This window comes from Cuculus canorus, chromosome 23 (genome assembly GCF_017976375.1).
Source record: "Cuculus canorus isolate bCucCan1 chromosome 23, bCucCan1.pri, whole genome shotgun sequence".
NCBI lineage: Eukaryota > Metazoa > Chordata > Aves > Cuculiformes > Cuculidae > Cuculus > Cuculus canorus.
The window spans coordinates 8,216,676-8,467,500 of NC_071423.1; the positions used below are offsets into that span (position 1 = coordinate 8,216,676).

Here is a 250,825-nt window from a genome sequence, read left to right on the forward strand (position 1 = left end):
GAGTGCTCTAGTGTGGATGGGTTTTTGGTCCTAAATTCTAACCCTACCCCTGCCATCCTTTTTAATTTCTTTTTCTTTATGGTATTGTGCACATCTGCATTGATTTTGAAAACAGGGAAGACTACCTAAGTGCTAAGTCTAATTCTGTGATTTACTTGTCTAGGAAAGAGAGGTGGTGTCTGCATGCTCAGAGAAAAAATGCTGTAAATTTGTAGTAATAAAGCAGCATGTGACTGATTTTTGTGTCAGAAATGGAATGTTTGGCAAAAGCAAAATGCTGGCTTTACCTTTGAGTCAAGTCTTAGCAGAAAACTTCATATTTGGTGAGGAATAAATAGGAACCTGTTGTGCAATCAGACATAATCCCATGTCTAAGTAGGTGATTTTAAATGTTTTAGTTCTCATTTGTAAAAATGCTTTTCTTTTGCAGCTTATTGATATCCACGTATGTCTCTGAGGTCAAATTCCGTTCTCGGAAGCTGTGGATTAGCTTTGTGCTGACTCCCTACTTGCAGAAGGAAGATTAGAACCTGCAGGAGGTAAAATGATAGAGTTGGCTTTGGGGGCATGAATTTTTTCTCTTACCAAGGCAGATTTAGATCTGAAAACAGGCAGGTGGAAACGTGATGTCCAATTGCGTAGTTACTGTAAGCACAGGAAGCGTGATTTTTGGTAATATCGCCAACTTTTTTTGTCAATAACTCACCATCTCAGCTCCTCTGGAAGTCCCTGTGTAACTTTGTCATCCTGAAAATATTTTAAGCTGTGCACTGACAGCTCTGTCTTCAAAGATGTTTTTCTGAGCTGTCAGGTGATGCATGAAGGGGTAGGCTTCTGGAAAGGGTTGGCTTTGCTTTTTATAGATAAGTACTCAAAAACAAGAGAGGTGAAGATAACCTTAACATAACAGACCCAGCTGAGTAGGGGCTACGCTGGGATTATAGCTGTATCCCTGATAAATTTTGGCTTCCAAGCACAGAATTTTTTACTTCAAGACTGGCTAGACTAACCGAAGACACCGATAACAAAGTGAAGTTTGTAGTATGTCTGCATGGCCTCTTGCAGACAGACCAGTGCTCATCTTGTGCTGTCAGCTCACAGGAGACAGTGAACAAGTGCTTTATTTGGGTATATCCAGTTAGCTGAAGTGGCTTTGCTTCTGTGCTTGCCTACAAGAAAGCTGGGGAGGGGCTCTTGATCAAGGAGTGCAGGAATAGGATGAAGGGGAACGGTTTTCAGCTGCAAGAGGGGAGACTGAATTGAGATCTTAGCAAGAAATGTTCTCCTGTGAGGGTGAGGAGGCCCTGGCCCAGGTTGCCCAGAGCAGCGGTGGCTGCCCCATCCCTGGAGGTGTTCAAGGCCAAGTTGGATGGGGCTTGGAGCCCCTGATCCAGTGGGAGGTGTCCCTCCCCATGGCAGGGGTTTGGAACTGAATGGGCTTTGAGGTCCCTTTCAACCCAAAAAAATTCCACCAGTCTGTTTGTATTTAGCAAGGAGTGCAGGAGAACAACTTCCTCAGTAAAAAGTCAAGGAATGGGCCATATATTGTGGACTGCCTGTACTTTGCAATGTGATGGGTTTAAATGCTGCCTGTGCTCCCAAGAGGAGAAAGCATACTCAGGTAGAAGTTCTTTGAGCAAATTTTCTTGCTTAACACCTAGAGAAAAGCAGTTAATGGAAGCTGTTGGGAGGTGGCTATGTTGCTTGTTAACTGCTGCCTTGTACAGAAATCTTGCTGTGGCCCAGTGATAATCACAGCAGTGATGTATCTTAGCATATATAATGCTGCTATTCTGTATTTGATCAGATATGAGTTGTACCCTCTGTGAAAGGGGGACTTTTATCCTGGGGTTTAGGGGGAGACTGTCTTTTCTACTTGAAGGAAGTGGGAGATGTCAGGTTATCCTTTTACTTGCTCTAGATGTGCTATTATACACAAGCCAAGGAGTCTGGCTGCACAGTGTGGGTCATGTTGAGTAGTCTACTGCACCCTGCTGCTCTGTCTCTGTTCAGATTGTTTGCTGTCCAGGATAACCTGGTATCTCTCCTGCAGGACCTTTGGTCCCCGACTATGGTTCTGTCTGGTCACTGCAATATTCTTTAATGCTTGGTAAGTTTGCTCCCTGGAAGAGAGGCCACAATCTGTTCCCATCCTTGCAAAATGGGATTGCACCCAGTCACGTGCCCTCACAGCTATTAAAGCACAAACACTGGAGTTTGCCAACATCTGACTTAAACCTCAGCCTTCCTATCTTTGCTTTGAGAAAAAACAGTGTTGAAGGAGCACTGAGCTAGAACGCCTTAGAGGTGGGAAGTAAGGGTATTAGATCACTGACTTTTGTTTTGTGGATGTTTTTGATAATGTGCTGTTTACACCACGTGCTTGAAGCCACACCTCTTTCCTCTGACCACACTGTTTTTGATAGCTGTTTGGTTCTGAGTAAATGTCTTTGAGGAAATATACTGCTGCTTTATCTTAATTTTTAATGTGATTAGGGTGAAGTATGACAACCTACTGAGAAAGTTACGAGCTTTCTCTGACACACATTGTCCTAGTTGGTGTGTCACTTCAGACCTGTCAGCCACACGATGGGACCTAGAGTTTCTGTCAGAGCTGGAACTCTTAGGTGCTGTACTGAACTGTGATAAAAAAATAGGCCCAGATATTAGACCTTCAGGCTACACAGTTGATTTTGATTTAATTATTGTCGAAGAGAACTTGATGCCTAAATCCCTAGGGCATGTTTTTAAGAAAGGAAAATTAGGTCTGTGATCACTGAATTAAGACAGTGTGCAAAAGCAAGTCATCATGATCAGGAAAATCATGCTCACATCAAAGCTATCAGCTTGTTTTGGCAGAGAGGAGCAGCGTGCTCTACTGGGAAGTGATTTAATGCTACAACAACCCTGATTACGTGTTAACCTGGTCTAAATCAGTATCTGTCTTCTGTATGTCACTTTTGTCAGGTATATATTATCGTAATGCCCTAACCTCTCTGGTTCCGGGAACAAATAAAATCTCAAACAACTGTATTTGTGCTGCAGTTGGCAGGGACAGATGCACAAAACCTCTGACCATCTCCAAATCCCTCTGTAAATGGGCGAATGTATAAATATTCCGGCTACCCCTTCAAGACTCAAGCCGCTTTCTTTTCACCTTCCTGTGTTTGGTAACAATGTGGGATTCCTTTAGTCCAGGCATCCTCATTCCACAGCAGATCTTTGTTCTGCTGATAATACATGTTGTTTGTACCTTCCACATCTGCAGCTCTTTTTTTTGGGAAGGTTTTGTTGGTTTGGCAGCCTCTTGTTATTACTTTACATCTGTCTCTTTTACATTGCAAGCTCCCACCTGATGTGGAAGAGAGCTTCCATAAGGATGGATTGGAAAGCACAGGGAGAGGAAGATCCCTTAAGAAAAGAGCTGCTGCTTCCTTTCCTGCAGCCAGAAGAGGGTTAAGCAGGCGCACAGCTCCTGTGCAGGCAGTGTGTGTGCACTTGGCAGCAAGAGACGTGCTATACAGTGTGCGAGGAGGAGTGGAGCAGCTCCGTTCCATTTGCTGCCTGTCAGCCTGACCCTGCATCTCCGGAGTTGCTGTCCCTCTCGCCTTGAAGGCATCCCAGCTTCCCAACCCTGCATCCCTCCTCTCGGGAATGGGAATGGGATCTTCTCATCTGATCGGGGCTGGCTGATGAATGAGTGCCCCTTCTAGCAGAGTCAGGTAAGACAGCTTTACTCTTGTTCCCATTCCAGCTGGGAATCAGTGGCAGTGTGCTGTAGGTGCTGGGTTTGGAAAGCTGGGCATATCTGTGAGGGTGCTGGTCTCTTAGCATGGAATAAAAAGTCTTTATGGACACTGATACCGTCCCCTTTGGAAGTGTCTGGGTGAAATGGCATTGCCTTATCAGCTCTGCTTCCTGTTTTGGAGCATTAAAGTTACTGCAAGTCAATAGTAAAGCTATTAACATGGACTGTTGAAAAGGCTGTGATGATGGGAAAGATCAGCTTGTGTTTTTGGAGGGATAAGAAACTCGATTACTTTTCACTTGTTTCATTTCACAAGATTTAAATGTCTATCAGAGAGGTCCTTCAGAGTCACCATATTAATACCATACCTCATTTCAGAATAGAAGGCGTGTGTCTTTCCACACAGGAACAGTGGCATTTTCAAACAAGTATATACTTAATAACATAACATTTTGTGGATGTCTTCAATATTGCAGAACACTTGTACAGATATTGCTTAAGTTTTAAAGACAAGCTTTACACTGTTTGTCTATCTCTTAATTCTGTGGGTGTTTTCTTCTAATTTCACTTTTTTTTTTTCCTAAAAAGAGATTTTTTTTTACCTCTATCATCACCTTCCTAGCTTGCACGTTGAAGTGCAACAGCATGCTAAATGTGAGCTAGCAGGCTATGGAATGCAGCAGGTTAGTCTAGCCTTTTTGTTTGAGTTGTCAGAAAATCAAGCAATATCGGTCTGACCATACTTTTCATAGCTAGATCTCTCTCGGTTAGAATGAACTTAAACACGGCTTCTGAATATCTTATATGCATATATGTATCAATTATATGTCAGGAGGCATCACTCAGTGCAGTAAGTGAACAGAGTTGCCAGAAGTCCTTGGCCAGAGCATGAGCTGAGATAGACAAGGGTTTTGACTATATTGATTATTCTGTGAATACACTTGGCTCATAAAACATGTACACACCTAATCTTATTAAGTGATCCTTCTCAGGACCAGGCTTTCACTAAAAGATGAGACTGTTCATCTCTGTTAGCTGGTTGTGATTTTCTGAATGTTTGATGAAGGCAGAATGCTTACAAAATATCAGCCCTGTGTGTTTGCACATATGGAGTGAATGCAGAAACTGCAAACTTCGTAAATCATTGGAATTCTGATAGAAATGTCAAATTCTGAAAGAAAAATACCAGGTAAAAGCTTCACTTAAGGTCTAGGAAGCATTCTACCTGGTTTTTTTTTTCAGTCTTTCCTACAGCTACTTAGTGTCCTGTTGCTTATAGCAATTGGAAGCATGTAAAGCGGAATGGAAGAATATTGTGATGTGTGACCATCATACCTGTGTGCGTATTGCATAAAAATGTACTGAAGCATGAACAAATTTAAGTTCAATGTGGAGAAATTGAGTGCTATTAACATTCTCTGCTTTTGGGCTTTCCCATAAGAAGTCTTGATCCAATTGGATAATTTTTAAAGAACAGATTTGTTATAGGATTATATGAGTTTTTATGAACTAAATCATAGAGTACTAGGTTGGAAAGGACTTCAAGGGTCATCTGGTCCAGCCTTTCCTGGCAAAAGTATGGTCTAGACATGATGGTCCAGCACCCTGTCCAGCCAAATCTTAAATGTCCAGTGTTGGTGAATCCACCCCTTCTCTGGGGAGATGATTCCAATGGCTGATGGTTCTCATTGTGAAACATTTTTGTCTTGTGTCCAATGGGAACTTTCTCAGGCATAAGTTGTACCCATTACCCCTCTTTTCCATGCAACTTGTAAAGAAGTTGCAGCCACATGAACCTTATGACCTGTGTACGTATTTTCCTGACAACATACATTGATGCTCACTTGCCCAATACACTTCAGGTCTGATCCAAGCTGCTTAATGCAAAAGGTTGTGATACACAAGTTATCTACTCTAGAAACACAGATCTCCAGTCTCAGAAGAGAGTTGCATACTGCAATAAGTTTCTATGGTAATGAAATGCAAATCAGTAACTTCCCTGTGCTTCCATGCTCTGTCAAGTCTTTACTGGGGAGGCAGGTGCAGGGTGAAGTTAAAGACAGACACTGCTTCAGTCCTGTAGTCTCTGAAGTAAGTTACTTTATCTCCTATGAAGTCAAACAATATGCAAGCTCAACTGGATCAGGTGTGCAGTCAGCAACTTAGTGGGTACAGATGGAGAGTCTCACTGCATTTCATATGTACAAATTAGCAACTGTGAAACTAATTAATGTCCTTGAAAGCCTTGGGTTTGCCTACAGGCTAGCTATTTGTGAAAAGCAGGATCCAGCCTGCTGTTCTTGGATGGCAGATGAAGCATATGAGCTATATTTTGAATTTCTATTTAAAAATATAATGACAGGTTGGTTAGAAAGCTAGTGTAGGGTACTTGGAGGCTTGAGTTTTGTCCCTGCTCCCTTGTAGGCTTCTGGAAGGACAGTAAGTCATTTATGATCAGCCATTTAACAGGTTTGTGGGTGTTGATCCTGGTGGTTTCTGAGTGTCTAAGTACTGTTGAATAAGTGTGAGCCCTCCTCATCTGTCAAGGAGGGTACCAGCGTCCTCCTAGAGGATATTGTAATGATAAACATAGGACAAACAGAAGTGCCCTATAATTGTAACGGGAACCAGATTACCTTAACTGACAGACTGGACTTATTGTTGCTTCTAGACTAGCAGTGTAGTTTTTCCCTTTCTTCTGCTGTCCTCCAGAATCTATATACTTGCTTTTTTTTAGACACAGTCTCTTCTCTCGCTTGTAGCAGCTCTATCAATGGGGGCAGCTGTATCAATGATATCCTACAAGTTCTCATGTGTCCTGGACCCTTTTACTTAGCTTTGAATACTGTAAGACTGCTTGTTATGCCATTTCTATGTCTGGTTATGGGATTTGGCTTGAAAGCTTGCTGTGAAACAAAATGGTAGCCCTGTTGCCTGCTGATGTGTTGTTCTAATTCAGAGAATTATTCTGTTCTTGTTTGTTGCTTTTCAGCCTTATATAGCGATGCAAGACTTGCAATATTTCTCGTCTTCTGTGGAATCCTACACTAACATTGCTGTGGGGTCTCTTGAGCCACTGAAGATACATGCCATGTAATCAAAATGTGATGTTCTACCACTACAAGAATAGGTGTTATTCCTTTCAGCTGTACTGTTTTGCAGCCTAACTAGTTCCTGCTGATCCTCCGTTTTATTTCTTTTGTCAGCTTTATGCTATTTCCAGCAGTTCTCACGCACCCACATCTTTCTGCATCATTTTTCCACCCTCCTCTCCTCCTTTGGATGTTTGGTAAGATGGACACAAAGGCATTGGGCTTTCGAAAGGATGATGAGTCTTGGCTTTCTAAAATAGTTTCAAATTAAGTGAGTTTTGTGAGGAGTGGAAAATCTCATGCTTCTGGCGATGTGTCTGTTAAGGACAAGGAAAAATGTGGGGGTGGAGGTGTTTTGGAGCTGGCTGTAGAATATCTTGCCCTCTTCACAGATGAGGCAAGAGACGATGAGAATGACCAAGTTGTGTTCTAGCCTTGTATCTGCCACATATTGTGCTGTGCTTTTCTGACACACACCTAAATTCTGAATGGTTGCCCTGTATACCTTCCACCACCTTTCCTTTGTGATGAAAGGATCACAGAGTGCTGCTTGTGCACTATGTGTACTACACTGCAAGGAAGAGGAATTGGAAATGCTTTTCGGAGATAATTATGACAGTCTTCAGCCCTTCTGTCTTCTAAAAGAAGCTAATGTGAAAGAACAAGCCGTTGTCTCTCCCTGTGGTGTGACACTCATCACTGTGACACATGACACAGGAGAAAGGGCAGAGACTTGCAAGCTGTAGAACCTTGCTGCCTTCCTGCCCCCTTGAGGAAGGAGGGAACCCATCCAAAAAGGAACAGTTTACCTCATTTGACAGGTTTGGTTTTCAAGTTAATTGTATAAAACATGGCACGGAGCATCCATAGGGAAGGAAGACTCATCTTTCGCCGTGTCCTTCTTGCCTCATACCAAACTAACCAGGTGGCTCAGAATGCAAAACTGTTTGTGCCATTTGGAAGGATCTTTGCTTTTGATAGAACAGAGAGCACAGATGGGTAGGGAAATGAAGCTAAAAGCTCAGTGTGCTGGTGTAGGCTGTAGTGCTGATTGAGTGTGTGAATTCTGCAGCTCTCTCACACATTTCCATTTCTAACTAGGTCATTTACAGTAACCATGCCTAGCTGGCAGGCCTGATAACTGCAGTAGAACCACATGTTTTCTCTATTCCAGTTCTTAATTGATGAATAAAGTATTCATTTTAAGTAGCTCTCATGTGAAAATCTGCAGTGGGGGGTCAGGAAGAACAGAATTGGCACACTTGCAAGTCCCAATGTGTGTATTAAGTTATTTGATGATCCCACAGGAAAACCTCACTCCTGGAACTGTTACTTATTCTTACATTTTTAATTAACTCTGTGGCAGAGAAAGAGGATAAATAACCTCAAATGTTAACAGATAATCTGTGTTTAAATAAAAGATTAATCAAGGAGCAGCTCTGGGGCACTGCTGACATTGAGGTGAAACTGCAGAGTCCAGCTAATCATAGAATCATCATAGAATCACGAGTTTGGAAAGGACCCACCAGATCATTGAGTCCAACCATTCCTAACACTCCCTAAACCGTGCCCCTAAGTACTTCATCCACTGTTAGTCGGTGTGATAAGATGCAAAGGGAATCTGACGTGAAAAATAAGAGCTCTGTGCCCAGTAAATACTGCAAGCAGAGAAACAATCTGGTTTGAGTTCTAGCTTGCTCTGAAAACTTTGAATGTCAGTCAAAGAGAATATGAAATACTAACACATTCATCCAAGGAAGGCCAGCCTTGTGCAGGTTTCCTTCTCTTGTGCTGAGAGACTGAAGTAATGTATTTATGGCAAACTGAATGAGAAACTAGCCAAAGCTATTTTTATCACCCAGCCCCCGTCTGTTCCCAGCCTGTTCCCTTCCTTTGCTCAATTTTAGCTTTTGTCTCTTCAGCTGTCCTTTCTTTGAAGTCAAGGACACCTTTTCTCACACTTTGAATTGACTATCCATGATAATTCCAGGGAGAGAAATGAGAGCTGTTAAGCTTGGTCTGGATTAGCTATTGCTTTACAGTGATGATGATTTGCACTTCTTATATCTCATGGCCTCAATGCTTTTTATGCTTCCCTCTCCTACAGGTGAGGAAACTGGTGGAGAGAGAGTGAGCGTGTCATTTGTGTAACATTTAAAGGTCAAGTTATGAAAACAACTTTGGGATTCTCCTCTGGTGGATAGGGCTTTGTAGTCACTGCTTGTAAATGACTTGTACTCGTTGTAGCTTTCCATTAAGGTGTCCAGTGCTAAGTTCTCCTTGCAGTTTGTGCACCTTTGTGGACTCTCTCGGGCCACTTCCCTTGTAGGATTCTTAAGAAGTGTTTAAAACACAAAAAACACCCATAAGAATTTTCAGTAACCTTGCTGTGACATTATCCCAAACAGTTTAGTAATTCTTACTTGTGGTCTTGTGATTTCTGAAATATTAGTGGAGTGGGAGTAGGACTTGAACTTGCTGTAACCCCATCCTGAGCCTTCAGAGCATAGGTGCTGGAAGGACCCAACCTCTTGACTAGAGAGCAAGAGGTTAACTGGATTATTAGAGATGAGAATGAGCTTATTAGAATGAGTAGTGTACTCAAAACCCCAAGCCAGCCTTCACAGGTTTACCAGTATTCTTGCTGTAGAGGTTTAAGGCTTGGTTTCCTGACAGTGCCAGGTAAGTGATCTTGCTTAGGATCTAAAGACCTTGTACTAGACAATGCTCTTGGAACAGGACACCTAGAGAAGTGTTCAGCAGGATGGAGAAAATCGGCAGCTTGTTCATTATGCCTACGTGATTGTTTGCTGTGATGTTTTCCGTGGTTATGACTAGTCAAGCCCTAATGAAAGGCTTGGGAAAAACAGTTTCTTCCCACCATCAGTTCCCCCCTTTTGTGCTGGAAAATGGTTACAGAATAATCTTTCTGATCACCAGGCTGGAAACGCAAACTGTATCTCAATGAGTTTTACAGAACAGCTTTAATCCTTATTTGTGCCTCAACCCATACCCCTTGCCCACCTTCTCACCCTCAAGTTCACCTGTGTTATAACTGAAACATCCACATAATTATCTTAGCTTGTTTTTATCCCATGATTCCTTACCTTCACACTCTGGAGACCTCTTTAAACAACTCTGTTGGCAGTGTGATGTTTTATTGCATGAGTCACTGCAGCTGTTATCTAGCCAAGATGTATACATATAAAACTTATATTTTAGCCTAATCTATAATTTTCTCCTCTACTCTTCCCAATTTATCTTTCTACTAGTTTGCTTTTCCCTTCTAATATTTAGCTTTTCATGGTTCTGGGTTACTCAATAATTAACCATTATTTAACACTTAAGTTTTTAAGTGTTTATGAGTGGTTGGCCAGACAAAATCAGTAGACTGGAAACAAAGTTCCTCGGGCCAAGTAATTTAAGCAAATTACTTGGTTCCGCCACATTTTCCATTTGGTGGCAAAATTGTTTGTTTTTAAACTGCAGAATTGGATATCGAATCTCTGAGATCTTTTTCCTTGGCTTTCATTTTAATTCGTATCCTTTCTTTTACAGGGTAGGAAAGCAAATATGTAACATTTGTCTTTAATCTCATCTGAACTGAACATCTGTTCTTCCTCGCCTTTGCCAGAGAAAGCTTTGGGGATCCAGGCTGGATAGAAGGGGTGGGGGAAATCTAATTATTTAGTATTAGAGCAGTCTAACTGTTGAATGATTGTCTTCCTCCTTGTGTCACAGAGGAGAGAAAGGGAAAAGATGTGACTAGTGGGTACAAAGGTTTTGGGCTGACTTGGCTGTCTGGGAGAAGCTAATCATTTTAATGAGACCTTGGAGTACAAAGACAACTGTATGTAATCTATCACTTGGCAAAGCTGGCAGAGAGCAAAATGGGGCAGTGTCCCTAAAGCTTTTATTGTTTGACTTCTGTGAGGCAGTCTGCTCTTCTGGACTGGGAGTGTTTCAACATCTGCCCTCCTAGGACATCATTTGGTACTCATTGTTTTCGGCTACTTTTGAGCTGCAGTGGTATCTGGGTGTTTCAGACCTGGAAATCTCCATCTGCATCAAGTGCTGCCTCTAAGCTAACAAGCCCTTAGCCGAACTCGAGGATCTTTGTGCTCCTTTTCCAAGCCCTTGCAGTCTTTGGGCTGGAGTAAGCAGATCAGGCCAGCAGCTGTATGTTTACTATTTGTGTATATAAGCCTTCTATCTCTTGGGCTCTTACTCAAAGATATGTTATCTTCATGGTTAGTTAAAATTTGAAGACATGGGCTCCTACAATCTACAGGAGCTCCTTGACTCTCATGCTGTACAAATAATAGAATAGTTCTTATGTAGATATTATCCCTCTAAATGTGATGGGGGAGATGAACATGAGGAGTTTTCAGGGAAAAAGGAAATTTGACTGGAGCAAAACAGAAAAACAAGCTTTTTAATTTCAAAAGTGGTTTACATGCCAAACTGTTGTCATCGTCTAGTGGAGTATACTTGGTGCCAGAGCAGAGATGATATGGATTGCAGCTGGGGGACGCAAAGCAGAGCTCCCCAGTGCTTGATAGGAGCTGATGCGGCTCTGTTGAAATCGATGAAGCTGCTCATCGATTTATACCAGCTGAGAACTTTAGCCACGAGTAATTTGCTTTTTAATGAACTCCTGCAGGACTGTCCATGTCACTGCAAGTCTGTCCTTTTCTGTGACTACATCCTCTCATTCATTTTCTCCTTTGGTACTTGCAGAAATCAAGACTAACCAGAGCAGGCTGGATGGCATTACTGACAGTATTTCATTGAGTGTGAAGAATAAAATGTCTGCAAGAGCCTTCCAGAGGAGGAAGTGCTTTCGTTTTGTGTTCTCCAGGCATTGTCATTGAAGCCAAAATTCATTCTTTAACAGGCCTAGTGCTGTTCCCAAGCTGGCTATCTCCTTTGATTTGATTTGTTGAAATGTCACTTAGGACCAAACAAAGTTGCTTAAAATTAGGTGTGAAAAGGGAGATGGCTCAATCTCTCTATTTAAACACCGTGGTGTAAAAGGATTTATTGTGGCAGTGGATCTCTTCACTATGTGGGCAACAAAAGAAAACTTTTAACAGAATCATTCAGGGTGGAAAAGACCTTTAAGATCATAGAGTCCATCCATAAATCTAATACTGCCAAGTTCACCATTAAACTATGTCCCTAAGTGCCACCAAGGCTGATGACTCTACCAAGTCCTGGGCATCCACTTCCAGTGCTTGGCAACCCTTTTGGTGAAGATATTTTTCATAATACCTAGTCTAGGCCTTCCCTGGTGCAACTTTAGACCATCTCCTCTTGTTCTATCACTTGTTAATTGGGAGAAGAGACCAGCACCTGCCTCACTACTCCTTTCAGGGAGTTGTAGAGGGTGAGACTGTCTAAAATATTTTGTGAAGACCCTTTTGCTAAAGCTGATGTCATTAAGTACCATGGCTACAATTCCAGGCCCTTGAAAACCAGTTCTGAAACAAATGGGGCTCAGTGACTGCTGCTCTGTTGATTTCTAAATACAGCTTAGTTTTCACACAGTTATTATGGGATCCCACAGTGTCTGCTGTAATCTGCTGCTTTTAAGAGGCAATTGAGTTTGGTGAGCGGGGATTTTAGGGTTTAGAAGAGATATTAGGAAGTAATGTTTCCCTGTGAGGGTGGGGAGGCTCTCGCCCAGGTTGCCCAGAGCAGTGGTTGCTGCCCCATCCCTGGAGGTGTTCAAGGCCAGGTTGGATGGGGCTTGGAGCCCCTGATCCAGTGGGAGATGCCCCTGCCCATGGCAGAGGGTTGGAACTGGATGGGCTTCCAACCCAAACAATTCTATGATTCTATGCCTCTTCCCATTTGTGAGGTCTTTTATAAAGCGTAGGAATCTAAAGAGTTTAATGCTGCTCTCATGTCAGCCTGTCGTTCTTCTATGATGCTTCTTGATGTATTTTTTTCCTCCTGTTAATTGTTGAATGCCTAAATGAAATTATTCTGGGCTATAATTTAAATGTCAAGTGTAGTTATTGCTGATATGATTTGCTCCCTGGTGTCCTTCACTCTGGAGACATCCCTTCATCCTTGAAGGATGGACAGCGATTGAGATGAGATCACTTGAGGCCAAAACCTGTAAACCCTGTCTGCAAGAGCATTTTGGCTTGTCAACTTTGTGATGTGAGCAAACTTTATATAAAGGTATTTATTTTGTGATTAAAGGGACTATTAGAAGTATAAAAATAACTGTCTCTCTCTCTGGTTGTTGGCATAACCTGGAAAGAGCTGAAGTCAGAGCAGTGTAGTCTGACCTTTATAGCAGCAATCTGGGAGTCAGCATCTCCTGGGTTGCACCCTTCTCAGTTTGGGCATTGGTGACTGGAGGATTCTGCACAATTCCACACTATTGGTACAGAGCAGATGATTCTGGTGTTTTTTGCAACACAAGATTGCTTGAGAGAATTCACAAACTCTGTGTCTGTGTCCTGTCCCCTTCTGCTGTGGCAGCTGTGACTACCAGCTCTACTTCCTCAGTTTTAGAAACCTGTGAAATGGCTTTTGCTTATTGAGTGTATTTTAGTAATTTGTATATGGTTCTCATGAATGTCATGCTGTATTGGTGTGATGGAGCAGGACTCTGAAGTAGTTTAGCAAAACCAACAGAGGATTTAAATACATATTAAAAATGGTAATTTTTCATCTTCATTTGCTACGTAGGTTGGGAAGCACGAGAGTGGCAAAGAGTATTTAATCTTTAGCCTCTGGTGGAAAGTACAGGAGTCTTGGACTTGATTCTGTAAGAACTTTGACAAGTTGGCAGAGGCATATAAAGGTCACTTCAATGACCACATCCATGAGCTGGGAGCGTGAAAAACTTTTGAAGGAGTTGGTTCTTCTAGGTATCCTTACGGGTTTACACATTGCTTTTCTTTTTTCCACGGGCTTCTGGCTCCCTCCAGAACTCAAGACTCAAGAGGGAGAAGAAAACTGATCACAGCAACGTAGCAAATCCATGTTAATAGTTTTACTATGAACATATCGAAAGTTATGTGCTGCATGTGTTTAAAGCTGAAAATAAATGGGGTAGAGATCTGTGGATCGCAAGTAAGCTGCTCTGAGTAACAGCTTGGCGTATTCCAATCCAAATGTGCTGCTTCCAAAATGTCATAAAATATACGTGTAGCATTTGACTGTCTGTGTGCCATCTGTGTGTTTTCTAGTAAAGCTCTGAATAACTTGCTAATCGTTATGGTATGTTGCTCTGTTCTTTAGCACCCTTGGATAGTACACAGAATTCCTGAGATAATTTTTTTTTTCTTAGGGGTTTAATTCAGCTGATTATTCTGCTTTACTGGAACTCTTATCTGAGCAGGAAATGAAGTCAGGAACTCCTACACCTACTTGAGTGTTTTGGATTAAGGCTCGATTCCATTATAAAAAGCAGAAGGCCCCCACTAAAAGAGGAAGAGTTCAGCTTCTGTGTTAAGCAACAAAAGATGCAAGCTAATACGTCAGCATCAGACAGAAATGGAAGTAATGAAGTGTGATTTGAGGGGAGAAAGAGGGAGAAAATGGAGTGTTGGCAGTCTGGAAAAGATTGCTTAAGAGTAGAGCAAATAAACACTGGAGTAGTCTGTAAGGTAATTCTGTTAAGTGGTAGTAGTGGATCTGTTAGAAATGCACCCCTAAAGAGTAGCTGCTTTTTTGGTTTGAGTTTTGATTAAGTTACTTCAAATGTATGGATGAAACCCCACTGCTTATGGTTCTAAACTGCCCCCTTCCTGGTTATAATAGCACATAATTCTGCAATTGAGATGCTAGAAAAGGGTGATAAAGTTCAGTTCTCGCATTGTGGGAATACTTGAATTACAATGCTAGCAAGGGATTTGGGTAGCAAAATTATGAATTTGGAAGGAAATAGGGAATTTGCTCTCAGGTGCTTGGGTGGGTCTCAGCTGTCATTATTGGAAGGAAAGAGAATTTTGTGTATGTGTTTCTTTCCAGAGAAAACAGTGGTAGATCTTATCTGAAGACAGCATCTTGCCTGAGGCCCCCACCAGCTCTCAGTTCCTGAGTGTTGCTGTATACTGAATTTTGCATTTGTGAAGGTTTACATTTACATAGACAAGATAAGCACATCCTCTAATACTTTAGATCTTCAGGACTCGTTTAGACATAAGTATTTGGGAGTGGAAGAATCTAAGCAGAGGATGGGGGCAGAGTAAGCAGAACTTTAGCTGTTGTCTTAAATTCTTGGCTGTTTAAAGCCACTTAATGGCCTGAGTTTTACAAGTTCTGGGAAAAACTGAAAAGAAGTTGGTGAGTAAAGTTCAGACAAGCTGTAGAACTTGAAACATTTCATCATGGAGCTCTGCAGTGTAAATTACCTCTAGTCCTAAACGAACTGAGATGTGTGTTGTGTTCTCATGCATTACTGAAGCTGTGACAGGTTAAAAAAAGAACAAACCCACCTTATTCCCTCCTTGTGAATGAAACAGTGCGTTAGCTCTATGACTCTAGCTGGACAGTTGCATCTGAGGTCTTCAATGCAAACCAAACTTGAAACACAACAAAATGAAACACACTAAGATCTTTCTGATATTTTTAGTCATTGTTGTAATATGTAGTATTTGTCTGCAAGTTCTCCATGTGGGTGGCTTGCTTCTGAGTTAAAGCAACTCATAGGCAGATATCTCAATCTACTCATTGTTGGATCCCTGAGCTCCAGTAAATGAGGGCTTCTGTATGAGCATTCTAGACAATCACAGAATCGTTTAGGTTGGAAAAGACCTTTAAAATTGTAAAATCCAACTGTAAACCCACCACTTCCAAGTCCACCACCAAGCCATGTTCGTAAGCACCACGTCTACATGTTTTGGAACCCCTCCAGGAATGGTGACTCTGCCACTGCCCTGAGCAGCCTCTGCCAGTGCTTCACAAGCTTTTGGTGAAGTAATATTTCCTAATATCCAATCTAAACCTTCCCTGGCACAACTTGAGGCCGTTTTCTCTTGTCCTGTCACTTGCAACTAGGGAGAAGAGACTGACCCTCACCTTGCTCCAGCCTCCTTTCCAGGAGATGCAGGCAGTGATGAGGTCTCATCTCAGCCTCCTCTTCTTCAGGCTAAACAGCGCCAGGTCCCTCAGGTGCTCCTTATTTATTTTATTTCAGTAGGGATCAAAAATATTCCTCTGAATCAAAACTTTCAGTCTGACTCAGTGTGCATCACAGAGCATGCTGTTTACATAGGCTGAATTGCTTTCACAGGAAGCTAAATCATTAAGATGTACTCCTTGCTATTGAAATGCATTCAATCCACAAGACCAGATTAAAAAACAGAAGGCATCTGGAATGTTGTCATGTCCTCAGTACCAACTGGTTTTAAAGCTCTGCGCCTGTGCTGCTTGCTGGTGTGGATGCAGTCAGAGAAATAACCTGTGCAGTGCAGTCCAGGGTTTCTCTGTAGGTCTGTATCTTGTTCTCTTGCAGATGTCTCACTGATTATATAAACATAAGTTTTCTTTACTGAGAAGTAAAACCTTTTCATAGAAAACAATTTAATTTGTGATCCAAAGAGAACTTCCAGTCTTGCATAAAGCTTCCTCGGAGCTCAGAAAGCTTTAATTCCATGTCTTATTGCAAACATGTGCATGAAAACTATAAACTAGCACGTGTGCCTGTGTTCTCTGATAAAGGATTAAAAAGCTGCTGTAAAGCCAAAACTCTGAGAAGTTCTAGTGATGATAGACACTGGAAAGAATCACCTGTGAAGACTACACCATTGCTTCAGCCTCGATGATAGCATTTTCCTGTTGAATGCTTTCTAACCCTACAAATCACATTCCAAACCTTTATCTTGGCTAGAACCTCATCTTCCTACTTTGTGCAAAACCAAAGTTACCTTCTCTTTCCTGTTCTGCTGAGTTCCTGTGATACACTTGGATTTCAGGCAGCCTGTTTGTACTATGCCCTCACTTTCTTCTGGCTTCTCTAATGTCCTACTTCCCCACCAGAAATATCTGTGTGAGGCAGAAGCTCTTGTTTTCCATGCCTGTCTGCTTATTTTCAGATACGTGACTCTTCTGTGTTCCAGGCAGCACAACTCAAATGCATACCCTTATAAAACCAAGCTATCTTTGAAATGCTTTCCAACTTGTATCCTAGCCAGTACAGCACCCATCAGTCCCCTTTCCTTTTGTCATTTCACAGGGTGACTGTCAGCAGACTGCAGATAAGCATCTCCTCAACAGATTGAGTTGGTTCAGAGCAGGACTCCATCCCAAAAATGTATTTGTATGGCACATCTTGGTAGTGATGCTGGGTGAAAATGCTGACTTCAAATATTGGTCAACCTCAGTTTCCCTGACCGTGGATATGCAGTTGGACTAGGTGTAAGATGTTAATTCTGGTATTTTGATTTGCTTGCTGGAAAGAAAACTGTTTGATAAACAAATTAACAAATTGCATCTGGTTCAACTTTGTAGAAGAATCGCTTGATACTGCTTCTCATCCTGGAAAAAAAACAGCTTTGAGATGGATTTGGAAGATGCTCAGAACTTCTAAGATGTGGAAAATGTTTCTTTAACTTTTGTTAATTGTGGCAATCAGAGACGCACAATAATCCAAGAACCGAGACTGTTTTTCAGCTTCCATCTGTACAACACAGATAGCTCTTACGCCTATTTATGTAATCCATGTAGCCCTATGATTGGCAGCCCAAGATAAGCAAGACTTGTTTGTGCTTTTGAGGTGTGGAAGAGTGGTTATTAGAGGAGTACAGGTGTCTATTGAAGCTGTACAAAGCAGTTTTACTTGGGAGGCGTTTATTTAAAATTGATTTTCTTGCCTTCTATATTTGTTCCTGTTCATTTCACTAACTCCTTATTAAAATTGTTGATTTAAATGAAACCAAAAGTTGTGCAAATTAATGACTTCAAATTGTAAACTTTTTTTGAGTCTAGTTCTTGCTGTAGTAGTGCTAACCTTTTGTCCAAAGCTCAAATTTGATTGTCTTCATAAGCATATGGTGAAAACCAGTTCTGAGCCCCACAGCAACCCAGTTCACATAATGCTTGAGTTCTGATGGCTCTATTCCAGTGAACTGGAATTTACCCTTAGAGTTTGTAATGCCTTTTTTTCCCCGCAGGTTTGATTTAACATTCTGTAGTACAGAAAGTGGAATTTTCCTGTTGTAAATAGCAGACCCATTCTAAGGGCCAGAGAGAAGGGCCTGAAAACTGGATTTGCTGGTAGGTGGATGAGTAAGGCTATTCATAGACTCATAAGTCTGTAAGGTTGAGAAGTTGTGTCTGTGTTAGTTTACAGGCTTTTCCTGATTTTGCTTAGTTTGGATCATATGTGATTATGCCAGGTTGCATTGGACTGGCTCTTAGGTTTAGTAGTTATATGGTGTATTATAACCGTATAGACTTATAATTGTCCACCCTCTGTACCTGTGGGTGCTGGAATCACTGGGCAACACCTGATCTCAAGTATTCCAGGAGTTCTTAGACTATTAGGTCATTAGTCATGAAGTAGGCAGATACTTGAATGATAGCTTGTCTGGTTTGCATGGCTCTTGTTTTGTGTATTTAGATGATCACCTTGGTGTCTTCCAACAAAAACCCCTCCCTTCATCTCCTCTGACAGTCAGGACTTGTTTCTATGGAGCTATTTCATCCATACCTTAGGAAACCTTATTTCTGTTCCCCTATAGACATAATACGTGGTTTCTATGGCAACATCCAAGGAGGGAAGGCCCATGATATCTTTAGCAAGTGAGAACTGATTCTTGATAAGCCCCACATATGACCGTATGCTCAACACACATGACGGTGTTCGCTGGCCTATTAGTTATTCTAGTGTGTGTCATACATAGTGGAAAAAAGCCTGAGGGACTGCCTGACTTAATAACGCTCAAGCTCTGAAAGCTACACTTGAAAAAAAGGAATTTCAAGTAGTTAAACTTAAATGCATGGTGCTGTATACATCTGTAAAGGCATCTGAAATGAAAAATGAATGGTGTAATGTAACTTTGTTCTATATTAGTGACTCATAGGATAGTAATAAGTAATAAGGCGCATAAGCCTTTGTTTTTAATATTTAAAGAAGTTGTAAAACAACAACTGAATAATTTAAAAATAATTAAATTGATTTTATATCTAGAGAGTAAATGGTTTTTCTTTTGAACTTTTTTTGAGGGGGAAGGAAATAAAATATTCACTGTAAATTACACTAAGACCAACACCAACAGCATTATGTAATTTCAGGAGAGTCGGGAAGTGGAGTTCATTTGTGTTGGAAGAGAAGCAGGGATCAGGAAATGACTGTAGCGGCAACAGCAGAATGGTCGAGGCTCTGTGTGTGCTGAGGTTGATAGAAAAAAGTCCAGACTGGAGCTGGTTGGAGAAAGATACTGGACATTCTGGGGGGAAAAGATGAAAGCAGTTCTTAAGCTACCTGAAACAGAGTTTTGTCATGTGCTCTCCTACAACATCCCTGCTCCCCAGACAGCTCTTTGAACTTCACTTTGAACTGATCTGAGGTAAGAATAATACATTATGTTTAATAACTTGTGTCACTTAAATACTCAAGAAATGGTGCGTCTGTCCTATACCTGCTCTTCTACAGGTATTTTACTAGGTCTGATAGAGTTGAGAGGTTTTGTTGCTTGTAGCAACTTCTGGATCACATCCAGTGACTTTAAACTTGAAAGATCCTTTGAAGAATCCTAGAGAGGGAAAAGGTGCCAAAAATTCTCTTAAGAAACTTATCCCTGGGTCTGTACGTCAGTCCAGTGACTTGGAGTTTTGTTTTGGAGCTATCGGCTGAGAGGAGGATGGGGAGATGCTGCTAGTGACTCACAGAGGGGAGGCTGGGGAGAGTTTTGCGAGTTGGGCTCAAGTGCTGTGAATGGATGTGGATTATTAACTATTGCAGAGAGGAGATGCCTGAAGAAATGATGTGAACCTTGGAAAATGTGGGCTTTGGGTTTTCTATTAGAAAACTATAGGTCTTTGTGTTCTTGTCACTCGCCTTTTCTTGAGTTGGAAGTGACTAATAGAGTATGTCCTTGTAAGGGATCAATTCGACATTTACACGCGCCTTTGCAGCTTGGATTGCTGACAGTTGCTGTTTTGTTTTGTGGGCTTCTGTTTACTTTTTGTTTCTGTGTTGTGTTTTTCCATAAGCTGAACCTGAGGGTGAGGAAAGTTGCATATAAGCCCAATTACTGCTGCAGTCCAAATGGTAATTCTTGAAAAAGAAAGAAGCCCTTTCAGGCGTATTCCAGTTTTACGCATCCAGTCTTACCCCTTCTAGAGTGAAAAAGGATGTGTGGAATTGGTTCTGAGAAGTTGTCTCTCTGTAAAACTGCCTCCTTTCACGTCTCTTGCTGCCTTCTGTCCCAACAACAGATGCTGCAGAAAAGTTGCTTCCTAGAGGAAGCAGCATGTGTGGAACAATCTCACCATCTGTGCGTGCCCACAGGTGCAGCTGCTGGGTTTCCTTCTGGTCCCTGGGGCAGCTGCTGCAGTAGCAGTTGCTGCTCACAGTTGCTTTCTGTGCTTGCTGAAATGCTGGAGCAAGCTGTTAATTTAATGCAGTTTCAGACAGATTAGGGACAGTGTTATAAATGTGAACTTCTGTTAGTTATAGTCCTCTTTGCCTCTGGAACAGCTCTTGGGACAGTGGCGGGAAGGGAGGGGAGGAGAGCCATGGAATATCCTGTTGGATTCTCGTATTTCTATTCAGCAGGTTTTCCTATGATCCGGTGATCCTCCCTATTCTGCTTCCCCTTCCCTCTTCTCTGTCCACACACAGTGTGCTTTCCCTCCAACACCACTGCAGCTCTCAGAGGTGAGGAAATGAATCCAGTGCTGTGTTTTAGAAGTTTCCCTGATGAAGACAGCCACAGAAGACTGCCTATGCTCTCTGCTGTTTATTTAACCCCGTAAGTGCTGCACTACCATATGCATTTCATACCGGCGATGTGAAATGTGTATTCTACTGAGCATTTAGTTATTTACTTAGTCAATTTCAGTTCAAAAAAGTATAAGCTACCAAAACTGAAAAAAAGCGTGAGCTGGACGTGCAACAGTGGGTGTTACACAGGTTTGTTGATTGTAGCTTACAGCTTTTTTCATGTGAGGCTGCACAGAACAATAGCAGCTTCCTTGATGTGTTTGTGAAGGAAGCTGTGGTAAATGTGGTGGAGTTTGCTAGTGGAATTGGAGGCTCACAGTCCTGCTATACAGAAAAAATATTGCAGTACTAGGTTAGTTGTGTAAAACTGTGATTCTTGACCACTAATGTACAGGCAAAATGACTTAAATACCGTTGTGCATTACTGTAAATATTAGTCTGTAATAGAACTGCGTTTATACTAATGTTAGATGTTCCATTATCCTATAAAAATAAGGCAAATGGTGAGCACTTTTTGAGACAGATGGAGATGTGTGAAGGCATCTCAATGAGTTCATGCAGGCATTTGATGGTTACTTTAATTGATATTCCTGTCTTTTAGCTCATGAGTGGCCTATTTGGGTGAAATAATGCATCTTGGTCTCCTTTCTACTACGTCTACCTTTTGTTTTGTTTTGTTCTAGATCCTTAATTTATTTACCTGAGAAGTAATTATTGTTTTCATATTGTGGAGAGATCTATAGCAAAGATTTCACCAAGAATATACTGTAAGCAGAGACAGCTCTGCATGAAATCTCATAAGCAGATTGATATATGCATCCTCTTACAATCATCAAGTATCAGATGTGGTCTTGGTGTGGTAATCTTTTGAGGACTATGATTTCAGTTGTCATTTTTTTCCTTACTGAACTGACCAGCCTTGCTGGAATCTACCACGTATGCAAAGGACAAACACTACTGAATGTTTCCTGTATTTGTCAAACTGCAATGTAAACAGGAGAGCTGTCTGCTAGTAAAGTTGGAATGTCGGTATCAAGCTAATCTGGAGATCCATTCTGCCTTCAGCTTTTGGCATGTGCCCTGTTGCAAGCAGAATTATGAACTGGGCTTCACTGCTTAGTATCTGAATCTAAGCTGTATTGACTAGAACTGCTTAAATTGAAGGGTTGAAAAGACTCATTGCAAGTGTGTGGCCCACAGACTAAGTTTAGAATAAGTTTTATATGAAAGCCCCTTGACCTTTTGGAAGAAGATGATGATAATGAGAAGATTTATATTTGGGAGCAACTTCAAAACAAGGGGTCAGTTTGATAGTGGCTATGTATTTTGTTTAGTACTAGTCATTGGAATGTTTAACTGGACAAATATTGGATGATGGGGAAATTAGAAAGGGAGAGAATTGAAGATAGGAGTATCCTGTTATTAAGATATGAGCTGTGCTAGAATACAGAACACCAGAATCAAAATAATTGGTATGGAAGCTTAGGATAGGGTAAGGTACAGCATACCTAGGTGGGCAGAATATAATGACTATGCTGACGTGTTTACTGCTACCAAGAAGCGTGAAAAGTCCAAACCACCGAACTATGAATCACCAGCCACAAATGGTCATCGCTTAGTCTTGCATCTCCTGCTTTTAGCCTGGGCAAGAAAAATGGTGAAGCATTTGCTGCTCCAGCTGTGCTAAAGCCAAATTGAGCCTTGCTTTAAGGATTGGTGTTGAGGTGTGAAATAGTGCCTTGAACATAAACATCTGCAAACAGCACAGAACCTTAAGCACATGTTGCAAGGCTTGTGCTTAGTGACTGAGAAGGAAGAACGCCACGTACTGAGTGTTTGTTAGCATGGTTTTTCTTTGGCTCTGATAATTTTTTTCAATTAAAACCCCCACCCTCAATCCAGCTTCTTTACGAAGCTGAGACCGTAAGAGATGTGTTCAAGTAGGAATGAAGTCTTTAAGAACAGCAGCTTACAGATTTCAAGTATTGTTTGGGTGTAAATCTGGCACCGAAGAAGGAGCTTTTGTGGGTTGTAGAGGTGTAAGTGAAAGGCAAAAATAACTGCTGAAGAAACAAAATGCTGTGTTGATATCAAAACTAACCCTGGATAAATTTTTCAGGTAATATACTGCTATTAATTCTTAACAGTTGAGGATCCTGTGTGGGAATTCTCGCATGCAACTTTGAGAGGAAATAATCAAATCCTTTCTGGAGTGCAGCAAAAGACTCTCAAGACACTTTTTGCTCAGAGGTTTTACTGCTGATCCCACTGCTGCAGACGGTGTTGAACCTCCACAGTCTTCCTGCAATTTGTCTTGGCACCCCTGAGCATCACACTTAAATAACAAAGTCAAATTTGTGGCATCCAAATTCTGCAGAGTAAGTGAGACAGATTAGTGTCACATCCACTGCTGTCACGGTTAAGAACAACTCTATCTGAAATGGAGTCTCTGCTGATTCCAGGCCCCTTGACAACCCTGAGGTCAGCTGTGGAAGTAGGAAGGAGCCTGAGATAGATGGAGTCAGTTTGTGTTAACCCATAAAGAGCTGCAATGCTTTGTTGTTGCCTGAAAGGGAACGCTGCAACGTTTTGTTGTAAGGTTACATCTTCATTTGCTTCATCTTTCTTTTGGTCCCCTTCCTAAAAGAGTAGTTGTGTCATTGATTTGTTTTTAGGTCATAGAGTCATAGAATAGTTTGGGTTGGAAGGGACCTTAGAGCCCATCCAGTTCCAACCCCCCTGCCATGGGCAGGGACACCTCCCAGTAGATCAGGCTGTGCAAGGCTCATCCAACCTGGCCTTTGAACACCTTCAGGGATGGGGCAGCCACAGCTTCCCTGGGCAACCTGTTCTAGTGCCTCACCACTCTCATAGTAAAGAAATTCTTTCTAATGTTTAGCCTAAATCTGCCCCTGTCCAGTTTATACCCGTTGCCCCTAGTCATATCACTATTAATAGTCCACTGAGAAGTAATTTGTGATTTTCCTTTGGCTTATTCTTAATTTTTTGACTTACGTTCATTTGAGAAGATGGCTTGTGTAAGCACCTGCTGAGAGCCTGTGTTCCTACCATGCACATTTCAGTAAAAATCTCATTCCTGCAATTCCCTTAAAGTCTTACATGAGAAACACCAGGTGGCAGTGACATGAGATGTAGGTTCACTACTCCCAGAGCGGTGCCGACTTGTATGTTCCCAAGTATGGTGCCCCTCCTCTGGAGAAGGCCTGGTACTCAGAGTCTTGAGATTCTCAATTTTGAATGCATGTGACATTGCTGAAGTGATTTGAGACTGACAGATGATTTACGTTATTTGCATGACAGACACCTTCTGGATGTCTTGAGCAGATTCTGTTGAATCCTCACTTCTTATGGGGGAGAGACAGCCTGCTCATCCATCTGCTTGGGCTTCTGTCTCCTTATTAAGCACTCTGTATTTTACACTAAGTGCACAGATAGTTTTCATCTGAGCTGTGTTTTCATGTGTCAGGCATACAGCTGGTTGCGTGGGTATTTATACCTGACTTGCCTGTCCATCTAAATTGGGAAAAATAGAATAATAACACTTGTACAGCACTTTATCCACTAGGCACAAGCACCTCATAAAAGATGCATTAGTAATTATTCTTAACCCAAAAGCCTTCTAGGTGGGCATGGGAGTACAAATTTTGCTGAAAAATGGTGAAAGCTGGTTCTATAACATTTAAGGATTATCTGAAAATCACGTTGAACTATGACTGTGGAGAAATGGAGTACATGAGTATGGACAAATCGCTTTCCCCATGTGCCATAGTTTTTTTAAGGTAAAAGCTGATAGAAGTATTAATTATCAGTGTTGTTAAAGAGGAAAGCTTAATTCACAAACTTCCATGGGGATTCTAATGCTAATCCTATATTTTGAGCAAATACTTTACGCTCTCAAGATGCTTTCCAACCTGCTTAAACCAAGGGATAATTTAAAAACACACTCAAGTGACTTCAGAGACAATATCGCATCTTTCATCTTTACTTAAAGATGCAGCAGGCCCAATGTCTTTGGTCAGGGATGAAAAGATGGATGCCAGAGAAATTGTGGCTACCCCATCCCTGGAAGTGTTCAAGGCCAGGTTGGATGGGGCTTTGAGCAACCTGATCTACTGGGAGATGTCCCTGCCCATGGCAGGGGTTGGAACTGGATGGGCTTTAAGGATCCTTCCAACCCAAACCATTCCATGATCCTGTAAAACCTAGGATCATTCTCTTTGGAAGCAGGCTGAGTTGTAGTGGAAGAAAAGGATGATCAACAGGTCCCAAGTCTCTCTCCCAAAAGATGGAAAGAAGTTTGCTTCTTTTTAGTTTAGACTTAGAATTTAATTAAAAAGCTTTACTCTGAGAACTCTTCAGGAATTGCTTGGGCAGTTGGCAGTCATCCTACTGCTATTGGTACCTTTTAAATTATGCCTAATTGTAAAGCCCATTGGTTATTTTAGATCCAAATCAACCACTTATTTAAGTTCTATGCCTTAGATTTAATTACGAATGTTATTCACGTCAGGGACACTGATTCATCCAAAGTAGGTAATTGCCAGATTCCAGTGTATAAAAGACAGGCATTTATCTCATGCCTCACTGAGCTTCTGCTTACCAGTGCTTTTTCTTTGCTGTTTAAGCTGAGCTTTTTTTATTATAACTTTATAAAAGGTGTCATTGTGCAGTTTAGCCCTTGGCAAACTGATGAGAGGCTCAGGAATATAATTTAAAAAATAAAAAAAAATTCGATTAAGTGCCATTGCTTATGTCTAATAGTATTTGGCTGGGAAGAAGTCAGAGTAAAATAGCAAGAATGAATGGCAGATATGTTTAGAACTAATGAATAGATTCTGCGAGGAACCAAGTATTAATTCCTCCATAGGTTATTGACTCAGATGCCGAGTCTGGGCTGAATAATTTTGTAACTAAGAGTCAGAACTTTGGGAACTGAAGTCACGATTCAAAGATTTAGTCTCTGCCTGCTTTCAATTCTGTTCCAAATGTAGCGATGTCATTTGCTGGAAGTGGCTTTTCTCCTCACCTCTCACTACAGCTGGAATTCAGCCTGAGAAGATGATGATGTTCTGCTTGTAAATTATTAGTTCGGTCTTTAAAATGTGCTCATAACATCATGTAGAAATTATAAAAACACCCACCAAACTAAAACCAAACAAGAAACTCATAATTTGAACTAGTTGTGCTTAAAAATGTCTCTAACACTATTTCAACATGTACACCCACACCCCTTCTCTGTGTCCTCTGTCTCTTCATTCTCTATACACACCTAAAATCCCCATGTAGTCAGATGAAGAAGAAAGTAGGCAGCCCCTGCACCTAGTATCTGGTATGTCTTGGTGCTGTTATGTGTTTGATAACTTTTCTTGGGTTCCTTGCATTTCTTTGCTTCATGTGGACAGTATTGATGCAGTAGTAACCCATTGTAGTCATCTTAGTCCCTGGTTTAAGAAGGACTTTGAACACAAATTTGTGTCTTTATATTTTGGACCTCATCCAGAGATGACAGTAAGCGCAGTTATGAAACTTGGTAGGAGCTGTAAACAATAAGCCAAGACAAACAGCAGAGGGTGCATTATTGAAGTAAAAGAGCACTAAGTTTGAATTGAGACTGTTTTCCTGTTGTTAACATCTTCTGAGTTATAGCTCAGACATGGTAGGAGAGAAATTGACATCGCACATAACACAACTGGAGATGATGACTGAGAATTAAAGCTCAGCAAATAGTAGTGGCAGCCCCCTGCCCAAATTCAATAAAGAAATAGTAGTCTGACAGTAAGATATGTCATATTTATGAATTATTTATGAAGTACAAATTTAATTTATGAATTTAATTAATTAAATTTAATTAATTTGTGAATTCTTGTCAGCAAAACAGATTTTCTAGTTCAAAAGCAGTCGGAATCCAATGTATGCTTTAGCTCCGATCAGAAAGGAGAAATGATAACAAACTATTCATTTTCCTGTTCACCACCTTGAAATGGATGCTTGGTTTGTACAGCAGTTCTTGTTGCTGACAGACAGTGGGATTTTCAGCTCAGATTAACTCTTCCAGTCTCCTGGACTGTACATTTTAGCTGTCTTTTGAAGATTGCCATGTGACTTATGTACTTTTTTAAATTCAACTTGCACAACTTTAGCACATTAGGCAGGTATACATCTCAATTTTATCTGCAACTAAATGGATATAAAACATGAAATGGCTTTCTCTGGAGGAAAGAAGAGAAGTATGCATGTATTCCAGGAACCCTCATATCTCGTCTCAGCAACAGTCGAACTAGCTCATGCTTCGTCTTGGCTTTATGCAAAAATAAAAGTTTTTCAGGCAGCTCTGCTTACAGCAGATTGTCGCACTGCCTGCAGACCTCTGAGAATTGCTGAGAGACTATTCACTGAGTGGAAAAGGTGAGGTGTGGTGCAAACCCTTCCCTCTGTGATCAGATAAAATCCCTCAGTGCCACTCAAACCTAATGTGCTCGCTGGGTAAAAATCTCTGTATGTAAAAATAGGAATTACGTTTTCAACACTACTTAAAAAAACCAAACAGCTGAAGAACTGTCACACATTTGCTTCTATTGTTATTTTTATATTAAAAGGCAAACAAAGGAAACAATGTCTTATTTCATGGGCATTGCTGGTGTTTGTATCTGTGGGAAGAGACGAAATGGAGCACAGTCTGGGCTTTGTTTGTGTAAGCTTACCCCAAAGCACCTGACTCTGACCTTGATTGAGTGCCTCTGCAGAGTCTGACCTTGCTTTCCTCAAGCTTCTCACAAGAGCTTAATAATGATAATTCAGAGGTGAAGCAGGGTGCTGGCAATTGTGATGTAACATGACAGATCTGAGCTGTTTCATTAAGAAATCACCATTAGACTGATGATCCTCAGCAGTGGTTTGGAACCAAGTCGGTGAGGTACTTGGAATTTGTGTACATTCAGCTTATTTACAGCCTTCGTTAGCAGTGCCACCTAGTCTGTTAGAGCAGAGGCCTCACTAAACTTAAATTACATGGTAGGAACAGGTTGCTGCTGGGAAGATGTAACTGGGAGGGTGGTGTCTGTCATGTTTGGGCAGTAAGGACTGTTTAAGATACGCAGGATCTGCTACATTCCTTCGTGCATTGCAGAGGCCTTTATCAGTTGTTTCACACCTACACATGCACGCTCAGGTGAAACATCTGCCTGAGGGGCATATTCAATGCATTCTGTTTACACATGATAAACGTGGCATCCACTTTGTGACCTTGCATGTGGCAGTGCTTTGTGATCTCCATGTACAGAACTTCAGCCTCATTCAACCTTAATGACTGGCTGGGTGAATAAGGGGAGAGCGGTTGATGTTGTCTAACTTGACTTCACCAAATCTTTTGAAACTATCTACCACCACATCCTTTTAGGTAAGCTTAGGAAGTGTGGGTTAGAGGAGTGGACAGTGAGGTGGATTGAGAACTGGCTGGATGCAGAGCCCAGAAGGTTGTCATTGGTGGTGCACAGCCTTGCTGGAAGCCTGTGGCCAGTGATGTTCTTCAGTGGTGGGTACTCGGACTAGTCTTGTTCAACATATTCATCAATGACCTGGATGCAGGAACAGAGTGCACCCTCAGCAAGTTTGCTGATGATACAAAACTAGGAGGAGCAGCTGATACACCGGAAGGCTGTGCTGCCATTTAGCAAGACCTGGACAGGCTGGAGAGTTGGGTGGTTAGGAAGAACCTAATGAACTCTGACAAAGGCAAGTGTAGGGTTCTCCACCTGGGGAGGAACAACCCCCTGCACCAGTACAGCTCTGTGGAGAAGGACCTAGGAGTCCTGGTGAACAAGTTGATGATGAGCCAGCAATGTGCCCTTGTGGCCACGGAGGCCAATTCTGTCCTGGGGCGTATGGAGAAGAGTATGGCCTGCAGGGTGAGGGAGGTTCTCCTCCGCCTCTGCTATGTCCTTGTGTGGCTGCAGATGGAGTCTTGTGTCCAGTTCTGGGCTCTCCATCTCAAGGAAGAGAAGGAACAAGCAGAGAGAGTCCAGTACAGGCCATGAAGATGATGAAGGGGCTGGAGCATTTCTCTTAGGAGGAGAGGCTGAATGAGCTCGGTCTGTTTAGCCTGGAAAAGAGAAGACTGAGAGGGGATCTCATCAATAGCTAAAGGGCAGGCGTCAAGAGGATGGGGCCAGACTCTTCTCAACAGTGCCCAGTGACAGGACAAGGGGCAATGGGCACAAACTGGATCACAGGAAATTCCACATGAACACGAGTAAAAACCTCTTTACTATGTGGGTGACAGAGCACTGGAACCAGCTGCCCAGGGAGGGAATGGAGTCTCCTTCTGTGGAGATATTCAAACCTGCCTGGACATATTCCTGTGCAACCTGCTGGAGGTGACCCTGCTTTAACAGGGGTGTTGGACTGGATGAACTCCAGAAGTCCCTTCCAAGCCTGACCATCCTGTGATTTACTGTAATCCTTACCTACTGATGCTACGGATCCGGTAGGTGCATTGTCTTATACATGCTCTGTTTTGCAAACAAGATATATAGGGATGAATTTTATATTTTGTGCCTACTTCATGCATCAAATATGTCTATGGTATGTAACAAACATCAATGGAGATACTTGCCTATCATACGATATGTGTATGCTGAAAATGTGCTGGGGGGCAGGGTGGGAGGAAGAAATGCATTTGACTGGTTTTGTTTTCAGAACGGCAAGTGTTGGATTGTAAGTGTGAATGGCGAAGCCAGCTGGAGGAGTCACTTTTCAACTGTTCATGAAGTATTGTCCAAATAGCCTTCTTTTGGAGATCATGATGAAAAATGGCATCTGCTATCAATTTGCTAATTGAAGGAATGAACTCTATCAGTCCTGTTGATGCTGGTGTTGTAGATAGTTGAGGTGATGGACAATAAAACTATTTATAAAGTGATTATGTGCTTATTAAAAAAAGAATTTACCTATCATAGGCAAGAATCTCTTTTGTCTGGTCATTTTAGTGGCTTTCGGAAGTTCAGAGTTAGTTTTGGTGGGATTTATTTGGCCTTGTGCAGAAAAAAATTTGAAAAATCATTTCCTGGCAGGCATTTCTTCTCTCAGTATTTTTGTAGGACAAAGAAATGTTCTCTCCTATTCTGTAAAGAAAAAAGGAGGTAGATGACAGTTCTTTCAGGATTTGTTTAAGTTGTCCTAAATATGTAACAGAAAGCAGAAATACTTAAGACTACTCCACTTCCAGCCATGCTGCTGGTACAAAATAATGAGCTATGGGTAACGTAATTTATTCTCTTTAGGCACAGGAAATATAGGAACTCAAAACTGAATCAGTCACAAAGAGCATGCAAGTTATGAGCTAGGAACTGCTGCTTTTAGCCAGGCAAATTTTAATTGGAGTCAGGCCATCCTAGACAGGACAATACAGCACTTGCTAAAGCATTTGAACAAAGGCCCAGGTGGGAAGCCAATCCACATAACCCCTGCTCACAGAAAGTGCACTGCATGTATTATAGGAGTTCAAAACTCAAGCCTGAGCACTTCTGATTAGGTAAAGCTGTCCTTTCCTAGACTGACTGCTTTTTTGTGCAGGTAATTTGCTGCATCTTCCTTGAATGAAATGAAAAATGACCGATAGTTAGAGTCTCAATGACTGGGCTGTAGGGTTTTCTGTAACAAAACATGATTCCTTCTGTTAGTTTTGTTTGCAAGGTCTTTATTTTGTCTGGATTCAGAATGGAAGCAAATACCAACACCCTGATGTTCTTGTACTTTAACTTGTCCTGTTCCTTATGAAAGTGGAATTTTTTTCTCCTTTCAACTATTAACACCTTGTGCTTTGAGGTCTGTGTTTGCTCAATGAGAAGAGCTTTTTGTTTGTGGAAGTTTCTTCATGCTTTCATGCAGATATCTAGCTGTTCTTCAGAACTGCCTGCTGAGAGCTGATTTTTCAGTGCTGGAGGAAAGGGGCTGTTTCAGCATTTGTCCAAATCTAAGAATTCCAAAAGCATTGTGCAAGGACTTAAGCCACTTGCTTAATGTTTGGTGGCTAAACTGAAGAGGGGAAAGAGTTAAGTTCTTACTGAAACTGTTGTGAACACCTCACAATAAAGCACAATGTTTGGAGTTTTTTAGAGGGCAAGAGAAGAGAAGGCTCCAAGGAGACCTTATAGCAACATTCCAGGACATGGAGGGGCTACAAGGAAGCTGGGGAGGGACTCTTTACAAAGGCTTGTAGTGATAAAATGAGGGGAATGGGTATAAACTAGAGAAGGACACATTTAGATGGGATATAAGGAGGAATTTCTTCACAATGACAGTGGTGAGGCACTGTAACAAGTTGCCCAGGGAAGTTGTGGCTGCACCTGTCCCTGGAGGTGTTCAAGGCCAGGTTGGATGGGGCCCTGGGCAGCCTGATCCAGTGGGAGGTGTTCCTGGCCATGGCAGGTGGGTTGGAACTGGATGGGCCCTAAAGTCCCTTGTAACCCAAACTGTTCAATGATTCTATGATATCCAGATGAATACATGTGTAAAAACCTGGGAAAACACTTACCCTGTGATGAGCAATGCAATGTGCTGCTTAGCCTTACATGTTTTCTCACCCCTGCTATCAGTGCAGAGTTTAACTTTTGGTGCTTGTGTTTGAGTGGTGGCTGGATTCTCACAAATGCTGCAAAGCATGATTACTGCTGTGCTGATCACTTGTCAAGGGGTGAGTTGGAATCCAGCTCTTTGGTTCTGTTTGCATGTGGTTTAGCAGAGGGAAGCAAGGATTTATCTTAATTTTTCTGCTTTTAGGTCGAATAAAATTTAGGCATAATCAAATTTGCAGTGAGAACTATGAGAGGTTGTTACACTTGTGTAGCTGGTGGGTTTTCACTTCCCAAAGAGTGAAGGTTTCTCTTCACTTAAGTGAAGTTTTGCACCATGTGGATTCCTTGAGCTGGTATGCAGGTTTCTGTTTGCAAGTCTGCATTAAACACAGCAAGCTTGATTGACCTGAGCTGCTGAGGCAGAGATTACAGCTGGTTAGGGAAGAATGTGCTGTTCAGAGACCTTTTGTACTTAGACTTGTTCTCCTGTGGTTAATGGTGTGTACTGTGAGCTGTGACCCATTAGATGAGTGCTGTACAGGTAGAGGAATTCCAAGGAATTTAGCTAGACTCCCTTTGCTTCCTTCACACATAATGTATTTAGCGCAAACCAAATGTCAAGCTCCTATGGAAATTCATTCTAATGGGCTGTCCTATGTTTTGTGGGGGACTGAATTTAATTGATCTATCTTAGATCTCCTCCTTTAGACTGAGGGGAAAAAGGAGCTTCCTTTTCAGATGCTCAAGGGAAGAGGTCTTGAGCAGTGTAAATAAGCAGAGCCAAATATCTCACTCAGTTCTAAATTACAAAGAAAACTCCAACTGAGGAAAAAGGTCCTGACCTTCTGCCTTGTTGCCATCTTCTGTTGAATTATTTATTATTGCAGAGCCATGACACTGATTTAATTTGTTTTACTTGCTGTCTTTTGACTTAACTGTTCTCTCTAGTTTGGGGAAAGAGCAGCACCTGAAGAAATTAACCGTGAAAGTATTATCTTGATGCTGAAGAAATACTTAATGTGCTGTGCTGTTTGAATAATGTCTGACAATTACTGGAATTCTGGATAGTTTCTGAAGAATCTGAGTTTTGCTACTGTGTATGAGGTCAAAACTTAAATGCCCAGTTACGTGTGATACTCTCTAAGAATTCACAGACAGAAGTCTTTAATGGTTATTGCTGGCATGATAATTATTTCTTTTGGAAAGGAAGGCACAAATCAACATAGGTTAACATCTAAGCAGAAAGCCCTGTCAGAATCAACTTGCTTTTCAGCCTCTTCAAGTCATGTTCAAATGGCCGGCAACTGGAGTGTAACGCAAAATATATTCTGTGAGTTGTGCTCAGTTCTGGTAGGAGAGGCTAGTTACAACATGGCTAAGCCTATTGTAATTTCATTCTGCCCCATGTTGTCACCCACGTTGATGACAATGATGTGATTCCATCATTGAGTTGAGGGTTCCTGCTCTGAGTTTTTGGATCAGGTAGCCTTCTATAATGCACTTAGCAAATGCATAGGATGTGCTTTGCAGTGTATGTACATTTACACCTAGATCTTAATTCAGAGGCCAATTATCTCTGACTAAAATGACAGACGTGTTGGTCTTATCCCAGAGGCTGTTTCAGTTCATGTAAGTTAACCAAAAGTTAATTTCTCAGTGACTTGAGACTTTAAATAAAGCACTTCTGTTATTTTTGGTCAAATTACAATGAAAACTGTTCTGTTCTTCGGTAAGGTGACGTGGAAGGGACATCCTGAGTCCTCTGAGGTAAAAATGCATTGATATTCCTTTGCAGCATGTCTTTTGGCAGATGAAGGAAGAGATACTGAGACAGTAATCAGGATCTGTGGTGATTAAATAACGTGCATGTCTGCTTTCTGAATTGGGCTGCCTGTGGAAGAGATTGTGGCAAGTCATGCGTGAATGTACTGAGCAGGGAAGAACTGGGGAACGGATGGACCATCGGAGTGGCCTCCGTCTTGCTTTGTCATATATAAGGTATCAGCCTGTTGCTGTTATTGCTCACCCTGCAGGCTGTGAAATTCTTGTTGTCTGTCTTGTAATGTAGTCCTTGGGTTTCAGAGAACAACACATGCAGGTCAGATCACATATCCAAACTAAAATGGTGTATGTTCAAATGATAGCAACTGCTGGTTGGTAGTGAATGATTTAAAGGGACAGAGCTGTAGGGCAGTAAAGTAATAATGATAAGCCAGTAGAATCATAGAACCATAGAATCATTAGGTTGGAAAAGACCTCACAGATCACTGATTCCAACTTTTCCTATCTGCCACTAAGCCATGTCCCCGAGCACCTCATCTACCCGTCTTTTAAATATCTCCAGGGATGGTGACTTGATCACCTCCCTGGACAGCCTCTGCCAGTGCCTGAATGACCCTTTCTATGGCAAATCTTTTCCTGATGTCCAGTCTAAACCTCCCCAGGTGCAGCTTGAGGCCATTGCCCCTTGTCCTATCACCTGTCACTTGGGAGAAGAGTATATGTTCCTTGCGTGTATCCACAAGTCATCACACATAAAATTGTAATAGTCCTTATTTAAATTTAATATGCAAAGACCAAAGGTGGCCAAAGTCCTAGTGTAAAGAAGTGTTCCAGGTTTGAAGATAACACTGCTGTTCTTGCAGAAAAACGTCAGAATGCAAAAGGAAACACAGGGAAATACTACTTTTTAAATTAAACTCCCAAAATCATTCTAGAATTTTCACAGAAACCTCCCCGTGCCAGTTTTAGAATTTGAAAATCAGAGTTTTGACCCAGCAGGGGCTGCGCTGCTGTAGGCATGGCAGGTTTCTCACACAGAAGCTGCTGCTTTCTACTGGGTGCACAGAGAGGAAAGCAAGTTAAACCTGCTCTTAAGCTGTTGGAAAAGGGGATTTTGAGTGGGGAGATATGGCTTGAATTTTTCAAAGTCTCTAAGCACGGTACTCTCCCTGCCTGACCCGACAGAGCTTCTGCAGCCAGATACTGTGCATCTGAGCAACTTTGTTAGTATTCTGAATAAGCCGTATGCATTTCCTGTATTTAAAAATTACTGGTTTTAATTAATACACTGTTTTCTTACAGTGTGCTCTCAGTGCCATCTCCTACTCGGTTTTCTTTTACCAGAGATGGCATTTAACTGTGCCTTAAACATAGGGGAGTACTATGATGGTGAAAGACTGACAAAGAATCTAGGCTGGCATTTGGTTACATTTTTCATTCAGGGAAGGGATTTCTAATTTTTCAGAGGATTTTTCTTTCCTTTTTGCTTAATTCGTAAATCCTCTCCTGAGGATACTGGAAAAAATTGACTGCTGGAGGAGGAGAAAGGCAGAGACTGTTGATCAGCCTGAAGTATTGACAACTATTTGCTGCTTTAATGAATCTGTCATTAGAAGAATCGTTGAGCTATAGGAGCAGTCATTAAAGAAGTATGTAGGCTCTCAAGGAAGCAGTCAAATTGTGCTGCAGTGTGTACAGAAATAGTGCTCTATCATGGTTGGTATTTTCACCTTCTGGGTCAGGTGTTTGAGAAGTTTCTCTTGTTACATAGCTTCTCTTCTTTCCAAGAGCATCAGGCAGGTGGCCAGTATGCTTTCTCTAAACTAAAAATGCACTAAAGAATGTTGGAGTGCAAATAAGTGTTGCTTACTAATCACAAAAGTACTTGGAATTAAAGAGATAGGAGCAGGTCCACATGCATAGGGACTAAGTGGAAGGATTCTCATGGCACAGCCTTGGAGAACTATTTTCCATTCCATGTGGAGTGGGAAAGTATCCTCTGTCTTGCTGAACTGAATTTCATTAGTGTTCAATCAATCTAAGGGTAAAGAAATTGTACTGGCACGGCCATGGCAATAAAACACAAACTGGTGGAAGGGCCATTTTTTCTTTGCCAAAGAAACAGATTACTAAATGCTACTATTGCCCAAAGCAATGTACTACGAGTCTCTTGTTGATTAATTAGACGACATCTGTGGGGCTTTTGAGGGCTTGCAGTGTCCACGGTGCTATTTATTACTAAAGAAAGCATGCAAAAAATGCACACTTTTACCCTTCTTATTTGCATTTATTTCTGCCATTAAATGAGAATCTTGTGTACTTGATAAAAGATTCCACAGGACATCAAGCTCATTAATACACGGAGCAAAATTTCGTTATGATAGCCTTCAAAGAGCTACTAATCCCTTCTACCACAGATGCACATACCCATGCTTGGTTTAAATCTAGGATTGATACTGTGAGCTTTTGATTGCTGGATGCCATGAGAAGATGATGAATGTTTAGTTTTCTGCATAAACAGGTAGCCAGTGATGTTATGCATAGGTGGCTTCTGAATGTATAGTGATGTGACACCAGGGAGTGTGGGGATAGGATGAGGGGGAACGGTTTTAAGTTGCAAGGGATTAGATTGAGATGAGATCTTGGGAAGAAATGTTTTGCTGGGGGGAGGGGGGGCCCGGAGGGGGGGCCCCGAGAAGCTGTGGCTGCCCCATCCCTGGAGGTGTTCAAGGCCAGGTTGGATGGGGCTTGGAGCAACCTGATCCAGTGGAACTGGATTGGCTTTAAGGTCCCTTCTGCCTGAAATCATTCCATGATTCTATGAAATTGTGGCAACAAAGGGCTGAGGCATTTATATTCGGGTTACTCTGTACTGCAGAGGAGGAAGAAAAGCTATCAACTGTTGAGAGGCAGAAATGATGCACAGCTGCTCATGAAAGCCTTCAAGTATGGAATATGCAACATTGGTATTATGTTTAATCTGGTGATTTCTGTTTCTTAGACTTGAAAAAACTGCTTTATTTACTTTTAAGTGGTGTTTGTAGAAGGCATTCTGATTGTCTATGCACCTGATGTGTCGATACTGAGGTGAGAGGAGCTCCAGAAATTGATTTGAAGATTTGCTCAAGCTGTTAACTCACAGGATGAGCAGAGCAGAAAGGACAGCACAATGCTGTAGAATATCACAATTGAGGATTTAAAAAAAAAAGACACATTATTGAAACGTCTCTGCTGTTAAAGCTTTCTTTGTGACATGTTTAGTTACCTGTGATCTTGATGGCAGTTTTTGATGTTCTAAGTTCTTGTGAAGCTTATTTTCAAATAAAACTGATGAAGTCAATGCAAGAAAAACTATTTTGATGTCGATTGACAAATATGAGTATTTTCTGACCTGAAACTAATATTTTTAAAGGTTCAGGCTGTTGAATAATGAAAACAAAAGCTATGTCAGGTTGATTTAGAGATGTGGGGTTTTTTTCTTCACACTTAAAATTCACATAACTGAATTCCACTCATTCCCTTAGAGAATTAAGTTCTCTGTCACCTTTCCACCTGAAAATACAGCTTCATTTGGGAGCATTTAATTAAACTTAGGGGATCTTGATGGAGATTCTGTCACACTGTTTTCTCAGAATTGGTTTCATTACCAGAATTTTGCAATACTTTTCCTTTTGCTGCTATTCCTCCCAGTGCTTGGCCCTTGGAAGAGCTTCCGTAGCATATTAAATGCCTGGGAATGTTCCATGTGACTTTCTCCTGGTCTGAAATTTGTTTTGCATATCTAATTGTCTTTATGTGTTGTCTTTGTTTGTTTCTGGACCCGAGACCATCCATCACCTACTGTCATTTTGGAAGCAGCCCTCCAAGAACTCTTTTATCACCTTTCACTCACGTGAATCTGGGCTAAGAAAACCAACCAGCCTCGCAGTTCTGGTGCTGCTTGCTGCTACTGCCTTTTTAGCTATCCCACAGCCCCTCTCCTTCTCTGAGAGCCGTCAAAGGGGCTGTAAAAAACCCTAATTGTGCAAGAAGGCTGAAGTCCAAGTTTGCTCACTCCCTTCCTCCCCAGAGTGGGCTGTCCGAGCAGGAAGGTGGGACAAGGAGAAAGCCTGTCCTATTGGCTTCAGCGGAAGGCTGTTTTGCCTCTTACCCTTTTTCATGCCATTGATTTGTAGCAGCAGCGTATTTAGTAATATAAACCCTGTCTCGTGGGATTAAGAGTGCAGCTACACTTGCAACAGCTGCCTGCGTATGTCTTGCTTGCTACAGAAAAAGAACATGCTGCTCCTCCTACTCTTTTTTCCTGATATTATCTAGTATTGTTCCTTCCCTCCCTCTCTTTGTTTCTCTTTCTGACCTCCTCACAGCTCCACGCCGCTCCACACTCCATGCTTGCTTCATCTCTTGAGAAGAAGACCACAGCTGAGTTTCCTAGCACGGCCCCAGGAGATTTTCTTTCCTGAGCAAAGAGGACAGAAGACAAAGAGGGGGGGAAGCTGAAAGCAAGCCAGGCGGTTGCTGGCAGCACTGGTCTTGCTGCTAAAGCTACTGCATTCAGAGACATAAGGCAGGGGAAGCACCTTGATGGAGAGAAGGAGAAAAGAAACTTGAAACTGGCTTCCCTTGTAGCATGTTTTTGTCCTGAGCATCCCCTCCCCACTCTGCTGTTGGTTAAATGAGAGCATGTGAAGACCATGAGGTTTCCTGCTTGAGAAGGAGGGCAGGACTGGACTGGGTGAGAGAGGAAGAAGGCAAGTTGTGGTTTTGTGGTGTGGTTTACGCCAAGATCAGAGCTAGTTTGCCTGGGGGTGGGAGCAGAAGGAGAAAGGGCATCAGATGCCAGCTGCCAATATGACAGAAACCCTGCAGCTCCCAGCACTGCAAGTCCCTGAGCAGCAGGTGGTGGAGGGTGGCTGTGCCTGGTCCAGTTCGTCCACCCCAACCCTGCGCAGGAAACGCTTCAAGATGAGGCGGATGAAGAATGTGCAGGAGCAGAGCCTGGAGGCCAGCGGGTATCAGGATTCTCCTTCCTCCAGCAAGGAATACCTGCAGCTCCCATCCATTGAAATCACCCCCTCCAGTGATGAGGACACTCCCTGGTCCAACTGCTCCACACCCAGTGCCTCCCCACGGCGCAAGCGCTTCCTTCTTCGGAAGTGGCTGCGTGTGAGAGAGAAGAAGGAATACAGTGAGAGCAGGTATGTTTTTGGCCACTTTTCCTTCCCTGCTTTCGAGAAGAGCCTTCCCACCATAGGTAGGTTAGGGTTCTATGGTTCCCCTAGAAATCCTGGTGTGCCTCTCACTGGGATGTTGTCCTCACCTGTTGGCTGGAATGGGTAATGTACTTTGGTTGGACTTGCTGATGGCAGACCAAATGGCCTAATCCTGATGTGCAAACAGTATGTGTGTTAGAAAGAGCAGTGCTAGGATCTGTCCTTGTTCATGGTCCTCTGCCTACATTCTACAGGTGATACAGAGCCAGTGAAAAGAACTTGGTTCTGAATGAGGAAGACTGTCCTGAGAGAATGGATGGTAAGATGTGATTTCATTAAGGTCGCCTGAAGAGACCCGAGGGAGACAGAGAGAGAGGAGGTGACCTCTCTGCTGGGATAACCAGGGCGGAAAGTGATGATGCCAAGCCGATGTCAGTGTTGGTTTTGGTGATATTCGTTCTTACTGCTCTGACTTTCTCCAAAATCCTTCCTTCAGATGCTGGCAGTGGGAGAATGCAAGGATGAAAGAGAAACCAAGTAGCCTTGTGCTTAGTAGGCAAGTCTACAAGTCAAGATATCTGGATTCAGTTCTTGGATGTTTTCCACACTTGACAGTTACCTGGTCATTTGGCTCAAATAATTCATAAAACCCTCCAAGAGCTTTTCAACACAGGACAATTAATGCTCAGGGACTTACTGTGTGGCCACATGAAGAAAAAAGCTGCACTTTGTGTAACCTTCCGCAGATGCAGCCAGAGTCTACAGCATGCAGCACAGTTTACCTTTAGTGGCAGAGTGGAATAATCGACCTTTCTGAAGGCCCAAAACCCACAAGACACTTTTAAAGGTTTCTCTGAGAAACAAGTGCATTATAAATGGTTGTACTAGCTCAGCATAGGCCAGTTTTTCTGTTATTGCTTTGCAGCTGCCATACAGCCAATTTATGCCTGAAAGTATGTCCTGTACTGTGATAGAAAAGTGACTTAGTTATTATCCTTTCTGCAACCCAGCATACTAGGGTGATTCTGATTGCTGTGTTGCTGTAGTCCTTATAGGACAAAGTTTTTTTTTCTTCTACTAATGCCCAGTCTGATTGTGCGGTAACTCTTCATGTGTGAGATCCTTTTAGCAAAGTCAGTCTGTCATTTTATTAAGTTTTGGGGAAGCTTTGTGAATAAATGCATGCCATCAACAATTTGATAATGACTCTTTTGGAAATTTAACATTGAACACCATACCTTGATTAAATATTACTGATTTTCACTTAGCTGTGGTGGTGTAAGTAGTGATTTAGTTATAGCATAGAAAGCAGGGTAAGGATAATGCCTAGGGCATTTGCTGAAGTGTCAGAATCCCAAAGTTCAGGTCTGAACTACAATAGAGAGGATGACTTTTCAACTGAAGGGTTTAGTTTGGACTTGGCGATGGTGAATGTGTTTTAAGACAGGCCAAAACACGTTTCTTTCAGTATGAATATGTAAGAACACTCAGTTCATTCGTGTGCACGTGATATCCATGGCTATGCTGACAGCTTTCTGCGTATTCATCTTTAAGACATTTCTGCTTTAACCCTGGTTATGTTTTTGAAGCAGTGACTGGAAACAGCTGAAGTGGTTGATAGATTAGGTGGCATTAGCATACGAAAGCCAGCATGGCACCTTCTTCATCTGTAGCAGGTGCCAAAATCCATGCTTTTTGCAATGGGAAACATGACTTTTTCATGTGGAACTTTTTCCTTTCTAGTCCAGAAGGGGAAAAATGCCCACAAAGTTTGCTGGTCACTTTGTGCTGAGCCTCTGGGTTTGCAGAATGCAAAGATTGTCATTGAGCTTTCGAAACTCAGCAGGCACGGAAACAACGGACAGCAAGCAGAATCTGTAAGGAGTTAGTCACAGAGCGATGAATGCTGAAGGATTTTGAGGCATTAATTTGAAAGAGACTCACGGCTAATGCTGTGTGGCAAACCTCACCGTGCCCTGGCACTGTTGCAAGTGAGCCCCTGTTCTAAAATAGCAGGTCAGGAAGCTGGTGTAGGGGAAGGCAGACAGGCAGTGTCTGCTTGAGACATCATCATCTGGAGCACTGCCTCTTTCTTGCTGCTCTTTTGTATCCTTGCTGTTTGTGACAGATGGTAGTAATGTCATTAACTGTACTATTAAATTGTTTAAGGAGAACAGGGACTGCTCTATTAGAGTAGAGGCAGAGGCACTTACAGTCACAGCATAGAATCATAGAATAGTTTTGGTTGGGAGGGACCTTAAAGATCATCTAGTTCCAACCCCACTGCAATGGGCAGGGACAAGTCTCACTACATCAGGCTGCATCATTAAGGCTGGAAAAAACCTCTAAGATCATCCAGTTTAACTATCAACTTTTTTCCACCAAGTCCTGTCTCGGGGTTGAGCTACAGCAAGGCTGTTTGAACTGTCTGGCTGGATAATTGTAGCATGATTGTATCTGGTATTGCCAAGGTGGTCAATTTGCCACACATCTGGAAGCACAGGTACACTATTAAGTGCTAAGGTTCCCAAATTTCACCTGGAAAAGGGGCAGCCATCAGCATGCTGTTACCAACAGAGAAATGAATGCAATCACTTCCTCTTTTGAGTTAAAGTGTTAAGCAGTTCGAAATTTTTTTTTTTTGGAGTCGGGTAACCTTTAGCCCCATTACACAGCCAGCCATCTGCCTGTTTTTGTGGCAGTTTTCCCAGGAAAGCTGGTAGTTGAGAGCAAACTGCACCAGCTGACTTGTTCCAGTGATGCATGTGTTGCTTACATGCCCCTGAGCAAGAGCAATAGCTCTGTGACCATTAGCATACAGTAAGCATCCAAGTGAATGAACAAATGCTTTTAGGACTTGAAAGGCTGTCTGTAATGCTCCAGGTCTGATGAAGGCTGGCTTTTTTTTTTTTCAATCCGGAACCTCTAGCCTACAAGATGTGCTATATAGCTAGTTAGCTTTTAACAGCCTGGATTATTTTAAGTTTTATATACCTGCTGGTTCCCTAAAAGCTGTTAGGTGGTTGATAGGGAGAGCAGAAGAGAGGCTGTTTGTTTATTTTTGTTAAACAGCAGGATGGCATGCAAGTGCCTTTTTGCTTATGACACAGTTGTTCAAGGTGAAAGAGCAGTAAGAAGCCATTTCTTGGGGGTAGGAGTTTCCCTGTAACTTCTCTTGTATGAGACTATCATAGAGCCACAGAACATCCTGAGTTGGAAGGGACTCACAAAGACCATCAGGTCCAGCTCCTGTCCTTGCACAGGACAACCCCAACACTCACACCATGGGGCTGAGGGTGTCAGCCAAATGCTTCTGGAATATTGTTAGGCTTGGTGCTGCAACTGCTTCCCTGGGGAGCTGTTCCGGTGCTCCACCACCCTCTGGGGAAAGAACCTTCTTTTAATGTCCAACCTAACCCTCCCCTGGCATCTTCTTGCCATTCCCTCGGGTCCTATTATTGGTGACCAGAGAGAAGAGCTCAGCACCTGCTTCTCCTCCTCATGTGAGGACGCTGCAGACTGTGATGAGGTCTCCCCTCTCCTCTTCTCCAGGCTGAACAGACCAAGTGACTTTACCCGCTCTGATGATCTATGAACTATGATGATGTAAACTACAAATCTCATGCTCTGGGAGCCTCTACAGATGATAAACAGGATTATTTTTGTAAGAGATGCAGGCAGATTCTTGCCTATATTCCTCATCCATAATTTGCTACCCAGGTAATGATAGCAGTTATGTACCTGCATGCAGCTTTATAAAGTATGAATCCTGCACACAAGTTCACAATTATTTTAAAGCATGATGGTGTTTCTTTCCTCACAGGCTGGTAGATGCAATCTGCTAGCATTTTGCTATGCATGCAATGAACATTCATTATTGATGTGGGGATGCAAGTGAATATCTGCTTGAATTTATTTACTTTTTAAAGCCACTCTTTCTAGTACTGTCTGGAACTGCTCATGATTCTTCACACAAGGGTAATATAAACACTAAAGGACTGCTTTTGCCTAAGACCAGTATTGGTACAAGATCCTATGCTTTCACCCTTCCATTGACAGAAGCTGAGAGTAAATCGGTGGGCTTTGCACTGTCACTGCCTGATTTGGGCTCCTATGTGGATGCTCAACAGCCAAATATAGATAGTAGTGGAAGTATGGTGTATCCTTCATTCTCGAACAGCTTCGTGTGAGGCATTTATGCTGGGCGAAGATTTTAATGAGCATTAATCTGAACATGCTCCCCTACTGGGGGAAGAAACAAACCAGAACACCAAGGATGGCAAAAAGTTTGAATCATTTTGTTATTCCTTGCAGGAGATCTGGGAAGCTGTTGTGTCCACGTGCCTGCAGTCCCTTCCCAGAGCTTCCTTTCTTTGAGCTCTCTAAGATCACCTGCTTTGTCTTCTGTTAGTGCTTGTCCAAAAGATAAATCTGTGTGGTCAATCACAGCATCCATACTAGTTTAGTTAATGAAACGCAGAATGTTGGTGCTCTAAAGAGTGTAAACCTTGCAGTGGATTTTGCAGATCAGTGGAGAACAGATTGCACTGTAGCTTTTGCCATTCCTAAAGATGAACGTACTTAGTTTGGTCTTCTGCTGGATTCAGGAATGCAGAAATCTCGGATCAGGGGCAAAAAGCTGAGGTCCTCACTGGACCCTTTTTCATCCTTTTGACTTATACGGCTCTTAGCTTGAGAATCGCTGTGGTTTATATAGGAATAAGTATGGGCAACGGCCTTTCTGCACACCAATGCCCCATGTTATCACTTCTAGAGAAAAACACTGAAAAACTTGCAGTTACCTTTCAGAAAATGAAGTTACTTCAACAAGACTTGGCTGAAGTCAGAAAACTGATTCTATCTGAGCTCAAACCAAAACAGTGTATCGAAGGACAGCACTTCTTGCTGAGGGGAGGCTGTTATCCCTTGAAACTTCGGTCAGTAACTCCCAATTCATGTTCCTTATCCTCCTTTCTCTTTCCCCTCCACCTGACAGTTCCTTGACACTTGTAAAGGGGCAATCATTGACGTACCCATGCAACCATAGTAACACAGTGCTTTTTATGTCAGGAATTTAATTTCCCAAGGATGATGTGGTGCTGTTGGGCAGCTGGGATTGGGATGTCTCTTTTTGCTTTTTCACGAGAAATATGAGGGACGCCATGTTCTGGGCAGGACAAAGAGGACAGGAGAGTGAAAACAGAATATAAAGTTGTTGGTTTGTCTTTGTCAAGCTCCTAAAGCCCCCTGCGGGAAAACAGTCTGATGGACCTTTTCTTCTGACGCACTTCAGGCTTGAAGTTCAATCTAGTTTTATTATCCTCTGAATAAAAATCTGCCAAACATACCTGCAGATATAAAAGTATGGTGGGCATCACCCACATCTGAAGGGGGATAGAAGTCCCAGAAGGATTCTAGTGTGCAAACATTGACCTGAGCGTCTGAACTTTGTGAAAATTGGACACATATCTTGTACTAGATGACTTGCTTAACATTAAAAGCCTATTCATGCGTAATATGATAAGAGATCTTGGCTCTACCTTATCCAGAGACTGAAATCTCAGAATAAAATGAGACATAAAAAAAAGGCAGGAGGATAATTATAGTACAAAATCTAGCTTATAGCTTATGACTTCCCAAGACCAAGGGCAAGAGAAATCATTAACTATTTAAGATGCAAAAGCAAGTTTTGGAATATATATATATATATATATTTTTTTTTTTTTTGCTGTCTGTTCATGTTCACTTCTGGCAAGATTTGGAAAAGAGGATTCTTTTATGTAGCTGTCTTGTGAGAGCTCATCTATGTATATATGTACGTGGGTTATGAAGATACTAAAATCTGTTTAAGACTCATAGAAAATTAAAGATGGTAGAAAAGAGAGGTAAGGGAATGAGTATTCTTAGGAATGTGTTTTTTCCATAGAACAGTAGTGGTTGGGTCGTCTATGGTGGAAAGATGAACCAGTAACTGAGATGCTGGCTCTGAGGAGACCTTATAGCAACCTTCCAGTATCTGAAGGGGCTACATGAATGCTGGGGAGGGACTGTTTACAAAGGCTTGTAGTGATAGGACAAGGGGCAACAGGTATAAACTGGAGAGGGGCATATTTAGGCTAGACATATGGAAGAATTTCTTCACTATGCCAGTGGTGAGGCCCTGGAACAGGTTGCCCAGAGAAGTTGTAGCTGCCCCATCCCTGAAGGTGTTCAAGTCCAGGTTGGATGGGGCCATGGGCAGCCTGATCCAGTGGGAGGTGTCCCTGGATTAGGAGGAGGGTTAGAACTGGATGATCTTTAAAGTCCCCTCCAGCCCAAACTAGTCTATGATTGTACAATATTGTTAAGAAAACAAGAAATAGAATTTTGAATGCAAATTTAACTTTGACGAGATTTGAGGACTTGTTTTCCTTTATACACATATACAGACACACTGTTGTTGCTCAAATAATATAGAGCAGCTTATTAAACTTCTTTTAGGAAGAAATGTTTTCCTGTGAGGGTGGGGAGGCCCTGGCCCAGGTTGCTCAGAGAAGTTGTGGCTGCCCCATCCTTGGTGGTGTTCAAGGCCATGTTGGATGGGGCTTGGTGCAACCCATTCCAGTGGGAGGTATTCCTGCCCATGGCTCTGCATTTCAACTGCTCTGTATGTTGTAGGGAATTAAACATCCACACTGCCTAATATTCAGACTGTTGAAATCATTTTACTTTAGGGTGACGAGCTCACAAACTTTTGCAAAGCTTCCAAGCAGAACACTTGTAGTGAAACATAGCTCATGTTGGACACCATCAGATCAACAAGTGGGTAAAAACTAATTTCCTTCTCCTGGTCTGATTATGTTTCACTGCTTGTAATTTTGTGTTCACTATTGTCAAGGGAGTGAGGTGTTGTATTGCTCTGTGTTGCAATATCTCGATTCCATTAAATTTTAAACCTTGATCTGGAGGACTTTCTGAATGAGAAATTTAATGATGGGTGGAAGAGCATAAAAGTTCTAAGGTTCATCTTGTATTGCTGTCCAAAAGCAAACTTTTGCACGGGATTACTGGCATTGTGAGTGTAGTTGCTGGGCTGCGATATATGGGGAATTCTCCTTTGGTAAGTTTTGTATCTACTTGATCTGAATTGAAACAGCCAAGTTTGGTCAGAGGGATTTTTATGAAGAAACAAGCAGTTACAGAAATATCTCCTGCAATGCTTTCTCATATCTGAAGAGTGATAATTCCTTTAAATTAGGAGGGAAAGTGTGGTTCCTGTTGTGTTTTTTCCAAGTCAGTTCACTGGGTCATAATTAAGCTCAGAGGTAGAGGAAAGATGTTTTTTGCTTTTTGGGGTATATTGCTCCAGCTGTTGATTTATAGCTTGAAGCCAATATAGAGTTCTTATTCTATGATTATCCTTTCTACAGTGAGACACTTAAGAAAAAAATTACTAAGTATGTGGGTGTGGGAGCAGAGAATTAAATCTGTCCCCTAGCTGAGAGACTGTTGCTGAAATGTTTACCAGCCTTGGCTCTGATGCTAAAGCTGTATACTGTGCAATGGGAGAAGAGTGGCATTCGCTCTGTGGGATTGTGCATGTGTGCACACAAGATGCATGCCTGTGACTTTTGTGCAGTGCACAGACTTTAAATCTCTAGCTGAAAGTCCTAAAAACTGCATGGTTTTGTGGGGTTTTTTATGTCCAACCTGAAAGGCTCGTTTCTGTATTATTTGTTCAAGGATTTTATTAATACCAATCTTTAATTTCTTTGAATGCTTCAGCCTGCTCACCTTCCTATCTTAGCAGTAAGGAACAGTTTTCTGGCTCATATTCTCAACAGGGGACAAAAATAGTGTCAGTTGTGTGAGGTCTCTCAAATGCTAAGGGGACCTCCAGGACAGGTATTGTGATGTTCAGAAAGATCATGTGATGTGAAGGAGTCCTTGATTTTGGAGAAGCAGCTGATCAAAATCAAGGTGTTTGAAACTAATAAATGAAAATAAGACTTATTGGCTATTTTCTTTTCAGAGGAAACTGCAAACTTCTGTGGCAAAAACTCTGATCTTGAGGGGGAAGAGAAAGGCTCTCCCCTTCTATCCCTTTTTATTTAGAATGAAGAAGAAAAATGGCCATGTTAAATGGTTGATTTTCTCACCTTAACTTATCAACAGTCTTCCAAGCAAACAAACTAAATGGAAGTATAATTTGTGGGGAGGGTGACAGGAATTTTAGGGGCTCAGATCCCTCAAAAGAGAACATGGGGGTTTCTTAGAGCCATTTATTAGCCTCGTCTTCTCCAGGCTGAAGAACCCCAACTCTCTCAGCCTGTCCTTGTATGGGAGGTGCTTTAGCCAGAACTATATACCAGAACTAGGTTTATTTGAACGGTTCAGGTCCTACCAACAGTGAAGTCACAGTGTTTTTAGCACAGCCTCTGTGCTGAGTCCCCAGTGTCCCTGGTGGCACTGTGCAGCTTGTGCTGAAGTTGTGTTGCCATGGCTCCATAGCCAGTGGTACTCAGGCAAAATGGATTAAAGCTATCCCAGGAACATCTGCTCTTTGCTCTGCAGTGTCTTACCTGAAGGCAGAATCAGATGTCTCTGCCACTCAGAAGGAAAGCTCTGGCAAAGAAATGTAGGTGTAGAAATGAGAAGCAGGAACCCTGATGAGTCCCTGGAGCAGGTGGAGGCTGCTAGAAGGGAACAAGACTAACTGTAAAATAGATGTGCTGGAAAAGAAATCGCCCCCCTAAACTGCCGTCTAAAGGAGGAGAGTGACATCGTGTGGGCTCAGCATGCAACTCGCCACGAGAAAGTGGGCCACTTCTTCCTTAGTAATAAGTTCATTTTAACTGCTGTTGTGCCTGCTGCCTAGAAGTGGGATATATAAACATACAGTGGTTCGGTGTTCGAGTGTTCATCTGTAAGATACTGTTCTGGGATGGCACAATGAAACTATGAACAACGCACAAGGTCACTTTGGTGTTTCTCAAAGTGTCACTAAGTGAGGTTAAGAGGCTTCAAACCAGTCATGCCTGTTGTAAATCGGATGTGAGCTTATTGTCTTATATTGCTTTCTCTTTGCACCCCAAAATATGAAGGATGAACCTTGTGTGATTCTTGTTCTGGCTTTAAACCAGAGCGTTTCTGTGGTTTAAAGGGGACTTAGACAAACATGTCTTATCGTTCTGTTTTCTCTCTCATGTTGCAGCAGTCCGCAGAGCAGTCAGCAAAGCAGCCACGATGATGACTCGTCCAGATTCCTGAGCCCTCATATGCGTGAGGACAGGTAAGCCTGGTCACGGCCCCATTGCAGGAATGTCTGGAACCACCGAGTGAAGTTATACGGCCTGGACTGCTTGAGGTCCTTATTTTCCCTATGTTTTCTCCGTTGTTTGGCAACAAATGTGATTTACATTGATTTTATCAGTGTCTAAAAAGAAGCATTTTTCATCTACTTAAAAGTAGAATTTCTGGAACAAATGCATCCAAATTATGAAGTAGCCTGCATTTTCTTATTGACTTATTCTCTAAAGCTGTAGCTGACGTTGACAGCTTCATCAAACTCACTGCATATTGATGATTAGCTGCTCTGATCCTTAAGAATACACAAGTGAAGATTCAGATGTGGTTCTTGTCCTCAGCAAAGGCAATACCGAGCTTGGCTGTTGCATTTCACTTACAATGTGTTGTATGACAGTCCTGAGGTATCTGCAGCTCATGTGTAACAGCTGGGGGAGAACTGCTGTGAGGTTCTGGAAGAAACTTAAATTCCTTGCACTTTGGGGTGATTAATGACCACTTCAAATTGCAGCATAGGCACAAAAGCTGTTGAAAAACGAATGCTTGCTTTAGTGCGTGATTTATTATTGTTGCTTTGATCAGAACCATATGATTAAAAATTTTGCTGTATCTTGCAGTTCACCTTTTCAGCCTGAATCTGCTTTTTTTCCTTGCTGTGCATGAACTACGAGCCCTGAGCTACTACGAATGTTCCATCCCTGGCCAGGTCCCACAGGCCTGTTTACTTACTAACATCCTTGGGTCCAGCATTACATTTGGACTTGGGTTTCTGAAGTTCCCGTTATTTTGCTACTGCATTGCACGGTGGGGTTCTGTTGTATTTAAATGAATTGATCTTGTGACTCGGGGTTATGTTTGAGCCCATAGAAGGCATATGCTGAGATTTGGCAACTACTTCCTCTGTGCTGCTGCTCAGTGGATTAAAAGAAACAACTGAATGTGCTGTCTTTCACTTTGCATAGAATTATAAAAGTCAAGTTGGAAAAGACCTCTAAGCTCATCCAGCCCGTCAGTCCATCACCATTGTGCCTACTAAACCACGTCCCGAAGTGCTATGTCTGCATGCTTTTTGAACACCTTGAGGGATGGAGGCTTCACCACTGCCCTGGGCAGCCTCTTCCAATGCTTCAACATTCTTTCAGTAAAGAAATATTTCCTAATATCGAGTGGAAACCTTCCAGGCTAACTTGAGGTCATTTCATCTTGTCCTATAAAGTCTTACTTGGGAGAAGAGACCAGCTTGCATGCTTGTATCTGGGCATAGATCCTTGGAAGAGCGTTGTTTCAGGTCTGTTAGTCAGTTATTCCACGTAAGCTGTCTGAGGTCAGAGGTCTTTCTCACTAACTGCATAGTGGGTCACGTATTTACTGAACTCAGATTCCCCTCCTTGATGTCAAAGGCCAATGGCTTTAGTAAGAACTGAGGAGGCATCTGAGGAACTGGCTCACTTGAGAGAACTTCCTGACCCTGAAGAGCTAATTAATATCCCAGGAGTTTGGCTCAGATTTAGCACTTGCTAGTTGTAGCTAACATTTTCCTCCATATGTTTTCACTCCAATTATCAGTCTCTCTGGTGCTGCAGCGCATGGTGTAATTGGCCAGTGAGGAGCAGTGTTTGCAACTGGGAAATAAAGAATCTGACAGCAAGGCAGATGGGTGCTTAGGTCATACTGGGACTTCATCTGTGTAATGCCCAATGCCTGTTAAACCATTGAATCGGAGACTTCATAGGTTAAACCAATTTAGGCTGCATTAATACTCAGATGGGAGATTTCTGGGCAGAGCAAGAAGGGAATCATTTGGAAGTGCTGCCTGTTTCAGATGTAAGCTGAGCTGGAGCCTTCAGACTGCTCAGGATATCTCTTTGGCCAGAAGGGACATGTTTTAGGTGCAGCACAATTGGATGTTGGACTTATTTATGCAGAAGCAGGGTGATGTTGAGCCTCCTGAGCTCTTTTAATGGGAACCTGCAACATTCCTGCTGCCTGGATTTGATTAGAAGTAACTTTTGTTTTCACTGATCCTAAAATGCCCTGTTCTGAGGGCTACTAAATTGCCTTTGCCACTTTGTTTTTTTCCTCCTTTGCCAATGTAATTCTATCAGGCTCCCCTGATGTAGTCTCCCTTTGGGAACCAGTGACTTGTGCTCATCAAACTTAATCAAAACGTAATTCCAACACATTTTGACTTTCATACAAGCTGTGAAGCTGGATGTGAATTAGTGAGAAGGCTAACATAACCTTGGAGAGCTTGCTAGTTCTTATACTTGCTAGCAAATTTGAAGGTTGCTTCTGAGACACCTTTGACATGCTAGACTCTTGAAAACTGAATGTGGACAAAGTCTCTTGCTGCTCTTGTGGTATTTTTTGACCACTAACAAAAGGTACTCCACCCACAGCTTTGGAGCTCTCTGCTTCTGTTACAGGCAGTTCTGGTCACTTGATTAATTAACTGTTGTACAGCAGCTCTTAAAACCCCCCAAATCCAAACAAAACCACAACCACCCAGGATTTCAGCAGTTGTGTAAGTCGTGACAAGCTGAGCAGAGTAGGGCAGAGGAGGGGAGAGCAAAAAACCATGTGGGTTGCATAGAAAGGTGCACCTTCTCTTGGCGTGCTGCCTCTGGTAGTGCAGACAGAAGGAGCCTGTGCTGCACTTGAAAGCATTTGAGCAGAGAGCAAGGATCTGCACCAACCTCAGAACATCTGGGAAAGTGCTGAAAGAAGCTATCCCAGCCAAAAGTAAAGGGATGCTGAGTTGCTAAATTGTCTTTGGGATAAAAAAAAAGGAGAGGAATATGAAACCTAGACTAGTTAGCTGCCTGCCTGCTATTACTGTAAAAGATGGTTCTGGGTGCGCTGCTAGTGGAGTTAACTTCTCAGGGATGGATTTTTGAGAACAATGCTCCGACCCTCAGATCTCTTCAGTTAAGACTGAGGATTTTGTCCTGCTGCTGATAGATGCATTCAGTGCTTTCTAGCAATTCTTTTTCTTGACCTGTGAGTGCTGCTGTTGACTTGTGCATTATGAAGTCCTGCCACAGTCCAGAACCCACACTCTGAAAAGGTGTCCTGCAGTGCAGCAGTGAAGCAGGTCTGCCATCTCCGTGTATCTTCTCTGAGGAAAAAGCTTTCCTTCAGTAAAGTCATGTAAGTTGTTGTGTCTATCGTGCCTGGTTCTTCATGCTGAGCGGGAGCCTTGGCAGTTTTTATTTTATCTTGAGGTAACTGTGTGCTTTATGGGTATTTTTAGAGCCACATAGGGACAAGCTAGTGGACAGGCTAGAAGGAGTCAGGTTTTGTATGAACTTTGATGATTAAGTAGAAGCTGGCTCTGTTTCTTGCACTCCAATTGCCTGGGTGAGTTTGGGTGAGTTGTTTCGTTTTGTTATATATGAAATAAGGAGAATTCCATTTTTAACGTCACAGGAAAATAGAGGTGGTGAATTAAGTCTGAGTAGCTCAGATGCTGAAACACAACTGTGTAAGTACAAAGGCAGAGCTGAGTTACTTAGTGTCCGAAAAATTGTGTTTGTAATAGCAGATTGACTTAAAGTAATTCCAGGAGTAGGTAAGGTTGGGGTGGAGACAGCCAGAGATTTGGGTGAGATGCATGCAGGCAACAGACTCTAATCACTGTAACAAGACAAGTTAGTGGGTTAATTGCCTTGAGCTTTTTTCTATAATAGGTCCAAGAGCATGAGCCTTTCTGCTTGATCCTAGGACTTGTTCTTCGTCATGACACTGCGGCCCTCATCAGGTTTAAGATGCCAAGTATCTTTTAATTAAGAATAAAAGTTAAGCTACGCAACTGGAGGAAAAATCCTTAGACTTGTATTCAGTTTGAGGAGGAGATGAACTACTGAAGAGGAGTGCATGGAAAGTACAAGGATGGAAAGCAGTAGGCTGCAGGGAAATGGAGGGGAGATAAGTGACTGCCAGTTTATGAGAGATCATATCACAATGATTTACATTAGAGATTATATTGAAATGGTGAAGAGCACTTAGTTTTGAAATATCAGAGTTTGATATCTCATACTTCTTGCCTGCAGCTTAGTTAGTCCCTTAATCTGTGCAATATCTTATTCTGATAGTTCCAGGGCTGCAAGGCTTGTTTTTCCTTTGCGTAAGCTAAAAAGGGTTTTTCAAATAAAGGATCAACATTCACAAAAGAGAGCTTGCAAGGAGATTGGGGAGCAGCTTGAGGCATAGGCAAGTTTAAGAAATTCTGACCACTGCTTGGATTCCTAGGAAGTTGTGTAAAGATCAGAAAGGAGGTCAAGCTCTCAAAATGAGCGAAATGACATCCCTGGTGTGCGTGTAAGAGGTCAGGGTAAATGCCTTATTTTATTTGTGTACCCAGGGCTTGCTTATGCTGCATCTTCCTAGGTGGTGTCCTTTCCCCTTGATACAAAGAAGCTGGCACTAAAGTACTGTACTCCTGTTTGCCTGCAAGTGGAGGCAAACTCTACAAAGAGGAGAGATTGCAATCTCTACAGCTTCAGGTGGAGCGGAAGGTTTTTTCCATTGTTTGGGGCAGCTGAAAAACGGATAGGTAAGAACTGAGAGCAAAATGTGGTCATGTATGCTGGATCTGTTTTTGAAAGGGAGAGGGTTGAGGCTAAGAGAGCCCAGGGACCTTTGTTTGTGTGTCTGGATGTGATGATTCTGCAAGGAGCAGAGTGCAGTAGCTGTCACCTGAGCTGTGCCAAGCCATGCAGCATGGTGCAGGCCTCCTGCATTATTAAGGAGAAAAGCTTACTGGAGTAAAAGGGAATGTGTGCTCTTTTAGAGGTGATCATTAAGTGGAATCCAGCTGCTGCTTTCTAGTATGAGTGTAAATTTTGAGGAGACCAGCTCACTGCTCTTTATGAGTGCTAGCTGTAAGGAGTTCCTGAATTCAGAGTCCTTGGTAGGAAGAGTCCTAATACTAATACTTGTCAAATCCCTGAGTAGCTCTTATCCATCATGGATGGATGTCTGATACATCATCTTTATGCAGGCTTTCAAAAGTAATGCCAAAGACCTTATTGCAGAGAAGACTTGGAGGCTAATGAGCACTCTCAGAGTCCCAGATCACACTGATGGTCTCGCAATAGCTTTAAGATGAGTTTGGATTTGGATCTAGCTCTGAATTGGTGAGACTTAATGTTAAATAGAAAAATTACCCAGAATGGCACAGCTTTCCTTTGTCACATAGCAGAAATAGTTAATATTTCAATTCAGTGCTAGTATCTTTTTTCACCTGGTCTCGCCACCTGGTTGCTGCTGCTGCCGAAGCCCTAGCATTGATTCTCTGCTATATGAGACAAGAACATCTTAAGATCAGCTTTCTTCCACCTGGATTGCCAGATTAGCTACTGTCAACATAGCTACTGTGAATGGAAATATCAGCTGGTCTCCATATGCCAACATTACTTTCTTGTTTTCGAAGATGGGCTGTTGTTAATGGCAGACCATGCCTTTGTCCTGCTGTCAGTGGAGGTAAGGCTGCTCTTTTGATACAAATTCAGTATTGGATTTAATTTGTCAAAATTGTGCTCCACTTGCAATCTCTTCCATTCTTGTTCTCCTTTAATCGTACGGAAGACTGAATTGAGAGCACTTAATTAGAAGCAAGGCAGATAGTTCCTGTTGTTCCCTCCTTTGTGATGGTTATGGCAGGACAGGTACCTCTCCTGTTTGCTTTATTGTGGCCAGAGACAAGGAGGAGGAGACCTTGCAGGATTAATTGATTTCCTTGTGCCTTTTCCTGTACTTGGTGGTGATGGTTGCTCAGTGCATGGGAGTCTGGAGCTTTGAAGAGTTTAGAGTGAACTTGAGAGTGGGATAATGTTAGCTAATGTAGTCAAATATCATACCCTTGGACATTAGCTGGTTGCCTCTTCATTGATGTTATGGATAGGTTTTGTGCAGACATTAAGTAAAACAGATTAGTGATGGTGGGTACTGACACAAAAAGAAGTAATACTTAAAATTTTCCCCTCTCTTCCAAGCCATCATGTTAAAATAGTTGCCCGCTTCCCTTCTAAGAAGCTAGCTCTGAGACAGAGCTTGTAGAGCGAGAACCTCCATGCAGATCAGTAATATAAATACAAAAGAGAAGTATTGCACTAGCTGTGACAACAAGACAAACCAGGATTTGGATCTTGCTTCTCCATTTCCTGATCAATTCTGTCTTGACTGGAGTAGTGTTAATAAAGATTAGATACACACTAATGTGCCTTGCATATCACTGAACGCAGAGGAGGTCTGACAGACCTCACATGGCTGTGTCAGTAGCTCATGATGCTCAGGAACATGAGGAGGTGGTGAAGAGGTGTTTTAACATCCCTTCTTTTTCCTTATCTGAGACACTGGGCAGACTCCTCTTGATGGGAATTCCTTTTTAAGCTGACACGTGGCCTGGGACACAGGACAACTCTCCTTCCAATTTAATTGCACGTGCCCAAAACTTGAAGGGTCTGGTAACTTTAACTATACCAGCCATCTTTCCTTGATAACACAGGAATAAACTGATGTTAGAAATTAGTGGAGCAATTCCTCAAAGAGAGCACTGTGTAGGCAATGCCTCTTTGTCTCTCTGTCAGAGAAGCCCACCTTTCTTCATACTGGGAACATTTTAACTGAGATGTCATCAGAAACTGAGATATACTTATGAGTCATGTTGTGAATGCGCCTGGCAGAGCTGCTGCAAAGAAGAGCTCTGAAAGAACATTGTTTCTTGCTTTCCTCTTATGTGCTGTTACTGATGAGCACAGTGCAGTAAAACACAGGTAGTGCTAAAATAAAATGTGATAGTGTACTGCTCTTTCAGGTCCTCTTTCTAATCTTTTCCTTGTGAAGGAAGGGATTTTTTTGATAAACAGCTGGGCAAACACCGAAAAAGTACATTTCAAAAAAATAATTTTGGAGTTTTGTGGTACTTTTTCAGTCTTTGATCAGGTCTTCCTCTTTTTCCCTACCAGATAATAGCTCGTTTGTCATGCATTACTCAAATCCAGTATTAATATTATTTGCACACAGCAGTGCCTGTGATCCCTGGTCACAATTTGGGACCTCATGTGCTATTTAAATAGAAGCAAAAGGTGGTCTTAGCTGCACAGAACTCAAACTGTAAATCTAAGCCTACAGGCGGAGAGTTGATAGAGAAGAGAAATAATATGGAAGAATACAGAGAACAATCTATCCTTTAGCTTCTATATGGTTTTGGAGCCAAAAAGTCCCAACTTGGAAGAGGCATTTCCCTCTTCAGCATCCTGTCTGGCAGGTGGAAACAAGGCCCATTTATCCATTTAAAAATCAATGATAAAAGACTGAAATGTGATACCAAACACATATCTTAGCTGAAGAGGGGGCTATACAGTGCCTCAGCTAGTCCTGCTGTTGACTGCTTAAGTTATCAGATTGAGCTCTGTGCCATGCTCTGGCTTCCTTCAGAGCTAAACCCCCATACTCTTTACCAAGAAGAAAACTGGTAGTGATGTTGATGCTCAAACCATTTTTTCTCACCTAGTTTTAGGAGACTTGGGAAAAACAGTATTAGCTTCCCCCTGGTGATGGACAGTCTAGTTCAAAAGAAATGGTAGTTGGTTAATTCTGGCCTTGAGAATTTAATTCTGGTAATTGTTAACCTCAAATTCTTGTTGTTTCCTTAGAGAATTCTTAATTCTCTCGGGGTTTTGCATCTTATTCCGTCACAGCAGCATATCTGGCAGAGACTTAAAGGCAGCTGTACCTTTAAAATTGAATTGCCTGTGGTGGAAGAAATCTGAGAGCAGAGGAAATGAGACCAGTGCCTCTTGTGCAGCTCAAGCTCTTTGGTGATCTCTTCATAGCTCTGCCTTCTTATCAGCCTAGTCACTGCTCCTTCCTTCAGTGGCCAGACTGCAGCAGCTACAATAATAGCAGTAAAAACTGTCCACTTAGTGGTGGCATCACATCTTTCTACAGTGGATTCTGAGGTCACCACTCTGTGCTTTTTTCCCCCAAAACTACTGTGCATATGTAAACAAGCTGGGATTCCGTCCTCTTCCATGTCAAGTGTTTTGCTCCCATGCTGCTGAAGTGAAGCTTCCTCAGATTGCTGGGGAGCACGTTGGCGCTTGGAAAGACATCCCCGTTTCTGCAGATGACTGTAACCGTGTGAGTGCTCACTGACTTCTGCATTTCTTCTTTCTTCTCTTTCCTTGTTTTTCCCTCCATCCATTTCTTTTTTGGCCTTTGCAGAGTATTTGTTGTGCATTTGTGTGATGGCAGCATGTGTCTCCCCACTGCATGATACACTGTAACAAGATCAGGCATTGTGATGGTACAAGCCAAGGTCTGTCCTTGAGCCCTTCTGCTTGTTTCCCTGTTCTCCTGCAAGTTTGACCTAATACTTTTCCTTAAGCTGCTTGTTTTCTCTTGCTTTTTAAGTTCCCTGTCCCAAATCTTGGGTCACAGTGTGTAATGTTATGTGCTGTCTCTCCCTAACCACTTCCTCTTGTTTCAATGTCATCATATGGGTCTGCTTGAGGGATATAGCTCTAACAAACTTTCCAGTACTGAAAGGTGATGTTATTTCTCTGATCTTTGCTTCAGGTTTAGACACTTAAGTGCTCAGACGTCTTTATGGGAGCTTGAACAGGCCTTTGCTTTGTGCACCATCTCCTATGCACCAATCCCTTCAGAAATTAGGACTCTTTTATTCTGGGTTCCACAAGGAACTGTAGCTTTGTGGTAAGTGATGAGGTGGGAAAACGGGCATGGTCTGTACTGTATCCCTATCTACAGCCTGCCAGCCTTTGTTCTACCCTGTTGCTGATGTCGCTGCTACTGGAAGAGCTCTCGGACATGCAAGGTGTAGTGCGTGACTTGGGCTGTGGGAGACTTTCACTGCAGATCTGAAAAGCCTCTCTCTCTGCCAACTGGGAACTTGTGTTCAAGACCTAGGTCTCGAGCCCCTGTTTTAGCTACATTCTTCCATCTCAGGCTTCAGAAATTAAGAATTCAGGACCTTTCCCTTCCTCTCAGGAATTCACAGTCGCTCCTCTAGGGTTTTTATTCTTAAAGCCAAAATATTGTGGTGTTTGTTCTTGCTACAAGGTTTTTACCCATTCATCTGACACATACAAGGTTAGTTTATGCCTGGGATAGGATTTGGTGCTAGACACACCACAGATAAGTAGGCGGCTTTGTTTCTCTGGTGTGCTACGTATGTGTCTACAGACTTTTTTTAAGCAGTGCCAGCCCAAAAACTGAAGGTTGCTGTACTCAATGTAAAGATTTAGCTTAATGTAGTTGAAAGACTTAAGTTACAAAGGATCCCAAGTGTCTCAGCTTTTAGGTTCATTAAAGTGCTCTGATTTTGAGAGACTAGCTCTTCAGCATTACCATGGGTGAAAATATTGTTCAGTTAAGGTATTGGGTTGTGATGGGATGTGACTTATTTTGTGCCATGAGTCATTTCAGAATATCTTGACCTACATGAAGAGGGGGATGATCAGGCCATATATTTCTGAATTAATTTGTGCTGCTTCTTCACTGATGATTGCAAGTTATTTGCAAAGGAAGGTAAAACTTAGAAGATGGCTTTTCATTTCCTGATGAATTCAAATTGAGGAGGATTTTCTCTATGATGCATGCCATTAGTTATGAAGTTTTCTGTTGTTAGCCTGCCCCTTTGCACAGCAAATGAGTCTTTTCTAGGTTGGGAGAGGTTATTGCACCATCTCAAGCAAACAGAAGATTAAGAGTTCAAAGATGAAAGACAAAGGAGGGGGAAAAGCCAAGAGACTGTGTGAAAGCAGCAGCTCTCTTTTGTTATACTATTGCTCAAGAAGCAAGAGCAATCTGAATCATCCCAATTTTTCCACTCTTCTGACACTGACGCTCTTTCTCCTTATGCAATAGTACTCTTCCTCCTCCAAAGTCTCTCTAGGGAATTATTGTGCTTCACCTTTGGATGGAGGGGAGCTTCTCTGCATCCTTTTCCCCCAGGATAGCTGGGGGTACTGCTTTGCTGTTGTGATGCTGTTCTACATTCCTTTCCCTTCCAAGACACAAATTCTAACTTGCGTTCCATGACAAACACTGCATTCACTTACAGGCACTCTGTTCTGTGCAGTGTGACTATAGCTCCCATGATGCCAAGAGTGTGAAATGCATATTTTCTTTCTAGAAATGAGGTCTCGTGTGAGTTCATAGCTGCTGCAGCAGAGTTGCTTCTGAGATTGATTTTTATTCCCCCCCCCCCCCCCCCCCCGGGAAATGGAGGTGTGCCCTCGCTCACAGATGCTGCGATTGCATAGTTTTTTCTCTGACAGCAGAGGCTGGAGAGCTGCAGGACACTGCTGACTTCAGCAAGGATTCAGGAGTTTATCTGTCTGGCACATTTTTCCTGAGGATCAGTACACCTGTACTTTAAGGTGCATAACAGTTATACTCGCCCTTCTTTACATTCTGGCAGTTCTTCTCTCTGCTATAACAGTTCCTAATTTGCTTCATCCCTCCTCCCAGTAGTTCTCTTACTAACGGGTTTTGTTTTGCATGTGTTTCACAGAGGAGCTGGGGTTTTCTACTGCTCACCCAACTTGTGCAGACTTTCCTTTCTTGCCATATGGGAGAATCAAGCTGTAGCTGAAGTGGTGTCTCACAGCAGCATGTTGCATTTTGTGCCTGCAGGTCAATCTTTCTGGTGAGCTTACCTGCCCAGGCTTTCTAAGCCCTTGTTTCCACTGTGTGGGGACTTGAATAAGTAAACTTTTCAGTTACTATGAACCTTTCAGAGGTGAGTCTGCTCTCATTTGGGGGAAGCCAGAACTGTCATGATGGGTAGCAGTAAAGCCACAATGATGCCTTGATGGCTGTGAGTTGTGACAGTATATGACTGCTGAAAGGGAGGGGTAGTGACACTTGCAGGTAGTGCTTAATAACAATCGATGTTTTCAAATTTGTAAGATAACTTTTTGGAGCCAATTATAAGCTCAAATGCTAAGCTAACATGACTATTGTTGTAGCTATTTATAGAGCTTTGAATTCTTACCCAGACTTCAAGTGTGTCATAGTAGGTTGTTCCCTTCTGGAAAATGGACTTCCTTAGAAGATGTTTCCTGTTTGCTCTTAAGTTCGTAAGCTGTGTCCCCTGCTCGAGCTACAGCCAGCCTCTCCTGTGAGGAGAATATAATGTGAAAATGCAACTTACTCTGAATTGCAAAGTTAGGCTTACTGGCTCTCTAGCTGAGGATTGGCTGAAGGTCCTTCATGAGGCTGTTGGCGTGGGGTTTTTTTCCCCTCTCACATCCCCTGTGAATACTTGTATCGAAATGTACACAAAGGAGTAGGCTGCCAATAAGGGACTTCAGTGGCTCCATAAAAGTGAGTGTAACTAACTCAGGTGGTGTGGTGATATTTTTTTCTATGTGGCTTTGTTCGTGTGTGTCGAAGCTACATTAGAACCACAGCTTTGTTATCCCAGCTTATCCCAATGCTTGGGATGGGAGACGGAAAAGTAGATGTGTGTTCACAAGATAGGTTTTATGTCCATGATAAGCTTGAAGTTGGTGTATTTGAGTATCTAGAGTAAAAAGATGGAGAGTGTGAGCTTTGAATTGTAGCTACGGATAAGCAAATGACTGCACAAATGCATCACAACAGAGAAAGATAGAACTATGTTTCTTGTGGTCCAAGGACAGGGACTTGTCCAGAGTATTTTCTGTGCATCGTGTATACTGATGGCCCTTTTTAAAGGTGTTTTGAGTGCTAAGTGTTGTTTCTGTGGGCTGCTGGCCCTCTTTACTGTTTAAATTGCATATCAGCATAACAGTGATATCCATTATATATACATATATTTATTTCCAGTGCATATTAATGCAGGGACTGCAAAATAATTAATATCATAAACCCTGTGGGTCTGCCCCATGGTGGTGTGTGCTTGTGCACAAGCGAACAGTAGTGGTTTGGTTTTGCAGAGACGACGTAGCTGCCCTTCAAGGTGTGTAAACCATTTAGTGTGTTGTAAACTGTTTGCAGAGCCCCTGGTCTTTGTGTACAGTGCTGTGGTGCCTGCTGTGTGCCTGAGCACAGCGTGCTGTGCTGTTGTATGAATAAGCACTTTCAAGCAGTGATGTTTCTAGCCCTCAGAGGCTCTTAATTTGACTGAGCCCTGCAGTGTTTTTCCTGCCTCCCTCCTTCTCAGGATTGCTCATGTCTGTCTGGTTTGCCAGTGCTGGAGAGCTCAGAAAAGGCTGCGTATGAGGGTTCCTGGGCTGGCTATAGCTAATAGGCTCCAGACCGATTTACTGTAGTGAAGCAGGCCAGGAGGAGCCTGCAGGACCCAGGAGGGAGAAGCCGGGTGATGAATGGGGTGGTATGAAGTCACGCCTGTGTCGCCAATCAGGGCTGGCCTCAGGCAGGCAGGGCTGCTGCGACTACGGATGCCTCTTGATACTGGAACAAGTTTGACCTTAAGTGATGATTTGATATTTTCAGTCTGAGCTGACAAGTGTGCACCAAAGAGTTCCTAGTTTAGACCCAATCATTTCTGAGTGCTGCCTCTGAGGTGAGTATTCTCAGTAGGATGCCAGATGACTAGCCTCCACTTTACATTTTTCTCTGTTGTAAATCGCTCTCTTAAATGGGTCTGTCTCTACGCTTGTTTTGCAGTGTTGCTTCTCTGCCTGTCTGGCTGACCGCTTTCAGTCTTTCCTTTCAGAAGCTGCCTCTTCCTTCCCTACTTCCATCCTCCTTATGTCTGATCCCTTCTCCTTTACCTGTGCACTGCCCAGAATCCAGTTGTTTTCCTCCTTTCTCCTGATTCCTGAGTTACCCATTTGGGTGGGCTGGTTGTGTCACTCTCCCTACCCCATAGAGTGAGAGGGAGAAGGAGCAAGCAGCACATCCACAAGAAGAGCTGCTTGCCTGCTCCCTGCAGAAACTCAGACCTGAAAGGGAAGCTGGGAGGAGGATCCTCTGTTCCTCAGCATCCTACTGGACCTTGGGGGGTGGCAATAACTCAGGTCTTGTGCCAGATTCTGGTCCTAAATTGGGACCACCTGATATGCTTTTTCTGCCCATTTCTAGAGGCAGGAGGGAAAACTCGGGAGTAGCTTTAAAATTACTTTCTTGTTGTTCTCATCCTCCTGTCAAGTTGATTGTCTTGCCTTCTTCATCCTCTTTTGACTTTCCCTTTCTCTCCCCTCCCTTCTCCTTCAATGCTCTTGTCTACCAATAGGCCAAGCAGAAAACATGGAAACGTCTGATATGGCGACAGCAAAGGTAGGATGGAAATGCTGCCGACCTCACTGTGCGTAAGTGGTTTCGCTTGGCAACTTCTTACCTTGTGTCTCACCCTGCTCACTTTCTCCTGACCTTTTTCCTTCATGCTGGTAATCAGTGCTAGGGTGGAGACTGATGATGGGATGCAGGCTCTGGGAGGATGTTATATTGCGCCATATGTATTGCTTTTCTTATAAGATATGAGAAAACTTGTAAAAAGATTGATGCTCTACACAAAGATTGGGGGAGGATGGGAGAGAAACAGGGGGAGCCTGCACCACTATCAGTGGCAGTTTGGCTGAGAAGCCAGGAGGGGGCTCTGCCCCTCTGCTCTGCTCTCATAAGACCTCGCCTGGAGTCCTGCATTCAGTTCTGGAATCCTCAGCACAGGAAGGATATGGAGCTGTTGGAACAAGTCCAGAAGAGGCCATGGAGATGATCCGAGGGCTGGAGCAGAGGAGGAGTAGGGGAGTTGGGGTTGTTCAGCCTGGAGAAGAGAAGGCTTCAGAGAGGCCTTAGAGCAGCTTCCAGTGCTGAAAGGGGCTCCAGGAAAGCTGGGGAGGGACTCAGGGATGCCTCCAGTTGGGTAGGGGATGAATGAAGCCCAAGCAGGGGGGGAGGATGCTGCATAACCACTGCCACGGAAGGATTAAAAGTGGAATTTGCACAGAGATAGGAAGGAAATTCCAGCATTGGGACTGAAGAAGGAGCAAGGACCTTCTTCTCGTGCCACCTGCTGCCAACGTTTGGGGGACACACTGGCACAGGTGAAGAGAAGTCGTGGCTGCCCCAGCCCTGGAGGGGTTCAAGGCCAGGCTGCATGGGCTTTGAGCACCCTGAGCCAGTGGGAGGTGTCCCTGCCCGCAGAACTGTATGGGCTTGGACGTCCCCTACAACCCAAACCATTCTGTGCCGGGAGAAAGCCACCTTCGCTGCTGTGCGGCCGCTAGGGGGAGCCCGAGGGCAGATTCCCACTCTCTCTCCGCTGGGGAAAAGCCTCGGAAAGCATCTCTGGGACATGTGCCGAGAGAGAAAGTGATTCGAGTTTATAGATGCATCCGCTTGTTCTGTGAAGCTTCTGTTTCTTTGCTGCTGCTTCTGCCAGGTTTGTAGGCTATGCTTTGCGTGGGCTGGTGGACTTGGAATCTGTAGGAATGGAACTGAATGGATGGAGATGGGGTGGCGAGGCAGAGATGGGAGATGTACACCATGCACGGTGTTCAGCGTGGTTCAGTGACACCTAGGGAAGCACGAGACTGTCTCACTATGTAAGGTTGTATCTGCACGGCAGGGACTCCTGGTTGTGTCTCGCAGCAAATGTGTTGTTTCCTAGCGTGAGCCTGCCACCAGCATGGCTTTCCCTGGCTTCACGAGTTGGAAGTGCAGGCAATGTGTCTGCAAAGCATATCTTCTGCTTTTAGCTCAACTGGGCCTGAAATTAAGCGTTATTGACAAGAGACATAGCCTGGAAAGAGTGGGAAATGGCATAAGTAGTTCTAAACTCCTGCTTTTGAGCTTGCACTTCACTGGATGCTCTAGCACAGTGATATCGCATGCTGTGTTCCAGAGGGAAACTGCCCTACCTGTGGGGAGAACTGCACGGATAGTTAAAACAAGAGCCTGGTCTAGTTGAAGGTGTTCCTGCACCTTCAGGGGAGTTGGACTAGATGACCTGTAAAGGTCCCTTCCAACCCAAACCATTCTATGATTCTCTGATTATAGGCCCCACCTCCCATGTGGTGCTGTTAACAGATTGTAGGCTCTTTCTGCTACACATCGAATTCTTCTTGGTTCCATTTTGCCTAGGTGACACGGGTGTCCAGCTGACCTGTTTTGCCCCAGGATGGGGATGTGTGCCAGTGCAGGTTTTGAGGCTTCAGTGTCTGTCAATAAATTGTGTGAGGCACTTCTGGACAAATGTAGCTTTATGAAGGTGAAATCACCCTCACTATCATGTTCACTGCAGCTTCTACTGCCTGCAAACCCACTTACAGCTATAGTGCTTGAGGAAAGAAGCGACACTAATAATGCTGAAGGGCCAGTGGCATCAGGGCTGATTGAAAATGACCCTTTCTGTTTCAGTTATAGCTATTGTGGCATTTGGCATCTCACCTTTCTGTGCTGAAAACCAGATATTTTCAAAGACAAACCCAACAAAGGCACTTAAAAATTCTTTTTGCCTGTAGCTGTTTATAGTTTCTTGTTTTCAATTAAAGGAAAATATGATCTACAGTGTTAAAGCACCAACTTAGCATGAATGTACTGGAAACCTAATTAGCTTTCCAGGAGAAGTTATCTTGAGTGGAAAAATTAGTCTAGTTTGAACCTTCTAGAACAGATAAAACTTGGAAATTAGTTATGTTGTAAATATTACTGGAATGTATAAAGGTTTATTTGGACTTGCACTCTGGCAAGTGCTGACTTTTGAGTGCTCTGTTCCTTGTTGAAGTTCAAATGTTCTTCCATGGTCTGTTTTCTTTTTGGAGTTTGAAACATAGAAATCATGGAATCATTAAGGCTGAAAAAGAGCTCTAAGCTCATGCAGTCCAACTGTCAGCCCGACTCCACCATGCCTACTAAACCATGTGCTGAAGTGCCACATCTACACATTTTTTGAACCCCTCCAGGGATGGAGACTCCACCACTGCCCTGGGCAGTCTCTTCCAGTGCTTCATAACTCTTGTCAGTAAAGAAATTTTTCTTAATAGCCAGTCTAAACCTCCCCTGGTGCAACTTGAGGCCATTTCCTCTTCATAGAATCATAGAATCACTAGACTGGAAAGGACCCACTGGATCATAGAGTCCAACCATTCCTAGCAATCCCTAAACCATGCCCCTCAGCACCTCATCCACCCATCCCTTAAACACCTCCAGGGGAGGTGACTCAACCACCTCCATGGGCAGCCTCTGCCAGTGCCTCTTGTCATATCACTTAGCAGAAGTTGCTACAACCTCCTTTGGGTCAGTTACCCCTGCTACAGTTGGTTTGAAGCCTTCAAAGGATGCTGTTCATTTTGATGAATTTCTGCAGGGGTTAAGCCTAGGCTAGTGAAAAACTTCTGAGAAGGTTTAACAGAGTTGTTTTCTCAGCTTGAGTTGAGGCTAAAAGTATCCATGGGATGTAATTTTAGGATGTTACTTCCACGGCTGCTCTCCATTGTGTTGCGCTGTCACTTCCTTTTCTTCTGGGACACCTTTTAGGGTATGTCAAGAGCTGGCATTTCCTGACATGCCAAAGAATGGTCCCATATTTAACGCATTAAAAAGCAAGGGGTGTAGTGTGTACAATTTTGCAGCCTGTGGTTTTAGTCCCAGGGTAATCATTCATCCTCATCTTGAGGTTTTTCAGAGCTGTTAGTGGAATTGGAGAACTCTTTGTCCCTTGTATGCCATGGGACACCTTTCTTTGGGATTGTGACCTGGTGCCATGTCACCTCCCAGCTTGGCTTACGTGGTGCTAAAAGTAGGAACTATGCTTTACCCCTACTCCATGCTGAGTGCTGAGGGGAAAAGCAGTTAATGCCTCAGAGCAAAAAAAAACAGGCCCGTGTGAAGTCAGAATGCTTCCTGAGAAAGCATGAATCACTTTCTAGGTAATCAGCTGGTGGAAATGAGGAATATAAATCAGTGAGCTTCCTCTCATTGCCCTGACACTGAGAGGATCTTGTTCTCTGCATTGCAAGTATACATGTGGAAAGTCCTTGAACTTCTTAGGGTGGAGGGGGAGATATTTAAGCACCTGATTTACTTGTTCCATCTTGATGGAAATGTGTTCCTTTTATGCACTGTAACAAGAACGATAAGTGAAGCCAGAAAAGATACCTGTTTACAGTACTGCAGAGCTCTCTAGTAGAGATTATTTCCTTGGGTTTTATTAGATAGGAGGCTGGGATTGTTTGGAGAAGTGTACAAAGGGAAAAGGACAATCAGACAACACAAAATAGTTGGTATGTGAATAAAATAGTGCTAAAATCTTAAATACTGTCATATGACTTTTAATGTCTGCGCTTCCACATTTCATCCAGGCCCTGAGAAGGGAGATGGCAAAATGCTGGCATTGCCTGTTTCTTGACGTCTGACCAGAAAGCAAGAGAACACCAAGACCTAATTCATTATTGTCCGTCACTTTGTACAGATGTTCTTGCCTGTGCAGAGGGCATGTAAAGCACTGTCCCATCTGGACAAGTACCATTTAGTAGAGCTTTCATCTAAGATGGAGGTCAGGGAAGAGAAAAAAACCTCTGGTTTTGTGTATTGCAGCCCTGGTCTTTTTAAATGCATGTGGCCTCAACAGTTTATAGCTACTGGCCAGGAAAACATCCGGTCTTTTTTCTAACTCTTTTTTTTTTTTTTTTTTTCCTGCTGCTCACAACCTCCAAGTATTTATTTCTTCAGTTTGAGTGAGTTCTGCATGGTTTTCACTTGGCTGTTTTTAGTGTTTGTGTTGCTGTTTGACTTTCTCATCCTGACTGGTGGTGGGAGCCTCCCACAAGGGAGGCTGTATTCATGGTATGCTTGCTCTGGAACAGAAGTACTCAAAATGTTACTGGCAGTCAGCCAGGATCCAAATTATCTTTTTTAATCCCTGTTGAAATTTATGAGAACTTTGCCTTGATGGGAGGTGAAAAGGTCAGGGGACAAAGCAGGACAACAGATACCATATAAACTTGCCTTATTGTTATTTATTAGTTATGCTGGGAAATGATGTACTTAATATTTTGCAATTAAAAGAAAGGCTCTTTCCTGAACAAACAAAATTCTATTGCAATAAGCAAATAATTCGACATACAGATTTTATGGCTCAAAGGGACAGTTAGGACTGTCTGATCTAACACTCTGTATAAAGGGTGGTCGTTGGTGAAAACATACATATGGCTCTGTAAATAGGTGGAATACAAATGAGCACAAAGAAGGAGTGGTATGGGGAAAAACAATGAAAGAACACTGGGTTGAGAGGGAGGAAAAAGGTGCTCTGATGACTGAGATATGAAAGGGAGATGAGAACAGAAGACAATACTGAAAGTTGTGAAGGCACTCAACAAAAAGGTTATGAAACAGCTGATGGAGGAGGGATATAAAATCAAAAAAGGAGAGAAGAAGGAAGTCAGAGCAGGTGGAGAGAGTAGCGTGGTGTTTAGGAAGAGGCAAAAGGTGCAGCTTGAGTGAAGCTACAGAGGTGCAGTCAGCAGAGGGGACAGCAGAGCCAGAACTGCAGCATCTTGCATAGAGAGCGAATTTTGTGGGTGAGGGAGAATGGGCTGGGGCTGATGAGAGGTGGGTTACAGAGGCTGTAGACGCTTTAAGCTGATGCTTTTGTTGAGCATTTGTGCTTTGGAAATTCCTGCCTTTCTTAGAAGTAAAAAGCCCTTTTGTGCATTTCAAATGGCTGACGCTGAATTCGGAGGTTTTGGTTAGACAAGGGAAGAGAGGCCATATGAGGTGAGACATAAAGACGACAATGTTGTTGCTGTATTTTCAGGATTTTGTGATTGCTAATGTTTGCCAGTCAGACACCTGCTCTCAGATATCTTTCCCTCTTTTCAACTATTATGCTTATTTTCCTGAAACATGAAAACAAACTGAAAGGAAACCCAATGTTTATGCTTTTATTTCTATTTTTTGCCTCTTTTTTTGCTGTTTGTATGGAAAACTAAAACTTTTTACCAAAATATCTGTGGCTAGGGAAAGTTCTTTTGCATGCAAAACAAGGTCATCAAAGATAATCTGTCATTTGTATTGACATTTATACTATCCAAAGCCATGTATCATTGATGCTTAGTACAACCGTGTAATGAATGTCTCCTTGCGACATGTAGTTCCACAGGTGAATGAAAAGACATGAATTTTAGGGCCTACCCATTTTCAAAGCAGAGCTCTGTAGCAGCACCAGATATGGGTTTGGATCTCTCAAGCCACAGTTCTGACTGTGCTTTTTTCTGGTTTCCCTTTTTCCCATTTGGTGGGATGGATGCTTTGGATGGAGTCGGTAGATAATTTATTTGGAATTCAACTTGCGTATGACTTCTAAGTATTCTTAGCACTGTGGAGGTGTACAGGGTGGCTGTGTGTAGCCTGTCTATCTTGATAGCTACATATGCTCTTTTGTTACTGTATTTAAATGTTAATCATTTTTTCTCTTCCCTGGAGTGGTTATGTGCAGAGGATGGAGAAAAAGGGAAGGGCTTGCCCATGCAGCATCAGCTGCCACAACCCAGTCAAGTGAAAGTAGAATTGAGACTGTAAATAGTGGTGACAGCGGGGTCACTGAATAGTGGGCTTGACCTACAGTTCCTCCTGGGGGACCGAGGCTTCTGCTGCAAGGATTTCAGAGAGCAGATCCTAGCTGAGTTGTGGCAGAGGTGGCTGCACCTGTCAGACGGATGTTTAAACAGACTGTTTTCTGTTGAGTTCTCCAACTCCTTCAATAATTTCCTAACCCTCATGTTATCTTTTTCTAAAAAAAAAAAAAAAAGAAAAAAAATTACATGACTGCTTATCTCTTAATACCTTTCTTGCCTGAGCTTTGATTTCTAAACATGTGACTCTGCAGCATTAGTCTGTCCTAGATTTGCCAAGCTTGCAGGTCTCCTGACCCATTTTAAAGCATTGTGATTTGCTTCCCTCCTTGAAAACCTGCAGGCCACACATGCAAAGCATCTCATGGAGAAAAGCTGAATCCAAGCCACGCACCTGATATAGGTTGGGCCTGGTGAGGACTGAACCTGGGATTAGGTGAGGTGAGGTTTGAAAGCATTTCCAACACCGTTTGTCCTGTGGAAATGCATGTAGCCAGCTTTAGGGCTAAGTTAATGCTTTTTAAACAGAAAGGCATGTTGCAAAGTTAATGCTGGAAACAATTCTCAAAGCTGGCGTTTCAAATCTCTCTGCCTGGCATGGGGCTCTCCTGCAGGGCATTGTCCATCTGATAGTATTTAATAACTAAGCAAAGAATGCAGCATTTCACAGGCATTTGGGAAGGTATTTGGAAGGAGTTAACACCAAAATGAGTTTTTCCCTTGGCAACTCAACTCCCCAGAAAGCCATTTCAGTGTTACTTGTACAATTTCTGAAACTCCAGCCCCACTGCCACAATCCTGCTTCCTTTCACCTGTCCTGGAATGACCAAAGCCCTACAAACGTGATTCCCTGCTGAATTCAGAATGGGAAATTTGCTTCTGTCCAAGGTTTGGAAGAATCAGAAAAAAAAAATATCTGGCACCTTGATTAAGTGAAAATATGGAGGTGAAGAAACACATACCTTGTCACTTCCCAAAGAGGATGTGGGTTACAGCTTCAATGTTTCTTCAGGCAGTGAGGGCAAATTTCATAGAGCTTTGTAAACCAGAACAGAAGCTTTAAATCTGGTACCCCCAGCACCCTCCTGTCCACTGAGCAGTGAACAGAACTGATGTGATAGTTTTACAGGTCAAGGTTTTTTTGTATGATTCTATTCAGAGACAACAACTGCAGTCATTGGGATGATGGAGTGTATGTGTCTGTATGCGTGGACCTTGAGTTTGGGTGCAGAAGATAAAGATAGTAGAATCTTTCTATTTTCACTTACTTGACAGTTGTCTTTCCTCTACCACCCTTTCAATTGCTGAATTCCTGTAGTGCTCATAAGCGAGACAGTTTCTGCCCCCAGACCAAAGATGTTGAGAGCTCCTGCTATGCAGTGTGTGTGCTTACCCTTGGCCACTCTCAAGTTTCACCTTTTCAAGTACTTCAGAGGAAATAGTTGAACTCTGTTATTTGAACCATACTGCCCTATTCCCCAACCCTTTGAGTGCCTGCACGCTGGTGTAGGAGGCCGTGTCTACCTCTTGCAAGACAAATACAAAAATTCCTAGGAAAAGTGTACTGCAGAGCAGGAAGCAAGGGCAGGGATGCAATAACTGGCACTTCTGCCCTTTTGGTAAGGCTGTGGCCAAGCCATGCAGAGATGTAGAAGATATCTATTACATGGTGTGGGAGGAAGAGGTCTTGATTCTGATATCAGTAATGCTACAAACCTGCCTGAAACTGTTGATTTATTGAAATTGTAGAATGGTTTGTGTTGGAAGGGACCTCAAAGCCTATCCAGTCCACCCTCCCTGCCATGGACAGGGACACCTCCCACTGGATCAGGTTGCTTCAAGCCCCATCCCACCTGGCCTTGAAACCCCTCCTGGGATGGGGCAGCCAAGACTTCTCTTCACCTGTGCCAGTGCGCTCCCCAAATGCTGGCAGCAGGTGGCATGAGAAGAAGGTCCTTGGTCCTTCTTCAGTCCCAATGCTGGAATTTCCCTCCTATCTCTGTGCAAATTCCACTTTTAATCCTTCCGTGGCAGTGGTTATAGAATCACCAGGTTGGAAAAGACCTCTTGGATCATCGAGTCCAACCATTACTATCTGCCACTAAATCACGTCCCTGAGCATCTTTTCTACCCATCTTTTAAGTACCTCCAGGGATGGTGACTCAACCACCTCCCTGGGCAGCTTGTTTCAGTGCCCGATGACCCTTTCTGTGAAAAATTTTTTCCTGATGTCCAGTCTGAACCTCCCCTGGCGCAGCTTGAGGCCATTCCCCCTTGTCCTATCACATGTCACTTGGGAGAAGAGGCCAGCACCCACCTCTCTACAACTTCATTTCAGGTAGTTAGAATCATAGAATAGTTAGGATTGGAAGGGACCTTAAAGATCATCCAGTTCCAACCCCCCTGCCATGGGCAGGGACACCTCCCACTGGATCAGGCTGCCTATCCAACCTTGATGAGGCCTTAAACACCTCCAGGGATGAGGCAGCCACAACTTCCCTTGGCAACCTGTTCCAGGGCCTCACCACTCTCATGGTGAAGAAATTCTTCCTTATATCAAGCCTAAATCTGCCCCTCTCCAGTTTATACCCATTCCCCCTCGTCCTATCACCACAAGCTTTTATGAATAGTCCCTCTCCAGCTTTCTTGTAGGCCCCTTTCAGGTACTGGAAGGTTGCTATAACATCTCCTTGGAGCATTCTCTTCTCAGTTGTAGAGAGCAATAAGGTCTCCCCTCAGCCTCCTCCAGACTTGTTCTCCAGCATCATTCTCCCTGCTTGGACTTCATTAGTCTGCTACCCAACTGGAGGCATCCTCGAGCCTCTTGCCCACCCTTGTAGGGACCAACTGGGGATGCTCGGGGCTGCAGCCACCTCCCCCGTGGGGCGGTGCGGCTGTGCTGTGCTGGGCTGGGCTGGGCTGGGCTGTGCTGTCCTGCCGCTGCTGCACATGCTCAGCAGAGAGCGGGGCGTCTCGAGTGCGGGGAGCCCTCTGCGCCTCGGAGCGGGGCTGCGGGGGGCTCTGCGCATGGGGCTGGGAGCTACCCGCGGGACGCTGGCCGCCAGGGGCTCCTCCAATATGTCCTGGGACTTCTGGAGCTGGCAGCGGGCACACAAGGACACGGGCATCGCAGTGGTGCGGCTGTACTAATGAAAGGGTTCAAGCTCGCCTGGTAAGAGGAGCCGTGGGGAACGGGGGCGATGCGATCATCCTCGTTCCCGAAAAATTCCCTTCTTCCCCCAGAAAAGCCCTCCTTCCTGGAAAAAACCCTCCCCCAAAATTTCCACCTTTCTGCGAAATTCCTCCTTCCCGAAAAATTCCTCCTTCCCCCAAATTCCCTTTTCCCAGCCCTGCGGAGCTCCGCAGCGGCGAGGGCAGCGCTGCCGGCGGGGGGCTGGGAGGGATGCGCTCCGTTAAGTTGTGCTGCAAAGCCGGGAGCATCCATGCGCGCTTGCGGCTGGGAGGGAGCAGCCGGGAAGTCGCTGGGAATTGATGCAACGATGGCCCGTTCCTGTCCGGGCATCTCTGCATCAGGACTGTGATGCCGTGAGCCTCCATCTGGTCCGGCTGCATCTTCCTCCCTCTTGTTTGGCCCAATCTTTTCTTCCTCCTCTGTGCCTGCATCTCCCTCCCTCTGGTCGGGCCACATCTCCCTCCCTCTGGTCCAGCTGCATCTTTCTCCCTGCTGCTGCCAACCCTCCTCCTTCTCTTTCTCAGCTTTTGCTATGGCCGTGCATGAATTTGCATCTGTGTGTGCATGCATGGAACACCCGCACACCTGAGCATCTCAACTTGGTAGCTACATGCGTACAGAGAAAATAAGCATGTGCGGGTTTATCCTGAAGGTTGAAAAAATGTTTTGAATCCTGCATGCGTGGAATGGCTCCTGCCCTGCTTGTCCTTTAAACAGGAGATTTTGGGGATGCACCTCATTGGCATGTTTCTGTAATAATCTATTAGAGTTCGGGACCCGAGGGAACTAATGGCTTCTTGAAAGGTATCAAAGTGCTCGTTAATGCTTTGATTATTCCTGGATGGTTTGAGGGAAAACTCTCCAGGTTTGGACAAGTGAACAGAAAGTGAAAATGTTGTGTGGGTGAAAGTCGATCAACAGAGCTGTGTGCATAAATATTTTTGTTGGTCAAGTTCACGTTTCTGTATGGGTATGTAAATGTATAGGTATGTCATATATGTGGATGCAATTACACGTATCTAATATAAACTTGGCTGACAATGATTTATTTAAAACCTTTGATACATCGAAACTACTTTAAATCTCTCATATGTCAAAACTTCTTAGTTGGAATGAATAGTCTTTGGATTATTTTGGTGAAATTGATTTAATCAGAACTTTATCGGATGGGAGCAGTTCCATAGTTAATAGTGGAACGTGACTTTGTAATTTGGATTGAGATTGCAAAGTGGATGATAAGAGCAATGGGAAGGCCTGTTTCTTTTAATCCTTTTTCTCTGTAATGAAACAGTAAGTAATCATAAAAATGACAGCCTCCTTCTCAAGTGAGCTGTTTTGCCTCAGTATGAATTTAGTGCTTTGGGATCCTTGCCTGTAAAGTGTGAGAAAGCAGTGAAGTTTTTTTTCATTTGCTGTTTTATTTATTGATGCTTTGTTTATCTTTCTCTCTGTGTAAAAAATAAAAGCAGTAGAGCACGGCACTAGGAAGCATCTTGTACTGAGCCCCAGGGAATGGACTGGAGCCAGAGATGACTCAATAGGTCATCTCTTTTTCTAATTTCTCTAATTTATCTTTTATTTAATTATATTGAGACCCTTTGAAATTTTCCGATGTATATGTGGCCATGTGTAACAGAGGCTGTACAAACAATATAGCCGTTAACACTAGAAAATCTTGCACAGATTATTATTATTAAGTTAAAAATCTGCTCTCTCTCACACTGATTTGAGGCTTTACAGGGTATGCGGTTGGGCTGATGAGTTGCATAATAGCTTAGCTTACTACCAGGAGAGCAAAGCATGTGTTATAAATGTTGTGGCCATGTGTATCTGCAAGAACATGGCACATCCCTGCATTCCCTTCTGCACCCAGCTGAAAGCAACACTGGATGGGTTTGATAATAGTGTAATTGGAGGGTGTTTGCATTCCCAGTTCTATCACAGCATTTATTACTATGAAGGTTGAAGCCAGCCTGTTAATTTTGTCAGATTTCATCGCTAAGCAAATGAGGCGGGTAAATTCAGGAGCTGGATGGGGACATAAGAAGATTACTCGTGCTGGATGAAATCCTAGCAATGTTTCAGCAGGTGACGCTCTTCTCTCTGGGTTTCCTCCATCTCCTGGCAGGATCCAGGGGAAGAGGGGGGGGCACTGTGCTGTCCTGGATGCATCAAGGAGTGCCAGAAAGGTTGTGATTGGTTTCCTGCTACGTCTTCAGCACCACCCCCCCACCCCCCCCCATCTTCCTTTGAACTCTGAAGGCAAATATTCTAATTGCTTGCATTATTTGATAAAAATATGTGTAATTTTTTATCTTTACAGTAGTTGCTCTCTTCCCTCCCTGGGATGTTTACAGACCAGTTTTATTTATTTGCTGATACTGCAATATCCAGGCACAGAAGAGTGAGTTGAGGATGTTCTTTCAAGGCCTGCTTTGACCAAGTATACGTGTTTGTTGCTACTGGACTGATTGGCAAGGTTCTATAGCAGCACAGGTCTGAGTGTAGAACATAGAGTTTCCATGAACATTGCTGTTCATCAGACTTGGTGAGGGTGCATTAATATGGGTTATACAATCTCTAATGTTTGCAGTGTAATGACTTTACAGGGTTAGCGTTTGTCTAAAGAAAGAGACACTTCAAATGCGTGGCATACATACAAATCCTTTAGTCTTTGCTGTAGAAGTGTCAATTCCAGTTCTGGATGGCACTGCTGGGGTTAATGCAGATTTCCTTATGGAGCCACTTTGAGAAAGACACATGATTTTGTTCTGTACCAGGAAGGACAGTAGCACTGGAACAGAATGCTGTCAGCAGAAGCAGCTTGCTCTCACCATTAGGAAGAGGACTCACTCTTGCCCGGCTTTAGACCACCCATTCATCTTGTGCTGTTAGATTGATTGCACACGATAACATAGGGCATTTTGTAGGGGAACCTCTGGCCACCTCCGAGCGTCAGCACAAGCTTATTTTGGCACAGGGCGCTCTGCTGATCTCTAATACGATGTCATGCATTTTTGCAGTAGCGCCACCTAATTCTGCCCAAAATGATCTCATCACCATCTGGTATCATATCACAGCATAGCTGCATGCCGTGGAGTCATTAGGTGGTCACAGAACACTGCAGCACAGCAGAGTCCTGATGTGCAACCACCATAGCATTATGACATCAAAACGTGACTGTATTGTATCATTGTCCTGATGTACCGGTGCAGCATCATGCTGTTATGGCACAACATCCTGGCATTGGAAATGACTCTGCAGTCCCTAGGATGTTATTATTATCATATGGCAACATGCAGTTCATAGAATTGCTAGGTTAGAAAAGACCTCTGAGATCATTGAGTCCAACCATACCTGTCTTGTCAGGACCCAGTGTCTTGGTTTAATAGCTCATCTTCATATCACAGTGCTGTATTTTAATACCATTGTGTACCTCTTCATGTTGTGACATGGTATTGTGACAAAGAACTTTTGCTTTCAGTCTTAGATCACTGTTATCTCATAGACCTGTAGGGATTATAATGAGCTAGGCCTGGAGCTTTAAATTTCAGAAAGCCAGAAACCATGACAGCAGGGCAGGCAGTCAGGCTTCCCCTCTCCTCAAATCTCGGCAATGTTGCTTGCTGTTAGCATTCTGCCTTGTTAGGAGTTTCGGGGAGCTCAGAATTCAGCACAGATGGGTACTAAATTGGATCTTTTATAAAAAAAATGAAAATCAAATGACTGACGAGCCTTGCAGGGACAAAAGCAAGCTGGTAGCTCAACTTGATGTCCCGTAAATGGGATCCTGAACAAAACTCTACTCATCTGATTTTCCTCCCTTTGTGGTTCCTTCTGTGTTGCTTGTGTTGCCTTGTTGACTGAAATATTTCTGAGCCACAGAACCTGCTATGTGGAAGCTGCAGAGAAAATAAGGGCCAAAGGCTCTACTAAAAATAAATCTGCAATTCATTTTTCTGCTAGTGCCTGTGGGTGAGAAAAAACCTCTCAATGTTCCAACACCCTACTTATCTGAAGGAGGGATCTATTATATACTTGTGGGGGTGAGATGGGAACTAGGTAGGGTTACAGAACAGCAGAGCTAAAATTAGAAGTTGTTTGATGTCAGGGAGCAGTGCAGATTAACATGAGGCAGATTCAGCTATGTGTGCTGCGAGGCTGCAACTTGAGTTCTGTGTATCTGGATCAGGGCCCTTTCCATTGGTTTGTCAGCATTTCGGGGCCACGAGTACGTAAGAAGGGAGGGAGGGGGTTCATGAGCTACCACACTAGTCCTACATGGCTCTGTCCTTCCAGTCTAGACTTGCAACCTCTTTGAAGTCTAAAATAACAGGCTAGTGGAAAATGGACAGGAGGAATGTGTTCTGCCCTGAGTTGTAGAGAATTAGTACTTGCTCTAATACAGAAAGGTGATAAATGTAGGTGTTTGGAACTCTTGCCTCCTTAATTACATAGTGAAATGATGAAGTCGTTCAGATCACTTTCAATTTCATATCAATAGTGCTGAGACTTAAAGGGCTACTGAGAAACGTGAAAATTGGCTTTGTTCTGTTGCATTGCAAGTGAAAGATGAATTTCCAAATCAATTCTTCCCCAATTTTTTGGAGCAGGTTAGCAGAATAGTCCCATTGCACTTACATTACTGTGCAATGGTTAAAATGTGATGTTTCAGTGTTCTTTCTTCCTCTGTCTTCATTGATTCTTCTGTGTCTACATCTTTCTTCTTTGCAATTTTATACCAAAGGAAGAAATAGGTGCTCATAATCCGCAGCTAAAAACCATCAAAGATGACCCACATACATATAAATATGGTTCTAGCCTTTTGGAGGGAAGAGGCTTTCACTCTTTCAAAATTCTGCAAATGGATCTTGGGAATCAGAACGTTCCCATTTGCTGTTGATGTGGTAGGAAGGGTGAATCATATCTTTTGGTTGCTTGTCCCTCACTGCATTCAGAATCATAGAATGGTGTGGGTTTGAAGGGACCTTAAAGATCATCCAGTTCCAACCACCCTGCCACATTCTGAACATTTTGACTGAACCTCTGACCATAAAGTATAATTTTTGTCCTGTCTCTCCACAAGAAGAAGCGCTATGATATCCTGTAAGGTAGCCAGAAGAACAGCTTTGAGAGAACTATTGGTAGATTTGTTTTGTGAGTGGTTTCATAGTACAATGATGTGATTAGTAGCAGGTTTTGTGCTAATTTATTTGGGCTTTTCAGTAGTGGGAAGAGATTGCAAACAGTTAGGGGCCCAGTCCAAGTGCACTAATGTCAAGGAAAAATCTGGCATACAGTTCTGTACTTACAGAATCATAAAATCTTGAGTTGGAAGGGACCCACAAGGATCATCGAGTCCACCTCCTGTCCCTGCACAGGACAAGCCTGACATTCACACTGTGTGTCTAAGGGCATTGGCCAAAGGCTTCTGCAATATTGTCAGGCTTGGCATTGTGACTGCTTCCCTGGGAGCTGTTCCAGTGCTCCACCACCCTCTGAGGGAAGGACTTCTAATGTCCAACCTAACCCTCCCCTGGTTCATCTTCCTGCCATTCCCTCCCATCCTGTCAACGGTTGCCAGAGAAGAGATCAGTGCTGGCTCCTCCTCTTCTGCTTGTGAGGAAGCTGCAGACTGTGATGAGGTCTCTGCTCAGTCTCCTCTTCTCCAGGCTGAACAGCCCAAGTGACTTCAGCCACTCCTTATACGGCTTCCCTTCTAAACTCTTCACCAATTCCGTGCCCACCTCTGGATGCTCTCCAATAGCTTTAGCTAGTTTAGCTGCTAGTTTAGCAGCAAACTGCTTGGAACCATTCTGGAGTTCTGCAGCCATTGTTTGCTCAGGGCCCAAAGTTGAGATGAATGAGGCTGCACTGAGGCTTCTCCAGGGATTCTTCTCATGTATGCAGGAGGAGAAAGCCTGGGAAGAGGCAAATTCAGTCAAGAAGAAGCTATAGATAAAATTTCTCAGGTACTTTTTTTTCTCTCTCAAATCTTAAGAGTGGAACTGAGACAGTTGCGTGCTGTTTAACTGCTTGGTCCCTTCAAATAGCAAAGTCCTGGCTATAGAAGCTGGAATTGATGAGAGGCAAGTATTATGCCTGGATCTCTCATTGACCAGTTGTATGATCATCTTGCCTTGCCCCAGTTTCCCTGTCTGCAAAATGGAGCACACCATTCCTCTCTTCCTTCTTCTCTTATGCTTCCTCTCGCTGAAATGGTTTGATATTTGCATGTGACAAGTGCTGGAAGGGCTATACTGACCAGTGTTCCACAGTCTGTCAGCACATGATTCTCCCTGCGTGTGTTAATAGTTCTATTGAGCTAAATGGAAACACTCACATACTTAAAATTTCTGCTTCATCAGGGCTATTCTCCTTGGCAAGTGGGCACGGTCGAGGTTTGAAAGAGCCAAATGTTGCCATGTGAGCTTTTGTGGCACATTATGTAAGAATGGTCATGTCCTGGTCAAGATCTCTCCTGCTTAATCACATTTGCCAACTGAAATTTCCCCTGGGAACAGGACTCTTCTTAGCTTTTCTGTTCTAACTCGTTAGCGGTATTTCTTTAGGTGATTAAGCAGCTGCTGTGTTTATGCTTGAGTCTCCCCTTGCATGCCTCCAGTTTCAGTCCTCGTAAAATCGTGGAATTGCTTGGGTTTGAAGGGAGCTTAAAGCCCATCATGGGCCCCACCCCCCTGCCACGGACAGGGACACCTCCCACTGGATCAAGTTGCTCCAAGCCCCATCCAACCTAGCCTTGAACACCTCCAGGAATGGGGCAGCCACCACTGCTCTGGGAAACCTGGGCCAGGGCCTCCCCACCCTCACAGGAAAACATTTTTTCCCAAGATCTCATGTAAATCTCTGTCTTTCAGCTGAAAACTGCTCTCCCTTGCCCTATCCCTGCACTCCCTGATCAAGAGTCCCTCTCAGTACTGGAAGGCTGCCTTATAATAACAGTCCTGGTTTAGAAAGTGCATTTTAATGGCAGACTGCTATTATTATTATAATTGGTACTTATTATGAATGGTAACTGTTAACTTCAGTATTTTGAGTCTGGTGAAAGTTGTAAAAACCGAGGTTTAATAGCATCCAAGTATAAAGTAAGTTTAGGAAATGGAGAGACCAAAATAAATGCTGTACAAAAATCAGTAGCTTTGCTTTTCCTTTCTTTCCACTCTTACAGAGCCACATGCTGACTCCAAGGTGGGGGAATGTTCTCTGAGCTTTTCCTTTGCTCAAGTTTTCTGTTTGGCCAGCTTTCAGTCTGTGTTGTTGATTATACTTTAAATTTCCCATTGTTTTATTCTCTGTAACTATTTTTTCCTGGACAGAATGCTCTCTGTGGTCAGAGCCAAGTGTCCTGGGGGGAGATGCTCTGCGGTTTTTTTTACCTAACACGAGACGTAAAATGCGGCCATTCTCATTTGATGAATGTCATAACTGCTCTATACATGTGGCAAAGGAGCAGAGAATGAGGGATTTGGGGTTATTTTTGATCAAAAGGGGGCTATGTATTTGGGGTATATATTTTGAATCATTTTCAAACCACTTGGAATACTAAGTTTGGAAGAATGTGGCTTGACCACACCTGATTTCAGACCTTGAAATTGGAAGGAGAAAGATGGAGGAGAAAAGGAGTTGAATGAAAAAAGCTTGGGGGGAATAAGAAATTATATGTTCAGGAGTAGCAAAGAATTGGTAGCAGAAAAAAAATGTGCATCTATGCACATAATACGAGGCACCAAATTAAGCTGTTGGGAGAGGAGGAGGACAACTTGTTCATCTTTAGTGTAAGAACAGTCTCTCTAACTAAAATCATCCCTATAATAAAATGCTAAACAAACAAGCCCGTGTTTAAATGACAGGAGGAAGAGATACCAGCGTCTGAGGATTCCAAATACATCATTTGTGAGGTCCCACCCTTTGTATGTGTAGTGATGACATGTGAAGTACTGTGAATTAAAAGGTTGGCACTGAAGGCAGAGACATTTTAGAAAGCTGGTGGAAAGCTAGAACTGTAATTTTGGTGTATTTTTTCCCTGGAGGGATAGAAATAAAGTAGCCATAGGGGTCTGAAAGAAGTGCCTCTGCTCATGAGGAGACTGCGTTGTGGTTGTGCAGCCCTTAGAATTGGAGTTCATGTGTGGTAATCTTCAATCTGATGTACATTTTAGGAATGAGGTTTGGGAGGTGAATTGTTGCTTAGCTGTGGGCCATGAAAGAAAGTATGTGTCTGGAGTTGGAGTTGAGAGAGTCTGAGCAGGTATTCATTGCTTGGTTTGGGGCAATAAAACTACATCATCGCTTCAAATGGCTGTTATTTTTCCAACCTTTCCAGTAGGAAGAATAGTTTGCCCATTGATTCTTCCTAGTTTCTTTCAAAGGCGGGTAACAGAATCATAGAATGGTTTGGGTTGGATGGGACCTTAAAGATCATCCAGTTCCAGCCCTCTGCCATGGTAAGTTACCTTCCACTGGATCAGGTTGCTAAAGCCCCACTCAACCTGACCTTGAACACCTCCAGGGATGGGACATGCATGACTTCTCTGGGCAACCTGGGCCCGTGCAAACAGCTGTGACACCAAACAAATGCAAACCTTCAAAGAGTCCTGCATCTCTAGCAAATGGCAGTGGCCAAGAAAGTGTTGGGCTGGGCTGCTGCCTATTAGGAACCTTACAGAAAGCTAAAATAGAGATGGAAAAAAAATGATGGAATTGAGGCAGTGATCCGTCCTCCTACTGACACGGGACAGTGTCAGTTTTGTCTTGATTAATGGTTGCCTAATACTGTTTATAAACATGACAAGTGAGTGGGTTTATACCACTTCTCTCATGCTTTTGGCTGCAAGGATTTGACTTCAGCCTAGTTTTTTCCCCTCAGTTTAATACAATCACATTGCTCATTGTTATAAAACCTTTTAATATGGCTTCTGTTTCTCTTTGGCATTTACATTCTTCAAATATTTGTTGGCTGCTTCACTTTTTTGACCCTTCAAGTTTCTTTCCATAAACGAGCCTCATGGATCTTGTGGTGTTTTTGTTGCTTTGAACTTATTGCAGTGTGAGAGTATCTTTCTGGTTATATGGCACCCTTATAATGAAGCCCCTAGTAGAGATCTATCGATCATACAGAGCAAATATTTCATCAGCTTCCATGCAATATGATTGATCAGACTATGCAGCTCTGCATCACATTAGATGATCTTTAAGGTCCCTTCTGACCCAAGCCATTCTATGATTCTTTGATTAGTTTTTTATGCTACTACATCAAGCAGTAATGTTCAATTTGCTGTACCCACTCACCCTGTATACTGTGGAGCTGCGCTGCTTTCTTGCTTCCTCAATTCTTTGAGTTGCTGGACATGCAGGGTTGGGGATGTTCAGCCTGGAGGAGAGGAGGCTCTGAGGAGACCTTGTAGCGACCTTCCAGTATCTGAAGGGGCTGCAAGAAAGCTGGAGCGGGACTGTTTGCAAAGGCTTGTAGTGATAGGACAAGGGGCAATGGGTATCACTGGAGAGGGGAAGGTTTAGGCTAGACATGAGGAGGAATTTCTTCACAATGAGGGTGGGGAGGCCCTGGCCCAGGTTGCACAAGGAAGTTGTGGCTGCCCCATCCCTGGAGGTGTTCAAGGCCAGGTTGGATGGGCCTTGGGCAGCCTGATCTAGTGGGAGATGTCCCTGCCCATGGCAGGGGTTAAAACTAGATGATCTTTAAGGTTCCTTCCAGCCCAGACTATTCTATGATTCTATGCCTTTCCATTTCCTCTGTTATGCTGGTTTGGAGTAGGTATAAAATTAAGGGCAGTGGTAGGGCAGCGTTCTTCATGCTCTGCCAGGAAGAGAATCAGTCACAGTCTCTGCTTGAGACAGGTTTTTGTACGTTTGTTTATATACACTTTTGATACGAGTCACGTTGTTACCTTTTGCATTTTATAACCTCTCTGTAGAGGCTGGCCTTTCAAAGGGTTTGTATTTGAAAATACCCGTGTGTTGAGGACAAATATTTGGTGTTGTTGCTGGCTGTGCTGCCTGCTGTTGTGGCAGGGAAAGAGATGTTTGTGTTGTGTTGATGAGGTTCAGAGAGGGCGCGCAGTCCCTCTGGCTCAGCAAGATGAAGAGTCAGGATGTCTGTAGAAGAAACTACAGAGAAAAGCGCTTTGTGAGAGTAAGGAAGCTGAATTTCGAGATGGGGGCTCTTAGGTCCATGCTGACTGCTCTGCTCCTTTGTCGTCACAGAACTACTCCCTGGTGGTTTGCACAGTGAGGAGTACAGGGATATTTAATAAAGCTTTTTTTCAAGTGCCCTTGCAAAAAAGTTTACGATGCCAGGGATGTGCAACAACACAGGGAAGCTGCACCAGGGCAGTAGAACAGCTAGGTAAAAGCAGGAGAAAAGAAGAAATCCTGAAATCCTGTAGTGAATGGAGTGAGGAGCAGCCAGGGTTAACGGAGCTTCAGTGATGTGGGCTACGGGGCATTCTTAAAGAGGCAGTGGGTGCTTTTCCTTCCAGTGGGCAGCAGCCAGTTCAGATGCCAGAGCTGCAAAGAGGGCTTTGTTTCAGCCATGCCAGGCTGCTGTCAGAGCGGGGAATCTTTTTGTCTGCTATTTTTAAGAGCGTAAAATGCATCGAAGCAGTAAGATTCTTGCATGGTTTAATAATCTCTTCCCTAGCAGAATTGCTTCTGCTGCAGTTTAAATGGTAGTTTCAGAATCGGAGAGCAGAGGAGGAGGGAGGACATGCAGCTGTGCCCCAGGAAATGTGATGTGGTAACAAGTAGCGATGCCATCACTGAGCTCTTCGTTTTTCATCTCCCAGGCAGGCAGAAGGACTCCTTCCTATGGATGCAGGTTCTTTACGTTTGTGTGTGTGTTGTGAGGTCAGGCAGTTCCTCAGGGAAAAGGATGCCCTGATGCAGTGCAGGGCTGGGATGGAGAGACAGAGACTGAGAAACAGAAGTGGGGGTAGGAGAATGGGATTGCATGGGTAGAAGCTGAGCAAGACTCTTATAGAACATTGTTCTGGCTGCATGGGAGTAGGGACTGGACTGAGTTATTATTGACTTTCTGGGTGAGCCCAGCAGAAGATTACAGGAATCTGAGACTATCCTGGGAAAAAGGGTCAGGCAAGGTTAAGAAAGTCAATCAGTGAGAGTGGGGGTGAATCCAGTTGTCTGTGAATGGGGATTGGGATTGAAAATCATAGATGGTTTAGGAGGAGTTTGGAGGTAGAGATTGGGGTAGTGCTTTGAGGGTAGGCTTTAGAAGTCTGATTTTGGTTGGGCTAAACAGATTGGAACAGTCCAGAAGAATCTGGCATGGCTGTAACTGTATTATGTGACATAGAAGTGCCCGCTGCCCCAGCCAGTGCTAAAGAAGAGATCAGACCCTTTTAGTGCCCTTTATCCTCTTCCATCTCCTCACAGATCTACTCAGGGCTCTGAGCTGTTCGAGTGTGCAGCATGGCATAGGGAGTGGAGAGGTGGTGGTGGAGGGGAGCGAAGGAGCGGGGCATGTCTGTACCAGGAGACTGAGTGTAGCCTAGCCCCTGGCACAGAACAGTCAATATGCATTTTGCTCCCTCCAATGATAGCAATTGAAGGTTTATCCAGATGTCAGGAATTCTCCCTTTGTACTGAGCTTGCATAGGAACAGCGTATACAAGGCCTGCTGCCTTATTACTGGGAGCAGAAGAGGATGTGGCTTTCTCGTATTTGATGTGGTGTTCAAAGAACATTGTTTGTGTTGGTTTGGAGGTGAAATTTTGTTGCTGCTTGTCCTCTGGTGGCTGACATCACAATATAACTGGAAATACAATGGCGTGTGAACTGTGTCCTGAAGGGATAAGAAAAGAAGGATGCATAGATAATGGAGGCAGTACTGCAATGATTTACAGGGCCTGTAATTAATGGGTGAGCTGTTTCTGTTGTTAATTTATCTTGTGTGTATGATTGTCTTCCCCGCTCAACCTCTTGTTTTGCTCTTCTCTTCATCCTCTCTCAAACTGGGCACTAATCGGGCAGCTGGGATGCACTCAGGCCCTGCTAGTTGAAGGTGGCGCCCTTCATTGCAGTGAAATCACTGCAGCTTCTTGTTTTGTGCGTTTCACTGCACGGTGGAACTCTTGCACTCTGAGCTCCTCAGGGTGAGGGCTCTGTCTTGAAAGGTGCCCAGCCCTCAGCACAGTGATGTAAAAGAAATAAACACTGGAGCTCTTTTACTAGTGTTCCATCTCAGAGTTGTCTGTTAGCATTATCGATGTGTTTGTTAATCATAGAATCATAAGATGGTTTGAGTTGGAAGGGACCTTAAAGATCATCCAGTTCCAACCCTTCTGCCAGGGCAAGGACACCTCCCACTAATAATAATCTTATTTTCAGACACTCTGACTGCTGTGCGCATTATATGTCGGTGCAGCACAAGTGTTCCTGGCGTAAAATACACACCAGCTTATCACCACTGCACTAGAACAGCACATATAATGGTTTCAAAGGAAAAAAGAAGTGGGTTTAGTATCAAGTGGAATTTGGCAGGGGGCTTAAGGATATGTGAATGTCTTTATAATATATGCTTAGAAATTCAAGACAGCGAATCTGTGGGAGGTTAACTCAAGCAGCCTTTTTTTCTGCATCATTCCAAATGGATGGTTTCCAGGCCAGGAGCTTTTACCTATCCGTGATGCATTTGCTTTGTGCCCTCTATTTATTCTGACCAGCATGCAATGCCTGCCCATGTTGGGATGCCATTCTGTCAGTCTCAACCTACAGGGCAGAGTTGGGCCTACAGAGCAAAAGTGAGTGGTTCCCTTTGTGCTATCCTTCCTTATCATTTTCAGGGATCACATTAAATTAGAGAGGGCTCAAAGTGCATTAAATATCCTCACAGATAATACTGTTTATGCAAGTGATGTGTGTAGTTACTGTAGGGATCTTGGGCAGTTCCACATGTGATGCAATTGCTGCTGAAGAGACTGTCTGGAACAATGCGGGACATGCTTAAAATTCTTGTCCTATGTGATGTAGGGTCTAGGTCTCACTCAAACACATCACTTGTTGATGCTGAGCCTAACTCCTTGCAGCTCCTTCATAACGTCCTTTCACCTTGCCTGCTTTTGCCTTTCCACGTGCTGAGCATGGTGTTGGAAGACCACAGGTAGGGCTCTGTTTCCTAGGTGAGGTGGGATCTGCTACTTGTGAATGTCTTTAATTCTGTGGGGTTTCTTTTGTGCAATTAAGGAGAGCTAATTAGCTCCTTTTAGTGCAGTCTCCTTGCAGAGGTAGCTGACCTCTTGTTAATCCTGGATTAAGTTCTTACTAAGAACTGGCTCTTTGTGTGTCCCAGTTAAGATGTTGACACTTTGTTCTCTCTCTCCGCTTGTTCTCCTCCCCCTCTCCCTCCCCGTGCCTTTGAGCACATGATTGCCTGCATCCTCCATCCCCCACTACTGTAAGAATCCACGTACTCTTGGCAGCCACTGTATCTTGCTCCGTGAAAATGCCATTGTCTGTTCAGAGTACTGCAAAAAGATTTTTGCCTGACCTGGTACCTGTCTAAGAGCCTATTTTCTGCAAGGGGGAAGGAAAAGTTTGGGCAGTTTTCCTTAACAGTGTGAGAATACTGTGGGGTCTGAAGAATAGCATCCATTTATTACGCTGGAGGCTACAAGGATGTTCCGTGGCCTGAGCAGGATCTAACAAACAGGAGCACATGTCGCAGTTGGAGGATTCAGCCTGTACAATGCTGTGCTTTCAAAAGCGGAGTCCGTCTAAGGGAGCATCCAGGAAAATAGCAGCTTCTGTGCTGCAAGAATGGTATGAGCAGAAAAATTTAACAGAGGTTGCCCAGAGCAGGTGGCTGCCCCATGCCTGGAGATGTTCAAGGCCAGGTTGGAAGGGGCTTGGAGCCCCTGATCCAGTGGGAGGTGCCCCTGCCCATGGCAGGGGTTTGAACTGGATGGACTTTAAGGTCTCTTCCAACCCAAACCATTTCATGATTCTGTTAATTACCATCCAGATGTGTCAGTTACCGCTAATCCTACTTGCAGGTCTTGAGGTTGTAACACTACACTGAGTTTTCCCCAAGGACATACTTTCTTAGTATTTTGGATATGTCTATTCGAGGAGAAAGCCAGAAGCACTCTACAATGCAAGTGTCCGCTGGTTCTGTTCTGAACTCAGCTGAAAAGTAGAGATGTTGGGGAATAACTGTCTCCCTGGCTTTAAGTTTCTGAAATAGATCATATTGAAAATTGGCAAAGAATTATTGGGGAAGGGGAAATAAGAAACCTTAATGTGTTTTCAAGTGCGGGCTTTCATTGTTGCCAGACATTTGCAGACAGACAAAGGCTGCTGTTTCTGTATCACTGGTGTAGCTTACAGGGAAGGTAAGATTGCTCTGACTGGATACAGAGTTTATCGCAAACCCACTTGTTGCTCTGTAGGCCTGGATGTTAAGGTACTGGACTGTCTCACATTTGTCTGTCATCAGGCCTGGGCTTCAATTAACTGGACAGTGCATCATTTCCTCTCACCTGAGAAATGCAATATGTATGAGTGTGCTTGTGTTACGGCTGGGTCTGAGATAGCAGAGCAAGAACCAGCCCTGCCACTCGGTCCAGCAGGCAGTGAAAGCGTAGCTTGTGCTGTCTGCATGAGCACTGAAGAGCCTGCCACAGAGAGGCATGCTCAGAATTAGAGCATCCTTGGAGGGGAATGCTCCTGATGTATTACTTCTCACCTTCCTGTAGGGCTTGGTACTACTGCGGTATGCAGGATGTGGTGTGTGACTATGTCATGCTGTGAATAGCTCAGCAGTCGAGCCCTCCTAAACCTGTCCTTCACACATGAAAAAATGCCCTAGTGTTTGTCTTGATTCTTTAACACCAGTACCAGGGTTGGGAGATGTAAATGCAAGTAAAATGTGTTTTGCAGCTCTTGAATAAAACAGGAACCAGTAGCTTCACGTTCAGAAGAACTTCCTTAATGGCCCCTAAACGTCCTCTTCTCAATGTGGCATTATCTAAGTATTCTCAGCATGAAACAAGCTGTCTTCATAGTGACAGGAATGGTGCTGCAAAGACCCACAAATGTAACAAGAGTTCTTCCAAAAGTTCTGGAATGAATTCTGCATATCTAATGATGTTTGTAAAGCATTTGAGGTGTTACGTGATTCTTCAAATTACCCATAAGCTTGCCTTTTGCAAGCCAGCCCAGATAAGCCCGAGAAGCTTTTCTTTAAGTCTTGCATTTTTACTGCTGCTCTTACAGTGCTTTTGGAAGCAGAACTTTTGTTTGATTCACCTTCTCTCCTGACAGTCTGAACGACTGTATTAGATCTATCCTACCACTTCAAGACCTGCTTTGAGCCTTTGTGTTTTCTCCATGATTCCACATCTGAGGTAGTCATTAAACTGAATTTCATTAGCGCCTTTGGGTCAGTGTAGCTCTCATCTGACTATTGAAAAACAGTGTCTTGTTCAAACCTTAACAGTCGTTCAGACAAAACATACCAGAAGTTGTAGAGTCTGAGAATCACACTTGCAACTGTTTTCATACATCTCTAAATGCCGTAAGGAAAAAACACTGAAAGATTCAAGAGACTGTAAAACAAAATTGGATCATTCAGATCTCTCTTCTAAGTCCTGTTGAATGCAAGGTATATGTCCTGGTGTGGGGCTGTGATGGAGTTAATTTTGTAGGTGGTAGAGTGCTGTGTTTTGGATTTAGTATGAGGCTAATGTTGATAATGTGCTGATGTTTTAGTCGCTGCTGAGCAGTGCTTACAGAGAGTCAAGGTATTTCTGCTTCTCACACCACCCCAACAGTGGACGGTCTGGGGGTGCAGAAGCTGGGAGGGGGACACAGCTGAAACAGCTGGCTCCAACTAACCAAGGGGATATTCCAGACTATATGATGTGCTGAGTATAAAACCAGAGGGATTTAGCTGGGGAGAGCCACAGCTGCTGCTTGGAGACTAGCTGGGCATTGGTCAGTGGCTGGTGAACAATTGCATTGTGCATCACTTGTTTTGTATATTATATTATTATGATGATGATTATTAATCATTTTCTGACCTACTAAACTGTCTTTATCTCAACCCAGGAGTTTTACTTCAAAAAATTCTCTCTCTCGTCCCACAGCGGGGTAGGCGGATGGCTGCGTGGCGTTTAACAGCCTGCCAGGTTGAACCACAGCAGTGTAAGTCTTGCCCAAATGGATTCTGCTTGAGGAACAGAACAGTAATTAGGGAAATAAAAAACCTTGGCATATTATTTGTCACAGATGGACAGTCTAGCCTTGAATTTGTTACAGGCGTTAGTTTTGTTTACATCCAAAAATGCATCTCTTTTGCCTAGTCAGAATTTGTCTAGCTTCAGCGTCTAGCACTCACTACTGTCCCACTTTCATCTGTCACCCAGTCTTATGAGACTTGTCTTCCAGGTGATTGTTTAAAGCTTGTCATTCCTTGACTTTCAGTCTGTGTACAATGAATTTGTCTTTTATTGTTTGTTGCTCCTATCTGAACCCTGTCTAGTTTATCCACATGGTTCATGTGTTGGGACTAGATACAGTTCTAGATATAGCATTTCAGTGGGATTCACACCATCCTTGGATATGGAGGTACCATTGCATTAGACACTGGGAACAGGAAATTTTATGTTACATCTCATTTTCTTTAAATATGTTTGTAAATTCCCCAGTTCATGAACTTTTGTGAGTATTTGAAAGTTATAATGGTCAGATCTGTAAAGTCAAGGTGCAAGATATAGAGGCTCTGCTGAACCCCTTGGTTCTCCTGACTGGATAATGAGGTTTTGCTGTATTCTTGTTCGTGCTTAGGTTTGTATTGGAGAAGTACTTCAGTGTTTTTGGTGAGGACCACCAGTTTGCAAAACGCACCAGGTTTACCCATAAACACTGATCCAATGAATAGAAGATTAAAGTCTTGAGAAGAAAGGCATTGGAAAATTAATAGAGAGTCTGTGTTGTCAGAAGGTCAATGTGAGGACAAGGTGGGTGTGGGTTTTGGCCCTGACTCTTCACTGCTGATGATTACTTAGCTTCACAGCTTCTCCTGGTAGAGGTGGTTTGTCTCCACACAGGTAGAAAAGCTGCATCCTTATTGGGACTTGCAGATTTAAGGCAGATGTTACTGGGGTGAAGTGACAAATATTGTATTCAGCTCTTGTGCATGTTTTATGGATTCGTTTTGTTTGGTACTTCTTTGTTAATCTCCAACGCTTGTAAAAATATAATTTTATGAGAAACTTTCTCATTTTAAACCAAAGTTTCTCCCATAACTGCAGAAAAAACCTTGAGAAGATGGGGAGGGCAAGGGTTTGGAACTGGGTTGATCTCTAGGGTCCCTTCCAACCTAGCCATTCGATGATTCCTAATACAACCTGAAACAAGTGTGTGCTAATGGAGTTAGAGGAATAAAAAACACATTTGCTCTTACGAAATGAGATTTTATGCACCGAGTTTGTGTTTGGGGTAAAAGCTGTTGTAATTTAGATGGTTGTGATTGGCAGCATTGTAAAGAGAGACAGTGAAGAAAGAGGCTTGGTCATAAGAGGAGTGTCACAAAATTGACATCAAGCTGATGGATCTCTTAGTGGGATGATGTGCTAATTAAGATAGTGGCATTTATACAGTGAACTCATGCATCTATATGTATTCTCTGAGTAATATGAAAAAGTTGATGGTACTGTTGTGCTATCCTGATAAAGACGTGGATGGTGATAGTGGTTTCAGTTTAAAATCACGTGCAACATTTGAATTGCATGGTGGCGTGAGTCTGCTGGTGCAGAGGCATTCATTCTTAGAGCAGAGCATTCATTCTTACGAGCAGAGCACCTTCCACTCCCACTGATTTTGATTACAGCAAAATGATGGATAATGAGACTTTGGAAAGATGCTCTTTTGGGACATTAGCATTGAAAGCTGTGATTGATGCTAAAGAGAAGAGAAAATGGTCAGTCCTGTGTATGGAAGGATTGAGGAGTATTTACATGAGTTAAGGCACAGCTCCTTCTGTTATCAGTGTGGGAGCAGTAAGTCCCTGAGGGGTTGTTCACAGCATCCAAATGTGTCTCTAGCAGATGCCTGGCTTAGGTACCCTGGATCATATTCTGGAGTTGCCTGCCTGGCTCAGTTGGCATCACAGGGAACTTTGAATTAAACATCTAGAGTGGGCGATGCGAATGTAGACTGAAGAGACTGCTGAGGAATAGAAGTGATAAGAGGTGATAATTTTTAGACTGCTGGAGCCACACTGGTACAGGAGCTTCTCTGGATGCTCTTTAAGACCTGTTGACACTGGAAAGTTATTTCAGGTTTAAAGGCCTAAACACCATCCTGGTGTTATTCCCCCCCCCCCCTTCCCTGGAGGTGTTCAAGGCCAGGTTAGATGGGGCTTTGGAGCAACCTCATCCAGTGGGAGGTGTCCCTGCCCCATGGCAGGGGTTTGGAACTCAATGGGCTTTAAGGTCCCTTCCAACCCAAACAATTCTATGGTTTTATAATCCAGAGTACGCCCACACGTGGACACTGTTAGTACGGGAAGCTGTTCCACATCAATTCTGTGCTGTTTCCTTGCACAGATGAGGTCTCATTTCATATTGTGGAAGGAAAGCATGAGCTACGCAATTGTTTATTCTTCTTTTTTTCATGCTTCAGCCTGTGTCATTTATATTGTACTGTGAGAGCCCTGGAGAGGGACTGACACCTTTCTTATTCTGGCATAAAGATGTCCGTGAGCAGGTGTATAGGGATACAGAGGTGTGTGTGTCCCAAAGAAACACCATGTCCTGATACTGCTGTAGAGTTGTAAACTTTGCTGATAACGTTCCTTTAAAAATCCCAGGCCTGTTTACACATGGATAAGCATGAAAAATGAAGCCAAACTAGCTCCCTGGATAAAGTAAGCTAAATTGAGTTGAGGTCACCTTAATTCTGAATGAGTGTGTCCTCACAGCATTTAATTCGGTTTGGATAATCCACCTCACTGGTTAATTATGGTTTAATTTTCTGGACCATTCCTGTGTTGACACGCTCACAGTTTCGAAAACTTTCTCCCGAGTGTGCACGCTCTCGTGTGCACCCAGGGAGAATGGGCAGGAATTTTCCCACCTGACAGATCCGTCTTTCCCAGACTTTAGGAGCAGCATCTCACAGAAAGCAGGTAGGAGCAGGGGGGACCTTGGCAAAGCGGTGTGGAAACTCCCCCTGCATCCCTTTCCCTCTGGCAGAGCAAGGCCAGCATTGGGGGTGTGCATTATATAAAGGGGCAGGATGCAGGAGCATGTGTGTGCATGCGTGTACCAGGAACACATGTGTGTGAGTGTGTGCGCCAGGAACGTGTGTATGAGAGCACATGTGTGGCGTGCATTTCAGGACCAGGTTGAATGGGGCCTTGGGCAGCCTGATCTAGTGGGAGGTGTCCCTGCCCATTGCAGAGACTGGGTGGTCTTGCAACTGGATGGTCTGTAAGGTCCCTTCCAACCCAAACTATTCTATGATTCAATGATTCTATGTGCTGGAACTGCATGTGCATGCATGTGTCAGGCACTCCTGCATCTGTGAATGCGTGTGCCAGGAACACATGTGCATGTGTTAATGTGTGCCAGGAACGAGCGTGTATGTGCAGGAGCAAGGTGTGAATGTGTGTGCTGGGAATGCATGTGTGGGTGTGGATGGGTGTGAGTGCATGTGCTGGGAACATGGGTGTGGGAACATGTGTGTACTAGGAGCGTGTGTGTGTGCAGGAACACGCGTGTGTGGAACACATGTGCTGGGAATGCATGCAGGAGCGCGCGTGTGCGTGCATGAGCCAGGAGTGCGTGTGCGTGCGTGTGCCAGCGCTGGCGGTGGGGGGAGCGACAGCAGCCCCAGCAGCATGCCTGGCAGCTGAGATAGAGAGGGGCTGCGGGTGCCGGTGAAGGAGCCCCAGGAGTCCTCGCTGTGGGAAGGGCTCTGGGATGGTGCAGGAGGTGAGTATCCTCCCACCACACAGCTGGCCCACCCGTGCTCTCCCCCCGCCACACACGAGTGCATGAATGAATGAATTCGTAGCTGCTCCACGCTGCACTACAGTCCCTAATGGCTACCAGGTTAGTGCTGCTCTCCTGTTCCTCCTGCTGATGCCTCTTCCTCTCCCCTCTGTCTATGTGTGTGCAGTCTTGCAGGCTCTGCATGCGTGTGCATGTATGTGCGTGTGGACGTGTGTGTGAGACTGAGCCCGAGGGCTGTACGCGCCATGCTTGGCGCAGGTTTGCTGAGTGGATCGACCATCCAAGACATACGCTTGCAGGGCAGATTAAATCTGGAGTCCATGTTGGTTGCTGCTGCTGCTCCTTCTGTTGGGGGGACTTGCAAGCAGACAGCGTGACATCATGTTGCAGAGATGCTTTGCTTCTCTCCTTCCACAGGCTGATTCCTTTCCCCCTTGTTCTCCCCTAGGCACACACTATGTTTCCTGCGGCAGAATTGCTAAAGCAGCCTTTTCAATTGTTTGAACCCCACTGATGAGCCGATCTGATTGTTATTTTTCAGCATTCAGTCCCCCTCACCCCTCCTCTTTCTTCCCCTTTATGCCTACTGCCTCTCCCATCCCCCCATTCCCAAAGGGGTAGTTATTGCTCTGGGAACATCTGGGAATACAGGGAGAGGCAGGAGGGGGGTTGAGGTTGGATTGAACTGGCAGTGCGTCACAGGAGGCCGCGGCAGAAAGAATATGGTGTTATTTGTTTGCCCATGTGCTCTCTCACTCTTCAAAGCGCTTGGAGCGTACAGGCTGCTGTCCTGGTTCTGCTTTGCATTCCTTTCTGTGTTTATATATTTGCAGTGATGGGGAGGGATGGAATTTGTTTTGTGATGCTTTTTTCACGCTGTTCTCCAGAGCCTATACAGGTGGCTTTTTTTTTTTTTTTCCTTCTAGCCAGGGAAGAGCAGTAGGAAATGAGGACTCATTGCACTGTGTGTGTTTATAGGCAGAGTCTGATGAATCCCCGTTCACTAACAAATTGCTTTTTTCTTAGATTGATGGTGACTGGCATTGTCCCGTCCATCTTGGAAATCACTGACTCAGTTAAAAGGATACATTGCTGTTTCTTTCTTTGTTCTCACATGCATCTTCAGGAGAATTCCTTTCAGGCTGCTAGGTTTAGGATGGAGCTTGTGATTTTTGGGTCTGTACAATGGAAGGAAATTTCAAGCTGGATCTCAGAAATATGTTTTGCAGCAGTACAAGAGTTTTGGATGCCTGGCATTCTGCCAAGGGAAGCCTCCAGCCACCCGTGCCACTGAAAACCAAAAAGCTGGATAAAGCACGAGAAAATATGTCGGGGGTGGGGGAGAGGCCTGAACCAGGTCCTCAGGGCAAAGGTCTGCGTGTGACTCTTGCACAGAGGGTGTCTGACTCTTCCCGATATCAGCTGCAGCCCTTGGCCTTCTCTATTTTTAACTTCCAGCTGGACAGTGCTGCTGCATGTTGAAGCAAAAGGGAGAGATTGCTTGGAGGATGTCAGTGTGAGGGGACGTGAAATTGTTGCATTATTGTTTTTCAGAATGGTAAAGGGATGAAACGTGAAGGGATGAACAAAAGAAATCAATTTGATCCCAGCTTTGAATATCATTGTGTCTTCCATTAACTTATGAAAGCTGAAGCTGGTGAGCAGCAGGAGTGAGTGGGAAGATGTAAAGCTCTGGCTTTGTCTTCTTCTCCTGAGATAGACAATATCCTGTCCACCCCCACTTTGTCACTGGTAAGATATGGTGTGAGGCTTCCTTAGGTGTTTAATCTGTGGTTTATGAAACCCCTGCCACAAGATGGGTATGTGCGCAGGGGGACGCTACCTGCGCTGGGCATTAAATCCTGGGATGCTCATAGCCTTGCTGAAGTTATAGCATGAGATGGGCAGAAAGGAAGAGTGCTTGTGCTCTTCTGGAGGTAGCCTGGGAGTTGTATCACACCTATGTCCTCATCCAAAAATGTGCATGGATATTTATCCCAAGCTATTTAATGCTATATTGCATTTTTCTTACTCTCCCTTGAATGATGCCCATGGATTGATGTATGAAAACAACATTGAATCTCCAAACTGTTAAAATGTTTTTATATTAATTTGGAAATAATGAGGTTTAAAAGAAACATGCTTAGATTCATTTTCATTTTATTCGTTATTCTTTGAGCTGTCAAGTTTTCAAACTTCGCATCAGAGATGGCTTAGTGGTGACCCTCATTATTATATTTATTTTTTTAAAAAAGACTTGCAAGTTCTGTTCTATCCCAAGTTCCAGGCTCTGGGATTTTGAATACAGCATCAGACATTGCGATTTGTGCTGCTAATTATGAGGGCCATTGACATTGTGGTGGGGACCAGAGGAAACAAAGCCTGTGTCTGTTAGTCCTTTGGAAGTACAGCCTTAGGCTGAGGGACCTGCAGGTGACTATGTTCGGGATGTGTCTGAATCAGATGTGCTGTCAGCTTCAGAGGGATGTGAAAGTCTTATTTTGCACTATTTCCCCTTTGTTGCTTCCCAGATTTCGTTGTATTATCAGTCATACTTTGATCTACATGGTTTGTCTTCCTTCCGAGCAAATGGAACGATATTAATCTATGTGTGATTGGGGGTTTAGTGTACAATTTATAACACAGGTTTGGTTCTCTGCAGATTAATGATTCTTTGCTAAATTACTACTGCTGCAATATCGGATAGTATTATTAAGATCTGTCTTCAAAACATTTTCCAACTAGTTCTTGGGAATTTACAATAACTCCAAGTAGGAAGGGAGCGGTGGAGGGATTGTTTCGAAGGCAAGCACAGTGGGAGTTTCCATAGGCTCTCAGACCATTTGTCCATCAGAGTTGATAGTTTGTCTCTAATGGTAACCAGGATCAGATGATTCAGAGAAAGACAATGGCATTGTTAATAATACATTTCACCACCTTGCCGTGCTGCGTGTGGGCAGAAGGCAAATTCCTTCCTAGCACTTGCAGTGATTTGTGGAGCCCCTGAAGCATAGTAATTGCATTAATTTTATCTCATGAATATGTAAACGTGCTATTGAATGTCATAGGAGGAGGACACCATTCTGTGAAATGTCAAAATAATCAGGGTAAATCTTTGATAAGGGTGCACTTTCTGTAAAAACTAGTTCTTGCTGTTCTTTTTAAAGCAATTGTCAGGAAACACAGCTCGGTTTCTGCACAGCCCTGTAGCCGTCATTGCATTTAATTTATTTAGTTAATGCTTTCTTTTTTGTCTTTGTTACTGGGAGATGTAATATAAGTATAGCATTTTGTTATTGCTCGGAATTGCTTGAGGGATATATGGTGGTTTTCATTCTTGGATTATCAATTTGGAGTGAATGTAGGTTGGTGATGACCAAAAGTTGTTACTATCTGCTTGCTGTTTGGTAGACTGCATAATGAGCTTCTGAAGCTCATCTTGTTCCACTGATGTCAGACTACCACAGAAGAGTGTCTTCGTAGGCATCTAATTAACCCCTTACTGGCTGTTTCTGAGGAGAGTTAACACTTTTTTTCCTACAGCTAGGCTTGAGTTGCCTTCTTCACCCTGTAGCTTCTTCTGCTCTCTCAAGACTTTGTCAGTACGGCTCAGGTTTATGCTTGAGCATCTCCTTCACTTTTGCTTAGGAAAGCATAGGCCTGACTTTGCACAGCCCATAGACTTCAGCGGGTCTACACACAGAGTTAAACTCGTGCCTGAGTTCAGACAAGACATAGTGCTCAACGCTTCGCAGCATTAAGCCCAACGTTTGCAGTGCTGTCGGTAGTCCCAGCCCTGGGCCTTACGGAGCTTGCTGTGGGCTTGCTATGAGCTACAGAGAGATGTAAGCCCCTCCAGCAAGTACTTTTTAGAAATGTGGCAGACTTGGAGGCTGCAGATTAGCTTTCCAGATCAGGACTTTCTTCAGCTAGTCCAAGGGTTTCAGAAATATACTGCAGGAAATGGTGTCATTGATGTTTTCAGCCACCTGAGAAGCTGGTGATCACAAGGAAGGGTGGGAGCATTGTGTGCCTGAAGCTGCCACTTGTTTAGGTGAGCAAACTGTCCTTGTTACAAATCCTTGGGTACTCTTTGTATTACTCCTGGCTAAATTCTAATTCACATCCTGCCACTGGCAGATACAAATGGATTTGCTGTGCATCTTCTTTGTGTGTTATCACTACCCGTGAGGAGACCAGCAAGCGTCTGTTGTACTTTGTAGCTGCAGGTGCTGCGACCCTGCTCTTGCTACAGTCTGTTGTGTCTGGAGGATGCCTGCTGACTGTCAGGACATGTGTGATTTGGGAAAGAACTGTGCCAGAGTGCTTGTCTTAAGCCCAGGGATGACTGTGTAGTAGTGGCAGGCAGAGTGATTATTTCAGATCTGATAGGATGGACAGACTTCACGTCAGTTCAGGACCACTTGAATGTCATTCAAGCAGAATTTATTTAACAGGCTTGAAGAAAGTCAGGTTTCTTATTGAGTTCTCTGTTAGAACATTGCGAAGAATCCTCAGGGTTCCCTTATAACAGTAAGGATCCCAGTCTGAGCTTGTGGAGTACAGACTAGCCTTTTCCAAAAGCTACTGCTTGCTTCATCTCTGTTCACCAGCCACTCCAAATCTGGACAGGAGATACTCTGTTGGAAGAAATAGCTTGGCCTTTTTGCATCTTGTCCTGCATCCTTGCTTCGTGGAATGTCCAGGATAGTGTGTGACCAGGTTGCTTGTCCATTCAGTGCCAAATGTTCCTTCTTTTTCCAGGACCTAAAGAAAAGCTCAGCTCTTCACTGATACCGAGGCTTCTCCTCCATGTGTCTGTGCAGTCTGGCCTCTTCCTAGCCCATAACACTGGCTCATATTGCTTTTACTGCTGCTTCAGTCATAAGACAAGGTGTTTCTCTTAGGCACAGTGTGGACATAAATCAAAAAGGCGTATTCTGCCTTCTGTGCTTTCAATATGCTCTATGCAGGGGTTTCACCAAGGGGCAAGGGACTGCTGCTTAGGTGGGCTTGTTTGTGTTCTGTCCTTGACTTAATCTGTTGCATCTACTAAAGGCTACGCTGCAGGGGTGTGCGGGGCCCTGAATACGCTTCGGTCAATTAGGTCTGTAAAGCATTATTTATTACTATTATTTTTTTTCAAAGTGGGTCAAGCCATTTTGGCATTTCAGGCGCTGATTCCTTGTTCAATTGTGGGCCTCAGTCACTATGGCAACTGCAGAAAGCGTTTGTCATGGCTCTGCCTTGGGTTCGATTCAAACTTCAGAGACTGAGCCGGAGCAGTGAGAGTTGTGAGGGGCTCAGGGCAGGGGGAGGCAAGTGGGGTGGGACTGCAGGCTTGTGGGGTTTGTGCCCATCTTCGCTGGGTTGTGGATGAAGGGCTGAATTAATGAATTCTGCTTGTCCGTCATTGTATGCGCACCCGTGGACTCCTTCATGTGAGAGACGCTCAGCGTGGTCCAGTCATCAGAGAGCATGGTGTGGATTCAGACAGACAGAGGTTGATCAACTTGCTGCCACAGCCTTAGGGGAGAGCCTGAGAAAGCACACTTGAAGCTATCTTTTTTTCCCCTAGTAATATGTATGGATAGATTTCAGAGCTGACCTGCAGAGAAGGACTTGGGTGTGCTGGTCGATGAGAAGCTTGACATGAGCCAGCAATGTGTGATCACAGCCCAGAAGGCCAATCGTATCCTGGGCTACATCAAAAGAAGCGTGGCCAGCAGATTGAGGGAGGTGATTCTGTCCCTCTATTCCAATCTTGTGAGACCTCATCTGGAGTATTGTGTCCAGTTTTGGAATCCGCAACATAAGAAGGATGTTGGAACAGGTCCAGAGAAGGGCTACAAAGATGATCAGAGGGCTGGAGCACCTCCCGTACGAGGGAGAGGTTGAGAGAGTTGGGCTTATTCAGCCTGGAGAAGAGAAGGCTCCGGGGAGATCTTACAGCGACATTCCAGTACCTGAAGGGGGCTACAAGAAAGCTGGGGAGGGGCTGTTTAATAAAGGCTTGTAGTGATGGGACAAGGGGCAATGGGTATAAACTGGAGAGGGGCAGATTTAGACTAAACATTAGGAAGAATTTCTTCACCATGAGAGTGGTGAGACACTGGCACAGGTTGCCGAGGGAAGTTGTGGCTGCCCCATCCCTGGAAGTGTTCAAGGCCAGGTTGGATGGGCCTTGGGCAGCCTGATCTAGCGGGAGGTGTCTCTGCCCATGGCAGGGGGGTTGGAACTAGATAGTCCCTTCCAACCCAAACTATTCAATGATTCTATGATTTAGTTTTTAAAGCATACTAGAGATGATAAGCGACTGGAAAACTAAGTTGGAAGTCAGAGTCTGCCTAAGGTTGTGCTTGGCAGAGCTGGCACCAAGAGCTGGCTGTGGTAGTGTGAACTGAGCCTGCGCAAACGTACATGGGCCAGCTATAAGCCAGTCCGTGCTGATGCTGCTCCTGTGTAGCCACAGCAGTGTGGGTTGTTCAGCTGTGACCGAAAAACCCATCTGAGGAGCTTTGCAAGACCTTGGGTGATTAGCTTGGATCCGCCTCCAGAGCTCAGACTGCTTAGCAGTGCCCATGCAACGCGCATAAAGGCAGTTTGGGAGCATGTGTGTGCTCCAAGTGATAACTGAGAATGTCTCCTCTGTGCCTGTGTGTGTGATGTATGTTTGAGCTAGTGTTTATTTAATGTGGTCCACAAAAAGTGAACTATGTCATTTCTCATTTAATTGCAATTTAAGTAAAAGAGTACCAAACTTGGCAGGTTTCATCTTGAGTTTCACAGCGCATGGTGCAGCTGTGCCCTGGTTTTGAGTGGTTATTTTGTGCTTTACTTAAGGAGCAGTAAAAACTCAGCACTCCTTTATAACTGTAACCTGAAAGCCAGTAGAACCTTGACTGAATTTGACTTGGTCTTTATAGCGTTGCTTGAAGCTGAAACTCAAAGTGAAACTTGTATGAACTCATATGAATGGAAAAAGAGAAGGACGTTCTGCATGATAAAGTCAGGTTTCATAGAGTTGTAGGAGAAAAATTAGTACATCTGTTCAAGCAGGTTTAGTGCAGTGATATGTGACTTAGGAACATTCACTTCAAATTCTTGCCTTCTATTTCTGGGGACTTCTCAAATAAACCAGTTTATGCCAAATCAAGTGTGGTGAGGGCAAGATTTAGGAGATCTGATGTAATGTAACGTAATATAATGGCAGATAAACAGTAACACAGTGTGAGAAGGCACAACACAGCCTCAGAGTTTAGAGTTCTTAACTGTACAAATGGCAATTCAAAACCATTTCCATCTCTGGAAGCGTTGCTGATGAACTTCAAGTCTTAGCACCATTGGCACAGCACCTCCTGCCCGTGCCTGTAGTTGCTGATTGCAGTTGGTACACTGGATGTCACTGGGCTGGGTTGTCCATCTTGAGTTTAGCCAGGAGAAGAAGCAGCAGGAGGACAGAAAAGGTGAAAGATCCATTTTAACTGCATCAGCTGAAAATCTGTGAAGAAACCTGATACTTTCCTACATATCAATAATCTATAAAAGCCCTGATAATTTTACTTAATTATATACTTAAACTGTTGCAGGCAGTGCTGCTGGGACAATGGTCCAGAGCATCTCTTGCTCAGTCTTTTGTTTTGTTTCAACCATGATGTGGAGTGATTAAAGCTTAAATGTTGCTATAGCTGTGCTGTACATGTGGTTAGTATTCAGTGTACCTGTGTCTTGCCCACAGGGAAAGGAAGGACGTGGGATGTGGGGCATCTCTCACTCATGAGATAGGCTATTGTTAGGTGTGAACTGTGAAAAAACAAGCTGGGTGGGAGTTACTCTGCCAGTGCTGGAGCTAACTTGGGGTTTTGGTGGCATTTGAACAAGCATCTTTTTATTACTCTGTATCTATAAGATTTTTCGGTCTATTTAGAAATATATGACAGAACGGAGCCTGTAATTTAATCCATCTTCCTTCCTGCTTACAGAACATTTTGCAAACCCATTTTCTCTTGAGTGTTCATTATCCATATGGATTTCCATTCTTTATATTCTTGAAAATATCTTCCAAGGGTTTTCTGTGAAGCGTGGCACTCCTGTTCTTGCCAATTGCAAGGTTGTTGCCTGCGTGAGTGTGAAATTTGATTCTGTTAATGTTTGCAGAAGCAACTTTTTTGTATGCTTTCTGTAAGTTGTTTAGGGAAAGTTTCATCACTTCTGCGTAAATACAAGCAGTGAGCAAATAGAGGATAATTTACGAGACCAGTTCATCTAGTTCTAAACCAAAACAAACTAAACCTGATAACTCTTGGAGAGGTGCCTTTTACATTATCTGCCCATATCTGCTAACTAACATTTGTAAAATATTTTCAGCATTTTCAGTGGTAGATATGATTTTTATCTGAGAAATAATGAAACCTCAGGCCTGTATTCATCTTTTCTGGACTTTCAAAAATGAAACGATCCATTTTAACTGTGTCCAGTTCTGGAGTCCTCGGCACAGGAAGGACCCAGATCTGTTGGAGCAAGTCCAGAGAAGGCCACGAAGATGATCCGAGGGCTGGAGCACCTCGCGTACGAGGACAGGCTGAGAGAGTTGGGGTTGTTCAGGCTGGAGAAGAGAAGGCTCCAGGGAGACCTTAGAGCAGCTTCCAGTCATGAAAGGGGCTCCAGGAAAGCTGTGGAGGGGCTCTTGATCAGAGAGTGGAGGGATAGGACGAGGGGGAGGGGTTTTACTTTGAAAGAGGGGAGATTGAGATGAGATCTTGGAAGAAATGTTTTGCTGTGAGGGTGGGGAGGCCCTGGCCCAGGTTGCCAAGAGCAGTTGCGGCTGCCCCATCCCTGGAGGTGTTCAGGGCCAGGTTGGATGGGGCTTGGAGTCCCTGATCCAGTGGGAGATGTGCCTGTCCATGGCAGGGTGTTGGAAACTGGATAGGCTTTGAGGTCCCCTCCAACCCAAGCCATTCTATAATTCTGTAAGTACCTCACTGTACATCTCATTGTGAGAAGCAAACTTCAGTTTGCTATATATAATTGAGCTTAAATTGTATCCCTTAAGAGTTTGATTGTGCAAGCTTCTTTAATTCAGTGCCTTACAGCTGTAATTCCTTCAGCTTTTTTACGTTGCCTGCTCTTTTGTCACTCAGATGTGGCTTGTTTTCTACTCCTCAGAAGATAGCAGGGTACCGTAGCCATTCAGCACGGCAGAGTCAGCACAGAGTTCATCCTTGGATCAGCCCAGGTTCCACTGTACCTGCAGGCTGCAGAGTTCAGCAGTACCAGCTGGAGAGACCTCAAAGATGTTTGGGCCAGTCATAAATAGATTTGACTGCTGAAGAAAATGAATTACATAAGGAAAAATGGATGTAATGTGTGGTTTTTTGAAGAGTCTGGCAGGCAGAAGAGGTAGGAAAAGATAAAGACCAGTGAGGAAATGGGAGTTTTCCTATTCTGTATAAATATGTCTGTTACTGGCTTGCAGATTTAGGTGTTTGGACATTTGCTGAAGGCATGGGATGAGAAGTTCCATTCCCCTAAAGGTTTCATAACTTCTGTAAAACTCTGAAAAGGCTTGCTTTCTTCCGTTGCAAAAGGGAATATTTTTTTTTTTTAATATAGATGGATCGCAAAAGCTTTAACGTTATAGCAAAACATTTTTGTGCCCAACTCTGTCTGGTGTGGGAAATGATGATTTGACACAGGAAATCGTAAGTGTGTTATCCGTCATCGTAACTCCCCTCCCAGCGCCCCATCGCTTTTGATGCCCTTTGATGGAGTGTTTCCATTTTTGTGCAACCCATTGTGAGCAGTTGCACTTGCTGACATAAAATTAAGGAGGGATAGAGCAGGACTGTGTCAGGAACACCCTGACAGGTCCCTCATTCTAAGCTCAGTTCATTATTTTAAATTCTTGGAGCTGAGAGGAGAGAATGAGTTCATTCTGTGGTCAGATGAACTGAAGAGAGGGTGGAGAAGAACACTTGTAGGCGTTGTAGTTCCCTCTGCTGTGGATAATGATAACTGGCTACCAAGACATAAGTCACACATGTGGCATTGGGTGCGTTGCTTCAGAAAGCCTCATCTGTCCACTCCGCTAGTAGAGGAATCTGGAGGTGATGCTTCATCTCGAGGCATGGGCGCGGTTGCTTTCTGTTTGTGCTAAAGATTATTAATCCTGCTCTTTCTTTCTTTCTGCAGTACTGCCAGTAACTCAAACCGCAGCACACCTGCCTGCTCCCCGATCCTGCGCAAACGCTCCCGCTCCCCGACACCGCAGGACTCCCAAGGAGACACCATGGTGGAAAAAGGCTCCGACCACTCATCAGACAAATCCCCTTCCACACCGGAGCAGGGTGTACAGCGTAGCTGTTCCTCTCAGTCAGGCCGCAGTGGGGCCAAGAATTCCAAGGTGAGGAGCGAGCAAATGACTTTGACCATGACATGCATGTGTCCTCAGTTCTAAACTCTCTAATGCAGTACGCTGGCTTTGTCCCGTGCCTTTTTTTTTTTTTTTCCTCTGCATACTTTTTCTCCTCCTTCCCTCGTCATACTTCTGAAAAGGCTCCTAAGTGGGAGCCATTTGCGTAGGTCAAACGTGAGCACAACTCTGTCATCCTTCTAGGACCCGAGTCCATGTGTTGCTGATGACTGGTACTGCAGTTCCATAATGGCTTATGCAGGCTAACCTTTGTGCAGTCAAGCCCTGTTTCCTCGGGAGGCTCTGGTTTTGAGAAAGACCTTGAAAACCAACTGTTGCCAATGTGGTTTATCATCTGGATCATGAAGGGTCATGGAACAAATGAAGGTTCCTCCGCACAGGCAGCCTGCAGAGGGCCCATGCCTTTTTCCCATCTTAATCTCTGTACTGAGATGAGGTTCAAGCTGCACAGAATCACTTTGCCAGTCCTCTGTACATCACCTCCCATCTGTGCCATATTGTGCCTGTCTTGGCTCTGGTAGATATTTCCTAAAAAGGTATTATGTGTTTTGACCATATTAGAAACAGCCTTGTCTTTGCTGTACTGAGGAAGAGGGTTTCAGGGTTGGTGACTTGGTTTTCTGTGGGTTGTGGGACGTGGTGAAATACACACAAAGGCTTTGGAAGCCAAACATAACCTCTGATTGTAACCCTAATGTCAGTGGTGTATTAGAAGATAGCTGTCAGGAGCACTGGTGTTTTTCCAGTTTTTTTAAGTGAAATATTTCAACCTGAATAACTTCACGGTGGCACAGGCATAACTGATGGCTTGTGTGAAATGAGTTATGTCTTTGCCCGATTTATTATAGAATCATGGAATGGTTTGGGTAGGAAGGGACCTTAAAGCCCATCCAGATCCAACCCCCTTGCTGTGGGCAAGGACACCTTCCACTGGATCAGGGTGCTCAAAACCTCGTCACTGGATTGTGTCACGTACATGGAAGGTCTTCATCTGCCCCACTTTGTGGTCACTGTCAGCAGAGGGAACAGAATTCACTGACCCACATCCACTAAGGAGGGCATGAGTTTAAAAGTGCTTTTTCGAGATGAATCATTTGAGAGCAGTCAGTTTGGCAGTTACCCTTGAGGTCAGATGTGTTTCCTGTGCACACAGTAACCTACAAATGGTGGCAGGACCGGATGACGCCCTGGTGCATTGTCGTGCCAGCAGTCTGTTCCCAAAAGAAAGCCATGTAGACGGGAGGGAGGCTGGATGCAGGGCAAGCTGTGGGATGCTCTGTCAGGAAAATGGTGTTCTTAGTAAGGGAGACATTTCAGAGATGAGTTGAATTGCCCTGGCACATAAAGTGCTGTGATTTAAGGCCATGGGAATGAGATTTTTGTCAAGATGGTGACGACTAAAGCTTGATTTTAATTCACAGTGCTTTTCACAAGGAAGGGGGGGGTATAATGCTTTCTGTTGGGTTTGTGGGTATTCCTTCTGCTGATTTGTGAGGTAATTTTTCTTCTTTCCTTAATTTCTCTCTTTTCATTCCTGCATGCTTTCTCTCTGATTAAGTCACACAAGCGCCTCTCCAAAGTAAGCCTTCTTTTTTACTCTCCTGTCCCCCACTCAGACACCCTCCTGTGGCACTAAGCAGTGACCCCAGTCAGGCATTCTCCTGGTACAGCTGTGAGAATGTCCGCAAGAGCTCAGCCCAATGCCTGTAGCTGCGAAGCTGGTTTCATTTATATTACTGAGATCTTGTTAATATTTGCTCACACGGTGTGAGAGCTGGCCTGTTCATCACACTCCTTCAATTGCTGATTTTAGCCTTTGTTTTAAGGTTTACTTTCCCTCTTCCTTGAAGTGAGCTGCTGTCTTTGCCAGGCAGAAACCTTCTGGCTTTGCTAGGCTGAATAGTACCAAAACCCCTTCTCTTTCCTTTATTCTTATTTTATGCCTTTGAGAAACAAGAGATGGTCTCTCTAACTTCTTGCCTGCTTATGATAAAGAGTAGTTTTGTGGCCAGTGATCTCAGCTTGCTGCCCTTGCACACTTTCCTGTGTGATGTAAATATTAAAGATCAGTGATTTCAAATGAACTCAGCTTAAACCTGTTAGAACAGGCCTGTCCCAAATGAATTGTGAGAATTCATGGGCTTGCTCTGAAAGGTAGTAAGCAGAAGATCCCAGTGGGGGTGCTTGGATTGGAGATAAGTTGATAGCACATCTCTGTGCTATCCTTAGAAACGCAGATGGGATGCTTATTGGACAAAGTGCCAGGCTGTTGGCATTTCCACGTGTATTCCACAAGTAAAGTTTAAACCACAATGACTTGGATGGCTTCATAGTGCACAAAATCAATGCCCTGGCCTTTCCCTGGTTGATGCCTTTGATTTAATTGTAGATAAGTTCTCAGAGAGCAGCAAAGTCTACAGTGCTGGCATACTGTTTTTCCTTGGCCATAATGCTCCTTATAACCAGCCTGACCTTGCATGATTGCTGGTGTCTGCTAGAAGCTTCTTTGTCTTTTTGTAGACAGATTGTCTTTTGCTTGGTAACTGTAGTTTGGATAACTATGTGGGAGAATTGTGAGACCAATGTCTCCAGTGAGAAGTGAAAGAAGTTCTATGGAAGATGCAGGTCTGGAGCAGGAGAGTCTTGAAAGGATTGCTGGTGAGTAGAGTGTGTGGGTCAGAACAGGTCGTGGCCTAGACTGTGGTAGGTTGAGGCACTTTGGCTAAGCTATAGAGAGGTTTGTAAGGAGAGGGACTGGTGGGAAGAACATTGGTAGAAGAAAGTGATGTATGTGTAAAATGTACATGTAGTGGTACTGCGATGTGCATGCAGCCATCCCCTTGCTTTTCTGAGAGAAAAAGCTCAACAACTGTAAGACAATTTAGAGAAATGAGGGAAGTGGACCTCAGAGGAGTTCCAGCACGAGGAAGCCGACGCACAGAGGGAAGGGGATCCCAGCATGACCTTGGCAGCCTGCGTCAGAGCCTCCTGCCCTGCTCACCCACGGTCTGTGCATAGCGTGAGCCTAAAGCAGTCTGAAGGCTGAATCTCTTTTCTGTGCCCTTGCCAAAGTGGCTTCTGCTGGTACAAGTGAGGAACCACAGGTGTAATAAGCCCCCTGCTTCTCCTCTCACAGATCTGTTCAAGACAGGGAGAGGTTAGGAACAAAGAACTTAAGGATAAACATTTTAAAATCTCCTTTCTCAGCCTTTTCTCCTCTTCCCACCCCTCTTCTGACAGAAGGATGGTCTGATTTTTCCAACCTGTCTCACTAATTGAAACGAAACAGCTTGAGCCCATGAGTTTGATGCTGTGTTTATGCAATTGCTGACAGATCTGCTTGAAGTCTATTGCCCTCTTTTGTTTGTTGTGTTCATTGTCGTGCTGCAGTGCTGCCGTCAGAGGGAGTGCGTCACCAGGAGTTGTTAAGCACTGGATTACATCTGTAGGAAACCCTTCCTGGAGCATGCTTTTCCATGCTGTCCACCGGTGTTGCATGGACCAAACAGTGTATAGTTCTGCATCAGCCCTAGGCTTTTACTGGCAAACACTGCTGCTTCTGGAACAGCTTTCTGAGGTCGGCCAAAAAAAACCCTTTCTGCAAGCAGGCAAACAATGAAATGCGTATATTTTTAACTCTTTTGCCCAAGGATGATAGTGATTTCATCTCCATTGCAAACCCTTTGGATTCTTTCCACTGTCTGTAGCTATTAATGAATGCTGAGAATAAATGTCAGGTTGGGGGAACACACAAGTTTTGATGTAGACCCCTGGTGATTGTAGAACCCTTTAGGTCGGAAGGAATCTCAGAAGGTCTCTCTAATCCAAGCCCTTGCTCAAAGTAGGGTCGATGTGCTTAGATCAGATGGTCTCAAGTCTTGGCCAGGTGTGTTTTGCCAGACGTCCAAGACTGCGCATCCCACAGCTTTGTCTGGACCCCTGCTCCAGTGCTTAACCACTCCTGTTGTGAACTGGCTTTTTCCTTCTATCTGATTAGCATTTCCCTTACTGCAGCTTATGACTCTTGCACCTTGTCCTTTCAGTGGTGCAATTCTGAGAAGTCTTTGGCTTGTGTCTTCTCATGTACCCCCTCCCACTAGGTGGTGTGATTCCCCTTTAAGTAGCAGGTTGCGAAATCCTGGTCATTTTGGACTGGGGTAAGGGACTTGGGAATACATTTTGTCAATTTGCTGAGTTATTTGGCCATGGGCATTTAGAAGCCAGGTGAGTAGCATAGATTTTGGAAGTAAAATAGGTCAGGAGAAAGAGCTCTGGAATCTGTTCTGAGCTCTGCCTCTCACACTGGTTCTGTATCTCTGTTTCCCTAGCTGTAAGATGGACTTAGGGGTATATTCCAGAGCTCTGTGGCATGCCGTTCACTTGGCAAAAGGTTTCCGTTCCTCTGGAAGCAGCAGGATGTAGCAGTGAGTTGTCACCCTGCTCCCACTAATGCTAAAAGGTGGAAATTTCTGTTGGCATCAAGTTAGCAGGCTGAACTTCGTATGTGTGATCCACCGCTTCCCATCTGCACTGTAAAGCTATAATCTTCCATAGCAATATATGCAGATAGGAGATCTTTAACCAATGAAGATTTAGAGACAATGCTACATTAATTAAAGCCTCAGAGAAAATACCCTATTTTTCACCTTCCTCACATTCTCCTAAGTTCATCATGGTTATAGCCACCCTGTAACTATGAATTCTGGTACCCACTCCTGTAGCATCATCTCTGCAAATCAGTGCCATCTTTTCCATCTCTGTGTGCATCTCCATCCCTCTGTTATTTTTTTATTTTCTCTTTTCAGTTCTAATGCTTATGGTTTCTTTTTCCAGTATGACAGACTTAACCTGCTCAAAGTAAGAATATGTTTTTTTCCTTTTTCTTTTCTTTTTCCCCTGCCCCATTATACTGTCTCTTGATTTTCAACAGTTTGTACCTTCCTACATTCTGACTCTCAGTGAGTTTAAAAAAAAGAGGGTAAATGAATCTGAAGATAGCTTTAAGGCCTCAGTCTCCCCTTCTCTTTCTTTAGTCTGTCTTACCTGCAAAGCATAGGGACCAGGGGGAAGGATCTCCTTAGGTTTAAAACACTTGGTGGAGGCAAAAGGTGAGGCTTGGATGTCAGTATAATTGTGTGGAAGAGCTTAAGAAAGGAGGTGCAGAGCTGCTCTACAGAGTAACTGCTGTTTGGGGAAATTAAAATATGTAGCAGAGGGGAATGAAATCCCATTGCAGCCTGGTGACACCACAACATGTGCCACCCTGATTTAGAAGACACAGTGACAGCAGGGGTCCTCTGTTTTCTCTATGCCAATTAGAGTTTGATTATGATTTTATTTTCCTGAGGAATTTCTGAGTTATATCTTTGCTCATTAAGGCAGGCAGATGGCAAAACAAATCTGCAGGAAAATCGCTCCATCTTGGAGCCTGTGCTCCTCAGGACAAGGTGATGTGTACGTGGATTACGATTAATTCCTCTGATTTTTTTTTAGTAGAGCTGAATTGCATAAGGCTTTTTTTCCATGTCCTACTTGCAGAGAAGGATGACTTCAACCAGATCCTTTATGAATGAAAGGTATGGCCAAGTATGGAAGAGTGTAGGAAGAAAGAGGAAATTCCTCTGGTTAGATGATGAGCCATACTGCGTATGTAGTTCTTCAGTTCATATCCGTTCCCCAGGGTTTGGGGAAAGGCCTTACGAGTGTTCTTTTTAATATCAAATTATTGTATCTCAGCCTATGGCATGTACTGTATTACTGTGGGGTTTTTCAGCAGAGGCAGTGTGAAAAACGCCCAAGGTTGCAAGGGTTCCTGCAGAAATGTTGGCTCTATTCCATTCAGATTCCAGCGAGGTTGTCTACTAGAGTTCCATATAAGGAGCATGAGAAACTGAAAGCAAGGAGGCGTGGGGAAAGAACAGTGCAAGCAACACCATGTCTTCGTAGAAATCTCTGGTCTGATCTGTTCTCATTAACACTTGGTGCTTGCTTTCCTAGGATAGACATCCTGTACATCGCTGGTCCTGTTGTGGGCTATCCTAGTGCAGATAGCTCCTGTGTTTTTGTGAATATGAATTTAACTCTCCAAGTGGTGCTCCCGCAGGCTAGAGAAGAGTTTGTTTTCCTTCATATTCCAGACTGGGCATAGAGGTGTGAAAAGTACTCTCAGTCCAAGGTCAGAAGCAAGATAACTTCAAAGCAAGGAATGCAGTGGAATATTGCTTCTGTCCTTGCCTGTTAGACTCAACCCTGTCAAGTGTCCATGTAGACACGCTGTCGCTGGCTGGGAGAGGGGATAGGCATGGCTCTGTGGCTGCTGACACACAACCTGCCTGACAGTGGGCATGGTAGCTGATGAAAGGCTTCATTGCCCTCAGGTCAATCCACCCTCAAATGGGTGATACCCGTGCTTTCCATCAGTGGTTCCTGATACAGAAAAGCCACCCTGGCTGGAGTGGGAGTGCAAAGCTTGTTACTTCCTCTCTCTGCTCAGATAAATCTTACCTCCAGCTGAAAATCGCCAAGTGTGACTTTTCAAGCTGAGCTAGCTTTTTTTATTGACTCCAGTGTGACACATGGCTTTTCCTCTCAAACCATCTGAAATGCCACGATATGGACAGAAAAATCACATATGCAGGTGATAGAGAACGCTGTGCACCGAAATACTGAAAGAAAAAAAGAGCCTTTTTTGTTTTCTTTTGCTTAGCTTTTCTAGTGATTTTCGTCAGTGGTTTTCCTGCCTCTGTATGTGTTTCCCTTTTAAAATGGAAAGTTTTGCCTGGTGCCTTTTGTGAGTAAAATTGTGTCCCTAGCCTCATGGTAGTTCTTTGAGGGCTTATTTGCACAGGGTCTGTTTGATGCAGTGTGATTTTTGCAGCCTGGCCAGCTGATGTGGGAAGACCGAAGCCTCTGACAGAGCTGGCTGGCAAGGGTTATGGGTAGCTCCTCCATTGTCTGTGGGCACTGCTGATCTGCAAAAGCTGTCACAGCCAATGTGCGCGGGAGTTCATCTGTCGTGCATGCATGTGGACGTGCACGCATTAGCCTGAATTGTTTCCTATTATAGACTCTTGCTTCTGGGTTTGTTCTTTGTTCCTGTAAGTGGAAATAACTGTGTTAGACTACACTGTGAAATCCACTAAAATCTACTGTTAAATCAATTGAAAATCTTCTATTTAATCCCACTTCCACTTAACTAATTATACAAACCAGATTGGACTTAGCTTCTCTTGTCCGTCTTTCTTTTTGATCCCAAGATCTCTGTGCTAACTAATGCTTCTCTTTTATTTTGTCCTTACAGAAAAGCCAGAGTTGGTATAATGTAAGTACTCCAGTTCTCTTGTCCCTGGGTGAATATGGGCTGGGTACCAGGGTGGGGGGAATGTGCAAAGAGGCTTTGCAGTGGCGTGGGGCAGACCTGACCATTTCCAAAGAGAGGAGATGGAAATGGCTCACAACTGGCAAAGGAGAACTGTCATCCTGAGGGAAAGGATGCCAGAGAGAGAGAGGAAAAGCTTTGGCTTTTCAGTTCCTCTTCTGATGGTCTCCATATCCTGCACCTTCCAGTTTCCCAGCAGAGCTGGTCTTGATATGCTGACAGAGCTGCTGCCACACAAACCCTTTGCATCTCTTCAGGTGCTGTGGGGCGAGGAAGGAATTATTTTCTATTGACCTCACGGAAACACAAACCATTTTTTGCTTTGCCTTGGTCTTATTTCTGCTCTGCAAGCACGAGTGGCAAACGTTTGGCATACAAAGCTGGCAGCATGCTTATTCCCGCAATCGGTGTCACCCTTGCACAGTTGAACCCCCCACCCATTGAGTGCTCTACAGTAGATGCCAGCAATACTGTGAGTTTGTAGGCAGATGCAGCAAGCCATTCCATGTTCAGCAACAGTTTCTACCTTCCCGCAGCCCAAGACATTAGAACAGTGATTTTGGTGGATACAGCATGGTCAGATGTGACAGAGACACAAGGAGCAGACTTATTTACTGACTGTGTATAATCAGCACCAGGATGGTAGCAAGGACAGGTAAAGACATGATCTCAGAAGCAGAGAGAAATGTAGAAGCAGTGGCATTGAGAATGAAATAATAAACCGAGGCAGGCCATACTAGGGGAGAAGTGGGAGGCAAAGGAATGTGGAGAGAGCAGTTTGGGCAGATGCACCTGCCCAACAAGGCTGCCGAACAATGGGAATTCTGCAGCCACAGCTAAAGGTGGCATTTGCTATTACACAAGAGCTGCCTTCTGACTGTAGCTGCTGACATTCATACCCTGCTGCATGATGCTTTGCTGTGGTCCGCTTCTGTAGGTTTCTTGTGGTGTTCATGTCCTCTCTATCTTATCTTTCTGTTCTCTTGTTTTTCCTCCCTATATTTTCAGCATGAGAGACAGTAACATCCGGAGAGTAAGCACTGGCTGCATTTTTTTGTGGTCTTCCCCTCAATTATTTTCCTTTAGAAAACAAAACAGAACTGTATTCCTAGTTAGTAGAGACATTCTGGCCAGATAAAAGCAGCAATGTGGAAATACGGATGGGCTGCAAACACCAGAAAGGCAAGTCAATCCTATTTGGCAGCGTTATTGCCATTAAATATTTGCTATTGCATCTCCTTGATATAGCTTCCCTTCTTTGCCAACTCCTCCAGGCAGGATTTTCTGGCATTTTGGACCGTTCTGGTTCTTCTGTTCCTTTCCCCACCAAAGCAGCTGTAGAAATGAATCTGTGGAGGCTGCCCCTTCACGGAACCTTACGATTGCCTTCACTCACATTCCTCGGCTGTTCATTTCACAAGAAGTTCACTATGTTGGAGTAAACACCTTCACATGTTTTTTGTGCCAGTTCAACAGCCTTGGGTGCCAGGCACTGTACAAGCACAAACTAAAGATACAGTCCTTGCCTTAAAGAGCACATGCTCCTCAAAGATCCCCAGAGCATCGGTGGTCAGGATGCCAGTTTTCTAAGAGGACTTCAGTTTTTGCTGCTTTTATCTGGTTCATTTGTCCCTGTAGCACTGTATCCCTCTTTGCCAGTTGGAACCCTTCCTTTTCCCTCTTCTGGATTTCTTTCTCTCTACTTTTTCCTTATGATGCTACCAACTTCTCTTGCCCTGTGTGTTGTCCTTTTAACCCTACCAGTGCTTTCTGGGTTTGACATCCCTATCAGATTGAGAAGAGGGAGAAAAGAGGTGAACCAAGGTCATGGACTGGTTGGCAGGAGACCTGCCCTTTCTTAGTCTTGGAGTGCTTTCTCTGCTTTGCTTTCCGGAGGACAAATGCAAACTGGTCCCAGGTGCACTGTGAGATCTAGAAAAGAAAACCAGTTTGAGAATAAATATACTCATCCTTATGGGACTTGCTTTGTGTTCATGTCCTTGTGGTGGAAAAGCAGACCATCATCGGGCTGACCAGGTTTGCTAGCAGTGGAAAGATGTCCCTGAAGCATTTCTCGTGTCTTTAGTGAGGAACCACAGATGTGGAGACTCTGGTTTAGAAGAACTGTTGTTCTTACGGAGTGAAATTCAGTGTGTTGATCAGCTGTGGTTTAGTCCCCACCCATCTATGTTCCATCAGGATGCAGTTTATGTGTGTTTGCTTTGGACTTGTGCGTCTGCATGAGGAATTACTGCTAATTGAGTCGTTATTTAAAAAATAATTTTAAAAAAATTCTTTTACAAAAAGAATAGACCTCAAACCCCAAATTTTCTGTGTTTTTTTTTTTTTTTTTTTTTTTTTTTTACTGAAGCAGAGAAACAACTTACTCTACAGACCTGATGCATTTGGTGAGGTGGGGAATTTGTATTTCACTTCTGTATGACACAAAGGATGAGGTCGCACTTGCTATGAGGGTGGCCAGGAACTCCCACAAATCGGTGGCACCTCCTTTGTTCTTCTCCTCGCTGGGCTTTGTGTGAAAGGCCCCATTTCCAAGAATGGAAGAGCACTCAGTTTTTGTGTCTCGAGGTCAGGGTATAGGTGAGGCACCTGAGCCCTAGCAAGTCTGCCATGGTTTATTTTCTGCCTACTTCTTTCTCAACTGGACTGCTGATCCTTCTGCTTCCCTGGCTGTTCCTAACACCACACTGTATGTCTCCAGTTTTCTGCAGCATTTCTAGCTGCTGCTCTCTAGCAAGTCTTGCATCTGCTAAATTGTCTCCTGTAGTCCCTGTGCTGGTAGACACCTGGTGACTGCCAGAGCATACTCTGGAAAAGAAAATAAGATTATCTGAAAAGTCTAGAGCAAACACAATTGACATAAGGAAGAAGTGAGACTTATATCCACCCAAGAGGTTTCAGTTTACTGTTTAGATCCCCCCAAGGGTCTGCTCTGCCTCTGTACTTCCTGTCCTTTGTGTTTATCTAGGCATGTTCCCTTTCCACCTGCTCTCTCTTTTTTGCAACCATGCTTGCACTCTTGTTCTTACAGTCATAGAATCAGTCCAATCTGTCAGCATCAGCCCCACTGCTGACATACTAACCACCCATGTCCTGTAAGTGGCCACACCTCTACATGCTTTTTGGTATAAAGCAAATTTTTTCCTGCTATCTAATCTAAACCTCCCCTGGTGCAACCTCAAGGCCTATTTCCTCCTGTCTTATCCACTTGGTACCTGGAGAAGAGACCAGCACCCACCTTGCTACAACCTCCTTTCTGCGAGCTACAGAGAGTCATGAGGTTCTCCCCTCAGTCCTCTTTACTGGCTAAACAACCCCACATCCCTCAGCCACTCCTCATAAGACTTGTTTCTGCCAAGACCTCTTCAACAGCTTTGTTGCCCTTCTCTGGACATGCTCCAGCAGCAAAATGTCCTTCTTGTTCTGAGGTACCCAAAACTGAACGTAATGTTCTTCTTGCGGCTTCTCCCTGTAGATGACCTGAACCACCTCCTCTCACCTATGTGCTAGATAGCCCCAGAGCCATTAATGGGGTTAAAAATTAGAGTGAGAAGACATTAATTGTCTCTTTCAGGTGTTCTTAAATACTCCTACAAACATTTGCTGTCCTAATAAATCTGAAAAGATCAACAGGATATAGTTCTACCCACTTGTCTTTGGGAGAGCAAAGTCTGTGCCGAGGATTGTACAGGGTGGCACAGGAGCCCTGTGCATGCAGTTCTGCCAACAAACACTGTGCACACAGAACGGCTTTCGGCTGGCTCGCAAGAGGTGAAAGTCTCAAAATTAAATCCATTCAAATGCAAGTGTGTGGCCATGTAAAGGAAAGAACTTGCGGGAAAAGCCTGTGTGCTAGGAGATGAAAGGTGGCTGAGTTTCCATGATTGACTGCGATGCTGCGAAGGGCCCTTCATTGTGGAGACCTTTGAGCAGCGCTTGCAGCTTCCTAAGAACAATATCAAGTGATTGTATGACTGAACATCATAAGAAATCGGCCCTTGCTGGTCTCCATATGCTGTCTTTTTTCCTTGCAGTACCCTCTTGGAGACCTCGTAGATACCAGAGCAGAGGGGGAAACTCAGCTGCTGGAAAGAGTAGAATGTTCTGTATAAAGACAACGAGAGAGAAATTATGCATCATTTTAGGGAAAATACCAGAAACAATTTTGCAGTGGGTGGCAGCCTGGGTCTGACTTGGCAACAACAATCATGTAAATAGAGTTTATTGCAAATATCCGAGCTGGATCATATGTTAGCAAGGTGTCGAACAAACAGCCTTTTTCTTTGTAAATCAGTGCACTCACCTTCTAAGTTCCAGTAACTATTTTATCAAACAATTTATGGAGCAATGTTAGCTCATTGTCTTTCAGGTGGTTTTTTTTTTAGGCAAGACCCTTCACGTTTTCCATTATTTTAGGTCCGTGGATTATCAGGCCTGGCACAGTTACTGTTCTGTAGAGGCACTAAATAAAAAGTGACCTTTTGGTGCAAGCTCACATGAATAGAATCATAGAATGGCTTGGGTTGGAAGGGACCTCAAAGCCCATCCAGTTCCACCTCCCTGCCATGGGCAGGGACACCTCCCACTGGATCAGGTTGCCCAAGGCCCCATCCAACCTGGCCTTGAACACCTCCATGGATGGGGCAGCCGTAACTTCTCTGGGCAAGCTGTGCCAGGGCCTCCCCTGCCTCACTGTGAAGAATTTCTTCCTAATGTTTAATCTAAATCTTCACCCTTCCAGTTTAAAGGCATTCCCCCCTTCACCTATCCATGCTGGGGGACAGATGGCCAGTTTCTCTGCAGGCATTAATCTGCATCGCAGTCCTGCTGTCAGTGGGCTCTAAACTCTCCCACATGAGCTGGGACTGTATTTTGTTCTTTTCCAGTAGTTTTCTGTTCTGTCCACAAGCAATGTAAATCTTCCCTAAAGAGTTAAGAGCAAGTCTGTTGGTCATGTCAACTGGATAAGATTTTCCTCCCTCATTTTCTCCCTGCCTCTGCCATCTCTCCTCCTCCCTGTTTTCTGTACCGTGTGCTGTACAAGGCTATTCCTTTCTCGGTGCTTGTGTTTTCAGAATCCTCTGTCCTGTCCCATCCCCAGCAACAATTGCATTACATTCCCTGTTAGAGGATTTGTTTGTGTATCAACAGGAAGATCTTAACCATTGCCTCCATTGAGCCTCTGATATCCACCCTTCGTGGTGCTATCCCATCCTGTCTCTCTCTGTTTGCAGTAGGTTTAATGTTTGCTGTCTCCACCTCCAGGTTAGCTTTTCTGATCACTTGTGTCATTCATCTCTGCAAAGAGAGGTGGGTGGATGTGGATACAAGCATCCTGGTGGGGTAGTTTTGGAAGTGATCCCATAAGCAGTTTCTAGCAAAGAGGACAGTTCAGTAAAGCAACATAGATACCTTGCAGATGTCTGAAATCTTAACTCTTTGTCCTCGCCAGGCTATAGAAATGTTGTTTATTGTCCCCTCATCTTGGGATGGCAGATGAACGTACTGCTTCCTTCTAGCAGGGCTAAATGGGTAGTCCTGCATGCTGTCTGGCCCCAGCAAGGCTTTTACGATGCATCTGAACAGACAGGGCACTCACCAGTTCCCCCTGTCAGTGAGCAAACTGCGGGGACTGGCCCTGGAATGGAGCAGGGACTCTGCAGAGGATCGGGTTGGTCGCTTTGTTGGGGTTTGTTTTGCTTTTGCTTTTCTGTGTGCCCAGTTTGTTAAGAAGAACGAGGGTTTTCCTTCAGCGTTCTTGTTTCTCCAGGCTGAGCATCACAGCTGAATGGCACTGGTGTTGTAGTGTTGGTGCTTCTCTGTGTTTTTCTGCACTTGAGCAGAGAGATGGAGAGCCTGGGGAGTAAGGACAGAGGGATACAGGGAGTTGCAGTGCTCCAAGAAGTCTTCCAGGGGCCTGTAGAGAATTCGTCTGCTGGAGCCTGAAGGAATTCGTTTGCTGGAGCCCTTGCCCTTCATTTCCAGAGTGACCTGACTAAGGAACGAAACCTAGAAAGATGTAGGCTTTTGGGGAGGCTCAGATAAATACAGGAGTAGTGGACCCTTAAGATTTCTGACTGTGTGGGTCTGACGTGGCTGATTTCTCATCGCCCTGTTCTTTAGGTTGGTCTCTTTTTACTCCGCTCGCGCCTCCCCCAACATGCTCTGTCCAGCAACTTTCCATTACAGGAAACATCTGCTGGGAGGCAGGGCTGAGCCTGGGTTACTGCAGGGCATTGGCCAACAGAATTACCCATCTCCAGTAACTTAAAGCATGTGCGAGTCATTTTGGTATCTTCCCCCCCGCTCTGTCCATGAGAAACATTAACAGAGACTGAAGCTGACTTTCAGAGCAGAGAGGGACAGGAGAGGAGAGGAGAGCCCGAGGCTGGAGGAATAAGAATAACTGCTTTTCTGGTTTCAAAGGAGAGGGGAAAAAAAAAGCAGTTGAAGTCTCTGAGCTATTTACCATCCTGTTCAGTGCTGGAAACTGCAGCTCAATCTGTGAATTACAGCTAGTCTGGTGGGGTGCTGGTGTTTGGGGCTATTTCAGTCGTTAGCTCTGGCAGCGCTGGGCATTGCGCCTCGGTCGGGAGCTGCAGTTGCCTTGCACGGATCTGCCTGGGGCTGCTCAGGCTGTCGGTGCTTCTGCAGTGTTTCTTGAAGGGATGCGCACGGCAAGAAGCTGGTGAGATTGAGTAGAAGAGGACAAAGGTTGCCTGCCTGCACGTTTACCCTAATGAGCCGCTTTTTTAAATTCCTCTGGAGGGTAAATCCTCTCTTAGATCTACAGAGGCTGCTAGGGCAGATGACCTGAATGGGAGCAGGAAAGTAGGGGAAGGCACATAAACTCCTGCCAAGCTGCTGTATCTCTTTCGACTTTGAATCTAAACAAGAAGCGGTGACAGCAGGAACAGGAAAAGCAGAGTTTGACTGAGAGAGAACAAGGGACCTGTGCAAGTGCGAAGGGAACGCTATGGATTCCTTGCTGGAGTGCGTGGCTCTCTGGGATCTTGTGCTGGGTCAAGAACTACCGTGTCTGCTGTGGGACCTGGAGGGGCTGGTCGACATATCACAAGAAAATGCCAGCTATGGATCAGATGAAATTCCAGCTGTGAGTGTCTCTAAACTGAACTGTTTGTCTGTCAAGACCAGGTTGGATGGGGCCTTGGGCACCCTGATCTGGTAGGAAGTCCTTGCACGTGGCAGGGGAGTTGGAACTAGATGATCTTTAAGGTCCCTTCCAACCCAAACTATTCTATGATTCTAACAGAAGTTCTGGTGCTAAGCAGAAACGCCTGTTGTTGTACCGGTTTTAGACAGGTCAGAACATCCCTTACTGTGGGAAGGGATGTTCCACATGACAACTGTACTGCTACGTTGGGTTGCTGTAATGCATTGAACCCAGAGCTCAGAGTTGATGACAATATCTATTCCCACTTCCTTTGCCATTCTGTCTGTTTGTCTCAGGAAATCTTGGACTTGGGCTCTTGCTGGAGCTCATCTCTAACCAAGGTCTTTTCCAGATGTTCAGGCTTGAAGTTTGTTAAGTAAAATTCATATTTCTGTCATCTGCTGGTTAGCAGATTTTATTCAGGAGTAAGATAATAGAATCACAGAATGATTTGGGTTGGAAGGGATCTTAAAGATCGTCCAGTTTCAACCATGGACAGGGACACTTTCTACTGTATCGGCGTGCTTATAGTAGTCTCCACCCTGGCCTTGAACACCTCCAGGGATGGAGCATTCAGCTTCTCTGGGCAACCTGTTGCGAAATTTCCTCTTGGGGTCACAGGACTGAAGAAAACATGTGAAGTGTTGAGCTGATGTCTAAGAAATATTGTTTCTTGTTCTTTGAATTGATATGAGGAAGAGGCCAATGCTTTTTGGGGGTCTGTGTTTCCCTTCTTTGATTTGACAGTGCTTGACAGTTTTTATTAGGTTGAGGCTAAATAATCTTTTGTATTCTTTACCAACACCACTTCTCAAACAGAAGCTGCACCTGTAATCACTTTGATTTTGGAGGCACTTTCTGGAAGACTCTAGGTTTTTCCCACTTTCTGTTTGGAGATATTGTATTGAGCAGTTGAAAGAGATAGGAGAGGGTTGGTGAGAAGAGGTGGAGATAGAGAGGGAAAAGGTTGTACCCCTGCGTTGCTTCACCTTCCCCTACATTTGTGAAAGACCATAATAGAGCAGATGGAGACATGTGCCTCACTGAATTTGCACCTGCCCCCTATTTCAGTCACCTTCTGCCTTCAAAAAATCTTTTGGCTATATGAGCAGCTGTCAGCCGTGGGCATTTCACGTAGGAGGTGGCCTAATGTGGACAGAGTCATCTTATAGCTTAATAACCACCAGAGAGAAGCCAGCTCCCGGTCTCTTCCAGCCAACCGCATCGGTTTCACTGAGGCCTTCCATGAGGTCAAGTGTCTGCAGAATGAACACAAAACATGGGTTGAGTCCCTGCCGAGAGCCCTCTTCTGAGCCCCCTCAAAAGGGTCTTGCTATACCAGTGGGTAGTGTGTGTTCACTGCCAGGTGGAGTGATTGGTGGGGAGAGGAACGGAGGTGACTGCATTATTCTTGAGCTTTTGATGACTCATTGAAGTTCCTCTCGTGGCAGGGCTGCAGCTGTATTAAAGTGCCTGTTTTCTGGTGTTGCTGCACTGTTACTGGGAGAGCTGGGGATGGGCAGCTGACTGATGCAGTGCAAACAGAGCATGTGTCATACACTGTACAGTCTAGGATTGCAAGAAAACAGATTTCTCCTGCAGCCACAACTTCCATGCAATTTTATTTTGCTACCTAGCAGATATGGGTACAGCCCGTCTACTCTGTACTTGCTCTTCCAAGTCAGGTTCTCCTCCTCTTCTCGCTTAATGCACTAAATCCCCAATCCTCCCATCTTTGTGTTTGCTGTGATGGGAGCTCCTAGCCTCATGCTTTGTAAGTGCATCTGATCCCCTTTCTCCTTACCAAGGTGTTCATGTTTTCCCATTCCACTTCTCTGTACTCATGCCTACCCCTCTCTTTAACAGGCGCTCTGTTATTTACAGGTGTTGAGTCCAACATACAAACAACGGAATGAAGATTTCAGGAAACTCTTCAAACAACTTCCTGACACGGAGCGCCTCATTGTAGGTAAGGTCAGCCCCTTGGTGTGGTGCTTTTGCTGGCCTGTGGCTTGAGGAGGAAATCCAGAACATGTGCATGCAGCTTTTTCTTCATCAAAGAGATTTCCACCAAGGAATAAATCCTTTCTGTCTGTTTTGTGCGCAAATGGAACCCCTTCTCATCATTTCTGGTGGGTTTCATTCATTTTCCTTCAACAAGAGCAATGCAGAACAGAGCTATGGCTCTGTTCCGCCATGGTTTTGAGGAGCATGTCTTCCTCCCAGGCTTTTGCAAAACCTGACTGTGTGGTAAAGTTTGAGCTCTTTCCTTGTTTGGTCAGGGTTGCATGTCTCAATATGCCATAACCTGAGCTTCCTGTTTTTCTAACAACACCCCATACTCCCAGTTCACACATGACTGCTGTTCCTGTATCATTGGGCTTTGGCTCTGCAGCTGAGTAGCAACTGCTTGGTACGTTGCATCTGTTCTTTAGGTAACTGGTGTCTCATAGCGGTCTCATACTGCTGAAAGATGCACGAGGAATAGAATGGTGTAGAATAGAAAGATGCAGAGAGAACAGAAATTGTTTAGGATGCTCAGACTGGGAGAGAAATGAACAATGGCACTAGAAGGTGAAAATGGAAAAGACAGATAGATCAAAATCTGGAAATACTACATAGGATGCTAGAGAATGACCGGCTAATAAGGCAAGTTCATCAGGCAGTAGGAGAGATTGTCTGTGATGTGCCCTTGAGAGGAATCAGAACCTAGTGGACACAGCAGCAGCTGTGGTTCAGTTCTGTCTGGCTCTCTCTTTGCCTTTTGCAGGATTGTGTCAAGTAGCTCTCTTTATGCTGCTGCTTATCCTCACCTTTAGGCTGTCCTTCTGGTTTTGGTCTTCCTAAATTATCATTTGTTGTCCACCCGCAGATTACTCATGCGCGCTACAGAGAGACATTCTCCTGCAGGGCCGCCTCTACCTCTCTGAAAACTGGATCTGCTTTTACAGCAACATCTTCCGTTGGGAGACACTGGTAAGGCTGTCAGAATGCTGCTCTGAGCATGTGTTTTATGTCAGCATATTTGCTGACACTACTTTAAAAGCACTGTCTCCATTGTCTTTCTCATCAGTGTCTCTCTACCCGTGTTCTTTTTCTGCCTTCCCCTTTTCTGCGTGGCTCTGACTGTAGCTGACAGTTCGCTTGAAGGATATCTGCTCGATGACCAAGGAAAAAAACAGCACGACTCATTCCTAATGCCATCCAAGTTTGCACTGACACTGAAAAGGTACATCTTTGAAGCCTCTACCTCTGGAGCCACCCCTTACGGCTCTCAGGGGCAGGGGAACATAAATGTATTGAGGGATTGTTCTAAATTGACTGCTTGCACTGCCTGCAGCCTGTGCAAAGGGCTGGGTGCAGGGCTTCTGCAGACCTTGGGCTTGAGCTGGGTCTGGAGCACATGTAGTTTGGGTGTGGGACCAGGTAGAACATCTGGGTGGTATGGTAGCACATCTCTAACAGAAATGGTTCTGTGCTCAGACTCGCTCCCGTGGGTGAGTGGTACTTATCTTCTCTGTGATGCCTCCCTGAGCTTTGGTCTGTGCCCAAGAATTGAGCTATGTGGCTTGCTCAGTCCTTCTGTAACTGGAAAGCGATACAAATGGCTTTATATCCTTTTCTTCCCTTTTTGGGGCTTTTTCTGAACTGATTTTTCTCTCCATCTCTTCCCATTCAGCACTTTTTTACTTCCTTTGGGGCTCGGGACAGGACGTACATGATGATGTTCAGACTCTGGCAGAATGCTCTCCTTGACAAGGTACAGAGACCAGCACTAGAGTGTTGGGGTGGGATGAAAGGGAGGTAATGCTGAAGCATATTAGCCATGACTACTGCACGTGCATAAAAAGATGCAAGGACAGTAAGCAAGTGTGTTTAGGCAGAGCAGGTACATAACTGCAGGTGCAATTCTCTCGTATCACATGGAATTCTGTCTATGTACAGATAGGTCTTGCGCTTTGCCTCTGCTGCATGCATCTCAGTAAGGAGGTTTCTTGAGGTCTGTAATTCAAGTGAAACAGCCCAGGAGCCAGCAGTTCAAAGTGCAACAGAAATAGCTCACTACATATGTAAAGCTCTTAGTAAATCTGTGCTTCAGAAGCATAGAGTTCAAGATAGGACAGCAAAAAAGCATGTGTTCAGGGCATCCCAAACCCAGGTGAGAACAGTGGCAGATGTGGGGTATGCTGGGTAAGGGTTCAAAGAGCTGGGTTTTAAAATAAAGCAGGGATGTGCACCTGTTATGCCGGAGGCCCAATATATCCTGTATTTGATCTGAATGTTTGTTCCATAGTCCATTCAGTATTTCTGGCCTCACTACAGGAGTAAGAACTGATCTCACAGTGCTACAAGCACATCGAGATGTTCTGGCTTGAATTCATACCATACTGGAAGACTTAAGTAATCAACGTAGTATTCAGTATGTAGAAGGATCGCTTTGCATTGGGCAGCTTGTGTTGCTACCATATGCAGTAATTTGATCAGCCTTTTGAAGTTCCTACCAAAATTCAGTGCCCTTGGTTTCAAGGTCAAAGCAAATGGGAGCAGTAACTATGGGAAGAGGCTCAAGCCAGCAACTCAGGAACTAGGTTTACTAGATTTGTTTTCCCTCATTAACAAAATATCTTTGTTTTTTATCATAAAATTCTCATGGGTAAAAATCCATTCCCTTTCATCCCTGTACGGCATATTTAAATCACAAGTTGTCCTGTCCCACTTCTTCAGAACCTCAGAAGGCAGTCATATGGTGATCAACTGACCTGCATCCCTAAATAGCTGAGCACTTGTAAAGGGTTGTGATACTTCATTTTCTCTTTTTAATTGGAATTACATGCAAGCTTTTCATGATAGCTTCTGGTGAGACAAACTCTCTTTGATTTTAAACTGCAATAGAAAATGTTTTTCTTTGTTCCTGTTTTAGATCTTTTCCCCTGCAACTGTAATTTTTTAGGCAGCTTTAATTGAAACAAACTTGGAAGGGAAAAAGAACTCATAAGCTGTTGAAGTTTGGTGTAGTAGGAGATGTTAAATGGAGGCACAACAGAAGGAACAGAGAAAATGCGTAGAAGGAAATGCAGCTTTACTGCTTACATTATTACGTGCACAGCATTGTAATATTTTATAGTTAGAGATCACATTTCGTGTGCTGCTCTGAGTGTACCTTCATGTTTGCTTTCTGATAGAATCATAGAATAGTTTGGGTTGGAAGAGACTTTAAAGATCATCTAGTTCCAACCCCCCTGCCACGGGCAGGGACACTTCCCACTAAATCAGGCCTGCCCAAGGCCCATCCAACCTGGCCTTGAACACTTCCAGGGATGGGGCAGCCACAACTTCCCTCGACATCATGTGCCAGTGTCTCACTACTCTCATGGTGAAGAAGTTCTTCCTAATGTCTAGTCTAAATCTGCCCCTCTCCAGTTTATACCCATTGCCCCTCGTCCTATCACCACAAGCCTTTGTGAACAGCCCCTCTCCAGCTTTCCTGTAGCCCCTTCAGGTACTGTAAGATCTCCTCGGAGCCTTCTCTTGTCCAGGCTGAACAAGCCCAACCCTCTCAACCTCTCCCTTATATGGGAGGTGCTCCAGCCCTCTGATCATCTTTGTAGCCCTCCTCTGGACTCGTTCCAACAGCTTCATATCCTTCTTATGTTGAGGATTCCAGAACTGGACACAATACTCCAGGTGAGGTCTCACAAGAGAAGAATGGAGGGGCAGAATCACTTCCCTTGACCTGCTGGCCACGCTTCTTTTGATGTAGCTCAGGATTCTGTTGGCCTGGGCTGCAAGCGCACATTGCCGGCTCATGTCGAGCTTCTTGTCGACCAGCACCCCCACATCCTTCTCTGCAGGGCTGATAGTCTTAAGTAACATGAGATTGTGGCACGGAGAAATAACAAAGTCAGATTTTAGGGCAGAACCTGGGGTGACGGTGAAGGCTTGCTCGGCAAAAGGGCATCTTATGGCTTGATGGGGGCGATCACTAAGCCAGCTTGGCCTAATGGTATAAGGCTACATATACCCATGGTCCTTAGCCAGCGTGGAGCTGGACCAGCCTGCCAGTAACATGCAATCCACCTTGCAGCATCACCGGAATTCAGAAGAGGTGAGCCCATCAGAAGGCTTCACCTCCCAACAGGGGCTGTGTCAGAATTGCTCACTTTTACTTTAAGGACAAGGGTTGTAATACTCCTGACAATGGTAGTTCCAAAATTCCATTATATTTCAGTATTCTCGTGTGAAAATGTATGCTGTTCTCTGTTCCTTCTTCTAGCCTCTCTGTCCGAAGGAGCTCTGGCACTTTGTTCACCAGTGTTACGGGAACGAGCTGGGTCTGACTAGTGATGATGAAGACTATGTGCCTCCTGATGATGACTTCAACACAATGGGGTGAGTAAGGAGGAGTAAAATCTGCCTGTGCTGCAGAAAAGATGGCCTCAGGAGAACAGGAGTCCTGATACTGCATACCTCAAACTGCTGCCTGTCCCTGGTGAGAGGTTCTGGGTTCTGGCCAAACATTTGCCCTTTTATGTGGAATTTCTAAAAAGCTGAAAGTGTTGCATTTCCTCATGGAAGATGGTAGGGAGTAAAATGCTGGCCTCTTTGCTTGCTGAGCTAGATGAGCAATTCTGTAGATGCCAAAGCATCCCTGTCACCAAGCCAGTCAGCATGTTACATGTTCAGAAAGTGCTGATGCTTGTCAGTCTCTGCATATAAACTTGAAAAGTTTGAGCTTTATCTTGCCTGCAGTGAGCCATTTCTGCTTCCAGTCAGATTGGAAATTCCATAGAAGTATTCATACTTGCTCTGTGTGTCCAGTTGTAGCTGTACTGAGAGGGGTAAACATAAAAACCTGTGTTCTCTGTGGCGTCTCAGCTACTGTGAAGAAATCCCTGTGGAGGAGAATGAGGTCAATGACAGCTCCTCAAAAAGCAGCATGGAGGCCAAGCCAGAAGCTAGCCCTCAGCTGCCAAAGAAATCTGTCACTGCCAGCACTTTGACATCTACGGGAAGCAGTGAAGCACCAGCCTCGGTAAGTGGTTCTGCCTTCATTGCAATGGGAGCAGTAAGCTTTTTCTCTGGGATCCAGCTAGTGGTCCATGTACAAGGTAGCTGTTTACCCTCCAGCTCCTCTTCCACTGCAGCTGACCTCAGTCCTCGAGTCAGTGATATCTGTGAGCATGGCATTTGCCCAGGAAAATGTGAGCAAAGTGTGCCTGTCCTAAAAGCCGGTAAACTAGGACTCACCTGGACATGTTCCTGTGCCATCTGCTGTAGGTGAACCTGCTGTAGGACAGGGGTTGGACTGGAAGACCTCCAGAGATCCCCTCCAACCCTGACCATTCTGTGACTCTCAACAGCAAGGTCATTTTCCTTTCTATGCTTTTTGATGGAAAGAAGTGAAGTATTGGAGATAAGTGTTCTAATTTCTCCTCTGCCTTTGGTCATTCCCTAGGAAGCAGTGTGTGCCCTCACAGTATTATGGCAGAGCAGACCTTGTTTAAATGTACCCTCAGATTTTCCTAGCTGTACAGGGCTTGTTCAGAGGCAGACTGAGTATTGCTTCTGTGCTTGTCTGAACAAACAAAAAAGCCTCATGTACGTCCCAAGCTTGAACTGTGATTCTTTGAGAGGAGGTGATCTAATATACCCATGTGTTTTACAAACACTGCATGGTAACCTTCCTCCTTTTCATGCTATTTAATTTCCAGACATGTCATTAAAATCATAGAATGATAGAATAGTTTGGGTTGGAAGGGACCTTAAGGCTCATCCAGCTCCATCCCCCTGCCATAGGCAGGGACACCTTCCACTGGGTCAGGTTGCTCAAAGCCTTATCCAGCCTCGTCTTGAACACCTCCAGGGATGAACATCCATAACCATATCGAGGCCAAATGTTCAAAGATACGAAAAATGGCCCACAGATGTAAAGTTTTCATAAATAATTCCCAATTTCCAGGTGCTGATCTCATCCTCAGTATTCTTTCTCCTTTCTACAGTTTGATGGAGTGTTACCAGAAGAGGAGGAGGCAGTGGCAGAGAGTCCTGTGGAAAAAGACCTTGGCATTGCAAGTATCATGGGAGAGAAGTTAGAGATTATTGGCCCTGTGAATTCCCCTTCCCTAGACTTCAATGACAATGAAGACATTCCCACTGAGCTTAGTGACTCGTCAGAGACGCATGATGAAGGTAAGCGGGGAAGGGCCATTCCATTGGTGGTGTTTTTCAGCCTTGTGCTGTCCTTTCCAGTGAGAGACTGGAGGGGAAATACTGAATTCCTATTCAGGACCCTCAGAGTTCAGAGGATGCAGAGAATTCCCATCCTGGGCTGCAGAAGGTGAATGTGTGAATGTATTTGGAAGGATGTCCCTAAAATAACTTACGTAGTTAATTATCCCTTCTAATGTTTCAACTATTGTCCTATTATCAATGGAGGAGAGGGCTAGAAGAGTACCTCCTTTGGGTTTCCTTCTTTACAAAGTATATACTAGGGTCCTGGTACTGTGAAAGCGCAGCCTCTGATATTGGCAGAGAGGATCACAGCCAGTGCTTGTGGTCCTATTTCCCCACAGGAGAAGTCCAAGCCTTTTATGAGGATCTGAATGGCCGTCAGTATGTGAATGAAGTGTTCAACTTCAGTGTGGACAAACTGTATGACTTGCTTTTCACGGACTCCCAGTTCCAGAGGGACTTCATGGAACAGCGCCGGTTTCTCTGGTAAGCTGCTGCTGGCAAAGCCCGGTCACTGTACCTGCAAGGTACAGAGGTATGGACAGAAGGAAGATCTTGACACATGTCTTGGAGGTGTAACTCTACCCAGTCCCTGTATCATCAGGCAATATCCTGAGCAGATCTTGGGACAGCTGTAGCCTGTACTGAGAAAAATCAAAGGCAGGTAGGTAGAACCAGCCTTGTTTGGCTCTCTTGTTTTATTTTCTAAGAGATGGATCTATGTTTATGGAAGAAGCAGACTCTTTTATTTTTTAACGTAAACTAAGGTCTGATCCTGTGTTCAAAGCTCAACCGTGTGAAGAAAAAGCTCTTCTGGCTCCACACCACACACTGGCATGGACTGTGCAGTTGAAAGTGCAAAACGAGTGTCCCTTGGCCTGCTGTAGTTTTTTCCTATAACTGTAGGTTTGCTGAAGGAGATATGTCCCTAGCCTCTCCCTCTTTCCCTGCACATGAACAAGTGTAAAGCATTCACATTTAGTACAGGAGACCTTTCTTTCGCACTCCATTGAGTTCTAGTGCTTCTACAGCCAAGCTCTCCAAGGGGAAGGAAATGCTGTCCAGAGCTTTATATGGCTGTGCCTTTTCCTAGGGAACTGACTGGAGATCCCTCTCCCATTATTTGAATGGAATATTGTTTTGTCCTCTCAGATATTATCTTTCATCCCTGGAAGAAGGAAGAAAACGGCAATCAGACCAGAGTGATCTTGTACACCATTACCCTCACCAACCCTCTGGCCCCCAAAACTGCCACTGTCACTGAGACGCAGGTAAGTGAAAGGGGAGCAAGAGTAGGGAAAGCTTTGTAGAATCAGATCTGTGATTTATTTTCTTGTCTTGGGCATGCTGCTTTGCATGTTTTCATTCTCCCTACCCATTTTCCTTTACACATTTTCCCTCTATTAACTTCCTACTCGGTATCACCGGAAACATGAATCTTGCACTCTGGATCACATTGCAAGGAAAGGACTGTAAATTTTCCATCAAAGTAGATGAGTTTGTGCACAAGCCAGCACATTCTAACAACACTGTTTGTTAACCATACTGGTGGGTTTTGAGCTGTATTCAGTCCAGTAGTTGTTATTCATGCACTAGGTCACAAGAAAGTCATGTACTATCTAGCCGTCCTTCTTACAGCTCTTCATAAAGAATGTCCAGGCTGTTTTTATTACTTGGTGGGGACAGTTAGATGACTTGTTTAAAAGTTAAAAAAGGGAGCATCTGCAATGCACTGGGAAGAGCTGGGCTAGCTGCATCTGCAGCTAGAGAGGAGGAAAAGCCTCCTTCTGTGTCCAGAGTATATGTTAGAGTGGCCAAGGGTAAATACTGAGATTTTAAGGGAATACAGAGAGGCAGAAGAAAAGATGGGATGCTTGAGCATTGCATTCCAGCAAGAGGAGAATCCCGGTGGTAAGATATACCTTTTAAGCATGGATGAAGTGTGCTGCTTAGAAGCAAGACTGCGTGCAGAAAGATAAGAGAAAAGAGGAGAGCAAAGTGGTAGGCAAAGGCAACAGTTACACTTTCAGGCAAGTAAGGATGTGGCCTATTTTACTCTTGAGTTTGGGGTCAGCCACCATGCACACTTTGCTGTGCCCTCACTGCAGAGGTAAGTGGGAATGGTCTTTAAGAAAAGCCATACTTTTGTATATGGCTCTGTAGTTTAACTTTGTCTGTCCCCTTTGTGAGAGTTGTTCTGGGCAGAGAGAGAAACAGATCAGAAGGCTTAAGAGAAGCAATTGATATGTTTTTACTGTGTTTGCGAACCACAGGATAATTCACTCTGAAAAGGACTCTGCTCAAAGCAGGGCCACTCATGATTTTAGATCACATTGCTCCCTGATAAGTTTAATGAGAAGATAGCGATCGCTTGCAAAGGTCCACAGAGAACTGTCCTCACGTGGTGGCGATGTGGTTTTGTCTCTGATACAAAAGGCTGGAAGCTGAGCTTACTGGAATTGAATGCCCCTTTTGAAATATGCCCAAACACTTGGTTTCCTCAAGCATGTGCTCCCTTAAGGTGTGCTGTTCACAGAAGAACTGCAGGGATGGGGCTTGGCTGTGGTGAGGTCTGTGATCTGTGGTAGAGCTGTTTCTGTAAAGTGAAAGTGGTGATCTATCAAAGCCATGTTCTAACCAGACTAATAGTTGCCTTGCTTGCTGTCTTTTATGCAGACAATGTACAAAGCCAGCCAAGAAAGCGAGTGCTATGTCATAGATGCAGAGGTGCTAACTCACGATGTCCCGTACCATGATTATTTCTACACCATTATACCCGCTACACATTGACTCGTGTCGCCAGAAACAAAAGTCGACTCAGGTACACTTCTTATGGGATAAAGGGCTTTACTTATGATCAGAAGTCAACCTTGGGTGGGAGTTCTGCTGTTTCCTGCGTTAGAAAGGGGTTGGGGAGAACTTACTTCATTTCTTATTTCTTGCTTGAGAGAACTGGGATTGTGCTGAGGGAAACTGGGGTTGTTTAGCTGAGAAGAGGAGGATGAGAGAGACCCTCATTGCTCTACAATTACCTGAAAGGAGGTTGTAGTGAAGCAGGTGCTGATCTCTTCTCCCAAGTAACAAGTGATGGGACGAAAGGAAATGGCCTCAAGTCGCACCAGAAGAGAGTTAGATTGGATGTTAGGTAAAGTTTCTTTACTGACAAAGTAGTGAAGCACTGGCAGAGGCTGCCCAGGGCAGTGATGGAGTCTCCATCACTGGAGGGGGTTCAAAAAACATGTAGACGTGGCACTTCGGGACATGGTTAGTAGACACAGAGGTGTTGGGCTTAACGGTTGGATTGGATGAGCTTAGAGGTCTTTTCCAACCTCAGTGATTTTATGATTCTATGATTCTTGTCCTGTTGCTGAAACCCTCCTATCATGAAGTTACCATAGGGGCAGTGGTCTGCCATGGTGAAGTTGAGCAACAAGAGACCTGATGCAGGGGAGTTAGGCGGGCCAGGGAAAAAATTCACAGGCTTTTCTTGCTTTTTCTTAGAAGCAATGGTTTGCAGAGCCAGCTGTCACACACAGTGAGCTGCAATGTGATAAGCAACAGGACATATTCCAGGGACTGTGCCTCTGAGCTGCACTTGGGGAAAACAAGTGGAGGAATTTAGTACCAGGCAAAGCTATATGCTTCTGTGTTTGACTTCAATAAGTAATCTGTAAGTCTTGCCCACCTCATGGCCAAAGGTCTCAGGATCATCTCGGGGAGGCTCTTTGGGGCTTTCTGACACTGGAGGACTTTCATGCAATGCTTTCTGGAGAAAACACAAAGGCTGAGACCATTCAGGAATAAAAGTGTGCACATTGCATCCAGGAAGCAAAACAGGGAGAATGACTTTTCTTTCTTCGTATAGGGTTTCCACAGAGTTACGTTACAGGAAACAGCTTGGGTGGCTGGTGAAATCCTTCATTGAGAAGAATTTTTGGAGTGGCCTAGAAGATTATTTCCGTCATTTGGTAAGAATGTAAATGAGCTTGCACAGTAAACAAACCCACGAACAGGGCCACCTTCCATAGTTTATGCATGCCTCCCTGCAAGCGCGGCAGCATGACGGGTGATACCTGCCTGCCAGCCTACCAGGGATCAGTCCTCGAAGTGGTGTACAAAGGGGGCAGCCAAAGTCACGGCCCCTGCGTTGTAACAGTTGCTAGAATTAATTTGGTCATCAAATCCTGCTCCCTGGCAGGACCACAGGCAGTCTGGGTCAGAGTTTGGCAAAAGGTGTGTAGAAGAGAGGCCAAACATTGGAAGAGGCTGTGCAGGGAAGCGGTGTGAGTTTTCATTGCTGGAAGTGTCAAAACCTGTGTAGACATGTAACTTTGTACGTGGTGGTGGTGGGCTGATGGCTGGACTGGGTGATCTTAGAGGTGTTTTCCAACCTGTAATGATTCTATGATGTATAGTGTGTCCCCTGGCATGGGTCTCTGCCAACTGGTTTGGCCTCAGCAGCTATTGCTATTTAGAAGGCTTAAGTCTATATCTCTGCAAGGCCCAATGTCACTTCTTATTAAATGTTTTCCCTTGCTGTCTGCAGAGAGCGAACTAACCAAAACGGAGAGCACGTACCTGGCTGAGGTCCACAGACAATCCCCTAAAGAGAAAGTGAGCAAGCAATCGACTGTGCGCCGTAGGAAACGGGCCCATGCCATCTGCGTGTTCCACCACTTGGAGGAGTGCTGAGTCCGTCACCACCCCAACAGATGAGGAGGTTTGCACATCGATCAAGCATGTGGCAGGTGAGGAACTGCTAACCCCATCCTGCTTTAATGATGGAGAGCTGGATACCTCTGGAGAAAAACTGGAGCTTTGCTTGTGGAGGGTTAATGGGAAGAGGGACCTGAGCTTTCCAGGACATGGAGGATCCATTATGATTGCCTTGAGTGAAATGGAGGAGTGGGTAGAGGGACAAGGGTTGCCCTCCCCATCAGATAGCATTTCCTAGCCTAAACACATCCATCTCCTCAGGTTCCACTCAGACACGGCACATCCCCGAGGAGAGCCCCAGCGGCTTCCACCTGCAGAGTGTCTCCAAGCTGCTTCTTGTCATCAGTTTTGTGTGAGTGATTTTTTGGCTTTTCTTCACAGTCAGTCTTTGACAACTTTGATCTTTTTGTGTTTCTGGCATTCTGTGCTCCCCTGTGTGAGTTTTTCCTCTCTCATATTCCTCACTTAAACTTTGCACAGCACAGAGGAGAGAAAAGCAATGACAGGTGGAAAAGAATGAATTAAAATTCCCCCAAATGCCCCATCAGCTGTTTTGTCTGGCTTGATTCCAGCTTTTGCCAGTACTTAGCTGGCTACTGATCCGGCTCTATAGGTTCTGGATCTTATTTTATCAAAGTCCTTCCTTCCTCAGTTTTGACCTTGTTGTAACCCAACACGGGCTTTGCAGACTTGTGTGTTTCTGGGAATCCTAAATGCAGGTCAGCTTGACCATCCAGGACACAGGCAATACTGATAGTGGCAAGCAGGGTGAGGGGCTGCTGTGCAAGGAGACGGGAGTCAAAAGAGAAGAAATCGAACAAGTAGAAAGGCTTTTTACTTCAGAGACTCAGCTTGGAGATTTCAATGACATCTAGAAACTGTGGGGATTTTAATTTAAAATAAGTCATTTGATGCAATCTGCCATCAAACTAGCTGTTATCATGAAAGACAACTATGCAAAGTTCCCTAATAGAAGTTACTGTGCTGTCACAGCAGGCTCTGTGTATGTGAGGAGTCTGTCTGGTTCTTTGTTCCTCTGGTCTGACAAAACCTGTTTGGATCTGGTCCTGGGCAATGATTTTGACATGAGATACCATCTCAGAAAGAAGCTGGACTGTTTAGAGATGATTTCTGCCAAAATCAGAGTGGCAAGAGAGATTGGTATGATTTCTAGTTCAGCATAAGAACTATGTTTGGTTTGGGCATTTTTCTGCCATCACCTTTTTGCAGTTGCTAGTCTTGGACTTGGCTGTGTGCTCCAAGGGGCTGTGTATGTGTCCCTGCATGTCCCTACGGCTCAGTCTTTATGCTGAATGAAGGTGGGTTTACTGTTCGTCAGCCCTTTAGAGCTGGCCGCAGCTTTCATGCCTTAGTGCTGCAGGTGGTTGCTTGGGCAGGCACTGTGAGCAGTGCAGGTCTAAAAGGAGCAATCCAGATTCAGTGTGGGCTTTTCCCTCACTTAGGGAAGTGTGGAGCATACTGTTAACCCCAGAGGAACAGCCGAACTTGGCTCATTCTTTTCATAAGCTCCATCCACCTTTCAGTGAGGTGGAAGAAGATGAGATTTGTAGACTGAGGTACTTTCAAACTGAGCTCCCTTCTGCATTTCTTTTTCCCAGTGGAGATAGAGACTGCAGAGGTTTGCAGCAGCAACCCATTTGGTGGCTGTAATGATAATTAAGGTAATTGTAAACTAATGCAGTGATGAGAAGATAGCCTTGTGCTATCATCTTCTGCATCTAGACAGGTGAGATGCAATTAAGATGCGTTTGATCTGGGTGAGGGGCCTGAGTGCTTCCTCAATAAGTTTGCCAGATGACACTATATTGGGCAGGATTGTTGATCTGCCTGAGAACAGGAAGGGACCTGGACAGGCTGGATCGATGGGCCGAGGCCAACTGTATGACATTCAACAAGGCTCAGTGTCAGGTGCTGCCACTCAGGCCACAACACCCATGCAACGCTCCAGACTTGGGGCAGAGCGGCTGGAAAGCTGCCTGGCAGAAAAGGACCTGGAAGTGGTTGCTGGTTGACAGTGGCTGAACATGAGCCAGCAGTGGACCAGGTGGCAAAGCAGACCAAGAGCCATCTTGGCTTGGATCGGCAGTGGTATGGCCAAAAGTAGGAAAAGGATCATCCCCTTCTACTCAGCACTGGTGAGGCCACACCTCAGATCCTGGGTTCAGTTCTGGGCCCCTCACTACAAGTACTCTAGGACAGTCTCTCCTGATGGGCTACTGGTTTAGCTTGGAGCGGTCAGAGAGCCCTCCATAATGTTTTCAGAATGTTTTCCTGCCCAGTTGCCGCCCACCTGACTGAACAGAGGAATAGTGGGACATTTTTCCAGCAAAATAACTGCACTGTCCAGAGATAGGCATGAGCATGTTAGTTTGGAATCTGTTCCATGCATCTGATGGATGGGAGGAGCAGAAGTGCCCCTGCACAGCAGTGGGGTGGCGAGAGGAACAGTACAGTGTCTGGTCTAAGCAGGGGTTTGTAGGGCAGCCTGTGGTCCTGTTCCCATCACTGCATGCAGTAGGAGTGGGTAAGGCTGGATACACACAGGCTGTAACATGCATTTATGTGTCAGACAGTGCCCTGCTTTGGGCTTGTCCATAAGAGCTACACACAGCTCTTCTTTTGCTGAGGGAATTGCACCATTAATTGCAGGCACGTGGTTATTTGTCCATCATTCTTGCTTCTTTTCCCACTATTCCTTCCTTCCCTCCTTCCCCCCACTGTATCTTCTGCACTATGAGCCTTCTGTGCTCATTCCAGTTTCTCCTGTTCTGTGTCAGTCTGTTTCTAACCTGCATCTACTCCGTCTTTTCTCTTCCCTGCTCCATTAGATCTGTTTCAGGTACTGTCTCTGTTTTTTACCTCTTCACTCTCCTGTTTCCCTCCCTTTCTCTGCATTCAGCACACCCACTCATCCAGCCTGTTCTGTCTCATCTGTCATCCCTGTCTTTCTGTCTTCTGTCCATCCTCCTTGCTCACACATTTCTCCCATCAGGTGAAGTTTTGGGTTCTTATCACCTGGTCCTTACTCAGATTAAATCCCCACTCGCATACAGCATGGACCTGGGCCCCCAGATGCCCAGGTGTGATTGGCAGGCAGTGAGCTATGAGGTGCTCCTGGTAAGCTGGCTGTTTTCTTTATTTCCAGTCTGGTGCTGCTGGTCATTCTCAATATGATGCTGTTCTACAAACTCTGGATGTTGGAATATACCACGCAGACGCTCACAGCATGGCAGGGTTTGCGGCTACAGGAAAGGTACCATCACCCCTGCATTGTCTTTGCTGCCTCTTGCATGTTTCCTATGGATGTTAGAGGCTTTCCCAGAATGCCAAAGCCCTGGGTGGCTTGTAGATTGCTGCCTTTCTGTGTAAAACACATAGTCCAGGTAGGTAGCTGAATTGGAGGGGCTATCAGCGTTCCCAAATCTGAAACTGCTGAGCAGTTGCAGCACAAGAGACCGAACTGAGGCAACCTCTGCTTCTTCCCGGCATCCCATGTAGTGGAGGATGCTGTACGAATAAATGGTTTAAAATCTTGGGCCAAGGTTGTCACCTCCCCTCCTTTGATGGCTCTGTATGAAAAGCAGTGTCTTAGAAAGAACGCTCTGTACCTAGAGGAGAATTTGGGCCTGTGAGACACAATCAGCTGTTGGATGAGTGTCTTAGGTTTTGAGCGGTGTGGGTCCAGATATCAGCAAGCTGTTAGAGCATGGGAGAAAGAGAGATCACTAGGAGGGGACAGTGATCTTCTTAACGACCTAAGCCTTTGCTAGCAGCACCAGCATCTGGTAAGCAGTGAAGTGTGATTGCAGATTGACTTAGTTTCTTTAGTAATTGGTAGGGCAGAACCTTGTCCAAGGCTTTTTGGGTGTCCTATTTCAGTATAGTGTCTACTCTGGTGTCTGCTGAGATGTGTGGAGCTTTAGGCTGTATGGCAGCAGGCTGTATGGCAGTGAGTTTTGCAGGAAACTCACTGACAGCCTCCAACCAGACTGGATTTATTATTGGGATCAATTTGTCTTTATTATATAGATTGCCTTATCTTGTCTAGGGTAAAAGGCAGGCCTGTGAGTCTGAATTTCCACGGATGCACTCCAGAGCACCTTTTGTAGATGGTTCTTACATTGGTCACCTGATGTCCTGTAGGTATTGTAATGATAGCCAGAAAGCTTGTGGCTTTAATTCCTTCTGGCATTTTTAGTTGAAAGCTTTTTTTTATGTACATGCTAGATATCCTGTCTGAATAGTTTCTGCTCTCAGAGGTTGAGAACATCCCAAATCCACTTTGCTAAGTTGGTTTTGTCCCCTTATTGTCCCCCTCATGGCTGTACTTTTGTGCAGTCACTGTTATTCCCTTGCTAAGTTGGGTTTGACTTTCAGCATCCATAGCCACGTATACTATCATGATGTTTTTACGTGATTTATCTCATGTTGTAGGCTTTCCGGTTTCTCCTTATTAGGGAAGGGGATAATTATTTCTCCATAATAGCCCTGCTGCTCTCCCATAGACAGATACACTAAGAGAGTTTGCCTCTTTATCTTCCTCTGACACTCTTTGCATTTATTTGGATCGCTACAATATAGTATTTAAGTACAAGACTTATATGGTGTTTGTATGCTTCTTGTAATGTGCACGTAGTAGAATTAGTTATATGGATAGCTCTATTCCCCCCCGCCTCTCTACAGCACGGTGTTGCAACCAGGATTGCTGTGGAAGTAGACTGTCTACTCAGTGTGCTCAGAAGTGTTCAGTTTGAACACTGAAGAGACCTTTTTCCATATCTGGTTCTACTGAGACTTAAGTGTTCCCTGCAGGCAGGGGCAGGCAGCAGTTCTAGACTGTGTGCTGGTCCTCAGTGCGCAGCCTCTCCATTTAGACATGGAAAGCAGTCTTTAATAGTAGTAGAGTGTTGTTTATTAGAGAACAGGATTCACCATTCTTAAAAATTGTGGTAGTGTTATGTTATTGTTGTGCTTAATTAACTTTTCTTTGTTTATCTCCAGGTCTGGAGCCAGCTGAGCAGGGCAGATGCACGCTGACAGCAGGGTCCCTGGGAGTGGCTGCCCAGAGCTGCCACTTGGCCCAGCTGATGGGTCTTGGGCAGGAGGCAGAGCTTGTCTGGGCCAAGTTGTGGATAAATTTCAGTCAATTGGATTAATGCAAGGAGCATAGCGGAGTCAAGGAGGTTTGAAGGTACAGCAGTGGCATCCCATTCTGCCCATTTACTAAGGTAAAAGGCGAACAAGTTAGACTATTACATTACATTGCCAGGGAGAAAGGAGGAAATCACCCAAGAAAAATGAGTTCTAGCTGCAGCTGAGCTCTCACTAACATGGGGACATCCATAAATGAGGCTTAAAAATCTCTACTGTAGTCTGAGGAGGGATTCAGCTATCTTAGAAAGTAACAGAGCCCAAACAGGTAAGCAGATAAAAAATAGGAAAGACTTTTAGCTATGTTAGAAGTAGCAAAACTTAACTGGGGGTGTGCGAAAGTAAAGAGCCATACCTTTCAGGAGAAATGGGCAGAAGCTGCTGCATCTTCCTGCCAACACCAACTGCCTTGACTCTGCTCCTCATTGCTGTGCTCCTTGCATTGCTCTGCTCGACTGAGATTCACCCTCGCATCAGCCCAGCTGAGGTTTACCTCCTCGCCAGGCTCACCGCGGGCACCTGCCTGAGGCTGTCATGGCAGCTTTGGGCAGCCAGTCCCAGTGATCCCCCCATCAGCACCTTGAGTGCTTCCATCTGTTCTGAATCTGCTCCACTCAGCAGTCTGCAGCCCTGTTCCAGAGGATTAATTGGGCCTGAAGGGAGGGGATTGATACTGCACACACTTGCCTCTAAAAGGACAGCCAGTGTTGCTATTACTCAAGAGAAAGCCTTCTATTAAATAAAAGACTGACACAACATGCCTAGAAAAAAACCAAAAGATGGAAACTGTACAGAGCTACCTGCCCCACAGCATTAAGTTGTGTTGCATTATTCCCCATCACCAGCCATAGTGCCGTCTTTCAGCATACACATCTGAGAGCACCCTGCCTTCTGTCCTCCATTCCCTTCTGGCAAATGGGCTTTCGGTTTCACCCAAGCTACAACATCTGCAAAAGGCACATCTGTGCTATTAATTAATTACCATGGTTAAGATAGAGTAACATTGGTATCCAGTTTAGGAAAATACTGAGCACATTTAAATGCACTTTTGCTCAAGAAAATCTGCCGCTTTAGGGTGAAATATTAGATAGAATTGTTGCCATCTACATGCACCCCAGTGCACTTTGCACCCCTTGACTTCGGTTTCCCTTGGTTCACTCTCATTCATGTTCTGCCTGACAGGTTACCCCAGTCTCAAACAGAATGGGCCCAGTTACTGGAATCTCAGCAGAAGTATCATGACTCAGAGCTACAGAAATGGCGTGAGATCATCAAATCCTCAGTGATGCTTCTAGACCAGGTGAGACCACATGGCTGGTTGTGATTAGAGGGTCACCGTGTCTTCCCAGCCATCCACTCTCAGTCCTTCAGCCTTACCTGGTTCCACTGTAGTCTGTCACACACCAGGCATGTCGCCTCCACTACCGATTCCCTTTAGGTCTGTCTTCTGATGTGGCAGTGGGCAGCAGGTCCTAAGGGATACCGCAGCTTCTCTGTCACCTCACAGGGGTCATGCATGTCAAGGAGAGAACTCTACAGGGCCAAAACCCTTCTATTAACATAGCTTCTCTCTACTCTCTGGTATCCCACTTTGGAAAGCAGACTGGTTTTTACCTCAACCCTGATTCATGCAGAGCTTGTGTGGATGAAAGTGATGCGCTCTGTATGTGTCCTTAATGGCACAGAGCAAGGGGTTTTGGTATCTGCTGTGCTTCTAAAGGATCTAAAGTGCCAGCTGTACACCAGGCTGCTTAGAACAGAGTTCATAAATGAAAGCCACTCTCCCCTACAGAGAGAGCTGCTCACCCTGTACCTCATTCTGCTTGATCCTTTTCTGTTCTCTTGGAGAATGGCCTCTCACAGGCTGTGGTCTTCCCAGTACCAGTTTAAACATCCCAGCCCTGTTGTGCCGCTCCCCAAACCCAGATGATTATGGTATTGATACTTTACATGGAAAAAGAAGGCACTGATGGGGAAGGGAATCCCAACGTGCTCTCACTTCTAGGGTGGCATCACAGTGGAGGAATTTCTTGTCTTGCAGATGAAGGATTCACTAATAAATCTTCAGAATGGCATCGGGTCCCGAGACTTCGGGTCAGATCCAGAGGAGAAACGGAAGCATTTCCACTAACAGGCAGGAATGCAGGAGGCCAGAGGACGGTGTGCAATATGTGTAAATACGATATATAAATATATATATATAAGTATATATATACAGAATATAAATATATATATTATATACAGATTTTAAGAGGAAAAAAAAAGCATACGTATCGAGAGGAAGGAATGACCTCCAACACTGGCTGAAATGGAGCGTCTCAGTGGTAGCGTGGTGGGTGCGTGTGTGGGAGGGCTGTGCTCTCCCAGCACTGAGGTGCGCTTAGGGTTGTGCTGATGTGCACTCCCCTGGGCCCATGCACCACTCTTCTGTAATATTCCTGTCTGTCTGTCTCTCTGTTTTGTTTTTGTTGTTTCAAAGGGAAGCATCAGAGTGAGTGGCCCCCCCATCCCTCCCTGCGCATGAAGGTCCCTGATTGACCATAGTTATCTATACAGACAAAGGGGACACTGTCAACTTCCTTACCTTGTTGGCTTCAGGGCAGAGAGGTTTTGGCAATTGCCATCAAACTCTCATGAAACTGTTCTGCATTTGGAGAGGAGGCCCCTAGATAAATTACTATAGTTGCGTAGAGAGCAGATCTCAGCGGCAATTGCCTTCTAACCTTGGAGGAGAAATGCAATTTGCTGTCATGCTGTCCAGCCCTGTTCATAGAGCAAAGCACAGAATGTATATGAGCTGAAATGCATTCCCCAAACATGAGTTTGCTGTCTCCTGTTATGGATACTGCATTCATAGTAGCCAAGGGGATGGTAGGATGGGAAGTATCTGCCTACAAGGTGCATGGATGGAGGAGAGCCATACTGCAGAAAGCACACTTCCATCCCTTTGACAGTGTCCCCTTTACATTTTCTGTAGTTCTCTGCTTTCTATGTGCTTGAGCCCCTGCCATTAAGCCATCCCTGTGCTGAAGATTTACATTAGTGTTGAAAGGGCTACTACCTGCGCGACTTCCCACGATAAGGGGAGTACCCCACCTTGAAAAGAAAACCAAAATCAGTATTTATTTGCAACCACTCCCACTACTCTGCTCAGCAGATTTCCCTCCTGCCCCTACAGGAGAGACTGTTTTGCTCACCCCATCCAGCCCTTACCTTCCTCTGCAGGAAAACAGTAGGGAGAAAAAGAACCTCCTTTCCTTCACTGGGATGTCGGTATGACTGCATCTACTGAGGAGCGAGGCCTCAGAAGGTCCAGAAGTGGTTAGGAAGGGTCACAGGGACCAAAAAGGAAAGAAAATAGGTACCATCAGTGAGTGGCAGGATAGATCTGGAGGGGCATCCACAGTGTGAGGCATCTGAGGTGGTATCCCTCATAAGCTGGACTGTAAAACATTTGCTCTGTGAGCAAGTCAAATGAAGAAGACAATATGCATTTTCACTTGTTCTAGGGGATAACTTGAGACTCCTCCTGGCAACTAATGAGGAAGAGGGGCAGCAAGGCTGCACACCGTGGTGGACCAACTACCACTGTGACTGGTTGTGATGCAGGGTGCTTGTTTGAATGCTTAATAAATGCATTTTTTCATCTTATCCAGTCAGGTAGATTAGGTGATATGTGAGTCCCTCAGTCTTCACCTTGTTCAACACCAGGCCTTTTCCACATTCCAAATGGAGGAGGGAATCAGCTGCATATTCCTTGTATGCAAACAAGGAATTGTAGCTCATCCGTTGTCTCTAGCTCTAATGGGTGCTGAAAGAGCAGGGGACGTAAGGGTGAGTAACTGGTCTTCATATCTCTGTCACCCAGCTGTGTGAATAAGAGTTTCTGGTACAAAGTGGAATCCAAAGCAAACCCTCACAAGCTCCTGCTCGTGCGTGCCAGTTAAGGAAAGGTATCATATGTGAAGTAACCTGCTGGTTTCTCCCATCCTGCCTACAATTTTTGTGACCAAGTACTAAAAACACATCCCACAGATGAAGACTCACAATTGAAGGAGCATGGATGAAGATGTGTTATCAAAAAGACATGTAAGAGTGTGAAAGCAAGGTACAATTGAGGAAACCATGCCTCAGCAACTAGAGAGTACATGTATTTATGACTATTTATTTAATTTAATGCTGCTGACTACTGTACTGCTCCCTGGCTTTTTTCCAGGGAGGCTGCTGAAATGGCTACTGTACAATGAAACTGAGGTGCTAAGTGCCTGGGAAGGGCATTCTGCAGCTTGTCTCGGGACAGGAGGGCTCTGACTCCCTGCTGTGACTTGCCACACTAGTCAAGTCTCATTTCCCATTAGTTACTCTCACATTACTACGCACAGAAAAATCCCCTCATCCCTTTTCCTGGAATTTAATTCTAAGCACCAAGAGTGAAGGCAGAAAGGAGGCCCTGTGCCTGCCACTTCACCTGTGCCAGAAAAGAACGTGGCCATGTCTTGAGAGAGAAACCTGGAACCAGGATTGTTTTGTGCATAGATGGGTGTAACCCACTGAGAGACAGAGAAACCCACCTGTCCAAGAGGGCTGAAAATAAATGCTAATGATCAGAATTGGTTTCTTACAGATTTCATATCCTCTTGCTAGTTACGGAGGCAAGAAATGTGGTCACTCATCTGTACATCCTTCTTCCTTTGCATCATTCTTCCAGTTTGCTGTTGTGTTAGGTTTGGGGTGTTCCTGCTGGTATGGCCTAGCTCTAGAGACAGAATTGCACAAGTTAAATGTTAAATGAATGCGAGACCATGCAGAAGCAGCTGGAACAATCTTGAGCACTAATATTCATTCTGCCTGACTTTAAAAGGAGTTTAACATATTTGCTATCTTTCTTGACACACAGCTACGTTAAATCCTTCAATAGAGAGCGTAAGGGTGGTGGTCATGAAACAGAACCTTGTACATGCAGTGCCCTTCAGACCAAGAAAGGTTTCTCTTTGAGGCCTTAGGTTTCTTTTACTTGGATTCTCAGTTATTTACTCCTTTTTGCCACTTGGCAGCAAGTCTAGCTTGGAGTTGGATAATGTTCACTATCTTTTATTGACTCTTAATTTATCCCAGTAGTAATAAAAGAGAAAAAAAGCAAAGTCTTTTTCTTAAGGCAAAACCCACAATGGCACTAAAGGTGAGGGCTTGAACAAAACCTCAGTATGTTTTGGCCTAGATGCCTTCCTCTAGAGAGCAGATAGGAATCGCTTGCTACTGCAGCTGAGTCCCAATCAACATATTAATGCCTTTTGCAGCCATAGACAATTTAGACCTGTCACTTTATAATTATATTTCCTGGAGGAATTAGCAACGATTTATAGGATCGAAGTCAAGCAACCTGAAAGATGTTACAGGGGGTGGCACGACTGCCTTCCGCAGGCAGCCATGGCAAGGTAGTAGCTTGGCTTCCATTGTCAGGATTTTGCTCCTTTACTCACTTTGCTGACCTGTGCCAGAAATCCCACATCAATGGTAGTTTTTAATAGCACCTTGGAGATGTGTTTTTCCAACAGATCCTCCCTTTGACCCTTCTGCTCCCAGCTGGGGTGTGATATGCAGAATCTGAACCACTACGAAAAAAAAAATCATAAAAAAAGCATTTCTCCAGCAAAATGTGCAAACTAATGCCAACAGCAGTAGTTTAATTCTTGCCAAGAAAGATGCTCCCTGCTGGGAAGAGGGAGAAGAACGAGAAGGCTCTGATTTGGCACTTTGTGTCTCACATGTTTATACGAGAGAAGAATATACTTCGTAATCATAACTGGATACAATCTCATTTCTGCTAAATAGGTGTCCTCTAGTGCTTACCTTAAAAGAAATGTTTGTGTTATGGGATCTGGGATGAGCTCAAAGTGAATTTGAGACCTGGATAACTGCTAAGCAATCGTGCATTCATAAAGTAGGTACCAAATGTATCTAATGCAGCTCCTGAGCATTAAGTCTAATAAGGAGCAAAAGAGAAATGTCAGGTGGAAATGTCAGAAGCATGTGCCCAAAACAGGGGCATTGCTGAGTCTGCACATTCCATTTAAAAAGAGAAAGGTACTTACAATGGTAAGAGTAGGAGTTAGCTATGAGTTAACTGGGTAACCATGCTTTTTGGATGCTGAACTATTATCTCATAATCCAAGGCTGCAGTCGGAAAACTTTGATATTAATTGATGCTAACTAGCTTCTGCATAAATGTTTTTTTGGCTCCCTTAAGTCCTTGGAGAAAAGAGGAAAAACCCACCCAAGTTTGACCTCCTTAATACATTTCAGTGATGCTGCTGACATAGAGAATGCATTCACACTCAGGTTATAGATTGCTGTACTGGTCTGGGGCAGCACTCGTCCATTTGAGCACCTGCCTCCACTTCTCTGCTTCAGCTCTAATAAAGGGAAGTCTAAGAGATACACAACATGCTTTTGTTATAAATATGACTCTATTGAAAGAAGCAAGGTTTTAAAGCATGATGCTTTCTGGATTTAAAGCCCCAGCCCAAAATCGCCTCTGAAATAGCGATGCCTGCATCACAGTATCCCTTCTCAAAAAGCTTGATGTGCTTAATGTGTGTTCTTAACGGACCCCATTAGTTTCAGCTCACGTAGGTGTAGATGTGGACAGACATTTTAGCCTACTTTTCCCTTAAAACCATGCACTAAACCATGTAGTCTACGTGTATGCTTTTTCCCATCTTTATATAAGAAGGTAGAAGTTCATTTTTAAAATGGTGGCTGGATACACCTTTAGTCTGGACAATTGAAAAGAGACCTTTAGTTTGTGCTCCACAGTCATTTCTGTGCAGATATAAAGGTGATGGGAAGGTGCCTGCAATGCACCAAGACTTGAGTGAAAGACGCGCTTGCAAACCTCACGCTTTGGCTTGCAGCATGTCAGAAGTGCTAACCAGAAAGGCATGCATACATGCAGGTTCTGGTAGATACATTACTTGTGTGCCACGTGGCCTTAATCCCTCTCTTTCCTGGTAGCTTTGCCTTCTTAGATGTGTGTTTCCATCATTTCTCAGTGATCCTAAGGCACGTAAATAGAGAAGACAGACAGAGGGCAGCCTGCAGCTTTCACACCATTCAGCCCTAGGACAGAGTGGTGGAGGTAATCTCCAACCTTAAGAAGACCAGCAGTGCTCGCACAGAATGAGCCATGAGACAGAGGTTAGTAGCAGATATTTCAGGGAGTGAATCGCTTCTGGCTAGTTAGAAGGGTCTTTCTGTGCTACTAGGAATAGGAAACCATTTGGGACTCCTCTTCCTCTTGGGTTCATTTACCTGAGTGCAGTTAGCATAAAGCCAGCCTGTGAGTTGATGTCTGTGAACAACAGACCTGTGAAGGCTGGTGCCCAGGTGTTTATGGTCTGTAGCCAGGCACAGTGATCCACAGTGAAGAGGTCAGTGTATATGGCAAGCATGCTGAGTACTCCTTTGCCATCAGTGTGGAGATTCTGCCCTCCTGAGAAGACTTCTCAACTGAATGACCTTACAGTGTTTCCGCAATGTGTACTGAACCAGCCATTTTAACCAGGGACTCTCAGTCAAGGTCTGCTTTTCCCAACGAGGATAGGAGCTAACCACTTCCTACTACTACCTACGGAATGGTTGGACTCGATGACCCAGTGAGTCCCTTCCAACCTAGTGATTCTATGATTCTACTTTATAGGTGGGAATTCCTGCTTCCACAGTATGCAGAAAAGCAGAGTGAGTCAGTAAGAAACACTCTAAAGCAACAGTGGGTAGCTCAGAGGAGGCAATTCCATCATGTTTGTCAAGGCAGCTGCTACTGTCCTACAGCTCTTGACAGAGCAGTGCTTTCTCCGCTACCTGCTGAACCTCCACAGAGATCTTCCCAAGGGGATCTCTGCCAGGCTTGCTACCACCAATATGTTTCATAGTGCAGTCATGTGGATTCTGGCTTAATCTTTTCAGTCCTGGCACTGGTTAAAATATCTGGCAGGGACTTGCTTAGAAAAATACTCGAAACAGACTCTTAAACCAAAGCATGAGGTCAGTGGCTCATGAAATGTTTGTGTTGGTGGTTTCCAAGATGTGACTGTGCTGACTTTCTGGCCCGTTCCCCCTGCCTGGCATGCTCCAATCTCTCTGTGCTTTGCAGTCTCTACAGCACGGGTCTCTCTGTGCCATAATACCTTCCTTTTTCTAGATGTGCACACTGGCCAAATAACCTCATGTCTCTATCAACTGCCAATTGAGATTATTTCCTGATCTAGCCAGACAGCATGGGCTTCTCTCTTAGCATGGCTACATGGCTTGCCATGCCCTCCTCTCCCACACGTTTTGCAGTGCTTGCTATGGCTTTTCCCTTTCCCCTCACACCTTTGCTGCTGGACAATCATTTCCCATGTCATAGATGGACTGACCTGGTGCTGTCCCTGCTTGCCTTTCCTTGCTGCCATCTGTATGCTCTTTAAGTGAATGTGTTTTATTTTTTTAACAGGGAAAAGGACTTCCTTCTGCTGAAGGAATTATATTTGCACATGGCTCAGGGAGGTACCTCCTCTGGCCATTTCTGTTACCTCACTCATTTAGGCCAATTCTATTGCTAACATTACATGGCCACCTTCCCCAACCCATATTCCAAGAGTAGTTAAGAAATAAAATCAATGTGCAGCTCAGGTTCTAGAGCCATTTGGTCATGTCTCAGTTTTGGCCCAAACTGCCCCAGTGGCACTAGGATTTGGGATATTAGCTGTTATGAAAAGGCTACTTTATCCAGCAAAGAGGTGCAGCCTGTGCCACACGCACGTGTTTCCCCATCTCTGCAAGCCCACCTCCCTTGCCGTAGTAGCACTTAGCAGATATGGAAGCACTAACCTGACTCTTGGCCTGATGCAGTCAGAGGGGAGGGAGGAGCAGCAGAACCATTCCAGCGTTTCAACCATCAGGACTGGCATCATGTGGCTGTGGCACCTCTGGGACATTACCATTCTCACAGCAGTTCCATCTCCCATCGTGTGCTGCAGGGCTGGATAAAGCTTCTAAAAACCTGGAGTGTGTTCTCCCCACCCAAGGTCCTGGAGCCTGTGACCCCAATTGCTGTGCGTAACTGCAGAATTAATGAGGATCACCTCATGTCAGCAGGGAATGGGAGTGGGTTGTACAATCGCCTGCCGGCGTGTGGCTCCCTTTGGATGTCACCACTAGAGCCCAGGAGGCAGGAGGGGGCTGTTGGCCAAGGCAAATGCGCCTGTAGCTCTAACATGAACTCTAGGGTGGGGTTGGGAAGGAATGTCGTTTTGTTTTGGGAGTTGTCTGTCACAAACTTTGCGCTGTGCGCAAAATGTGATTAAATGATAATGAAACTTACCTGCTAGAACCTAGGAATTGTAAAGGCTATGCAGCCAAAATTTACTGTAAAGTAGCTAGAACAATGGAAGTACGGTATAAATTAAAAAGATCTATCAAACAAACAGCGTGACTCATGAGTGCTTTGTTCTTTTTATTATCCTGCCTCATCTAAAGTCTCTTCTGTCACTTCCAAATACAGATTGAGTCTTTCCAGAGACCAACCAGGACCATCTCTTCCAGGACAAAGCCTGCTTTTAACATCCCCCTTGAAAAGTCCCAATGTTTTGTGTTTGCTATGAGAACCTTGCACACAATTTAGACACCATTTTATCCTGCCTAGGACAACACAGGGCAATAGTCGTATCTATCTGCAGGAACTGGAAAAGAGAAAGATGTGTCAAAAATAGCATCTCAAGAAGATGCAGGTAAGATACCAGGAGGTGCAGGCCTAGGGGATGTCCTTTCTTTACCACCTGAGGTAGCTCTCCAGAAGTTCTCTGTTTGCTCCTTTTTTGACTTAACATTAGGATACCAGAGGATTATCAATGCCTCATGGGGACTGAGGAGCACAGTTGAAATGGGAGAGGGAGTCCTTACCTAAAAGTCACCATCGGTGTCAATGCCATGGTCAGTGACAGCAACGTTGGAGTTCTAATCCAGTCTCTCCTCTGCTGCTGTGGGTTTAGAGTTAGGATTAACATTATTGCCCTGAGGCCTGGGAAGCAGGCCTAGGGAAAATGGAGACATCCAGCTGAATTAGAAGAGAAGCTGCTTTTTCCCCTTGTGTATAATTGGTTTTAAGGAAACAGTGCCCAGACCACAAGTGTGCTTCATCTGGAAAATGGGCTCCGGTTGCCAGACTTTGCTCTGGACTTAAGAGCAATCCTACTGTGAAGACTGTTGTAGTAGTTACTATAAGTTGACACTCACTCTAAAAAAAGGAATTTTTGAACAACTGCCAGTTAGAAATCTGGCCTGGGCCTGACTTAAGAATGAAGTAATTTCTGTGATTGTAGCAACACATAAAAAGCAGCAGAACAAAGCAGAAGAAATCCCAAAGGTGGGAAACACGCCTTGATTTACAAGCGCTTTGTAACTATTTAGAAGCAGTCTGTAGCAAAATTTGTCACCTCTTGCAAGCAGTTGAGGCTCCGTTACAGCAGGGATGTAACAGCATCTGCTATATGAACAAACAAGACTTCCCCCCTTTTTTTCTTGAGGTACCGTTCCACTCCAGCCAACATTTCTGCCTATTTTTCTCTTTGTAATCCTAGCTGTTGAGCTCAGCTGATCTACATTTGAGGCTAGAAATTGTACTCTGTTTCATCCACTGCAATTGAGAAGGTAAGTTTGCCTAGGAAACATTGACCTAAGAGCGGGATTCTTGTGCAGCAGTGGATCATTTATGATGAATGCTGACTATTCAAAGCAATGACTAATTATTACAAGAAAGAATTACGATTAACTAGGAAAAAATAAGTGTTTTCCATCTATTCCTCTAGGCGGTGCTATACTGTAGTATGAAAAGACTGATACCACAGTTACAAAAGTACTACCATGTTATAGTGCTGCCTTTTCCTGTGAGGGTTAAGCTTCGTATTTGCTTTGCGTGCCCACTTGCATCAGGCTGTCATCCTTTTGGGGCTTTCCCCAGAAAGAGGCTAACTGCATACCTGGTCCTACTGACACACCTGTTGCAGAAAGTGGCTCCCACAGGTTATTCCTACCCCTGCGTCTCTGTGTGCTTGAGCAGTAAACCTGCCACGCAAGGCAAATGGAAGGAACTAAGACTTTTGACACTTGCTAATTGAAAGGGGGGGTACAGGAGATTCTTATACTTACGTCATAGTGCCTCGCAAAGCAGGGGTCTGTATTCTCAGCTCCCTCCTTCAGAAGCAAGTGTGAACATGGCACAGGGACTTCCTACTACACATTTTCAACAATTTTAATGCTTTACAGTCTTCATCCTACTCTGCCTGTGCACAGGCAGCCCAAAGTCCAGAGCAACTTACCAAGTAACAACTAATTAATTAAGTTCTTCCTTTTTTAACACCGATAAAACTGTTTGGGCTGTTAAAATATGGGGGAACTTCACCCTAAAATGACCTCATTCCCAGCCCTGCAGGTCAGAGAAATATGACATACATACCCTTTACCTCTGCAATGGAGAACTAGCATATTTAGCAAATAAGGGTGGTGGTGACAGCAGCTAAGAAATGACATTTAACATTTACAGAGCGATTAATGTGATGATGTGACTGAAACTTGGGAAGGAGCCGTGCTGCCCACACCCCTGTGCCCTTTGCTCAGCATGCTTCCAAAGAGGAGTCCTTCAGCAAATGGGCTGGCAGCTCAGAATGCGGACATGAGGCCAAAGTCAAGGCTGTACAGAGTCCAAGGCAAATGGAAGAGAATTTACACTTCCCCATATTTCCTCCCGATGGCGCAGAGCTCCCCCTCAAACCTGGCTGGCAAGACGTGGTCCTTCAGTCTTCAGAGCCCCTGCAAGTGAAAGAATTCCTCTTGGTACATGAGTCATTTGACATTAGTGAAGATTGTGATAGAATTAGTGGGATAACTGACAAGACATGAACAAGACTTTAAAAGATCTGGATTTTGGTCTTTTGCACACAAAAATCCGTCCTAGCAGACACTTCCACATGAGAGAGCACCCTTATCCTCCTCCCGAGCACAGCTCCCCATCTGTAGAGGACAGCAACTATACCCAGCTCTGCAGGAATGAGCAAAAGAGGAGTAAGGACACCATGAAAGTGAATGTGTGTGTTGGTTAGGGGTTTAAAGTAATAGTACACCCACCATCTAAAGATGCCTATATTACTTGTAAGGTCACAGGGGGAGCTCCAGAGAAGGAGCACAGCCAGACTCCAGGAGTCCCCTGTCCACCTTTTGTTTCACCCTCATGCACATTTAACCCGCTGTAGTAAGGCCAAAGTGTTCACAGACATGTGAACGAGTGTTTCCTTGTCACCCACCTTGGTGCCATTCCGCTGACTCCTCTCTGCTATTCCTCCACAGGCACAGCACAGTTTTCCTTGTTTTCTGACGGAATTGCAAGATAGTCTGTCCTGTAGTTGGAAGGAAGGAGGACAGCAAGTACTACAGTGTAAAAAACAGTTTGATCCATTCACAGTTACATAGATACTGAATGCTATGTGTATTTCTAAGGTAACAAATGTCACCTGTAGAAGACGCTTGCAGTAGGAAACACTCCTCAGCATAGTCAGGAGCAGACACCAAGCCTTCCCTAGTGTAAAATCCTATACATTCAGCCTTCCTATCATGTACAAGAGTACTCTTATCCAAGCCAAGTAAGGAGAAAATAGGAATGGGCCACTATAAAAATTCGAGCATCTCTGCTGTGTCAGCTGCATCCATCAGTCAAACCTCCGGAAATAGGCATTCCAGGAAAGCAACTCTGCATTGTTCAAACTGGGCCACTTTGGAATATAACACACTATGGCCGCCCTCTGTACCTAGTGCATGGTACAAAGTGCTCAGTCTCTTTTGGTATTTCTAAACATGGCAATGATTTCAGGCACATCAAATGTGCAGTAGCAAAATTTAGTCTTCTTGCAGCCTGATCTGGAATGAAACATCTGAAGAACCCTCACAGAACATCTCGCATCTGAAGAGATTTCACACTTACGCATTTTCCTGTGCAGCCTCCTCTGCCTTAGAGACTTTCCTGTAGCAATAGACCATTTCTATCAGTAGCCACAAGGTGAGGAAGACCAGCAGAATGTACATCATAATTTCAGAGATGACTGAGGTGAAATCTTCTCCAGCTGGAGAACAAAACAAATCTCTGGTTGTTTACATGCAGCTACTGAAGGACAGCAGCTCAACTGACACTTTCCACCTTCGTGTCATCCTTCCCAACCCACCTTGGCAGAGATACCCATGTGCCATTACACTGTGAGAGGACAAAAGACAGGGAGCAGGTGAGGCTGCCAACAGGATATGCCAGGAGCAACCCCACTGCTTGTTTCCAGTGGAATCAAATGTGCACAGGCTTGCATGTGTCTTGCATTCTCTGCCGCCCACACATTCATAGAATTGCTCACCATTAGCCTATCTCATCCTCACACTCCGCTTGTGCATCCTACTTGCTGCTGTTACCTGACTTTATTGTGCCACCAGTGATTTGAGTTCAAAACACAGGGATGCTTGTGGGGAAAAAAGAGAGGACACAGTAGAAAAAGATGAGGGCTAAAAGCTCTTGTCCTTTTTTGAAAAGAACGGCAGAATTCCCACTGCTTTCTAAGAAGCCAGGATTTCAGCTCAGAACTGAGCAAAGCAAGAGGAATAGAAGGGCTTGGGAGCACTGCAAAGGGAAGGAGGGATTAGGAGAGGGTGGAAGCAAGAGACTGCTATCAAAATGGAGAAGGAGTTGTTGCAAGAGGGATGGGGTGGAAGCAAGGAAGCAGATATTGTAGCTGCCCTGGCAAAGGCTGTGTTGTGGCACCCAAGAGCTGCCAGGGGGAAATCAGGATTCTGAGTGACAAACTGGAAACTTCTGCTTGCACCTGCCCATCTGTTCCCCCAGCCTGCCAAACTCATTACACCTTTCCTGGTAGTTCATTCTCCCCTGTCCTGCAACACCACGAAAATCTATTTCCCTGGATGACAACAACCACGGCGAGTTAAAGCACAACACGCTTTCTGCTGGTCCTTCATACCCTCCTCGACCACGGTGAGGTGGATCAGTCTGGAGCTTGTGAAGAGAGGTCGGTGAATCTCGAATTCAAACTCCCGGGTGATGTTACAGGTGTAGATACCCGAATCATTCAAGGTCACATTTAGCACAGTGATGGATACATCCTGCATGTCTTTACTCCCATTCCACTGTAACCGACCACTGAAGCGGCCTGGAAATTCATGGTTTGTTTTTCTGTACTCGTAGATCTGTGAGGAAATGTGAAGGGATATTCAGATTAATCACTGACTCGTGTCTCAAACACCACCACAACATATGCAAGGAACAACATCACCCTCTAGCAACACATATTCTGGGCTATGGCTTCCTTATTAACAGCAGCTATTCATAGTCCACCACCTTTTTCCTCAAACTACAAAAGACAGAAAACTAAGTTGTCTCCACCAGAGAGAGAGAAAAACTAAGGTACAGAAAAACATAGACACGCTTGGACAATGACACAAAAGATTAGCAATGAAACTAAAAACTAGGGTCCTGCAGTCTTCATGCCTGGCCTGTTGGTCACTGTCTGTAAGATGAACTTAAGAAGGAACTACAGAATAAATACAGCAAGGATAAGCAGTTATTTTTTGTAAGCCCTGGGATATTCCGCTGAAATGGAAGTGTTGCAGGATAGATATGACAGTATGAAAATGGTACAGTGAAAGAACAGTGGAGTGGCTTTCACAGGCCTAGTCTTTTGCATGTTTCTGGCTGACCACACACCCCAGCTCACTTTGTTAGCATTCTTTGGGTTCCTACAGGGAAATGTATCACTCAGGTCAATGAAAGTGAACTCCCATTTCACTTCTTAGTGCAGTCCCTTTAGTTCTCACACAATAGGAGAATAATTGTCATCTTGCCTGGCTCTGCTCAATCATGATGAACCACTGAACTAATGCTTCATGCTCAGATAAAATAGATAGAAAGAAACACAGATGCTCAGCCTTAATCTTAATGTTTTACCACTCATTCTTGAATTCCAGTTGCTCCTCATCTGTGTGATTCCCATTTTGATTCACCTGGAAAACAAATTTTACCTTTTCCTGACAGGGATCTAGAACAACTCACAAGGAACTCAGTCAAGAGACCATTACCTCAGGCTTTCTCTGAGGTAAAAAGAAGTAAATCCTGTCCTGCAGATTTATTCGCGCTTGATTTAATGTCTAAAGAACAGCTTTGGGTTCAGAAGTGTCCTAAGAAGGGAGACTTAGGCAAGACTACCAGATGTCACTCCATACTTCTGTTTCCCTTTTAGATGTCCTTACCTACTAGAATTTACATATTCAAGGAATAGAACTGGAAATTCACATTCGTGTATGTACAATCCCAAATGTTTGAACTCAACAAAATATTCTAGCTTTTCCTACTCGAGTGCGGAAATAAGCTAAGCGAGGAAAGGACGCTTTAGGTACTGCCCAGAATTGGTGCTGTGGAACCTCTGTGTGGAAGTGCTGCAGAAATTGTTATGAAGCGCAGCTTGAAGCTAAACTCCAAGCTAAATTTGTATCTCTGCCATGATACAAAAGAAGCTTGCTTGGTATTTCTATAGACTTCAAATAAGAATGTAGCAGAAAGCTTTTGTTCATATTTGGGTCTTTCTCCTTCCCTTATAGAGTCTTTCTTGGGCATCCTGCCACAGGACAACCTTACATTCTCCTAACTTTTGCCTCCTCCCACAAGTTCACTGGGTTGTGTTTCACAGTAAGACATGTGAAAACAAAGGCTCAGCTACCAAACATACATACAGGTTCATCTTTTCCACCCTCTGGCCTGTAGAACCATTCCACCACTGTGGTGGCTGTGACTTCTTCCCTCTTCATGCAGGAGATGCAGAGTAGCTTCATGTGCGTTCCTTGGACAGCCTCTGTCTCTGATGGAACTTCAACACATACTGCAGAACAAAAACCAGCTAGGGAAAAGGAGCAGCACAGAGGTGAGACAGAGAAGCATTAAGACAGAATTGGAGAGACATCAGTTATCCACATCTCAGCACCACATCATCCCCAATGGAAAACCATTTGATTCATTACTATCACTCTCTGATAACAAATAAGTCTCAAATGTCAAATTTTACCAAGCATCCTGCTCTGAGATACAAATAATTCAGAATAATTAACAGAGGGTGGTCACTTCATGCAGATTCCCCCCCTCCAGTAGCTGCTTTGCCACGACTTTAATTTTTCGTATAGTAATTAGTGCCACTTTAGAGGCATTGTTCATTCTTTCCCATGCTTACTGAGCATGCTCCTGTTACAGTAGCAATTACAGTCTGATATGAGACAAAAAGCAGAATTCATGTGTGGAGGAACAGCACACTCTTTGTGCTAAGTTGAAAGGTTTGGAAGCTTTAATCTGGCAATGTGTTCAAAACAAAGTGGGAAGATTCACCACCCTTCCTGTTTCTAGGTTTCATAAGCAGTACTGGAAACCAAGGGGTTTGGACTTGAGTAAATTTGGCAGCAGGAGGAATTATTGATTTTACATGCATTCCTGTTCAAAACACTTCCAGTCAGATATGTGCTAACACTGGCAACTATAAAATACTGCTCTCCCAAACAAGACAAAAATCACTGTCTGTGGAGCTAAACACTTCCTAAGAAAAAGGATGCTTAAGCACGACATCTCAGACTAAATCCCTGCTGACATCTGTCCCCTGGGCTAAACAACACTGAGTTCTGTCTGTCCGAACCTGTCTCCAAAGCCTAGAGTTTAGCTCACTGAAGATGCTGACTTTGCTGGCTGCTCCCTCCTCCCCAGCCTCTGAGATACCATTAATCCACTCTTTCAAACATTGTGTTATCCTGGCACCTATCCAGGGAATAGCCAGATTCCAATTCTCCTGTACTACCCGCTCTGTGGGTAGCACCAGCTTTCTGGGAGAAATAAGAAAGAAGCTACTGAATCGTGCTTTACACTGGTTAAATTAGATACATGCACACAGATATGCACCCACACAGAACTGTAGGTATATGTGCACATCAAGTGTAGCTATACTGGTAAAACTAACCATCTTTTCTTGGTTGCAGAAGAAAAAACGGTCATTGCAATAAAACAATTCACTGCGGTTTATATAGGCTGCATGGAAAATTAGCACTAACAGGCACTGCTTAACGGTTTACATACCCTCCCCAAGGCAATTAAACGTTAAATTACATTGCAAATTTCAAAACAACAGCGAACAGGAAACAGTAAAGAACTTGCACAAATATTAATGCACACGCTTTGTGCCATAGGTCTACTTATCGGTAATGTATTTTCTCTGCTAATACTAAGTCCATTACATTCATACTAACTCTACATGAATATCATTTCCTTCTCTGATAAACAAAAAGCCACTTTGAAGGCTGGTCTTCATGACAGCATTAGCACACGGAACATTGCTAGGAAAAACGGTGCTTTGAAGAAGCATCGCGCAAGAGACAAGCACCAGATTTGGTGGAGAATCTTGCTCTGACAACAACATGGAATGGAAGGCACCTACCCCAAACCACCAACATGAACGAAGATGCACAAACCAGCCTTGGCAGCACAGCCATTGTTCTGAGCCACGAGCAAATCTCAATCTGGACAGAGGAAAACGCTGTTTCTCCCCCTTCTCGGTGCAACAGGATGCCTGGGGCTGCGAGTTGCTCCGGTTGGTTGGGAGCAGAGGGTGGGCGGCAGCGCTGGGGGCTGCACGCAGGGGCTGGGGCGGGTTCAGCACCACGGACAACTGCCGGGCGCTGCGCGGGGCGCGGCCGCCTCCGCTCCGCTGCGCGCTAGGGCGGGTTCAGCACCACGGACAGCTCCCCGGGACGCGGAGCAGCAGGTGGTGATTGAGGTGATGCAGAGCCCACCCGCCCTTTGTTCTCCGGGGGCAGAGCACATCGCCCCTCACTGACGACGGCTGCGCGCTGCCCAGCCCAGCCCGGGCAGGGGGCACGGCAGGCATGCGCGGGAGCCTCCCTCCCTCCCCCAGCCTCAAGGAGGAGCAGGAGCTTGGGGATCGGCAGACCCCACTGGGCTCTGGCAGTCCCCAATGGCCCCTCAGCCCCTCCAGGCATCCCCTATCCCGGCCGCATGGACGTGGCAGCTCAGCTAAAGGAGCTGGATGGACAAGGGGAATCAGCATTGCTTGCCCAGACTTCAAAATATAGCCAAGGAGGGAGAGTGGGGACAGTTATCCATGTGGGGTCACAGAAAGGCCTCTGCCTGTAATGAGTTTAATACTAACATTTGTACAGCTCTGAAGGTCACAGCTGGAAATACTGGGAAATCCTCTCTCCTCATGTTCCAGTCTGATTCCCAGGAGTTTAATGCCAGCAGCAGGCTGGGCTTTCTCATCTTGGACTGGGGCCACTGTGCCCTGAAGAGATTCTCCAACTTTCAAGGTCAGAATGGACACACAGGGAAAAAAGAAGCGCTTGTTAAATGTGCTCCCTCTTTTTAAAGCATCTACTCTATGTCAGCTCAATAAACAGCACAATCTATTGAATTAAACCTGCCCAGCCCCAACAGAGAACAACATGTGAGCAACTCACAGAGCCCAAATGCAGAACACAGACGAGAACCATCCAAACAAGGGCATTTGTGGCCACCAGAAAGCATCCGCTTCAAGCCCTTCAGCTGCACACGGACTCTCAGCTGGGCACAGCACTGCTGGCGGTAGTCACTACCACAGCTCTCTGGCCTCCCGACACAAGTGCAGTCTGTTTCACTGCTTAAGTGAAGCAGGCACAGAACAAAGACAGCCAACACTTTTCCCAGACATCATCTAATCATGTTTGTATCAGCAAGCTGCATTCATCATCTGCCAATAACCATATGCAGAGGAACTGCCTCCACGTCACCCTTTATAGCCAACTGTGACAACTCCAAGTAATTCTGAGCTAAGGAATCCTCCTAATTCCTTGTTTTGCTTCATTTTACTGACTGGACAGGTTACTCTGCCCTGTTCCAGCCTATGTCAATCTGTGATAACTGAAACCGTTGCAGCCTTAAAGTATTACAGCAGGGACTAAACAAAGCCATAACAGTCCCTACATGATGACAGTCAAGTTTCACTCGCTGCTGCCTCTGCTCCAAGGTTTATTTCGGTTACTGTGCACGCCTATTAGCAAAATAATTAAAGAAATCACCTACTTAATGTATATCCAGGAGCCAGGTGTGACTATGGAGACCAACGCCTTGCAAATCAGTGGCTGCAGAAGCCAAAAACACACTTCCATCCATCATGAATATCAAAATCATAAAATCTGACCTTTCTCTGCAAGAACACAAAATGGCAGCCATGACATCCAGAGAAGGTGGAAGGATGTAGCCTCCTACATTAAGCCATTTGCTTGTCTCTCATTTCCCCTTGCTATATTCACAACTTCACAAAGGAATGGGCATGCTAAGCCACTGGATTTGCTCCTAGCTCTTCTGTAATAATGCAGCCTGTGTGTAGTGGCTGTGTGCCGTTTGTGGGTTTTTATAGATACAGAAACTGCTGAACCATGTCCCCAGCTACAAGCACCTGTTTCATGAAGCACAATGGAAATCGCATCTGTCCTCAGGAAGTGAGGTACTCTGCCAGAAAGCACAGACCGTGGATCAGCAGAGCTGTACTGTTTGTGCTATGGCTCCTTTAATTACATCTATTACAGAGAATCCTGCCAGTGAGGAGAGAGGGGGTCTGAGAGGATTAAGAGGAAGCAGCAGCTCTAGTATGCTGATTCAGCCAGCAGCCACTGACTTAACTCTTCAACCCTTTCTACTCCTGCCTTAGCACAGCCCTGCCATCAGGTGCCTCGGTGCTCCCCCAGGTAGAAAGGGGGCTCCTCCTTTTTCTCCTCTAATACCAGGTACTCCAGAACTTACCTGCTAACCAATTTAAATTACAGTGACAAATAAACACCCTAAAAGAATAACAAATTGTCCCTTAGAATCGCTCATGTACAGACCCCAAGTAGTTTGGGCCAGACCAGTTTTCTAGATGCTATTTAAAGAAGTGAAAATTGGCCCAGAGGTGAAAACAGTCTCTGGCAAACCTGGGTTTGGATTTGGGTGGATTTAACACAAAAAGCCAAGGGCCAGAGAAGCAAATGGAGACCACATCCTTGCCTTCCTAGGCCTTGTTCTTCACCTAGAGTGTGCTTCATGTCCTAAGGATGACGCCAAAGCTGACTTGAAATAAATACTCATTGTCAGTTCAGTTCATTCAACTGCCAGAATCTGTGCTGCTTTTTTAAAAGCAAATGCACATGGAGAAAAACTTCTCTGGGCTTATTCAGGGATACTGTATGTTTTTAGAATGAAAGGATAAGATACTTTCATTCTTGCTGGGCTCTGGGCTCAGCTGGGAACTGCTCCAATACCTCCATGTGCCTGTTTGGAACAGGCAACAAGCACTGACAAGCCCTCTTCAGGAAAACTTGCAAATAAACACGGTGCCACATTGGAAACCTGATTCAATTTTCAGCCCTGGTATGCTGTGAAAGAGATGGAGACCACATATTCTGCAACCCCCATCCAAGGCAACGACATGTAGTTGCTCCTTCTTGCCCTAACACAGCTCCAATGCCTCTGGTGAACAAGCTGAAGGACAAGCAAAACCCTTCGTGCGCTGGATGCCTGGTACCACAAAGCTCTCAGCCATTTTGGTACTCCAGGGGAAACAGTGAAGGGAACTGAATGTTGAGAGAGAGAAATCTTGAATGCTGCAACCCAACTTATCATGCGGGGGTTGCTATGGCAACCCACCCAGTTAATGTTTCACAAGGAGGAAAAAAAATAAAGGCTGGCACTTTTGCACAGGCACATCAAGACAAAGAGATAAAAATAATGTCAGCACCCTGCCCCCACTTAATCCCTCACTCTGATGGTCCCTGAGCCAGGCTATGGGAGTGGGAACACAAAACCTTCATGTCTGGCCTCCCTGTGAGAGGCATGTCAGCAGAACCCTCTGTCATGGCCAATCACATCAGCTCGCTTCAGTGCAAACGTCCTCTTCATTGTGCAAAGCTTGTTCCTTGCAGAGCCCATCCTGACTGCCAGGAGCAAACAACCCCCCCACCGCTGGGATCACCAACCATCCCAGCCAAACAGCAATGGTGCAAACCCCTGCTGCAGGAAGAAAAAGCACAAAAAGGAAGGAAGCACCCTTTACATGTGCTCTCTGCTGCTCCTACAGAGCAGCCTCTAGCTGGTATGAAACCAGTAACAGTTTGCAGAAGAGTCATACCAGATAATGTGTACCAATTTAAAAATGTTGAATTTAATAGATGTAGGCATCCTTCCCATGCACGTTGAAAACCATTCCAAGGAAATCTACTGCAAGAGAAGACTTCTCTAGTTTACAGGGTGCCTGGAGGGTTATAAAAGCTCATTCAGTTTTCACACAAGTTTTAAAATGCCTTCTCCACATACTTGCCAACACCCAGATCCCTGTCATACACAGTACAGACAACTCCAGCTACACTTTTCACACATCTTTCTACCTGTAGATCTACAGTTGCAGCTGATGCGCAGTTCCCAATGCTGAAGACTATGTCTGCAGTCTTCAGGTGCACACAAACCCCCATTGCATGTTCTTCTCCCCCCCCCCCCCCCCCTTCATAGAATCACAGAATGGATGGAGTTGGAAGGGACCTTAATGCCCACCCAATTCCAACGCCCCTGCCATGGGCAGGGACATCTCCCACTGGATCAGGTTGCCCAAAGCCCTATCCAGCCTGGCCTTGAACATCTCCAGGGATGGGGCAGACAGTGCTTCACCACCCTCATTGTGAAGAATTTCTTCCTAATGTCTAATCTAAATCTTCCCCCTTCCAATTTGAAGCCAATCCTCCTCATCCCATCACTCTGTGCCCTTGTAAGAAGTCACTCCCCAGCTTTCCTGTAGGGCCCCTTGAGTGACTGCTATCTTAGATGCTCTCCTTGTACAAATACCTGCCTACATCATTTCCTCACACACATACTCCTATGACTCCTGAAGGCTATGCTCCACATTGGACAAACACTCTGTTTTCTGTCACATAGATGCTGTAGGAATTCTTTTCACTGTATACAGATTGTGCATTGTAAATCAGATTGTTCTTGATTTACTACTGCTGCTTGCGCTTGGCTTAGCTTCCTTCATGCCTGCAGAAAAGGCTGACTGATTTCCAAGGTCTCTGTTCTGGATGGACAACATTTTGACCCTTTAATACCAGCTACTCTCACCAAGGAGCCACAAGGTGCAGTCCCTTTGCCATCCTGTCTCCCAGAGAAAACTCAGGCCATTCATCACGTCAATATTTATGCTCGGCCCTGAGAATTGTTTTCCTTTCAGGACTGAGGAGGAAGAGTGGATATTGGACAGACCCCCCCTCTGTGAACAAGAATTAACTGCCCTGGCGAGCAGACTGCCTGTTTGTGAGCTTTTAATGCTTTTCCTAGCAGTGTCCCCTGCAGGGAAATCCCACCTCAAATGCAGAACAGGCTTGCATAAGCCAAAGCCTGCACATGCACAGGGGACTGTCAGGGTGTGGGGACTTGGATCCCTTTGTGCAGCAGGTGTGCTCTGAAGGTTGCGTGGAAAACTCTCCCTTGCATCCAAGAAACACACTGAACTACATTCCTGCACGTTGCTAACACTAAATAAACACCTTTTTTTTCAGCCCTTTAATACAGGCTGTATTTAGAGGTATGTTACTGTATATATCCCGGAAATTCTAAGCCGTGGTGTTGGTCCAGGTACTTTTGGGGTATTGCTTTCCAGAACTCAATGCCAACAAAATCAAGCAGCGCATATGCACATAGGCAAACCTTTGTGTGCTGTAACCGAAGTGCTGCTTTACCACACTGGAATCCAATGAAGTGGCAATTTCACAGATATGCCTTTAGGCCTCTCCTCAGCTCATTCACTTCAGCAGTGGCTGAAAATCCATTAGTGTGTCAGATTACCACACATATTCATTCACATTTGCTCATTTAATTTCTGAATTCTCATTGCTAGTAAAATACACTGACGCATCAATTATTTTAGCACCATGCAATGATTGCATTTTTGCAAAGAGAAGCTTGTTCAGCAAGTGTTACTGCCTTACCTTGGCTGGGCTGAAGTGCTAGCAGATGCTTTGTTCCTGAAGTAGTGAACAAAGCTGAATCTCCTCCCAGCTGACAAATAAGCATGTGCACACACCTTGCAGTTCATTTCCATGTCTCCTAGAAGACAGCCCTGGGCTACTTCTCAAATGTGGTTTTGTTTTCACAGGAGTCCAGAAAATACAAAGGATTCCAAGAGATTTTTTTTGTACTGAGATGCTTGGTCGGATATACCTACTTTCCAGAATCAAGTCTCCCATCACGAAAGAGAAGTGGGTTTGGTCTTTAGCTATGATTCTGCATCTTCTATCTGTGTATTTCCACCTTTCTCCTCCTAGTACCACAATTGCCACCATCTTTCATGTAAAACAACAAGCAGGTATGTTATACATTAGACACCACACAAGAGAAAGCACGAACAGCTTTTCCAGCTCGAGTACTAGAGAACTGAAAGGTCTTTTGTCTTGCAGCAGTGAGGAATATCTCCCTGGTCAGATTCAAAGACACTGTAAAATAGCAGAAGTTACACAGAGCTTTGAATCTGTAAAATATCACTTTCTCCTTCAAATCACCATTATTCAAACGGAATTCCTTGGTAGCACTTCACCATCTAATCAGGCACCTTCTCCTGGCCGGGTATTCTGCTACAGTTTGCTTACTTCTAGTAGCTGTTTTATTAAATTTAAACAAAGAAACAACCAGAAAAAAAACCCAAATTCAGAACAATTATAAGTTTCTATCCAGAGTCAAAATACTGTACAAGAAAGCAGAGATTGCATGGAGAAATCCCAAGGGGCGGAAGGGGAGAGAGAGAACACATATGTGTGACTATGTGTGAGTTATGGGGAGGGCGTAAAATATGCCTGGTGCTGTGCCGCCCTGGATCAGAATAGCACCGTTCTGCAGATCCAGCAGATAGCGCTGTCTGCTCCGCACTGCCTGAGCAGAGCAGGCTCCTCTCCTCCCAGAGATTTCTCAGACAACACAGATCGTAGAGTTAGAGAAACTGTGTCACTGTTTCTGTGTTCTGCTTTTCATCTGATGTTATTACTGTTATCACCTCAGAGAGTCCCTGTCACAGACAAGGTGCTTTATGAACATTGGACTACGAGCTCAGTGTAGCCTTTCTGTCCCACAATTCAATGACCATGAGTTCTTCACTGTCCCACCTGGTGACTGACTAAAGTACTTTCTCTATGAAAACTCCATTTAACTTATCTGCAAATAGATGATGCGTCTGCATCACTTACACCTTTTCCCCAGGTACTGTGAAACCCTACAGAAGAACATAAATTCCCATAGAATAGGGCTGCTAAACCTACATCAAAGTCACACCTGGTAACTGAATCAGCTGCAGTTTGCATGCAAGTGCAAATGCTCCCCTTTCACCCCAAAGATCTGAAGTTCCTGACTTAACAAACCCATGAAAACCCTGCAACACAGTAGTTCTGCTGCTGGTGTCTGTCAGATTCTAAAAGCATTTGGCCATAAAGGACTAAAGTGATGCACAGTCTCAATATCAGCTTCAGAATAAGATTTCTGTGACCTGATAAAAGCAAGAAGGATGCACAAATTTCTCCCCAGACTAAACCCTGGAATAGAGGACCAACTCTGCTCCACTCCACATGCTTGCCTGGCCTCCCCCTTCTCCCTCACTCCCTCTGCTTCACCTCTTTGCCCTGCTCGACTCCTGCCCCTCCCTCAGGAACCCTTACTTTGTCACTCTGCTTTGCCCATGCCTTACCTGCCTTTGTCCCCTCTCACTGCCCAGGTGATGGGCACTTACTCTTTGCTCCACGGTGCCTCTATATATCAAGTGGTTTTCACTGAGCAGAGAGGATACCACGCAAAACCAGACCGCATGCAGTAACCTATTATAGTGAGTCATTACTTTTTGCAAGAAGCTACAGAGTATACACAATGCTGCTTTGGCTGTAATTAAAACCCTCAATGGTCTGAGAAAGATGAATCCATAACTGTTGATATCAGGTACAGATCTCAGTGTGTTCCTGCCAGGTCTCAGCTCGTTCTCCAAGATAAATAAAATACTAAGGAATCAAAAAAAGTCTGAGATCGGAGAAGTTGGAAGGCACAGGGTATAATTTAGTTCCACCAGCAGCCCTTGAATGGAAAATAATAAAGGAACCCTTACCTCCAAAGACAGCTGATAGCATAGCCAGCTACTTGAGTCATGTAATTGCTTGCAAGTCACACGGGTTACTTTTATTTCAAGGTCAGCTGAAACTAGGTCATCAGCTCAAGGCTGTGTTTTGGCAAGGACTAAAAACTAGTGCTAACTGCCAGCAGCGTATGGAGTATGAATATCCCAAGAGGCAGAAAGGGGAGTGTTCCAAGAGTGGGAAGGGAAGTGTTTCAAGAGTGTTCTTGATCCTGGCGGTCAGGTACCATTATTACCTGCCCACCCTCAATGCTAAACAAACCCAAACCCAACTTTTTGCATGGTACTTACTTTGGAAACAGAAACAGTTTCCTTCCAGTGCTGGTGATGGGGTTGTCCAATTCAAGAACAAGTGACACTGTGATGTACACTCCCCGATCACTCTCACACATGCAGAAATACAGAACACTAGCATAATGCTTCCAGAAGGCTGTTATTATGGGTATCATTTCCTATTGATAAAAAAAGGAGAGGGAATTTATTATTATTCATACTTGAGAGAAGCTTGTTGTTCTGACGAGAATTAAGTTTTATCTGCAACTTACATAACATTTCCTTTATTCTCATGCATAGATTTGAATAATAACAGAAAACCACTTGCATCATTATTTCTTTTTCTTTCATACTTGTATATTCACACAGGATCTTTGTCCAGGTACAATTATCCAGTGATAACAACTGATTTTGATAAGGAGTCATGCTGATTGTATCAGAGACAGAATGCTATATGAAAGAACAAGATGCACACATATTCCACTTAAAAGACACACAGAGATCCCTCTATATAAAAGTGGCTTTGTTGGAAGTCATCCACGTGGTCACAAATGCCAGGTAAGAATGAGGTGATAGGCTACTTATGTGACCCACTAAGCAGTGGCAAGCTCATTTCCATTCCAATGGCACGACACATGGCCACCAGCCCCTAACAGTCCACGAGTTATTAAATTCTGATCATTCTGATGAATGTACTCAGTACTCACAGTACATCTACATCAGTTGGTTACTGCTTCTGCCATGCAAAGTGAACAGCCCTTGATTAAACATGGTTTAATCAGTTAGCACAGTTTTCATGCTAAAGCCCCAAGACATTTTATATTATCAAGACTATCTATGGGCAGGATCAGCAGGACAATAGCTGGGAGCCTGAGGGCAGCAGAGATCATGCTGAACCCTTATGGATGGTGAGCAAATGGGGTGTCCGCTTTTTGTCTTTGAACAAAGCCTTTGCAAGAGAGAGAAAATTAATCTTTTCAATAAAATACACAAGCTTTCCACTGGAATTTTCATTACATTAAAATCCAAGCTATATAAAAGCACTATAAAACAGAGCCCTGACAAACGTCCTCAGTCAACTACACTTAAATGTACTCCATGTGCCTGGCAAGGATTATGTTCTCATCTCCTGCACATAACTGTTCTCCCTACCAGCTGCTCTACGTTCCCAGACAGCCATGGTGCAAGGTGCTCAATAGGGTTTGGATTGCTCACTAGAGGGCAACTCCCCACACCTTGACAGTAATCTCTCCTCCTCCTACATCCATCCTGGTGTAAACCACACAAGGAATAACACTTCCTAACAAAGTAGCTGTTGGTTCTACAAATAGCCTTTTTCTCACATACCACAGACATGACCACCCTTTCCCAACATCTAAAAGCAACAACACACAAAGAAGCATCAATACTGGTTGTATCTCTAAGAAATGATGAAATAAAGCACACCAGAGCAACATACTAAAGGCACAAGCATGAAGCTGTTTCTGAGGCAGAAATAGCCCTTCACACATCCTCAACAAAAGCTGGAAGCTTACTTCAATTTAGAAAGAAATGTGTTTCCTCTAAGATGCCAGAGTGCTCCTAAACTGCATCAGAGTATTAAGTATGATTTTGTTTTCCCAACTACTGTGGGCTCCATAAATGTAGAATTTCAATGATGATATAGACAAGAGGGTAGAGTCTACACCACCTTCTGATTTTAGAGGGTACTACCTGTGTATTCATCTATGAAATAATGAAGTCTTTTAACATCTGAACCCATGGGGTGTCAAATCCTCCCTCCCATGAGGAAGAGAGGAAGCAGAGGTAGATCGAGGTGAAGGGATTTGCTCAAGGCCACAGATTAAATCTGGGGTTGAGGTGAGGGCCTGTAACATCCTCTTTCCTGTTCTAATGACCAGGTTACAGAGCCTCTGCCCCATCACTGACCCCCATACCTTCATTGTTGTCCCATGACCACACATGGGCACGTTTAGCAATATACCAATCTTTCCCCTTCCCTCATGCATCTTGCTCAGCCAAACCTTCTCACCTCATTTCCCTTTCTATGCAAAGCTTTACAGTCCCTTCTCTTCTCCATCTTGTGTCACGCTCTTGGAACATACAGGTGCCAACATGCAAACAGGAAGCACTTTAGTATTTTAGAGCACCAACAGCCTTTGCCTGTTGGTGATAGCAGCATCCTCTTAACCTAGATAACTTCACAAGCAGCAGCACAGCACAAGGTCCTCTTCCCTTATAGTTCTTCAGAAGAAGTAGGAAACATAAGAAAAGGCAGTGCACAAAATGCTACTCTTTTGACAGGAAAGGTTGGCAACACCAGTATGTCCATCTGCAAGAAACAACCGATCACTGCAGAGGATGGGGGAGCAAAACAAGCCCTAAAACGGTAAATCAAACTAAACCAAATTTTTCTATTTTAATTTCAGAGAGTCCTTGACTGACTAAAATCCAGCAAAAAAAAATCCCTTTCCCTCGTGGTATTACTTTAGTACAAAATGTTTCACGTCTTCTTCCACCTCCTCCTACACTTTCTTCCTTCTAGAGGCATTAAATAATTTGCATTTAATGATATGCAAATTAGTAAATATGCAAATAGCCACACAGGTCTCTATAAACTGACTGCATGTTCTGCTAATTTACTGTTTTCAGATGAAAATAATAAGCAGATATTGGTAGATATTCCATGCCTCACACTCAAAACAAGCACAAAACAGAGCAATGCTGAACACAGTCACAGGAATCCAGGGCACAATTCCAATCGCAGGCTTAGATTGATAAGGAAGATCTAATGCAGTTAGGAGCATTTCCAGCAGCGTATACAGATTTTCCTGTGTTATTTTAGTCTCAAAGCCAAAACGCTGGCTTAGAAGCTTCAAGTCTTCTGATTTCATCTGGAAAACACAACACAGACAAACGCCCCACTGCAAGAAGGACCTCTCTCCTTGACTTGTTCTAGCTTTGGTCTGGTATTGGCATTGTCAGGAAAAGGATTTCCTTATGCTAAGAGTGGCAGCATTTCGTAGTCACATGGAAACACAGAAAAACAGAGAAAATAAAAGAGCTTACACTTCAAAAAGCCCGTATAAACAGCACTCAGACTGCAACCTTCTCTGTCTCAGTCTACTTGAGCAGAACGTGGGCTTAGCAATGGAAAGGAGCCATTTATCACAGCAGGCAGGAAAGCTCATCAGCTGCACATTAAGACTATCAGTCACTAATTTATTTAGATTTATGTCTTTACGTTTCTGAAAAACCTCTCTGACCAAACTGCAAATTCTTTTCAGCTCAGAATGTAATAAAATGGTAGCATCCTCAGATATGGATGTACTAAATGGCATCAAAGTGCTGAGCAGCAGCTGAGAGAAAACCTCAGAGAGAAAAAATGAAGAAGAGAGTACAAGGCATCCCTGAAGCATGCTGTAGCAGAGGGTAGAACAGTTACTGGATCACAAAAAGTGGCTGGATGCATTAAATAGCAGACCTCAATACTCATCTCAGCAACAAGAAAGGAATCTTGGAGAAGGTGATGTTTTGCCACATTGCGTCCTGCTCTAATAAGGCCAACCCAGTCTTTGTTTCAACTGGAATGTCTTATGGCAACCAGAACAAAGCTTACCAGCCCTCGCCTGAAGTGGTCCGAGAGTGCAGTTTATATGCAACAGAAGTTCTTTGGTTTTGATGTAGTTCTTGTAAGTAGGAAGGAAGCAGCATTCCTGCAATCCTTACTTCCCTCACCAGCTGGTTGTTACTAGGCATTTTATCAGCCACCTATCTCATGTGGCTTAGAATACTTTCCACCGGGAGGCAAGTCCAAACTGGCAGACAAGACTAAAATACGGCATGCAGTCCTGATGAGCATTGAGATAGAGATGGCAAAAAATCTTGCTGTCAGTTAGGACTTCAGATGCTACAGATGCTCTGGGTCAGTAGAAATGTTTACCTTTTTCATATCTTCAGTTCTGCAGGAAATTTAATAATCTCTCAGCATATTCTCAAGAAGCATCCCCCCAACTCCATCATTTGACTGTCTTTCCCTCTAAAATTCTTCCAAACCACTCTTACCATTCCTGTTCTGCCACTCAATTTTCCCATTCCCCAAAGCAGTGCTCTCTCTCACTGCTTGCAGGCAGGATTGTCCATGTCCTGAACTCCCAAGTAAACTGTTCACCCTTGGGGCTTAACAACCTGCTCAACTCACCATTTTCTTCAGGATCAGTAGGAGACAAATTAGTGGTATGAGAACTACATACGTAGGAATGATAAGATTTATGGCACTGAGTGACGAGAGCACGTACCTGCAGGATCTCAAGAGATGGCTGTGAGGCAAAAGAATATCCATAGGGAAGAAAACACATCAGAACTAGAATGGGTTTCTGGGAGTGATGGAGGCAAGACGCTGAGGAGCACATGTCAAAGAATCAGGCAGGGAGTTGGAAAATGATGAGGTAGCATGATGGTTTGGGACATGCTCCAAGGCAGCGTCCTGACGTGCCCCGTGTTACAAAAACTTCTACTGGAATCAATGCCTAAATTCCATCTCCTCTCACTCATCAGGAACAGCCTCAGTAAAAAATACAGAGCACTAGAGTACTGAATAAAGACTGCTGCCATTGTCCTGAGCTTGGTCTGAACCTCAATTCAGGTGCTGAGTCCTGAGAAGCCTCAGGGAAGGAATTATGCCATTTGGTCTTCCCAGACATGCACAGACCAGGAGGCCAAGCTTTGTTGTTTATCAGCTTATAATGCAAGAACAGAAAGTAGTTCAGTAAGCGTGATATCTCAAAAGTGGATATAACAATCTTCAAGACCCTTCTTCCAGGATGGTTCTGATCCATGTGTGTAGGCATGAGCAGAGCTGATTTTCAGAATGAAAACGCAGAGAAACTGCTCGAGCTCAAGGCTGCACTGGACTCCCCCAGACTACGTCAAGCAGGAGTGCAAGCAATTCAGCGCTCAGGAACAAAGAGGAAGATGTTCACGCCAATGTTTCCAGGGCCCGCAGGCAGAAGCACATTACCAGCCCTGGGTGCCGTAACTGCATCAAAAATCAACCCAATGTACAGCAAAGCAATGATTATAACATCAGATTTAGCACAGGCACACACAGCTTTAAGCTATTCTTCCTGAGCGTCCTACATAACAAACCCAAACAAATTAAGGAATGAGTAATGAAAAGGTAGGAGGTGGCAAGGCTTGTTTTGGTTCAAGAAAGGATTCCCATCCCTTGGTTGGAATCTAAATTAGACACAATTTAGATTAGAGTGAGGCAAGGCCAAATTCCCTGGATGAATGAACTGCTGCACTAAATCACTTGTATTTTGCAGCCATTCTTTAATAAATGTATTTTCAATCTCCTGCTTCTGCTTTTGTTTCTCATTTTATTGGCTTCATGCCATGCCCTTCGCTGTTCCTCTGGGTTAGGAGATCCCTTATTATCTTTCTCATTAAAGAAAGAACTAATTTATTGTCTAATAGAGAAAGAATGTGCTCTTGGCCAGATAGAAAGATTATCTCCATAAATATGATATCTAATGCAACACATTCTCACAAAACCAAAGGAATTAATCATAACCAATGATGTCACACCCAAAAGTAAAGGCTCTTTCTCCTGCCCAGCTATACATCCTGGGTTTTTGTTGAAGGAAAAATCCAGGAAAAAGGGATTTCATGCCTACCATGACTGCAAAAGGGTCTCTGTCTGCCTGCCAAACTTTGCATGGTCACAGCACTCACATGTTCAAGGCAGATACACAATTGCAGTGACATGTTTTACACAGGCAGTACTTCCAGGGGGTTGACAAGCAAATCACACGATGGGCAGATTTGCAAAGCTTCATAACCTACCTTCAGGTTGTAAATAACTACTGATGGACTAATACATATTGCGTTGCATCAACAGAGCGCTTTACAAAGCAAAGCCTCTGGCTCAAGAGTGTTGAACAGGCTAGAAATATAAAATGAGACATCAGGAAGTGCCATACAGAGAACACCAAAGGGATGGGAGCAGTGCCAGCAGCAGGGAAAGCGGAGTCTGTCTACCCCCAGCCACTGGGCAATGCTTAGCCATTACCTGATTAGCTTGCTGCAGTCTAGGCTTGTGATTTCTACTCTCCTAATACTCTCCATCCCACAGATTATCATTTGAGATATCAGTAATAACAGTTAAGGTGTTCAGTCGCTGCTATCTCCCACTCAGCAGAAATCAAGAATACACAGCAACATAAAATAGATGCTCACTTCCTCACTGGACCGAAACTCTTTAGCCTCTGACTCACCTCCATAAGGAAGATGAGCATACGTAAATCATATGTTGATCCAGAACAGTGTGCCCGATAGACTTTTATGTGCCACCTACTTCAACACGAAAAGGAATTAATTCTTTTATACATCTCAAATACTCATTTAGAACTTGTTCTTCCTGGGTAGTAAGGCTTGGGTAAACCAAAAGTTCATTGCTGACATGTCCTGCAGGATGCTGGAAAGCATCTGCGTGACTGAAAAGCACCACCTGTGGCAAAGCTAATGGGAATTGGGTTGATTCACCTAGAAATTCCATATACATGCCTGTTTTCCTCTCTCATACACTGAATATTTTAGCAGTGCTGCACCAACATACACCAAAGGGGAATTGGCCTTCAGAGTTTGTAACTGGCAAAAAATAAATCCAAATATTGGGTAGGATAAATTATTCCCAGCTGACAAACCAAGTGTTATACTATGTCAAAGTTTTTTTTCAACAGGCACAAGCATACAGCGAGTTGCAGCTGATAACAACCAGGGATGCATCCTAAGACAGGCAGTAGTTTTGTCAGAAGAAATGGGTACAGATCAGCAGCACCTTCAAGCCACCACGAGAGAGAAACTTATTCTGATGCTACACAAGATCTCATAGAGCCCATGGAGAAAGACAAAACATTATGGGACAATTAAGAGTAGGAGACTTAATCCCATAGGTCAAATCTTTCGTTGGAAGGAAAACCTGCAGTGGCTCCCAATTCTAATTTCACAGTCAAATGACTAAGGTAGCTGAGATGATTTTGAGGAAGAGGGCATAAGCAAGGACTTATCTGGGGATAATGTATATTACTGATGTGGTCCCAGTTTCCTAATTAAACTTTTTCATTTCATTGGTCCAACTTCCTTTGCAAATACTCTAAATTTTTATCTCTCCCTTAGAGAACCCAATTCCACAACAGGCAGCTGCAAAAATACTAAGCTTTCATTTTTAGTGCTTATGTTTTGCTTAAATGTGCTACCTTTGGCAGAACAAGTCCATTAATCACTCTGGTGAGAAGGAAAATGCAGAACTGCTTTTCAGAGTACAAGACAATTCCCACAGAACTGGTAATTTATTAAGACTGATTTTCTTTATGATGCTATCTTCCCTTTCTGAACTTTGGTAGCCTTCAAAAAATTGTTTCACTATTATATTTTAGTGTTTGTTTCCTACTAGCATAGCATGTAATTATCCCTTTCCAAGGTTTGGTTTCCAGTGCATTAACTTTTTGATAAAATGATGCTCATATTGTAGTATCATTTCAGAAGCTAATGACACACTTTAGGATGATAACACAAGACAAAAATATTTGAATGCAATGCTGATTTCGTGCAATAACCCAATAAATATAGACATTGTTTCAAGGAGCTGCTCTCTTGAACAGATGGTCAGAAACTTCTGCAATTATTAATCTTAAAATACATTATGTTAAAGAGTAATCTATTTCCAAATGATGCAGTAGCCTGAACCTTTACACACTTTGAATACAAAGCCTCATTTTGCCAAGTAGTTTAAAATTTCAGGCTTCTGAAATAGCTAAAAATAAAGTATTTTTATGTGCACGTGAATTATCAAAGTATCCAACTTCATTTCTATTTTTATGTGCACGTGAATTATCAAAGTATCCGACTTCATTTCCAAGGAAGAAAATACTAAGTCTTATTTTAATTTGCCATGATTACAGTTTCCATATGATAGAGAAATAATACACATTTTGGATCTTTCCTACTCATACCAAATGCACTGTGTATACAGTGATGCCTGCCCAAATTGCACTATGATTTAGAATCATAGAATAGTTCGGGTTGGAAGGGATGTTAAAGATCATCCAATTCCTACTCCCCTGCCATGGCCAGGGACACCTCCCACTGGATTAGGCTGCCCAAGGCCCACCCAACCTGGCCTGGAAAACACCTCCAGGGGAGGCGCAGCCAGCACTTCCCTGGGCAACCTGAGCCAGGGCCTCGTTACTCTCATAGTGAAGAAATTCCTCCTTATGTCCAGTCTAAATTTGCCCCTCTCCAGTTTATACCCATTGCCCCTCATCCTATCACTACAAGCCTTTGTAAAACAATTAACAAATTTAAAACAATTACATGAGAAGACAGAGACAGAGTTTTCCATTGCTAAAAAGCACGTGGCTGGTGTCCAGTCAGTATCTAAGCTACGCACACCTAAAATTTAAATTCATATCGACACCAAGAAGGATGAAAACCTCTCAAGCACAGTCAGCGTTACAGCACTAAGCATTGTAAATCTCATCATACAGTGGCTCACATTAAGTAAACCAGAGCACAGCTGTTTCCACAGCTATTAGGGTACGTTGTGGGATCAGGATCCCAAAATGTTGCTTGTGCCTTTACTAACAGTTCTCCAAGTTCAAATTGTTTCACGGCCCTTCTACACATTTGAAGAATCAAACTGTAAAAAAGGTATTTGATTAAATCCTTCATTTTACATTCATATCAAGTGCCAAAGTGCCTAATTAGCCAAGAGGGCAAGTTATACAGACAATTTGGAAGCCAATCTATTTATCATTTGCATTTAAGCAATGCTTTCATATTTGCTAAGTGCTATGCAAATACCAATTAACACCGTGATGCAGCAGAGCTTATTAACACAAGCACAGTGCTGATGTGACTATGCTGGTTCCAGCTCTGGAGCTGGCTCATTTGCCAGCAGCCCAGCGGTCTCTGCTCTGTCTGCTCTCTGTTGTGCTATGGCAGTACCATCTCCCTTTGCACTGTCCTTGAAAGTGCCTGGAATAAGAGTATCACAGTACCTCAAAGTGGACTTCCACAGCACAAAGCTCAGGTTCAACACTTGCCATGCTTGTGATACTTGTGCTGCAAGGACAGCTCTGCTGACAGGCTACACAGCAGCAAAGAAGAAGCAATAAAGCTCATTTGATGGGAAGTCCCAGTTATCCTCTGTTTTGTCTGTCTTTTCACAGGGTTATCATGAGCATGAACAGATGCAGCACTTAAGTCCTTTGCCTTATCAAATCCAGAGCTTCTCCCATAACGGTGCTCTCTTCCACTTCCAGGCGTGGAGCACATGGCTTTTGCCCTAGGAGAGGAACAACCTCCTGCATCCTGGAAACCTCTTGGGTCAGATCCAATACTAAAATGACTCAATTTGTTTTCCTTCTTGTCAAAAGCACAGGTTATTGCACAGCGATTTTGGCTCATCTCCTAGCTTATACTAACATTGTGCTCACCCACATATAACTCATGAAAGACCTCAGTCACCACCTACTTACTCATCATAAAACTGCATATTGAGCTGTGACACCGTACCAAGATAACATGGTACTCAGCTAGGACCCATTTACTACTTGATCTTGCACAAGTCACTGCCTCTCTGTGACTCAGTTTCTCCATCTGTAATGGAGATGATGGTCCTTTGCCAATTATTATTAGATCTGCTGATGAAAAAACTCCAACCCTAACACACTGGTGTTTCTGCTCACTAACTGGGGATGTTTTACAGGTGCCTTTAAGTATGATACTAAAAAGGCCCAGTCCTGTGACCTTCCTCAAGCTGAGGATGGTAAAAAAAAGATAACATAGATATGATGTAGGAAAGAGCAAAAGTCTAAACTCAGCTAACATCTTCTATTTATGATAACATTTCAGAATTGTTAAATGCAAACACTTCATTAAAAGAGGACTACAAAACACTTAAGTGCATCTTGGATTTAACAAAACTTTGCATTCATTTTGGATAGAATAGATGTTCAAAACACTAACGATGCTATCCTGAGCCACTTCCAAAGCCAAACAGACAGCAAAAACAAGTGAATTTGTTACTAGCCAAGTTCCAATCCTATAACTTTATATTTCTTACTTAACTAACTCTGCTGTAATTTGCAACGAACGAGCGGTTGGACTGGTTCTCAGCAGCATTCAAGCAGTATCCAGTGTAAATCAAAGTCAAGGGCATTTCCCCAAGAGGAAAGTAGGTGAAAGGTAAGGTTGGATTTCCCTGCAGCATTTACTGCCCCAAGTTTGCAAGCGGAAGGTGAAACTTAGCTTTGGCATATGGGGAGGTGACGGCAGCTGTGCAGGCAGAGCGCCTCATTCATGCCGGATTCGTGGGAGACTGAAGAGAGCGTAAAGGCTCCTTCTTCTCTTTAGGGCCATTGCTCCCTTCAAGGCCATCACTCCAAACGCATGGACCTACAACGTCTACAACTTACTCTTTCTCTGAACAGAGACAAGTGGCAGGGGAGTATTTTCATTGTGATTTTCTCTATCATGGTAAAAGCACAAGGAACTAGCGGTGCAAAACCAGAATAGCTGGCCTTTTAGAAACTGCCGAGAACAAGCACTGTGAAATTCTTATGCTCATTGTGCAAAGATCTTAGTTCTGTATTTTACCTTTCAAGTTGCTCATCTCCCACCTGCATCGTCTCAGACTGCCAGCCTGATTCTGCAGTGAGACACTAGGTTATGAGTACGAAGGATGGTGTTGGCCAACACAGGGGCACTGGTGATGAGGTCATGGTAAGCCCTTCACGTGGCTTTGGCAAATACCAAACAAGTTTTTCTTGACCCTAAGCATTTTCTGTACAAGGCTGAGTGCAAGGTCTGTATAGGTGAGACTTCACACCCCTCTCGGCTGCATGCAGACTCATGTGATTTTCAAATTCCACAGGTAAAATGCTGTTTGCAACTTCATCTCAGGGCTCAAACATCCCAGTTGTGTAATGCCTTGAACTGTTTCAGGACCATTTTCTCTCACCTCAAAAGCCTTCTCTGAATACTACTCAAGGACACAAATGCGACCATTATTGCTACAGCACAGTTTCAGAAGGAAATACATCTAGATTCTTTGAAATATTACTACAGGTGCAACAAACTGAGTAGAGAATGCTCTCCCTCCCCACCTTTTAAAGCGGCCAACAGAATTCCACTACAACAATATCACACGTAACTGGAAAAAAAGGAAAATGAAAGAATAGGGGGACACAGCATTCCCTGTTAAATGCTTCAACAGCTGCCTTGCCTGCTCTGGTAGCAGCTCTGTATCCACTTTTCTGGAAATGCAAAAATGCAAAGACAAAATGAAGAAATAGTTTAAACAGTCATTTTGAGGCATGCTTTATTCTCTTCTCCCACTAGGCACTTAAGCCCACAGTTTGCAATATCCTTGTCAACCACTGGACATCTAAACCTTGCTTCGTGTCTGCAAACCCACCAGTGTTGTTGCAGATGGAAATACCAAACAGAAGGGTCAATCTGCATGAGAGCCATGGTCACTGGCTGTCAGCTCTTGTAAACCATGAGCCATCACTTTGGCAGTCTCAGCCTTCGGCTTTGCAAGCTGTGACTAAAGATCCTGACTTGCTCTGATAGCAGCTGTTGCAAGCTGTGAGCCAGCATCTTGGCATTCTCAGCTGAAACGCTCACTGCTGCTGTGCTCAAACTGTCATGTTCAGTTAGCAGAACTCTTGGGTGACATGGCAGCAATGCAAGGACATCGATGGGTAAAAAAAAAGATCATCTGTTTGAACAACGCATATTCAAGCAAGTGACTCATTTTTAATCACTTTCCAATAGAGGTCACCCAGTCAGTAAACATCTGGCTGTGGCACCTCAGCCTTCTTTCAATGAGAACTATCTGGCTAGTCAACATCTAGACCTGCTGTATCAGTTCTCAGTTACTTGTGGAGTCAAATTAGTGCATTGACCTGCTTTTTATTAGGAAAAAACCTCCAAAAGCCACAGAACCAAATTTTTCTAAGCAAAAGACTGTCTTTGCCAAATAACGCTTCCTTTGTTTCCACATTGAATTACAAAACACTGCTTGCCCATTCAGAGTGGCAAATAATAGACCACACCCTCCCAAAGGCTGTGTATGAAAACCTTTGCTGCCCAGACTGCTGTTTCTAGGCAGCATTACTTAAACCATGCAACTCACATACCACGTGTTTTATGAGCGAATCTACCCCAAAGCTTCCTGGCCTACATTTGTATAGGTGCTTTGGGCTAAACATATTCTGCTTTACTGCCCATTTTCTCTCCCTGTGTGTCCAGCTTCAGCTGCAGCTATGCCCACACTTGCATCCCTCTTCTAACTGCCCTTATTCATCCTGCCCTCATCCTTAGCTTGCCTCTGCCCCTCAGCATGCTGTGATGTCTGTCAGGAATGAGGCTGGGCATGCTGCTGTAGAGGCACAGATTCAGCCTGAAAACCACAGGCTGCTCTGCAAGTGCTTGAGGCAACGGTTTGGCACATGAACCAGCACATCAGGTAACATTTGAAAAGGAAACACACATTGTTTTGCCTAAGAATGATGAAAGCATCAAGACAGCAGAGAAAATCTAGAATTTATGAAGCCCTATAAATCATTTATGATTGCAAATGAAATGTTGGAAATACCAGCACATTTAAAGAAGAACATTACACTGGGTTTCCATACTGGCTTCCAGGTGTGACTGTACCTTTGCACAGCCCCAGGAAGTTGCAAAGAGGAAGAAGAAAAGTTTTCCTTACCGTTTTCAATCCCTGTTCAATCTGAATACAGCAGTGGCTCATATCAACAACACTAGGAAGCAGGAAGATAAAATAGCAAGAATAAGAAATCCCTAGATAACATGACTCGCTTACGGCTTCTGTTTTCTTCCTCGGAGACAGAAAACATCAATAGAAGATTACCTCCAAGTAATATTCCCATTGTCCCTTCAGAACAAATGTGCAACCTTTACTACTTTTCTTTCTGAACTGTTTTTAGGCAGGGAGCAGCCAGCTCAGCAGTTAATGGTGTGCCCGGACACACCTTCTTAGCTCACTGTGTCAGGCAAGCCAGGATTACTTCAGAGACATAAGAGACAGGCACAGCTTCTTGGTGACCCATATGAAACTGTTTTGAATGAGCACTTCACATCCGAAAGCGACAGAGTACAAATGACAGTAGTCTTGTAGGAATCTGAGTAGAAACTCTGTAAACAAGGACTGGAGATGAAAAAATAGTCACTTCCCCCACGCCTAGCTAGCTCTTCCTCAGATGATGTGAAGGAAGAAACAAACAATATATTGAAATATATATATGAAAGGATACATTTCACCTGTGTTATCTCTTTGTGGGTATACAAAACTCACCTCAGCAGTATATTAGCTTCAAAAGAGCGAGGGTCGGCCAAATCCTTTTGTAAAACTGAGATGAAAGTTTTCCCTAAACAGAACCAAGCCGTGGTGATTCTGTGCCAAGTGCCTAGGGATATCAAGTCAGTGTGGTATTTATAGAGGCACAGTAGAGTTCACCATTTTAAATGCCTTCTTAAAGGCTGGGAATTAAGCCTATTGCTCCTCACAATTTCCTACTCATCTTTGATTAATAAGAAAATTTTTAAAAACCCACCAAAATACACCTTTCATGAATTCCATACAGCACTGTTAAAACCAGAATGTGCAATTCCCTCATCATAGGGAGATGAGGGCTGTAGGCTCTCAGACAAGGAGCGGTTTACAACTAATGCCCAAATTACAGTGTCGAAATACCACCTAAGCTTTTGTTTTCATTTGGCTCCTGAGAGCTCTATATAGGTGCTTGGTTCATCCCTCGTGGCTTGTGAATTATGCTTCAACATCTTCGGGTTAAAATCATTAAAATAAAAAAAAGGTAAGATTTAGCAATAGCTTTTCCCTCTGCTGAGAGGGGAGTTTCTCTTCTCCCCTTGAGTAAAGCAAGAAGGAATTCTCAAAGTTTCCCACCTTTGCTAAGAGATGGACCCAGAATATACACTAAGTCCTTTCTAGTTGCTTTCACTAACAGGTTGCCTGCTACTGGACATGAAATAGCTGGCTGCGAAGCCTTGGTTTAAAGGCTACTTAAAGCACAAGGAAATGGCACAGCTCCCGTATGTACCTGCCAGAACGTGCCTAGCTTGCCTACAGCTCTATCTCACCTTTGAAAGATGACTAGAGAATCACAGAATTGTTTAGGTTGGAAAAGACCTTTATGATCACCAAGTCCAACCGTAAACTCAACACTGCCTACTCCACCACCGAATCCAGTCTCTAAGTACCACACCTGCAGTTCTTCCAGGAATGGTGACTCCACCACTTCCCTGGGCACCCTCTTCCAGTGTCTGACAACCCTTCTGGTGAAGTAACATTCTCTAATATCCAATCTAAACCTCCCCTGGCACAACTTCAGGCAATTTCTTCTCATCCTATCACTTGTCACACACCACCGTCACCTGAAGTTCAGGTTTTGTTTTACACTTGGCCTCAAAGGAATCAAAAACCAAACCACTGGAGATAAGCCTGTGCTAGGACACCAAGACGGACACACACTGTTCTCTGAAATGCTGGTGTGAAAGCCACGAACGCTCCAGGTGAGACCCACTCACAGAGGCGGCTCTGCGCCCTCTGCTGGCTCTCCCCCAGGGAAGGCAGCGAGTCTGCAATATGCCTCCTGAACGCAAATTTAAGTATAGATCTACCACCCACTCCTACATCTTCAGGTACTTCTAAAGCTGCACACGCCAGTTTTGTTAATGCAGCCCCACGTCATACAAGACTAGAGGACATACAAATAACACAGCAAAGGTCAACAGGGAAATTGCAGGCAAATGCGTTACATTCTAAATACTGCAAAAGCTCTTACAAATATTTACACGTTCCCTTCACAACCGGAATGAGTTTGAGAATCTGAGAACAGGTATCGGCAGGCTGCCTTCGCACACTACACAGTAAGAAATGTGGTCTTGGTGTGTTATATAACAGCAAACCATTCTTCTGGCTGTCTTCTTACAGATCTTGCACGAAGATGTAGCAACTTGGAATAGGATTAAAGTATGTCTTTAGTCAAGTGAATAAGTGCGAGATGTAATAATTCCAAAGGAACATATTATTTTTCTAGACTACACTTTAACAATCAGAAGAATATTAATTCATTTTACCTTCTAAACAGGACTCAGCGATGAACATTGGGACACGCTACAGACACACGTGACGATTACAGCTCTCTGGCGTAGACCCAAGCATATTCCTCTCTACACAAGCCACATCTTGCCAAACCAAGGCACAAGTGCTTCATGGGTAGAGCTCTGCTGTGGACAAGCACTTGTCCAGAACTGCAGCCTGGATTCTCATGTGGCCTCTATTTCTGGTAGCTTTCCAGCAGGGCCAGATAACAAAACTCAGAAGATCAGTGGCAAGCGATTACTGATAACAAGGATAATTCTGCTCCGAGGAGACCTTATAGCAACATTTCAGTACCTGAGGGGGCTACAAGAAAGCTGGGGAGGGACTGTTTACAAAGGCTTGTGGTGATAGGACGAGGGGCAGTGGGTATAAACTAGAGAGAGGCAGATTTAGACTGGACATAAGGAGGAATTTCTTCACTATGAGAGTGGTGAGGCACTGGAACAGGTTGCCCAGAGAAGTTCTGGCTGCCCCATCCCTGGAGGTGTTGAAGGCCAGGTTGAATGGGACTTGGAGCAACCTGATCCAGTTGAATATGTCCCTGCCCATCGCAGGGGGGTAGGAACTAGATGGACTTTAAGGTCCCTCTCAACCCAAACTATTCTAAGATTCTATGACATCACACTGGCCAATCACCATATCTTGATTCACAGGGAAGAAGCCATTCAACTTTTTACAGTGCTTCTCCTCTGTACTTTGTAACTCACACAAAACCAATCTCTTTAGTGGACAAAATTGATGGAATTTCTCCCACAGAACTTTTTAACCACCATTTCCACACTTTGACCTTAGCAGCTCAATACAGATCATTTGTCACCAGCAAACGTAGCTCAATACTTTCTAAATATTATTAAGCTATACTACTGTCTATGGGGCTTTCCCCAGTTAATTTATTTGCTACTACACGTACACTTAAGGCGACACATGCTTCAGTGTAAATATCGCATGTAGACCAGAGTGCATGGGGTATTTTGTTGCCAAACACTTTTCTAATTTGCATTTCTAACATTTGTCCCCAGGCAAAAGTAGCCATGATTTATAGAAGACAAATACGAAAACTGCCAAAAACTGACCCAGATAACACTCTGAATTACAAACCATTACTGAAGAATGACAGAGTAGTTGTCTTTACAAATCTGTGAACAGCAGGATATGACACATATTCTTGTTTTCCATCACCACCAGATTAGAAATCCCAGTTTCCATTTGAAACTTGCAAACAAGAAAGATAAACTTTGCCAGCCCTCTTTTCACACTTCCTAGCCCGCTGTCTTTACCAACAGGTCTGATGGACAATGCAACTGTATTCCTGGAAGGCATTTCCCTATTTCCAAGTTTCCTTTCATATATCCTCCTATTTCCAGCCTCAGCAGTCTAGTTTGATGTCAAATACGCTCACTGTACTCTTGATCATCCTGCTCGAGTATCTTTTCCAGCCACAGAGACACAATCTCAGTAACAGGTAACACACAAAACAGGCAGATTCGTTGGATGCGGTCAATATATCAGTGCTTTTGCTTGCAGCACACATTGTGAAATCTCCAATACTTACTTACATATGGAAAGGTTGATATTCAAACCCCAGTACACAATCAACTTCTCGATACAACAAACAGCAGAAACTGAATGAGAAACCTTTCCAGATACATTCCTCTATCTTGTGTAACAGTCTCAGATTAAAGAATGCCGTGGGAAAGACCTACATACACAAACTGAGAAGTGGAGAGAGCTTAATTTTTTTAATATAAATGTCATTTAAGGAGGTGCAACACTTGAGTTGCTGGAAAACTGTCCATAATTTGAGCATGAATTTATTCACGCTCCTGTTGAAGAAGTAAAAGAATGTTTCTTGGCTGCATTCCCTACATTAACAGCTTATACATACGGCTTGAAATGATCAACATTAGTTATCTCCATTAATGTGTTGTATCTCTTGCCACAATTTGAGTCATCCGCTACTGACTGTGGTACCCCGCAGCATCTCAAATGATGCAATTTGAAGCTCAGGAATTATATAATGTAAAAGACCAACTGTTGAAGTGCTACGTTGCACAGTGAGGCCAGTTCTGTCAGACAATCTTCCCTCAAATAATGTTAAAGTACAGAAAATCTGTCACCATATTTGGCTCAGTTTTCCCTCAGTTAAATTTTAGAGGTGAAGTAGTTTACTTCTAAGAGATAACACTAAGTATCAAAAGTGTCATAAATCTCATTATCACTCCCGTACAGAGGCTGCTAATTGCTGCAAGACAAACAATTTAAATAAGCTGTTCAGGTAAATGTTCTTGCTGAAAATAGGAAGCGCTTTTGTTGACTAGGCATAAAGGTTAAAAGCACAACAAATACAATGCAAGAATTAAAACCAAAGTCCAAGTTAAGAGGCTTGAAGGAACGCTAAATCCCTAATAGTACCTAAACAGGGCAGGGATCTGACTGTTAGGGACCCCAAGGCAAGCAAAGAGAACTTCATGTAAACATGGGAGACAAAACAGACACAGACTTCCTTTATCCTGCTATACTAGCTAGAAATCACATGAAGAGTCCGGTGCTGGAAGGTCTCTGGAGGAAATGCTTTGCTTCTAGCAAGATGAATAATACACCTGTTCCCCAGTTGTGAGCAAACACTACAAAGGAATAATTAGAAACTATCTGACCTGAAACCCACATGCCCATTACTGTGGTATTTTTCCACCTACTATAGGTGAAACAGAAGATGGGCTGGACCTGGAAGGGGAGGAGTGGAGTGGCAGCATAAGATGCTGATTTATAAAGCACTAGCAAACAGTGCTCTTTCTCCACAGGCTTTGGACAACGAACCCATCCTGCCTGAAGGATGCTAAAGTGCAAGTAGGATTCCAGCTAACGTCTTCTTGCCATCTGAGAGGGAACTACAACCTCTGTAAGCTTTTGAACTCTAATAGCCAAAACTGCTCTGAGCCACTTCATTCTTCAGTTGGGCTTTTACTTTTCATCCAGAGACTTTGGCTTGGCTGTTTCACTCCATCAGGAAAGGAATACACTCACCAAGATGGTAAAGGTGAGTACACTGTTCATAGAACTGCTGCTACTGCATGTGTATTTCTTCTTAAGAACAGGCATCAATTTAAGTATACGCAGGTATATTATAAATAAGAGAAGAGCGAAAAACGGAGCTTATTCGGTATCTAGTGCAATGACTAAAGTTTCACTGTAGATGGGTATGCACCACTAATCCTAAAAAGTTAACAGACCAGATTAGATAGGGAAGAATTCTAGGACAGACTAGTTTCATACATAATCAAGAGTTTCATTAACACTATACCTACTGTAAATGCCAAAATCTGAGATTTTATGAAAATTAACAGGTTAAAGGTTAAACATAGATCACATACACAGGCTGATGAATATATTTTTACAAGCTTCATTAATTTTCTTCATTATTCTCCTCCATCTCCTGAGTTCTCACAATAGATAGCTGCTTTCTTTCTCTCCTGGTCTCTATACTTCATGGGGATTTGAAAAGCTGAACAGATTTTTGGGCAGCATAGTTAAAGAGAGGAAGAGGAGGAGGAAGACGGTGAGGGAAAAATCCCAAGAGATAAACCAGATTGTGAATCTTTGGCAAGGTAGAAAAAAATAGAACTTCCTATAACAGGCATGTCCTTTATCTGGGATCTGTATCACCAAGCAAACCCAAGTGCTTTACGAAAAGGGTTTAGGCTTTTTCACTCTCCAAACTATTTGCCAGCTCTTAGCTCTTCCCTTCCTCAAGATCCAATGTCAACACTTCAATGTTCCTCTAATTAAAGGACATCTCAGGATAAGATGCCACTTCTGAGTTCAGAATAGTACTAGGTAATAAGATGACCCAGTCCCTTTTCCCCCTTTTTATTTCCATTACTTGAGCTCTCGTTTATAACGTATGTAATTAAGATGTCTACTCTCAACTCAGCTGAACTATTACCTCTGCAGCAGTCCAAACACTGACAAATGCCCTGCAGAGTGTGTCTGTACTCATTAGACAGACAGCAGCAGCACCAGCCTCCGAGCCAATCTGTCCCACTAGCAAACTATACCATCAGATAAGAGCCAGGACGACTCCCACAAAGCTCTGATGTTTGATCGGTAAGGAAGCCTCTGAAATGGGGTCAGCCAGGAAGGCATGGCATGTAGTCTACAACATAATTAGAATCTGGAACGTTATGATTATAGAAGCTGGTAAATCCGCAACACAGGAAGTTTGCCCTTCAGACTACAGAATTAACTTCAAGTTGGGGAATGGCACCCGCCCCTGAGATATCAATAAACCCCCTCATTGTCAGTGGCTTGGCAGCTTCCCTAGGTTAATAGTTTCCTCTACCTGGTACTAGATTGGCAAAAAAGAGTGAAGAGTTTGCTAAGTCCCCGTCAATTCTGAGCTGTAGGTGAAAAGTAGATTTGTTTCTCCTTGGCTACCAGTAAAGTGTTTAGCTCCATGTCTTGCTATGCAATTGAGTGTAGACACGAATCTGTAAATCTTTATTTGAATTTAAAAAGTAAAGTAAATCTTGAAGTCATGTATCAAAAAGCTTCAGGAACAGGCAATTTCTCAATGAACTTTCCCACCCCTTTCCTTTTCAAAATCTTTTGCCAATCTCTTCCTTGGAGCTGATAAGTGACCCAATGATTTTCACTAGCCACGCTGAGATCCTGGGGCAATATTCCTTTTTCTAACACTTTCTGTTAGACCACAAATTACTACAAGTATTGCACATTTCAAAGGAATCACTATAGTTTACATCTGCTGAAGAGCTGACCATGATTAGGTCTTTTCCAACCTAATAATTCTATGATTCCACGATAGCTATAACACATGCTGGAGGGATCATGGAATCATAGGATACTTTGGGTTGGAGGGGACCTTAAAGATCATCCAGTTCCAACCCCCCCTGTGATGGGCAGGGACACCTCTCACTGGGTCAGGCTGCCCAAGGCCTCATCCAACTTGGCCTTGAACACCTCCAGGGAGGGGGCAGCCACAACTTCCCTGGGCAACCTGTTCCAGTGCCTCACCACTTTTCTTATGAAATTCTCCCTTATGTCTCAGGATAAGACTGGAACTGGCACTCTGTGTTGTAGGAGAAAGACAGTAGCAGCTTGTAGCTTGTCTAAAAATAGTAGATTTTTCAGAGTTTGAGCATTTTTAATGCTTCCTTCAAGACTCAGCAGATGTCCATGACAATGACAAACATTTCTTTTACAGAAAAAGTCTGATGTTTACTCAGTTGAGATCTATGGGACAAAAGACCTAGAAAAAAAAGAGGTGGGAGATGCAGAAATGTACAAAGATTTGAAAGGCAACAAGAAAAAAAAGAAGACAGAAGACCTTAAGAAAGAACTGGAGCTGGTGAGTGTTACCAAGCTCTCATTACCTCTGGCAGGACCCCTCCACCTGCTGTCTGCATGCAGTCTGGCAAAGGCGGGGCGAGATACCAACACGCTGTCATTTTAGCAGAAGATGCACTGCACTGAAAGTCCTAAATAGAGAAGGATTTGCTTCCTGATGCTTCAGAAGTGTGCCAGAAAACAGTTGTGCAAGGATTAATGCCTATAACGAAAGAATGATTCTAGCTTAATTAAGCCACCAATGCTACAGAACATCATATCCCTCAAAGAGGAGTTATGCTCAGATGGAATAACTGTAATCTCTTCCCTGAAGAGTCAGCCAGGAATGAGAGGGCAAGTTAGAAGTGCAACATTTTGCTCCAGAGATCTAGTAGATCTAAAAAGCATGTCTCAGCTTTAAGCATAGTTTTTTTTCCCCAGATTAACTGCACTGTATTTCAAGGACAATGCACTAAGCTCAAAAATTCTGTATTTTACTTCTGGCTTGCTCCCGACTCACTGGCTGATCTTAGAAAAGTTGCTTCCTCTCTCCAAGTTTCAGTTTCCCAATTTGAAAATATAGGTAATTATACTGACCTCTTTTCTGAATTGCTTTGAGAGCAACTCAAAGGAGAGGCTACCTACAGGCTAGATGGTATTTCAAAGGTAAGGAAACCCCAAAATGAGCTGTCAGTTTACCCACTGTGTTCCCAAGATCTACCCAGTATTGGTTAAATAATTCTCAGCATATCTTATCTTTGCTATCATGGGATGTAACATCACTCTCGTGTTTCTAAGGAGAAACCAAAGCACAGACAGGTTAATTGATTCATCCGAGTATCCATGATTCATTCCGTGAAAACAATTGAGAGATTGCTCGAATTCTTGGCTTCTAAATCTCAGTTTGGCACAAGATAAAATTAGGTCAATAACACCACAGAGGTGTCCCTGTAGGGAAAGGAGAAGAGCCTTGAGATTTCTCTTTCTCACACCCTTTTTAACTGTGGTTAGAGCCTGCTGCTTCTTTCCACATGACCGTGGCGGTTAATTTCACACACCCTGCCTTGTCAGTCAAGTGTAGATTGTTGTCACATGTATTCTGACACCACAACTTCTCTACTGTCAACATGCTGCCTATAGTACTGAATGTTTGACTCTTGTAGCACATAAAGAGGAACTACCTATCTAAAAGAAGCACAGACAAGCAGCGTTAACATGAAAATACCATTCTGTTCTTGTGACAGAGTTGATAGAGGAGGGTGCTATTTACAAAACTACACTAAAATTCAAAAGAAAATATCCTCTTCCAGTGGAAGGTATTTGGTTATCAACAGGCAAATGCATATTGTCTGTTAGTGAAAGTGGGATGTCATACTAGCAGCTGGATCCATGGTTCCAGATCCAGGCAGTTTGAACATCCTCCAGATACTAAATATAAGAATTACAACAGCCTGGCATTCTGCTCACTATAGTCTTCTCTTGTTTTTGGAATCCAGGATGACCACAAACTCAGCGCCTCAGAACTGGAGGAAAAGTATGGTACGAGCATTGACAAAGTAAGTCCATAGGGTATTGTTCAGAAACTGCCTGAATCAGTTGCCTTACTTTGCCTCTGGCTTACCCAAAGCTTCCTAGAAGTAGCAGGAACACTTTCAAATCAACAGACTTATCCATAGACACGTATGTGGATGCATGCATGCACAAGTATGACGCACTAACTCCTCCAAAAGCCTAAACTAGAGAGTTAAAGCACAGCACTAACCTAGATTTAAACTCTCAAGTCTGAAAAAGCCTGATCTACTGAATTGAAATCAACATCTCTGCACAAACTGCGACCTCAAACTTTGCAAAAGGATCTCCACTTTTCTACAGTTTTTCTCTGATATTTCGGTTTCACTACAATTCATTCTTCACTGACAGTGTCTGCAACAATCCTTAACAAGAGAGCACACTGGAAATGATTTTTATCTTGAAGGAAGCACTAGATTTGAGAAACCATACACCTGAGCCTCTTTGACAACTAACATTCCAGTATCAAAGCATAGCAACATGACCAGAGTACAGACAAGAATTTCAAGAAACCCATGAACTACAAACCCCTTAGTGGAGATGCAGGAAAAGCAGCAAAAGAACTGATGTCTGTTTTTCCCCAGCTTTCCAAATGCTTAGGACAGATATATTTGGCAGATATCCTGCAGAATGAAAACTCCTAAGGGACATGGTCCGAAATTCAACGCTTCAGTAAAGAAATACCTGTTTCTACATAGCAGATAACCAACAGCAGCCACCCTGACATCACAAAGTTTGGAAATCAGGTTACTGCAGCTGATCTATGACATAGACAATGTTTAAGAAAGAAAACACCACACAACCTTAGTTCTGAGTTGAGACAAAAATCTGTTTTCTCTAACTTCATTCTAAACCTGCCATTTACTTTTACAGGGTCTCTCCAGCGCAAGAGCAGCAGAGATTTTGGCTCGGGATGGTCCCAACGCACTCAGTCCTCCAAAAGCCACTCCTGAAATTGTTAAGTTCCTCAAGCAGCTGGTGGGAGGGTTTTCCATCCTTTTATGGATCGGAGCGGTCTTCTCCTGGATATCGTTTGGCATTCAGTTTGCTCAGGGAGCTGAATCACCCTTTGACAATGTAAGTATTTGAATAACCACAAAGTGTGTATTTGACCCCTTGACAATCTAAGTGATTTAAATACTACTTCACAGTTATTCAGTAACTACAAGGAAGCCTTTTGTTCTTTCAGGACTCTCCCTCTACTATCGAACATTTCTGATAAATACCATTTATGTCTAAGAGAGTCTATCCAAAGTTTTATAACCGCTACCCATAATCATAACACTTGAATACATGTAAGAGCAATACTGAAGTCCACAAAGGACTCAAGTCTTTGCCTCTGATTCCATTACAAGTTACACTCTGCTAAGAATATAATTTGTCCAGGTTTGTGCCAGTATCGTGGTTTAACCCTGGCCAGCAGCTCAGCCCCACCTAGGCCCTCATTCACCACTCCTGGTGGGTGGGGAAGAGAATCGGAAGGGTAAAAGTGAGAAAACTCGTTGGATGACTCAAAGACAGTTTAAGAAGTGAAGCAAATGTAACAGTTACTTGGGAAGACAAAACGCCGTAACTGAATACACGCATACATAGACAGACACAGGTCCTTATCTTTCCCCAGCTTTTCTTGCTCAGCACAACATGATATAGTGTGGAAGATCCCTTCGGTTAGTTGGGATCAGCTATCCTGACTGTCCCCCCTCCCAACTTCTTCTGCACCCCAAGCCTGCTCTCTGGTGGGGCAGTGTGAGAAGCAGAAAAGGTCTTGACATTGTGTAAGCACTGCTCAGCAGTGACTAAAACTTTCCTGTGTTATCAGTGCTGTTTTCACCATAAATCCAAAACCTAACCTCATACTCGCTACTATGAAGAAAATCAACTCTACACCACCCAAAACTAAAATCAGGTTTAGTTTAGACAAGGCTTTTAGAAAAATGGAAAACTTGTTATTAAAAGCCTTTTTCATACTCAATAAGCTTTACCTGATCATTAGCAGGGCAAAACATGAAAGTTCCTTTCCTAGACCGTCTTTTAACCTGACCAATACCTCATTTTAAGTCTACCGAAGAAGTATAGAAATATAATATATTCTAGTAGAGGAATTGCTAACCACTTGTCTGAAGTTAATTTGATTATGTCTTTTATTGATTAGCTCTACCTTGGTGTAGTCCTGGCACTGGTTGTCATCCTCACTGGTGTCTTTGCTTACTATCAAGAAGCTAAAAGCACAAACATCATGGCCAGCTTCAGTAAAATGATTCCACAGGTGAGAACAACCAATGTTTCATTCGAGCTAAAAATTCATTCTAATAATCCACCTTGAAATGATAAATGCACAATAAGCCCAACTTGGATTTACCTCTTGGCAGGATGTTTAGAGAAGGGCACAATGCTAATTTTTGCAACATTTCTGTGTTTCAGCAAGCTCTTGTCATCAGAGATGCAGAAAAGAAGGAACTGCCAGCAGACCAGCTGGTAGTTGGAGACATTGTGGAAATAAAGGGTGGAGACAGGATCCCGGCGGACATTCGTCTGATCTTTACTCAGGGTTGTAAGGTAAACAGACATAGTGGAGTATGGGGAAAGAGAAAAAACATAGTTTAGAGACTTTTATCACATATAAAAAATTTCTGTGCACCCAAATGAGTTATTAGAGCTTAAACTAGATCTAATCTAATTAAATAGTAAAGTGCGTAAGATATACTGTGATGCTGAGTTCATCTAGGTCTAACATCTCCCCTCCCTGAACAACAAAAGAAGCAATTAGGTCCATACCATGTTCTAGCAATGCTCTTTGCCAGGACAGAGGCAGAGAGACCAATACAGTATTTTCACAGAGATGGAGGCAGATAGACACACAACATTGACTGAAGTGAATTCCCACAGAAACAGATCATCTAAGTGACAACAGCAGCTCTCTCAGAAAAGGCACTGAGAGATTATGGCCCTGCATTGATTATTAAATGTGCTCCCAATTTGCCTTCTGGGCTAGACATAGCTGCACGTTACTGACTTTAATATGGTCACTCTCCATTTCATTAAAGGTGGACAATTCTTCACTCACAGGGGAATCAGAACCACAGTCTCGTTCCTGTGAGTTCACCCATGACAACCCCTTGGAGACCAAGAACATTGCATTCTACTCCACGACCTGTGTGGAAGGTGAGTACAGACAGAGAGAAGGGCCTCCAGAAATGACACCCATATGGGACAAGCAGACTTTAGCTGGAATTCTGCTTGCACTTTGGCATCCTTCAACTTAAACAATTCTGCTTCAAGGAATTCCAGAAAGGTTTAGTTGCTCACAAGAAACGATTGTCCCAAGCACACCAAATACAGCCTTTAGAACTGGGCTGGTCCTGATAATCAGTCAAACAGTGAGGCTTCTGTTTGAACAGCTAGTCCGGTTATGGGTGCAACAATCAATTAATTACAGTTTCCTTGTAGTCCTTCCATCACTATCTTTAGGAACGTCAAAGGTGCTGTATCTGCAGACCATCTGCTATGAGACAGTGCAGTGCCCATGATAGCAAACATTCCTACTTCAATGCAATCAAAAAAGATTAACTCATGAAAACAGCTTACATCTTTCTCTCCCCTAATATAAGATTAGGGGAAAAATGTAATTCTGAGCGAAGTCTCTGTCACATTAAGGCTGAGAAGGGTCTTTGTCAATTGGTACTGAGTATAGAAGACAGTACTGGTCTCTCCTGGAGCTGACAGTCTTTTATGTCTCTGCAGGCACTGCTACTGGCATTGTAATCAACACTGGGGATCGCACAATCATTGGGCGGATTGCCTCTCTCGCATCAGGAGTAGGAAATGAGAAAACACCCATTGCTATTGAGATAGAACATTTTGTCTACCTGGTGGCAGGAGTGGCCATTACTGTTGGTGTTGTCTTCTTCATCATATCTATTTCCTTGCGATACAAGATTCTGGATTCCATTATCTTTCTCATTGGCATCATTGTGGCAAATGTGCCAGAGGGACTGCTAGCCACAGTAACGGTAGGTCTATGTTTGAATTCACTGCTTGCCACTGTAGTTCTCCAGCCATTACCATAATTCATCACTTCTACACTAATTTCAGTGAAGAACAGATTATCTACTAAGTGACTTGGCTGAGTTGAGTTTCAAGTAGAGGTGTTTTTTTCCATGAAACTGAAAGGACAAACATTTCATTCTAGCATAGCTGAGCCAGTAATCTTAAAAGCTTGAGCACAACAATCCAGTTTGAAATAAGGTTTTTCCAGTACCCTTCTCCCTCAATTGCTAACCAGTAGAACAATGTGACTCATTTCTCCACAACCTGTTCCCCTATTTGGAAATGAGGATATTGCACCCTGAAAGTCACATGAAAATTCCACTTACTAACACATCCAAAGCATCACTAAAATCCCTGGCTGAGAAGCAGCACACCTGCTAAGCACTGTTAGCTCTAAAGTACACCAACAATGAACAACCAGCAGTACTGCAATAATGAAGAGGATAACTTCGGGATTCATTAAGCTGGTGAGTAAGAACTCCCCCACAATTGTAAGTTCTTCCACGTAAAGCAGCCTCTTAACTGATATGAGATTCTTGTTCCCGTCAGCAGGACAGTAGGTTCCTCTCAGCAGCAAATGTACTTTTGCCTGTTATGACCAAACCTCTGACCTTAATAATGTTATTAAAAAGAGAAAAAAATGCACTGCAGTCAAGCAAGAGATAATTTCTTAAAATGTTCTCTTACTAAAAAAAAAATAAACACAAAAAAATCTAGCAGAAATCTGTAACATCATTGCATCATTCTGTAACTGTCCCTCACTAACAGTAAGACGAACTTTACTTCTACCAGGTGAGTCTGTCCCTGACAGCCAAGAGGATGGCAAAGAAGAACTGTTTGGTGAAGAACTTGGAAGCTGTTGAAACACTCGGTTCTACTTCCATCATCTGTTCTGACAAGACAGGGACCCTCACACAAAACAGGATGACTGTTGCTCACCTCTGGTTTGATAATCAGATCTACTCAGCTGACACCAGCGAAGATCAAACAAGTAAATGGGGCAAGGGGCGATCTGGGAAGGGGCAACTGCTTGGATCAAACCTGTGGTGTTTCATACGTAGTGGCTGCCCAACTGATGTCATGGGGATAACTTGTGATAGCTACAATGGACATGTCTTCCTCTCACAAAGAAGTGTAGTGTGCAACAGGAAAGTTCCTTCTTAGCCACGCAGAGATGTGAAAAAATGAGTAAGTCTGGAGGAGGTTCTAATCCAGATCCTTTTGCCAACAATAAACCTAAGAAGGAAATAATCAGAGAAATATATCTAAGCGGTTTTGGCAGAACCGCTAATTGAATGATATCATGGTTTATGTCACATTTTCTGTAATGGAAACTTCAAAAGAGCAATTTCCTTCTGCAAATAATTCAGTCCTATTGTTTCAAACTTAAACTTCTATTTCCATCATGCAATATGCTAAGGGGTGCAACATTTCTTTTGCTTCTTCTCAGCCCAGCCTTTTGATCAAAGTTCTTCGACCTGGACAGAATTATCAAAAATTGTAACTCTCTGCAATCGGGCAGAATTCAGACCAGGACAGGAGAATCTCCCCATAATGAAGGTACCAGCTCCTTTATATCAGCTTATTCCTCTTCCTCTGAAAGAACAATACCTATGAGTTGTTCTGTTGGCCTTTGGTAATCTCCTCCACTTTACCCTACCAGTTTTCTAAGTTACTATTAACAGTAGTATTACTGGTATACAAGATAGGGGAAAAAACCTCACAAAGCCAAGAGCAACTGCCCTTGTAGGAAAAAGAACTCGGGCACCAAGAAATTCTGCACTAGCAATTACTGCAGTATAAATGTAATATAACAGGACTGAAAAGGTAAAAATGCCTTAATTATTGTCTTAGCACATCGCTTAAGGTAGTAAAATGGTGACTAGAACACCAGAAAAAAAAAATTTCATGTTTTCTACTCACTACTCCAACAACGCCTTCCTCAAAGTAATTTGTGTTTCGGTTAGCTCACCCGTACATGCCACCTGCTACCCAAGGACACAAAGCCTCCAGACAAAGCTGAAAGTGGTCACAAACCTTGTGCTTTCACAGAATCAAGCACTAATTCCATATTTGCTCCAGCAGCAAGGGCAAAACACATGTCCCAGAGTTTTACTGAAATAGTTTTCTGGGAGAACCTGGAAGTAGCAACATCAATTCACTGCTGCTTAACCATACAATGTGTTACAGAAGCATGCAAGCTCTCCTGATGGAAGTGCAGATGTATATGTGCTATAAACCGTTTCTTCTCTTCACAGAGAGTTGTGGTAGGTGATGCCTCTGAAACAGCTCTGCTGAAGTTTGCAGAAGTCATTTTGGGTGATGTCATGAACATTAGAGCACGGAACAAGAAAGTGGCTGAAATTCCTTTCAACTCTACCAACAAATTCCAGGTGCATTTCACTTGTGGAAATTCTGCTAGACTGTTTCAGGTTTACACTGTTTCTATCACTGGGTCCAATAAAACTATCTGTGACATCGATGATTTAATGGGGTAATTCATTGACAGAGAAAATCTATGCTATAATAAATGCAGTTCATTCCATTTGATGGAATGCATGATAACCTCACAGAAAAGAAAAAAAAATTAGTTCCATGTAAGTGACCAAAACTAAAAATAACTGAGGAAGAAATGTCTTCTGTGAGGGTGGGGAGGCCCTGGCCCAGGTTGCCCAGAGAAGTCGTGGCTGCCCCATCCCTGGAGGAGTTAAAGGCCAGGTTGGATGGAGCTTTGAGCACCCTGATCCAGTGGGTGGTGTTCCTGCCCATGGCAGGGATTGGAACTGGATGGGCTTTGAGGTCCCTCCCAACCCAAACCATTCTGATTCTATGATCATGTATGCTCTTTTACATCACTTCATATTTGTGGCACACAGCTTTCCATTCATGAGACCGACGATCCCAACGACAAACGCTTTCTGCTGGTGATGAAAGGTGCCCCAGAGAGGATTTTAGAGAGATGCAGCACCATCATGATCAATGGCAAAGAAGAAGCACTGGACAGCGAAAAGGCAGAAGCTTTCCAAACAGCATACATGGAGCTGGGGGGCATGGGAGAGAGAGTGCTGGGTGAGTCCAGCTAGGAGGACTAGGAGAGAACTGTGGTGGGAAATGGATTTGGCACCATCCACTCATTCCTCTTGCAGTGGAAGAGAAAAAGGGAAGTGTAAAACCTCGTAATCAGAGTGATAAAACCAGATTGATGTGCTCTCTGTGGCAGGGATGCTCTATACATGTTGATCTGCCACATTGTACAGCCAAAAAAAACCCATGTGTAATCCACAACGGAAAACACTCTTCCCTGCTGGCAGCATCACATGGCTTTGCCATGTGAAACACTGACTCTATGTGAACTTTGATGCTAAGGTTACAATGGCAGGTTAAAAAGTCCTCCATGAAGAGCTAATGGTTAAACACACTGAAGTTTTATGGACAAAAATGAAGCCTGGTGCTATATAGCAAGCTCTCCTTTTTCTCCTGCTATTTCCTTTGCATTGCATAAACTTTAGTTTCTTTTCAGGTTTCTGTCATTTGTACTTGCCTGAAAGTGAGTTTCCAGACTCCTACCCATTTGACACAGATTCCACGAACTTCCCAACCTCCAACTTGTGCTTTGTTGGGCTTCTATCGATGATTGACCCACCTCGATCCACAGTGCCAGATGCTGTCTCAAAATGCCGCAGTGCTGGGATCAAGGTAGGGATTTTACAATGAAAAATACAATGATTCTACAGAACAACTCATGCAATGTAACTTTTCAGATCTCACACCACATTGCTGTTGAGTATCTTTCTAGGACCAACTACCAAACCCACAAGCATATCTTAATACCATTCCACAGCTTTAACTTAAAGAATCTACTTGAAGACACTGTGAGGCAAAACTGTTTAATTTACCTATAAATTAGACTATAGAAAGCGCACAGAATTCTAAAACTGAAAATCCAAATTTGGGAAAAGGTCAGATACTGCCCCATTCAATCCATTTCTAGAATACAGAAACCCCATGAGCTAAGATTACTTGCTTGTGAACAGCATAAGGTAACAGAAATAATTCTTGAGAAGGCATTAGGACACAAGGTCTATACCGCTATGAACTTCTATGCATAGGAATCACTAACCTCAGAACTGTCCAAGTGAACTAGAAACAGTAATCCTCTAATTGCACTCCTAGGGACTCACAAGTAATGTTTCAGTTCTAGGGAGAGAGGCAACCTAGCTAAAGAAAGGAAAAGCAGTATTTGGAATTACCAATCTCAGATGAGATGAATCCCAAACCTCAACATGGCAACTTTTCTTTAAGAAAAACAAGATAAAACTGTGTCTTATCTGTCAGGATATCTCAGTCACAAGGATCCATTTTAAGATGCAACATCCTAATGAACTCTCAGCTTTGAGAATACCTAGCAGAATCCTTATATAAAAGCTTCTTTATTCTACATTTTTCTAACCTTGCTTGTGACAAATTCTTCCTTGACATCTTCCTGATGAAATAGTGCCAATATCAAGAGGTAGAGACTAGATGTAAATATGGAGCTAATTGATAGTCATAATCTGTCATTGTTATCTACACAGCACAGCTTTCCACGTTCAGATTCTGAACTGCTTCCTGGTCTACCACAACAGATGTTTCTCTACCTCCCACTCCAGCCATTGCACACACATTTGTCACTCATGCTTGTCCCTTCCTCAGGTTATCATGGTCACTGGCGATCATCCAATCACAGCTAAAGCCATTGCCAAGAGCGTAGGCATCATTTCAGCCACTAGCGAGACAGTGGAAGATATTGCTAAGCGCCTCAACGTTCCTGTTGAGCAAGTCAACAGACGGTAAGAGCAAACAGAGACTAGGGGGTACCTATGGGTTCATTTTCTGAACGCTATGCCTTCACCCTCCACGACGTTTTTACAGTTAATCATGGCTGCTTTTTGCTTTTGTTTCTTGATACGTTCCCAGCCATTGAGTCCACCTGATATGTCACCTCTATCTAAGCAACTATGAGTCCAGGTCAGTAGCTCTCATTTTCACTGGCCCTTGAAAAAAAACTAGGAAATTATACCTTGCAGATCACATTGGACTTTGCTGACATTTGATGATACACACACATATGAAAAGCAAAATTCAGAATCACACAAACTAAGTAACATCAGTCTAAATTCCTCTTTCACCCATTAAATATGAAAAAAAATAACACTGCAAGAGAAACATGAAAACTCTTTACAGAGAAGATGCCTCCTTCCTCCACTGTTCCAACCTCCCACTCAGAGCCCTCTTTAAAATGCATTTTCTGCTGTTATGCCTACCTAGGAGGAAGCTTCAATTACTCCCCTGTGCACCTAGATAGCTGTAATTCACTCTGGATTTCTACAGTGCCTTTCATTCAACACCTGCTGATTAACAACTAATGCTTCTGAAATTAACTCAATTTGCTGCTTCCCTTACTACCAAGCCCCATCCATTCAATGAGTGCGCTATTTTTATGGAAGCCTTTTGATTCAAAAATTTACTCAGCTTTCCCTTGGTTCTTACAGAGAAGCTACAGCAGCAGTGGTTAATGGGATGGAGCTGAAGGATATGAGTTTGGAACAGCTAGATGAAATCTTGTGTAACCACTCAGAGATAGTCTTTGCTCGGACATCGCCCCAACAGAAGCTGATTATAGTAGAAGGCTGCCAAAGGCAGGTAAGAGGTGTGAAAGGTTACAGACACAGCTATGGGGCATTCAACAGACAGCAGATATCATAGAATCATAGAGGTTAAAGGGTAGAAGCCAATTTCAATGCTCTCTAAATTCTGTTGATACTATTTTCACTCTGCTAGAACATTATCTAACAGATTGCCACAAACACTCTCTGGACAGAATCCAAGCTTCTCAAATTCCTGTTACAGACTCCAAACTATTGACAAAATGAGCTTGTCTTAAGTCTGATTGGCTTGGAGCTGTACCAAGGGTCTGCCTTTTGCACGCAATTCAGCAAAGCTGTTGCTGTGCTCCACATAAAGCGTGGGCAGAGACCAAGCACTGCTGGGGAAGCAGCCTTCCCTCAGGATTCTTTAAACCCAGATAAAGAAACATGTTACCACATCCTCTTATCTTATCTCTTGTGGCCATTTAGACCTGTGCACTTTCTCGCCCACAGGAATGTTTAGAAGCAAAATAATGCATGAATTACTACAAAATGTTATGGCATGATTATATCTATGACCAAGCCTTATCTGCAGTACTTTTAAAGACTTTAAAATAATCCACAGAAAGCAGGTTTTAAAGAGGGTTTGTCCCATCCCTGGGCAATACTATGTCAAGGAACACAGCCAGCACAAGAGGTAGAAGGGAAAGAATTGACATACTGAGCTCTGAAAAAGATGGAAACAGTCATGAAAAGATTATCCCTTCAGATATCACATCTTCCATGCAGATGCTGCAAGCTGAAAGCCACACTGCTGCTGAGCCTGAACTTTGCAGGGAATGAGATGTGGCATAAGACAGTGTTTTTGTAGTTACATCAAGGCTATGTTTTCCAGTCAATACTACCAGCTCTTTGAGTTCAGGCCTGAACTGGTTTCAGGAGGGGAAAAAAAGATATAAAATCTTTCATTTCCATCTCTTTTTTTTTTTTAATTTTCTTTTTTGAATAGCCTTTGGCAGACAGAGTGTTAAATGTGTCCTGCACTGCTTAGACACTCACGCTCCTAGTAGATTTGGCTCTTTAAAGGAACACCCTCCCTCCCCCCAACTCTGTCTACATACTATGTTTAGTCCTTGAAGCTTATAAGCCCTTCTGTACATAGAATTATTTATAGGTAGTGATACTGTGCTAAATCCCCACAGGGACAGGATATTCAGTATTTGTATTAATCAGTTTGTCAGGCTTTTTCCCACTCGTAACACTCTGCATTGCTATCAAGCTATGAACATTTGCATCAACAGGATCAGAATCTTTAGCTGCAGTAGACGGTTTCATGGGAAGATAACAAAGAAGATTACTTAAACAATCAGTTTTGCATCTTTTGGATTACCAGTACAATGATAGCATAGATTTGCAGTGACCAGATGCTGCTGAGACAGGATGAGAATGGTCTCTAACTGCACAGCTAGGTAATTTAAAATTAAGATCAAACCTGACTGATTCGATAAACCCTTCACAAAAAAAGAGACAAGGACAGAACATGTTGTGGCAACTCAATCTCCCATAGATGGCAGAGATGAGCGTGGGACTGCTCAGACAAGTATAGACTACATACATATAGACACGTCTAAATTTTTAAGCCCCTCTCGTGGTCCATAGAAAGAAATGATCAGATTAATCTCATTTTAAGTGCATCTAATTTAGATGCCTACTTCAGGATATAAGTAAATCACATCCTCGAATTTCTCATTTCTCTCTACTATGACCAGATCCTAAACGACAAGCTCAGATACGGACATGTATGACATAAAAGTCTGAGGCTGTATTAACCCTGCTTAGCATCTTCTTAGTTACTGGATATACTATGAGCACACAAGGAGGATAGAGAGGATATCTGCATCTTTCTTCTAGAGATTTAAAGACAGGGAACATGCTGAAAGGAGACTTTTATCTTTAGAGGAAAACAGGACCATGACCTCAAAAAACCCACATCTGGGTCCTTTTCTCTTTCCAGGGAGCGGTTGTTGCTGTGACTGGAGATGGAGTCAATGACTCCCCTGCTCTTAAAAAAGCAGACATTGGAATTGCTATGGGTATTGCTGGTTCTGATGCAGCTAAAAACGCAGCTGATATGGTCCTGCTGGATGATAACTTTGCTTCTATTGTCACTGGAGTGGAGGAAGGTAAAAATAATGTTGCTATCCACTTTCGTAGGTAAAAGCTGCTAACAGCTACACAGCACTGGCGGGTCCGCCTGATCCTTCCCTCCTGTGTTCACCTCCCCTTTTCTTCATGGATTTGGAAATGTGATTTTGATATTTGGAAAAACTGGGAATTAATTCCATTTATAGGCAGAAGACAAACGGACAATAAAGGAATCGCCCCCTTCTCTCACACATAGGCTAGAACATCAGTCTGCTAACACTGCATCTTCAACACAGGCAAAGGCACTTCCCATCTTGTTCCTTTGCCATTCTAAGCCTCACAAAGATATAAGCTGTTTTCTCTACATTTGCGCTCTATTACTTGCTCACAGATTGCCTTCACCATGGTCGACCTGTGAGAGTAACACACATTCCAATTTTTCACCATAATGACTTGTGGTTTCCATTAAAACTACAGCAGATTGTGGAATGGGACTCTCCCCAGTATTTCTCATTGAAAGAGATTCTTCTATTTTTACTTAAATTTTCAGAAAGGCTGATATATTAGTAATTTTAAAAATGAAAAAAGCCGAAATGAATGAGGAAACACATGGAAAGTAGACTTATGCAGTGAATGTTTTCACTGCATCTAGTTAAAAACTTAACCTTTTGCTGGGAAACATTGTTGACAAACAGTTTTACTGTGTTTCCTTTTCCTCCAGGCCGCCTGATCTTCGACAACCTAAAGAAAAACAATTGCCTACACCCTGACTAAGAATATTGCTGAGCTGTGTCCCTTTCTCATCTACATTATTGCCAGCATTCCAATGCCCATTGGCACCATCACCATCCTATTCATTGACCTGGGCACAGACATTGTAAGTTGATGTCTTTAAGTTATTTTTCTGCTGAAATATCATGGACAAGTGAGAAGGGTTGGATGCAAAGGACAGACAGAAGATTCAGTTGCCTTATCCTGAAGCTGAATAACAAGCTAGCGAAAGAGTAGAGGGGTAGATCAAAAGCAGACAGGTATAAAACAGAGTAGAATAAAAAGAGCTGCAGAGGGGGAGCTTGTCTGATTCACACTGACAAGCAAACTCGACTGTGTGCAAAATAATAGCATGTTTCAATTGAGATCACAACACATTCCTGCAGTCATTGCAGAGATGTATAGCAGAGATTTTTGTCAGAGCCCTATCCAAGAGACCTGAAGGTCCCCTAATGTTTTCAGTATCCTCCAGCCTTTTGTATTGTCGTGTGATCATCAGAACTATTGCAACACTTCCAGATTTCCCTCAAATCCTTTATACGTGTCAAGAGAATGCTAAATGGATCCTTCTTTCATCTGCTCTGTGTGTGCTGAAAAGGCAGGGTATGTCAGCAAAACCACTTGAGAACTGAAACTTTTCTGACAAGTATCTGAGAAGTAGACAGATGTTGTCCCCAAGACTCTGATCACTTACTTCTGTTGTAGATCCCCTCTGTGGCATTAGCCTATGAAAAAGCTGAGAGCGATATTATGAACAGGAGACCTCGTAACAAAAGGAAAGACAGGCTGGTGAATGAGCAGCTTGCTGTGTACTCTTATCTGCAGATCGGTAGGTTGGTGTGTTTTCTGAAACACGATTTCCTATTGGCAAACCAAGACAGAAACAAGTTGATTAATTTTTTTGAAAAGAGGGAGCTGAAACTCAGCTCCTTCTACTGCTTTCCTTGGCAAAGCTGTTAACTCCCTGCTGTGGCTTATTATTCAATAGAATTGTAGAATGGTTTGGGTTAGAAGGAACCCTGAAGCCCACCCAGTTCCACCCCCTGTCATGGTTAGGGACACCTCCACTGGATCATCGTGCCTCAAAGCTCCATCCAACCTGGCCTTGAACACCTCCAGGGATGGGGCAGTCATGGCTTCTCCAGGCAACCTGGGCCAGGGCCTCCCCACCCTCATGGGAAAACATTTCTGCCAATATGCCATCTAAATCTCCCCTCTTTCAGCTTAAAACTGTATTGAAAAATACAGCAGGTTTTTATCTACAGAAGTCAGAGCTCTGAAACTATCTTTACACTCATGGCAGGGTTTCATACCATAGGAGGCAGATCAATGCTGATATCCAGCACATTTACCAGTGCTCCTAAACTTTGCTTCTTCCTCATTCTCTCTCTTTTGATTTCTAGGTATTATTCAGTCAGTGGGGAGCCTTTATAACCTATTTACCGTGTACGCTGAACAAGGTTTTCTCCCTTCCACACTGCTTGGTGTGCGAAGTGAACTGGGAAGCAATGCCATTAATGACTTTGAGGATTCATATGGACAGCAATGGGTAAAGAAGCACTAAAACATCCTTGCACTGCCTCTCACTCAATAGTTTCTTAAAATTCTACACTCTCCTCCAATATAAGGAGTAGGGAAAGAAAAAGGTTTAAATGCAGAAATAGTTACTTTTCGGGCCTAATGGTCCCTGAGGATAGAGTCTTTTTAAAGCTTCCTGCCACCCATTTATTTCATTCAGGAATCCATTGTTTCATTCATTCTTCTGCAATTTACCTTCCTCTGATTCAAAGCCTCTGGAGACGCACCTTCTTCTCTGAACTCCGTGTTTAGACTCATCATGATCTGTCAGCCCAGCCTTCTGAAGAGCACTACTGTAAAGTACTTTGCAGACTCTCCCTCCCCCTTTCCTTCATCACTTCCCTCACTCAATCTGCAGAATCACAAGACACAGAAACCATTAACAAATAAATATAAATACCTTCTTACACCAAACTCGTGCTTCAGCTTCATGACTCATCCACAGTAACCAGGGGACTAGAACCAACTGCCCAAAATCTGATCATTATTTGTCCATATTCTGGAATAATCCTGCACTTACAACTCAATAACTGAAATGCTGCTATCAAGGGCTGCAGTCACTTGCACAAGATATGAGTATCTACTATAACACTATTTGCTTTACCCTTTGCTTGTGCAGACCAAGTACCAGAGGTTGTACCTACAGTGGACTGGCTACACTGCCTTTTTCGTCAGCATCACAATTCAGCAAGTTGCTGATTTGATCATCAGGAAAACAAGAAGGAATTCCATTTTCCAGCAGGGTCTTTTCAGGTAATTTTGCAGCTTCTTACTTGATGCATGAGAGGATAAGTTAACCTAGTGCTAATTTTAGAAGGTTTAGTCTTTGAACAAAAGCTCAAAGTGATCACAAATCCCAAACACTTTAGCACGCCTTCCTCATCACCTTCCCTATCTCATAATAAGGGTTTTCTTTAGAGAAAGATTTGTACTGATTACTCTGAAAATGCTTCAGTGTAAAACTAACTCTCCATTCAGTAAAATTTTTACTGAAAAAAAAGTGGAGTTTCCCCTTCCATGAGATGGCACGGGCAGGACATGGGAACAACCGCAAGACTACAGATGAATTGCAAAGAGTAAACTCCTTTTCCATTACCTCTCCAACCAGGGAATCCCCAAAGCAGCACCTGGGTAGAAAGCACACAGGCAGAGATGCAGGCATCGCGGAGCTTCGGTCCATGCTGGAGGATCCCGAGCCTGCTGTTTTCACCTGTGTTTCAGGGATTCGTGCAGGCGTAGTTTATCACCATGCTTTGATCTTCCCCACAGCAGAGCAGGAATCTCAAGCATGTTCTAAGTCACGCCTGTGTTATCTGGCCACAGATGTTCTACTTTCTCAAGCACACAAGGCTAAACAACAATTAGTATGATACCTGTTTTTTTTACACATCAGCTGCAGGTCACCAGAGCATGTTTATAATCCTCCTTATTATCTTTCCATTATTTTCCCACACCTTTCCAGATTATTTTCTCAACCTCTTTACATACCTATCAACAGATAGCATATTTGGATTTACTGGTGATAAACTTTAGCCTCTGAGAAGATGAGAGACCAGCAGGTCAAACTCCCTAAGGTCGTGCTGCCGTCAGCACTCTTCAATTCCATGGAAGCCAGGGAGTTAAGAATATCAATTGGGCAGAGACCACACATAAAAGCTGGCATTTAGTTGGAGTTATTTCTGATATGAAAGCAAACAGTTTTCCTTTCTTTATCCTGCAAGTACAGAGCCTACACCTATGTGTGTATATACATATTTCCTTCTTAAATTACATCTGAGTCACAATGCGTACATTCACAGCGCAGCTGGAAGACATTGATTAATGCACACTGCGTGGTCTACCTAAAGCTTGCTTTAGTCTAGGTAGGTCAGGAATGCTGCCAGGAAAGAAACACATGGGCGTATGCAATGTAAGACAGCGCTAGAGTCTACTAATCGTCTCCCGCTGCTGCGTCTGCCATGCTCATCATAGAATCATAAAATACTTTAGGTTGGAAGGGACCTTAAAGATCATCCAGTTCCAACTCCCTGCCATGGGCAGGGACATCTCCCACTGGATCAGGCTGCCCAAGGCCCATCCAACCTGGCCGCAAACACCTCCAGGGATGGGGCAGACACAACTACCCTGGGCAACCTGTTCCAGTGCCTCACCACTCTCATAGTGAAGAAATTCCTCATTATGTCTAGCCTATATCTGCCCCTCCCCAGTTTATACCCATTGCCCCTAGTCCTATCACTACAGGCTTTTGTAAAAGGTCCCTCCCCAGCTTTCCTGTAGCTTTCTTGTACCACCTTCAGGTTCTGGAAGCTGCTCTAAGGTCTCCTCAGAGCCTTCTCTTCTCCAGGATGAATAACCCCTACTCTCTCAGTCTGTCCTCAAATGGGAGGTGCTCCAGCTCTCCGATCACCCTTGTAGCCTCCTCTGGACCCGTTCCAACAGTCTCATCTCCTTCTTACATGAAGGATTCCAGAACTGGACACAATACTTCAGATGAGGTCTCACAAGAGAGGAGCAGAGGAGCAGAATCACCTCCCTCAACCTGCTGGCCACCCTTTTGATCAGCTGACACAGATCATTCAAGCCAGAGCACAAACAGAACTCCCAAAGTGGCCCAACTTTTGCACGATGCTGTGGCTTTGGTTTCTCATGCGTGTAACCCTTTCTCTCTGGTTTTCTTATAGAAACAAAGTCATCTGGGTGGGTATATTTTCCCAGATTGGAATTGCTCTGATTCTTAGCTATGGCCTTGGACACGTTACAGCCCTGAACTTCACGCCGCTGAGGTGAGTTTGGATGCTAGCCTGCTTCCCTTGCCCTCCACACAGCATCAGCCATTGACTTACCATTCTGCCAGAAACAGGCAAACGGGAGCAGGATGCCCATGCAGCACAATTCAAGGATGATTATTTAGGAATATACATTATGAAGAACAGGGTGGACAATTTGTTGAACAAAAAGGGCATTATGTTCATAGTTTCCACAAAAAGGCACCCACTTTTCTATTAGATTTACTGACTGAGGATCCAGAAACCTATTAGTTTACAACAAACATTTTTAATATTTTTTTCCAGGATCCTCAATATTTTGGTGAGACCAGGTAGTTTTCACTAAACTTTTATGCAATGCAACTTCTATTTTACATACATCGCGTCAGAAATAATTCCTTTTCTACCACCTTCAGGGGCTTGTAATACCATCAGGCAGCATTTCCTTCTGAAGTCTATGTGGAATAAATTAATTCAGCAACTACTTAAGACTGAGAGGCTTACACATACAAGTAATCTTATTTTTAACAGCTTGAGTGCTTAAGATTCTCAGAAAAATAAACCCATCAAGAAGGCTGGATTTCTCTTTCAGTGACATCAAATAGCATAGAGAGGCCCCAGAAAATCAGCTAGGTGGTTCGATGCTGTTAAATGAGGCCGTTTTCCTCCCGCACCCAAGGTTTCAGTACTGGTTTGTGGCTGTACCATTTGCCATCTTGATATGGGTTTATGATGAAGTCCGCAAGCTGTTGATCAGGAGACACCCAGGAAGTAAGTAGATTTTTCCAATTTAGTATTTTAATATAAGGTGTCCTTTTCTATTTGTTCCCTATAATTACTTTTCCTTGCTGAGAAAAAAATAACTGATTCCTCGCCTTCCCCCTTCTCCTCCTGCAGGCTGGTGGGACAAGAATATGTATTACTGAAACAGTTCCTCATCACTGGTCCATCCTCCTCCTTGTGCCACCTGACACAGTCTCTGCTGCTTTGATGTCCTGCCTGTGCAATATCAAGCATGGGTTCGCCCCATGAAAGGGTGAAGAAATTTCATGAATTTCATGAAGAACTAAGGACTTTAGAGGTTGATGAAGTACCTCCCACTGTACTGTAAAGCTGACACTTGCCTAGAAATTGAAACGCTACCTATTTTTGTAACAAGCACAATTTTCCCTCATTCAAACATGAACTTGGAGGGCACTCTGAGAGGAAAACTTGCATAAAGGGGAGGAAAAAAGACAGAAAATCCATATAATCTAAGGTATTAATTTGCACTAAAGGTGTTGTTTGCTGATTTTCCTTTTAGGTGGAACTGAATTCCAAGCGAATGCATACATAGACCTGTATTACCTTACCAAGGGTAAAAATGGTGTATAGGAATAATTTGATAATAAAATCTTTTTCCAGAAAACAATTCTCCATCTTTCTTTTTTTCCCTATAAAGACAAAGAGAAACTGAGTGGAAAGGACCCAATCTCTGCCAGGTCAAAGAGCAAAGAAGTTCATACCTGCTTTTTTTGCCTCCATTAACAGACCAACGTATTTCAAGTACCTGTTGAGTTATGACAAAAGCATCTCAAAAACCAGGGCACAATCAGTGGATTTGAACACTTTGATATAACAAATTCAATACTTGCTTTCCAAAGGAACAATCTCTATGGCAAAATAAACCTTACTATGGATTTGGCAGGTACAGTTTAAGTCCTGTTTCATAGAATCATAGAATGGTTTGGGTTGGAAGAGACCTCAAAGCTTACCCAGTTCCAACACCCTGCCATGGGCAGGGACGCCTCCCACTGGATCAGGGTCCTCCAACCCCATCCAACCTGGCCTTGAACACCTCCAGGGAGGGGGCAGCCACGACTTCTCTGGGCAACCTGGGCCAGGGCCTCCCCACCCTCACAGGAAAACATTTCTTTGGGAAATTTGAAACCTGGTCTTTAATATGGTCATTTTAGGAAGAACCAGTAGGTACCACATCTTGTTTAGACAGGGATTTTCCAATTTTCAAGCAAATGATAAATACTGAATGTTGCTATTTCACATTTAACTACAAGTCTGAATGAACTTTAGGGAAGAAACAGGGGCAGGAAGAGAATTCCTGTGGTAGCAAATGGCGAGAGGGATTACCCACAAGAAAGAAACCAAGAGAAGAACTAAGAGCGGGGGAAAAAGGAGAGTATTTTTCAGCTTAAAGCCTGCTTGTTCCCAGAAGTCCACACCCTTATTTTGCATTATGTGAGCCTCCCTCCTCAAAATTCCTCTCCTTAATACCTGGCTGGGTATTACACTATCAATTACACTGGATTATCAGTGTTTTTCACATATAGACATGTAGAAGAGGAATTACAATGGAAGAAGGAAGAACAACGATAAATAAGCATATAAACAATGACTGAGTCCAAGTTCCAGATATATGTGCTATTTGTCACTCAGTAATGCATACACGTTAACCCTGTTAACACACGAACAAGAAGTAAGTGATGTGCCAAGATGACTCATTTCAACATGTTGTCATTTGTCAGGAGTCAGGACTGACACGTTTCGTCTCCTACTTTAAAGACAAGAAAAGTAAGAGGAGAAGCAATACGGGTGAGCAACATAACCTGCTTTTCCACATCTATAGGTTTGCAGTACTTAGCCAAAGCAATGTGTTCAAATATAAACAGAAGGAGGAAAGAGAAGAGAGTTTTTGCACTATGTGGGGACAGTTACTGCACAGAATCAGGAAAGATCATAGAATCATAGAACAGTTTCAGGAAGGGACCTTAAAGCCCATCCAGTTCCAACCCCTGCCATGGGCAGGGACACCTCCCACCGGATCATGTTCCTCCAAGGGTTGGGGCAGCCACCACTTCTCTGGGCAACCTGTGCCAGAGCCTCACCACTCTCATAGTGAAGAATTTCCTCATTATGTCTAGCCTATATCTGCCCCTCCCCAGTTTATACCCATTGCCCCTAATTCTATCACTACAAGCCTTTGTAAACAGTCCTTCTCCAGCTTTCTTGTAGTGCTCTCCAAGTACTGGAAAGTCATTATAAGTTCTCCTCGGACCCTCTCTTCTCCAGGCTGAAAAACCCCAACTCTCTCAGCCTGTCCTCATACAGGAGGTGCTCCAGCCCTCTGATCATCCTTGTAGCCTACTCTGGACCCAATCCAACAGCTCCATCTCCTTCTTATGTTGAGGATTCCAGAACTGGACACAATATCCGAGATGAGGTCTCACAAAAGAGGAATAGAGGGGCAGAATCACTTCCCTCGACCTGCTGGCCCCACTTGTTTTGATGGAGGCCATGATACAGTTGGCCCAGGCTGCAAGCACACGTTGACAGCTCACATCGAGCTTCTAGTCAATCAGGCCCCCCAAGCTATGTTTGTTTGACTTCAAAACCAAAATAAATTTTCTGGACAAAACTTGTGGAAAAAGTGATTAGACAGGATGTTTACTCATAGAACATAGGAGACTGTAAAAGCACCCAGAAATGCAGTGGTTGCTCTGCAAAATCATCTACAGAAAAGGCAGTTTGTTTTCTCCTGCTGGTCAAAGACCTAATCTACAACAAATTCTTACAGAAAGAAATTCCTCTTCTCGTGCTCTAACTCCTGATAGTCATCACATCATAAAACATATCAGTCTGGAAGAACAGGAGAGCACTGTCCTCTACACTCTGCCAGCTTTGGCAGCAGTTTTGTTTCTGACCTCCCTTTGTTACTTGCATGTTTCTCAGATCCTCTGCCTACATTCACAGTAAACAGATCACTCCGCTGCTAATGCGAAGCAGAAACGTACTCATGGAATCACATTCACAGAATTTCACAACACAGCAAAAGAGACTGATAAAGTCACAGACCTACAGAAGAGGACTTCTCCAGGATTTCAAGGCCAAGTGACAGGGCTAGAGCTGTAGCACCGAAAGCTAATCTGGCTTGTTCATTATTTTTCAGGAACGTTCTTTTGCCATATCAGAAACCATTCAGTCTTTGGCTGATGAGTGCATCCTCACCAGTATCAAAGAGAACTCTGACAGATGGATGTCTTTAAGCCAATTGAGGAAGAGTTAAACAAAGGAATCAGGAGGAAAGAAAGTGATGCAAGCTGGAAGAAACTCAACAGCAGAGGAAAAAGAAAAAAGGAAATTTTGAGAGGAAAATTTAAAAAATGAAGCATCCATTTTAGCATCAACTTATGCTCGAGAGAACAGCAGAAGAACTCTGTTGCTTATAATACCTGGAAAACGTATGTCAACACCTGGAAAACCTTTGTGCAAAGGTGAGTAGGGAGGAATTGAGCATCACATTTCCCACACGTATCATCATTTTAGGAAAAAAAAGTCTTCTTCACCTAGAAGATCCGTAATAGGAAAACAGAAAAAACAACCAAACCCACAATAACTGATGGTCTGGAGCAAAAATCTCAAACCCAACAAATGATTCTGACACAGTCTGCTCTCCTACCTGTGGGTTCAGTTTCGCTTTTAACAAGAGTTGCCAACAAATGCTCCTTTGCATTTCACATGTTGCTGTAATTCAAAGCCCTCTTCAGAGGTTGTCTCTCGTGTACAGCCTAACAGCTCTGTAGTTCAGCTGCCTTAGACCCACCAAGCCAACATTGAGAGGACAAGATATAGTTTGCAACCTATTTTACTGTATCAAGGCCTGAGCAGAAAGTCCAAATCAGAGGTCTGCAAAGCAACTGAAAATACCAGTTAAGAAGATTAACATCATTGCCAAGAAGGGCAAAGCCCACAGATGCCTAAAAACAGATTCAGTGTTTCTAAATCATAGAGAATTTCCAATATTGCAAAATATCTAAAACCAATTAAGGCAAAACGGACAAACAAGCCATAGGCATGGAAAGAATGAATCCTACATTTGCTCAATGGCATGAATAATGTTTGTTAGAACTAGGAAGTCTGAGAATTACATAGGTCATAGCATAACAGCACATGCAGGAAATAGCAGATAGGACCTTTCAGTCCAGTATAACCATCTTCCACTAACCTCTAACTAAAGCATGAGGATCTGCAAGCGAAAGTGGAACTCTCCTCAAAACCAGGCCTCATTTAACCCGATAAACGCAGAGAACATTGCTGTACTCAAACAACATATAGGCTATTCACAATGAGAATTGAAAAGAAGGTGCTACAATGCAGTTCCAAGCTGAAACAACTCAAATGCGCACACAGGTATCCTCCTCCCTCGAACCTCATAAGGGGATAAAGTCGCAATATCATTCTCACACTTACTGCTGCATCATTTATTTCATTTAATCTGTTTTGTATCCAAATTGTGAGCAGGTTAAAAATATTCACCATACCATGGCATGGCATGGCATCTTCATGTTCCAGTACTTCCCAAGTAAAATATGTGGTAGTCATTCACTTAAACTTTGAAGGGAGATAATTTACTTTTCTGGAAAGGCCCATGCATTGCTTTTTCAATTATACAATCACAGAATCATTAAGGCTGGAAAAGACCTCTAAGATCATCCAGTCCAACAGTGAGCCCAACACCAGCGTGCCTACTAAACCATATCCTAAAGTGCCACATCTACACAGTTTTTTAACCCCTCACAAAATGGATGGTGACTCCATCACTGCCCTGGGCAGCCTTTGCCATTGCTTCAATACTCTTTCAGTAAAGAATTTTTTCCTATTATCCAATCTAAGCCTCCCCTGGCCCAACCTGAGGCCATTTCTTCTCGCCCTACCACTTCTTACTTGGGAGAAGAGGCTGACCCCCACCTCGCTGCAACCTCCTTTCTGGGAGCTGCAGAGAGCCATGAGGTCTCCCCTCAGCATCCTCTTCTCCAGGCTAAAAAGACCCAGGTCCCTCAGCTGATCGTCATAAAACTTGTTGTTCAGACCCTTCACCATCTCAAATTAGTCTTGCACAGTCTATATCACAAGGAGCCTTCAACCTTGCTTAGGCATCTTAGTACCACATGCATACCATAATTATGATTATCATTTAAGGGGTGAGAAAACATGTAGGAACCGTAGCCATGGACCATGAGAAATACTCCTGTAGTAAACAATAAATAGAAAATGCAATTCCTCCACTCAGTTCTTACTTGCATATTCCTTTAGTCAGTTCTCCAGCCTCAACAGGAACAAACACTGCTCTCCCTCAGTTAACAAATATCCATAAATCAAAGATATGCAAAAGAGTGAAGCAGATTTTGAACCGTAAGTTAATATACCTTCAAGCAGGCTGTTTCTTTCCTGCCTACAACTATGTCAACAAGCATGCCAAGGGTTAATTTCCTAGCTCATAAACTGAGAATTTTTTCTTGAACACAGATCTGTGCTTTCTTGCTCCAGCCTCAGCCAGACTAGACAGGTCAGTTGTCCCTGCTGATTATGTTGAACCTTACAGCTTTCCTCAACCTCCTTTTTTCTTTTAACTACAGCTTCTTTGCACAGTTTTCTCTAGTTCAAACTAGCTGTCACCACCTCCCCCCGCCACCTCCAAAAAGCCAAACACCTTTCGCCTTTCACCTGCTGTGTTACCAGGTAATTCCTGCATTCTGGTCAAGAGGCAAGCAAGATGAAAAGGGAGAGTTGGCTTAAGGCAAAGCATTACTCTTCAGCAAAGGACAATGGGAGAGTATAAAGACGGTGAAAACTACTGTGCAATGCAGCACATAAAGAGCTATGTAGGCAGGCAAATTGTACTAGTTTCTCTGCCATGAGGTCTCTTGGTCCTGTTAGTATGTTGCTCAAAGATTTATTCATAAGAAGACTTCATACTAGAGTTTGACAGTGGATTTTTTTTTTATATTGCACTCCTTAACACAGATTTTGAACAAGTCAGAGGTATGAGCAATTTATCTTGGGGGTAGTCAAGCTTCAGGATGGTAACAAATAACAAATAACAACAAATAACAACTACCTTCTACCATAACTCTGTAAGAGCTGAAGTTCTTACATGTCACTAGTATGAATTTTTCTTATGCTCAAGTACAAAGCTGATTTTGGCAGTAGCAGAAGAATCACATGTAATATCTAAGTGTCGTACGCAGACTTTTCATTGATGATTATAGGAAAAGGCCTTCCTTGTAAATCAGTTTTGTAGACCTCATCTAGGATACTCATCCACTCTCAAATGATTAACAACTAGAAATTCTCAGTATTACATTTTTAACCACATAATATGATGCAACAGCTAAAGAATTGTTGGAGAGCAATTCAATGTTGAGATTTCAGTGAAGTTTGGAAGGACGCAGTGAATACTTGTGAGCTATAAAGTGGAGAGTGCCTTCACTGTCTCATAGGCAGGGGTCACACTTCGAAACAAAAACTGTAGTAAGTTATACAGCAAAAACTTATTACCTTTCCTTACAGCACTAGCTCTCGTGTGAGGACCCTCCTTCAGCAGACACCACAACACTGCTGGCACACATTTATCTCCACTAGATGAGGAAGGAAAATACAGAAATCAATCTTCTCCTGCAAACATTTGTAGACAACTGCTGTTCTCACTACAGTGTCAACACTCACTGATTATAGAAATGATCGCAGCAATGATAGAAAGACACACCCAACTCTCAGCCCATTTATTCTTGTAATTCAAGAGATTACCGCCGGTGCAGCACCACACAAAAAGCTTTGGGCTGGCCACTCTTGATGGTAACAAGTTCTCAAGGGCCTTGCTGCAGATCTGTAACGTAGCAAAATAAATTAAGTTATATGTAAGCCAGAAGGAGAGGGGCAATTCTGCAGTCACAGAGTATGATTGTGGTGCTACACTTGGGCCTTGACATAGTGGTTTCAGGAATTTCTTGGGCAACCTGATTTACAGAGACCCCAATGATTTGTTCCAGCCCCATCCTCTGACAAAAAGTCTCAGACACTGTTGAGCTGGTTGCACTAATTTCTTCTGATAGTAGAGTTTTTCCGCAGAGGACAACCACACTCTCCTCAGTCATGCATTATTACACTTGCTTTAACTAGGTCAGCTCATGACCTTTTTCCAAAACATCGTTTAGCAAAGGTTGAAAAACAAGTCCAGACCCACCAGTGGGAAAGACCTTCTGGGAACAGATCTCTTCTGGCAGCACTGCACACCCCATAATCACACCATCAATCGAATTTCAGGTAGCAGCACCAGAAAACATGATGTAGTTTGCATTCATAATGACACTCGATTTCTTGCTCAGACTGTAATTCAGTTTTCTTCAACTCCACATTATAAAGTTTATTTTCAAGCTAAAAGAAGAGTTTTAATTTGGAGGTGAAAATTAGAAGCCATAAATGAAACACAACTGCAGAAATGCTAGATGTGAAGGTATTTTCCCCCCAGCCCTTGTCTACCCAGCAGATTCTCTGGGCAAACCACAATTACCACAGCAACGTGAGCTCCCATTTGCTACATGTGAGATGCTATCTTCAAAGCTCATTTGGCATCATTTAAATGCTCACATGCTATTTAGAAAACAAACCGCAACTGGAATCAACTTTTGGTGCTGCTAAATTCTTGCAGAGTTTTGCTAGGAATTTCAGGCAGAAAGCTCACCAGCCCAGCCAGAGCAACATAGCAGACTGGATTTAAAGCCAAACATGACTTTTCTAGCAGACTTGTACAGCAAAGCAAGAAAAACCTCAGTTTAGAACAATGTCTTTTATTTATTTTATCTACTCTGAAATACTAACTCATTTTTTAACTAACGCCACTTCAACTGGAAAATGAACTGCAACAGGCAACAATTCTTTTGGAAAAGACTGGAAGACTAATTCCTTCTCTCCTGTGTTTCATAAGGATTTCAAGCAGAAATCTAAAACATATGAGACAAAACATTGTGCTTTTTCTTGAAAAGCAGAATGATAGCAAGACCTCCAACGCGATCTCTGTGAATCATGGAATGATTTGGGTTGGAAGGGACCTTAAAGTCCATGCACTTCCAACCCCAGGGACACCTCCCACTGGATCAAGGTGCCCCAAGCCCCATCCAACCTGGCCTTGAAGACCTCCAGGGATGGGGCAGACGCAACTTCTCTGTGCAACCTGGGCCAGGGCCTCCCCACCCACACAGGAAAACATTTCTTCCTAAGATTTCATGAACTGAAGAAAGACAGGCTTTTCTCTACAAACAAGGAGGAGGGAAGCAGGATGCCGAAGCCTTTTCCCAGTCATCAGTAGGAAGGTAACAAGATGTACAAATGCTGCAGAGGTGGGCAAATAAGCAAATACAGCCTCCAATTCTGTGGGGTATGTGTTTAACTCCCTGCAGGAAGGCAGCCCTGCTGAAGATGCCTGCAAGCACAGAACCAGAGTATGTGCAGCTGCAAGACTTACAGACACAAAGTAGAAGCCTTTCTTTGTTCCCAAGATCATCTAAGACGAACATGACAGGTATTCTTCAGGATAAGGAACATGCACTTAAGTGTAAAATAGACAGAAAAGATAAGAAATAGTAAAAAAGGTAACAGATTTCTCTGCCCAGTGAAGCGAGTTTGACAACTATGAAATCTCATACCTTCAAGTTAACAAACCCACATGATGTCCGGGTACCTGAGGTCTGTTCAACTTCACCAATCCTTCTTTAAACACAAAGAAAAATAGTGATTTTATAACAACTATGATAGAAATAGCATGGCCTTGAAGCTTCACACACAACTCAACAATTGTCAAGCCTCTGCTCTGCCAGATTTCACCCCAATGAAGAGTAACCATCCCGTTTGTTTGTGCACAGTAGTGGAACCCCACTGTTAGATTACTAACCATTTGGCCCAATCTCATTCCCTTCTCAATGGGAAAAGCGAAAGGTTCTTTATCAGTCACTTGCCAGGCAAGAAATACCCTAACCTGAAACAATCTCAACAATAAAAATATTGGAAGTGATTGCATTACTTATTTTCCCAGCCCATGAATTCTTCAGTCATTCAGCAGTTCTGTTCTGCCCCCCTGCTCCAGCCCTACATAGTCTCCATACTTCTCCAGCCACCACTCTCATAAAATTGGAAAACAGACAACTTTTGAGGCTGTGAGAAACTACAAGAAAAACCACATTGTTCTGTCCAAGCTTAGCCTCTAAAGCAGAAATTCCTATGTTACCAGTTTGCCAGGGCTGAAGCCCCATAAGACTGCTTCAACATCGTAGACCAGGCTTCCCAATGGAGAAGTGATGCCTACACACTCTGCTTCCTACACTGCTGCAATAATCTCAGCTGCTGGCCTTATTTAGACCAGTACATCAGTTTGTTTTATGTGCCCAGAATCCATTCCCATTTTCTTCCATGGGTAGCACTAAGGCTTTCAGAATCCCTCTGGAATCTCTGCTCAGCCTCACATGAAGCACTGCTGTATGATATTTTGTGAGTTCAAGAAGAGACTAGAAAACTGTGAAGGCCTGCCACAGATCTGCAGTTGGGTGGCAAAAATTTCCACAGCAGAGCTTTGAAAATCTTGCACGAGGACAATATCCGTGTGTCTGTCCTAAACAAAGGATTTGCAGGATTAGGCTGCTACATGAGCTATTTAATAGGAAGAAAATACACAGTATCTGTCTTTGTGAAAAGATCAAAACATGTAGAAGAATCCCTAGCTGAAAGGAAAATACACTTCCAAGCAAGAATTAATTTTCTAGATCAGAAACTTGTCTTTCTTCCTCCAAAACCTGTCACTTAGCTCAGCTCCCCTTTTCCCTAAGCACATTGGACATCTGTTAAGGCTGCATTATGTGAGAGCACATCACGTGGTCCCAGTGGTAAATAAACTCCCCTGTAACTGTCTCTTCTGGCCTTCCAGTGACAGGAACAGAATGGAGACACAGCTCAAAGCCATTCCTTTGAGAAGGCTCCCATTAACGGGTGCCCCTCAGCTGCAAGACCTTTGTTTTAACTATGTAGTAAAACAAATAATTTGGTGCAAAACCAGAAGAAAAATTGGTGGCACCAGCCTGAACCTGAGTAAAGAGAATGTGCTGGTACCAGCAGATCCGCTCAGCTTCACGTACCACTGCTGCCTCAGGCTCTGACATCAATCTGGTCCCTCCTTGTCATGCAGGTGAAGTTCCAGCAGCACAGAAGAACCCGTCATCAGTGCAACTTGTAGATGTGAAGGCTCTGTGCACTAAGCAGGGAAATAAACAAGACGAAACGGCTCAAACACTTCACTGTCTGCCTCCTGTGTTACAGTAAGAGGCTTAGGAAGGGAGTGCCGAACATCAATTTTATCACACCAAACTGGTGCTCCTGGTTCAGAGATTTTAAACACCAGAAAGGATCATGCAGCAACTAAGGTAACTACAATAAGAAGCTGAAAAATAGAACTGAATTAGGAAAATACAGAACAAAGGAGGGAGAGAGGTAGTCTGAGTGGCCCACAAATAAAAGAGTGTGCACTTAAAAAGCAGCAGTTCTGATCTGTGAATTCCAAACAGAGTAAAGAAATGAACTTAGCAGAGGCATGGTAGCCATAAGGATGGGCAGAAAGATAGACAGAGGGAGGAAAGAAAAACAGACATAGACTATGTGAAACAGCTCAGCAGGGCATCAGAAATTCTGCACAAATGAAAACCAGAATATGTTGAGTAAGAGAGTAGCTAAGATCCACAAGATGAAGTGTAGGCAATTCTCCCAAGGCAGAAAGCCCAGCAACCTGAAGAAGCTTTCTTTACTTCTCCTGGGGGCAAAAGTGGTGCCAGAGAGTCGGGAAAGTGGAGGGTTGATGTCCAGGTTCCCCTCATAGTAGTGCTTTGCATCTGACTGATTCTGAGCTTGGTTCTGCTACCTGCCCGCAGGGAGGGCTGGGGGGAGAAAGCAGCCGTGCAGAAGTACTGTGGTTATGTGACCGAAAGAGGAAGAAAACTACTCATACAGTTATTTTTAAAGACGCCTACAGCACTGGTTCCCTGTATCTTTCTCCTTTCCCTAAGAAAAAAAGCAAAGGCTGTTTTGTGAAAGGAGATTTGCAGTTTGCAAGTACTGCCATATTAAGACAAGAAATGTTAGGCAAGATCACGCAGACCTGAACAAGGGCAAGAACCAAAGCAATGGCAAACTACGCCACGAGGCAGAAAGATCACAGTAAAACCTTGCAGAAAACAACTTGGACCTCCGCCAAGGTCCAACAGACTCCCAAAGCACAAATGTGAACAGATTCAGCTACTTGCAGCAACTTCCCTTATTTACACATGCAAGTCCTCAGGTGTGCCCAGAAGCACAGAACTGCTGTGTTTCAATTTCATTTCACAGGTCCAGGTCAATCATTCTGGGAAATGTATAGAGCTCTTTCTGTCTTAATTCACTCCAGCCCTTTGCCGTGCTGGGAGCAGCACAGACCCGGCTGGAACCAGTCTCTTCATTGTGGCTAAAATTAACTTTACTTTAAATTGCCAGGGGAATTAAGTCAGATCTGCTAGATTGGGCCTGACTAAACCTGGCCTCAATATGTGCCAGGGGACGTTTAGACTGGACGTTAGGAAAAATTTCTTTACTGACAGAGTGGTGAAGCACTGGCAGAGGCTGCCCAGGGCAGTCGTGGAGTCCCCATCCCTGGGAGGGTTCAAAAACCATGTAGACGTGGCGCTTTGGGACATGGTATTACGTTGATAGTTGGACTTCATGATCTTAGAGGTCTTTTCCAACCTTAACGATTCTATGATTGACTTACTCTGTATTTCTGTCTGGAATAGCCAGGTACAAGATACTTGGGAGGAAAGTTCATTACGTCCTGAACAGACAGAATGTTATCAAGACAAATCTCCTCCTAGTTCCCAGCTGGCCATCTGTAACCAAGGTTTCTTTACAAGCTGCACACCAGGTCAGGTCAACTGAGGTGTGGGAGAACTGTGCCCTGCTCCCCCTCAGTACCACCCAAGAAAGTATGAACAGTAACTGGAAGAGGAAGGAGCCGCTTGGCTGCACTGCCTCCTGTTCAGAGAGCGGCTGGATCCAGCTTGCTTGTTGCCGAGGTTAAACTCTTCCACAAGGTGAGTTTCTCCTTGAGTCCAGGATCTACACAACCCAGTTCAAGTTTCCTTCCAGTGCAGAAGGTGAACATGGTGGGAAGAAAACATAAAAGAATAAAACCCAAGGGGTGCTATTCTGCTGCACAAATAGTTCCTTTCTGAGTTTAGCTAAGACTTTTAGAGCTGCAGTTTGCTGAGAGAGGGTGGAGAAGCCAAGGTAAGCATAGGATTTATACCACTACAAAGTATTCCTCGTCCTTAGTTACTGCTGACCTACAAAGCACAGATTGTGCTGCAGGAAAAATCCTTAGAGTGGTAAGTCATTGATGGCAGACATTTACCGATGGACTTACTATAGATCAAATAACATTTACGTCTCAAATTTAACATTTCATCTCCAGGAGAGAGTTCAAGGACTGTTTACCTAGCATATAACACACTTCTTTCGCTAGAAGAGAAAAAAATTACTCTGGCTTCTCTGACAAGGCCAAAAAAAACCCCACAGGTTCTGACCTCACCTAGAGCAAAATATATCAAAATTTCATGTAAATGGAGTAAATCCAATTCCACAAAGGACCGTGTCTTTTTATAGTCTCTATTTCTAACTTCTACAACAGTGTTGTAATGTAGACCCAAACCACAAACACCCACTCTTCCCTCTGTTCTCTCCTGTTATCCTTTGTGAGCATACTCATTACCTGGCCCTTTTCCCACAAGCTCTTAGCCCAGGATCTACACATAGGACTGTGGTAATTCACCCTTCCTGCCTCCTAACATTGTGGTATAGCTCAGTCTGTGGACCTTAAAGAGCTTGGTGCTTCAGGCAAGCTGCTTTCGAAAGCACTGTTTCTTTATATCTGCCAAAAAAGTGGCTGACCTCAACCTCCAGCGTTACAAGAGGCCTTTGACCTGTACAGCACGTTGACTTCTTTGTTGACCACAACCCAGTTATCAGCTAGTACCTTCCCTGGCACCATTTACAAAGGCCAACCTGTCAGACCTACGCACAATAGCTCTTCAGTAGAATTTAGCAAGACCTGCGCACCTGGAAACCACCAGCTTTTCTAATGCTATGTCCTTCACTTTATCTATGTTTGGCTTGGCAAGTCTGTTCCAAGAAATAGGGTTATTAGTCGCTTTTCTTCCAAGAAGAATACCACAGGTATACACTTGGTATGATCTTGGAACAATAAAATATTGAGTTGTTTGCCATGTTGCTCAGAGATGTAGGAGTGATGGGCTGCAGCAGATTTCTCACTGAGAACAGTGCATATTTTCTGCTGTTTTGGGCTTTGATTTGTCAGAACTTCCACTGGCTGACAGACGGGCAAGGGAAGACTGGGAATCAAAGTCGGTTGCTTTTTGTGGACGGAAGAGGCTTTCCAGGTCTCTCTTTTTCAGGGTCTAATGCTGCCCATCACTAAAAGGTAACAAGGAAAAACATACTTCCTTTTCCTCAGTTCAAGTTCCTTCCAGTTCTTCTAATAGCTGGACTGGACATCTGACTTACTTTAACATAAGATCTAGACCTGTTTCATTTATGAAGTCATTTTGTTTACCTGCTGCTCTTTCTGGATTATCTGTTTTCTTTCCGAGAAAAAGCTAGCAGAGATAACTACTCCCTTCATCTGATTTTCATCTTCTCAGCCTTCTTCCAAGACCAAATTCCATGAGTTCAAGAGAAAACAGAGACTTCCCACTGAAGTAACTGTTATTTCTGATGCTACTTTATCAAAATGCTCTGTCTTCACAAGTTTTAGATCTCCACAAATGCAAAACAGACATCACTTTTGCATCTCTCTAGTATGAGCACAAACTCATTTTGCAGCTCCCTTGCTTCATGCTTCCTCTAACTGTAGTCAACGACGCAGCAAGTCAGTAACATGATCTATGGTGGCTGTGCCTGTATTAAAATGTTACATTTTAGTACTTCTGTAAATCTCTTAGAAAAGAAATGCTCCTGCTGGATCCCAAGTATGCATTAAAATAATTCAGAACAAACGACACACATAAAAGAGGTATTATATCGGATGGATTTGAAGTGGAGGAATATAGTGTCTACACAACCACAGATTTCCTCCTTACTTCTTAATAGAAATTGGTTGCTGCTTTTACTTCCAAAGCCAGGAATAGGAATTTGAATTACCGGGTGACAGAACTATTCGCTTGAACATGTTCTTTGTAGAAAATATGAATACTGCTTTCCCACCACATGAACAGCTGAATACATCCAAGATTGTCATACAGTTCTCACTCAGACAGAGGTGGATCTCACTGTACAATCACCAGCAGGCAGGGAGTCACAGAATGCTTTGGGTTGGAAGGAACCTTAAAACTCATCCAGTTCCAACCCCCTACCATGGGCAGGGACACCTCTCACTGCATCAGGTTGCTCGAAGTCCCATCCAACCCAGCTTTGAACACCTCCAGGGATGGGGTAGCCACCACTGCTCTGGGGAATCTTAACAGTAACTTTACTGAAAAGTCCTGACGGCCCTCTTGTTTTTTGGGGAGGCACTGTTAAAAAATACATTTTGTAGATATTTTTGTTTCATTCAAAATATTTTCAGCAAAAAGAGAGCTGAATAAAACCAAGTGTTGTAACTTTTAATTTTGCCTGTGAATTTACCCAAGATCAATGTACCACTGGGTGTTGTATAGAGAAATTTGTGCTGTCAGTGATTACATTTTACAGCCTCATTTAAGAGGAACCTTGAAGAAGAAAGCTTCACCTATAGCTTTTGAAAGATTATCTAAATCTTTATATGCAGTTTTAATAAGTTTCTCATTCTGCTGCATATATACAGACAAGTCCTTAGCACAGCAAATCAGCAGGGCTGCTGATTCAACATATACATGAAAGATGGGACTGAGCCCATCCCATGGAGTTACAGAGTTATTACTGGGCCCACCTGAGGAGTTACAGAGTTATTTTTTGAAGCTGGTCAGGTAAAAGTTGAGATGAAAGTACTAAGGACATGTTAATCAAATATTTCAACAGTTCCAGAAGTAAAAATACTGAGTTAAATATGAACCAAGCCAGGGCTCCAGCTTGTCCCTCTGTCAGTCTCTGTGATTCACCACGCAACCCACTGTCTGCAAGGACCAAGGCTTCACTTGGCAGAGTTCTTAAGCACATACCTGGCTTCAAACTCATTCACTGATAAACTAGCTCACTGGGACTATTCTTTTGTCACAGAAATAAGGCATTTACTATTTCAGGTTTCTGCAACAACTCAAAAACCTAAATGTTTCATCAAGGAATAAATAAACAAGCATAAAGATGGCTTCCAGAACTCAGTACCAAGTAATTTCTTTAATGTGCTATTATTAGAGTCGCCCAATTTCTTTGGAAGGGGAAGTCACAGTTTTATCTTTGTTGCTCTGTGGTGAGTCTACCTTTTACCTGGGGTAGAAACACAATACACTCATGGATAAGTTCTAGGGAGTTAAAGGAAGTGCAAGCATCAATTTCATTCAGGTCAGGGACTCACCTTCTGTGGATGGAACTTCCAAAAGCAAGCCTGCTTGTTTGCCATATTTTCTGGATTTCACTCCAGTAGGTGACACTTTTGAATCTTCCCACTTCCCAAACTGAGCTGCAGAGAACATAAAAAGCAGCTGATAAGAGCAGATCAAACGTAATTCCGGCACTTAGGGGTACACACCATGTCATCCATGACTCCAATACTTCATGCACAATGGAAAAATACTAACAAGCATTTTCTTCTTTAGTTGGTTTTAGTTTTTTAGTTCTGGAAAGAAAGACTTTGATTTTGAATATAAATTAAAAACCTTTTTCTTCACTTCAGGCTTTTATTTCTTTCCTAGGAGCACAATTGGTATGATATTCTCTCCTCTCACGTCTGAGAACAAGGTTATAGAATCACCTACTTCCGGCTACTTAGCCAGGAATTCACTATGATCTTTTAGGAGTGGTGTAAAAACAGCTTCCTGGGAACCTTCATGTCCTGTGAGGGACAAAAAGCACAGCATTTAACCCCAAAACCTTCAAAAAAACATTTCTGGAGGTAGAACCGGGACTATCGGGAAATCTCTGCCTTGCAAAGGCAATCCTGACTTCCACTATATCATTTTCAAAAGCCGCCTTAATTTCAGTGTCCAGCTTCTGATATCTTAGCTCTGTCTTCAGTAAGTGTCCAACATCATTAGGTCCCATTCTCTCCAAGAGGAGCCAGCGATGCTCAGAGGCTCAGGCTGGGAATTCAGAATGAAATCCTCTTTCAACTTTCACCTGTGTGTGGGTATTTCTTCAACAGGAAAATAAAAACATCTCCAACGTGGGAACTTGTGAATGTACATATATGTGACCGAGCAGTACACAAAACACTCTCACCCAGGAGCTGTGATGCATAGTGGTCCTGGTTTGGGAGCAAATTCTTCACCTGGTCATTCCCATCCGCCAACTCAGTTTCACCTGCAACACAGAGAAGCCAATGTCAGGGTTCAAGGGCAGGAAGCTACCAAGAGCTACGGCAGCTAAATTCAAGACATGTCTCAGCTATGGAACGGTAATCCACATCTGAAAAAAGCCCAAAGGGTGGGTGCATTTTAGTTGAGTATTACAACCATAAGGACCATCTCAAAATAATTATCTGCCTGACCTACTGGTCAGTCCACTAAGTTACATCCATGTATGTACCTCTTGCCAAGGCAAAAATAAGGTCCTATAACTCAGCATGAATCTTTTTTGCTGTGAGATACCCTGTCTCCTGATACAGTGCACTTGCTATGGTGTAGCAGAATTCAATGGATAGTCATTATGTTTATGTTCACCAGTGGTGGCTCAATAGGCTTAGGTAACAGGACTGTATTCAAGGACTGAGTGTGAAAACCTGCAAAGAATCTGACAGAAGAACAGAGTTGTCAGCACATTTCATTGTGTTGACACAGTAATGAAATCCTCACTGGGTATTTTGATTACACCTTTTCTTCTACCAGCATTTAAAGCACTCCATCTAGCTGTGTATGTATAAGAGGCAAGGATTAATCAGATAATGAGCACAGCCAAGGGCAGCCTCAGTAACTGCAAACAACACCATCAGAAACATTATCTGGCTTTGTTAACACACTGGGAGGAAGACAGAATCGGTAGAAACCACCCAGCTCACTTCATAACTCAGAGCTACACACATAAACCAAAGAGGTTCCTTTTCAAGAAACTCAACTATAGTTTCCTTCTTCCCAGCCACGGCAGTGCTTGATGCTCTCCAAGAGAAGCTCAATTTTACACTGAATATTGAGAAAGGCCTTTTCCCCTTCTTTTAAGAGAGGCATAAGTTGAAGCAACTGAAAAAAAACCAAGAGCCCTCTGACCTTTCTCCAAATTAAATGACCCTGCACTCCATCACTCTTATCAGCAGCCTCGGCGAAACAACATCCTTCCAAATGTGAGGGGACTTCCCAGCTACTCCAGACAGTGCCGTGCTGCCACAAGATTCCATAGACCACTAGAAGAAGAGCTATCAACAGTAAGTACTTCAGAAGTAGAATGAAAACAATGGTTGCACCACTCCTCTTTTTATTTGTTCTCTCCTTTTCAAGGAACTATTAACAGAGCACAAAAAGAAATCTGTGCAAAACTCATGTCTTTTCATTTATGTTCTTTGAGATTGTGGGGAAGAAAAAGATCCAAAACATTTTGAAACTTAAAGATGTTTACTTATAACTGAAGAGTACTCATTACTCTAGAAAAATTCCGTATGCATATCTTTGTTTTAATATAAAACAAAGAATTGTTTGCATTGGAAAACTGCTACAATGAAAAAATTGACAGGTTTTATTTACTACTGCCTTCTACCCTGCCTTTTACAAATATAACCTGGAACTACAAGGCACAGAGATATCCTTCCATTTCCTTAAAGTCCCTTCAAAATGTCACTACGTACCTAAATTGTCTCAAGGTGAAGTTGCAAAGGGAACAAACCGAAGTGTTTGTTTCCGGAAGCAAGCTCAGAAAACATGGAACCACCAAAATAAGTAGATCATGGAATGGTTTGGGTTGGAAGCAACCTCAAAGCCCATCCAGTTGCAACCCCCCTGCCATGGCCAGGAACACCTCCCACTAGGTGAGGCTGCCCAAGCCCCATCCAACCTGGCCTTGAACACCTCCAGGGAAAGGGCAGCCACAACTTCCCTGGGCAACCTGGGCCAGAAATTCTTCCTTATGTCTAGTCTAAATCTGGGTTTATACCTATTGCCCCTAGTCCTATCACTACAAGCCTTTGTAAACAGTCCCTCCCCGGCTTCCTTGTAGGCCCCCTTCAGGTACTGGAAGGCTGCTTTTATTTACTGCTACAAACCAGTATACGCAAAGAGAAACAGTTGCCTCTTTCTCTTGCTGGTTCAATGCTCCCCAAGATCGCAGATCTTGGCTGTACCACAACAATTCCCCCAGAAAGCTTCTGTGGTGAACAGAAAGCTCTAACAAATGATTTCATGAGGCACCAAAATCCTGTTTGTGCAAGTACTTTCTGAGAGAAAGAAGGAAGCAAGTCTACATATGTGGATTAATCAAGCACTTTGGTCATCTTATTGACCTTCTGGTGACTTCTTTTTAATGACCTGCAGCTCAAAAGCAGACATTTGTCTGTGTGTTTTAGCAAGGCATCAAGGATGAGAGACAGCTCCTCTGCTCCCATTTGGTAATCTTATATCCTTTCCACTGTAGGGAAACAGGAACTGTAATACAGACTAGGATTTGTTACTTGGATTAACAAGGTCTTAAAGTCGCTACAGATCATTCAAATCTTGCTTGACCTCCCACAGAGTCTTGGCAAGGGGAGAAGCTGCTACTAGGCCCTCCACCTCCAATTCAGTCAGATAAGCCAACTGGAGATCCAAACCTGATGGAAACAGGGGGGGAGCTTTTGATGCTAATGGAGGCAGCAGCTCTTCAGGGCTGGATGACTGCAATGTACGTGCTGCCACAAGGAAATACTGTATTGAGCAGCAAAAATGCTGGACTGAACAGGTGCACACTCTCCTGGGTTGAAAACTGGTTGGGTGGCCGGGCCCAGAGAGTGGTGGTAAATGCAGTTAACTCCAGATGGAGGCCAGTTACAAGTGGGGTTCCCCAGGGCTCGGTACTGGGTCCAGCTCTGTTCAATGTCTTTATCAATGCCCTGGATGAAGGTATTGAGTGCACCCTTAGCAAGTTTGCAGATGACACTAAGCTGGGTGGAAGCGTGGATATGATGGAGGCTCTGCAAAGGGATCTGAACAGGCTGGACCGCTGGGCTGAGACCAATAGCATGAGGTTTAACAAGGCCAAATGCCGGGTCCTGCACTTGGGACATAACAACCCTATGCAGTGCTACAGACTAGGAGAAGTCTGGCTAGAAAGCTGCCTGGTGGAGAAAGACCTGGGGGTGTTGGTTGACAGCCGACTGAACATGAGCCAGCAATGTGCCCAGGTGGCCAAGAAGGCAAATGGCACCTTGGCTTGGATCAGAAATGGCATGACCAGCAGGTCCAGGGAGGTTATTCTCCCTCTGTACTCAGCACTGGTGAGATCACACCTTGAGAACTGTGTTCAGTTCTGGGCCCCTCACCACAAGAAGGATGTTGAGGCTCTGGAGCGTGTCCAGAGAAAAGCAACGAAGCTGGTGAGGGGCGGGAGAACAAGTCTTATTAGGAGCAGCTGACAGAGCTGGGGTTATTTAGCCTGGAGAAGAGGACGCTGCGGGGAGATGTTATTGCTCTCTCCAACTACCTGAAAGGAGGTTGTGGAGAGGAGGGAGTTGGCCTTTTCTCCCAAGTGACAGGGGACAGGACAAGGGGGAATGGTCTCAAGCTCCATCAGGGGAGGTTCCAGCTTGACATCAGGAAAAAAATTTTCACAGAAAGGGTCATTGGGCACTGGAATAGGCTGCCCAGGGAGGTGGTTGAGTCAACTTCCCTGGAGCTGTTTAAGGGACGGGTGGACGAGGTGCTGAGGGGTAAGCTTTAGGGGGTGTTAGGAATGGTTGTACTCGATGACCCAGTGGGTCCCTTCTAACCTAGTCATTCTATGATTCTATGATCCTAATGCCTGCCCAGAGGCTGGAGATCACAGGACTCACGGTATAGAATTTTTCTCACCTTCCCACATTAGCGCATTTTATTAGTATAATGACCCAAAATATCTTTTGGTCACTTAATGTATCGGTACAAAGGGTCTGTGGGGACCAAAGTTCCTTGACTTCCCTCTTACAGATGAATAGAGGGAGAAGAAACGGCTTTTCTAAACTGGAGAAACGTCAGTTGATCACCTCAGCACAAAAATTGATGTGAGAGTAAGATATAGCATAAATGGGAAAAAGTAATTATACATTTGCACTGTTAGCAAACATACACGCCCTCTCTTAACCTAAAATTCACTGAATTAGTCTTCTACTGTGATCTCTGAGAAGTACCTTTGGAACCCACAACTCAGTCGCTGCCCTTACCCTGTTCTTCATGTCCAGGGAAGCTGAAAAAAGCATCTTCTAGAGAAGAGCTCATATTTCTGAGGTAGCTCATGATCCTAGAGGATAAAAAGGTTCAAGAGTTAAAGAAATGGGCAAGCGGAAAAACTAGCAGAAAAGTGAGAGAGAGCCCCATACCAGACACGTGCAAGTCAACTGTCCTTCCACTACCTCTGATATACTTTCACTGTCTAGGCTGTCCAGTGAGGGTACAACTGCCACTGCATGCTGTTCTTGGACCTTATGCTCCCTCATTTCACAGCTGTGTTCTTGTACAGAGCGTTGCCAAGCAGCATTATCAGAGCTTTCATTAACTCTCTTGCCTCTTGCCATGGAGCACCTAATGAACCCAGCAAGCAATTTAAATGAACCTCTACAGAACCACACAAAGAACTGTAATTATCTCCAGAGGAAAATCAAGAGCAGGAATCTTCCTTTGGAAATTCCACAAGGTGCCTCATGTTGTACCAGTACCAAATAACTCCGTGCTTACCCATTCCTCACCTGACAGACCTGTCTTCTCATTGAATTCACATGAAGACAGGATGCCAGCTCTCACAGAACTACAACACTGGAAGACACCACCTTGTGGGATCTCTTCTCATACGTATGAGCCCTGTTTTAACCACGCAGTTGATGCTACCCCTGCATTCCACTTCTCTCTTGCTCTGTGCTCTGCTTCTCTCACCTGTTTAGAAGTTGTTGCTACAGTGCTCATCGCTTTGCTCAATGCCCATGGCTGCCCAGCTGCTCTCTGCAGGTTTATCCCCACAAATCCTTTACCTGGCAAAGGTTTTCAGGTCTTCATTGTCCAGGGCTTGCACCATGTCCTGTATACAGAAAGCAGCAGTATTCTCACAAACCACTTATTCCATGTTTTGCCTCTCATTAGAACAGAGAATAGCATAACAATTTTACACCAGAATAAGGTACCAAAAGGAGTAAAACTTATCCCCCAGTAAACTGCCACTTCAGGGCAGTCTTCTCTTACAAATCTGACAGTTCCTAGACTCCCTTCTCACTGATTATGAGGCTTTGAATCCACTGGCTGATTCCATTGTAAAACACATCCATCCTGCACTTTGCCAGCTGAAATGCCAGGTGCAAATTCTGATCTTCCAACTTGTTGCACAGGGTGCGAACACTTAATTCCTCCAGAACCCTCAGTGCAAAATGCTCTTCTGAAACACAAGGGACGTCTCAATCTTTACCACTGGACACAAGTCTCTAATTCATTTCCCAGAAGGGGCATTGCCTGTCCAGGAGGGCCAACAGCATTTCGTGTGCTGTGAAGAAGAAAAATGGGTTCACCCTGCTTACAAAGCTACGCCTTTCCCCTTTCTCCCACCCCAATTACCCATCCCCTTGGCTGAGCCTCACGTCACTCAGAGACCTTTAGCTCATCACGGCTGGCAGAGCGCGGGGGGCGTATCGCGCCGGCCTGCAGCGAGCGCTCCCATTGGCCGGGACCCCCGTGATCGGGAATGAATGGGGAGGGGGCTCAGTGCTGCCGGGCCGCGGCCGCGGAGCGGTACTGCAGGCGGAGGGGGGTCGGGGGGTGCACAGGGCCGGGCTAGCCGGGAGAGGCGCGGCGCGGCGCGGGCAGGCGGCGCATTTCAATGATCGCCTCGGATCCGCCCCGCCACTCCGTTCGGAAGGGCTCGGCTCTGCCCTTCCGCCCATCCCGCCCGCCTCCGGCTGCGTCCACTGGGATGCAGGCTGGGGCTGGGAGAAGGACAGCGCCCCGTGTGTGTCCCCTCCCAGTGCCCCCCTGCCCCGCCCAGTCTCCCCTCCCGAAGCCCCCCTGTCCCCGCCCGGGGTGTCCGCGTCCCCTGTTGTCGCCTGACAGCCCTGTGAGGCCCCGCTCGGCTCGGCTGCGTTCGGCTCCGCTCAGTGCCGGCCAATTACCAATGCGACGGGCCCTGCAGAGAGCGCTCCCATTGGCTGAGCCGCGCTGCGGTCAAAAATCAGGCGCCGCCATGCTGTACGGAACGCATGCGCAGTGGCTTTCCCGGGCGCCACCATGCTGTACGGAGCGCATGCGCAGTGCCTTTCCTTGGAGCCGCCATGCTGTACGGAGCGCATGCGCAGTGCCTTTCCTGGGTGCCGCCATGCTGTACGGAACGCATGCGCAGTGACTTTCCCAGGCGCCGCCATGCTGTACGGAACGCACGCGCAATGGCTTTCCAGGGCGCCGCCATGCTGTACGAAACGCATGCGCAGTGACTTTCCCGGGTGCCGCCATGATGTACACGACGCATGCGCAGTGGCTCCTCCGGTTGCGGCTCTCTTCCTTACGATTGCGTTCGGCTCCGCTCAGTGCCGGCAGCCGCCGATGGGACGGGCCCTGCAGGGAGCGATCCCATTGGCTGAACAGCATGGCGTTCATTGAGCACCAGCCAATCAGCGCCGACAGAGCGCCCAGCGGGTGGGCTCTGAAGCGAGCGCTCCCATTGGCTGGGATCCTTGTGCTCGGGATTGAATGGGGCGGGGACTCAGTGCTGCCGTGCCGCGGCCGCAGAGCGGTACTGCAGCGCGGGAGCCGGGAGAGACGAGAGGAGCCTGAGCAGGGGCTGACCGGTTTTCAGAGATCGGCTCGGATCTGCTCGGCTCAGTCCGACTCCCCGTGGCTTCTCTGGGCTCGAGTCGGCACGGCTATGCTCCTCGGCGGTTCAGGGGGCGCACAGGGCCGGGCTAGCCGGGCTCGGCGGGGCGGGGCGGGGAGCGGGCGGGCAGCGGAGGGCGGCGCTTCACAACCTTTCTTCTTATGTCTGCTTTTATTTTGAGATTCTCTATGACAGCTTTATCGGACTTGAGTTTTAGCCTCATGACCCACATAAGACATGGCTGTATGGGATGAGTGCTGGGAAAATGGCAAGAGGAGGATCCACGAGAAACAGTGGAACCCGCCCTTCGGAGTTTGCTGCTCGTTTGGCAGCTGAGAAGGAGTCGTCTCTGTGAATTTGCTGCTGTATAAGACAGATCAAAGAAGTTTAATAAAAGTTCAGTTCTATCTAAGTGATAGATGGGAATATGCTTATGCAAAGCATATGGCATGTAACTGTTATCGATATGCTTCAAAGCACTGTATCTCAGCGGCTGAACATGGGAGGAATCTTTTAATCTGTACAGTTTTTTAACAAGGATAATTGACATTTAGTGGCTCAATAACGTAGATAATTTTATATAATTTAAAACAAGCCTGGCTGTCATACATTGAACTTTCAGTAAGCTACCACCATTTTATATTTAGGAGTAATTTCTTATTACCCATCCTAAGTGGGATGCTGGTTTTGCTATTAAAAGGGTGGGTCTTCTTCAAAAGCCTCTGAAGGTAATAGTTGGGTTGGTTAAGTCTGTGGTCAGCAATTAGGTAAAGGTGAAGACTTTGCCCCTTAAAAAGGCTTTTGCTTGAGAGGCTGAGTCTCACCTGTCGCCAGAGCATGAAGTGAAATAAGTGGCCACAGAAGTCTTCCTTTCTTTGCTGGGATTGGATTTGCAGTCGTGTGCTTTTCTTCATGGTGCATTTGAGCCTTCTGGCATCGTTTCTTCTGTGAGTGTCAGGTAATGATTTTGGTTGTGGGCTTTCTTTTTAGTCTTAGAGTAAAATTGGTTTGGAATATGGCCAGTTCAGAGAAATGTTACCACAAATGTTTGCAGTCAATGACGTCTTTCTTTGTCCTTGTCTTATTATTAGGGGTAGGGATTGGTTTGTTTTTTTGTTTTGTTTTGGGTTTTTTTATATATATTGAGGCACAAAGGATTTAGGCTCAGCCTAAATGAGATTTCCAATGAAGTTTTAGCAATAGCTGTTACTAGTTTTCCCAGAGCTGTTTTGTTTAATTTGCGTTTTTTGTCAGAAGCAGTTGAAAATTATGTTTGCCCAGAACTGTTTAAAGAAATACCCAAGGAAACTGTTAGCTTGCCTATATTGCTAGGATTTTTTTTTTTTTTTTTTTTTTTTTTTTGCCTAATCTACATCAGCACTGTGGACTCCAGGGAGGTAAATATGAGACCAGTTTTAAAAATGCTTTCTAGGGAGAGTCAGTAAACTGTGCTGGGCAAGTTATTAGAAAGGGTAACAAATAACGGAATTACAGAGTATGGGTAAGTGTGGTGTTTGTATGGGGAGATCCTACTGCACGCATCTGTCAGTTTTTTGAGGGAAACTGCAACCACATAAATTAGGATGATTTGGTTGACGCTGCGTTATCTACTGTTTATATGGTGTTTTCTCAAGAGCAGGAAGAAGAAACTATTCGTATACACTGTCTAAAACTATGTATGGTAGGTGGTGTTGAGTTCAGTTGACTTACTGAATGAGAGTACTGGGGGGTGGTGGGACCTGTTTAAGGTGTTCCAGGACCCCTTTAGAGCCTAATGCAACCCCTTTAAGGCCTCCCAGGACTCCTCTAGGACCCCCAGGGCCCCTCTAGAGCCCTCTGAGACCTCTTTCGTGTCTTCTAGGACCCATCTAAGACCCTGTGGACTCCTCTAGAGGTCCATGTGACCCCTTCAAGGCCTTCCAGGACCTCTTTAAGACCCTTACGATCCTTCTAGAGCCCCACAGGATCCCCCTAGGACTCCCAGGACCCCTCTCGAGCCTACTGGGACCATTTGAAGGCCTTCCAGGACCACTCTAGGCCCCCAAGGACCCCTCTAGAGCCCCCTGGTACCTCTTTTTGTGCCTTCTAGGACCCATCTAAGACCCTCTGTACCCCTCTGGAGGTCCATGGGACCCCTTCAGTGCCTTCCAGAACTCCTTTAGTGCCCTCTGGGACCACCTTAAGGCCTTCCAGGACACCTCTAGGACCACAAAGAACACTCTAGAACCACCGAGGACCTCTTTAGTGCCTTCTAGGAACCATCTAAGACCCTCTGGTCCCCTCTAGGACCCCCAGGACAAATGTAGAGACCCCTGGCACGCCATTAATGCTTTCCAACACCTGTCTAGGACCCTCAGGATCCATCTAGAGCCGCCTGGGACAAATTTACTGTCTTCTAGGACACATCTAAGACCCTCAGGACAACTTGAGAGACCCATGAGACCCCTTTAAGGATTCCTAGGACACCCAGGGTCCTGTAGAGAGCCCCAGGAGCCTCCCAGAATCCCCGGGAGCCCTGTAGAGAGCCCCAGGAGTCTTCCAGAATCCCCGAGAGACCTGTAGAGAGCCCCAGGAGGCTCCCACAATCCCCTGGAGCCCTGTAGAAAGCCCCAGGAGGCTCCCAGAATCCCCTGGAGCCCTGTAGAGAGCCCCAGGAGCTGCCCAGAATCCCCTGGGGCCGTGTAGATAGCCCCAGGAGGCTCCAGAATCTCCTGGGGCCCTGTAGAGAGCCCCAGGAGGCTCCCAGAATCCCCTGGGGCCTTGTAGAGAGCCCCAGGAGCCTCCCAGAATTACCTGGGGCTGTGTAGATAGCCCCAGGAGCCTCCCAGAATCCCCTGGAGCCCTGTAGAGAGCCCCAGGAGCCTCCCAGAGTCCCCTGGAGCCCTGTAGAGAGCCCCAGAAGCCTCAGAATCCCCTGAGGCCCTGTAGAGAGCCCCAGGAGCCTCCCAGAATCCCCTGGGGCCCTGTAGAGGGCCCCAGGAGTCTCCCAGAATCCCCTGGAGCCCTGTAGAGGGCCCCAGGATTCTCCCACAGTCCCCTGAACCCCTGTAGAGAGCCCCAGGAGCCTCCCAGAATCCCCAGGGGCCTTGTAGAGACCCCCAGGAGCCTCCCAGAATCCCCTGGGGCCCTGTAGAGAGCCCCAGGAGCCTCCCAGAATCCCCTGGAGACATGTAGAGAGCCCCAGGAGCCTCCCAGAAGACCCTGGAGCCCTATAGAGAGACCCAGGAGCCTCCCACAATCCCCTGAGGACGTGTAGAGAGCCCCAGGAGCCTCCCAGAATCCCCTGGGGCCCTGTAGAGAGCCCCAGGAGGCTCCCAGAATCCCCTGGTGCCCTGTAGAGAGCCCCAGGAGCCTCCCAGAATCCTCTGGGGCACTGTACAGAGCCCCAGGAGCCTCCCAGAATCTCCTGGGGCCCTGTAGAGAGACCCAGGAGGCTCCCAGAATATCCTGGGGCACTATAGAGAGCCCCAGGAGCCTCCCAGACTCCCCTGGAGCCCCGTAGAGAGCCCCAGGAGCCTCCCAGAATCCCCTGGAGCCCTGTAAATAGCCCCAGGAACCTCCCAGAATCCCCTGGGGCCCTGTAGAGACCCCCAGGAGCCTCCCACAATCCCCTGGGGCCCTGTAGAAAGCCGCAGGAGCCTCCCAGAATCCCCTGGGGCCCTGCAGAGAGCCCCAGGAGGCTCCCAGAATCCCCTGGGGCCGTGTAGAGAGCCCCAGGAGCCTCGCAGAATCCCCTGGGGCCCTGTAGAGAGCCCCAGGAGCCTCCCAGAATCCCCTGGAGCCCTGTAGAGAGCCCCAGGAGCCTCCCAGAATCCCCTGGAGGCCCGCAGAAAGCCCCAGGAGCCTCCCAGAATCCCCTGGAGACATGTAGAGAGCCCCAGGAGCCTCCCAGAATCCCCTGGGGCTATGTAGAGAGCCACAGGAGCCTCCCAGAATCCCCTGAAGCCCTGTAGAAAGCCCCAGGAGCCTCCCAGAATCCCCTGGGGCTATGTAGAGAGCCCCAGGAGCCTCCGAGAATCCCCTGGGACCATGTAGATAGCTCGAAGAGCCTCCCGGAATCCCCTGGGACCCTGTAGAAAGCCCAAAGAGCCTCCCGGAATCCCCTGGAGCCCTGTAAATAGCCCCAGGAGCCTCCCAGAATCTCCTGAAGCCGTGTAGAGAGCCCCAGGAGCCTCCCAGAATCCCATGAAGCCTGGAGGCTCCCAGAATCCCCTGGGGCCCTGTAGAGAGCCCCAGGAGCCTCTCAGAATCCGCTGGGGCCTTGTAGAGAGCCCCAGGAGCCTCCCAGAATTACTTGGGGCCTCGTAGAGATCCCTAGGAGCCTCCCAGAATCCCCTGGGGCCCTGTAGAGAGCCCTAGGAGCCTCCCACAATCCCCTGGGGCCCTGTAGAAAGCCGCAGGAGTCTCCCAGAATCCCCTGGGGCCCTGCAGAGAGCCTCAGGAGGCTCCCAGAATCCCCTGGGGCTGTGTAGAGAGCCCCAGGAGCCTCCCAGAATCCCCTGGGGCCCTGTAGAGAGCCCTAGGACCCTCCCAGAATCCCCTGGGGCCCTGTAGAGAGCCCCAGGAGCTTCTCAGAATCCGCTGGGGCCTTGTAGAGAGCCCCAGGAGCCTCTCAGAATCCGCTGGGGCCTTGTAGAGAGCCCCAGGAGCCTCCCAGAATTACTTGGGGCCTCGTAGAGATCCCTAGGAGCCTCCCAGAATCCCCTGGGGCCCTGTAGAGAGCCCTAGGAGCCTCCCACAATCCCCTGGGGCCCTGTAGAAAGCCGCAGGAGCCTCCCAGAATCCCCTGGGGCCCTGCAGAGAGCCTCAGGAGGCTCCCAGAATCCCCTGGGGCTGTGTAGAGAGCCCCAGGAGCCTCCCAGAATCCCCTGGGGCCCTGTAGAGAGCCCTAGGACCCTCCCAGAATCCCCTGGGGCCCTGTAGAGAGCCCCAGGAGCTTCTCAGAATCCGCTGGGGCCTTGTAGAGAGCCCCAGGAGCCTCCCAGAATTACTTGGGGCCTCGTAGAGATCCCTAGGAGCCTCCCAGAATCCCCTGGTGTGGGGTCCACAGCGGGCTGAGGACCCGTGATTAATGCACCCGGAAGGAGATCATGGGACGGGAAGTGGGCAGACAATATAGGACCATGCATGAAAGTAGCACTATCCATTCACAGATTGTTTGTGTATAAGCTAATCCAATCATGCGGAGACGCGTGTGTTAATCAAGGGTATAAGAAGCGCGCGTAAGATCAAGCACCGGCCGGCCAGCCCTGTAACATCAATAAAGAAACTTGCTTCCACATCACCGTGTCGTGACTCAACAGCGACATCTGGTGACCCCGACGTGATATAGCGAGCGATTTTATGAGAGTTTTAATTTTGGGGTTCCCCGAGGTGGCACAGCCACTATCAAAAAGTTTTCGGCAAAAAATAGCCAAGAGGAGCGGCGAGAGAAGCTGCTCAAAAACTTTTCGGCAAAAAATAGCCAAGAGGAGCGGCGAGAGAAGCTGCTCAAAAAGTTTTCGGCAAAAATAGCCAAGAGGAGCGGCGAGAGAAGCTGCTCAAAAAGTTTTCGGCAAAAATAGCCAAGAGGAGCGGCGAGAGAAGCTGCTCAAAAAGTTTTCGGCAAAAATAGCCAAGAGGAGCGGCGAGAGAAGCTGCTCAAAGAGTTTTCGGCAAAAGTAGCCAAGAGGAGCGGCGAGAGAAGCTGCTTAATTCCGGATCCGGGACTTTTAAGAAGCCACCGAGTGCAGGTGAGCTGCTGGGGAAAAAGATGGGAGCCTCACTAACAAAAGAGGAGGAAATGATTATAAGCATGTGGAAGCAAATACTAGAAAAGAAGGGGGTAAAAGCTAGAGGGATTCATGTTACAAAAGATGCTTTTATGGAGTAAGAGACAGGGTTATACGCCAGATATAATGACATCATTTACTGTTTTGAATTGGAAAGAAATAGGGGACAGGCTGTTTGATAGTGCTTCACGTGGAGACAAAGAGTCAGTATCTTTGTTAACCACATGGTGCCTTTTGTTTGATACTTTGAAAGACTTTAAAAAACAGAGGGATCAGGCAGAGCAAGATCTTTCACCCCTTGCCTCCCGAGATGAGCCTCCATCTGCTGAGGATCTGTTAACGGAGCAAGAGGAATTTTCTATATTAACTGCCGACCCAGACTCTGCATCTCTATCTGAGTTTCAACATCTAAATTCAAGAAATCCGGTAACGCACCAAGAGAATAAACCATCTCGTTTAGCGCGAAAACGTTTTCTTGTTGATGAGTCAGACAATGAAACAGACTCGGTTTGTCCGATATATAAACAAAGCCAACAGCAGGTTAATCCAGTAACGCCGTCCGCCCCGCCACTGCCCCCTGAAGAGCGAGGGGCACCCGAACCATACAATCCACTGCTACTCCCGCCTTTGCCAGATGAGCCGGATGATTGGGACAATCCCGCGGTGATGGGGGGGGGCACTGAGGCGGCTGCTTTAAAAAAACAGAAAGACCAAGGCTAGCGCCGAGCCACCCTTTAGGGGTTCCTCCGGTAAACCTAAAACCCCTCAGGCGTGGGATCCACCCTCGGCACAGGTTGCTGTGAGACCGTATGATCCATGTGTATTTTGGCAAAAGGTAAAACAATGGGCTATGCTAGAAGGACAGTGGACATTGTCTGAGGCAATAACTACACCCTTAAAGGAACGTGACCCGAGTCCTATGACAGCTATGGCATTCCCGGTGGTCCGTGGGGATCCAGGACGGGGAGTTATGGATGAGCACAGACCATACACCTGGAAAGTAGTACAGGAACTTCAAAAAACCGTTACACAGTATAGTCCCAGCTCCCCTGCAACAATGCAATTGCTTCGACTATTAACTATGGAAGAAATGACACCATATGACTTTGCCCAAATTGCACAAATTATGTTTCAGCCTGTTCAGTGCACAGTTTTTTGAAATATTGTCGAAAAATTTACTTTTGCAGTTCCTCCGACTAATCATGCAAGATATCATTGGAAGGTTTTCCAAAAAAAAAAAAAAAAAAAAAAAAAAAAAAAAAAAAAGGGTTTGTAGCCCAGGCACTGAGTGTTGTACGGCAGAAATATCCTGAATGCTATTGCTATCATTATATGGATGACATCTTATTGGCTGCTGCAATGTCAGAACAATTGAGAGAATTGGAAAGGGACACTAAACAAATGTTGGAATGTTATGGCCTGGTCATTGCCCCTGAAAAGGTACAACGTGCTAAACTGTGGTTGTATTTGGGCATGAAAGTACTGGCCAAAACAGTGGAACCTCAGGCAATTAAAATTGTAACTGAAATCAGGACTTTAAATGATGTTCAGAAAATAGTTGGAATTATAAATTGGCTGAGACCCTATTTGGGCCTTACATCATCACAAATACAACCCCTAGTTGATCTGTTAAAAGGGGACACAGATATTGCAGCACCCAGGGTTCTAAATAAGGAAGCCAGAAATGTTCTGACACTTGTAGAGCAAAGCCATTCAGGAAAAGCATGTCTGGCGCATTGACCTGACTGTAATCGTGCAGGCATTGGTCTTTGTGGAAGACTTGATGCCCTATGCTGCGCTCGTGCAGTGGGATCAGGGGTGGGAAGACCCCCTCCATATATTGGAGTGGATCTTCTTACCATTTCGAACAAAAAAGGCTGCTCCAGGATTAGATGAGCTGTTAGCTCAACTCATTATAAAAATTCGAACACGATGTGTGGAACTATTGGCACGAGATCCGGAATGTATTGTTATTCCTTTACAAGTTCAATATTTTGAATGGTGTCTTGCCAATAGTTCTGCACTTCAAGCAGCGCTACTTAATTTTACAGGCCAGATATCGTATCATTTTCCTTCCCATCCACTTTGTAAACTGGGAACTCAAATTTCTATCGCACAGAAATTGTTAAGCCAAACAGCACCTGTTGATGGACCCACAGTTTTCACAGATGGGTCTGGGAAAACAGGAAAAGCTGCTGTTACATGGTCTGATGGACAAAATGGGCAACATTTAATTGAGCATCAACAAGGCTCCCCACAAGTGGTGGAATTACGAGCAGTCTTGGACAAGTGACAAACCACCTGTTGTTTGGAGTTATGAAGCTCCTGTGGGAAACTGTACAAAAACGCAGCCTACCCTATTAAAACTGACAATGGTATGTTTCTGGGCGAGTGAAATCATTTTTACAGTCTTGGGGTGTCAGCCATGTTACAGGTATTCCTCATTCCCCCACTAGTCAGGCACTTGTAGAACGTGTCCATGGTACACTTAAGTGCCTTTTACAAAAAGAAAAGGCGGGAATGTCTGGGGAATCACCTGAAGCAAGGCTGAACAAGGTGATGTATGTATTAAATTTCTTAACTATCAATGAGGAACATCAGAATCCCCCAATGACTCGACATTTTGAATCCTTGAAGTCTACCACAGCTATCTCTGATGGAGTGAAGGTTCAAGTGAAGGACCTTCAGAGTGGTCAGTGGTCAGGCCCATGCAAGCTATTAACTTGGGGTCGAGGGTATGCTTGTGTTTCCACAGATGAAGGACCTCGGTGGTACCCTGCTCGTTGTGTTCGCCCTGCTGTGGATAAGCCACGGAGGCCACGTGTGGAGAATCAAGCAGCTGGAGATGAGCGTGATGGATAGCCCTTGCTAACATCAAAGAACTGCCATAACAACTGGAGTATAAGTCGTATATCGGAACCACAGATTAGAGCTGTTAGGATCAGTAGAAGTGGAGCATAAGTCATGTACTGGAATCACAGATTAGAGTTTTTAGGATTAGTAGAAACAGAGTATATATCATGTACTGGAATCACAGATTAGAGCTGTTAGGATCAGTAGAAACGGAGTATAAGTCACTGTTTGTATACTTTTCAGATGCACCTACAATATTGCTCAGCGTGGTCAAATATTGATGCTGCTTTGCTTCCCTGTTTTCAAGAATGGGTATGTTTGTAGTTGTGCTGTCGATGTTGCCCTGCATTGTGTGTCTGCTGCGAAGGGCCCCGCAGCAGCCGACACAGGCAATCTTTAACGGGCAATTTTCTTCAGCACAAATACAAAAAGGGGGAATTGTGGGGTCCACAGCGGGCTGAGGACCCGTGATTAATGCACCCGGAAGGAGATCATGGGACGGGAAGTGGGCAGACAATATAGGACCATGCATGAAAGTAGCACTATCCATTCACAGATTGTTTGTGTATAAGCTAATCCAATCATGCGGAGACGCGTGTGTTAATCAAGGGTATAAGAAGCGCGCGTAAGATCAAGCACCGGCCGGTCAGCCCTGTAACTTCAATAAAGAAACTTGCTTCCACATCACCGTGTCGTGACTCAACAGCGACACCTGGGGCCCTGTAGAGAGCCCTAGGAGCCTCCCACAATCCCCTGGGGCCCTGTAGAGAGCCCTAGGACCCTCCCAGAATCCCCTGGGGCCCTGCAGAGAGCCCCAGGAGGCTCCCAGAATCCCCTGGGGCCGTGTAGAGAGCCCCAGGAGCCTCCCTGAATCCCCTGGGGCCCTGTAGAGAGCCCTAGGACCCTCCCAGAATCCCCTGGGGCCCTGTAGAGAGCCCCAGGAGCCTCCCAGAATCCCCTGGGCCCCTGTAGAGAGCCCCAGGAGCTGCCCAGAATCCCCTTAGGCCGTGTAGAGAGCCCCAGGAGCCTCGCAGAATCCCCTGGGGCCCTGTAGAGAGCCCCAGGAGGCTCCAAGAATCCCCTGGTGCCCTGTAGAGAGCCCCAGGAGCCTCCCAGAATCCCCTGGAGGCCCGCAGAAAGCCCCAGGAGCCTCCCAGAATCTCCTGGGGCCCTGTAGAGAGCCCCAGGAGGCTCCCGGAATCCCCTGGGGCTATGTAGAGAGCCACAGGAGCCTCCCAGAATCCCCTGAAGCCCTGTAGAAAGCCCCAGGAGCCTCCCAGAATCCCCTGGGGCTATGTAGAGAGCCCCAGGAGCCTCCGAGAATCCCCTGGTACCATGTAGATAGCTCGAAGAGCCTCCCGGAATCCCCTGGGACCCTGTAGAAAGCCCAAAGAGCCTCCCGGAATCCCCTGGAGCCCTGTAAATAGCCCCAGGAGCCTCCCAGAATCCCCTGGGGCCCTGTAGAGAGCCCCAGGAGCCTCCCAGAATCCCCTGGGGCCCTGTAGAAAGCCCCAGGAGCCTCCCAGAATCCCCTGGGGCCCTGTAGAGAGCCCCAGGAGCCTCCCAGAATCCCCTGGGTCTATGTAGAGAGCCCCAGGAGCCTCCCAGAATCCCCTGGAGCCCTGTAGAGAGCCCCAGGAGCCTCCCAGAATCCCCTGGGGCCTCGTAGAGAGCCCCAGGAGCCTCCCAGAATCCCCTGGAGCACTGTAGAGAGCTCCAGGAGCCTCCCAAAATCCCCTGGAGCCCTGTAAAGAGCCCCAGGAGGCACCCAGAATCCCCTGGGGCTATGTAGAGAGCCCTAGGAGCCTCCCAGAATCCCCTGGAGACATGTAGAGAGCCCCAGGAGCCTCCCAGAGTCCCCTGGAGCCCTGCAGAGAGCCCCAGGAGCCTCCCAGAATCCCCTGGAGCCCTGTAGAGGGCCCCAGGAGTTGCCTAGAATCCCCTGGAGCCCTGTAGAAAGCCCCAGGAGTCTCCCACAGTCCCCTGAATCTCTATAGAGAGCACCAGGAGCCTCCCAGAATTCCCAGGGGCCCTGTAGAAAGCCCCAGGAGCCTCCCAGAATCCCCTGGGGCCTGTAGAAAACCCCAGGAGCCTCCCAGAATCCCCTGGGACCCTGTAGAAAGCCTGAAGAGCCTCCCGGAATCCCCTGGAGCCCTGTAGATAGCCCCAGGAGCCTCCCAGAATCCCCTGGGGCCCTGTAGAGAGCCCCAGGAGCCTCCCAGAATCCCCTGGAGCCCTGTAGAGAGCCCCAGGAGCCTCCCAGAGTCCCCTGGGGCCCTGTAGAGAGCCCCAGGAGCCTCCCAGAATCCCCTGGGTCTATGTAGAGAGCCCCAGGAGCCTCCCAGAATCCCCTTGAGCCCTGTAGAGCGCCCCAGGAGCCTCCCAGAATCACCTGGAGCCCTGTAGAAAGCCCCAGGAGGCTCCCAGAATCCCCTGGGGCCCTGTAGAGAGCCCCAGGAGGCTCCCAGAATCCCCTGGGGCCCTGTAGAGAGCCCTAGGACCCTCCCAGAATCCCCTGGGGCCCTGTAGAGAGCCCAAAGAGCCTCCCAGAATCCCCTGGACCCCTGTAGAGAACCCTAGGAGCTGCCCAGAATCCCCTGAGGCCGTGTAGGGAGCCCTAGGAGCCTCCCAGAATCCCCTGGGGCCCTGTAGAGAGCCCCAGGAGCCTCCCAGAATACCCTGGGGCCCTGTAGAGAGCCCCAGGAGCCTCCCAGAATCCCCTGGAGCCCTGTAGAGAGCCCCAGGAACCTCCCAGAATCCCCTGGGGCTATGTAGAGAGCCACAGGAGCCTCCCACAATCCCCTGAAGCCCTGTAGAAAGCCCCAGGAGCCTCCCAGAATCTCCTGGGGCCCTGTAGAGAGCCCCAGGAGCCTCCCAGAATCCCCTGGGACCCTGTAGAAAGCTCGAAGAGCCTCCCGGAATCCCCTGTAGCCCTGTAGATAGCCCCAGGAGCCTCCCGGAATACCCTGGGGCCCTGTAGAAAGCCCCACGAGACTTCCAGAATCCCCTGGGGCCCTGTAGAGAGCCCTAGGAGCCTCCCAGAATCCCCTGGGGCCCTGTAGAGAGCCCTAGGAGCCTCCCAAAATCCCCTGGAGCCCTGTAGAGAGCCCTAGGAGCCTCCCAGAATCCCCTGGGGCCCTGTAGAGAGCCCCAGGAGCCTCCCAGAATACCCTGGAGCACTGTAGAGAGCCCCAGGAGCCTCCCAGAATATGCTGGGGCCCTGTAGAGAGTCCCAGGAGCCTCCCAGAATCCCCTGGGTCCCTGTAGAGAGCCCCAGGTGCCTCCCAGAATCCCCTGGGGCCCTGTAGAGAGCCCCAGGAGCCTCCCAGAATATGCTGGGGCCCTGTAGAGAGTCCCAGGAGCCTCCCAGAATCCCCTGGGTCCCTGTAGAGAGCCCCAGGTGCCTCCCAGAATCCCCTGGGGCCCTGTAGAGAGCCCCAGGAGCTTCCCAGAATCCCCTGGGGCCCTGTAGAGAGCCCCAGGACTTACCCAGATTCCCCTGGAGCCCTGTAGAGAGCCCAGGAGCCTCCCAGAATCCCCTGGGGCCCTGTAGAGACCCCCCAGGAGCCTCCCAGAATCCCCTGGGGCCCTGTAGAAAGCCCCACGAGCCTCCCAGAGTCCCCTGGAGCCCCATAGAGAGCCCCAGGAGTCTCCCACAGTCCCCTGAAGCCTTGTAGAGAGCCCCAGGAGCCTCCCAGAATCTCCATGGGCCCTGTAGAGAGCCCCAGGAACCTCCCAGAATCCCTTGGGGCCCTGTAGAGAGCCCCAGGAGCCTCCCAGAATCCCCGGGAGCCCTGTAGAGAGCCCCAGGAGCTTCCCAAAATCTGCGGGAGCCTTGTAGAGAGACCCAGGAGATTCTCAGTAATTCTGGGAGCCCTTCCGAGACAGCATGAGCCTCCCAGAATCCCCTGGAGCCCTGTGGAGAGCCCCAGGAGCCTCCCAGAATGCCCGGGAGACCTGTAGAGAGACCCAGGAGGCTCCCAGAATCCAATGGAGTCCTGTAGAGAGAACCAGGTGCTTCTCAGTAATCCCAAGAGCCTTGTAGAGAGCCCCAGGAGTCTCCCAGAATCCCCGGGAGCCCTGCAGGGAGCCCCAGGAGCCTCCCAGAATCCCCGGGAGCCGCGCAGAGAGCCCCGGGAGCTTCTTAGTGGTCCCAGGAGCCCTGTAGAGAGCCCCAGGAGACTCCCAGAATCCCCGGGATCCCTGTAGAGAGACCCAGGAGCCTCTCCGTGATCCCAGGAGCCCTGTAGAGAGCCCCAGGAGACTCCCAGCATCCCCGGGATCTCTGTAGAGAGCCCCAGGAGCCTTCCAGAATCCCCTAAAGCAGATTTTTTCACCAATATTTTTCTGAGTAGAAGTTTAGAAGAAAATTTCAGCAAAAGAATCTTATTAAGCCACATGGATACGTAAAGTAGAGCTGACTTGTTTGAGAACCACAAGGGAATGTATTAAAGAAAAAGAGAGAAATTAGGAGCCCTGCAGACAAAGTATTATAAAAAAGCACAGTGATTAGCAAAAATACATCAGAAATAGAAAGAGGAGCAGGAAAAGAGACTGTCAAGACACAGATTGAAATAAAAAACTACATTAGCAATATTGAGGAATACAAAGGGATAGGGAGAAAAAGAGAAGGATGGAAAGAGGGAAAGGAAGGCACTTGCAGGCACAGAAAAAGAAAGTACTCCAGGGATAAGGCCTGTGAAATTGTGGAGAAAAAGAGAAGGCTATACATTGGGACAAAGATGGAAAACAAAAAAAGAACTATGGCCACAGGACAGAGACAGAAAGCTGAAAAGGGAGAGAAAACAGAAGAGAAAATTAAAAGAAGAGAGGTACAGGGAAGCTGGGGGAGGGGAAAAGTGAAAGAGTAAGTAAAAGAGCAAATACTCTTATTTCCAGTAAAGTTCCTTTTTTGCATTCAGTGCTTTTCTTGCTGTGAATGTAAAGCTAAGTTAATAAAACACAGCTGCTCCCCAGGCTCTATTTATGCCTTTGAGGGGTTTGCCACACCCTATTCCCAGGTGGGGGGTATGGAGGCCCCAGGGGTATATAAGCCACAGGCCTTCCACTAGGGAGTCATTCAGCTTCTGGTCTTCCTTAAGATCAGTGCTCTCCTACTCTTTCAATTCATTGCAGCTTTGGGGTAGGTTGAGCTTTTTTGGTAAGGTGTTTGGTTGGTTAGTTGGTTGGGTTTTTTGTGGTTCTTTTTTGTTTTGTTTTTTTTTTGTTTGTATCTTTTTTAGAGATGCAGAGGCTGCTGTTCGAGGTAAGAGTTTGGGACCAGTCTAGGCTAAGCAGTATACGCAGCTGTAAGTACATTTGTTTTGTTTATAGAGGTGAATGCTTTTCTTTTAAGGTCTGTAACTTTTTATTGGGTGTTGGAGGGGGCAAGATGTTTCTTTTTATTTCATTCTCTGGGCTTTGCCTTTGCCTAGAATTTCTGGTTATGGGACAACTTGTTGCTGTTCTTCATTCCATGTGGGATGATGCTTTGGCTCTAGAGCTTTTGCAGTTTGTAATGGGCATCTTGTAGATTATAATAATCTGGAATTTAGTTTACAAGCTTAGAGTGGGAGTTTGACTCCATGGGCTGGCAGAAGATAGAAGTGGCTAGCAGAACACAGGGAAGGGTTTAGAAGCACACTTCTTAAGGAGCAGCAGCATAGGAGGGTTAGGGGGCTAAAAAAAAATAGCGCAGGTGCCCTTGGGAAGGAGCAGGGTTCCTTCTCTGACCATTCAGGAGGGAGAAGGACTTTAATGGCTTGGGGGATGGTTAGGGGAAGCAAGATGGGTTCATTGATCTTCCTCGGTTTGGTTTAGCAGTCAGGTGTGAGGGCCATCCATGTTTGCCCTGTTCTAGTCTCTCTGCAGCTGATGGGTGATACGATGAAGTTGAGACACAAGGTATGGGTCATCTTGACCTCTGTGCAGCAATCGTCTGGTTTGAACATCAGATAAGTTCGATCTTGAAAAGCATCAGCTACACTCAAAACCTAATCTCTAGGGCTCCAAGATCTCTCTTCCATTGTGCCTTCTACTTCCCGTGTTCCCCCACTGACTTCTTTGGATGCATCCTGTCTCCATTCATCTGAATGTCAGAGATCTTACTGCTTAAAGGTATGGAGTCTGTGCTTTTCTGCAATGCAGGGTTCTGTCCCTACTTTCCCTTGCATCTCTCAGGGAAGAGGATGGATGTTATCTTGGCTTGTGACAGTTAGCAGCAGAGCAACTCTTCTTCATCTAGTCTGTGGGCATGCAAGCCTCCCTTACTACCAGAGTCTTGGATTTTTCCTTAGCTTACCAGTGAGGTTTGCTCTAGTATCATTTGCAGTAGTTGTTACCTTATCCTTGTTATCAATTGTGGTTTTTACGGTCATTGAGTTTCCAATTTAGGTCTTTGAGTAGTCAAATCCCACCATTGTGAGTTTTTTCCATTGACTGATGGTCTCTGTAATTCAAGTCTCCATTGCTGTATGGCAAGTGTCCTGTGTTTTTTCTCTGTGTCAATCATCTTTACTGTATTTCAATTAGAATATTTTTGCAATTTTTTTTGTTCGTTCCTGTGACTAAAGTTGGGTAATCTGCTAACATCTGGATCCCTGTGGCTCATCTTTTGTCCTGGGTATCACCACTACTGTGTTCCTATGATGGGAGCGGTGGAGAGGAGAGGTAAGCAGACCACGTGGAATTCTGTGGCACCGGTGAGATAGTCAGGCTTATTCTCATCATTGTGGGGCTGATGGTGAGGAGGAAGTTAGATATGTCTCAAAGAACAAAGTATTTGGCAACTTGGTTAAGTATTTACCCTTGGTTTTGCAGGTGCTGTGCGGGCCACCTTGGGAATGGGAAGAGCATTTGAGATGAGCTGAGTAGTAGGGAGAAGGAGCATGAGACAGACTTCTCACAAGCACAACAGTAATTCTCTGGGACTTAGTTGTCCCAGGTAATAATGGCCACAGCGTCTGACGCTAGAAATGGTGCATAGCAAGAGAGCAAGCAACGTGGCACTTGGGCAGAGCAAGTTGTCGTGCAAGACACTGACATTGACCGGTGCAATACTGACTGTTGGCAGTGTTTGTCTTCCATTTCATTTTCTTGCAGATGGCAAAGAGGAACCTGGTGACTGTAGGATCATCCCACATAGCTGATGCTGTTGGAGTTTTTTTCTTTTTCTGCTGAGGATGACCCCTGGCCTTCTGAAAGCAAAGTTGAGGGGCCAGGGCTCGGGTGGAACTGGGAAGAGGGGAGAATGTTTGGAATGGCAGGGAGGGGTTTTAAAAGTAATGTAGGGGAGAGGACCATGCAGGAAGAGTCCTATTTGGGCAGGGAAAGGCAGAGAGGCCTACTTCTCAGCCCAAAACTAGCACGGGGAGGGCAGTTCCAGCCCACATATGTTGTCATCTAGTTTCTGTAGTCTGTGCGCCACATCTTAAGTTTTCTGCAGGTCTTGATGTCCTCTTTGCACTCAAGGCATGCCGGACATGCCTTGGGCACCGTGTCTAGGGTCCCGAATGCTTGTACTCATCAAAGCAGTGTCAATCGGGCACTGCTCTTCTTGCATCGCAATCCTAAAGCATGGATTGGTCTTGTGTTTGGGAAGTTTCGGATCAGATGTCTCTTACGCTGCGGCCTTGCAGCCTGTGTCGGCATCCATGTTTGTTAGTCATCCATTTTCTTGGATCCCTGTTCTGGGACTTGTTCGGTGCATCCTCTGCACCTCTAGGTCTTTCAGCGGGGCTTCCTGTTATCTTGTTTCTGTAGTCTGTGCGCCACGTCTTCAGTTTTCTGCAGGTCTTGATGTCCTCTTTGCACTCAAGGCATGCCAGACATGCCTTGGGCACCGTGTCTAGGGTCCTGAATGCATGTACTCATCAATGCAGTCTCGATCGGGCACTGCTCTTCTTGCATCGCAATCCTAAAGCATGGATCGGTCTTGTGTTTTGGAAGTTTGGGATCAGATGTCTCTTTGGCTGCAGCCTTGCAGCCTGCATTGGCATCTGTGTTCGTTAGTCATCCATTTTCTTGGATCCCTGTTCTGGGACTCGTTCCATGCATCCTCTGCATCTTTAGGTCTTTAAACGGGGCTTCTTGCTCCTTCATCCTCCCAGTTGCGGCTGTATCTCTTTGTAATGAGCCATGATCCTTCACTTTTCCAGGGCCCCCATAGACTCTTCGTTGTAGCCCCATACAGCGTCTTGCCTGATGGCATGTGTGGTCCAGGAATCATTCTTCCTACAGTGAGTTCTTTTGTCCCTGGTTCACGACATCTGTCTTGTGTGTGGTGTTGTTCTTTGTGTGTTTTGTATCTGGCTGGAGCTGCTCTGCCCGATGCATGGAGGTGATAAGAGTGAGCAGAGGTAGAAGGGCAAGATTCTGTGGTTAATGTGCTGATAGGCGTACACCTTGCAGTCTGGGGGCATACCATTCTTTGCAGAAGAAGTAGCCCTAGTTGCAGCGGGTGATGAGGAGAGTAGTTTCTGCTTGGCTCTGCAGCCACAGAGGGGATGACCAAAAGTGTGTGGGAGAATCCAGTGGAGCAGTACCGGAGCAGTTTAAATTCAAAGGGAATGGAACTTAATGTTTGGGTTTGGTTGTGGATTTGTTGTGCCTGGCTGTAGTGTGCGGTAGAGATGGTACTGCTAAATGGAAGCGAGAGGTCTGGAACCGTTAAGGCGTCACTGAGCATCCGAGTGACTTCTTTGATATTGTTTTTCAGATGCAGAGGGATGACCTGTGTGCCAAATGCCACTGATGGACTTGTGGGTGGAGCGCCATAGGGAGGCGAGTCGGCTGTGGTGTAGGTGGGAAGATGTGGCCAGTGGCAATATAAATAGCTGATCTGCGTTTTCAGTTTGATCTTAAAAGCATCCCTTGTTGTTTGTGTATTACAGGTGGAGAGCAAGCCTCAACATGGCAGCCTGAGATGATGGATGCTGGGCAGGAGAGCGGTCAAGGTAACATAGCAGGAGATGGGTATTGCTGGGGGCAGCTTCTGCTTTGCGTTAGTATCCCAAGTACCTCTCTTCTTTTGCAGGTGCTACATGCAGCCTCAGAGGGGTGGAGCTTCATGCTGAGAAATGGTTTGAGCGGTGAGGAGGTGGTTGTCCAAATTGGTGTCTAAGAGCAATGTAGTACACAGCAACTCCATTGAGCATTTCTCTTTGACTTTTGCAGGTGCTGTGCGGGCTGCCTTTGCGATGGGAAGAGCAGTTGAGGTGAGCTGTGTAGTTGGGAGAAGGAGCACGCGACTGATTTCTCAGAAGCACAACAGTAATCTTTGTGTCTGGCTATCTTAGGTGCCCCAGGTGATGATGGCTGCTGCATTGGATGTTCGAATTGGGACGGAACAGGTGAGCAGAATGTCTTGGCCATTTAGCAGTGGGTGTAGTACAAGTGTTAGCACTGTGCAGTGCGATGCTGAGTATGGGTACTGTTTTTCTGTTTGGTTTTCTTGCAGATGATAATCAAGAGGAACCTGGCAATGCAGGATCGTCCCAGTTAGCTGACTCGTTTTGAGCTTTTTCTGCCAGGGATGGCTTCAGGCCTTTGGCCCTCTGAAAGTTAAGTTGAGGGGGTTGTGTTTTGGGGTTGGGAAGAAGGCAGAATGTTGAGAATGGCAGAGAAGGAATTTAGCACATGGTAGAGGGCTGTGCTGGAAGAGTAACCTTTTGTGCAGGTATAGGGAGGGGTTCAATCCTCAGCGCAGAGCTAGCGTGTGCCAGGCAGGGTAGTTACAGCCTGTATCTGTTGCTGTTTAGTCTATGTAGTCTGTCTGCCATGTATAAAGTCTTCCACAGGTCTTGATGTCATCTTTGTGCTTAAGGCATGTGCCACGTGCCTCGGGCATCATCTCTAGGGTCTTGAATGTCTGTTCTCGGTAAGGTGCCAATCGGGCACTGCTTTTCTTGCATCGCCATCTTAAAGCTTGGATCGGTCTTGCGTTTTGGAAATTTCTGGTCAGTTGTCTATTGCATAGTCATTGCAGGACATGTCGGCATCCTCAATGATTATTCATCCATTTTCCTAAAGCCCTGTTTTGGGACTTCTTCCACGCATCCTCCATTTTTAGGCCTTTAAGCAGGGCTTCTTGCACTTGCATCCTTCCAGTTGCAGCCATATGTCTTTACATGGCCTCAGTATTCCACTCTTCAAGGGCTGCTATAGGTTCTATCTTGCAGCTCCCTACATCATCTCACCCAATGCAGACTCTTGTGTGCGAGTCATTCTTGCTGAGTCTTCTTTTGTTTCTGCATCATGTCATTGGTCTTTTGTGCAGAGTTTGTCTGCGTGTGTCTGGCTGGAACTGCTCTGCTCGAGCCATAGAAGCAGTAGTTGGTGGGAGAATAGCAGTAAGAATCTATATTTAATATAGATACACACTTGGACTTGGAACGCCAAGGCCATATGGTCCATTACAGAGCAAGTAGCCACAGATGTATCAGGTGAGAAGCACTTCTGCTCAGCTATGCAGCCACAGAGGGGATGACTAAAGCTGTCTCGGATATGCCCCTGTAGTGTTTGTAGAACAGTTTACAGTCTAAGGCCAATAAATTTGGTATGTGTTTAATATTTAATATTTCATTTTATCCTGTTTTTTCCTGCCTGGCTGTAGTGTGAAATAGAGATGGTATTCCTAAATGTAAACATTGTGTCTTGAATTGTTTGGCTAGTGCTGACTTATTGAATATTGTGTTTTTTTCAGGTGCAGAAGCACGAGCTCTGGCACCAAGGGGTGACGATGGAGTTGGGGTTAGATTCCTGTAGCAAGGTGGGTTGGCTGCAGTGTTGGCAGTTAGATGCAACTGGTGTCTACATGACTAGTAATTGTATTTTGGTTTTATTTTTTCTCTTTGAAGATGCAGAGCAATGAGCAAAACAGCATACCGGCACGGGAGCTGTCTTGGGCAAGAAGAACAACGGTGAGTTATGTGAAGAAACAGTTATTGTTCACGTCTTATAGTCTGTGGAGTTATAAGCCTCCTTTGCTCTTTGCCTATTACAGGTGGTGCGAGAGCCTCGATGGGACAAGAGAAGATGGTGCCATCTGAGTGGGCAAGCGGTCAAGATAAGAGAGCAGGACATGAGGAATAATGACTGCGGGCAGCCTATGCTTTAGGGTAGTATCTGAGCATGTCTTGTTTTGTCTTCCGCAGGTGCTACATGCAGCCTCAGAGGGGTGAATCTTCATGCAGGCAAACGGCCTGAGAGGTGAGGAGGTCGCTGTCTAAACAGGTATTGCAGGGCTAAATTTTACAGAGCAACTCAGCTGAGCATTTCTATTTGATTTTGTAGGTGCCACGCGGGCTGCCTTTGGAACGGGAAGAGCATTTGAGGTGAGGTGGGTAATGGGGGGATGGGGCACAGGCCTGTCGATTTCTCACAAATGGGGTGCTGTGTAGCACAATGCTGACCGCTGGCACTGTTTTCCGTTCTGTCTTCTTGCAGATAAAGAGAAATATGTTGACTGCAGGATCATATCAGGCAGCAGATGTGACTTGAGCTGCTTCTGCCAAGCATGGCTCAGGCTCTCGGACCTCTGAAAGCTAGGTGGAGGGACTAGGGCTGGGGTTGTGCTGGGAAGAGCGGAGATGACTTGTAATAGCAGGGAGCGGTTTGAGAGGTAGCGTAGAAGAGAGAACTGTGCAGGAAGAGTCCCCTTTGGGCAGGTAAAGGCAGAGGGGTCTCCTTCTCAGTCTAAAGCGATCGTGTGCCAGGCAAAGTGGTTCTAGTCTGTCTGTGTTGTTGTCGTTTACGTAGTCCATGTGCTGTGCCTTAGGTCTTTCACAGGCCTCAATGTCCTCTTTGTGCTCAAGGAATGCTTGGGCATCATCTCTAGGGTCTCAAGTGCCTGTACTCATTGTTCCCATGCCAATTGGGCACCGCTTGTCTCGCATTGCTGTCTTACAGCATGCATGGTTCTTGTTTTCTGGAAGTTTCTGGTCAGTTGTCTATTGCAGCGGCATTGCAGGCCACGTCAACTTCTCTGATCGAGTGCTTGCTTGCACTTCCTTGCATCTGTCCCCTCTTCTGGGACTTCTTCTGTGCATCCTCTACGTTCTAAGGTCTTTAAGCACCACTTCTTGCACTTGCATCCTCCCACTTCTGGCCATATCCCTTACTAAGGGACTACGGTCTTCCACTTTTCTGGGGCTGCCGCTGAGACTTCCTCGCAGCCCCTACGTATTCTTGCCCTGTGGCATCTCTGGTCTGGGGGTCATTCTCCTCAGAGTTTTCTTTTGTCTCTGGTGTGTCATTGGTTTCACGTGCAGTGTCGTTGCATGTATTTGTCTGGTTGGAGCTGCTCTGCCCGAGGCAAGGAAGTAAGTGTCAACAGAAGTATATCGGTAAGGTTCTGTAGTTAATGTGCTGATATGCTCTGTACTTGTAGCCTAGTATACGTACAGTATGCTGCCCATCCAGTAGCCATAGATGCAACAGCTGAGGAAAGTAGTTTCTGCCTGGCTCTGCAGCTACAGGGGGGTGAACAAGACTGTGTGGGATAAGCCATTGGAGCGGTAGCAAAGCAGTTCATAATCAAGGGTGTTATTTATGGTATGTGTGGGACTTAACATTTGGGTTTGGTTGGGTTTTTTGGTTTCCGTTTCTGCCTGCTTGTAGTGTGAAAGAGGGTTATTATTCTCAAATGGAAACAAGATGTCTGTAATTGTTAAGCTACTGCTGAGTATTGAGGTAACTTATTCAATATTGTTTTTCAGATGCAGGAGGGCAACCTGTGTGCCAAATGGTGATTGCTAGGCAAGGAGAATGCAAGCATCAGGTGCATGCAAGCGAGCCAGCCCTCGGTGCATGCAAGCCAGCCCTCGGTGCAAGGAACCCAGCATTTGTGTGCAGGCTAGGCCTTGGTGCATGCACTTGAAACAAGGACTTGGTGCAAGCAAGCCGACCCTTGGTGCATACTCCTAAAGCAAGGACTTGATGCAAGGGCTTAGTGCAGCCACGTAATCACTCGATGCCAGCTCTTGCCAGCCAGAAGTTAATGCAGGCATGAAAGCAAGGCAGCCAGATAGTCTTTAGTGGGTGTACTTGATGTCAGCTAGCCCTTGGTGCGTGCATACAAGCAAGCAGTTGCTGCCAAGACTGGATGCCAGCCAGCAAGGACTTGGTGCACGCACTTGATGCCTGCCTGCCAGCAAGCGAGGACTTGGTGCACGCCTGTCAAGCGAGGACTTGGTGCACGCCTGTCAAGCGAGGACTTGGTGCGTGTACTTGATGCCTGCCTGCCAGCTAGTCCTTGGCTCATGCCCCTGAAGCAGTGAGGACTTGGCTCCTGGCCTGTGGTGTATGAATTGTGTATGCAAACCAGTCATCAGTGTTCACATGCAAGCAAGGATGTGATGGAAGAAGTTGGTGCAAGCAAGGACTTGATGCAAGCCTGGCCTTAGTGCATGCATGCAAGAATGTCCTTGATGCCTGTCAGCATGGATGGAAGCAATTATTTCACTTGTGCAGGCAAGCCCTTGATGTGTTTATGCAAGCAAGCTAGCGATGGAAGAACTTGACGCAAGCCCTAGGTGCAAGCAAGGACTTGAAGCAAGGCCTTGATGCGTGCATGCAAGCCAGCCCCAGGTGGAAGCAAAGACTTGAAGCAAGAAGGCCCTTGGTGGCTAAAAGGAAGCACTTCACCTCTGTGCAAGCATTTGATGTGTCTGAATGTGTCTAGGGGGGAATGTGAGCGTGTGTGTAGGTGGATCAGTGTCTGAGGCTGTAGAGGTGGGAGTCATTTATTATTGTGCTCTTTGAGGTTGTATGTGAAGTAGAATGTCTTGCCACGCAGGCAGTTAGCACAAAGAAATAGAACATAGAATTAACGATTTTTTTTCCCTGGGTCCTGGCGAGTCTGCGAGGCGATGATCATCGCCAAGGTTTGGGCGCCGGCCGAGCTGGGACTGGGTTTTTTTGAGGCAAGGCCAAGTTTTGAGGTGCCTGGGAACACAGTTCATAGGGAGCCGTGCAGCCTAGGGGTGATGGCTTGTTGTGGCTGGCAGGGGGTGGCACGCATGGGCTGGGAGGGAGGAGCGGTTCATGTGGCAGGGATTGCTTGTGTGGTTGGGGGGTGGTGGAGTTGCTTCTGAGGTTGTCTGTGTATTGTTTTGCTTTGCGGGTACTTAGCTTTAAAAAAAAAAATTTAGAATAAAAAAACCCCAGCTGGGGGATTTTTTTTTTTTCCCCCAGCTGGGTTTTTTTTCCCTGGTCCCGGCCGGTCTGCGAGGCGATGATCATCGCCAAGGTTTGGGCGCAGGCCGAGCCGGGACTGGGTTTTTTTTGAGGCAGGGCCAAATTTTGAGGCGCCTGGGAACACAGTTCCTAGGGAGCCGTGCAGCCCAGGGGTGATGGCTTGTTGTGGCTGGCAGGGGGTGGCACGCATGGGCTGGGAGGGAGGAGCGGTTTATGTGGCAGGGATTGCCTGTGTGGTTGGGGGGTGGTGGGGTTGCTTCTGAGGTTGTCTGTGTAGTGTTTTGCTTTGCAGGTACTTAGCTTTAAAAAAAAAAAAAAAAAAATAGAATAAAAAAACCCCAGCTGGGGGATTTTTTTTTTTTTCCCCCAGCTGGGTTTTTTTTCCCTGGTCCCGGCCGGTCTGCGAGGCGATGATCATCGCCAAGGTTTGGGCGCAGGCCGAGCTGGGGCTGGGTTTTTTTTGAGGCAGGGCCAAATTTTGAGGCGCCTGGGAACACAGTTCCTAGGGAGCCGTGCAGCCTAGGGGTGATGGCTTGTTGTGGCTGGCAGGGGGTGGCACGCATGGGCTGGGAGGGAGGAGTGGTTTGTGTGGCAGGGATTGCCTGTGTGGTTGGGGGGTGGTGGAGTTGCTTCTGAGGTTGTTTGTATAATGTTTTGCTTTGCAGGTACTGAGGTGTTTTGTTTTTTTTTTTTTTACAAAAAATAGAATAAAAAAACCCCAGCTGGGGGATTTTTTTTTTTTCCCCCAGCTGGGTTTTTTTTCCCTGGTCCCGGCCGGTCTGCGAGGCGATGATCATCGCCAAGGTTTGGGCGCAGGCCGAGCTGGGACTGGGTTTTTTTTTTAGGCAGGGCCAACTTTTGAAGCACCTGGGAACACTGTTCCTGGGGTGTGCTCCCCTGGAATGTGGTAATAGTTTATGGTGGGCAGGTAGGTTTTGTGCATGGTGATATGGAGTTTGTGTGGTATGTTGCAGTTGAAGGGTTAGGTGAGTCTGTCCTGCTGGTAGTGTTGAGGACAACTAGATTATAGTAAGTTAACTATAAATTTGATGTCTTTGAGAGGGGGTTGTAGTTGATAGTATAATCATATGAAATAATACTTTTAAAAAAGCAGATCTGACTTTTGAGGTCCCACTGAGGTCTGTATATCTTTCTCTCTTTCTGGCTTGAGAGACTAGTTCTGGCTAAGATGTTGCCTCAATGATGGAAGCTTGATCATGTGTACTGCTGGGGAGAGAGATGTGGAATAAGCTGTAGTTACTGTGTTGAGAATGCTGGGACAGGAAAAGTAGGTACATCTAGGGGGTTTTGGGTTTTTTCACTCCTTTGCAGTTGTGCCTCGGGACGGCCAGAGGCGTCGCCGTGGAGCCGCGCCTCGGGACGGCCAGAGGCGTCGCCGTGGAGCCGCGCCTCGGGACGGCCAGAGGCGTCGCCGTGGAGCCGCGCCTCGGGACGGCCGGAGGACTTCCTAAAAGCAAACATTGTTCAGAGGTGTATAGTTAAGAGTGCTGGTGCAACTTTAAGTCACTGTAATTTCCTGTGAGGTTCCCAGGTACCTACCTGGTAAAAAAGCTAGTAATGTTGAAGTTGAAATTCCATGCCTAGTTTTCAGTGTAACAGTTGTACAGAAGTGTTTTGAGTATAACTTGTATGGACAGTAGCTCTATTGAGTCTAACTTGTACCGTGTGTGATTTTATAGTATTCCACAGTTTTGAGTGGAATTTGTATTGAGCGTACAATTTTGAATTTAGCTATTGTAATCAGTCTGTGTTGAGGCTACCTCTATTGTGTTATGTTGTATTGAATAATGGTACTGTCTTGCATAGTGTTTAGTTGTGTCTTACTCTCTTGTGTTGTATCTCACTCTGCAAACTAGTGTGTAGTGTTTTGTAGTCTCTAGCTGTCTGACTCTGCTGTATAGTCTTTGGCATCTAACTGTCATTTTGTGTTGGGTCTAACTCTGATGTATTGTGTCTGACTTAGTAATGTTGCAATGTGTTGTGTCTAACTAATGTTGTATCATGTTTAACTATGTAATATTGGATCACATCTAACTATTGTTGCATCTAATTATAACTTTTGTGCCCAACTCTAATGTTGTCTTGCATTGGACTGTAACATTGCATCACATGTAACTCTAATGTTGTGTTGGGTCTAACTGTACTGTTGTGTTTAACTCTGTAAGGCTGCGTTGTGTCTGTGTGGCATCCCACTGATGTTGCATTGTATCTAAGTCTGTAATGGAGTGTTGCGTCCAACTAACATTGCATCTAAAGAATGTTGCGTCGGGTCTGGCTGTACCGTTCCATCTCACTCTGTAAGGTTGCATCTAACTGTTGTGTGGCATCCAACTCTAATGTTGTATTGTGTCTAACTCTACAGTTGCGTCTAACTCTGTAAGGTTGCGTTGTGTCTAACTCTGTCATGTGTCATCCAACCCTAAGGTTGCATTGTGTCTAACTCCGCAACATTGTGTTGTGTCTAACATTGCATCTAACGCTGTAATATTGCACTGTGTTGGTCTGACTGTACTGTTGCATTGCGTCTAGCTCTGTGTGGCATCCAACTCTAACGCTGCATTGTATCTATCTCTGTGATGTAGTGTTGTCTCTAATTAATGTTGTGTCACCTCTAACTCTGTAATGTTGTGCTGGATATGACTACTGTTGTGTCTTGGACTCTGTAACGTGTTGCCTGGCGTCTTGGACTCTGTAACGCGTTGCCTTGCGCCTTAGACTCTGTAACAGGTTGCCTTGCGCCTTAGACTCTGTAACAGGTTGCCTTGTGTCTTAAACTCTGTAACAGTTTGCCTTGCGCCTTAGACTTTGTAACACGTTGCCTTGTGCCTTAGACTCTGTAACAGGTTGCCTTGCGCCTTAGACTCTGTAACGCGTTGCCTTGCGCCTTAGACTCTGTAACGCGTTGCCTTGCGCCTTAGACTCTGTAACGCATTGCCTTGCGCCTTAGACTCTGTAACAGGTTGCCTTGCGCCTTAGACTCTGTAACAGGTTGCCTTGCGTCTTAGACTCTGTAATCCATTGCCTTGTGCCTTAGACTCTGTAACGCGTTGCCTTGTGCCTTAGACTCTGTAATGTGTTGCTTTGCGCCTTAGACTCTGTAACGCCTTGCCTTGCGCCTTAGACTCTGTAACGCCTTGCCTTGCGCCTTAGACTCTGTAACGCCTTGCCTTGCGTCTTAGACTCTGTAACGCCTTGCCTTGCGTCTTAGACTCTGTAACGCCTTGCCTTGCGTCTTAGACTCTGTAACGCCTTGCCTTGCGTCTTAGACTCTGTAACGCGTTGCCTTGCGCCTTAGACTCTGTAACAGGTTGCCTTGTGCCTTAGACTCTGTAACGCGTTGCCTTGCGCCTTAGACTGTGTAACAGGTTGCCTTGCGTCTTAAACTCCGTAACAGTTTGCCTTGCGCCTTAGACTCTGTAACAGGTTGCCTTCCCTCTTGGACTCTGTAACGCGTTGCCTTGCGCCTTAGACTCTGTAACAGGTTGCCTTGCATCTTAGACTCTGTAATGTGTTGCCTTGCGTCTTAGACTCTGTAATGTGTTGCCTTGCGTCTTAGACTCTGTAACGCGTTGCCTTGCGTCTTAAACTCTGTAACAGTTTGCCTTGCGCCTTAGACTCTGTAACAGGTTGCCTTCCCTCTTGGACTCTGTAACGCGTTGCCTTGCGCCTTAGACTCTGTAACAGGTTGCCTTGCGCCTTAGACTCTGTAACAGGTTGCCTTGCGTCTTAGACTCTGTAATGTGTTGCCTTGCGTCTTAAACTCTGTAACAGTTTGCCTTGCACCTTAGACTCTGTAACGCGTTGCCTTGCGTCTTAGACTCTGTAACGCGTTGCCTTGCGTCTTAGACTCTGTAACGCCTTGCCTTGCGTCTTAGACACTGTAACGCCTTGCCTTGCGTCTTAGACTCTGTAACAGGTTGCCTTGCATCTTAGAGTCTGTAATGTGTTGCCTTGCGTCTTAGACTCTGTAATGTGTTGCCTTGCGTCTTAGACTCTGTAATGTGTTGCCTTGCGCCTTAGACTCTGTAACAGGTTGCCTTGTGCCTTAGACTCTGTAATGTGTTGCCTTGTGCCTTAGACTCTGTAACAGGTTGCCTTGCGTCTTAAACTCTGTAACAGTTTGCCTTGCGCCTTAGACTGTGTAACAGGTTGCCTTGCGTCTTAAACTCCATAACAGTTTGCCTTGCGCCTTAGACTCTGTAACAGGTTGCCTTCCCTCTTGGACTCTGTAACGCGTTGCCTTGCGCCTTAGACTCTGTAACAGGTTGCCTTGCGTCTTAGACTCTGTAATGTGTTGCCTTGCGCCTTAGACTCTGTAATGCATTGCCTTGCACCTTAAACTGTAACAGTTTGCCTTGTGCCTTAGACTCTGTTGCATTCTGCTGTAATTTTTGTGTCTAACTTTGTAGTATTGTTTTCCAGTCTTGTAAATAAAAAAAAAGAGCACCACACTCAGTAATAAAGGAAAAAAAACCCCCCACACACCTCCATGACAGAAAACTTTAATAGGTGCCTCTTTGTTGTCTTGTGTCAGTCATTTTTATTGTAGCAATGTTTGTCTATAATTTTCTTAGACTTATTTAGATTTTTCTGAATCAGAGCAGCAGTAGAAAATGGCTCACTCCTTGGGAGTAAAAATTTTTCATTTTTTTAAATCATTTTTAAAAATAAATAAAATTACTCCCAAGGACCGAGCCATTTTCTACTGCTGCACCAGTATATTTTCTTATTATTTTTCTTCTTTTTATTAATCACTACAGCCCCTCCCCCACACATCAAGCCCCAATCACCAGGCCCACACATACCCCACCCCCTGCCACCTTCACTGACCCACGCGCCGTGCCCTGCAGCTGCCGCTCGCACTGCCCATCCACAGGCCGCCCCCTCGCCGCGCGACCCTCCTCCACGCGCCGCGCCCCTGCCGCTCGCAACGCCCCCATCCGCGCCGCCCCCCTGCCGCTCCCGCCCCCTCGCCGCGCGACCCTCCTCCACGCTCCGCCGCCCCTCCACGCGCCGCGCCCCAGCCGCTCGCAACCCCCGCCCCCATCCACGCCGCTCCCGCCCCCTCGCCGCGCGCCCGCCCCCACTGCCGCGCCCGCCCTCCACGCACCGCCCCCCTGCCGCTCCCGCGCCCTCGCCGCGCGCCGCCCCCCTGCCGCTCCCGCCCCCTCGCCGCGCGCCGCCCCCCTGCCGCTCCCGCCCACTCGCCGCGCGCCGCCCCCCTGCCGCTCCCGCCCCCTCGCCGCGCCCCAGCCGCTCGCAACCCCCGCCCCCATCCACGCCGCCCCGAGCCGCTCCCGCCCCCTCGCCGCGCGCCCGCCCTCCACGCACCGCCCCCACTGCCGCGCCCGCCCTCCACGCACCGCCCCCCTGCCGCTCCCGCCCCCTCGCCGCGCGCCACACCGCGTAGCCCACAACCCCTCGCAACACGCGCGACCGGAAGCCCCCCCCGGACGCCATCACCACCCGCCCCTCCCTCGCTCGCCACCCCGCTGCTGCTCACGCCCACGAGACGCCCTGCCGCTCGCGCGCCCGCCACGCACACGGCGCCCCCCGCAGTCCACAACCCCTCGCACCGCGCGCGCTGCCCGCCCCGCACACCACCCCCTGCGACACGCGCCCGCCGCGGGACCGGAAGTCCTCCAGGGACGCCATCAATGGCGGCCGCGGGACCGGAAGTCCTCCAGGGACGCCGTCAATGGCGGCCGCGGGACCGGAAATCCGCCAGGGACGCCATCAATGGCGGCCGCGGGACCGGAAGTCCGCCAGGGACGCCATCAATGGCGGCCGCAGGACCGGAAGTCCGCCAGGGACGCCATAAATGGCGGCCGCGGGACCGGAAGTCCGCCAGGGACGCCA

At 44.8% G+C, this 250,825-nt stretch overlaps 4 protein-coding genes and 3 long non-coding RNA genes across 8 annotated transcripts; 5 read left to right on the top strand and 2 right to left on the bottom strand.

Annotated features, from left to right (window-relative positions):
* Positions 1-37,367: 37,367 nt before the first annotated feature.
* GRAMD1B (GRAM domain containing 1B) lies at positions 37,368-135,692 on the top strand. Its single transcript, XM_054087082.1, is given in 23 exon segments — positions 37,368-38,327; positions 47,536-47,613; positions 100,580-100,790; positions 108,121-108,141; positions 117,278-117,362; positions 118,266-118,369; positions 118,526-118,567; positions 118,569-118,622; positions 119,073-119,153; positions 121,668-121,783; positions 122,270-122,426; positions 123,394-123,583; positions 123,967-124,104; positions 124,772-124,896; positions 126,302-126,397; positions 126,400-126,446; positions 127,491-127,593; positions 128,171-128,310; positions 128,312-128,373; positions 128,603-128,693; positions 131,508-131,615; positions 134,696-134,813; positions 135,555-135,692. Coding segments are annotated over 23 exon segments (2,619 nt in total). The 5' UTR covers positions 37,368-37,965; the 3' UTR covers positions 135,645-135,692.
* Positions 135,670-158,815, bottom strand: SCN3B (sodium voltage-gated channel beta subunit 3). Of its 2 annotated transcripts, none has more exons than XM_054087081.1 (6): positions 158,779-158,815; positions 149,324-149,487; positions 147,559-147,784; positions 146,526-146,664; positions 145,852-145,944; positions 135,670-145,360 (listed from the first exon to the last, which is right to left on the bottom strand). In XM_054087081.1, the coding sequence occupies exons 1-5, from the start codon at positions 158,798-158,800 to the stop codon at positions 145,881-145,883; spliced, it is 615 nt and encodes a 204-aa protein (XP_053943056.1). In that variant the 5' UTR covers positions 158,801-158,815; the 3' UTR covers positions 135,670-145,360; positions 145,852-145,880. The 2 variants fall into 2 exon arrangements, with proteins under 2 accessions (XP_053943056.1, XP_009555836.1); XM_009557541.2 differs by lacking the exon at positions 158,779-158,815 and adding an exon at positions 151,060-151,473.
* A 396-nt stretch (positions 158,816-159,211) lies between these two features.
* Positions 159,212-221,899, bottom strand: LOC128854348 (uncharacterized). The gene is made up of 8 exons (XM_054086803.1): positions 221,728-221,899; positions 221,428-221,633; positions 220,303-220,349; positions 219,502-219,578; positions 215,409-215,489; positions 214,546-214,650; positions 171,860-171,911; positions 159,212-159,257 (listed from the first exon to the last, which is right to left on the bottom strand). Exons 1-7 carry the CDS (start codon positions 221,897-221,899, stop codon positions 171,898-171,900), a joined length of 702 nt encoding a protein of 233 aa, XP_053942778.1. The 3' UTR covers positions 159,212-159,257; positions 171,860-171,897.
* ATP12A (ATPase H+/K+ transporting non-gastric alpha2 subunit) lies at positions 177,097-199,533 on the top strand. The gene is given in 25 exon segments (XM_054087080.1): positions 177,097-177,194; positions 177,272-177,332; positions 179,517-179,660; positions 181,135-181,194; positions 182,081-182,284; positions 183,360-183,473; positions 183,629-183,763; positions 184,252-184,369; positions 184,949-185,217; positions 186,047-186,245; positions 186,705-186,814; positions 187,513-187,647; positions 188,131-188,323; positions 188,775-188,950; positions 189,947-190,083; positions 190,786-190,936; positions 192,896-193,064; positions 193,748-193,773; positions 193,775-193,903; positions 194,503-194,626; positions 195,201-195,346; positions 195,995-196,128; positions 198,057-198,158; positions 198,820-198,911; positions 199,038-199,533. Coding segments are annotated over 24 exon segments (3,105 nt in total). The 5' UTR covers positions 177,097-177,194; positions 177,272-177,323; the 3' UTR covers positions 199,067-199,533.
* A 15,416-nt stretch (positions 221,900-237,315) lies between the features above and the next one.
* LOC128854379 (uncharacterized) lies at positions 237,316-237,910 on the top strand. Its single transcript, XR_008453436.1, has 3 exons — positions 237,316-237,418; positions 237,569-237,692; positions 237,851-237,910. It is a non-coding gene; the product is annotated as an uncharacterized LOC128854379 (long non-coding RNA).
* Positions 237,911-238,024: 114 nt separating this feature from the next.
* On the top strand, positions 238,025-239,967 carry LOC128854376 (uncharacterized). Its single transcript, XR_008453431.1, has 4 exons — positions 238,025-239,550; positions 239,641-239,703; positions 239,784-239,838; positions 239,924-239,967. It is a non-coding gene; the product is annotated as an uncharacterized LOC128854376 (long non-coding RNA).
* A 1,410-nt stretch (positions 239,968-241,377) lies between these two features.
* Positions 241,378-242,082, top strand: LOC128854373 (uncharacterized). Its single transcript, XR_008453424.1, has 4 exons — positions 241,378-241,517; positions 241,606-241,668; positions 241,752-241,957; positions 242,042-242,082. It is a non-coding gene; the product is annotated as an uncharacterized LOC128854373 (long non-coding RNA).
* Positions 242,083-250,825: the final 8,743 nt, after the last annotated feature.

Bases quoted from the DNA above. Each gene is read 5' to 3' on its own strand.
- SCN3B (XM_009557541.2), bottom strand. From the start codon at position 151,114: ATGGCTGTGCTGCCAAGGCTGGTTTGTGCATCTTCGTTCATGTTGGTG. The intron at 146,665-147,558 runs GTATGAAGGACC...TTTGTTCTCCAG, and splicing joins CCTCACCGTGGTCGAGGAGG to CTGGAGAAGATTTCACCTCA. The intron at 145,945-146,525 runs GTAAGTGTGAAA...TTCCAACTACAG, and splicing joins GAGGCTGCACAGGAAAATGC to GACAGACTATCTTGCAATTC.
- LOC128854348 (XM_054086803.1), bottom strand. From the start codon at position 221,899: ATGCTGTTCAGCCAATGGGATCGCTCCCTGCAGGGCCCGTCCCATCGG. The intron at 220,350-221,427 runs GTAATTGGCCGG...TTCTGTATACAG, and splicing joins CTGCAGGGCCCGTCGCATTG to GACATGGTGCAAGCCCTGGA. The intron at 219,579-220,302 runs GTAAAGGATTTG...TTTATCCTCTAG, and splicing joins GACCTGAAAACCTTTGCCAG to GATCATGAGCTACCTCAGAA.